The sequence below is a fragment of the Eschrichtius robustus genome, chromosome 9 (assembly GCF_028021215.1).
Source record: "Eschrichtius robustus isolate mEscRob2 chromosome 9, mEscRob2.pri, whole genome shotgun sequence".
NCBI classification, from domain to species: Eukaryota; Metazoa; Chordata; class Mammalia; order Artiodactyla; family Eschrichtiidae; genus Eschrichtius; species Eschrichtius robustus.
In genome coordinates, this window is record NC_090832.1 from 70967678 (window position 1) to 71256035 (window position 288358).

General features: G+C 40.0%; 1 long non-coding RNA gene and 1 pseudogene across 1 annotated transcript; one reads left to right on the forward strand and one right to left on the reverse strand.

Moving 5' to 3' along the window:
• Positions 1-20752: 20752 nt before the first annotated feature.
• On the reverse strand, positions 20753-219204 carry LOC137769560 (uncharacterized). Its single transcript, XR_011075002.1, has 3 exons — positions 219101-219204; positions 52133-52262; positions 20753-20864 (listed from the first exon to the last, which is right to left on the reverse strand). It is a non-coding gene; the product is annotated as an uncharacterized lncRNA (long non-coding RNA).
• LOC137769436 (large ribosomal subunit protein bL12m pseudogene) lies at positions 142813-143263 on the forward strand (annotated as a pseudogene).
• Positions 219205-288358: the final 69154 nt, after the last annotated feature.

Below are 288358 nucleotides of genomic sequence, written 5' to 3' on the forward strand. Positions count from 1 at the left end.
AGACTGCCAGTTATTTCCCCAGAAAAAAAAAAAGGGGGGGGTGTTTATTTGGGACCAGCTGAGAATTGCAACCTGGGGTCTGCAACCATGGCAAGCCATGTGCAAGTTCCTGCATGGCAAGGGAAGGAGACCCCTTTTACAGAGGGGAAAAGGAAGTCAGGAGACCTGTATTAAACAGGGAGTCCATGGCTTTTCATTGGCCAAGTCCTTGCCAGGAAAGAAGAGGAGTCTTTCTTCTTGTTGGGCTCTGCAATCATTGCAGGATGTGAGTGCTCCCCCTTTTGGTCTCCTGACTCTATGTAATTGAGGTTTCTGTTTATTCATTTTTTACACTTGTTATACTCTTCCTTTGAGCTCACAGTTCACCTACCCCAGCACACTTTGCGTAACAACTTTTTAAATAGAAGTAAACCATTTGCAAGAGGGATAATATTTTGCAAATATTAAACTAACTTTAACTTTCTTCTTAAATCTTATTGCCTTGTAGCCTTCTACCCTCCGAGGCCAAATCTTGAGGTTTATGTCCCAGGACAAAACTGTAAGCTTAAATAGCAGACTAGAGAGAAGATTTTCCAAATTCCTTTAGCTTATTGAGTACTAAGCCTTGATAATTGAGTTGTCTCTTCTAAGAACTTTGAGCCTTCCTCCCATGCAAGCTGGACCCTAAGGCTTCCTGTCCTATGGAAAGATGAGGACATCAATTAAGGGAAGAAAAAGAGAACCCTGGTCCAGCCAGCCTGTAGGAAGAAGAGAGACAGAGAAAGGGAAATAGAAGTGGTAGAGGTAGTCAGTCATGTATGTTCCCATTCACCCTTTTCAGATTTCAACCAAGAAAAAATGGAGAGGGCTTCCCTGGTGGCACAGTGGTTAAGAGTCCACCTGCCAATGCAGGGGACACAGGTTCAAGCCATGGTCCGGGAAGATATGCCATGGAGCAACTAAGCCCGTGTGCCACAGCTGCTGAGCCTGCACTCTGGAACCCGTGAGCCACAACTACTGAGCCCACATACCACAACTACGGAAGCCCGAGTGCCTAGAGCCCATGCTCCACAACAAGAGAAGCCACTGCAATGAGAAGCCCACGCACCGCAATGAAGAGTAGCCCCCGCTCGCCGCAACCAGAGAAAAGCCCGCATGCAGCAACGGAGACCCAGTGCAGCCAGAAACAATAAATAAAAATAAAATAAAATAATAAAATAAATTTTTTTTAAAAAAGGAGAATGTTAGATACATTGAAAAAGATCTTGAGAGCAAAGGATTTTGTCCCATTTCATGTTTGGACTCATGGAAGACTTTATCTCACACACTATCCATGCCTACTCATCTCCATTCTCCCTACCGGCAAGTGAGGGATCAGCCATGATTGAGAGTCACTGCTTCAGACTCTTATCAAGCCAAGAGAGACTGGGCAATATCACACATGTTGCACACTCAGCCATGAGGGCTACCAGGATGAGCAGCAGCCAGGCAGACAAGGAACATCACCATGGAAAGAGAGAAACCACAATATTTGAGGACCACATCTTCCCAGTCACCAGGAGATCATGCAAGCCACACCACTGCTCACACCCCCAGATGCCATTTTGGAGAGGAGAAGGTGGCGACCAAGATGGCCCTCAGCCTGACTAAACTTTAGACCAGCTTCTCCCCAGCTCTAGACTCTGACCCCCTTTTTCTTATAGCATTTACTCCAGTAAATATATCATTGTAAATTCTTTCTCTGCCTCTTTGAGATATATATACATATTTTTCTAATTTTTTTACTTATTTATTTATTTTTGGCTGTGTCGGGTCTTCATTGCTGCGCACAGGCTTTCTCTAGTTGCGGCTAGCAGGGCCTACTCTTCCTTATGGTGTGCAGGCTTCTCATTGCGGTGACTTCTCTTGTTGTGGAGCATGGGCTCTAGGCATGTGGACTTCGGTAGTTGTGGCGCACGGACTTAGTTGCTCCGCGGCATGTGGGATCTTCCCGGACCAGGGATTGAACCCGTGTCCCCTGCACTGGCAGATGGATTATTAATCACTGTGCCACCAGGGAAGTCCCGATATACATTTTTTTTTAAGCCTCTTGCCAGTATTACAACCTAGAAATGTCTTTCTCAAGGATTTGGAGCCATCTCTTTGAAATGTAAGCCTCAAGGGAAATAGCACCCTTATCTCCCAGTTTCTGTGAGCCTAACTTCAGCAGGCACTTTGCTCCAATTTGTAAAACTACCTCCTGTCATAAAGACACACAAAAAAGTTTGCTTTTCCTTTGGGTAAAACCAAATGCGCATACACTGATGTCTGGTGCTCTCTCTCCCCCAGGTGCTTAAAAATCCTCCTACTCTTTGTTTCAGCAGAATTGCGTTCAGACTGAGTTCTAACCTCTTTCCTCTACTGCAATAGCCTTAAGTCTGGCTTGCCTGTTTACCTTTGTCCAGTGCAATTTTTGCTTTGACAGTGGAGAGAGCAAAAGGAAAAAAAAAATCTCCAAAACACTAGTGTTTTTTTTTTCCTTAACGATATTGAGAGTTGCCCAAAGGAAATATTAAAAGTTTTTCACATCAAATTAAGGTTACTGTATTGGAATAAAAGTTTTTATGTTTGCGTTTGTTTCATTTTGCTTTCACTTGGTATCCAGCAAGTAAAGCCTGGGAGTATAAACAGAGCAGCTTTATGTGAAATAATCAATATTTTCTCTGCTTATCTGACCATTAGAGTCCACTTTTACCATTTATCTCATTCTCTGTAACAAACTCTCAACATTCTGCCCTGTAACATCGGTGTCTACCAGAATACTGGAAGGTCCTAGAGAACAAGAACCATATCTTAGCATCCCTTCTCCCACCCTTATCTATCACACATCTAGGCATAAACTAGACACTCACATATTTGTTTAATCCACCCATCAGTTAATACTAATGAGTAAATTCTGTGTCCCTAGCAATGTGCTAACTGCTAAGACTGAAAAGAAATGTGAATCATGGTCCTGATTTTCAGGTACTTACACATTAATTGAGAAGAAAAGACACACAACAGGATGATGGATAAATTACAAAATCCAGGCACTTTTTTTAAAAATTATTTATTTATTTATTTATTTATGGCTGTGTTGGGTCTTCGTTTCTGTGCGAGGGCTTTCTCTAGTTGCGGCAAGTGGGGGCCACTCTTCATCGCGGTGCGCGGGCCTCTCACTATCGTGGCCTCTCTTGTTGCGGAGCACAGGCTCCAGACGCTCAGGCTCAGCAATTGTGGCTCACGGGCCTAGTCACTCCGCGGCATGTGGGATCTTCCCAGACCAGGGCTCGAACCCGTGTCTCCTGCATTGGCAGGCAGATTCTCAACCACTGCGCCACCAGGGAAGCCCCCAGGCACTTTTTGACTGAATTATTCAAAAACTAAGGTATTTTGGAAGTTCAGAAAAACAGCCAGAATAAGAAGGGGAAATACAAAACGTGAATGGAACTTTTTAAAATTTTGTTTTAAAAACTACTGAACTCTCTCACTTCGTCCCAGCTTACACTTCCCCTTTCCTGTGTCCTCAAGTCCATTCTCTACATCTGCGTCTTTATTCCAGTCCTGCCCCTAGGATCTTCAGAACCATATTCTTTTCCTTTTAGATTCCATATATATGTGTTGGCATACGGTATTTGTTTTTCTCTTTCTCACTTACTTCACTCTGTATGACAGTCTCTTGGTCCATCCACCTCACTACAAATAACTCAATTTCGTTTCTTTTTATGGCTGAGTAATATTCCATTGTATATATGCGCCACATCTTCTTTATCCATTCATCTGTTGATGGACACTTAGGTTGCTTCCATGTCCTGGCGATTGTAAATAGTGCTGCAATGAACACTGTGGTACATGACTCTTTTTGAATTATGGTTTTCTCAGGGTATATGAGTAGTGGGATTGCTGGGTCGTATGGTAGTTCTATTTTTAGTTTTTAAGGAACCTTCATACTGTTCTCCATAGTGGTTGTATGGACATATGTAAATTACCAAATGTAAAATAGATAGCTAGCTGGAAGCAGCCGCATAGCACAGGGAGATCAGCTCGGTGATTTGTGTCCACAAGAGGGGTGGGATAGGGAGGGTGGGAGGGACAGGCAAGAGGGAGGGGATATGGGGATATATGTATACATACAGCTGATGCACTTTGTTATACAGCAGATACTAACACACCATTGTAAAGCAACTATACTCCAATAAAGATGTTTAAAAAAAATAAAATAAAAACCACTTAACTTACACAAAAGTAGAAGATACAACAAACCCCCTGGGAACCCATCCACCCATCACTTAGCTCCAACGACTATCAATATTTTTCCCTATTGTTTCCCTATTGTTTATCCCCCTTTGGAAGGATGGGCAGCATTTAACAGCAGCCCCACCTGGCCCCATGTGATACGAAGTCTTGCTACTTCTGAGACTCTGACTCGCCTGTTGAAACTTCCCTTTTGCTCATTTTGCTTCTGCCATCCTGGCCTCTTTCCTCCAGATGCAACACAGCAAAGTACCCTCGTGCCTCAGGGCCTCTGCACTCAGCCTGGGGCTTCCCCTCTCCCCTACCCCACCCCTCCCACTACACAGTGTGCCCCCTACTCTGTGTGGCTCTCTGTTCCAACAGAGTCTACTCAGAGAGACCTTCGCCAGTGACATTTAAAACAGCGCCCTCTACCTTCCTCTGTGCCCTTTAACTGAACTTCTATCTTCCACAACATTTATCACTACCTGAATGGTATGTCACACAGTCTCTTTTCCTATTTTGTCACCTGCCTCCCCAACTAGAGTATAAGTTTCATGAAGGCTGGTACCACGTCACAGGACCGAGCAGAGTGCAGGCACTTGACAGACAGATGTTAAATGGATGAAAAAAGAATGAATGCCATTCCCTTTGCTCAAAAACTCTTCCTTGGCTTCTCATCAGAGAGCAGAAGTGTGCCTGGGTGGCCCATGGGCTAAATTCAAGCGATAGAAACGTGTTGCCTAAACTGCACAAAGTTTTAAAAATTTAAATTAGTTGATGGCATTTAGAAATGGAGCGATTTCATACAAAATCTTCTTTAAACAACTTTTTCAAGGGAGAATAAAATAATTCTTTGAATAATTTCTTTAAAATCTTGCCAGATCTTGCACTGCTGGGCTCATAACCTCACATGGCAAAAATGGAGAGTAAGAAGCAACTGTCTCTTCACACGAGGCCCGAGCTTTCTGATGGTCTCCACTTTTCCCATTGTCTTTTTTTTTTTTTTTTTTTTTTTTGAGCCCCACGGGGTGGTTTGTGGGATCTTAGTTCCCTGACCAGGGATCGAACCCGGGCAGAGAAAGCGTGGAGTCCTAATTACTGGATCACCAGGGAATTCCCTTCCAATTGTCTTTTTCTTTTTAATTTTTATTTATTTAATTAATTAATTTATTTAATTTTTTGGCTGCATTGGGTCTTCGTTGCGGTGTGCAGGCTTCTCATTGTGATGGCTTCTCTTGTTGTGGAACACAGGCTCTAGGTGTGTTGGCTTCGGTAGTTATGGCACACGGGCTTCAGTAGTTGTGGCTCACGGGCTCTAGAGCGCAGGCCCAGTAGTTGTGGCTCACGGGCCGAGTTGCTCCACGGCATGTGGGATCTTCCCGGACCAGGGCTCGAACCCATGTCCCCTGCATTGGCAGGCGGATTCTTAACCACTGCGCCACCAGGGAAGCCCCCCATTGTCTTTTGATGTCTGCAGCTGCGCTTGCCTTTCTCATTCATTTCTCATTCATTTCCAAACCCTGCCTGGATCCTGAGGGCATTCGAGTTCACACATCTAACATCTAGGGTCTTCTTACATTAATCATTTCTGAGAATGGTCTGTACTTTTCAGCTCTGTGACTTTTACCTTACTCCATTTGCCCAGGTGAACAAAGAATCATCTTCTATTTCTGACGCCACAATCACCCATGACTTTGTATCAACCACATGGAGTGGGAGCAGGTGCTTCTACTGATCCTCAATTCAGTCTTTCCTCCCCAATTTATCTATTTCTAATTCCAAAAGGCCAGGTCCTAGGTTATTTCATACTTACTGATTTTCTTTGGATAACTGAAGAGTAGAACTAAAAATGTAACCACTAGGTAAGGAGATAGCATACTGTTTATATGCTAATCAGAAGTCCTGCCTTCAAACATAGCACAGAACAATTTCTATGAATCTTTCCAACCTTCTGTAACCTCCCTCCCCCTCCCCTCCCAAATTTTGCATTAAACAATCAGATCAGTGATGTGAGATCAGCCGGGTAGGAATTAACTACCTACCCAGCCGCTCAGGAATGGTGCCTCCCCGTTCACCCATAATTTTGACATTGACACTTTAGATGAAATCTTTTCTATCCCGCTTATTCCCCAGGCAGGGAAAGAAAGCTCATCCTTCAGATTTACAACAGAGTATAATAAATTGTCAGGGGAAGGGTTTGTTCTAAAAAAGGGTAATTCATTCCAGATGAGGAAATATTTCTAATAATTTAAATAGAAGTCATCATCCTTTCAGGAAATTAAAGACAAAAGCAATCAGAATGACAAACGAAATCATTTCACTGGTAAAAATAAATGAATAAATAAATCTAGCACATGAAACGACAAGGTCCTGTGCTCTTATAACAATGTCATCAACAGCACCTGTAATTGAAATAGGATGATTCTGTCACCAAGTCAAGGCAAGGCGCTGCAGAGACCAGAGAGAGACAGCCCCGGTGCTAGGTGGGGGCGGGGAATCCGGTGGTCTCGTGGCAAATGGAAGAGGTCACTGGCTGCAATGGGCAGTGAAGCTCACAATTAATATAAACGGACATAGGTAGAGGGTGACCAAGGAGACACAGACATACAGACAGAGAGATAAAGAAGAACACACCTCTAAAAATATGAGGTCTGTTTGAACCTCTTCTGAAGGTGTACTAATTGTCTCCCTGATGCCTAAAGACCTCTTGGGATCTTCTGAGTGAGATTTAGGGTCATGTGTCTATTAACAGACCAAAAAACAAACAACAAAAATTATCACAATGAAAATAGGTAAGTATAAGGGTAATCGTCTTCCCTTCCCCGAGATCCTGCCTGGATCCTAAAAATAAGAGCTTCCAGCACTTAAACTCTCTTGAGGAAGTACTGGGAACATACCTGGTGAGCCATTTCCTGTCCATATTGAAGGGGTGACAGATTCACCTAGGGAAACCACTGAGAGGTTGACACCGATGGGTTGGCATTTTTCCTGTGGGCAGGCATGCATCAGCAATCACTGCTCACATGTAACTCCATCTCTTATGATCTATCTTGTGTTTCTTGTCTTATGGATCAACAAAGCCAGAGCTCTTCAATGCCTCCCATTGCCCATATAATAACCAGAGCCCCCTCCCCAGTTAGAGTCCAATTTCAGCTTCTTGTCTATTACATCCACAACATTAATAGAACTGATAAGTCGGTCCTATTCAGCCCCTTGTGTCTGCTATCAATTGATTCAGAATCCGAAAGAGAGATCTTATTAATTAGACTCTCAAATCCCCAAAGTGTAGAGCTAAATCTCTACTTTCTTCTTCTGGCAAACAACTGAAACACTTCTCGCTTCTTAAGGCCTACTTCCAGTGCTCTGATTTCCTCTGACTGTTCCGCAGATGTGAAATCAGATAGGTTAAGCCTCTCATTCATTCATTCATTCATTCAGCCTATGTCAAACCCTGTACTAGATGTTCTTACTCTGGGAGGTCCACAGATGAGCTGCAAGGACCCATGAATCTCTTAAATGCAGGAGCATATGCAATTTTTTTCCTAGAAAATGGGACAAAAAGTTTCCACTGATTCCAAAAAAGTTTCATAACATAAAAGATGTTCTATTGAGACACCCAGACAAGTAAAGAGGAAATTGCAATAGGGCAGAGGTTTCCAAACTTTGTCTTTTATGTATCATTAATGTTTTCATGTGCCCCAGGTTAAAAGAAATACCTAACAGTTCAATTTATTAAGTAGCTAGGTCCAAGTAACTTAATACAGTGGTCCAAGTGATGTCCAACAGCTCTCTGGGTCTAAATTTCAAAATTTTAAAATATCCTGTGAATTTGCTGAAGCAACACCTCAATGAACACATTGTGAAGCTCAGATACAGTGCAACAAACATGATGATAGAAGGAACACCAGGATACTAAAGGCCCTAGGAGAGCCTGCCCTAATCTTGGGTGCCAGGGAAGGCGGCCTGGAGGATGTGTTGTCTAAGGTAAGTGTATGATGCTCAGTATTTAAGGTGCAGATGGGCTTGTGAAGGGGGCAGGTATTTCATGAGCAGGAATGTATGTGGTCCTGGGGTGGGAAGGGTTTGGTTTGACAGGAGTGACAAGCACAAAGGTGGGAGGTGAGCGAGTGGTGAGACAGGAGGCTGCAGGGTAGGCACAACCCAGTGTACCCCAGACCTTTTAACTGTGCTGAACTATACAAACCTCATCTCTTACTCAAGGTAGGCTTTGCCGTGGTCTATAAAGTGAAGTGACAGTGACATGATCAGATGTGAGCATTAGCAAGCTTTCCCTGGTTGCAAACAGAAAACAGGTTCAGGGCAGCAAAACTGAAGGCAGCTTAATTTTGTGGACTCTTTATCTCAATGGATAGAAGAATTGATCATGTGAAATCTTTGTATATGCACTTGAGGTAGCAGCTGGCTCTCTGGAAAGTTCCTAATGATTCGCAGAGAAGGGCTTATCTAAAACAGGAGTTTTAAACTGCGCTGGTGGACCCTGGTGCTCTACGAAGGCACCCAAAATGTTGCACAGGTTTAAACTGATGGGTGAGCCTGCTTTACTTGGTGGGGTTTCTAGTTTGCAGAGAGTGTGCCCTTAAAAGTGTCCGTAACACACGGCTTTCAATCAAGGTGACACTGTCCTTGCGGTGCTCCGTCAGGTGGGGAGGTGGTGGAGACTGTGCGCCCCTGTTCTTCGTGACTTATTTTGAAAGTGGGATGGTGAGGTGTGAAGCTTTGGGAATGAATGAACTAAATAAAGCATTTATTCATCTCTCAAAAAAAAACAAAACAAAACTGATGGTAGCAAGCCTAGTTCATTTCCAAGTACTCCAAGCAAAAAGTAGGAAAAAACAGGGCAATGCAGAGAGGAGTTGGGGAAAGGTTGAGTACTAACTCTTCTTCCTCTCTGTCTTTAAACAATCCTATCTGCCAAGAATAACATTAAAATACCCCAGGTGGAGACTCACCTCTGCAACAGACCAAGGCCCAAAACTTCCTATATTATTGTGAATTCTTACAACCACGCAAAACAGTATTATTATCCCCATTTTACTGTTTAGGAAATGACTAGCTCTTTTTCCTATTCCTTTCCGGGCCATATTATCATGTTGTGCTTCTTACAAAGCAACCTACTATCATGTTAGCTAATTCTGTTAAGGGATAGGAGCACCCAGTTCACCTGCATGTACCCTTATCCTACATGGGTACAGAGAATCACGATGCTGGCTTTGTATCGAAATCACCTACTCTTTCTTTTTTTTAAGCATCTTTATTGGAGTATAATTGCTTTACAATGGTGTGTTAGTTTCTGCTGTATGACAAAGTGAATCAGCTACACGTATACATATATCCCCATATCCCCTCCCTCTTGCTTCTCCCTCCCACCCTCCTTATCCCACCCCTCTACGTGGTCACAAAGCACCAAGCTGATCTTCCTGTGCTATGCGGCTGCTTCCCACTAGCTATCTATTTTATATTTGATAATGTATATATGTCCATGCCACTCTCTCACTTCATCCCAGCTTACCCTTCCCCCGCCCGTGTCCTCAAGTCCATTCTCTACGTCTGCGTCTTTATTCCTGTCCTGCCCCTAGGTTCTTCAGAACCTTTTTTTTCCTGAGATTCCATATATATGTGTTAGCATACGGTATTTGTTTTACTCTTTCTGACTTATTTCACTCTGTATGACAGACTCTAGGTCCATCCACCTCACTACAAATAACTCAATTTCATTTCTTTTTATGGCTGAGTAATATTCCATTGTATATATGTGCCACATCTTCTTTATCCATTCATCTGTCGATGGACACTTAGGTTGCTTCCATGTCCTGGCGATTGTAAATAGAGCTGAAATGAACATTGTGGTACATGACTCTTTCTGAATTATGGTTTTCTCCAGGTATATGCCCAGTAGTGGGATTGCTAGGTCAACTATTAGTTCTATTTTTAGTTTTTTAAGGAACCTCCATGCTGTTCTCCATAGTGACTGTATCAATTTACATTCCCACCAACAGTGCAAGAGGGTTCCCTTTTCTCCACACCCTCTCCAGCATTTACTGTTTGTAGATTTTTTGTGATACCTCATTGTAGTTTTGGTTTGTCTTTCTCTAATGATTAGTGATGTTGAGCATCCTTTCATGTGTTTGTTGGCAATCTGTATATCTTCTTCGGAGAAATGTCTATTTAGATCTTTAGCCCATTTTTGGATTGGGTTGTTTGTTTTTTTGTTATCGAGCTGCATGAGTTGCTTGTATATTTTGGAAATTAATCCTTTGTCAGTTGCTTCATTTGCAAATATTTTCTCCCATTCTGAGGGCTGTCTTTTCGCCTTGCTTATGGTTTCCTTTGCTGTGCAAAAGCTCATTAGGTCTCATTTGTTTATTTTTGTTTTTATTTCCCTTTCTCTAGGAGGTGGGTCAAAAAGGATCTTGCTGTGATTTATGTCCTAGAGTGTTCTGCCTATGTTTTCCTCTAAGAGTTTGATAGTGTCTGGCCTTACATTTAGGTCTTTAATCCATTTTGAGTTTATTTTTGTGTATGGTGTTAGGAAGTGTTCTAATTTCATTCTTTTACATGTAGCTGTCCAGTTTTCCCAGCACCACTTATTGAAGAGACTGTCTTTTCTCCATTGTATATTCTTGCCTCCTTTATCAAAGATAAGGTGACCATATGCGCGTGGGTTTATCTCTGGGCTTTCTATCCTGTTCCATTGATCTCTATTTCTGTTTTTGTGCCAGTACCATACTGTCTTGATTACTGTAGCTTTGTGGTATAGTCTGAAGTCAGGGAGCCTGATTCCTCCAGCTCCATTTTTCTTTCTCAAGATTGCTTTGGCTATTCGGGGTCTTTTGTGTTTCCATACAAATTGTAAAATTTCTTGTTCTAGTTCTCTGAAAAATGCCATTGGTAATTTGATAGGAATTGCATTGAACCTGTAGACTGCTTTGGGTAGTAATAGTCATTTTCACAGTACTGATTCTTCCAATCCAGGAGCATGGTATATCTCTCCATCTGTTTATGTTATCTTTGATTTCTTTCATCAGTGTTTTATAGTTTTCTGAGTACAGGTCTTTTGCCTCCTTAGGTAGGTTTATTCCTAGGTATTTTATTCTTTTTGTTGCAATGGTACATGGGAGTATTTCCTTAATTTCTGTTTCAGATTTTTCATCATTAGTGTATAGGAATGCAAGAGATTTCTGTGCATTAATTTTGTATCCTGCTACTTTACCAAATTCATTGATTAGCTCTAGTAGTTTTCTGGTAGCATCTTTAGGATTCTCTATGTATAGTATCATGTCATCTGCAAACAGTGACAGCTTTACTTCTTCTTTTCCCATTTGGATTCCTTTTATTTCTTTTTCTTCTCTGATTGCTGTGGCTAAAACTTCCAAAACTATGTTGAATAATAGTGGTGAGACTGGGCAACCTTGTCTTGTTCCTGATCTTAGTGGAAATGGTTTCAGTTTTTCACTATTGAGAACGATGTTGGCTCTGGGTTTGTCATATATGATAGCCTTTATTATGTTGAGGTAGATTCCCTCTATGCTTACTTTCTGAAGAGTTTTTATCATAAATGGGTGTTGAATTTTGTCAGTAGCTTTTTGTGCATCTATTGAGATGATCATATGGTTTTTATCCTTTAATTTGTTAATATGGTGTATCACACTGATTGATTTGTGTATATTGAGGAATCCTTCCATTGCTGGGATAAACCCCACTTGATCATGGTGTATGATCCTTTTAATGTGCTGTTGGATTCTGTTTGCTAGTATTTTCTTGAGGATTTTTGCATCTATGTTCATCAGTGATATTGGCCTGTAGTTTTCTTTTTTGTGACATCTTTGTCTGGTTTTGGTATCAGGGTGATGGTGGCCTCATAGAATGAGTTTGGGAATGTTCCTCCCTCTGCTGTATTTTGGAAGAGTTTGAGAAGGATAGGTGTTAGCTCTTCTCTAAATGTTTGATAGAATTAGCCTGTGAAGCCATCTGGTCCTGGGCTTTTGTTTGTTGGAAGATTTTTAATCACAGTTTCAATTTCACTGCTTGTGAATGGTCTGTTTATATATTCTATTTCTTCCTGGTTCAGTCTCAGGAAGTTGTGCATTTCTAAGAATTTGTCCATTTCTTCCAGGTTGTCCATTTTATTGGCATAGAGTTGCTTGTAGTAATGCCTCATGATCCTTTGTATTTCTGCAGTGTCAGTTGTTACTTCTCCTTTTTCATTTCTAATTCTACTGATTTGAGTCTTCTTCCTTTTTTTCTTTATGACTCTGGCTAGTGGTTTATTAATTATGTTTATCTTCTCAAAGAACCAGCTTTTAGTTTTATTGATCTTTGTTAGCATTTCCTTCATTTCTTTTTCATTTATTTCTAACCTGATCTTTATGATTTCTTTCCTTCTGCTAACTTTGGGTTTTTTTGTTCTTCTTTCTCTAATTGCTTTAGGTGTAAGTTTAGTTTGTTTATTTGAGATTTTTCTTGTTTCTTGAGGTAGGCTTGTATTGCTATAAACTTCCCTCTTAGAACTGCTTTTGCTGCATCCCATAGTTTTCAGGTAGTTGTGTTTTCATTGTCATTTGTTTCTAGGTATTTTTTGATTCCTTATTTGATTTCTTCGATGATCTCTTGGTTATTTAGTAGTGCATTGTTTAGCCTCCATGTGTTTGTATTTTTTACAGATTTTTTTCCTGTAATCGATATCTAGTCTTATAGCGCTGTGGTCGGAAAAGATACTTGATACGATTTCAATTTTCTTAAATTTACCAAGGCTTGATTTGTGACCCAAGATATGGTCTATCCTGGAGAATGTCCCATGAGCACTTGAGAAGAAAGTGTATTCTGTTCTTTTTGGATGGAATGTCCTATAAATATCAATTAAGTCCATCTTGTTTAATGTGTCATTTAAAGCTTGTGTTTTCATTTTTTTTCATTTTGGTTGATCTTTCCATTGGTGAAAGTGGGGTGTTAAAGTTCACTACTATTATTGTGTTACTGTCAATTTCCCCTTTTATGGCTGTTAGCATTTGCCTTATGCATTGATGTGCTCCCATGTTGGGTTCATAAATATTTACAATTGTTATATCTTCTTCTTGGATTGATCCCTTGATCATTATGTAGTGTCCTTCTTTGTCTCTTGTAATAGTCTTTGTTTTAAAGTCTATTTTCTCTGATATGAGCATTGCTACTCCAGCTTTCTTTTGATTTCCATTTGCATGGAATATCTTTTTCCATCCCCTCACTTTCAGTCTGTATGTATCCCTAGGTCTGAAGTGGGTCTCTTGTAGACAGCATATATTATGGGTCTTGTTTTTGTATCCATTCAGCCAGTCTATGTCTCGGTTGGAGCATTTAATCCATTTACATTTAAGGTAGTTATCAATATGTATGTTCCTATTACCATTTTCTTAATTGTTTTGGGTTTGTTTTTGTAGGTCTTTTCCTTCTCTTGTGTTTCCTGCCTAGAGAAGTTCCTTTAGCATTTGTCGTAAAGCTGGTTTAGTGGTGCTGAATTCTCTTAGCTTTTGCTTATCTGTAAAGGTTTTAATTCTCTGTCGGATCTGAATGAGATCCTTGCTGGGTAATCTTGGTTGTAGGTTTTCCCTTTCAGCACTTTAAATATGTCCTGCCACTCCCTTCGGGCTTGCAGAGTTTCTGCTGAAAAATCAGTTGTTAACCTTATGGGAATTCCCTTGTATATTATTTGTTGCTTTTCCCTTGCTGCTTTTAATATTTTTTCTTTGTATTTAATTTTTGATAGTTTGATTAATATTTGTCTTGGTGTGTTTTTCCTTGGATTTATCCTGTATGGGACTCTATGTGCTTCCTGGACTTGATTAACCATTTCCTTTCCCATATTAGGGAAGTTTTCAACTATAATCTCTTCAAATATTTTCTCAGTCCCTCTCTTTTTCTCTTCTTCTTCTGGGACCCCTATAATTCAAATGTTGGTGTGTTTAATGTTGTCCCAGTGGTCTCTGAGACTATCCTCAATTCTTTTCATTCTTTTTTCTTTATTCTGCTCTGCAGTAGTTATTTCCACTATTTTATCTTCCAGGTCACTTATCCATGCTTCTGCCTCAGTTATTCTGCTATTGATTCCTTCTAGAGAATTTTTAATTTCATTTATTGTGTTGTTCATCACTGTTTGCTCTTTAGTTCTTCTAGATCCTTGTTAAATGTTTCTTGTATTTTCTCCATTCTGTTTCCGAGATTTTGGATCATCTTTACTATCATTACTCTGAATTCTTTTTCAGGTAGGTTGCCTATTTCTTCCTTATTTGTGGTCTTGTAGGTTTTTACCTTGCTCCTTCTTCTGTAACATATTTTTTTGTCGTTTTTTTTGTTTGTTTGTTTGGTTTTTTTGATAGGTTGTGCTGTATTTCTGTCTTACTGGTTGTTTGGCTTGAGCGGTCCAGTACTGGAGTTTGAAGGCAGTTGGATAGAGCTGGGTCTTGGTGCTGAGATGAGGATCTCCGGGAGGTGTCACTCCAATTGATATTCCTTGGGGTCTGAGGTTCTCTGTTAGTCCAGCGGTTGGGACTCAGAGCTCCCAGCACAGGAGTTCGTGCCTGACCTCTGGCCTGGGAACCAAGATCCCACAAGCTTCATGGCTCGGTTAAAAAAAAGAGAGAAAAAAAAAGAAAGAAAGAAAAAAAGGAGCAGTACTATATCAAAGAATAAAAAATAAAATAGAATTAGAAAGATAAAAATTATATTAGGAAAAATAAAACTATAATTGAAACAACCACTCGCTGGGGGTTCCTCCCATCCCCTTAGGTGTCTGTGGTCCCCCTCCTGTGCCTGGTAGGTGCCCTAGTTGTGAGGAGACGCGAATTCTGCATCCTCCTAGTATGCCGTCTTGACTCCGCCCTGGTTACACTTAAATGCAACAGAGGGTTTCATCCAGCAGCCCAAGATGTCACCAAGCTATACGTGAGCTTCTATGTCTTAGTTTCCATCAGTCGCACTTCTTCCTGCTCCCATTTCTTCCTGCTGCTCAGAGAGCACATAGCCCTCTTTGTCTTTTTGAAGAACGATTTTGAGATCCCTCCAGCTCCTTCTTGACTTTCTAAGTAAATCTGATCCTTGGAAACAGAGAATACCTAGAAAGGACCTTTTTCATTATCTGCCTAGCTTCTGGGTCCACAACAAACTTATTAATTTATTTATATCCATTGAAAAATATGGCATATTTTTTATTGTAATAAGAGCTTCCAAACTCTCTTTATTATTTTATTAATAAAGTCTACCACACTTCTATGGTTAGACTTAGAGCTTGGCTGTCTGAAAACCAAAGCTAAGGATAGAGATACTGTCAGTAAGAAATCCAGAGTCAGTTTTAAATAACACAACAGGGAATAACCCAAGTTTATGAATAAGCCACATTCACCCAAACTTAGCCTAGAGCCTCCTTTGTGTTCCTTGGTCTAGAGTGCAAAATGGAATTTAGACTGCCTCCTTCGACCTGGCAGGAAAAACTGAAATCTTGAGCCTCATGAGTGCTCTGTAAGGTGTGCAGAACTTAGATCCCATGAAAGTTAAAGCTCCTGCCTATCAACCCGGATGAAAAATACTGTTGATGCAGTACATGCTGATTGTTTAACCAACACATGAAGGATCTAATCCCATCCCAGCCTTCTTTATTAGCAAGCCAAACTGAAGCAGGCCAAACTTTAAAACCTAAACTCACTTGCCCTGGCCACACAAGTTAAAAGCCCATCTCACCAACATCCAACTCCATCCACAATTGTAGTAACTAGCAGCATCGCACAATACAGACACCTGCAGATGCCAAACTGGACACAATAAAAACATGGCCTGACCCATTCCAAAGTCTCAATCTCTGTGAGTGTTACTTTTCTCCCCAAGTTCAACTCCTTGTTTATTTCTCAAGATCCTCAGCCCATGTACCAGATGTTGGGATCTGGGGAGGCTCACTTAAGGACACCTCTGTTCACCATCTCCCTACAAAGGTTGACCCTGCCCCCTGAAATTTAGACAACTTAGAGGAGCAGAGCAGAATGTGTGCTTTCTGCAGCTGGACACATCACAACAAGAAAGGGCAGAGGAAAGGACCGAGCCAGGGGTCACAGTCAGATTCTACCCTCAAACTCTAGAATTGGAAAACTCAAATCTCTTGCCCTGGGTAGGGCAGAGTAAGGGATGTTAAGGAAAATATCTCTCTTTGTGGAAAATAAAAGTGGGTAATAAGTACTCTTCCAACTTTGATCATGAATATAGGACCCAACCTGAACTATTCAGTGTTTTTTTCCTAGGAACAGAGAAAGCAGAGAGTTGGTTTCATACAAGATTTTGACTTTCTTAGGAACCATGAATCCAGGGAGAGGTTGGTTTTAGCTGCCATATTTTAGTTATGAGAGCTATGTGATAGAAAAATAAATACAGGTTGATGGTCATATTACCAAAACAATATAAAAGTGATGCTCAAGGGTGACTTAACAACAGCAAAACCATGTGAAATTTGGGATGCTGTGAAATGAATAGCAGTTAATGATTATTTCCACTGTTATGAATTATTTATGACATTTGAAATAATAAAAATTTAATGATTGTAATAATGTAATAAACATAAGAATTTAAAGATAATTCTTATAATATTAAAGATAATTCAATAATATTGAACTTGGAATTTATTTTATATTAATAAATAAATGAGTAAACAGATTAGAGTAGATGGGAGTCTGCATTTATGAGTGTACTGATGGAAATTTTCTGCCAAAGAATTTAAACAGGATTGTTTTTCTAAGGACATTTCCTCATAGAAAGGTTTTTGTAGGTTACCAAATATCCTGAGAACTACAAAACGTTGCTTGACACAGATCCCTGGCCAAAAGAACATCAACTGATAACCTCAAGAGATTCTAGCAAAACTAAGATAGATGTAAAACATCAACAGAGAAAGCAGACCTTCAAGTCACTCTAGTCCTGCATAAACAGAACCCACATGGGCATTCCACCAAAACCACAAGTGTGTCTCATTCTCTTCTTACTAAGTCTGGTCCCTCAGGTAAGGTCTCTAGCCAGTGCTAACTCTGGTGACTCACAACTAAACCATGTACCTGTCTGTAGTTGGTGATGAGATTTTGTGACAATTCTATTAAAAGTAGGAATTTCCCGTCACAACGCAAAACACTATATTGTTTAATTTGACAGAATGTCTTCTTGACAGGCAGCTGTCACTGATTTTTGAGCTATCCTTCTGGAATACTTACCAGAACAATAAAAGGAAAGAAGAAATGCTTCTTATCTGGGCATCACATTTTCTCTAGTGGAGACTTTCTTACTAGATAGCATAGAAACATCCTTGTAATTAAAAAGCTTTGAGAAGCTAAAATATGTGTTGGCCATGAGAAAGGGCTGTTATGGACATCAGAAGCATCAGGACACAGTTTACGATGTTAAATTGTGTAGCTGTGTGCTGCCCTGGTTTAAGTGCAGGTTAGGATTAAGCCAATGTAGTTTTTCCAACAAAAAGTAATTTTCCAAGCCCTATGTTTACCTTGCCCATTCCCTTGTTATTTAATCTTACAGAAAACCTAATAAGAATGTACTTTGAAGGGTAAAGGAAGAAAACCAAACATTCCTTTTGGTACTTACCTAAAAACATATATATATATATATATATATATATATTTCTATAAATTTATATTTATATATTTACATATATATGTATTTCCTCAGCAAACATTCTATGAAGTTATCAATATTCTTCCTTCCAAATTCTCAATGTCCTCCACTGTGTCTTCTTCTACAGGTAATAAGTCCATCTGGGAAAAGAGTCACCTCTTTTCAAATAAGAACAAAAATAAGAACTTAAAAATTTGAGGAGCTTGGGGGATGGATGAAAATGGCCTTCCTTTCTATTCATTTAATGGCCCAAATCTGCACATCAGAACACTCTCCTTTCCCAGCACAGAAGCAGTCTCTTTAAAAATAATGTCAATTGAGACAAGTATATTATAAAACAAAGAAAAAAAGAGAAGGAAAACAAAACAAAACACCACTTCACTGCTTTCCTTACCCTAGAATATCTCCCTCCCGTTCACCTTTCTATTTTTGGGCAAATCAAGCATCTGCTTTACTGGGTCTTCACTAGCAGTAAGCTGACAACTGAAGATTTTCTGCTGCCCGGCAAGCCTTCACATGGAGTGACGGGCGCTCCTCATCTGCCCACCCCTCCCCACGCCCTCTCTTACTACCAGGCTGAGTGTCCTTTCCATCTTCCCCATTCCCAGCACTCCCAGCTTTGGCTGCCAGGCCCAGAGGATAACATACAGCCCAGGGGCTCTAGGGGCTCCCTGGGGAGTTCAGGCTTAGCACCTAGCTAATCTCCAGTCCTGCCAGATCTCTCAGAGTAGCTACAAAATGGATTAAATACTTTCGAGGTCTGGTCTGGAAGTCTATCCACCAGTTATAGCCTTCCTTTCCTAAAAGAAACAGGAGGTATGCCCTTGAATTCTCACAAAGATTTTCCACCCTCACTCTGGATGCACATATCTACAAGTCATAGGACATTCTTCTTGAGGTCTGCTATTGATCTGCCTGGATCCCTCCTGTCAAATATTCCCCATTGGTCAAAGTTTTCACCATGAGAAATTAACTTTCCCCTACTTAGAGTTTGCAACATCCAGCCCTTTCTCTTTGTTCTTCTCTCACAAAGTTAGATCCCACTCCCTGAAGTAGGGTTAAATATGAGTTTGGAGGTGGCCAGGTCTGTAGCTACCAAACAGGTGTCAGAGAATTTGTGTATTTATGCTGGTGAAAATATTATATCTAGGGAAGAAAATATAATTCAAGCCACCAGTTAATTAAACTTGGAATAATTCATTGCTAATCCCACATCTTCTGCACAGGTCAAACAAGTGGATAAAATGAAAATGTGATGGTATTCACCACCCTTCCGCCTTCCTCCCATGTCTTTGCAATTTTGGTACGGGAGGGTGGAGAGAGGAGACTTTCTTTCCACTCTTGCTACCACAGTATCCTAAACTCCACCCTTTAAGGAGCTAAAATAGGAGCATAATTATTTACTGTACACCCAGGAACTGGAGAAATAACCACAGGATGGTTTGATGGATCCATTCAGTCTACTCTAGGATGCATCTCACCTTACAGATGAGAAAACTGAGTGAAGTAACTAAGTGCAAAGTGCCCCCCAGGACAGTGCTATTAAAAACCACCCCAAAGTGATTTCTGTAATGGAAACTAGCCATTCTGTCAAAGTAGTTATGGACTCTGCTGTTTCTGACTGTTTCAAGGTCTTTGTCCTGTCCCTAATAAATACATTCTCTTCACAACTGGGGCTCGTAGAAACAAGAATAGTTCAGAACAGAATATCCCTATCGTTTATGATGTACTGGAAAAACAATTTCACATTGTCACTAAAGTCACCTGTGATTTGTTTAGACTGCATCACTTCAGCGCTTCTGAAGTTCATGCATTCTTCTTTGTCACTTCTCCACTCCAACACATAATCATTCCAGTCATCATGGGGGCAATTGAATGTGATCTACCTTCTCCCATGATCTTGGTACAACTAACACATCATCAGACTTTGGAAGTCTTGAGTTTGATGGCGCATGTCAAAGCTTAGATTAAGCCTGTTCCTAGAGCTGAATGCCATTTTAAGCTTATGAGAAGGCAACATATTCTGTTCTTTATCTTGGTGTGCTTTAGGCATTTTGCAGAGCCCTTTTCTTTTACGGGCCCTAGTCATCTTTACAACTTCCATCAAATGTTATTACTATTTGTCCGTAGATTTCTGGATCCATATCAAATTTTCACCCCAGTAAATCCGTCCTAACAAAATGGATGAGAGGCTGAAAAGGCAAGAGCCACAGCCAACCCCCAAAATTCATGCCTTGAGCAAAACACAGTTCCTGAGGCTTAATAGAGATGTTACAATGATTCCGTCTCTTGCTCCTTGCCTGGAGCTGCGCGGCTCCCAACCAAGCCCTGGTACCATGTGACCCTGACTTTGTGAATCTCTTCTCTGACCTAGAAGTTGGAGAGTTTAGCTCAGTCTTTATTAAAGCCATACTCACCAGCTCCTTATATCCCAGGAATAACAAGTTTCTGAAGATGCCAGAGATCAAGTTTGTTATTTTTTGTTTATTTTGTTATCTTAGTTGTTCTCAAAATAGCTTAACTCACTTTACAACCTTTTAAGTACCTTTAAGTGTCCCATGTACATAAAGGATAGCAGTAGAAATATGAAGTGAAGTGGAAAAACATCAGAGAGTCATGATTAGTAATTAGGCATAGTTCCCAGCAGGTATAAACTTCAGGACAAAGAGAAACATCAACATATGGCTCCACAATCTTGTGATGAACCATTGGAATTTTTGGCACTTTTGTTTTATGCCTTATGCTATTTCTTTGCTGTTACTCCCTCTACAATCCTCCTGCCAATGGAAAAAGTTCTAAGAGTTAGCCTTGGCCAAACTTTGACGTGTGTGTAACTGACCTGGGGATCTTGTTAGAAAGTAGCGTCTCACTCGGTAATGCCGGTGGGGCCCGAGATGCTGCACAAGGTGCCAGGCGATGCTGACGTTGCCGGCCCACAGACCTCAGGTCACCCCTTGAACAGTGAGGCAGATGACAAGCTCCTGGAGAGAGGGAAGAAGGCTTACCACCGCTGCACCCACTTCCCCGATCACCCCTGACCCCAGGCCCCCATACCAACAAATCACTCACTTAGGATTTGTTAACCCAACAATCAAGGACAGGCAAGGCTCATCACCCTCTCCGGTCATGATCACGTCCCATTCCCAAGCCCCATGACCGTGTGACTTATTGGGTCTGTGCAGCAGGACATCAAGCCCTCCCAATTTGGCCCCTGTATCTCTCTCATATGTGCCCCCTCCTTCGCCTCTATATGACCGATCTAAGTTTCTCTAGCCTGTCTTCCCTCTAATCCATCCTTTCTATTTTCCGTCACATCTTACTGAAAAACCCGAATGAACTTTTTGGCCAATTCAGTGTTTCTGCCAGAATGATCATCCAAAAGCAGGGTTCTCATTGCCTTGAGAAAAAAATCCAACCCCCCAGCCTGGTAGAATACAAGCCCCCCTTCACCTTCTGGCTGCTGTTCAAACTGTCAGGCTAATATCACAACTCTTCCACACGTAAACCCTGGGCGCCTGCCATGCAAAGGAGGGAGGGCCAGGCTCCCAGAAGAGACCATGTTCTTTCACCTCCCTGCCTTGAACATGCCTTAATCTCTCTCTAGAAGATTCTTCTCCTCGCCTATCCCTTCTCTTTAGGTGAAACTCTTCCCTCAAAACCCAGTTCAAATGTCATCTGCTCTCTGAGGCTTTTTGGAATTCCCTTCTCTCAGGCAGCCTTCTGTCCTCTGCTGTATGCCTGACCCCTTTATGTTCTCCAAGCACACATTTTGCAATGTTTCCTTAGATGCCTTTACCTAGCTGTCTCTCTCACTAAAACTGAGGGTTCCTTGAGACAAAACTGTGTCCTTTTTTTATTGAAGTATAGTTGATTTACAATGTTGCATTAGTTTCAGGGGTACAACACAGTGATTTGATATTTTTATAGATTATACTCCATTTAAAGTTATTATAAAATATTGGCTATATTTCTTGTGCTGTATGTTACATCCTTGTATCTTATCTATTTTAAACCTAGTAGTTTTTGTCTCTTAATCCCCTTTCCCTATCTTGTCCATCCCCCTGCCCCTCTCCCCACTGGTAACCACTAGTTAAACGGTATCTTATTCGTCTTCCCACTCCTGCCTCCACTAATGTGTAGAACAGTGCCTGATACCTAAGGGCTGCTCAGTAAAGTTTTGCCGCATAAATAAATGGGGAGTAACACAGCTGTAGAAATACATCCCAACGACTTGCATGCCTGGGTGCTCACGGCCCTAGGGAAACCTGCTTCCCCACCACAGATTTCTCTCACAGCACTTTGCCTGACCTCCAGTATGAGAAGACCTCCAGTACCTGGAAGGGGAAGAAATATAAAGAGTAGACGGAGCCCCAGAAGCCCCAGTCTTGGCCTGACTATTTGGGCCTTGCCTATAAACGTCAGAGAGGAGCAATTTTAAAGATGTCATGCCAAAATTTCTTTCAGGAGATTAAATCTGGTAATAAACAAGCAAACAAATTTAAAGCTTAAAAGGTAAAGATCTCTTTTGTTTTTGTTCTTCTTCTTTCTTTTGTCTTGGCTAAGCACGATGTTTGAAATAGTCACATGGAACGTGGGAGGCATTTCACAGGACTTATTTACGACTAACGAGTATGCACGCCTCTGGGAAAGGCACGATGCATGTGGAGCGGGTTCAGTGCCTCTGAAACCTTCATTTATTAGCTGGGGATCAACTCCCACCCTCCTGATGGAGCCTCCTCCTATCTTCAGGCTCAGAGACTGGAGTGTGTGCAGGGTACACAACGACAGCTGCTTCCTCTTCAGGTCCGCCATGAATTCCAAATGCCCGGTGGGATTTCTTCCCCTGCAGGACTTATGCTGGGTGAGAAAATTTGCCTGGACTAGTCCTGGCACTTGCTTGGCTGTTCCTATTTGCCCTCCTCCTCCCATAAGCCAAACAAAAAACACATTTTCTGAAACAGACAGCATCGCAGTCATTTCTTTTCAATGCTGTTCAATTGCATTTTTTTTTTCTTCACACCGATCAAGTGATGAAGGAACGGGAGACAACTCCGGGGTGCTCCACTGAGCCTCTTCATTTTGCCGGTGAAGAAACTGAGACCTAGTGAAAGGGAGACACTGAGGCAACTCTACGTCGTGACAAGAGGTGGAACCAGCATCCCTGAGTGCTGGGCTAGTTCCGTCTCTAGTCACAGTATCTGACTATTAACTGTACTTTTTATTAAACTCCATGGATGTTGGAGTGAAAAGACCTGGGTTCAAGTTGCGGTCCTGCCAATTTTTAGTTCTTCTTGATAAGATACTGAGCCCAGTATTGTCACCGATAAAACAGGTAAACAATAATTACTACTCCCACAAGGTTACTGTGAGAAACAAATGCATTATGATTAAGTAAGTGCTTTGTAAAGACTAAGGCATGTTACAAACATTAATTACTGTTACCTCTTTCTAACAATCAGTTTGTCAAATTTTTTGCTATGGAATTTAATAGAATTTTGTGCCACCTACAGAATGAAGACAGACTGATTTTAAAAGTATTTACAATTCTAAAAGAACACATGTGAACTGCATAAGGTGAAGGGATTTCTTTGAGCTGTAAATTTGTCTTTAGTATTTCTTTTTTGCTACTGGCCATGTCCCAACACACCTCTTTTTTTTTTTTTTTTTTTTTGTGGGTTTGTCATATATGGCCTTTATTATGTTGAGGTAGGTTCCCTCTATGCCCACTTTCTGGAGAGTTTTTATCATAAATGGGTGTTGAATTTTGTCAAAAGCTTTTTCTGCATCTATTGAGATGATCATATGGTTTTTATTCTTCAATTTGTTAATATGGTGTACCACATTGATTGATTTGCGTATATTGAAGAATCCTTGCATCGCTGGGATAAATCCCACTTGATCGTGGTGTATGATCCTTTTAATGTGTTGTTGGATTCTGTTTGCTACCAACACACCTCTTAATCAGTTTCAAGTATGTCAGTCTTGAGTATGTCAAATTTGTTTTGAGAATTAGCCAGGATGTTCCAGCCGCTGGCCCTCATCCTTTCTCCTCGGTCATTTTTTGCCTTTGGGACATCTAATGCCAAGCAGAGGTTAGGACAATCAGAGTAATGACTCAGGGGGCTTCTTCACCAGGTTTCCTTGAAGATTCAACAATTCAACAGAAATTTAAGTACCAACTGTAATAACGATAACTAACACTTGCATAGACCCCACCACTAACAAAGCCATACCCACACAATCTACAGAGGAAGGGAACTTCTTTCCCCATTTGATAGAGGAGGCTCACTGATGTAAAATAACTTTTTCAGGTGCCCTAGTGGCAAGTTCTGATACTAAATGCAGTGTATTTCCTACTCAGCACACTATTGCCTTGGTTACTCCCAAGGTTTAAAAAGAGTGTATCTTCCCAAAGGAGTATCCAACGTGTGGGTACAAATAAGGGTGGGGAGAAGAAGTTCTGAGACTTCTTGAGTCGTTATTTAAATTTGGCGAAAATCCTTATATGGTGTGTATTTATTATTGTAGGCTGTTAGCATTGTTAGTGAAGCTCAACAAGAGGCAAATGAAAGATGTTAAGGACAGTTTGCCATAACGGTTGGTTTTGCATGGATATACATCCCTCTCCCTGTCGGTTATGTGACAGCACGAAGGAAGGAGGGAAAGTGTCCATGGGGACAGGCTCCAAGTCAGAAGCTGAGGGTGGGAAGCAAGGAGCATTCTGTCTGGGAAAGCCTATGAATTTCGCCCTACTTGCCAGATGCAAACAGAGAGAACTGTGAGGTTTAGATGCATTTAGCGTTCATGCTTGCCAGCTGCTGCCCACATGGGGTTCAGATCCAATCTCCAGCAACAGCTTTGCTTTCCTGTCTCACTGCACCCATGTACCCTGGGGTTGGCGGTTCAGATCCAATCTCCAGCAACAGCTTTGCTTTCCTGTCTAACTGCACCCATGTACCCTGGGGTTGGCGGTTCAGATCCAATCTCCAGCAACAGCTTTGCTTTCCTGTCTAACTGCACCCATGTACCCTGGGGTTGGCGGTTCAGATCCAATCTCCAGCAACAGCTTTGCTTTCCTGTCTCACTGCACTCATGTACCCTGGGGTTGGCAGAGCCAAGGTTTCATGATGTTTTATTGCTTAGACATCTGGTACAAGGAGAACTGTTTCCTTGGGCTACTTGAAAACTCACAAAACATGATTTGGCTGACCTCAAGTGTTCGGCGCTCAAGTGTAGCAATCAATAATGTTTAGTACAAGAAGTTGACAGGTTGTCAGAAACACCTCGACTCAGACACTGAACCTCACAGCCACCTGGTTCTTGGAGCTGCTAGCAGCCGCCGTTTCCTCTTCCTGGGCCCGTTCCCTCCAGGGTGCTCACAGAAGCCACCCAAAGGCCAGAAAATGACTAGGAAGCCTCATTGGGTACTACACGCCTCTGCAGCCAGTTAGGGTCTGTATCAAGGTGACTTGACTGTCCCCCAGGCTCCAGATGCACTTGCCTGGGCCTCCTTTAATGAATATCCTCTAGTTTGACCCAAACACAAAATCACTGACTCTTGAGCTCTCCCTGATCTTTTCAGGTCTTCCAGGGTGCTGAAGATTTCTCTACCCTGTGTGGGAGGACCAGGCCTGGCTACATCATTTGTGGAACCCAGTGCAAAGTGAAAATGCAGGAACCTTATTCCAAAAGCAGGAGAAAACGTGCTCTAAAAGTGCTTGTATGTGGGCTTCCCTGGTGGCGCAGTGGTTGAGAGTCTGCCTGCCAGTGCAGGGGACACGGGTTCGAGCCCTGGTCTGGGAAGATCCCACATGCCGCAGAGCAACTGGGCCTGTGAGCCACAACTACTGAGCCTGCGCGTCTGGAGCCTGTGCTCCGTAATGAGAGGCCACGACAGTGAGAGGCCCGCGCTCCGCGATGAGGAGTGGCCCCTGCTCGCCACAACTGGAGAAAGCCCTCACACAGAAACGAAGACCCAACACAGCCAAAAAAAATAATAAATAAATAAATAAAAATGTAAATGCTATGTTACCTAATTTTTTTTAAAAAAGTGCTTGTATACAAACTTTGCCTTTCTTCCATGGCTTCTCTCTTCACTCGTCATGGAAATTTTTTTTTGTTTGTTTATAAATTTATTTATTTATTTTTGGCTGTGTTGGGTCTTCGTTTCTGTGCGAGGGCTTTCTCTAGTTGCGGCAAGCGGGGGCCACTCTGCATCGCGGTGCGCGGGCCTCTCACTACCGCGGCCCCTCCCGTTGCGGGGCACAGGCTCCAGACGCGCAGGCTCAGTAGTTGTGGCTCACGGGCCTAGTTGCTCCGCGGCATGTGGGATCTTCCCAGACCAGGGCTCGAACCCGTGTCCCCTGCACCGGCAGGCAGACTCTCAACTACTGCGCCACCAGGGAAGCCCATCATGGAGTTTTTTTAAATTTAGTATTTAATGTTATTATAAATAAAGAAATATTTTTAGTTTTAATTTATAGCCTGAATTTGACCATTCATCTTGATATTGTGCAACGCCAGTTTTAAATGAAAATACAAGAGCACTTACTTCATATGCAGCATCACCAAAATTACACGATTTGTATATCAGAACTGGTACAAGCATATGTATGTTTTTCTAACCAGAAGAGTGGGAAAACTGCACAAAACAAAATCACCTGTTTTTCTTTCACTTGTTTATATATGCATATATGCATATATGTGACTGTCTTTTTGGCTTGCTGATGAGAAAGGAAGGAGCGAAATGATAAGAAACTCTGGGTTACCCCATCTTTCCCTTTCCTTCTATGCCATCATTTCGGCATAAGTGGTTGGCTAATGCAGGGAGGTACAGGAGTGGGAAAGAAGGTGATAGAGATCCTTGGTCTTTGTGTTTCTTAGGACGCTATTGCCTTCTTTCTGTGCTTGAAGCAAGTTCTGGTTAGAATGGAAAGCATGGATTATCAGGATTGTCACCATCTCCTCCCACTCAATCCTAGATGTAACAGGCTTACCTTGTCCCCGCCTTGAGTCTCACTGATCTCCCATGCACCCTCTAATCATGGGTACCCTGTGCTGATAGCACGCTGTACTCATGGGCACCCTGGGCTCGTAGAATCCTGTGTTCGTGGGCACCCTCTGGTCATTGTATCCTGTGCTCACAGGGCCCCCTGTGCTCAAGGGCATCCAGTGTTTTGGCATCCTGTGCTAATGGACACCTTGTGCTCATGGACACCCTGTTTTCAGAGACACCCTGTGCCCACAGGCATCTTGTGCTCATGGGCCATGGTGAGTGCTATAAGCAAGTGAGGAGGGAAATGATTGACCACAAGCATATTTCACATATCTCCTTCCTCTGCATCTTTCATCGCCCCATTGTACTAAATGTATAAAGATGTAATTATCAAGAATTTCAAGATAGCAACAGCAGAAGGTTAAACCCAGTTTGGGGCTCTTTTGATCACAGGTCCCTTTTAAGCGCTATTCCTCAAGGGACTGCACAGGTCACAGGCCCACGAAGCCAGCCTGAGGCCCAGTCTTGTTGGTTTTTATCCTCCTGCTGGTTAACTCTCACTGTAACGAGCCCTGGGATTCTTGACACCTTTTCTTACCATCTCCCAGATTTAACCCACTTGATGTCATGGAACTCTGAGTGCTGCAGGTATGTTAGGGCCCTCGCTCCTGCAGTCTCCTAATAGTCTCCTGTCCTGCCCCCTCTTGCTGACCTCCAGCCACTACTAGTGTTGCAAGGGGAATCAAAAACAGGCAGCTTCTAGGAAACCACTTGGCAAACGCATTCCTGTGTTTGAATATTTCAGTGTGCCACCTGCAGTGTAATTCCTGAAAACAGCCAAGATAAAATATAATCACTGTCTCTGTAATGATTTACTAAAGTAACACAAGCTATGATTGTTAACATTTTCCTAGAGCAATAGATGGTCTATGAAGCATCATTGAGGCAAAGTCAGGTTTAAATCTAGAATATGCCCGTAACCATTATAAATCAGACAGAAGAGTTCAAGTTTCAGCTCTACCACTAATGATACAAGTAGCTTAGCTTCCAGGAGCCTTGGTTTTCTCCTCCATAAAATGGATCATTCATCTCACAGTATTGTTTTAAGTCTAAGGTGGTAATGACTGTAAAAGGACTTTGCAAACTCTAAAATGCTAAACAATTTGTAAGATGACACTATGATGTGAATTGTAACTTAAGTTTGGAAATAAAAAAAAATCTTTAACATTAAATTGAAAAGTGAGTACTCTACCCCCAAAAGTACAAGGTTCGGAGAACATAGGAAAAGTGTCACCTCCTCTGTTCCTCGTCTACTCCCTCACCCCTAGTTTCCATATGCCCGGGGGGGGGGAAAAGATGTAGACTTTGGAGGTGAATGACAGTGAGATGGGGTAGACACAGTTAGACACTTTATTGTAATTTGGTTAGTTAACAGCGTGTCTTCTCTGCTTACTACTAAGCTCCACAAAGGTAGACCTTTTGTCTTGCTCTCTGCTGTATCCTTAGAAGCTAGCACATTGCTGGGCATGCAGTAAGTGTTCAGTGGTTATTTTTGGAATGAATGCATGAATAAGGAGTAAGGGGAAGAACAACAGACTGAGCGCATGGCTGAGGATGCAATGAGGAGAGGAGAGGGCGGGCGGAGGCATCGAGATGCTGTTGTGCTAAGCCCATCCTCTGACTCCTAGTTCTCATCTCAACTACTGATTTATCCAGATGCCAAGGTGAGAATGCTAATGTACAATGTGTACAATATATCCTTGCAGCTTACTTATTTTATACATAGTAGTTTGTACCTCTTAACCCCCTACCTGTACCTTGCCCCTCTGCCCTTCATCTCCCCACTGGTAACCAGTAGTTTGTTCCCTTTATCTGTGAGCATGTTTCTTTTTTGTTATATTCACTAGTTTGTTTCATTTTATAGGTTCCACATATAAGTGATAACATACAGTATTTATCTTTCTCTGTCTGACTTATTTCACTAAGCATAATGTCCTCCAAGTCCATCCATGTTGTTGCAAGTGGCAAATTTTTATCATTTTTTATGGCTGAGTAGTATTCCATTGTGTATATATGTGTGTGTGGTGTGTGTGTGTGTGTGTTGTGTATATATAATGCCGCACCTTCTTCATCCCACTTAGGTTGCTTCCATATCTTGGCTATTGTAAATAATGCTACTGTGACGTTGGGATGCATGTATCTTTTTGAATTACATTTTCTTTTTTTTTTTTTTCAGATGTATACCCAGGATTGGAGTTGTGGGATCAAAAGGGGATCATATGTAGTTCTATTTTTAGTTTTTTGAAGAACCTCCATACTGTTTTCCACAGTGGCTGTACCCTGCTTAAAATTTATATATGATTGCTGGAACTACAGCAGCCACACTGTCACCATGAGGCACTTGAGGCTGGAAGCCAGCACTAAAGTTTTCACAGCAGAATGATGGAGAGAATTTGGTATATTTATGATATTGTACCACCACTGCTACAGTGCTGACTGCTTCCTCCAACGTTCATGTTACGTGAGAGAGAAATAAAATCCTGTCTTGTTTAAACAACTATTATTTGGGTTTTCTTTTACAGGCAGCCAGATTAAAGCCCAACTGAATCTCAGCTTAGTAGAGCAGACTGAAAAATCTAAAAGAAAGATGAAAATATTACAATATTTAGTTAAGAAGATATGTGATAAAAATGATAATAGTGATGTTTTCATATCAGGAAATAAAAGATAGACAACTCAATCAATGTTATTGGGAAATGGGATGGGATAACCATCTGAAAAAAATGAGATCCCTACTTCACATGTTCACGCTAAATTTCATATGTATCAAAGACTTAACTGTAAAAAATAACAGCATAAAAGTGCAAGAAGAAATCATAGAATTTAAAAAATTTTTTCAGAGGGAAGAAGATCTTTCTTAACACAAAAGGTAAAAGCCATGAAACAGATGATTGAATTTTATGTAAACTCAGTTACAGAAAAATAAAGAAAATGTATACAACATTGCAAAAATTCATTGGCAGAATCAAAAGAAGACTAACAGACTGAGAAAAATATTTGCAACTCATATCACAGCAAAGGAATTTTTTTTTGATATATAATGAGCTCTACAACCAATAAGTAGAAGACCATCGATGCAGTAGAAGAGTAGAGGGTGTGAATAGATGGGTCACAGAAAAAAAGCAAATGACCTCTCAGCATAAGAAAAGATGCTTAGTTTCATTCTGGGCAATACAAATTAAAATTAAACGGCATAGCATTTTAACTCATCAGATTGACATATGGTGGTAAGGAGAAACAGGACTTTACTCGAATATATTGTTGGTGAGAGTACAAATTGTTTCAAACATAAATTGAGAAAATTTAGCAATATCTTTTGAAATTTAAAATGCACGTACCCTTTGACTTATGGATTCAACCTCTAGTCATTTATCCCCAAATATACCAGTACATGTGTGAAAGGATTTATCCATTCATTCAACAAATGAGTTCCTACTCTATTGAAAGCTCTCTTCCAGGCACTCTATATACAAGGATAGCCACTAGATAGGAGATTAGAAACAAACTAAGTATCCACAAATAAAGGTCTGGTAAAATAAATTATGGCACATCCATGCAAAAACAGATTATGAAACTATTAAAAAGAAGCAGGAACAAATGTAGTGATATGGAAAGATATTTTGAAATATGAGCTTCCTGAGGGCATGGATTTTTCTTTTGCTTACTGTTATATTCCTAACACATAAAACAATGTATAGCACACATTAGACTTGCAACAAATATTTGATGAGGTAATAAAGTGAGAAAAAGCAAGGCACAGAATGGTGTGCTACAATTATTATATGTGGGGAAATATGAATATATATGAATATAAGATATATGAATACAAATATGAATATATATATACATACACTCATACACACTTCTAAATGCATAGACCATCTTGGGTGCATAAGAAACTGGTAACATGGACTGCCTCCAAAGAGAGTACTAGGGAATGGGGGGCCAGGGAAGGAATTAGACTCCCTTCATACCATACCACCTTTTTTTTGAATGTTGTGCCACATGCATTAATTACGTCTTTAGAAAAGAAGTACACAAGTTCACCACATCTGCATCTCTTCAGATCCTATTTTGCTTCCCCAGAGGTGCTGGCTCAGGTAGGAATCAGCAAAGTTTGGTGGTTTCTGAGACAATTCCAGCAAAATGCTAGGCATTTTTCATAAATGTATTCCTCTTGCTAACATTTAATAGAGGCATGGCTATTAACCCTGCACCTACTCACAAGCAATTCAACTGAGATGACAAGGGACTGAAATGACTCATTCGCAAATACAAAAATGTGTATGGATCTTCCAGCCCCTTGTAAGAAGACAGTAATCTTCATGGCTGCTCAAAAATTTCAGCAGGTATTATTTGTTAGTTCAGCTCTGCTCAGAAATCTTTCCTGAGACCTCGTCCTACTGTCACTCCCCCAACACACATGCTTCAGTATGGATCAACATTCCACAGCTGTATTTGCAAAGTGCCCTGCGATTATATCTCTCAAAACTTTAACTCAGGACATTGAACTTTCTTATATTCTTATCTGTCTCCCACACTAGACCGAGAACTGACTCCTTGCGGAAGGGACCATGTTTCAATGTTTCTGTAACTCTGACAACTAGCACAGTGCCCAGTTTAGTAATTTCTCAGCAAATGATTGAAAAGTTAAAAAAGGAAGGATTGAATGAATAGTTCAGATGCCTTTTGCAAGGAAATCCCAGCCCCACAGGTAAGCATTTTTGTGACAGGCTAGAGGCTTGACTGAGTTAGATGTTACCCTCAGTGGAGAGATAACCTAATACAATGGGTGGATATAAAATATATCCACTAAAATGGCCACCATTAGTACCAGAGGAATAGTACTGAGACTCCAGCAGAAGGGCAAGTCAGAGGTCCAGTCGGGAGAAGAGGTGAAAGGCCAGGGCTCTGCAGAAACAAGCAAGATGCAGAGTTCGAGACAGAACATGTTCAAACTCTTTAAAAGGTTGACCCTGAATGTGGCAAAAGAGCTCAGGCCTTGGTTATCAGGGTGGGCCAGAAGTTCAAGGGAACACAGAATGGCTAAAACATATAAGGCTGGGCTGGGCAAAGAGTTAGTTCTGAGTTTACATCAGGGATCTTATCCCACTGTGCCAAGAATTGTTCCCATACAACACCATCCTACCTGTGCAAGAGCTGCTGACATTTCCCCATTTTGCTTATTGATCACATCCAGCTGAAGTTGCGATTGTACTGATGGTGGGGGAAGGCGGTGGCAGAGGAGGTCTCAACATCCAGATTTCATCTGTTGAACTCTGGGTCGATAATTTTCAGTGTTGTATTTAATTGTTCCTAATTATTCTGTGGGTGTTAATTGGGCCTCCCAACTCCATTAGAAGCTCCCCATAGGCAGGAAACCTTCTTGGCATCCTGCATGAGGCCTTGCAGAGTGCTGGGCACATACAGTGATCACTTGCTGATTGACTAATTGAAATATGCATCCTGCCCACAGGCAAGACTCAAAATAGTGCACTGTGTTCTTGTTCAGACAATGAACCTGTTTGAACTCTGTCATTTGCAAATCCTTTTCACCTTGCTGAGGAATGTACCTTTTTAGGATAATGTACACATGTATCAGTAGTAATGTTAGGATAGCTCTTCTTGGCAGGCACTGGTTTTTATTAGCATCCTTATTATTCTGAAATTCTATTTGTACAAGCACCTCACAGGGTAGAAAATTTGTTCTGGATTTAGGTACAAATGTGTCAATTGAGAGTCTTCTGATGAAACATAAGAAGGGAGACCCAGGCCCTAGCCTCAACTCTCCTGCCAGCTAATCACAGGATCTGGGCAGGCTCTCCATCCCACCCCCATGCCCCACCTCCAGCCTCATCTTCCTTGGCCCTAGGTGAGGCTCTGGGCTGGATGGTTGTTAAGGTCTCTCCTAGCACTGGCCTTCTGTGACTTTACCTGTGACCTCTGTCTGCAGTTAATAGTGCACCCTGACACCACAGGTGTTGAGGAAGGTGGACAGACCACATTTAGCCTTTTATTTACAATCTCAGCAATAACTCAATTTTAAATGCTGGGGCTAAGGAGACTTCTTCCACTCAGTTATAACTGGAAATGACATTACTATGCAAGTGGTCTAGAAATCTTATTGCTAGTCATTTCTTTTACGTAAAGATATCAATATTCCTGCAAAATATGCAAATTTGGGGCATGAGGGATAACACATTATCTGATGAGCTGGATGTTTCAGATTGACCACAGCATGGAAAAGATTCTGAAGGACCAAGCAAAGGATTTAGCATGAAAAAATGGAAGGAGCAATGGATTTAAAATTTACTCATCTGTGTAACATGTGGGGCTTAGTTTCTTCATCTACAAGATGTAATAATAAAATCTCTTCTATTAGCTTTTGGGGAAAGAATTAATAATACGTTTGTAAATCATTTACATGTAAAATACAATAAAGAATTTTTAACATTTGTATTGAGCATTCCTATTGTTATTTTTGGACAAAGACCGTTCAGCAGAAGTGAAGGATCATGAAAGGAGAGAAGCATCAGGATGGAGAAAAATAATGTTGGTGGCTGCACCAGCACCTCAAAGCCTCAAAAACAACAAGCATTACAAATAGGTGTATTGTTTTCCAAAAGCAATGTTTTGATATTTTTCAAATTATTACAACATCAGCTATATAATAGTAATTTTTCTATAGAAAAATCACTATTATCAACAGGATACCAACCAGTGAAGATCTCACCAAGGAGACACACCTACATGTAATCTGTAGATGACTGTGATCTAGGCACAATCATCAGACCACACAGTTGGACAAGCAAGGAGGAATGAGGGGGACAAGCCTTTCCAGTAAGAGCACGGCCATGTGTCATAGTTGCCCCGCAGAAGTAGGATGGATCCCTATCCAAACTTGGCTCCACTGTCAAGACTGATGAGCCCACATGCACTCCAAGAAGGTAACAAGAGATTCATTTCTCATACACTTTCTGGGGAGAGCAGGACAAGCACTCGAGCTGGTCTGAAAATGGCTTGAGCAGCTTGAGAGAGAATGGGAGCTGGTAGTCTTGGTTTTTGTAATGGGCAGAGGTGCAGGCTGGGGCTTGCATGATTTGAACTTTCATCCATGCTATGAAAGGGAGCACACTGGCTCTCGTGTTGGCTTACCCAGATGTGGGGCAGAAGGGGAAGGTGGAGATGGGGCTTGAACATTATCGGCCATCAAGCATCAAAAATGGAGTCAGACTCTTTATTATACTATCTGTTGTTATGTCTTTATTATACAGCCTACTTAGATTTTTTATATTTATTATATACTCACTGACTAAGTAAAGAAAATGCTGAAAGCCTTCACGACAGGCTCAATCTCCTTAATTTTCACTGCATAATACCAACCCTGCCCCTAACTCCCTCCAGGATCTAAAACATTTGAGTCTCTTTTCTCAGGCAATATCCCAGAACATCTGCATACCTCAGATAGTCCAAAGAGAGCTAAGTCATCCTATAAATACAGTTTTGCAATTTGCTGTCTCCTCCAATCAGTAAATAATAGACAACCTTTTTTATTGGTAGTACAGATCTACCTCATTCTTTAATTGGCTGTGTCATATTATTTAACTATTCACCTATGTGTGTCCACTTAATATACACACATTAGTTGTTTGTTATTGTGAATAATGCTCCAATAAACATCCTTGAACATAAATCCATTCCAACTGTGCCAGTATTACTGTAGGCTCAATTTCCAGAAGTAGAATTTCTGGGTCAAAAAAATGCACATTTAAAATTTTGATCAAGATTTGATCAAATTGCCTTTAATCACTGTACCGATTTGTACTGTTTGCCTTTTTTACTAAAACTATTCTGCACAAAGTCAACTGTACTTCGAGCGTTTTACATTATAAATAGTCTTTAATACTTTTAAAAATATAGGTTATGAAGTTTTAAATAAGTAGCTGGCTAAAGATGGTAGCACCATAAACAATCAGGTAGCAGATAAAACCTGCCTTTTTCACACTGGTGGTAGAAGTCATAGCAATACTTTTCTCTTCCAACTGGATTGCCAAGGTCAGTCCTCTTCCTTATCTCAAGATCAGAGAGGAATATCCAGGCAGACTAATTTCAAAAATGGGGTTTTCAGTTCTGCACTGTTCAAAGATACATAATTCAGGACCACAGGGAGACTAATTTTGCTTTACATCCTTCTGTACTGCCTAGCATATAGGGAAAAAATAGCAGCAACTTTGGGCTGTCCAACTGAATGCTGTTTATATTGTAGTACATTTTCTGTAGAGCATAGGAAGATATGGAAGCTAAATAGAGATATCAGAGTGGAGAAAAATGACACTTCACACTCTTCAGCATCTTTCTAGGTCAAGGCTCAGATTTTATATCTTGGGAGCAGTGATATGTGGTCATTTCGATGTAAAATTGTCAGGTAGAGTGAGAAAAGGACGCCTTCAAAACCCAGATATCTGAATTTTCACCACAGTTTCCATATACAGCTCAATTCACCAGGGATATTTTATTTTACTTGCAAGCTCCCTGTCAAATGGGGCTCCTGTAAGTAGTAAGATAACATAACAAAAAGTGATTCAATGTAAGGTTTTTATTTTTTAATAATTACTGGAAAGCAGGAATTGTAACAGGTTAAATGGGGTAAGCAGACACAAGATGGGAATGTAAGTTTTTAAAAAGTTGGTTCTGGAGAAAGGGTAAAAGAAGGGCTGCTGAAAGACACCAGTCTTTACAAGAAAGGATTAGTACATGCCTTGACCATATTTTGAACTATGAAGTTGTGGACCTGGGAATGAGGAACAGTCAACAAGGTAGTGAGGGTAATGGTCTTGTAGACTAGAATATTTTTTTAAATCAATTGAGCATTATAATAAAAGATTCCTTTTAGGAAGCTGTGAGCAGGCAGAAGAATCAGTGAACTTGAAGATAGGACAGTTGAAATTATCAAGGCTGAGAAACAAATATGATTACAGAAAAGTGAACAGAGATTAAGGGGCCTGTGGGACACCATCAAGCAGACCAACATATACATTATAAGACTCCCAGAAGGATAAGGGAGAAAGAAGCAGAGAGATTATCGGAAGAAATAATGGCCTAAAACTTCCAAAGTTTCATGAAAAACATGAATATAAATATTGAAGAAGCTCAATGAACCTCAAGTAGGATGAACTCAAAAGATCCAACTGAGACACACTGTAATCAAACCATTGAAAGACAAAGACAAAGGGAGAATTTGAAAGTGGCAAGAGAAAAGCATCTCATCACATACAAAGGATCCTCGATAAAATTATCTGCATATTTCTCATTAGAAAATTTGGAGAGCAGAAGGTAGTGAGATGATATACTCAAAATGGCAAACAAAAATCCTATGTCCAGCAAAACTGTCCTTCAAGAGTGAGGAGGAAATTAAGACATTCCTAGAGAAACAAAAGTTGAGAGAACTAATTACCGCTAGACCTGCCCTGCAAGAAATGCTAAAGGGAGCCCTGCAGATTGAAATGAAAGGACACTAGACAGTAACTCAAAGCCATATGAATAAATAAAGAAAAATAACCAGTGAAATGGGAGAAAATATTTACAAGTCTTACATCTGATAAGGGGTTAGCATTCTAAAATACGTATGAAATTCATACAACTAAATAGCAAAAAGATTTTTTTTAACCTGATTTAAAAATAAAGAAAATAATGCTGTATAGCATATTTGGAAGTTACTAAGAGAATAAATCTTAAAAGTTGTCACAAGAAAAAATTTTGCAAGTTTGTATGGTGACACGTTAAAGACATTTTAGTGATTATTTTGCAATACATACAAATATAGAGTTAAAAAATTGAACTTATTTACAAAACAGAAGTAGAGTCACAGATGTAGAAAACAAACGTATGGTTACTAGGGGATGGGGGGGACGAATAAACTGGGAGATTGGGATTGACATATATACACTACTATGTATAAAATAGATAACTAATAAGAACTTACTGTATAGCACAGGGAACTCTACTCAATACTCTGTAATGGCCTATATGGGAAAAGAATCTAAAAAAAGAGTCAACATATGTATATGTATAACTGATTCACTTTGCTGTACACCTGAAACTAACACAACATTGTAAATCAACTATACTCCAATAAAAATTAAAAAAAAACAAATCCCCATTTAAATTACATGTTAGTCAATTTCTCCTTGCAATTCATTCAGTTTTTACTCTCTATATTTTTGAGGATTATTTTCTTAAAAGAATACATGTTTCTGATTATATCTTCCTAGCAAATTATTTTCTATGTAATGATATTTTTTCTTTTTGCTAATAATGCATCTTGTCTTAAGGGTTATTTAATTTAAATTAATATCATTATATCAGCTATATTTTGATTTATAACTGCATGGTATATCTTTTTCTATCCCTTTATGTTAAAAGAAATCCTTATAAATATGTCTTAGGGAAAAAAAAATATGTCCTAGGTATACCTTTTATTAAAAAAAAAAATTACTGAAAAAAAAATAGGCAAAAGACCTGAATAGACATTTCTCCAAAGGAACCATAAAAATGGCCAACAGATATATAAAAAGGTGGTCAACATCATTAATCATTAGAGAAATACAAATCAAAACCACAGTGAGATATCACCCCACACATGTCAGAATGACTATCATCAAAAAAGACAAGAAATAACAAGTGTTGGTGAGGATGTGGAGAAAAGGGAACCCTATTCCACAATAATAGTTGGAGACTTCAATGCCCCATTCCCAATAATGGATAGAACAACCAGACATATGATATGTTTTAAAAAAAAGGACTTGAACAACACCATAAAACAACTACACCTAACAGACATACAGAGGACAATTTTACTCAACAAAAACAGAATACATGTTCTTCTCAAGTGCACATGGGATATTCTCCAGGATAGATCACAGACGTGTTGGCAAGTATGTGAAGAAATTGGAACATTTTTGCACTGTTGGTGGGAATGTAAAATAGCACAGCCACTGTGGAAAACAGTATGGTGGTACTTCAAAAAATTAAAAATAGATTTACCACGTGATCTAGCAATTCCACTTCTGGGATATACCCAAAAGTATTGCAAGCAGGGTCTCGAAGAAATATTTGTACACCCATGTCGATAGCAGACTTATTCTCAATAACTATAATAACGAGGCAACCCATATGTCCATTGATAGATGAATAGACAAGCAAAATGTTTTACATCACACAATGGAATATTATTCAGCCTTATTTTTAAGAAAATTCTTACATATACTACAACATGGATGGACCTTAAGGACATTAAGCTAAGTGAAATAACCCATTCACAAAAAGGAACCACTTACATGAGGTACCTAGAGTAGTCTAATTCATAGAGACAGAAAGCAGAATGGTGGTTGCCAGGGGATGGGGGGAGTGGTAAATAGGGAGTTATTGTTTAACAGGTACAGAGTTTCAGATTTGCAAGATGAAGAGAGTTCTAGAGATGGATTGTGGTGAGGTCTGCACAACAATATGAAGGTACTTAATACTATTAAACTATACACTTAAAAATGGTGAAGATCAGGCGAATTCTATCAAACATTTAGAGAAGAGCTAACACCTATCTTCTCAAACTCTTCCAAATTATAGCAGAGGAAGGAACACTCACAAACTCATTCTACGAGGCCACCATCACCCTGATACCAAAACCAGACACAGATGTCACAAAGAAAGAAAACTACAGGCCAATATCACTGATGAACATAGATGCAAAAATCCTCAATAATATACTAGCAAACAGAATCCAACAGCACATTAAAAGGATCATACACCATGATCAAGTGGGGTTTATCCCAGGAATGCAAGGATTCTTCAATATATGCAAATCAAACAATGTGATAAACCATATTAACAAACTGTAGGAGAAAAATCATATGATCATCTCAATAGATGCAGAAAAAGCTTTTGACAAAATTCAACACCCATTTATGATAAAAGCCCTGCAGAAAGTAGGCATAGAGGGAAGTTACCTCAACATAATAAAGGCCATATATGACAAACCCACAGCTAACATCGTTCTCAATGGTGAAAAACTGAAACCATTTCCACTAAGATCAAGAACAAGACAAGGTTGCCCAGTCTCACCACTATTATTCAACACAGTTTTGGAAGTTTTAGCCACAGCAATCAGAGAAGATAAAGAAATAAAAGGAATCCAAATCGGAAAAGAAGAAGTAAAGCTGTCACTGTTTGCAGATGACATGATACTATATGTAGAGAATCCTAAAGATGCTACCAGAAAACTACTAGAGCTAATCAATGAACTTGGTAAAGTAGCAGGATACAAAATTAATGCACAGAGATCTCTTACATTCCTATACACTAATGATGAAAAATCTGAAAGAGAAATTAAGAAAACACTCCCATTTACCATTGCAACAAAAAGAGTAAAATACCTAGGAATAAACCTACCTAGGGAGACAAAAGACCTGTATGCAGAAAACTATAAGACACTGATGAAAGAAATTAAAGATGATACAAACAGATGGAGAGATATACCATGTTCTTGGATTGGAAGAATCAACATTGTGAAAATGACGATACTACCCAAAGCAATCTACAGATTCAATGCAATCCGTATCAAACTACCACTGGCATTTTTCACAGAAGTAGAACAAAAAATTTCACAATTTGTATGGAAACACAAAAGACCCTGAATAGCCAAAGCAATCTTGAGAAAGAAAAATGGAGCTGGAGGAATCAGGCTCCCTGACTTCAGACTATACTACAAAGCTATAGTAATCAAGACAGTATGGTACTGGCACAAAAACAGAAATATAGATCAATGGAACAGGATAGAAAGCCCAGAAATAAACCCATGCACATATGGTCATCTTATTTTTGATAAAGGAGGCAAAAATATACAATGGAGGAAAGACAGCCTCTTCAATAAGTGGTGCTGGGAAAACTGGACAGCTACATGTAAAAGAATGAAATTAGAACACTCCCTAACACCATACACAAAAATAAACTCAAAATGGACTAAAGACCTAAATGTAAGGTCAGACACTATAAAACTCTTAGAGAAGAACATAGGCAGAACACTCTATGACATAAATCACAGCAAGATCCTTTTTGACCCAACTCCTAGAGAAATGGAAATAAAAACAAAAATAAACAAATGGGACCTAAAGAGCTTTTGCACAGCAAAGCAAACCATAAGCAAGACGAAAGACAACCCTCAGAATGGGAGAAAATATTTGCAAATGAAGCAACTGACAAAGGATTAATCTCCAAAATTTACAAGCAGCTCACGCAGCTCAATATCACAAAAACAAAAAACCCAATCCAAAAATGGGCAGAAGACCTAAATAGACATTTCTCCAAAGAAGACATACAGATTGCCAACAAACACATGAAAGGATTCTCAACATCACTAATCATTAGAGAAATGAAAATCAAAACTACAATGAGATCACCTCACACCAGTCAGAATGGCCATCATCAAAAAATCCACAAACGATAAATGCTGGAGAGGGTGTGGAGAAAAGGGAACCCTCTTGCACTGTTGGTGGGAATGTAAATTGATGCAGCCACTATGGAGAACAGTATGGAGGTTCCTTAAAAAACTAAAAATAGAACTACCATACGACCCAGCAATCCCACTACTGGGCATATACCCTGAGAAAACCATAATTCAGAAAGAGTCATGTACCACAATGTTCATTGCAGCCCTATTTACAATAGCCAGGACATGAAAGCAACCTAAGTGTCCATTGACAGATGAATGGATAAAGAAGATGTGGCACATATATACAATGGAATATTACTCAGCCATAAAAGGAAACGAAATTGAGTTATTTGTAGTGAGGTGGATGGACCTCGAGTCTGTCATACAGAGTGAAGTCAAAAAGAGAAAAACAAATACCGTATGCTAACACATATATATGGAATCTAAAAAAAAAAATGGTCATGAAGAACCTAGGGGCAAGACGGGAATAAAGACACAGACCTACTAGAGAATGGACTTGAGGACACGGGGTGGGGGAAGGGTAAGCTGGACAAAGTGAGAGAGTGGTAGTGTATATATGGACATATATACACTACCAAATGTAAAATAGATAGCTAGTGGGAAGCAGTCACATAGCACAGGGAGATCAGCTCGGTGCTTTGTGACCAACTAGAAGGGTGGGATAGGGAGGGTGGGAGGGAGCGAGGTGCAAGAGGGAAGAGATATGGGGATATATATATATGTATAACTGATTCACTTTGTTATAAAGCAGAAACTAACACACCATTGTAAAGCAATTATACTCCAATAAAGATGTTAAAAAAAAAAAAAATAAGACTCTGCACTTCCACTGCAGGGGGCAGGGGTTTGATCCCTGGTCCTGGAAGATCCACATGCCGTGCAGTGCAGCCAAAAGAAAAAAAATAAACAAACAAACAAAAACACTAACTTGATCCTGGGTAAGAGCAGACAAGATGAGAAATCTGGAGACTCCAGTGTGTGCAAGGAACCCGACCAAAATCTCCAGGGCTGGTTGAGCACCTGCTCAGAGTATGAACCTAATGAATAGGGAGAATGGAAAATCTGACCTCAGGATCCTACAGGGAGATTGCTTGTGCTGCAGAAGAGGGTTCCTGCTGGATGCTGGAGATGAGAGCAGACAAGCAAGGCAAGCCTGGTGTGCAGTTTTGAAGGCCAGGGTTAGAAGTTTTCATTGGATATCTAGAGTAAAACTCAGAAGCTACTCAAGGATTCTGAGCAACACAGTGACAAGAATAGATAATTACATCTACTTTCTCTTCTCAATTTTCCTAATATGACAATGAGAGCTATTGCCCACATATATATAGAAGATTTGGATGAAACCAGTCACTTGAATTTTCCCTGGGGCTGTCAGCTCCCCTTACCTAATATTTAGCCAAATTAGTGGTATCTTGTCTAAGAAGTGTGCATAATGCCATCTGTTGTTATTCCTCTTTTTAAATTATTTAAAAGAATTCACCTCTTACAATCAAATGATTTAAAGGCTGCTGTAGAGACTATACTTCTGTTAATTCATCCCTATTTTGTTTCTCCACTCACATATCATTATTGATCACACCCAAGTCCAAGGCTACTATCAAAAAATAAATAAATAAATAAAATAAAGGTCTCTGTAGGGCTAAAGTCAGGCCATCCCCATCACTTCCTGTTTCCTCCCTCAGTGGGGGGAGGAAAGGAGCCTTTATCTTGCTGCCTGAGTCCCCAGGGCCATGGCCTTGCTCTTCCCCTTCTCCCTCTCGCTATGCTTCTGATACACAGATAAGTCACCTAAGACTCAGAAAGGAAAACCACAAAAGAAATGCTCTAGAAAAAAGACAAGTGATTATGATTCAAGTACATTTCCCCTATTTTCTTATTTTTAAAAAAAAAATATATATATATATATTATATATATACATATCTATGTATGGCAATGATAAGGTGTTCCATTTCTCCAGTTAGTATATAACTTTACAAAAGAAAGAATTCAAAGTCAGGAAATGGAATAACAAGAGGGTTGTAATTTGATAAGGGAAAAGAGACAATTGTACCTGCCACTTTACTAAACACCAGTAATCTTGCTTTTGCCCTCTGCCCATTACAGGCATGGAAAATCTTCCCAGACCATACAGCCTACTCTCATTACTGCACATCCTATTTCTGTCTGCCTATCTAATTACCTTCTTAGAAACAATTCTCTAAAGGGAGACATTTCACAGAATAGAAACAATATACCTAAAGTAGTAGACCTGAAAGGGAAGGGCTGCAAATCAACACTAACAGAGGAAAAATGCTGGTTCATAATGGTACCCCCCATTTTCAGGCCTCTGTTCAGGCTTGGGGCAAGGCAGGGGTAAGGCTGAGGTGCTTCACTTGCACCCCAAAGGTTGGTGGATGGCTGTTTGAATACATACAGATTGGCAAAGAAAGGTCTTTATGGGGATGAAAAGAAATAAAGATGTAGGGCTTCCCTGGTGGCGCAGTGGTTGAGAGTCTGCCTGCCGATGCAGGGGACACGGGTTCGAGCCCTGGTCTGGGAAGATCCCACATGCCGCGGAGCAACTGGGCCTGTGAGCCACAACTACTGAGCCTGTGCGTCTGGAGCCTGTGCTCCGCAACAAGAGAGGCCGCGATAGTGAGAGGCCCGCGCACCGCGATGAAGAGTGGCCCCCGCTTGCCGCAACTAGAGAAAGCCCTCGCACAGAAACGAAGACCCAACACAGCCATAAATAAATAAAAATTTAAATAAATAAATAAATAAATAAAGATGTAGAAGTGGCAGCCCTCTGCCCAGGAGGCCACAGTAGAATTAAGTTCTGCTCTCTGTATGCCCCTGTGTGTAACTTGTCTAAAATCAGGGTCTATTTCCCTTTCCTTTTCTGGACAGAGGTACCTCTTCTCCAGAGGTTCCTTCACACCAGGCTTTTAGGCAGCGCTACTGCTAAACAATAGGGAGAAACTGTTACCAGTAATGTGCTTCTAGAAGGAGGCCATCTGCTCTCTCTGAGAAGGGGAACCACCAGGTATGATGATGGTAAACTTTAGGCAGGCAAAGAGGCAGCTGGCTACCTCTTGTTAATTTCAGAGTTCTAAAAGCAGCAGCCCACACCAAACACACAAACACATACTCGTGCTTGTCATAAACCGAAAATGTCCCCACCACAATACCACCTTACTGTCACTATCTCGCTTTAAGACAGTGAATTTTGGGGGGCCTGAAGGTGGAGTAGAGAGGTTCATGAAGCAGAGAGCATGAGAAGGGGAGTGAGAAAACTTGGGGACAGCATCCCTGCTACGTACCTTCCGAGCTTTAAGAACCTAGGCAAACCCTCCCAGGCCTCAGATGCCTCAAGTGTGTGATAAGAGAGGAGTACAGGTTATCCCTAAGGCTCTTTCCAATCGAGTGTTTCACTATTCCATTCGATCTCATCAGATACTCCTCGGGCCGACTGAGAAGCAGAAGGGGTGCGTTGGAGAACGCAGGTGCACAGGAGTTGAGAGCTACCCAGCTCCTGTTCCTGGCTCTGCCACTTACAAGTTAAGCATCTTAGCCCTGTTCTCACTGTAGGGCAATCATGGGGATCAAATGAGATAATATGTATCCATCCGTCAGCTTTGGTGCATAACAAACCACGCCAAAATGGCAAGAAATAACAAGCATTGGTGAGGATGTGGAGAAAAGGGAATCATCATGCACTGTTGGTGGGGATGTAAATTGGTGCAGCCGCTATGGAAAACAGTATGCAGGTTCCTCAAAAAATTGAAAATAGAACAACCATATGTTCCTGCAATTCCACTTCTGGGTATTTATCCAAAGAAAATCCAAAAGAATATTTATCGAAAAGATATATACACCCCTATGTTCATTGCAGCATTATTCACAATAGCCAAGATATGGAAACAACCCAAGTGTCCATCGATAAATGAATGGATAAAGATGTGAGATGTATATTTATATATTATATATATAAAATGGACTACTACTCAGCCAAAAAAAGAATGAAGTCTTGCCATTTGCAACAACATGGATGGACTTAGTGGGTATTATGCTGAGTGAAATAAGTCAGAGAGAGAAATACCACATGATTTCACTGGAATGTGGAATCTAATAAACAAAACAAATGAACAAACATAACAAAACAGAAACAGAGTCGTAGATACAGAAAGCAAAGAGGTAGTTGCCAGAGGAGAGGGGGTGAGGGGATGAGGTTAACAGGTGAGGGAGACTGAGGCACAAACTTCCAGGTGCAAAATAAGTAAGTCATGGATATGAAATGTACAGTGTGGGGAATATAGTCAATAATATCTTTGTATGGTGATGAAAGTGGTCAAAACATACAAACGAACAAAAAAGATATATTATAAATTTAAAGGAATACTGCTAATGTTCGTTTCCTTGCAAACATTTGGTTTGATTTTTTTTTCTAACTTTAAAAATGCTTTTGCTGCTGCATTATCCACGGAGTCCTTCATAACCCTCTGCATTGTCTCTGAGCGGTTTACCTGAATAATTCATTGTCACTAATGTTACCAGCTGGGCCCTAACATGTGAGAAAGAGGTTGGTGGAAAGGGTGAGAGAGTGAGGGTATCTGGGTAATGTGAGGGCACCAGGTGGCATCCAAGACCTCTGGTTTCACAGTCTTCCAGGCTGGTCTTGGTTGTGGAACTTGAGTAGCTGCACAGAACTGACAGTACCTCTGCCCGGGGGTTCTGTATAAAGGGAATTATCCTCATTCAAGCAGGTCAGAGCATGAGGCAAGCTGTGACAAAAGCTGATAGGAAAGAGGGGGCACAGGCAGTTGGAAGTGGACTGGAAAATCTAACCTCAGCTACAGGAGGGCCTCCTATACTAGCATTCGTCTGTAAGACATTGTCAGAGCAAGTTAACTGATCCATCAATAGGGCCAAATGGCTATGGTAGGTTGTGAGCAGCCAGGATAATTAAAGGCTAACATTGGTTCCAAGCTATTCATAGCAGAATCCCAGCCAGTGGCTGAGGACACTGAGAGAAAGATCTGATTTTTCTCACCTTCCATCCTGAGAAGACTTGCAAAAGCTAGGCCAAACCCAGAGCTGCAGAGAAGCTGGTTGGAATTCAGAGCGGTCCCAGTCTCAGGGATATAAAATTTGGGTTGGAGAATTGAGCTGAAGCCTCATCCAGCTGCCAAGGCCAATAGAGCAAAGATTAGGGAAAGCTCAAATCGAGACTGATGGCAGGGGACAGTCAGGATTCACTCCAGGGACACTGGGTCTGTGCCAGCACAAATAATTCTGTATTCACCTACTGCAGCTGAGTTGCTAGCTTCTAGCTTTGCCAGTTACTGTCTATGTGACGTGGGCATGCTTCTTCACTTCTCCATTAATCAGCTTTCATAAAATACAGATCATAATTGTCCCTACCTTGAAGGATGTTGAGAGAATTACTGAATTGAGTTCATGGATACAGGGGGTGTAGAAGTACTAGCACCTTGCAAATGGTAAGTGCTAGTTTTACCATTTTGAGTCTTTCTTCCCCCTGCTAAAATTGTCCATCTACCATGGTGCTTAAGAAAAGAGTAAGATCAGATGTCTTATGCTCAGAGCTCTTAAAGACTTCATCTTTTAAAATTGTGTGACCATCCACTTTTAATTAATATTAAGCAGGTTTGGTCAGAGACTCAGATTACTTCATTCTTGCTGAAGTTTTTTCTCTGTATTTGGCAGGTCTAGCTGAGTCTATCTATCACAGCAAAAGGAAAAGAAGACGCTTATAAGTATGAAGTTATAAACACATTTAGAGGTACCCTCTGGTGCCTCCTTCTGGAAGATGGTTAGCCAAGGACAAAGCACCTTTGAACCAGGGGAATATAATAGCCATTAAAATACAGTATATAGGTGACCCTTGAGCAACACAGGTTTGAACTGTGCAGGTACACTAATACATAGATTTTTTTTTTCAATAAATATGTACTACAGTACTACATGATCTGAGGTTGGTTGAATCCACATGCAAAACCACAGATAGGAAGGCCAATTGTAAAGTTACAGGTGGATTTTTAACAGCGTGGGAAATGGGGTTAGCACTCCCAACCCCTATGTTGTTCAAGGGTCAACAATACAACTGCTGGTGAGCATGCAAAATGGTGTAGCTGTATGAAAAAGAGTATGGAAGTTCTTCAAGGCATTAAAAATAGAACTACCATATGACAGAGCAATTCTACTTCTGCATATTTATCAAAAAAATTGAAATCAGGATCTTGAAGAGATATTAGCATTTCTATGTTCATTGCAGCTCTATTCACAATAACCAAGATATGGTAACAACCTAAATATCCATCAATGGATAAATGCATAAAGAAAATGTGGTGTACACATACAATGGACTATTACCCTGCCTTTCAAAAGAAGGAAATTCTGCAATATGTGACAATGTGGATGAAGCTGGAGGACGTTTTGCCAAGTGAAATAAACCAGTCATGAAAGGACGAATACTGCATGATTACACTTATATGAGGTTTCAAGAATAGTTAAATGTCTGGAATCAAAGAGTAGAATGGTGGTTGCCAGGGCTGAAGGAAAGGGGAAATGAGAAGTTACTAATCAATGGGTATTGATTAATTAATTGCTTAAGTTTCAGTTAAGCAAGAAAAATAAGCTCTTGAGATCAGCTACACAACATTGTACCTACAGTCAACAATAATGTACACTTAAAAACCTGTTACATGGGTTAAAAAATAGATCGTGTACAAACATGTCAAATTATATACAGCTAGCCCTCCTTATCTGCAGGTTCTGCATCTATGTTTGGTTGAATCCGTGAATGTGGAGGGATGACTGTACCATTCCACTTTACATGAGGGACTTGAGCATCAGTGGATTTGGTGTTCATGGAGGTCTTGGAACAAATGCCCCTTGTATAAAAAGGGATGACCGTAATGTTGCTCAATTATTAAGAGGCAAATGGTGACATAATCACATAAGGTTTTGTCTCCCAGCTGTCTTCTGAAGATTGTACATCCTTCAGCTGTGTTTGCCCCTAAAGAGAACTGTGTCCTGAGCAGCTGTATACAAGTGACCAAATAAAGCAAAATATCTAAGGCTCCCAACGAAAGAGAGTATATGCTGTGTGTCTGGCTCTAAATCCCACATCAGAAAGTCTCTGTCTTTTCTAAGTTTCCCTACAGCCTAATGGTCCTACTTTCAAAGCATTTCCATTTAGCCATGTATTCTTAAAATAAGATTTTTCAGTGGTCAGCTGTGGCAAATGGCTGCAGCAAGCCCTGTGAGGAGTTAAGAGGGGACACCAAATTTAGGTTTTAGCACCTATCTGGATGCGCATGACAGTTTAGTTGTATAATTTCTGCTCTCTGTCCCACAGTATCTCTAGAACAAAAGATGTGTCAGGGAAGACAAAATGAGAAGCTACGGCCTCTTCCTTGGAGAAATACATGAAATCAGAGAACAGTACAAGATGGGATAACAGCTCAGAGCCATGTCCCACTTTAAAATGTGTAAAGAACTTGCCTGTACATTATATCATGTAACCCTCAAGATCTGGGGCTTTCTGAACTAATGTCCACATTTGACAAGTGAGGGCCTTGAGACTTATGAGGGATAACTGACTTGTGCAAGATGACAATGCTAGTTTAGAGCTGATGTTTGGCCTCTTAGCAGGTCTGTGAGGTTTCTTTCTGATTCCCCAACCCATGGTTCTATCACTGAATCACCTTGATGTTCAGTCTGCCATCTAGGTTTAGGGAAACAGAGGGTCCAGTTAGAAGTCCACTTGGTCTGGGATAGACACTTCATTTGGACAATTCCAGGGAAAAAATTTCATGGAAATATGGTGCTGCTGGGTAGAGGCCAGACATGTTTGGTCCCTGAACCCCAGTTCCCCAGATGGAATTAGCTCTAGGAGCCTAAAGATGAACCAAACAAAAATGAGGACCACTATAATGTAGAAACTTAAAGAGTGGCCACTCATATTTCCCATCTTTAGTGGGTAATGTTTCAGGATGAACCACAAAATGTCCTTTTAATTCTAAATTCCTCTGTGCTCTCTTTCCTTCACTGGAAACTATGTGGCACGGCATTAGGAAAGCTCTATCAGATTTACTTCAAATATAAATCACAGAAAACTTACATAAGATAAATAACCTACAAGGACCCACTATATAGCACAGAGAACTATACTCAATAGTCTGTGATAACCTATATGGGAAAAGAATCTAAAAAAGAATGAATACATGTATATGTTTAACTGAATCACTTCGCTGTACACCTAAAACTAACACAACATTGTAAATTAACTATACTCCAATAAAATAAAAAATAAATAAACAAATAAAATAAATATCACAGAAACCTTTACCTATTTCGTATTCTTGTGTATACTTTTCTCTAACTTAAAAATTATTAGCCAATACCATAGGGATGAGTGAAGACTACTTACTCCCTACTTATAAAATGCAAACTACAACTATTTGAAATTACAATGCAACACTCAAATTGTGTGCCTTGTTAATTAAATAGTGGCTAGCTGCATCCTTGTTAGCTTTCTCAGCCATAGGCTAAAGCAGGCTGGTTTTCCTCAGATGCTTGTTGACACCCACGCCTATTAGTGCCATCTGCCGCCTCCGCAGGGCCACCACCTGCCCTGGGGAGCTTCCTATGGTCTTCTAGTGGGCCACTGGGTCAAAACCACAGATGCTTCTGTATCTGTTCTCCTATTCCCCAATGACCCATGCCTTTTCAAAGAGAAGTGCATCAGACCATATGCCCTAATTCTCTCACTCAAGATGATCACCCAGACACTTTCAAGGGTCCCAAACCTCTTCCTTCTGAAAAAAATCATAAAGAGAAGTAGAACTATGTGGGTGTTAATGCAAGATTGGAGTTTTGTAGATGATCTCATTTAATTCCCCCATTAAATGAGGGAAGTAAGCCCAACTAAGAGAGCCCAATTAGATCAGTTTAGATGATAAGAGGTAAGTGAAGAGGAGTCATTCTGTGTGCAGGAAAGTATTATGATTTAAATAGTGCTTAGGGGGCTTCCCTGGTGGCACAGTGGTTAAGAATCCACCTGCCAATGCAGGGGACATGGGTTCAAGCCCTGGCCCGGGAAGATCACACATGCAGCAGAGCAACTAAGCCCGTGCGCCACAACTACTGAGCCTGTGCTCTGGAGCCCGCATGCCGCAACTACTGAGCCCGAGTACCACATCTACTGAAGCCCGGGTGCCTAGAGCCTGTGCTCCACAACGAGAGAAGCCACCGCAATAAGGAGCCTGCACACCGCAACGAAGAGTAGCCCCTGCTCGTCACAACTAGAGAAAGCCCGCGTGCAGCAATGAAGACACAACGCAGCCAAAAATAAATAAATAAAATAAGTTAAAAAAAAATAGTGCTTAGGAAAAATTATTAAGGCAATAAAACGTCAGTTTGCTAGAAAAGACCAGAAGGGGGAGGAATAGCTAAAAAGCAATGGCAATAATCCAAGGTTGAGGTAATGAAGGTATTGGAAACCAGGGTAGGGGAGTGGGAAGGAAGCAGGAAAATACAGCAAGGTGTGAATCAATGACATACATCAGAGACCACCCCCTAGCTTTGTGCGGGTAACTGGAAGGGAGGTTTGTGATACCATGAAGTTATTCAGCGGATATTAGTAAAGTGTCTCATATGTGTCACTCTGCCAGATGCCAGCAATGTTACTGAGAACAAGAGAGACAAAGCCCTGGCCTCATGGTGTTTATGAAAAACATTAGGGAGAACTTGTTAAGTGATAGAAAAAGGAAACAACGTTGTTATGAATGTTGGAGTGGGACACAGGGTTCAGCTGGAAAACAAGAGTCAATGTGGAGAAACAAAGGGACCTGGAGAGAGAAGGAACTAAAAGGTCCACACTCACCAACACTAGTCAGTTTTCTCTGCTCACCACCTCTTCCAACCTTTTTTATCCAGTATGAGGCAAAACTAGGAAGCTGTTTTTTTCTCTCTCTGAAATCCCTGCTCTCCCCTCTACAGGTGTCCTTTCCTTGTAATTGTCCCTCAGGTGCATCTCTGAAAGGTCACGTTACCTCTTCCAGTGCAAATAGAGTGATACCTGGAAGACAAACCTTTCTCTGCCTGGCCACATCCCCCTTGGTTTCACTGCACCCATGACCCATCTGGTTGGCTTCTTCAGGTTTTCTTTAGTTCTGCCATTTCTACCAAAGGTAGAAAAGGTTTTTTTATAAAAAACCTGGATGATAGAATTGTTTGATCACCAGGACAGAGAGTCCCATGACTTAAGAATTAACCTGTTTGTCTTTCCCTCAACCTTGACCCGGATTTTCTATTTATTTTAATGGTGCAAGCCCCCAACACACCCAGACTGTGATGCCCTAGCTTTCTTTCTTCCTTTCCTTAAGAAGAATATGTTTTTGTCCAGATCAGAAGCAAAAGTGGAAAAGTTAGGTTGCTTCTCCAGACAGTGAAATGGCTCCTTAGGTAGTAGCTAGTGAAGTGTCTGGCTTGACATCCACATACTGAGAAGGAGTGTGCAAACATATTTTAGTACCTTTAATGAGACCTTTGTACCCTTGACACTTGGGGCCAGATGTATCTACCAAACTAGGGGAACAACAAAGATGGATACTCTGTCCCTGAAAAGTTGGATCCAGAACAAAATCCCCAATCAAGTTTTCAGTAGCATTAGAATAAGAGAACCCGACTCTGAAAATATAGCCCCAAAGGGTGCAGCATAAATAGAGTATTTCTCTTTCTTGATTTCTCTTGCTCAACACTAAATGTATCAGTTCCCCAAATCCGTCCCCAAAATAAAAATAAAAATAAAATAAATAAATGTCAATAACTCTTTAATTATGAAATAAGGACAAAGCTTAGTTTTGACAATACAATGCTTCCAACCCAAAAAGAAACTCTATGATTTTACCAGGTATAAAATGAAGATTCTACTGAAAAGCACAGATATATTTTTCAGACTGATGAAAAGAAAAGAAAACTAATATTTATAAAATACTCTGTTTTAGGCACTGTGCTAGAAATTTTCCACAAAGCAGAGTTCTAGTAGGACGAATTAGACATATGACAAGCCAAAATGCTAATTCTTAAAAACTTGAAAAAGAGTATCATTTAATGGGCTGCTTTTTTCATGAGTTATTGACTACAAAGCTAAAAAGAAATAAAACGTGATTTGAACTGGTTGCAGTAAGTGAGATTACTGGAGATGAGATTGCAGTTGATTTTCAGCACTTGGAGGACTTATCGTCATCAGAATCAGAAATCTTGATTGGAAGCCAAGATTAAATATAAGATTGCACTTACAAAGCTGAAGCTTGTCATTTCATCCAAACTGTTATATTACTAGCTATTAATTTTCAGTTTATGTCTTTGTAGGGCATATGGGGGGAAAATTACTCCCATTTTATATCAAAGGAAGCGGAGCTAAAGAGAAGTTAAATGATTTTTTTATTTAACCTTCAACGGAACATCAGTAACTGATACCAAATTAAACCTAACTTGCAGCTATAAGAATTTATGCCCTGGATGTTACCATTTTTCAACAATGAAAATGAATTCTTATTAGACCATCTGTACAGCTTTAGCTCTCAATTACTGAGGATTAATTTGTTAAATACACCCATTACTCTCAACCCCTCCTTTCTTGCTTCTACCCACAATGTAATCTTTAGAGAAGTTGGAGACTGACCTTTGGAAGTAATAGCACATTGTTAGCCAGCTGCAATGAAATGAGTCAGCCCTGGGGAGACCGAGTCCCAGCATTCCATCCAGAAAGCAGTCCACTCAGGTATTACAAATCACTCCTGAAATAGGTCTCCCTGCAATTATCAGAGAAGAAAATCTGAGAGAGGAGAAAAAGAGAATTGAGGAAAGCAAAATCAATTGTTTTAAAATTTAAATCAGTTCTTTCAAAGTTTTGTTAGTGTTCCTCTCATAAAGGACAATTCATTATCTAGTCCTCCTGGATTTACTGGAGCAAAAGGTGATGATTTCAATATGAATTTCATCTGTGGGAGATCAGAAAAAAATCAGACATCAAATCTACATACATACGACTGGGGAGCAATATACACTTGGCATGGAGGCAGTCTAAAGACAGCGGGAGCGCTGGAAGAGCACAGGGTCGGGAATCAGGAGATGTGTGCTCTGACCTCGCCTCGGCTCCACCCTTCTCTCATTACGTAGGCCTTGGCAGTGCATGACTTCTCAGAGTCTCGATGCCCTTCCTCATCAGTAAAATGGGTATATTTTTCTTCACTTCTTCCCAGGGTCGCTGTCAGTGTCTCATTACTAAGGAATGGACACGCACATGTAGCTGCACTGCATCAACTTAGCTAGAATGCAACTACATTTCCCAGAATTCCCTTCCCTGCATAGTTCTGGGTTAGTCTGGGCTGCAGGAGGCATTAGGAAGGATGTGGAAGGTGGAAGTGAAGCAGCAGCCATCTTTTCGGAGGCTCGGTGCAGAACATGATGCCGTGCTGCATCTCACACTCCGTGTTGCTTTTCTGCAGAGCCCCCTGGAGGGGTTGGGGCAGCAGCCGGGCCTCAGCGCCCGCAGCGCTCACGGTCGTGCTGGCTGCTTCTTCAGCTTCTCTGAGTCCTAGGCCAGGAGCTTGTTAAACTTCATGATATAGAGCCCCAGCTTCACCAAAAGACACTCCACCATCAAGGCTTAAAGGCAGGGAGACACTGACAAGAAGTCCAGTCCATCCTTGTGGGTTACAGGTCATCCATTCCTTGCTGCCCCACTTCACATCCATCTGCCCCTCTCAAATGCCTGCACTGCCGCCTCCAGAATGAAGCTTCGCATACAGAAGAAATAATCTCCCACAGACTATTTAGCTTCCACGATTGCATAAGGTCAAATCTCTAGAATATATCCACTACCATATAGAGAGAAATATGGATATAGATATAGAAGTAGATAGATATAGATACTGATAGATAAAAATGTGTCCTATTGATTCCGCTTCTCTAATGGAACCCTGACTGATACAGCATCCTCTTCTTAAAAACATGAACTGTTTATCTCAACTTTCTCAGCATCAAGCACATCACTCAACGTAGCAAGTTCTCAACAAGTTATTAAATTCAAAATATTTCTTTGGCAAATTTTCAAGCATTCAACAAAAGTAAGGTATTATTTTAAATGCAATGATCACCAAAACAAAATGGCAATTAGCTAATGCACAGAGTTTCTTGATAACATATTAGTAAGATGAATTGTTGTCTAGAAATATTTTCTGCCATAATCAGATAAACTTATATATAAGAATTTGCTATGTCTGATCCCTTTGCATAAAATTAAAATTAAACCTTGCAAAATTTAAATTTGAAAACATTTTCATTCACTGTATTTTTAATGACACAAAGAGGAAGCTGTTTGCACCCGACTAGTGGTGATTATTCCAGATTGTAAATAGAGAATATTTATGATGAAAAATATACTAGTGAACACATTTGAAATGGGTCATATTATTATGTGTAAGTGGGATGTTTTTATCCTTTCATTCTCTAAGATAGTAAAAAACACATATTTACTGGTTTTAAGGATGATCACAAGGTTAAAATTATCTAAACAAGGTTTTTAAAAAAATTTTTATTGGCGTATAGTTGCTTTACAATGTTGTGTTAGTTTCTGCTATACAGCAAAGTGAATCAGCTGTACACATACATATATCCCCTCTTTTTTGGATTTCCTTCCCCTTTAGGTCACCACAGAGCACTGAGTAGAGTTCCCTGTGCTCTACAGCAGGTTCTCATTAGTTATCTATTTTATACATAGTCACAATAGTGTATATATGTCAATCTCAATAAGGTTTTTATTTACCAAATGTTTACCAAAAAGAAGATATATGCATATTTTGGGGACTTCCTTGGTGGTTCAGTGGTTAAGACTTAGCTTTCCAATGCAGGGGGTGGTTAGATCCCTGGTCAGGAAGCTAAGATCCCACAAGGCTTGCGGCCAAAAAACCAAAACATAAAACAGAAGCAATATTATAACAAATTCAATAAAGACTTTCAAAATGGTCCACATCAAAAAAAAAATCTTTAAAAAAAGAAGATATATGCATATTTTTTAAAAATTGTAGAGAACTCTATAGGCATCAAAAATCTCTCAGCTGTAGTAATCATGTTCCAAAATATGACTCAGCAAAGGAAGTAATGGCAGCAAAATACCAAAGACTTAGAAAGCCGGGGAATTGAAACTAGATGCAATCGCGGCCAGTGGGGCACCCACTGGGACTTTGAGGTGCAGAAAGTCAAAACACCGACAGCCAGGCAGGAAAGACATTGTACCAAGAATGTCTGTTCATAGGAAGTGGGGTCCCAGTCCTCGGAGGGATGGTAGAAGAGGAAGAAGTATAAACAATGCAATTCCTGCACCAAGGTTATGGGCCATGAATTCAAGGACTGGATTATTCATTCATCTATTCCCCTAGATTTCTCTTCTTCTTGTTTCTCAGTCTACACAGCCCTCCTGAGCCATGTTTATATCTACACCTTTGGCTTAAACCACCAGTCATATTGTCATGTTTCCTAAGTTTACATTCCAGCCCCAAGTTCTCTCTGTAGTTAGAGCCATAGAGCCCTATGAATCCATTACACAGCATCTCATGGGTGTATCACAGCATCTCAAATTCAACAGAACCTGGTCCTCTTTCCTATATTCCTTAATTTATCTATGAACTCTGTTAAACATACACTGAATGCCAAACATTTGCCAGGTTCTCAGGATTCAATGACAAATTAGATGTTACCACAAGAAATTTAAAGTCTAGTGCAACAGTTCTCAGCCCTAGCCACAAATGAAATCACCTGGTTTCTTGAAAATGTACCAAAGCATGGTCCCTCCCCTTAGATATTCCAATTTAACTGATCTTTATTGAAGGGGAAAGCACACTGTTATTTTTTTTAAAAGTCCTCTAAGTGATTCTAATGTGTAGCCAGGGTTGGAAAAGCCTGGTATATTGGAATACCAGCCTATGGTCCATGTAAAAAGAAACTTGGAAGTTACATTAGACCTCGTACTTTCTGCTACTTCCAATATCCAATTAGTCACCAGATCTTATGGGAATGCCACAAGATCAGTTCTTAAATTTCAGGCCCTATTGTCACGGTTATTTCCACTGCCTTTGATCTGGCCACCCTAATTTCTCCAAAATTTTGGCAATCATCTCCTGACTTGTCTCCCTGCCACTGGTTTTTCCTCCTCAAATCCATTCTCTACACAACAGCAAGAATGATTTTTCTAAAACACAGTTATGGTCGTACTAAACTCTAGTTGCATGTATCAACATATGAAATAAATATATAAACATATAAATGCAAAATAAGAATGTTAAATGAAAAAGCAAATCATGTAAGAATATGTTCAGTCTGATTCCATTTTAAGATCAAAAAAAGGCAAAACCAAATATGTATATATATTTTTTAAATAAATTTCTTATTAAAGAAAGACTTACATGGAGAAAAGTGCTCAAATCAAAGTCATACAAGCTGAAGCATTTTCACAAAGTGAAGGCAGCCCCTACTCAGGTTAAGAAATGAAATATTACCAGCATCTCAGAAGTCTCTGCTTGTGTCCCATGCCCCATCTCTTCTCTCAGATCAGATAGTTGTATCTGATTTCAAATACAGATTTTCCTGTTTTGAACTTTATGTAAATAGAGTCATATGGTATATATTCTTTTATATCTGGCTTCTTTCAACATTACTTTTGTGAAATTCATCCATCCCATAGTATATAGCAGTGGCTTGTTCTTTTCATTGCTATGCAGGATTCCATGTATGAATATTCTAATTTATTCATCCATTCTATTAACGGCCATTTGGGGCTTTTTCCACTATGGGAAATAATAGTGCTATGAACATTCCTGAACATGTATTTTAGGGCACTGAGGCATGCATTTCCCTTGGGATATTTCTAGAAGTGGAATGGCTGTGTCATGGGGTATGCAAATGTTCAGCTTTAGTAGAAACAGTCAAATAGTTCTTCAAAATGATTGTACCAGTTTATTCTCCCAGCAGGGGTATCTAAGAGCTCCAGTTACTCCATCACTGACAATTGTAATTTTCAGTCTTTAATTCTAACCCTTTGGAAGGTTGAGTAGTGCTATCCTATTTTGTTTTTGGTTTTTTGCTTTTTGTGTTTTTTTTAATGTAATTTTTATTTTATATTAGAGTATAGTTGATTTATAATGTGGTGTTAGTTTCAGGTGTACAACAAAGTAATTCAGTTATACACATACATATTTTTCATAATTTTCACTTCCCTGATGACTAATAAGAACGAGCATCTTCCATGTGTTTGTTAACTGTTTGGATATACAGTTGAGTCTTGAACAATTCGGGGGTAGGGATGCCCTACCCTACAGTCGAAAATCCACATGTAACTTTACAGTTGGCCCTCCGTGTCCTTGATTCCACATCCACAGATACAAGCAGCTATGCATCCTGTAGTACCATAGTATTTACTCTTTTTTTTTATTGGAGTATAATTGCTTTACAATGTGGTGTTAGTTTCTGCCGTACAATGAAGTGAATCAGCTGTATGTATACATATATCCCCTCCCTCTTGGACCTCCCTCCCATCCCCCCACCCATCCCGCCCATCTAGGTCATCACAGAGCACCAAGCTGAGCTCGCTGTGCTATACGGCAGATCCCCGCTACCTATCTGTTTTACGCATTGTAGTGTATTTATGTCAAACCTAATCTCCCAAGTCATCCCACCCTCCTCTTCCTCCCCGTGACTGTAGTATTTACTCTTGAAAAAAATTCATGTATAAGTGAACCTGCACAGTTCAAAACCATGTTGCTCAAGGGTCAACTGTACTCTTTTGTGGAGCGTCAGCCAACTATCACCTTCAAATTGCCTTTGTTTAAAATCTATTGACCATATATAGGTCATTTTTTGGTCTCTATTTTGTTGATTTGTATGTATATCCTTTAGTCAACCCCACAATACTTTGATTACTGTAGCTTTTTAGTAAGTCTCAAAATAGAGTAGTGAGAGTCTTTTGACTCTGTTGTTCTTTTTCCAAATTATTTTGGGTATTCTACTTCTTTGCCTTTCTGTATAGATTTTAGAATCAGTTTGTTGATTTTTACACACACACACTCAAACACAAATTCTGCTGGATTGCAGCATTATTCACAATAGCCAAGATATAGAAACAACCTAAGTGTCTGTCAGTGGATGAATGGATAAAGATGTGAGATTATGTATATGTGTGTGTGTATACATATACACATATATGTATATAAACACACACACACAAAACAATATTATTCAGCCATTCAAAAGAAAGAAATCTTGCCATTTGCTACAACATGGCTGGACCTTGAGGGCATTGTGCTAGGTAAGGTAAGTCAGACAGAGAAGACAAATGCTGTATGATATCACTTATATGTGAAATCTAAAAAAGCCTAACTTGTAAAGCAGAGAGTAGAATGGTAGTTATCAGGGACTATGGGGTGGGGGAACTGGAGAGATGTTGTTTAAAGGTACAGACTTACAACTAGTAGACAAATAAGTTCTGGAGAGCTAATGCACAGCATAGTGATTATAAGCAACCATACTGTATGATAGGGGAGTTTGGGGGAGAATGGATACATGTATATGTACGGCTGAGTCGCTTTGCTGTGCACCTGAAGCTATCACAATATTGTTAATCCATTATACTCCAAAATAAACAGTTAAAAAAAAATGCTGTATGATAAACTTAATAGTTGCTAAGAGACTACATCTTAATTGTTCTCACCACAAAAAAGAAATGATAATTATGTAACACGATAGAGGTGTTAGCTAATGCTAGGGTGGTAATCATATTGCAATATATAAATGTATCAAACCTTAAATTGTACACCTTAAACAAACACAATGTTATATGTCAATTATATCTCAATAAATACATACACGCATATATACATACATACATATAAAAACAAACAAACAAAAATATATGAACTGGAAAAAAGGGGGAAAAAAATTCCTCTCATAGCCTCCAGAAGGAAGCAACAGTGAATTAGGAAGGAACAACAGCAGTCTGTGAAAATTGATAGTTTGAGCAGTACCATTTCATCTTATTCAAGAAGGTATCCTGTTTTCTTCAGACAAGGAGACAAGGCCTGTCTCCACAGAAAAGGGGAAGGAAGGTAGTTTTGCGTGAAGGGATCTTATCCAGCCTTCGCAGGACCTGGGACAGGAGATATTATCAAGTCTTCAGCTAGATTTTTTTTTTTTTTTTTTTTTTTTTTTTTGCCGCACCCCATGGCATGCATGATCTTAGTTCCTTGACCAGGAATCGAAACTGTGCCCCCTGCAGTGGAAGCACGGAGTCCCAACCACTGGACCGCTAGGGAATTCTCTAGACTTTTCAAATTGTTATAATTTAGGCTTACATGAAGAGCTCTGCCCCTGGGCATAAGAGTGGTGTGTGAGTATATTTTTCTGTGTCTGTGCGCGTCTGTGTTTGCATGTGTGTTTCTGTGTATGTCTGTGTGTGTCTGCTGGGAGCTAAAACAGTGTGTATCCCACCTTAATGATGCCTGTGGATTCTGTTCAAAGTCTGGACACCCAGGACAGCCTGCTGACACAGCTCTTCCTAGGGTGTGGCCGGGGGGTGTCCTAGGATGTCCACTGTACCCACCACCCCACAGTTCCTGCATATTCGCCACAGTTCCTGCATATTCTCAAGTCTGATTGTCCAGATCCCTGTGAATTCTGTGAGCGACAGGATTACCTCATTGAATTAATTCTGCTTGGTTAGAGTTTGCTTCTGGTATTTATAGTCAATAACCCTGATTGGTCCAGATGCTTATAAGGAAAAATTACCGCCACAGTACCTGCACCCAGAACTCTGAAAAATTTTCACACAGTGAATGCAGCCCCCGCTCAGGTTAAGAAATGTATGAATCAGGGACTTCCATGGCAGTCCACCAGTTAAGACTTCACCTTCCAATGCAGGGGGTGCGGGTTCGATGCCTGGTCGGGGAGCTAGGATCCCACATGCCTTGCGGCCAAAAAGCTAACACATAAAACAGAAGCAATACTGTAACAAATTCAATAAAGACTTTAAAAATGGTCCACATCAAAAAAATCTTCAAAAAAAAAAAAAAAGAAAGAAAAAGAAATGTATGAATCAGCTTCTCAGTGCCTTGGGGCTAGATCTGTTAAACAGAAGGACAAAGAGAAGTAAAGTGTGACGTGAGATAGAAAACCCAGGGAAGGTGTGTTGAGAGACTACAAAACTCATCTGACCCCAAACAATTGAAAACAGGGATTCAAACAAGCCCACAGACATGCATGTTCATTGCAGCACTGTTCACAATAGCCAAGAGGTGGGAACAGTCCAAATGCCCATCAACTGACAAACTGATAAACAAATTGTGGTTCATCTATACGATGGAATATTATTCAGCCATAAAAGGAATGAAGCTCTTTTACTTGCTATAGTGTGGATGAACCTCAAAAACTTGCTAAGTGAAAGAAATCAGACACAAAGGGCCATATATTGTATGATCCCACCTATATGAATGTTCAGAATAGGCAAACCCACAGAGACAGAGCAGGCTGGTGGTTGTCAGGGGCTGAGGAGAAGGTAGGGAAGGGGAGTGACTGTTTAGCAGGTACAGGGTCTCCTTTAGGGATGATGAAAACCAGACAGAGGTGATTGCAAAGCACTGTGAATGTACTAAATGCCACCGAATTGTTCACTTTAAAATGGTTAATTTTGTTTTGTGAATTTCACCCACAATAAAAGATTAAGATAAAAAATCCTGGTGGAATTTTGGTTGGACTTGCAATTAAATCTATAGATCAATTTGGAGAGAATTAATATCTTAACGATATTGAGTCTTCCAATCCATGAACATGATATATCTCTTATTCAAGTCTTTGATTTCTTTCATCAGTGTCTTTTAGTTTCCACATACAGATCTTGCATATATTTTGTTAGATTTATACCTAAGTATTTCATGGTTTTGGTGCTACTAAAACTGATACTTTTTATTTCAATTTCTAATTATTTATTCATAGTGTATGAAAATATGATTGATTTTTGCATAGTGACCTTGAATCCTGCAACGTTGTTAGATTCACTTATTCTACTGGTGGGAGTTTTTTATATACAGGAAGTCACATTGTCTGTAAGTGCCGACAGTTTTAGTTATTCCTTTCTCATTCCTTTTTTTATATACAGGAAGTCACATTGTCTGTAAATGGGGACAGTTTTAGTTATTCCTTTAGTGTGACTCATTTATTTTTCTTGCCCACTGCAAAGGCCTATAATACAATATTGCATAAGAGTGAGGAGAGGGGACATCCTTACCTTGTTACACATCCAACATTCATAAAGGTTTTCAGGAAGACATCCTGTAGATGATTTTGAACAACCAATTGAATGTTTGTGGATGGTACTCCACATGATAGAGTGAAAAGAGACTGGGCACTGGAGTCAGCTACATTGGGTTTAAAAGCTGTCTCTCGCATTAACCAGATTCCAAGTCTTAGTTTACTCACCTATAAAATAGAGGAACTAATATTTACGTCATGAGTCAGGTTGTACGAGAATTAAGAGATGATATGTGGAAAGGACCTGAGACAGTACCTAGCACCTAAGAGGTGTTCATGTAGTCCCACCTCTACCACTTACTTTGTGACTTTGGACTTTGTAAACTTTCTGGGTCTCAAGTTTCTCATCTCTTAAAATGAACATAAGTTATCATACCTACCTCATAGGGCCATTTAAATTAAATTAGTAATTTAAGCAGAGTATTTAGAAGAGTGCTGGCAAATATGAGGTATCATATAAATGTTAACTGCTGTCATCACCATCATTGATATTTATTACTATTACACTGCTAGTTTACTTAGGTATTGGTTATTTATTGCTACAAATTGCTCCCAAAAAATGTGGCTGAAAATAATAAAAAGCATTTATTTGCTGATGATTCTGCAGTGGGAGCAAGGCTGCACCTCACAAGATGTCAGCTGGAGGAGCTTAGATGGGCTGGAGAACCCACGATGGATTCACATCCACTTCTCCCAGTGGGATTGCCACCGGGGTGGCTGGAATGGCCAGGGAAAGGCTGAGTTTCTCTTTCTTTGTAATCCCGCATCATTCAAGGTCTTTTTCGACATGGCCACCCACTTCAGGAAGGTAGTCAGACTTGTTTAAATTGTTGCTCTGGGCTCTGAGAGGGCAAAAGCAAAAGCTGCAAGGTCTCTTAAGGCTTAGGCCTGGAAATTCTAGAATGTCATTTCTACCACATTCTGTTATTCAAAAGGAGCCTTTGAAGCCAGGCAGATTTAAGGGAAAGGAAATAAACTCCATCTCTTGATGGGAAAGGACAAAGTCACTTATAAAATTGCATGCTGGATGGGAGGAATTGTGAGGCCGCCTTTGGAAACAATCTACCACAGTTTCTGTACACTTTCTCAGAAATAGCCTCAGGTAACTACACCCAGACCCATCTTCACATTGTACAAGAAAATCTAGAAAATACCTTCTAAATCAGCTATTGACTCATCTAGTTATGTATTCAGCAGCAGTGTCTGGGCAGGAGCCTCTACTTTGTGCTATAGCAGGGTCCTGCCGGGTGGTCTGGCTGCATCTTGTCAGGAGTAGCTCTGGATGTGGATTTGAGAATCTTTTCATAATGAGCACAATTTCAGCCTCATTTAGTTAATGGAGATCAAAGCTAACGTACAGCATCTGCTTATTGGCTAGCTTTGCTGGCCAGGTGTAAAGGACTCACACCTAGAAAGAAGCAGACCTAGTGTGTGCAGGCAGGTACTTGTGAAAGGAGAATGCCCATTAAAGGAAGATGTGTGGAAAAGGAGGCACACAGGCTTGTTAAAATATATCTAGTTGCCGCTGTGGTCTCTCAGTACCATTATAAGTTTGTTGTTTATATTTAAAGTACATTGTATTTAGAGATTATCTGTATTTGCATAGGCCTCTTTGACTACTAAGGTAATCATTTAAGGTCTGCCCATAGTTTCCATTTTGATAAGCAAAATTTAGCATGCGTATCTACTCCCAGGCTCAAAACATAATTCCCACTGGGAAGCAAAAATAAAGTTTCCACCTGCCCACTTTAAAAATTAAATGATTTTTTGAAGTGTTGTTTTTCTGCAGTGTCCCGGCGGATCTTGACAAAACTCAGAATTGCAGCTGTTCTTTTCACCATGGCAATGTTACTTAATTAATCCATGAAGGGTAGACTTCCTGTGGTTGCCACTGACCCTACCCAGCACACTCTGTGAGGCCAGAGTCAGCATTTGCAGTATTACCCTCTTCCCTCCCCTCCTAATAAATCCATCTTCTGAAGTGTTGGCAATGTCAGGGGATACAGAGTTACTTAACACACCTCAGCAAAACTTCCAAATTCTCCTCCTTAGATCTCTACTATCTTCTCTGCAAAAGTTCTTCTCCCACTACAGAAGCCTCATGTCTCCCCTGCAGCCCCCCTTTAATCCCTGTCTATTCTCACAAGCATCTTCAATTTCAGTACTCCACTCAACAAAACAAAGCCTTCTGTGGCCGACATTCCTTATCCCCTTGCTCCAAAGAAAGCAGTTCTCAAATTATCGATGTTGATGAGGGTGGGTCCAGTGAGAAGGTTCCTGCTCTTCCGTCTCCAAACAATGTATCCAAGATTTCACCAGACAAAGCATATCTTTTGGGGGTAGAGGGAGAGAAGTGAGGTAGGGAGTGCTTACAGCAGGGAGAGACTCTGCTTATAAGAAAATAAAGAGCAACATTGGCATAGAAAAAGTAACTGCCTTATCTGTCCCCTCTTTTTCTATTTTGCTTATCAGATAGACTCCTTGCCCCTATTACATGAGAAAAATCAATTATAATACATGAGAAAAATATGCCATCTTCTAGTCAAAAGCAACCAATGAAGAAGCTTGATTTAAATGTGTCACCTTCCTACCATGAGCCCAGCACTGAGCTAGGGATAGGAAAGTGCAGCAGAATTTTCTCTCCTTCTGAAAACTATCAACTTTCTGGAGACTTCCAGACATGTAATTCCTAAAGAACAGACACTATAGGAAAGAATCAAACACCTAACAGATTCGAAGATCAGAGCTATAGAAATTCAGAGAAGGGTGTGGTCAGAATTGACTGGAGCAGTCAGGAAAGATTTCAAAATCTGTCTATGCAGGCATGGTGACATCATGACTAACGCTGAAGACAATCTTGCTGGGTATAGATTTTGGGTTGACAGGTTTTTGGTGGTTGTTGTTGGGTTTTTTCCCCCCAGTATTTTAAAGATGTTGATTCATTGTCTTCTGGCTTGCAGAGTTTCTGAAGGAAGTCTGCTGTAATTATAATGTTTCCTTTGTTCCTCTGAATATAAGGTGTCTCTCTGTGTTTTTAAATTTTCTGGATGTTTTCAAGATTGTCTCTTTATATTTGGTTACTAGATGTTTGAATATGATGTGTCTGAGTGATTTTTTCAATATTCATCCTCAGTGTGGTTCTCTAATATTCTTAGATCTGTGGTTTGATATCTTTCATAATTCTTAGAAAATTATCAACATTATATCTTCATATATTATCACACCACATTCTCTCAATTTTCCCCTTTGGAGAGTCCAGTTATACCTGTGTTAGACTGTTTGATATTATGCCAAGCTCTTGGGTGCTCTGTTTTTACAGGCATACCTTGTTTTATCGCAGTTTGTGGCAATCCTGCATTGTCAGATGATGGTTAGCAATTTTAGCAATAAAGTATTTTTAATTAAGGTATGTATGTTGTTTTTTAGACATAATGCTATTGCACACATAACAGACTACTGCATAGCATAAACATAACTTTTATATGCACTGAGAAATCAAAAAATTTGTGTGGCACACTTATTGCAATATTTGCTGTATTGCAGTGGTCTGGAACCAAACTGCAATATCTCTGAGGTATGCTTATATTCATTTCACTTTTTTTCTTTGAATTTCAGTTTGAGCAATTTCTTCAAGTTTACTAATTCTTGTCTCAGCTGTATGGAAACTACTCATAAGCCTACTGAAGGCATTATTCATCTTTGTATTTTTTATTTCTAGCATTTTCATTTGACTCTTTCTTATACCTTCCATCTCTTTGTTAAAATTCTCAACCTGCTATTGCGTATTTTTACTTTTTCCATATTGGAGCATCTAACATATTAATCAGACTTATTTTAAAATCCCTGTCTGATTTCAATACCTGGATTATCTCTGAGTCTAGACTTGTTCACTGTTTTGTCTCTTCACAGTGGGCTTTTTCCTCTATTTTTATGTGTTTCATAATTTCATGATTTTCAGACATAGAGTATCTAAAATATATACTGAGGTAAATAATATTTATGCCTGGAAATTTAAGTCAATTTAGCCAGGGGCTAGATTTGTTTTTTGTTGTTGCTATGGTTACTGCCAGTGTACCATCAGCTTCAAATCCCTCTGGCATTAGCTTTCCATTTTTTTAAATAGAATTGGGTCACTTGCCATTTCTAAACGACTTATTGGCAAGCGGGATGGAATTGCCATAACTGATTTAGACTAGCAAGCAGGAGTCACTCCTTGAGTCTGGATGTGATCAGTTTCCCAGAATAATCTATCTATCCAATTTATGAAGAAAATCAGAGTCTGTTAGTAGGGGAAAAGTAGGAAATAACTGTTAGATATACATCAACTTTTAGATTAATGCACCAAGACTAAATTTTGGTGAGTTTTGTAACCTACCTTAACCCTATTTCTACAGTTCCACCCCGGGCTTTGAGAACTTGCTACTCTGATGATAAAATGTACAGAGAGCTAAACTTAAGCTAACAAGAATTTCTCTGGAATCTAGGCCCATTTATATTTCTTGCTTTTTCACTGTATGCCACCCTCTAATACTGTGGTCCAGCGGTGTCCCTGAGTCTGTGTGGATGTCGGAGGTTCTCCTACTCTGTATTGGACTGGGTGATATTGTTTGTCCTTTCACTGGAATAGTAGCTCTCAAATTCTAGTGAACCATCTGTGCAATCATTTTCTTCCTAGCATCTTCTCAAAAATAAAAATACCTAACATTTACATTAATCCTTTACTAATTATGAAACTCTCTTGCATGTAACATTCCCCAAAACCTTACAACAGTAATTGAGATAGCTCTGACTCAACCACCCACATTATTCATACTACAACTTCTTGCCTCTAATTTGCTGCACCTTTACCATCTAGGTGATGCCAACCTCTTGTCTTTTGGTCTTGCTCTCCAAGATCTCCCTAGGATGTACCCAGTACCTACTTGATGTCCGTGGTTATCCACTCAGAAAGTCTTCCTTAAAGTCACCCAAATTATTGCTTCCCTAATTCTAATTAAAGTTCCTATCCTCTAAGTGCCCTGACTTCAAGCTAATTGTAGTGGGGGAAATTCTTCTTACCAGCTCACCCTAGGCTGTAAAGTATTGACAGAAACTTACTGAGAGGATCAAATATGAATTAGGCATCAAAAAGTGTCTTCATAAAAATTATGTAAGTCTGAATTAGGTATTATTTCACTACAAAAGTTTGTGAGATGACATCAAATCCTACTGTACACAAGTAAAATGAAGTTACTATCTTCTTCAGGTTTTAAAGTCAAACATTATTGTTAACTGATGGTGATTAAGGAAAATGTATGTTGTTATTATAAGAGCTGTCTTGATTTATATCAAGCTTACATTAGCTTAAAATAAAAGATTTCAAAGAAAAGAAAATACAACGAGGTTTAGATTTCCATTGATTTACTTCCTTGCTGAATGTGTCTTGCAATTATCCAAATGCTCTGTGGCTTTGGGAGAGCAGCAGAGGAAAACTGAAGCCATGCCTTTGTCAAGTGACATTATGCAGTCCATAAATACTCATAGTTGCTTACATTTCTTCTAATATTTTGTGGCACATCACGGAGAAACGGCTGTTACACAATGTCCCTTCAGCATGGATCTAGATGAAACTCTGCTCTATCTATGAAGGCAGTGCCTGGTTTTCAATCATTATTTGCACATTGATAACATCAAAGAAAATTTTCAATTTTATGAGCCTTTTTCAGAAACTTCAAAGGCTATCAGTGTCTTTTAAAAGTTGGGGAGTAAAAAGAAGCACTTTGCATCCGGAAGCATTGCTGCACAAATGCTTGTGTTCCAAGTGATCGGCAGCTCGTCACTCTTTATACCATCATATCTCATAGATTTTTGCATAAGTCTTCATTGGCATGAATAATTCAGTTCTGAGTCCATCCTCTTCTCATAACCTCTTAGGCAACCCTATACGTCCAAGACAATACTATCTCTCATATGATGCAGCGATCTCCAGCTGGTCTTGATTTCATTCTTGAGCCTCTAGGTTCACTCTCTACACAGCAGTCAGTGAGGTTTTAAAAATCTTTTAAAATGTTATATGAGATAATTTCTAATTTAAATCTCTTCAATGGTTTCCCATTACCCATAAAATAAAATACAAACTTCTCACAATGCCATAAATGATCTGACCCCTGCCTACTCACCTGGCCTCAGTTCATATCATTCTCCCTTTTTCCACTATGCTCCAACTACCCTAGCTTCTCTAAGTTCCTTGAGCTTATAGTAGGATTCTAAGTTCAGGAACATTGCACTCAGAATTCTATTTTTCCTGACTTTCATATAGCTAGATGTTTGTTGTTGTTTGTTTGTGTGTTTTTGGTTGGTATTTCGTTTTGATTTTGCCATTCAAACTTCAGCCTATGTACATTATCTTCCTTGATCATCCAACCATCCAATCCAATCTAAAGTAGCCATCTAGCTATACTGGTTAGTTTTTTATATTTCTCTGTACAGCACTTTTCATCACTATCTAATATTTTCTTTTCTTATTCATTGGCTTTTTATTTGTGTGCAACTACCCACAAGAATGTAAACTGTATGAGAAGAAGAATCTGGTCTATCTGGTTACTGTTGTAACCTGAGTCCACAGGGCAGTGTGTCTTACACATTGCGAGAGCTCAATAAATATTTGTGCAATGAATGAATTGATAAATGGATGAATAAGTGTCAATTGCACATTGATACGGCCTTAGCTATCTGACCTCATCATGCCTCTCCAATCCCTTTGTCTCTTCCAACTGGCTTCCTTGGCCCAAGCATTCCTTCCCTGTCTCTTTGCCTAGGGGAAGCCACTTTACCCTTTAATTCTCAACTCAAATGAACAAATGAAGTTTATTTATCCTTACTTGGTGGATTTTTTGTGGGGAACAGCATAAACATAAAGTTAATCTTTTGAAACACAGCCCTGATGCCTATAAAACCAATCATTATGAGCGTTAAATAGAAGTATGTCAGTAGGTATCTAGATCTGATGGAAAGATGTTCCATAAGTATTACTTCACTTCTCTCTTTCCTTTACCACTGGACCAGGGTTGGTCCTAGAGAGCATTGCATATGGCTTAATACCTCCTCCAAATTTTTGCTGGGACAGCTCACACATTATTTCCTTAGAAATTTGATGGGAAGGTAGTATATGAATTGGAAGAACTGATTTCCACTTCCATTTCCTTAGCTTCCTCACGTGTGTTTTATGAGGATATTTAATCTCTGTGTTGCAGTCTGTAATGAGGCAGTTATGTCAACATCATGAGAATAAACAAAATGCAATCTCTAGAACCATACTTCCTCCATTCCTGGCTTTAGCTCCCTGTTCTCTCCATTGAAAAGCCTTTTTCCTCCAACTTCATCTGGTGAAACATCATCCATCCTTCAGAAGAACCGAAGTCCTTCCCTTGCATATCATCTTCAACAGCCCTACCCCCAGGACAAGAGTACATATATGTGTATACGTGTGCATGTGCACACACACACACACACAAACACGGACACACACAATCCATGGAGTTTTTTCCCCAGCAATTTGTTTATCTTCTTTGACACTTCTAATGTCATCTACATAACTATTTCCCAACAGATTATGAGTTTTTAAGGACGGCATATGCTTATTCTTTCACAACCCCATGGCATGTGTGCATTGAACACAGTAACAACAGAAAATGAATTGACTTTGGTGTCCATCTCTGTGGAGAACTGGGAATTTACAAATAGTTTATCTTTCATGTCCTCAAAATAGTACAGAGAATTTTATACCAAAGTGATGTAAAGTAAATAACCTGAAGAAAAATGAGAAAATTGGAAATAATCAAGAATTTGCTCACCACTTCACTGAAGCAACTTTAACATATGTATATGAGAGAGGAAGCAGCACTCTGGGAACCACTCAAGGACTAGCATCAGAAGAAAATATTCCCTGCCTTTTCTGCGGGGATCCTCCAAACTCGCCAAAAGTGCCAACACTTCAAAAGTCCACCTAAATATCCCTTCTGATGAAATAATATTCTAAGATACAGTGGAAGTACAGTCTTTGGGCTCCACATTTTAGGCACTGTCAAAAAAAAAAATGTATTTTGATCAATACTATCTTCTCAGCAAAAGCCTGACTCCGGTCTTGTGGAATCTGTTAATTGAGAACAGTTCCAAATGGCAGCAATATGTGTTTCTGCAAAAAGGCTGGATACCTTAACATATTGAAGAGCAAGTGGCAAGTAAGAGCTGGGTACTGCATTGTACCAGAGGATTGGATGAGCCCCAGAGATCTGGACAAGTCATGATGCGAAAAGGGAAACAACCACCAAAGAGCATGTATATAAAGAATGAAGCCACATGCTGGATGAGCAGAAATTAATGAAATAGAAAATAAAGATCAACAAAGTAAAAAGTTTATTCTAGTAAAATTGCTAAACGAGGTTAAAGACACATAGAGTACACAGAACTGATTAATATTTTCTAATTTAATTTTATCTCCAATATCTCAAAGAAAATACTGGCTCAGTGATTAGAAGAAGAATCTATAGCTCGACATGAACATGTATAGGGGTTTCAGGATGATGCAAAATATTCTAATGCCATTTCCATCAGGATGAATTCAATTCACAGAGTCAGCCTCTGATGGGCACCTGGAATTCTCTCCCCATTGACCTTGCGGCCCCTCTGCTATTTCACAACTCAAACTTCCTTTCAGGGTTTCTACTCCATATTTCCCTTAATTTTTATAACCCAGGGGACCTATTTCCTGGTATGACCCTGGCTGGGGAGATATATTCCTGGCTTTATCCTAGAAGAGAATGTGGATCCCCACGTTCTTCAAAGCAGAGTACCAACAAGACAAGCCAACGTCTCTCTTGCTAATGTTTATTACCTTTTGTAGAGAAACTCAGATGTGTGGGTAATCAGCATATTGACCACCATCAGGAGTAGGATTGCACTGATGACAGACACACAACCTTGGCTAAATCATATAAGGTTTACTTATTGAAAATACAAAGAAGGAAGACAGTACGCAGTTCTGGAAGCTAACACCTAAAGAACTGAGCACCAAATCAGACTTGTGGAAGCTCAGCTGGCCCCCTTCAAGGCCAAAGTTATATACAACAGAACTTAGGTACACATAAGACTGGAACAGTTCTGTATGGAGTCTAGCTTGGAAATGTGCAGAAGACCACCCCAGCTGAGCCAGCTACACACCATCAGTCTCAGGGTTGTACAATGGGCCACATGACCACAGAGCTTCAGGCGTGCATGATATGCTTTCCTCATCGATACCTCACAGCCTCTCCACACCTACATAGCCTGGTCCACCTATATGCCTGAAGTGAGAACCTCAGACTTAGAACAAGGGTTTCTTGCCCAACTGTGGATGTCAAGGTCACAATCATTTAAGGTATTACCAGGCAAGTCCTGCAGTGTACTGTTATGCTAAAAAATCCTTCCCCCAGTAAGGATGGGAAGAATGAAGCAGAGGAAGAAAAAGAGCCCCTCTCCCCCACTGGTTGGAGAGTATTTCATGGTATTTTCCTATCGGTTTCTGTAATTTTCAACCCATGTATAAAAGCCTAAATTTTAAAACTAGTTTTAAAAAATGAAATAAAGTGTAGTGCCATAGGAGTCCTTTAAGGACAAACACCATGGTCCTACCCATCTTTTTTTCTCTCTTTAGGCATGTTGTAATAGAACTAAATTAGGAGAATTAGCCCCGCCTAACTGGTTACTTGCTCTTCTAAAAAAAACAAAAAAGGAATTTTTAATCTCTGAATGCTAACAATTTTTATCAGCAGCCTTGGTGAGAGGCATGTTTGCAATACTGAGGCCATGGCTTCCCATTTGGTTGGGACTGCTGTCTCAGTCTAGAACGATGGCTAATTATCATGGAGTATATGACAGAAGCAGGACCTCTTTCTATCTTTTCTTCATCTCCTATCTTCCACCTACTTAATATACTTAAATATTCCAGTCGTCACTAATTTAATCTCTCCTTTTTTTTTCTTTTTAAAATTTATTTAAAAAATAAGGGGCTTCCCTGGTAGTGCAGTGGTTGAGAATCTGCCTGCCAATGCAGGGGACACGGGTTCGAGCCCTGGTCTGGGAAGATCCCACATGCTGCGGAGCAACTGGGCCCGTGAGCCACAACTACTGAGCCTGCGCGTCTGGAGCCTGTGCTCCGCAACAAGAGAGGCCGCGATAGTGAGAGGCCCGCGCACCGCGATGAAGAGTGGCCCCCGCTCGCCGCAACTAGAGAAAGCCCTCGCACAGAAACGAAGACCCAACACAGCCAAAAATAAATAAATAAATAAATAAAAATAAAATTAAAAAATAAGGTTAATACAACCATAGAACCTTGGGTCATCACTCTTATTTCTCAGTGTTCTCATATTTCTCCACCCTGTTCTCAGCATACTTCTTAAAAAACAAAAATATTTCCCTTAAAAACAACATTTCATTCTGATAAAGAACCTGGATATGTGTGAAAGGAGTTCTTATTCACTTGGATCTCAGGAGTATAGGACTTATTTTGTGATTTGGTTTTATACAATACCTTACGTCACCCACTAATTTAATTTTTACATGATCCACTGAAGGCTTAGAAGAAATTGTTGTATTTTAATAATCTTCCTCTCTGAAGCCTTGTCTACATGTCCTAGATGTACCCACATGTAAATATATGTTCCCATTTCTGGAGATCCGTACCCTCTGATCTACACAGAGCAATGTCACGAATTCTATTTTAGAAATTCTTGCTCCTTCAAGTCTTGGTTTAACTGAACAACAAAGTTTGGAGCTCTGACCTTTCAAGGGGCTTAAGAATAGAATTTTGGAACCCTTTCTGGCATAGTCTACAGCTATTTTTCCCATTTTTGGAATCTGTCTGCTGTTTTCGTCATAAAGAAGAAGGCTGCACATGTCTCTGCCGTCAGTCAACCTGAGAAATTCCCCCTATTATTTATAATCTAGAAACTAGAATTTCTCATAATATAAGAATTTTGCTCTGTTTAAAAAAGAAAAAGACCAGCAATTTTGCAAAAGTTTCCCACCTTTGGAACATTTTCATAGGGGGAAAAAAAGACCACCTTCTTCACTTTGTCCCCCTTTACTACACCTGAAAGCCCAACCTTGCTGGACTGAACAGGAAGACAGACTGCTATCAGTGAGGATAGGATGGAAGACAGAAATTATTCATTCATGCCAGAAGCAAAAGCAAGGCCCAGCAGAATTCTGAGATCTCAGTCTTGGATTACCTGTAAGGTTGATAGAAAGCTGAAATGGCACTTGGAGAGAGACAAAGTTCTCCGATTGCAGTCCTTGTAGGCTAACATTCTTCAGAAACTCTCATCCTTTAATTAAAGCAGGAAATTGCAGACAATGCTCGGAGAAGAGCTACACATCCATGATTATAGGGACATCTTCTGGCCTAGGGCTTATTACAATGAACTGTATTCTTCACTCTGCTGAGAATCATGCAGAGGTTTGTGGGCAGTTGTCGAAATACTTAGGATAGGCCCAAGGATTGTACGGCAGCCCACCCACTCACGGTCACAGGCAATTTCTCCTCCTGAGGAAGGGGCTTGTTGTTCCTGGGATTCTATCAGGAGTATGGACCTCTTTTTCCACAGGCATTAATTGAACAGCAGTGAGTTTGCAGACCGACACGCAGTTCGGGTACCATTGATCTTAGGTATAGTGTTAGAAAAATCCAATGCACCGCTTTAAAGTGCCACAAAAGCATCGTGCTTAGGATACTATAGTTAGAAACAAGGAGAAAATCCATTGAACCCAAAGTGATGGGAATGGAATTATTTACTGAATCAACTGAGATTCTTATGAGAAAAATTAATGGTTCAGATCAGCCCTGCAAAAACTTTTTTAAATGCTTCTCTGAAAAAATATTATTTTACCTTAATTTATTCTTTGAGATCCAAACACCTTCACAAAATAGCTGTCTTCTTCCACTGTTTCTGATACCATGTCATAAAAAGGACTATTACTGCATTATGAAGGAAAAAACTCTGATTTTACTGCAGTTCTGGCATTTACCATATATTGCTTCTTTTTAAATTTTTATTTATTTATTTATTTTTGTTTCTTTTTTTAAAAAGTCTCTTAAATCTCTGTAACTTGATTTCCTCATTTCTAAACTGAACAATATATTCATGAAATAATATGTTCATGACCTCATGTGAAGATTTAAAAGTTCATAAAATATTTTAAAAGTTAAAATCACTATATATGTATAAAATATTAATATTATATACATGGTACATACATCAGAAAAACATGAGATCAGACTATAAGTGATATAAGATGAAGATAAAGTAACTCATCTGCTTTTTTGAATACATATGCCAGAATTTATACATCCAAATATGTGCTACCTTTTTCAAAGAGGATTCCCTGAGAGGCACACTAATTTAATAGGAAGCTACTACTCAAAATATGTTTGATTTTTTTTTCCTGGAACTGCTATCAGAAGCCAGTTATAAGCAATAAGAAAATCAATCCTAATTAGTTTGCCATTAAATCTTTTTTAGCATCAAAACCAGCAGTCCTAGTTTGACCCCCATGCCACATTCATCAGACTTAGGTCTGTTCAGCTCATAGCACTTAAAAAATTAGTCACACTAAAAAAAAAAAGATAACTGGCCAGGATTTTCAAAGTGAGTGTTACAGACTCGGAAAGCAATTCCAAAGTAATAGTTCCATAAATTCTTTTTTAATAAGGCAGTATTATTGGAATAATTGCGAAGCTTCCAAGATAATGTTTTAGATATGAACAGCACTATTTGCATGACTAAGTTCTATGTTTTTCAAAAATCAGTTCCAATACATACTGGCCCTGCTTCAAACATTACAAGGTCCCTCAAGGACTCTAGTACCCCTAAAGGGAGTAGAGGATTGACTGATGAGAAGTCCATACCTGATACCACCTAAGCTGATAATTGTGAAGTTGTGATTTTTCCAAAATTCACCTTAGACAATAATACGTTTTGAAATATTAATCTATTCATGAAATTCTATTGATCAATTAAATCTGTATGTTTAAATATCAGACTTTGTCGGCTAAGACAAAATGAAGTGATACCAAATATCAGGTCAGAGGCAAGGACCGAAAACAGACCTCAGTTATTAAAGCAACAGTTGCCCTACATCATTTTTCTTGTTTGAATTAGTCAATACTTACGGTAGATTAAAGGCAACCACAAATTCTTTGCCCCTCCTGTCAATATCCCCTTCCTTTGAATCTTGGCTGGCCCTGAGACAGCTATCACCAATGGAATGCAGTGGAAGTAATGCTGTCTAATTTCAAAGGCTGAACCTTAAGTAATCTGCAGCTTCTGCATTCATGCTTGAAACATTTCCTTTGACCATCGTACTGTTAGGATCTCAAGTCCCATGAAGCAGCCATATGGAGGAAAATCGAGACACTGTGGTTGACAGTCCCAGCTGAGCTCCTAGCAAAGCCAGCACAGACTGGGAGACCTGTAAGTGAGCCCTTTTGGTAGTTTCAGCCTCATACAGTCTCCAGATAATCACAGCCCCAGCTGACACCACTTATAGTATAATCTAACACTACCACTTACTATTTATATTTCTGGGGTAAATTATTTAATCCTCTGTGCCTCAATTTCCTCATTTTAAAACTGCAACAATAATAACACCTTCCTTATTGGTTATTGATAAAAGGGAAATAAAATATCGAAAGCATCTTCGTAACAGAGTAGGTTTCATCAAACCAATATATAAATTTGCCATTGCCACATTGTTCTTACTTAATAAACCTTGCCAGCAATCTAATGTAAGCTAAGGAGCACCCTCATACCTGATATCTCATTGAGAATCTCTTTCCACTTCTTATTCTTTAGCTTTATTTCTAGGAATGTCAAGAACATTGATTAAGGGTTTCCCTGGTGGCTCAGTGGTTAAGAATCCACCTGCCAATGCAGGAGACACGGGTTCGAGCCCTGGTCCAGGAAGATCCCACATGCCGCGGAACAACTAAGCCCGTGCACCACAACTACTGAGCCTGCACTCTAAAGCCCGCAAGTCACAACTACTGAGCCCAGGCGCCTAGAGCCCATGCTCTGCAACAAGAGAAGCCACCGCAATGAGAAGCCCGCGCACCGCAACGAAGAGAGTAGCCCCCACTCGCCACAACTAGAGAAAGCCCGCGTGCAGCAATGAAGACCCAATGCAGCCAAAAATAAATAAATGGAAAAAATAAAATTTTTTAAAAATCTAAAAAAAGAAAAAAGAACGTTGATTAAAGGGACTCACATGGCAACTGGACGCCTACTCGTTTCTTGATAAGGACATTGGCAACAACTCAGCAGGAGTTTGTAACAGATTTTTCTTCAATTGAACATATTCTGATTGTCATTGTCATCATCATCATCATCATCTTTTGCTTATTTGTCATGACTTCTATGAGTTTTTGATGAAAATTATCCAGTCAGATTACATTTATCATGTGCAACTACAGCTTCTCTCCTCCATTGGACAAATACCCTAGAACAGCGGTCCCCAACCTTTTTGGCACCAGGGACTGGTTTCGTGGAAAACACTCTTTCCACGAATTGGGGCGGGGGGGGATGGTTTAGGCGGTAATGTGAGTGATGGAGAAATGGGGAGTGGCAGATGAAGCTTCACTCGCTCGCCGGTACCAGTCCGCAGCCCGGGACTGGGGACCCCTGCCCGAGAACCAGAGGTCATGTCATGTCATGGAACACTACTGCACAATAAAAAGTAACCATCATTGATACATTCAATAAATTGGATGGATCCTGAGGACATTATCCTGAGTGAAAAAAGGCAGTCTCAAAAGGTCACTACTGTATAATTCCATTCATCTTATATTCTTGAAATGACAAAATTTTAGAGATGGATGACAGGCTAGTGGGTGTCAAGAATTAGGGATGGTGGAGGAAAAAGGGTTGGCCGTGGCTGTAAAGGGATAGCAGGAGGGCGATCTCTGTGGCGATGGAATAGTTCTGAATCTTAACTGCGGTGCTGGCTACACAAATATACATAGGTAATAAGATGATATAGAACTATACACACACATCGTATCAACGTCAGTCTCCTGGTTGTGATATTGTACTATGGTTATGTAACATGTAAATACTAAGGGAAACTGGTTAAAGGGTAGGCAGGACCCCTCTGTACAATTTTTGTAACTTCCTGTAAGTCTATAATAATTTTTAAATTAAAAATCAAAAAAGGAAAATGCTAAACGTTAGTGAGAACTAGGATCAGTTAAAAGTTTCAAACACTTTGGAAACAGTAACTAGTCAACTAAACATATACCTACCTATACCCTAGCAATGCTAGTCTTGGCCATATACCCAAGAGAAGTGAATGCTTATGTCCATCCACCAAAAGATATATACATGAGCGTTCAGAGTAGGTTTACTCATAAAAGTCATAAACTGGAAACAATCCATCAGCTGGAGAATAAATAAATAAAATGTGGTGGATTCATCCAGGGGAATATGGCATGGCAATTAAAAAAAAATCAAACTGCTCATGGATGAAACACTTGGATAAATCTCACAGACCTGGTGTTGAGCAAAAAAAAAGCCAGATGCAAAGGAAAGCGTTCTGTATGTAGAGAAGTCAGAAAAATGGTTACTTCTAGGATGGTGGCATTAACCAGCAAGGGGCATCAGGAAACCTCCTGGAAATATTCTATATCTTAATCTGTGTAGTGGTTACACAAGTGTATACATATGTAAAAACTCCTTAAAATATATGTTTCAATTAATATACCTCATTTTATGCATTTTATGCCTCAGTTAAAAAAAGAGGGGGAAAATGCAGAATGCGGAACTTATTGGCGTATCATAATACATCAAACAAGACAAGCCTCCTGAACCAGGTAAGCATCAGGATCGCCTCTCTTGCCCTGTTAGTTATGTGTGTGGCACTGATGATAGGAAGTAGGTGAAACAGAGAAGCGAAAAAGAAGATATTCTATTATTGAAACTAATAAAATCCTGTGAAATTTGTCAGTCGGGCTTGAACCAGGGTCCTGACCAGAGTCCACAGAATGGTAGACACTCTACAGGACACTCTGTAGGTAATGTGATACACACGGGGGTCTCTGTGTCCCTTTCAACTGCCCCAAGCCCCTGGCACTGGATGAATGACCTGGTGCCTGTAACGTAATGTAGTTATGTCAGATTTTTTTATTTTTTTAATCTTCAGGGAAAAAGCAAATCAAAGTAGCATAATTCTCATTACTTCAAAGTTGTGCTAGTTCCACAAAAATGGTCTGCCTTTAATTTAAAATATTAAAATGAGATTTCTTCAAAAAGCAAAATTTTTGACACGCTTCTGTCAAGAGGTCTCGGGATGAACGATAGAACAAGCTGAGGTTTGAACTTCTTAACTTTTACGTTATATTTTAATTATGCTGCTATTTTTATTTGGGGTTCTTAATATGTTTCTGTCACCATCACAGAACACTGGGGAATCCCCTTTGCATCTAACATAATATGAAATAATTCCCTTACTCAGTAACCCAGAACTGCAGAGCCTTGGGTCACAAGCTGAGGATTACCACATGTCTGCAGGGGGAATCATTTCTATTGGTTTCATTAAAACTATTTTATTACTTTGCTGAAAAAAGCAACAGGATTCTGGCATCAAGGAGGAAACAATTCATAAACTTGCATAAAGTTTATCTGCTCTTTGCTTATGTAAACACAGCAGTTTAGGGTAAAAATCTGGTTGTGTTTAATGTAACCCAAAAAGCATTTCTATGACTCCAGCCCTTTCAGATTCCTCTAGGAATCCTTAGAGGGTGTCTTTCCTGGAATTATGAAGCAGTTCTTTAGGCCTCCATGCGACGGATACCACTTTCCTCCTTTCCGGTCTGGATTCCCAAAGGCCTCTTGCTGAAGCCAGTGAGACTGACCCATGAAGCCCATACAGTGGAACCAATTGTACATCCTCCCCTACATCTTTGTTATTCCACTTGCATATCAGTCTAGTTAATACAGTTCAATTGCACTCTTTTTATCTTTACGCCACTTTACACAGGATCTGAAGCAATTAGACCTGCCACCTTAAAAACATCTGACCTTTAGGACAGTGAATACACTCTGATACCATAAAGATGGATACATGTCATTAAACTTTGCCCAAACTCATAGAATATACAACACCAAGAGTGAAACATAAATAAATTACGGACTTTGGGTGATTATGATGTGTCAGTGTAGAATCATCAATTGTAACAAATGTACCACTGTAGACTATGGGAGAGTCAAGATGGTGGACGAGGAAGACATGGAATTCGCATCTCCTCACAACTAGGGCACCTACCAGGCACTGGTGGGGGACCACGGACAGCTAAGGGGACGGGAGGAACCCCCAACGACTGAGTAGGATGTGGGGCATGAGGGGGAGTGAAGGGGGAGGAGAAGTGGAGGCAGGACAGGACTGGTGCCCCTGAGGGGCAGCTGGGGGAGGGAAGGGATCCCACGCCTGAAGGGGGAAATTGGGGAACCACTGGGAGGGCAGAGGATGAAAAGGGAGTGTGGCCAGGTTTCCCCTGCTCACTTGGGCCCCCAGGAACCTGCTGAGCTCGCGGGCCTGAACCTCTGCCCACCGAGGCCCCCTCCAGCCACGCAGGTCCTGGGGGAGTGGGAGGGATGGAAGGGGGAGCAAAAGTAAAAACCGGACCTCTGGGACCGGCAACCCTGAGGGGCAGCTGGGGGAGGGGAGGAGCTCCTACACTCAGCAGGATCCACCCACGGTTAGGGGTCCAGCAGCGACTGGGGAGACCCTGGGGGAGATGGTGGGGGAGGGGTGCAAAGGAAGGGAAGGGAACGCCGCCAGCGCTTTCCCTGTACACTTAGGTGCCCGGGAGCCTGTTGGGCTCCCAGGCCTAATCCTCTGCCCTCGGAGCCTCCCTCCTGCTATGCAGATCCCAAGCCCCGCCCCTGCACTCCCACCCAGGGCCCTACCTCCAAACTCTGGAACTCCACACTGTGGAGACCCCCCCACTTTGGACGTGCTGCCTCTCCCCTTCCACGCAGGTCCTAAGCAGAGGCCCCACCCCACGCATGAACATCGCTGGCCTAGGCCCCACCCCATGCTGAAACGTCACCCCCTAGGCCCTGCCCCACCCTAAACCCTGCCCTTGCCTAAGTTCCACACACCTAAACTCCGCCTCCCATACCAAGGTCTTTTTTTTTTTTTCTTCTTTTAGGTTGGGGTTCTGTCTTACCTTGTTGTTATTGATCCATTTATATTTTTATTTTTTCTAATAAATCATTTATTTTTCTAATTTTATTTTATTCTGCATACTTTGTTATTGTTCTGCTCCTTTTGGCTTGTTCCCTCCCCCTCCTTTTTTTTTTTCTCTTGTGGTTTTGCTTTACCTTGTTGCAGTTCCTTCAATTATATTTTTATTTTTCCTAATATATTTTTTAATCTTTCTAATTTAATTTTATGTTTTATTCTTTGTTATTGTATGGCTCCTTTTTTTCTATTTTTTTTTTTTTTTTGCCCCACCACACAGCTTGCGGGGTCTTGGTTCCCAGGCTGGAGGTCGGCCTGAGCTCCTGTGGTGGGAGCGCTGTGTCCAAACTGCTGGACTAACAGAGAACCTCAGACCCCAGGGAACATTAATTGGAGTGAGGCCTCCCAGAGGTCCTCATCTTGGCACCAGGACCCAGCTCTACCCAACTGCCTGCAAACTCCAGTGTGGGACACCTCAGGCCAAGTAACCAGTAAGACAGGAATACAGCTCCACCCATCAAAAAAAAAAAAAAAAAAAATGAAACGACCAAAAAAATGTGTTACAGATAAAGAAGCAAGGTAAAAACCTACAAGACCAAATAAATGAAGACAAAATAGGCAACGTACCTGAAAAAGAATTCAGAGTAATGATAGTAAAGATGATCCAAAACCTCGGGAACAGAATGGAGAAAGTACAAGAAACGTTTAACAAGTATCTAGAAGCACTAAAGAGCAAACAAACAGTGATGAACAACACAGTAACTGAAATTAAAAATACTCTAGAAGGAATCAATAGCAGAATAACTGAGGCAGAAGAACGGATAAGTGACCTGGAAGATAAAATGGTGGAAATAACTTTCAGGGAGCAGAATAAAGAAAAAAGAATGAAAAGAATTGAGGACAGTCTCAGAGACCTCTGGGACAACATTAAATGCACCAACATGTGAATCATAGGGGTCCCAGAAGAAAAACAGAAAAAGAAAGAGTCTGAGAAAATATTTGAAAAGATTATAGACGAAAACATCCCTAACGTGGGAAAGGAAATAGTCAATCAAGTCTGGGAAGCACAGAGAGTACCATACAGGATAAACCCAAAGAGAAACATGCCAATACACATATTAATCAAACTATCAAAAATTAAATACAAAGAAAAAATATTAAAAGCAGCAAGGGAAAAGCAACAAATAACATACAAGGGAATCCCCATAAGGTTAACAGCTGATCTTTCAGCAGAAACTCTGCAAGCCAGAAGGGTGTGGCAGGACATATTGAAAGTGATGAAAGGGAAAAATCTAAAACCAAGATTACTCTACCCAGCAAGGATCTCATTCAGATTTGACGGAGAAATTAAAACGTTTACAGACAAGCAAAAGCTAAGACAATTCAGCACCACCAAACCAGCTTTACAACAAATGCTAAAGAAACTTCTCTAAGCAGAAAACACACAAAAAAGAAAAAGACCCACAAAAGCAAACCCAAAACAATTAAGAAAATGGTAATAGGAACATACATATCAATAATAACCTTGAATGTAAATGGATTAAATGCCTCAGCCCAAAGACACAGACTGGCTGAATGGATACAAAAACAAGACCCATATATATGCTGTCTACAAGAGACCCACTTCAGACCTAGGGACACATACAGACTGAAAGTGAGGGGATGGAAAAAGATATTCCATGTAAATGGATATCAAAAGAAAGCTGGAGTAGCAATATTCATATCAGATAAAATAGACTTTAAAATGAAGACTGTTACAAGAGATAAGGAAGGACACTACGTAATGACCAAGGGATCAATCCAGGAAGAAAACATAACAATGATAAATATTTATGCACCCAACATAGGAGCATCTCAATACAGAAGGCAAATGCTAACAGCCATAAAAGGAGAAATCAACCATAACACAATAATAGTGGGGAACTTTAACACCCCACTTGCACCAATAGACAGATCATCCAGACAGAAAATAAATAAGGAAACACAAGCTTTAAATGACACAATAGACCAGATAGACTTAATTGATATTTTTAGGACATTCCACCCAAAAGCAAAAGAATACAGTCTCTTCTCCAGTACACACAGAACGTTCTCCAGAATAGATCACAACTTGGGTCACTAATCAAGCCTTAGAAAATTTAAGAAAATTGAAGTCATATCAAGCCATCTTTTCCAACCACAACGCTATGAAATTAGAAATCAATTACAGGAAAAAACAGTAAAAAACACAAATACATGGAGGCTAAACAGTGCGCTGCTAAATAACCAAGAGATCACTGAAGAAATCAAAGAAGAAGTAAAAAAAGTACCTAGAAACAAATGACAATGAAAACATGACAAGCCAAAACCTATAGGATGCAGCAAAAGTAATTCTAAGAGGGAAGTTCATAGCAATTCAAGCTCACCTCAAGAAACAAGAAAAATCTCAAATAAACAATCTAACCTTACACCTAAAGCAACTAGAAAAAAAAGAACAAAGAAAACCCAAAGTTAGTAGAAGGAAAGAAATCATAAAGATCAGAGCAGAGGTAAATGCAATAGAAATGAAGAAAACAATAGCAAAGATCAATAAAAATAAAAGTTGGTTCTTTGAGAAGATAAACAAAATTGATAAACCACTAGCCAGACTCATCAAGCAAAAAAGGGAGAGGACTCAAATCAATAAAATTAGAAATGAAAAAGGAAACATTACAACTGACACCACAGAAATAAAAAGTTCATAAGAGACTACTACAAGCAACTATATGCCAATAAAGTGGACAACCTGGAATAAATGGACAAATTCTTAGAAAAGAACAACCTTCCACGATTGAACCAGAAGAATTAGAAAATATAAACAGACCAATCACAGGTAATGAAATTGAAACTGTAATTAAAAATCTCCCAACAAACAAAAGTCCAGGACCAGATGGCTTCACAGGCAAATTCTATCAAACGTTCAGAGAAGAGTTAACACCTGCCCTTCTCAAACTCTTCCAAAAAATTGCAGAGGAAGGAATACTCCCAAACTCATTCTACAAGGTCACCATCACCCTGATACCAAAACCAGACAAAGATACTACAGAAAAAGAAAATTATAGACCAATATCACTGATGAACATAGATGCAAAAATCCTCAACAAAATACTAGCAAATGGAATGCAACAACGCATTAAAAGGATCATACAACATGATCAAGTGGGATTTATCTCAGGGATGCAAGGATCCTTCAATATATGCAAAACAATCAATGTGATACACCATATTAACAAATTAAAGAATAAAAACCACATGATCATCTCAATAGATGCAGAAAAGGCTTTTGACAAAATTCAACACCCATTTATGATAAAAACTCTCCAGAAAGTGGGCACAGAGGGAACCTACCTCCACATAATAAAAGCCATATACGACAAACCCACAGCAAACATCATTCTCAATGGTGAAAAACTGAAAGCATTTCCTCTAAGATAAGGAACAAGACAAGGATGTCCACGCCCGCCACGATTATTCAACGTAGTATTGGAAGCCACAGCCACAGGAATCAGAGAAGAAAAAGAAATAAAAGGAATACAAATTGGAAAAGAAGAAGTAAAACTATCACTGTTTGCCAATGACCTGATACTGTACATAGGTAATCCTAAAGATGCCACCAGAAAACTACTAGAACTAATCAATGAATTTGGTAGGGTTGCAGGATACAAAATTAATGCACAGAAATCTCCTGCATTCCTATACACTAACAACGAAAGATCAGAAAGAGAAATTAAGGAAACAATCCCATTCACCATTGCAACAAAAAGAATAAAATACCTAGGAATAAACCTACCTAAGGAGGCAAAAGACCTGGACTCAGAAAACTATAAAACACTGATGAAAGAAATCAAAGATAACATAAACAGATGGAGAGATATACCATGCTCCTGGATTGGAAGAATCAATACTGTGAAAATGACTATACTACCCAAAGCAATCTACAGGTTCAATGCAATTCCTATCAAATTACCAACGGCATTTTTCACAGAACTAGAACAAGAAATTTTACAATTTGTATGGAAACACAAAAGACCCTGAATAGCCAAAGCAATCTTCAGAAAGAAAAACGGAGCTGGAGGAATCAGGCTCCCTGACTTCTGACTATATATACTACAAAGCTACAGTAATGAAGACATTATGGTACTGGCACAAAAACAGAAATATAGATCAATGCAACAGGATAGAAAGCCGAGAGATAAACCCACGTACATATGGTCACCTTTGATAAAGGAGGCAAGAATATACAATGGAGAAAAGATAGCCACTTCAATAAATGGTGCTGGGAAAAATGGATAGATACATGTAAAAGAATGAAATTAGAACACACCCTAACACCATACATAAAAATGGTGTAAAGACCTAAATGTAAGGCCAGACACTATAAAACTCTTAGAGGAAAACATAAGCAGAACACTCTTGACATAAAACAAAGCAAGATCCTTTTTGACCTACCTCCTAGAGTAAGGGAAATAAAAACAAAAATAAACAAATGGGAGGACCCAATGGAACTTAAAATCTTTTGCACAGCTAAGGAAACCATAAACAAGATGAAAAGACAACCCTCAGAATGGGAGAAAATATTTGCAAACAAAGCAACTGACAAAGGATTAATCTCCAAAATATACAAGCAGCTCATGCAGCTCAATATCAGAAAAACAAACAACCCAATGCGAAAATGGGCAGAAGACCTAAGTAGACATTTCTCCAAAGACATACAGATGGCCAAAACATACAAAAGATGCTCAACAGCACTAATCATTAGAGAAATGCAAACCAAAACTACAATGAGGTATCGCCTCACACCGGTCAGAATGGCCATCATCAAAAAATCTACAAACCATACATGCTGGAGAAGGTGTGGAGAAAAGGGAACCCTCTTGCACTGTTGGTAGGAATGTAAATTGATAACAGCCACTGTGGGGAACAGTATGGAGGTTCCTTACAAAACTAAAAATAGAACTACCATACGACCCAGCAATCCCACTACTGGGCATATACCCTGAGAAAACCATAATTCAAAAAGAGTCATGTACCACAATGTTCATTGCAGCACTATTTACAATAGCCAGGACATGGAAGTAACCTAAATGTCCATCGACAGATGAATGGATAAAGAAGAGGTGGCACATATATACACTGGAATATTACCCAGCCATAAAAAAGGAACAAAACTGAGTTATTTGCAGTAAGGTGGATGGACCTAGAATCTGTCATAGAGAGGGAAGTAAGTCAGAACGAGAAAAACAAATACCGTATGCCAATGCATACACATGGAATTTTAAAAAGTGGTACTGATGAACCTAGTGGCAGGGCAAGAATAAAGATGCAGACGTAGAGAATGGACTTGAGGGCAAAGTGTGGGAAAGGGAAGCTGGGACGAAATGAGAGAGTAGCACTGACATATATACACTACCAAACGTAAAAGAGATAGCTAGTGGGAAGCAGCCGCATAGCACAAGGAGGTCAACTCGATGCTTTGTGACGACCTAGAGGGATGGGATCGGGAGGGTGGGAGGGAGGCTCAAGAGGGAGGGGATAAGGGGATATATGTATACATATAGCTGATTCACTTTGTTGTATAGCAGAAACTGACACAACATTTTAAAGCATATATACGCCAATAAAGATGTGGAAAAACAAATGTACCACTGTAGTGGAGGATGTTGACGATGGTGTAGGCTGTGTATGTGCAGGGACAGTGGGTATATGGGAAAATCTTTGTACCTTCCTCTCAGTTTTGCTGTGACCCTCAACTGCTCTAAAAAATATATTCTTAATAAAATGTATATCGGAGAATTTAATTAATAAAATAGGTGGGCTTTTTTGTTATTACTTAGTTTTTACTATCACTTTTATAAAAGCTCCTCTTCCAAGGGCTCAGATTAGACTAGCTGACAGTACGGTCTCCACACAGTCCGTAAAATCACCTTCCCCCTCTCCTGGTCCACTGGCCTTGAACCAAATTTGTGTGTATCAACTTTTCTTTCCTTAGTTTGAATTCTTCATAGGAGACTCTTGGGTGCCATGGGCAAAAAAAGACCCAAGTAAACCAATCCTGTGCAGACGGGTCACAATGACACACCCCAACATGGCTCTACACTCATCTGGTTCATAGACACTGGCCCAATCTCACCAAAGCAAAGGGAAGCTGCCAATGTCTCATCTACCAGCCTGGGACACGAGTCATGTGGCGACCATGAAGGAAATCTGCTTTGGACTATGTGCCTCATTATTTCAACATTTTTATCCCAGAGTACCACATTTGAAAAGACGACAAAATTGGTCCCAATTTCATAAAACGTATTTTCTCAGTACATCCACCTTGTGGCTTTTGAGTATTATGTCTTGTATAAATGGTCATCTTCTTTTCATTTTAATTGTTTAGTACTTACTCCTTACATTTCCTCCAACCTCCACCCAAAGGGACCAGGTAAATGTCTTCCTGATTGAGCCCTGATGTCTGAGAACTCACTCAATAGTGGGGAGAAGTCTAAGGTTAGGATAATGCACCCTGAGACTCAGGAAGGGAGTATGGTCAGTAACTTAGAAACCACATTTCATTTATAGACTTATGAGGCATTTCTCTATCCCACTGTGTGTACCTAAACTTGAAAAACAAAAGTTACTAATTTGTTCTTCCCTGCAGCGTTCCATAGCCAAGCAGAGCCTTAAAACTTACCTTCTACATGCCTAATGATTTTGTTCTCATTCAACTGTGTATATGGGACCAGAAATTAATAAATACCATTTTCATTTTGTAATTAATTCCAGAGGCTAATTTGTTTTCAATAAGGGTTCATTTAATTCTGTCTCTTGGAAAGAAACATTGGCATGGAGCATACTTTCATGATTATACTGGTCCTTTCTCTCGAGTGCACAGAAAAGTCCCTTTAGGCTGCCATCCCAGCAGCAAGAAGAATGGTACAGATGTTAGTGGGTTTGTGATCATGTATCTGCTGACATTTCAGTTGTGTGCTGTCTCCTCCGGGGTTTTCTGTGCTCTCAGAAAGTAAAATCCATCAATTCTTCTTCTCTGAGATAAACGTTTATGATTTGTCCACACTTTCCAGAATACTAATGTTGTTTAGGATGCAGACAAGCTCTCTGAAACCTCTTCAGAGGCTTCAGGGTCCTTAGAACTGGGAAAAACTTTTAAGGTCACCCAAATCGTGTTATAGCCTCAGGGAGTTTGAGTGACCAGCTCAAGACCACCCAGGCTACTAGCAGCAAAGCCAGGACACGGCCAGTATACCTGATACCCAGTCCTATATTTTTTAAGTAAATTTGGTTTTTGTGATATCCTACAAGAAGCATTCCTTACAGGGTTGAACCTCCCATCTCTCAGCTCCCACTTTAATGCACAGAAAGCAGTAGCAAATATTGTGAGAACAGCCCATAGAAAGAGACTGGAGTACAATGTGAGGAGCCCCGGGTATCAACTTGTCTGGGTTGATTGTGATTTTTTTCACATAATTTCAGCTGGTTTTGCCCTTCATGAGACCAAGGATAAAGTGGGCACAGCTCCTTATCTACAGGGTTATGGTGAGGTCACCACTGTGAAAACAGGTTGCAAAGACAGAGAGGTACACTTAGCATTCTGTTATTATGATGCACTCTTATTTCCATACTTCCAAAAGAATAAAAGGATTCCATGTTTAAGGTATGCAACATTGATTGATTAGAACATGGAATCAGGACTGCTTTTAGATCACTTACCCACACAAGCATTGGGTTCTAGGAAATCTCTAAGCTTATAAAGGCAAGAGAGGAAGGCTGGGTCTTGATTTCATTATAGCATCTGCATTTCTTTCAAGAGTTGGACCTTGCCCTGTGATTGGTGAGATACCTTTTCTCTTTACCTGTACTATTCTCCACACACTTCTTATTCTGGTTTTCATTCCAAAGTTTGGTCCTCATTGCCAAAGATTGGAAAAAATTCATGATTAGAAGTACATATCAGTGTTAAGTGTGGCCCACATTTGTTAGGCTCCGACCATGGTTTCTTCTAATCAAGCAAAAACCAGAGAAAAGGAATGTGGTCTTTCAGTAGGATGTGAGAATTATGACACAAATCAAGGCTTACAAGAACTTTTCTAGGCAAGTCCAAATTGAACAGTAAATTTCATGCATGTTTAACAAATAAGTAATAAAGAGACACTGAGGCCCTATATGTGACCCATTATCACAAGTTCAGAAGACGGTCTCTGAGAGCCTGATACACTTGTCCTATAAAAAACTGATTTTCAGTTTTTATCAACAACTGGATCGCTTTATAGTTTCTAGTTTGTAGACCTAAATGACCCTAAGTATACCTCTATTGCCTTTTTCTTCACACCTAAGAGAATGTTAATACCATTTAAGCATTTTTAGACCCGTGGACTAAAGCATAATAATGATTATGTGTTTAAATGCTACTCCGTCAACTTCTTAAATTGTCCTAGAATACCAAATTTGGAAGTGACTTCTACTCCTATTTAATATTTACTTGAATAAGATTTCCTTGGGACAGAGCCAGCTGTCAAATAAATCCTGAATGGATTCGACTATGATATGAAAAGACTTCCGTTGACTAATATTGTTCAGAAGTCTTGGCTATATAAGCAGTAGTTTGCATTTAATAGAAATTTCAAGGAAATTTGGTCTCAGCTATACTGAAGAGGCATTATAATGTTCCAAAAGCAATAGTTTATTTAGCGAAAATATAACCCCAGGTGGGGAGGCAATACTCAATGGCTCACATATCAGTTTAAAATATCAGCCTGCTAGGAATATGTCTTATGAAAAATATCGTTCGTCTCTGCCTTCTTTAAGCACCCTCACCCTTCTCACGTCATTGGCCTATTTGTGCATAACACATATCCATTCAGAAACACCAATGACCCATCCTCTTTTTTCTTTTCTGTATCTTTGGCTTTACAGAGACCAGAAAGCAGAATTTTTCTAGACATTTAGTCTATATATGTTTGTTTTACTTTTTAACCAATCGTGTTTAGCATGATAGCTTTCTCAAATGTATTTTATTATTATTAAGGGGTTCCTAGGTTAAAATGTGACTATTAATGAAAAAAGCATAGTGAAAATTATGTTGATAAAGAGATCTATTATAAATGCATGAAGAATGAGACCCACTGTATTAGCTAATTCTTGTTGCATGACAAATCACCTCTAAACTTAGTGGCTTAAAACAACAAACATTTACTATCTCACGGTTTCTGAGGACGCTGAGTCCTTTGGCTCAAGGTGTCTGACAAGACTCTAGTCAAGGTGACAAACAGGGCTTCTCTCATCTCATAACTTGACTGGGTAGAGACTCACTTCCCAACTCACTCGTATGGTTGTTGTCATGATTCAGTGCCTCACGGGTTGTTGGACTGAATGATTCAGTTCTTCACTGGCTTTCGGTAAGAGAACACCCTCAGTTCCTTGCAATGAGCCCTCTCCAACACAGCAATTTATTCACTGAAGTGTGCCAGTAAGAAAAGTCAAAGAAAGAGAGAGAATGCCAAGTAAGATGGAAGTCACTGTGCTTTTTAATGTACTCAGAAATGACATCCCATCACTTTTGTCATATGCTATTCATTAGAAGCAAGTTAGTAGGTCCAGCCATACTCAGGGGGAGTGGACCATACAAGGACATGAATAACGAGGAGGTGGGGATCACGGAGAGCCATTGTAGAGGCTGCCTACCACACCCAAAGATCTAGCTGGCGGCGTTCCAATAGATTCAGCCATTTGTGATATAGTCATAAAAGCCAAAGCCTGCAAAAGGAGCAGCAAAGGAGAGAGATCTTCCAAAGCATTTGCCCTTCTTAACAAACAGATGAAGTTACCCTCAAACCTATAGGGAAAAAAAAGCCAAGCTCACTTGAAAAAAATGGTTAAAATTAAGCTTACTGATTTTACAAGCTTAGGTGGTTTTCCCAAGAAAAGTTCAGTTCTAGTTATATAAAAGAGGTAACAGATTAAAGATGATAGGGAGGAAAAAAAGAGATGCTAAAAGTTGATATACTAGACAGTGTTTGGTGGTGACAATTGAAGAAATAGCAGAGATTGCTTCAATTACCAGTGATATTGCTACCTGGGGCATTTAATGTAGAGACAAATGGAAATATTATCAGAGGGCATCAGACCAGCACATGACATCCTTCAGGGAATCAAACCATAGTACTGTAAAACAAAGGAACCCCTTCATACGTCCTCTTGAAGGACAGAGCAATAAATCAGATGGTGAATAAGAGTGCCTACCCAGCAAGGCATAGGATCTCTGCACTGTTAGAGAGTTCTCTGCAATCAAGGGTAATGGGAAATAAATTCTGAGATAAGCCATAATCTAGATTTAAATTTGGAGTTTTGTTTCGATTGGTTCATTGGCTGAATCTTTCACCAAAATTGCCAACAAGGCACCAGACTAGGAAGTGTGTAAGATACAGGTATAACCTAGAACCTGCTCTGAAAGAGCGCAGCCTTTATGAGAAGGAAGCTGTGTTTCCAGCCGACTCCAATACAAGGCAGAGTGGTGACAAGGCTGCACTGTGATAAACACAGGAACCCTGCTTCTCAAAGTAGGTCCAAAGTCCAGCCGCACAGGCATCCACTGGGAGATCATCAGAAATGCAGAATCTCAGCTCCACTCCAGAGCTACTGACTCAGAATCTGCATTTTAACAAGACCCCCAGGAGACTTGAGGTACAGTAAAGTCTGAGAAGCACTGCTAATAAAACGTGAAAGCGCTTTGAGAGAACCATGGAGAAGAAGACTAAGTTCAACTAGAGGAATTAAAGAATGATTCGTAGAGAAGGTATCATCTGAGCTGAAACATGAGATGCGTATGATTTCAACAGAAATAGAAGGCTTTCTTTGGGGAGGGGGGAAGTTAAAGCACTGAAGAATGTCTAGTGCAAGGAAGTAGACTGTTCCTGGTATTAAAAAGAAACACACTTAAATTGAAGCCAGATAACAAAGGGCTTTGACTACTTGCTAAGGAGTTTTTACTTTATTCTGTTGGCAATAGAGAGACATTGGAAGTTTTTGAGCAGAGCACAGTAGCAATAAGAAATACTGTATGGTGGCAGTGTGGAAGATATATCGGCATGAAGAGAGGCCAAAGACACACCAGTTGGGAGTGATTGATATAGATAGACTTAGAAGCTATAGTTCAGGGTTGAGTTTATTCGACCTTGAAAAGCTAGAGCAGTAGTAATGGAATTAAAGGGGAAGTGATAGAAGTCAGAGGCATTTCAGAGGTGGAAACTATGGCTCTTGGCAAACATTAGAGGCTTTGTGCCTGAGTGATGGGGAGGAAAATGATGTCATTCAAAAAGATGGGGGCTTCCCTGGTGGCGCAGTGGTTGAGAATCTGCCTGCCGATGCAGGGGACACGGGTTCGAGCCCTGGTCTGGGAAGATCCCACATGCCACGGAGCAACTAGGCCCGTGAGCCACAACTACTAAGCCTGCGCGTCTGGAGCCTGTGCTCCGCAACAAGAGAGGCCGCGATAATGAGAGGTCCGCGCACCGCGATGAAGAGTGGCCCCCACTTGCTGCAACTAGAGAAAGCCCTCGCACAGAAACGAAGACCCAACACAGCCAAAAATAAATAAATAATTAAATAATTTTTTTAAAAAAAGATGGGGTCATGGAAACATGAGCAGCTTTTGAGAGGAAGAAGATTGTTTGTCCTTGGTTATGAGATAGTTGCTGAAAATTTTGAAAATGTCAGTGATATTATAGCCTTTCCTGCTTCCTTCATGCATCACTATAACCTTTCTGGTTTTACAACTCTCGGGCTTTTCAGTGTCTTCCTGAGAATTCCAGCCAAACACCTGAAGAATTCGGTGCACCTCAATCCAATTGACAAAGTATTATTCTTTTTTTTTTTTTTCGGTTTAAGGTGTCCACATGGAAAAAAAAAACTTTGAAACGCAAATCACATCTTTTTTTGCGAATCACATCTTTGTAATTTCTTAGAAAGCTCTTGACTCAAATTTCACATTGGACAAATTGAATACAAGGAATCCCTTTCAGTAGAGTCCAGAGAAATTGATTGTGTCAGATTTCAAAAAAGAACAGAAAGAGAGTGTGAAAGAATGGTCGCTATTACCCTGATTGGAAAGAGAGAGAGAATCTTCACAGTCATTCCACAAGGAAAGAAATCAGTGATTTTTTTTTTTGAGGTAGCCCAAAACTTCTTTACTGATTAAAAATGATAGGGTTTTTGGTATGCAAGGCAGAAACAGAGACACAGATGTAGAGAACAAACATATGGACACCAAGGTGGGAAAGTGGAGGGGTGGGATGAACTGGGAGATTGGGATTGACAGATATACACTAATATGTATAAAATAGATAACTAATAAGAACCTGCTGTATAAAAAATAAATAAATAAAATAAAATTTTAAAAAATGTTAGGGCTTTTACGAGACTTGTTATAAATGTGTTTCTAAAAAGCTACTTGCAAGCTGTGTTCAGCACAGGGTGCTTTCAGTGGGTGGAAGTGATACTCATTTTATAATGCACTTAGTGAAGTGTTTCACAAGACTTGGAATACATTAGTTTCTAACAAGCTACTTGCAAGCTGTGTTTTGCACAGATTTCTTTAAGTGAATGAAAGTGATACCCATTTTGTAATGCATGCAGTAAAGTGTTTAAGAAGGTTGTAATAGTTTCTGTCAAGCTACTTACAAGCTGTATTCAGCATACTGTTCTTTCAGTGAATGGAGGTGATATCCATTCTGTAATGCAAATAGTGAAGTGTTTAAGACTTGTAATAAAGATGTTTCTAACATGTTTTAAAAAAATGATTTTTTTAATTGAAAAGTGTATTTTTCTCCCTTGTTTCATAACTTTATTGCCTTCCTGATTAATTATTATGTTTCATTTCATAATCATACCATTTGTCACTGAACATTCATGTGAAGTGCTTTGTTTTATGGTGTATTCTCCATAAAAGCCCTGAAAGACAGATCCTTTTATATTAGCGGGTTTAGATGTCTTCAAATATGGCCGGGGTTGCTGCTCAATTAATCACACAGTAAGTCTATGTTGAAAGTATGGCAACAGTCACAATATACCCCAAAGGGCCTTCCATAGGTCATCTGGATGAAATATGATATGAAAAAAGGGGGAGTTTAACTAAAATTAATAAGGCCAAATTCCATTCTATGTTGGATAGCAGTTAAAATGGCGGGTGCAGTCACAGTTCCACCTTAATGAAGCTATCTCAAACAAGAGCATCAAAAATGGCAAATGAAGATTTCCTCTGGTCTTAGAGAAAGACATGCACCTTCCTTTTCAAGATTAACCTTTATACCTGTATTCTTGTTACTACTCTTTTTTAACCTTCTTCTTCCGGAATTTTATCTTCGCCAATTTATTAAGTGGGCAGTATTGATCAAAGGACGTTTGTATTGCATTGTATGGCATTATAGTCATATATAATATGACTATATTATATTGTAGTCATTGTATGAAAAAAGATATCAAGTTTAGTTAATAAAAATACAACGAGTTTATGATAATTTTAGGGAAAAGCATACACTTCATCAAATACATATGAGGTATATCCTTATCGGTGACTCTAAGAATGGTACGAGATAAAAATAAAACACATTTGGGGCTTCCCTGGTGGCGCAGAATCCGCCTGCCAATGCAGGGGACACGGGTTCGAGCCCTGGTCCGGGAAGATCCCACATGCCGCGGAGCAACTAAGCCCGTGCGCCACAACTACTGAGCCTATGCTCTAGAGCCCACGAGCCACAACTACTGAAGCCCGTGTGCCACAACTACTGAAGCCCGCGCGCCTAGAGCCTGTGCTCTGCAACAAGAGAAGCCACCACAATGAGAAGCCTGCGCCCCGCAACAAAGAGTAGGCCCCGTTCACTGCAACTAGAGAAAGCCCGCGTGCAGCAGCAAAGACCCAATGCAGCCAAAAATTAAATAAATGAATAAATAAATTTTTTAAAAAAATAAAACACATTTAAAATTTGACCAAATGATGCAGAAGATACAACTGAGACTAAACTGAGCATTTACACTCCAGGTTACCTCAGAAATGGGCAAAGTAGTACATGGAATAGGAGGAAGGCTTTGTTAGGAGGAAGTCTTTGGAGCATATGGAGGAGAGTTTGAACAGTCAATAAATGATGAAGTAATAAGCTAAAGAATTTGGATTATGTTTTTTAAAGTGTTAAGCTGGGGGGCTTCCCTGCTGGTGCAGTGGTTGAGAATCTAAATGATAATAGAAAAAAATCACATGTCAAAATTTGCGCAATTCAGTGCAATCTATGATTAGAGGGAAATGGACAGCCTTAACTGCATAAATTCATAAAAGACAAAAGGCTGAAATCAAGGATGTAAGCATCTGTCTCAAGACATTTATGAAGAGAATATTAAATTAAACCCCAATAAGACAGAATTAAAAGAGAAGAGCAGAAATTAATGAAAGAGAAAATAAAGATCACCAAAGTGAAAAATTTATTCTAGTAAAATCATGAAACAAGATAAAAGAAAGAAGGCACAAATAAACAATGTTAAAAATGAAAAAAGAGACATTCTTACAAATCCTGTGTATAATAAAATGATAAGAGAGTATTATGAACACGTTATACCGATAAATTTCAAAACTTAGAAGAAATTGAAAAATTCCTATAACAAAAACAACTGATCAAAATTCACACAAAAAGAAATAGAAAATCTGAATCATCCTATATTTTTTAAATTGTATCTGAAATATGAGGTTTTTCCTACAAAAAAACTATAAGCTTAGATATCTTTACCAGTAAATTCTACAAACATATAAGGAAAAAATAAAACCAATCTGAATGTATTGTTTCAGAGAATTATAAAAAACCAAACACTTCCCAATTTTTTTCTGAGTATACTACTGATAGAAAAACTTGACAAGAGCATTATGAAAAACTAAGATTTCTAAAAGGCTAGCCGTGGACTAGAAGAAAATTTGGAATATATATAAACACCCTCTATATCTATATCTATATCTATATCCACAATACATTAAAAATTCCTAAAAAGCAATAAGAAGAAAATCCAATAGAAAAATAAACAGGCATTTCACAAGAGCATATCCAAATAACTTATAAACATGGAAAGGTGCTCAATCTCATAAATTATCAGAAAAATGAAAATTAAAACCAAAATGAGATATCACTATCCACCCACCAGAATGGCTAAAATTAAACTGATTGACAATACCAAACGTTGATGAGGATATGAAGCAATTGGCATCCGCATACACTGTTGATAGGAGGGTGAATTTGGCAATTCCACTCTGTCTTAGTTATCTGTTGCCATCAAAAAGCTTGATAACAACCAGAAAACCTCAGTGATATACACTAAACATTTACTTAGCTTATAAGTCTACTAGCCAGTGATGGTGATGTAGCTGGGCTCAGTTGGGCTCATCTTTGGGTCTCAGCAGGGTTCACTCATGTGTTTCTCTCTGTTAGAGCAATGAAATGATGAGCCACATGTTTGTCATCTTATTTTAAGTTAAACTTGCGTTATTCTCATGGTGATGGCACAGAAGCAAGAGCAAGAGAGCTCAACAGCACAAGTGCCTTTTAGGCCCCTACTTATACTACTAATGCTAAAATCCCTTTAGTGAAAGCAAGTCATATGGCTGAGTCCAGAGTCAGAGGACAATTGTATAACAAAGTTATATGTGGATGAGTGTAGATACAGGGAGGAATGACGAACCTGGTATGCTAAAGCAATAAATGTGTTACATACGGAAATATATGCACATGTGCACTAAGAAACATGAAAAATGTACATAACATTACTATTGGTGCAACTGTAAACCACCCAAATGTCCTTCAACAGAATGGATAAAGAAATTGTGGTATAGTCATGAAAATGAACACAGCTATACAAAAATAACATGCATGACTCTTAAAAGCATAATAGTGAATAAAAGAATTCAGCCACAGGAAAGGACATTCTGTATAATTCATTTATATGAATTCAAAACCATGCAAAATTAATCAGTGGTGTTTGGGAATGCTTGATCAAAGAGTAAAACTATTTCTTTAATCAAGCAAATTTTTAACAAAAAGCATTACTTCTTAACTAATATTAATAAAAATTAACATTATGGCTGCACTTCCAAATGCAGATGGTGGTAATAACTGAGAGGACCACTGAGGGAGTTTCTGAGGTGCAACTTTCTATTTCTGACGCTGCTTACGTGGTCACTTTGTGTACTGACCTGCATATTTTTGTCTTAGCACTTTTTCAGGTGTTAGTAAAAATGATCATGAACTTCCATTATGGGTTTCTCATCTCCTGAATAGTGTACAAAAGCAATAAAGCCAAACAGATGGAAAAAAGTCTACGAAGACCATTTTCAGCAACATCAGAAAATGAACATAATCTTCAGTCTCTGAAAATGTGGAAGAGCTTTTAAAAGAAGCTAAGAATGGTTAAAAGAGTTGAATTGGGAATGAGAAAAGGTGGGGAAGAAAATGCTGATTTTCATTATAAACCTCATAGAACTAATCAGCTTTTTAAACTATGTATATGTGTAACTTTGATTTTTAAAATGTTTAAAGGACTGTAAAATGAATAAAAAGTGTCTTTATGGTTGTAATAGTTTCAGAAGAGCCTAAAACGTAATGGCTCAAACCCTTCAGTCACTGGTTGTACTCTCTGCCTGTGGAAGTCTTTTGTGAAGATTGAAAGTACACCCCTCCCACGTCACTTTCTGTTCTCTCTTCCTAGAATCTTCTGAGGTTTCATGAATGACTGCATTTCATTCATGAGTAATTCTTAGTTTGGTGACTGTCGAAACCAAGACGGAAGAAAAGTATTTTATTGCAGTGGGAATCTAGCTATTCTGAGAAAAGTAGCTCTCAATTTTAAGAAATTAAGATGCCCTTTCAACCATGCAAGCCCAGTTGTTACAGTGCCTTTGAAAAGCCAAAGGCACAAGGCAGCTGCATTCACTGTTGATACGGAGATCTCTAGCCCTCGCCTCTCCCCAGCTGTGCAGAGGACAGCGGGTTCTTCCATGAGGACTTGGGTAGAAGAGAACATACAGCCTAGAAATTGACTGTACACTGGAGAGTTTATTTGTGCTGGCCAACTCCTTTCCAGAGGAGTGGGGAGGGGTAGCCACATGGGGCGGGAGAAGAGGGGGAAACAGGCCTATTTAATGCACCTTTGGTCAAAGACCAGAATACTTTGCAGACAAGCAGAAGCCAAAAGAATCTTCTGGCTTTGTTTCCTGAGGGAGGGTAGTGGGAGAGGGAGGTTTGTGGTCTTATACTCTTGAAGCCTGCTCCCAAATGCAAAGGCTTTTGTTCACGGTGAGAATATTGACAAGTTATATTATTCAACATATAGTTTCACATGGGAAAAAAAGTTTTCTTCAAACTCGCTTTTAGCCTTTTAAGCTCATGGTTTCTTTGAATTCCCAGATACGTTTTGGCTGATGACGAATATGTAGGCACTTATTATCGAAATAGCAACCAGTGTGCAGTGTTTTGATTATTTTGCCCGAAATCTAAAATTTGGACAATGTTTTACACACAATTAAGCTATTCAAGCAAAACAGACCTTGCAAGGAAAAAAGGTTCTGCCGGAAAAAGTTGAACGTTGTTCATGAAGGATTCTGTTGCTACATGAACCATCTTTTCCTGTAATTGCTATTAGCAGAAGACATTAGTCATTTTCTTTCTGAACCAGAACAGTAAAGAAAACAATGGCAAAATGCTTTTCACAGTCATTGAACCCATTCCAAAATAGATATAAATTCGTTTAAATGACAGTATAATTAAGTCCGTGTGGATTATCGCCTTTAAGTATAAAAGGAGAAAATACAAGATACTTGCCAAAAAATTATATAATCATATTAGTTGTGCCATATTGTATGTCTGCTTGAATTAAAACAATGAACTTTTTTTTCCAGACGATGAAAGCTATTTCAAATGGGGTGAGCTTCAGATTACATTGTTATGAGGACATAAAACTTCTGCCTAGAAAAAATACCTACTTGTATCAAATGATATAAATGACTCATATCAAGCTACCTTGCTCGTTAAAAATCACATCCACCAGCATTTTCCCTTCAGTTCTTAATTTTCAGAGTATCTGGAAACACGGAAACGTACTGTCTTACTTTTGAAACTGGTGTTCTGGGACAGAATATTGATTTATCTATTGTACAGCTGACCATTTGGTTTTTGGGTCCATGTCAGTCCCACAGTGAAGATGGGAACAGCGGCTTGGCTGTCACTTCTTAGCTCTTGCTGTCTTTACTGTCATGTTATTATCTGACTAATGGCATTATTCACAAAACGAGCCACCACTTTCAGAATTTATGGCCTACTGCCATTCTTAGAAACAACAAACTGTTTCTATGAATGTAAGTACTGCTTTAAAGTCATTTTAAGTGTATCTTTTCATGATTTCTTGACTTACTTTGATCTCTGTCCTACTTAACAACCTTCTTTTTTCTTTCTTGAATTGAGTTTAACTTTGTAAAGTTTCCGTAAAGCAATAGTTCTCAATCAGGTACAATTTTGCTCCCAGGGGGCATGTGACAATGTCTGCAGATATGGGGGGTCAGGGATTGGGGCCAGGACATGCTACTGACATCTGGTGGGTGGGACTCCAGGGTGCTCTAAATATCCTACAAGGCACAGGACAGCTCCTGCCACAAAGAATTACCCTGCCCAAATTTCTAGAGTGCCATGCTTGAGAAAATCTGCTTTAGAACAGGGAGTGAAGAGGATAATAGTCCTGTTCGAAGTGATCAAAATACGATACAAGCCATTGGTGATGAAACATGCAACCAAGACTCACCTGCAGAAGCTCCTGCTGGCCCACCAGAAAAAATGTGTTCCTGCAAATTACACTGGCACAGAGCTCCCTCTGTATTCACCAGAAGTCAGAAACCATGAACAAGCAGACATGCTTCCATGGAAAAAAAAAATTGAAATAATGAGATTTTAAAATGTCATGGGATGAAAATTGGTTGTGAGAGAGAAGGGTTGCGAGGAAGCAGAAAAGCAGTTGCAGAATTAGAATTCGCATTGAAAGTAAAAAGAGAGGTTTAGCACTGTGGATGAAAACACAATCTTTGCTTATGAAGGACAAACCTGAAGTGCTTTCCAAGAATGTGAAGGAAAAAGACAAAGGTATTCAAATTATGATAGAGAATAAAGAAAGAGAAGACAGAGAAGATAAATTGCACATGAGAATTATAGGTATACCTACATAATAAATCACTACAATTGGAACCAAAACAAAGACTTGTATTTAAAGTACCAAGCAAGATATTAAAAGAGACCCTCACCAAGATACCTTCTATAATACTATTGAATTATAAGTATATAGAAAAAAATTCTACAAATTTTATACGAAAAACATTAGTGTTCTCTCTATTGCTAAGTGTCAGGAAACCATGAAGCAATATCAACAGAGGTTTTAGGTTAAAAGGCTTTGACTAAAGAATCTGAATCCCAAATAATTTGTTATTCATATGCATAAAGAAAACAAAGTCATTCTCATATGTGCACAGTCACAAAATATAAACCACTGAGAGGTCTTTATTTTTTTTTAATTACTTGAAGTCATTTTCCAGCTAACTAAGACATGAATTAAAAATTAAGAACCCAATACAGGGCTTCCCTGGTGGCGCAGTGGTTGAGAATCTGCCTGCCAATGCAGGGGACACGGGTTCGAACCCTGGTCTGGGAAGATCCCACATGCCGCTGAGCAACTAAGCCCGTGAGCCACAGCTACTGAGCCTGCACGTCTGGAGCCTGTGCTCCCCAGTGGGAGAGGCCGCGACAGTGAGAGGCCCGCGCACAGTGATGAAGAGTGGTCCCCGCTCGCCGCAACTGGAGAAAGCCCTCGCACAGAAACGGAGACCCAACACAGCCAAAAATAAATAAATAAATAAATTTATAAAAAAGAACCCAATACAGAAATTATACTTTTAATAAGCTTTCCACATGCTATGATCCAGCAATTCCACTCCTGGTATCTATCCAAGGAAAACAAAAAAACTAATTCAAAAAGACACATGTACCCCAATGTTCATAGCAGCTTTATTTACAATAGCCAAGACAGCCTAAGTGTCCATCAACAGATGAATGCGTAAAGAAGATATAGTATATAGAGACAATGGAATATTACTCAGCTATAAAAAAGAATGAAATTTTGTCATTTGCATAGCATGGTTGGACCTGGAGAGTATTAAACATAGTGAAATAAGTCAGAGAAAGACAAATACTGCATGTTTTCACTTATATGTAGAACCTAAAAAATAAAACAAACAAATGAATATAACAAAACAGAAAGACTCAGATACAGAAAACAAACTAGTGGTAACCAGAGGGTGGTAGGCTGGGGGGGAGGGGCAAAATAGGTGAAGGGGATTAAGAAGTACAACCTACTAGGTATAAAATAAATAAGTTACAAGAAGGTAATGTACAGCACAGGAAATATAGTCAATGTTTAATAATAACTATGTACAGAGTGTAATCTATAAAAATATCAAATTACTATGTTGTACACCTGCAACTAATATAATATTGTAAGTAAACTATACTTCAATAAAAAGTATAAATAAATAATAAGCCTTTCAAGGACCACTGAAACCATAAAGTTAAATCTAAGTGGCTACTGTAACAATGGTAATAAAAACTAAATTCATATGTTAAAGTGATTTTTGAAAGAGAAGATAGTATAAAAACAGTAATTTTAAATGAAAAAATTCCAGGATATTAACAAAAACTGATGAGGATAAAGAGAAGTTGGGATAAGGAAAAAACACTAAATTCCTCATCCTACAAGGGCAAGAAAGAGGAGTTCAAATATTTATCCTTCATTTTTACAGTACTAAAGATGAAGACAAATACATTTTAAAACATTTTCAGGGTAATCAGTGGTAGAATTAAAAGTAAATAAAAACTGTTCAAATCTCCAAGAAAGAAGACAAAAGTTAGAAGTAAAAAAGTTTTCTTCTTTGTGTTTTTTAAAAAAAACATACAAAAATGTAAAATAGATAGCTAGTGGGAAGCAGCCGCATAGCACAGGGAGATCAGCTCGGTGCTTTGTGACCACCTAGAGGGGTGGGATAGGGAGGGTGGGAGGGAGGTAGACACAAGAGGGAAGAGATATGGAAACATATGTATATGTATAACTGATTCACTTTGTTATAAAGCAGAAACTAACACAACATTGTAAAGCAATTATACTCCAATAAAGATGTTTAAAAAAAAAAACATACAAAGAAGAAAACAATGAGGAAATACTAAATGTATTACAATTTTTAAAAAGAGATTTAGCTCCTTCAATAAAAGAATAAAAATGTAATACCCAACTATAAATTGCTTATGAGACACTATAATATTAAAGATATTTATAAGTGGAATACTACTTTGCACCTATAAAACTGATTAATGTTTTAAAAATTAATACTAGAGTTGGGAAAGGTATGATGAGTCAGTAATTTTCTCATAATTTTGTGAAATGCTTCTGGAAAATCTAGTCCACACACATTAGGGGTCTGATATAGGTTTATAGCTTGAGACCAACTAAATTAAATTCTTGAAAATCATCCTAACAAGTTTAATCCAGATGTAGACAAACAGCAATATATAATTAGTTTTGTTGCAACACTATTTTGAGACTAAAGACCTAGATATTTCCTTATGTCCAATAACAGAGGACAAGTCAAACAACTTATCATATATCCATATTGTGGACTATTATGCAGCTATTAAAAATTATGATTTGTAAAATTATTTAATAATGTAGAAATGGTAAATATACAGTTCTAGTTAAAAATAGAAGGTAAAGTTGTGACACAATCCTAATTTAAATAAAAATACATATAGATGTACTTAAATTTAAGAAAATTTGCCAAAATGGTCACTCGGATTATATCTGCTTAATTTCTATGTTTTCTTGGTATTATTATTCACTTTCCAAATATTCTACAAAGACCATACACTGTTTGATTCAATGGGTTTTGTTTTTGTTTCACATGTTGGATAAGCAGCTGAGTGACCTGATGTACAACTTTGAGAAAATGAACAGAAAAAAAAATGTGAAGTTATCCATTAGCACAAAAATTATTACCAGTAATTTAATATACTTTTTTCTTCGAATTCCTGTTTTTTGCTCTCTTTTTGACTTGGCCTACTGGGGGAAAAAAACCCCTGGAATTTCTTTCAATTAATGTTTCTTCATTTCCACTAACTCCTAGTGATTTTTCCTTCCAGGCAGCAACTGACTCTTCTTAGGTGCTCATAGGGATGGGAGACAGTTTAGTCAGAGACCCATACCAACTTTGCAGGACTCTTCTCAACATGCCTCAAAGAGCCTTTGACCAGGTATTAAACATCCAGTGCCACAATCACAGCCCTGCACAGTCACGTGGAACAGTTGGCTTGATTGCCTGACATCCTCTGACGAAAGGCCAGTCTTTGCTTCAACTGTATTTTTTAATGTATATACCGACCGCTTATTTGAACTGTCACTAGTTAAGTCTAAAGGAAATTTCTGACGTAAGGCTAAGGATGCCTAAAAAAGGAAGATTGCAGGTAGTGGCAAACAAGTGTTATTAGGTTTCTAATCATTAGAGATGTCACCCTATCTTCAAGAATAGGAATCATTACTGCTAAATTACTCATGAAATTCATGCCTTTGATTTATGACAACCATTCCTACTCAGACTTAGCTGAGGCATACAAGTCATATAGGTCAGGAATGTGTTTTGGAAAAATATCTATTCAGCTCCTCTGCCCATTTTAAAATCAGGTTGTTTTTTTTGTTGTTGTTGAGTTGTATGAGTTCATTATATATTTTGGATATTAACCCCTCATCGGATATGTGATTTGCAAATATCTTCTCCCATTCAGTAGGTTGTCTTTTTGTTTTGTTGATGTTTCCTTTGTTGTGCAGTTTTTAGTTTGATGTGGTCCCATTTGTTTATTTTGCTTTGTTTTCCTTGCCTGAAGAGACATTTCCAGGAAGATATATATTGCTAAGACCAATGTCAAAGAGCATACTGCCTATGTTCTTTTTAGGAGTTTTGTGGTTTCAGGTCTTACATTGAAGTCTTTAATCCATTTCTGAGTTGATTTTTGTGTATGGTGTGAGATAGTTCCAAAGAAGACATACAGATGGCCAATAGGCACATGGAAAGATGATCAGCATCACTAATTCTTGGGGAAATGCAAATCAAAACCACAATGAGATACCACCTCACACCGTTAGACTGGCTATTATCAAAAAGGCAAGAAATGACAAATGCTGGAGAGGATGTGGAGAAAAGGGAACCCTCATACACTACTGGTGGGGATGTAAACTGGTGCAGCCACTATGGAAAGCAGTATGGAGGGTCCTCAAAAAAATAATAGAACTACTGTATGATCCAGCTATTCCACTTCTGGGTATTTATCCAAAGAATATGAAAACATTATTTACAATAGCCAAGATATGGAAACAACCTAAGTGCCTATCAACAAATGAATGGATAAAAATACATAGATAGATAGATAGATAGATAGATAGATAGATAGATAGATAGATAGATACAGATATATATACACAATGGAATACTGCTCAGCCATAAATAAAAAAATGAAATGTTGCCATTTGCAATAACATGGATGGACCTTGAGGGTATTATGCTAAGTGAAATAAGTCGGATGGAAAAAGATAAATACCATATGATTTTACTCATATGTGGAATATAAAAAAGCAAACAAACAAAAATAAGTGAACAAGCCAAACCAACAAAAACAAACACATAGATATAGAGAACAGAGTAGTGATTCCAAGAGGGGAAGGGGTGGGGGAGAGGGTGACATGGATAAAGGGAATCAACTGTATGGTGATGGATGGAAACTATTTGGTGGTGAGCACACTGCAGTGTGTACAGTAGTGCATAGAAATATAATGCTGTACACACGAAACTAATATAATGTTATAAACCAATGTTACCTCAATACAAAAATTTTTAGTTAAAAAAGAGAAATCTGTTTTGAGTGCTGCTAAGTCTATTCTTTATTCATTTGACTTTTATTTCATACCCTAGGCCCTAGGACAAGGTGGGCTCTTCCACTGTAGTAGAGATCACAGAAACCTGAAGACATTTAAGCTCCAGGCTGCAAATGGGATTGATTGACTTTCTTGACTGACTAGGAAAGATTCAGGGTGTGTGGTGACAGCTTTGGACAATGGTCAAAAGAGCAAGTTGGTTTCTTCTTATAGAGCACTACCTGGCACATAGTACATGCTTAATAAATATTTGTCAGATGAATGAACAGTATACCAACCCTAATCAATTGGTAGTGCTGATGCCTGGAGAGAGCTGAGGTGAGGAGGAAGGAATTACATAAGCATGTATTTATGTCTGAGATGGGCTCTGGAGTAATGAGTGGCCCCGCTTGCACCATGAATCTGCCATTCCTGTTCCAGAAACAAGTGAATTTTCACCCATGCATTCCTGAAAGTCCTAACAGAGTGGTGGTAAATCTAATTAAATTAGATTTAATTCCTGGTGACTAAAGATTGTGTTAGTTAAGTGAGAATGATTATTATTTATGCCAGGGGACTCTGTGTTTCTGGACTAGTATTTGTGCCTTTGAGTTTTTGACAGCCATAAACTACCAGAAAGTAGAGCATGAGTTCAGTTATTTCCAGCAATTAATGAACTTTTCTGGCTGAAGTATGCTCATCTTCTGGCCACCAATGCTCCACAAACACTGAAGACTGTATGGTGAAGCCTAAAATGATCAAATGGTGCCCTTTTTGACTCATCAGGCCACCAAACAAAGCCTACTGAAATTCTACCTAAGAGCTTATGAATCTAAAATTATTTTTTCTTAAAAATTATATTTTAGAGAGATCTTTCACAATGAATTTTGCAACAAAAATTGAAGCAGAACATGGTAGCAAGTTATATAGACATATATTGCCTAAGCTATTCTCAATTTTGAAAATTATTAGCATAAACATATAGCCTATTTTTTCCGCTTTATACAATTGCTCTTTAATAGCTTTAGAGATTTATTGCTACCAAACATTTTTTTATACTTCTATTCTTTTCCTAGTGGTTGTTAGAGACTACACAAATAAAAAGACTCCAGTGCCTGCAGAAGTGAGTGGTAAAATGAACAATACAGTGTTGATAATGGAGTAAAAGACCTGGATCCATCCAGGGTATACCTTGGGTTTTATTGCTTGCAGGCTGTGTGACTTCAGGCAAGTTACTTAACCTCTCTGTAAAATGAGGATAAATATATTGACATTGCAGGATTGTTGGGAGAACTAACTGAGATAATGAAGATCAGGAATAGTACTTGTCACATGGAAGTTACTTAAGGAGCTGAAGGTACCATTATGATCTTAAGGAGGACGAAGTATAGGTTGGTTAAGGGCTGACAGTGAAGACTCGGGAAAAAGCTAGAGTTTCTCTAAGTATAGACGAAAGAATAAGAACCAATGCCTGCCTCTCCATTTAGAAGTCACGGCATTAATGGTTCTTCTGTTATCCCAGCAGTTCGACTCTGTGAAGGATGAGTCCAGGGAGATGGAGAGCTGGGGAGGCAGGAATAGGAGGGCGAGCCTGCAGTGATAACGGAGAAAACCTGGGAAGTGAGTCAAGTTGGCACGTGCTCGTCTCCCTGCGACAAATGGACCACCACCCCTGCTCCAGAAGGAGCTGAGAGCTAGAGGGTTCACTCAGAGCAGAAGCAGGAATTTATTAGAGACTCGCCAATGGGCACTTACTGTGAAGCAGGGGGAGAGGTTGGCTGGAGTTCCTGGAGGCTGTGTTAGTCAGACAGTCTAACTGCTAAAACAACAAAACAATAACAAAACTCAGTAGTTTACAAAATAAAGGTTTATTCCTTCATTACAGTCCACTGTGGGTGATCAGTGGGGTGAAGGTGGGGAAATCTCTGCTCTTTGCAGTCATTTAGAGACATAGAGACACAGGTATCCCTCCATCCTGAGACTCCTGGGTCCTCTGCGCCGGGCTGGCAGGTGAGAGGAAGAGGGAATGTGGGGGCTCTCGTAGGAGAGAAAGAAAGAAGAAATAGAAAAGGGGTTAGATGCACACATGGCAGAGTCACTTCCACAAAGGCAGACACCAAAATGACGTTAAACGGACATCAGAGGAAGCAAAAAAAAAATCACTAGAATAACATGTGGAGAAACCAAAGTCAGATAAGAAAAAAATTAGCTTTGAAACTGGCTCCTGGCTGTTGGCAAAAAAAAAAAAAAGAAAAAAAAAAAAAAATCAATTTCAACCAGGGAGAAGGGCCAGGGGACTTCACATGCTGGAAACCATCAGGAATGAGAAAGAAAGCAATGGCAGGTCATTGCAGATCAGCTTGAACTCAAAGGGGGAATTGTTCTTTTCATGAGGGGAACAGAGGAGAGGAACAAAGGGACAGAGATACCCAGGACGTGTAACACAGAGGACTGTGATGGGGACACCAGGACCTGATGCCCCGGAAAGGACTCTAGGATGTCAGGGGAGGACAAGCCTTTCATAGCCAAGTCTTCACAGGCTATCAGAAGTAGATTCTGGAAGGGAAACACAGTACACACACACACACACACACACACACACACACACACACACACACACACACAGAAAGTGGTCACAGCTGTCAAAGCTACCTTAGTCTAAGGACTGTGTCACTTAGACCAAGATAAAACTAGATGGGATCAAGTGGGCTGATTTTCAAGGCAAAGACTCTGAAAGGTGTTATTGGTAATATTTTTATACTCTTTTTTATATCTTCGAAATTCACTACAATGAGCATATCCATGAATAATATTAAATGCCTTTATTTTTTGTGTGTTGTTCACATATTCCATAGGGTTAAATATTTATTAAGTGTTAATAATATGCTGGTTGAGGATGGAGAGTACAGATATATAAAAGTCTTGTTTCCTGCTTTCTGGGAGTTTATCGCCTAGTGTAGGAAACTTTTTTTAAACAATTTTAATAGAATGCAAAAAATCAATAATTATGAAAAATAGTGAGACTTTGAAGAGATTTCTGGATTATTGGGCAGGACCGCTGAACTATTTCATGAAATAGAATTAAAAACATAGAAGAAGTTAGGTGATATAAGAAAGGGAATCAGATGATTCCCTAGGGAAGAAGACAAAACTATTTTTTGAGGGTCTTTAACATTTCAGAGGAAGGCTGAAACAATTTCAGAATTTGTAAACTATTCCAAACCCTCACCATTGTTTGTCATTTTGGCCAACTCTGTTGGCTTCTCTGATGTGACCAGCTGTTAAGAACGCTTATCATCAAAATGGGGTTTCTTTGCTTATTTCAGAAACAGCAGGGAGGAGTGAAAATAGTTCATTTTTGTAGCAAGGCTGGATAGAGAAGGAAGTTCAGAAAATAAAATAAGGTAACAGTGGCAGAGAAGAAGAGGTAAAAGTTGGGTGGCAGCCTGGGGGGCATAGAGGAAGAAGCCACAGCACTTGGGTAATTTCCCAACAGCTACACATGAACCCTGTTTTGGCTAAAAGACCAGACAGAGCCACTCTGACCTTAATTGCTCTTCCTAAAATCAAGGACACTGGCTGCACCCACGTGCTCTGTCAGCAGGAAGGACAAGGAGAAGTGGTGTCGAAAGTAAAGAACACTTTGGATTGATTAATTCAAGGGAGTCTGGGGAAAGTAAATTGGTAAGTCAACTCAAGAATCATTAGACGGGCCATGCTCTTTTAAAAGGAAAACTTTCCACTTAGAACAGAACTTGCCCAGGCAATAACAAAATGGAATGCTTTGTTTCACCACAGCTGAAGTTGTTGAACAACCACAAACTTTGAGTCACCCACTGGCCTAAGCTGATAAATGATTAGGAACTTGGAATGCTCAATATGCCAGAATCTTCCTAGATCCAAGTGAAGAGTCTTACCAGTGCGCAATAGACTTTGTTGAATCAGACATGCACAGACTCTAGGACTCATCCTGCCCTGTCCAAAGAGTAAACTTTTGATCATTTTCTAACATGTAAATCGTCTTGTTTGTTCCCTCTCAGTGAACAACTCAGAGAATTTCTTTAATAGACTCCGTTTCCTCACCTGGCAAGTAAATAAACTCAGCAACAGCACAAGCTTTGTTATCCGGGAAGTGGTCATTGCTTTCCTGTGTCAGTTTCCTCCTAACTCTGGAGTGCTGGGACACACTTGGACACACTGTGGAAGCAACCACTGGGTCCAGTGCTGGTCTCTCCTAAGCCATGTGTGCAGGAGGGGGCCACCTCAACTGGCAGGCTCTCCCTGCGCAAGGAACACTCACATACATAGCAATGTCACACATGATAAGACATAAATGGCAAGTATTACTATCACAGACTACCCCTGTAATTTATCGGCAGGATTATGTTACAGTGAGAATTTTTCACTTCTTTTTTTTTTTGAAATTTCATATAAACCTTTAATAATAGCAATGATAGCCTGTATTTCCAAAGATAACCTTCTTTTTTTTTTTTAACTTTTTACTTTATATTGGAGTATAGTTAATTAACAATGTTGTGTTAGCTTCAGGTGTACAGCAAAGCAATTCAGTTATACATATACATGTATCTATTATCTTTCAAATTCTTTTCCCATTTAGGTTGTTACATAATATCGAGCAGAGTTCCCTGTGCTGTACAGAAGGTCCTTGTTGGTTATCCATTTTTAAATGAGAATTCTTCACTTCTGAATTGACTTACTAATACCAAAACCCACTAAGGAATGGCAGTAGTCCTTTATTTAAGATATCCGGCTAGCTTGAATCCTATTTTTCATCCAATTTTTAAATGTTTTTCTCTGAAAATAAGTTTTTATTAAGTTTAACTTGAGAAGATAAATGGGTTTAATAGAAAAAGCAAAACACGTTTTGAAGCTCAGAAAAACCTTGCTGCTTCACATGTCATCTTTTCCCCCCTGTTGAGAGTAGACAGGTCTCCTGCCCTCATAAAAATCAGGCTGGTTCCTTTCTGGGCATTCAGATAGCTCTATACATTCTTTTTAAGCTTGGACTCTATTAGCGAGACTCGGTGAGCTATCCTCCCTCCCACTCTGGCTGTATTCAGAGTCCCTGCATGTAATATACACCCTCAGGCCCCTGGTGAGAAGAGAAACCTCTGCCGAAAAAAAAAAGAGAACTAGTTGGCTGGCTAGTAGGTTCCAGGTTCCGACAGCCAGGAGTACCTCTCTTCTAAGTTAGTGAGTTAATGTGTTAATAGTGAAATCCAGGAGATGGGTATAGTGATATTCACTGCAAAATTTTTTCAACTTTGCTATACATTTAAAAGTTTGTATAACAATATTTTAGAAAAGGAATAAATGCTTGATCTATTGCTTAACTGGTGGAAACTCTAAGCTCTAAATCCACCTCAGAAATAAGAATTAGTGAAGAAAACACCTACAAAACTGGACCTTCAGGGTTCTTACTTAGGTCCAGCTGTAGTCAGGCCCATTCTTAGGTGTACTGAATCATGAGACCAATGCATCCTATCTTCCGGCCACACAGCCCATTTGGCACAAAAGAGAATAAACAGGCAGCTGCAGGCAGAACTGTGAGGTCCATGCTTTCCTCGTTTCTTTTCCTGGGGTGTCCCTTTGCTCTTCTTACTTCATCAGAGACTAAGTGGCCTTCAGTTTCTAAACTTTCCCCACCAGCAAAAAGAAAACGCTTCATAGCCCATGTTCTGAGTCTCAGGTCTTTGCATCTTATGTCCTTCATTTTTTACTTACTTAACCGAAAGTGTTTTAGCAATCAAACAAGCTGGAGTTCAAGCTTTGTGCATGAGTGTACCTGAGCATGGGAAGATTTCTCCTCCACTTGACACTGGAAAAAGCTTAAGCTGTCATAGAGCAGAGAAGGTTCAAGGTCAGAGCTGGAAGGCTCTTAGAGACTATAGAGTCTATAACTGCCTATCGTCTGGTCTGTGCCATATGCCATATGTTTACCATATGCTAGATGGATGGAGTGGCAGATATAATGACTATTTTTGCACCATGAAATATTGGAAACAACAGACAACCCACAATTAAATCAAAGAATTTTACAGATTAGAAAAATTGAGGAAGAGTTTAGTTCACACACTAGTTAATAAGAGTCATAACTAGCACTCAGATTTCCTTCTTTTCTCTGGTAGAAAGACATCTGGATATAAATTAGAAAACTGACCCAAACCCCAGCTCAGTCATTTACTAACAGTTTGATCTGGAGGAAGTTACTCACTTGTAAAATGGGAATATTATCTTTTTTCCTAGGATTACTATAAGAATGAAAGAAGATAAAATACATAAAATATCCCAACACAGTGTGTGGCCCATGCAACATTATTTAGTAATGTATTCCCTGCGTGGTTCAGCATACTCTTCGTGACCGTCAATATGTTTCCCAAAAGGTTCACATTTATCCTGCCACTGATTTATTAAGGAACTATCGCTATGTTCTCTGTCTTCCTGTAATTTCACCTCCAGAATGGCCAAGCTTCCAGCCTATGGCTGAATGATTCTTTCACCCTTCTCCTGGTATCAGGGCTGCTGCTGGCCTATACCGTGTCTTTATGAGCATACGCCCTTCTCCCTACCCATGCCTATGCAATCCCACATCAAGCCACCAGGCTCTCAGCCAGGAGTTCTCATGCAGTGCTCAACCACCTAACGTGGCCCTTCCTAGTATGGTCTGAAGCTCCTTGAAAATATTCCTGTTTATTTATTCACTCTGTCAACATTTAGGAACTAGCATCATCAACTAGCCTGGCCTGGTTGTTGGGACATAGAGATGGATGGTATAGTGTCCCTGCTTGCAAGGAGTTCACATTCTAATAGTATGTGTTATGTGATAATGTGGTTACTTATCCAACACTCATGTGAAGTCATTACATAGGTTATATCAGAGCACAGAGGAGGGAGGGCCTAATTAGCTGAGGGAGAGGAAGGTTATCTAGAAAGGCTTCTTACGGACTCACAGATACAGAGAACAAACTAGTGGTTACCAGTGGGGAGAAGGAAGTGGGGAGGGGCAATATAGGGGTAGGGAATTAGAGGGTACAAACTATTAGGTATAAACTGAACTACAAGGATATATTGTACAACATGAGGAATATAGCAAATATTTTATAATAACTATAAATGGAGTATAACCTTTAAAAATTGCGAATCACTATATTGTCCTATGATTTATGTAATATTATACATCAACTGTACTCAATAAAAAATAAAAGTAAGGTTTCTCAAGGGCAGTCATATTTACACTGGGACACAAGGAAAGAGTTGGAGCTCTTCAAGTAGGAAAGAGGGAAAAAGCTTGGAGATTTTCAATCAGGCAATGGCCCAACTGGTTGAGTGTGGCCAGAGCCTAGGCTCCTGAAAAAGAGCAAAGGAAGACGGTGCTACAGAAAGCAGGCAGGGACCAGGTAGGGAACACTGATGTTCCTATCATGTTAGTGATGCGGAGGCTGTGATTCTTGGCAAGAGGTGTAGCATAATCATATTTGGGTCTGATAAAGATTACTCCACAGACAGGAAATCGAAGGGAAGTGGGGTATGACTTGAGGCAGAGAGAGTGGTGAAAGCAGTGATGAGACTATTACAATGGTCTTGGTGATGAATGATGAGAGTCTGAATCAAGGCAGTGACAGTGGGGATGAAGAGGAAGGAACAGATGTGTGATGAGCTATTTACGAGGTAGAATGCATCTTGGCCACTCACCGGATATGGGAGTAGAGGTTTCAGAAATCATCTGGTCAGGATGATTGAATGGATGATGGGAAGCTTGGAGGATCTCTTAAAAATTGTTTCTATTTTAGCACAGAGGGAAAGAAACATGAATTCATTTCTGAATGCCTTGGTTTTGAGGGTCTGTGTAGAGCATCCAGGGAGAGGCCTGTGCAAGATGCTACAGTCATGAAGTCATCAGGAGCACAAAGCCTCTGCTTGGGTGGTTAGGGTGTAGATGAGTAGAAAAAGGTCTGAAAACAGAACCCCATGAAAGGCCAACCATTACGGTGGGCTCTAGAAAGAAGATGCTAAAGGCAGATTGCAAATGAGTGATCTGAGAGGTAAGGAAAGATTACTAGCCACAAAAATGTCTTGGTGAAGTTACTTTAAAGGTTTTGGTAATATACAGCATCATATGAATATTCAATGACAATAAGAAAACTGAGCCATTGACCCCACATTTAAATTAACAATCCTGGGCTTCCCTGGTGGCACAGTGGTTAAGAATCCGCCTGCCAATGCAGGGGACACGGGTTCGAGCCCTGGTCCGGGAAGATCCCACATGCCGCGGAGTGCCTAAGCCTGGGCGCCACAACTACTGAGCCTGCGCTCTAGAGCCTGCAAGCCACAACTACTGAGCCCATGTGCCACAACTACTAAAGTCCATGCATCTAGAGCCCGTGCTCTGCAACAAAGAGAAGCCGCTGCAATGAGAAGCTCGCGCACAGCAACGAACAGTAGCCCCCACTCGCCGCAGCTAGAGAAAGCCCGTGTGCAGCAATGAAGACCCAACGCAGCCAAAAATAAAATAAATACAATAAAATAAATTAATTAAAATAAATAAAATAAATAAATAAATTAATTAATTAATAATCCTTGTCACTTCCTTCCTACAGAACACATGACCTGTCAAAGATGTTCATAATTAGCTTGCATGTGGAGAAAAGTTTTGCATTCATTTGCGCTCATCATTGTTGATTACCTCTGATGAGGGGTGCTAGCACACAACATGTCATTTTACTATCTAGAGTGGGCTACAATAATTCTTCTGCCCATAGATGCTGCTCTTAATACAAATGACAAGAAAACTAATCATAGAGCCAGAGGGCTGGAAGGGACCATTAAGATCATTCCAGGTCAATGTCCTCAATTTATGGATGAGGCCCAGAGATAATATGAACTGCCAAAGCTGGCCCAGCAAGCCATGGTACCAAGACCAGAGGTCAGCCTTTCTGAGGCTGAGCCCAGTGTTCATTCCAGCACACTACCCTGCAAGCTAAAGAATAGACTGCATCCACCAAATTCACATATATATCATGTCTAGAACTTCTCTTTTCTAAGTACAAACTATAGCCTAGCAGCATGAGAGGTTGTCAATACTGCAGAACCTCAGCCTCTTCTCCAGAACTACTGAATCAAGATCTGTATTTAGCAAAATCCCCTAATCAATATGTATATGTTAAATTTTGAGAAGCATTGCTCTAGAACTCAGATTGTATTTCCCACAGAAATAATGACTTGTATTCAGTGGCCAGTCTAAACTATATATAGATGCTCTGCAAGTATTAAAAGTTGTTTTTCTAGAACCACATGTTCCAAATGTGAACTGCGGGTGCAAAGAGGCATTTTCCCCAGCCGAGCTCTAAAACCAAAATCATTTCCACCAACCCACCTTCCTGATCCTGCAATGACTTTATTCCCAAGTTACCTCTAGTAAGAGACAGAGATGAAAGATAGCAGAATCGTCTCTAAAAAAGGAAGAGTCTCAATAAAAAGAAGAAGCTAGAACCTCTAGCAATTTCTAAGGGACAGTGCTTTATGATAAGGGGTTAAGGCTCTACCATAGTGACTGTTCCTACAATTTACAAAGGACAGAAGCAGTATCAGATGAGAAGGGCTCTGCAAGGGTCTGCAGAATCTGTGCAGGAGCCGGGACAAGGAATCTTACAGAGGCAGAAGGTGGCAGAGCTGTCAGCCAGCAATAGTTCTGACTTCTGAGCATCAGTAGCTAAAGAGGGTCTCTTCAAAGGCTGATAAAGACATGGCTTGTGATGTGTAAAAGCGAGTCACTTATATAAAGGAGCATGTCTAGCTCACATGGTGATAAGGAGCTGCCTGTGATATGAAGCTAACATTATGAATTAACAGGTTCCGAAATTGGTCAATGGAAGTACCCTGAGACCATTGGAAACGGCGGGCTTTTTATTTGTTGACCTGCCTTCTCTTATTTTTTTTGCTCCTTTTTAACTTCTCTCCCAGCTACCTCCACTTTAATATTTCACCAAGTGCTAATTATTTTGTTTCCATTCTGAATCTATATAATGATGTGGGTGATCAAAACTCCTCTATAAATGTTTGCGGATTTTCTTAAAATGACAATACACTTATCACAGACCTTGCTTACAGTCATATGTAGAAGTTCAACCAGCCAGGTAAGAAACAGGCTTACAGTGGTCCCATTCCCAAAGTAAGACACCTTTAGAGCAAGGGTTTTCTAATCTTGGTGGGCATAAAAATCACTAGGGCTATTCTGAAAAAAAAAATAAGACAACATTCCCCAGATGCTACCATCAAAGATTTTTATCTCATAGTCATGGTAGTAGAGGCTTGGAATCTGAATATTTAGTGAGTACTCCTCCAAATAAAGTGATTCTGATGTAGGTGGTCCACACGCTACATGTTAAGAAACCCCTATGTAAGCAATGTTGGAAGAAGGATGTCCAAAGAGTGGTATAAAAGGGCATGTGTGCCCAAGGCAGAGCCTACTCATGCCCTAGGGCTGCCCCTGGCCAGGTCTTTGAGGCAGGATTGCTCTTTCTTGGGGATATGATTCCAGCTGGCAGCTGAGGGTGGTGGTGGCTGTGAGTGGGGGAGAAGGGTTTGTCTGTACCAGACGTTCTGTATTTTAATTCCTGCAATTAAACTCAGAAGAAGCAAATTAGCCTTTACCTTTCCCTGAGCTAATCATGTCTGTCACACATTTGATACAGCACCTGGAATCTGTGGCATATTTAATAATGTTTTGACTCCCGCTTAGTGCTTTACAATAATACCCATTGTGTGAGTGTCTGTCATCTAAATGAGACAAGTCAGACAATCCCATTTATATCTGGGCAAAACATATTTCATGTGTATGTATTTAAAATTTATTGATAAGTTGAATCTATCTTGAAAATATACCCTCTGGCAATAAAGTTTATGTATATATTATATTCAAGAAATATTTTCCATGTGCAAAGCACCGTGTGCTAGTTCCTCTCTTCCTCTGGGGTCTTATAACACAGCAAGGGAATGACAACAATACATGGCAAAACTGGGCAAGAGCCATGGAGGAAAGTCAGAATACAAGGGGCAAAGAAGGGAGAACTCAGGGGAGTTTCATGGAGGAGTTGCCCTTTGAAGTAAACTGTGAAAACAGTTACAGTTTCAACAAACAAATGGTGGGAGGTGGGATATGGGGCAGGTATTTCAAAAACAGGGGACAAAGTCACACAGACAGGGAAATACAGGGCAAGTTCAGGCAACAGGTAGTGGTAGGGAATGCACATAACTTTCAAGAAAACAGTAGGAAAACAAAGCTGTAAATATAGATATGGCCCATATTTTAAAGAATCTGAAATGCTAGGCTGAGCAGTAATTTCATACTTCCAGAAGATTTTTTTTTTTTTGAAGGAGAGCAGGGGGAATACAAGTGTGAGCTCTGCATTCAGAGCATTACTCTGGCGACAGTATGTAAGATGAGGCGGAGCACGGAGAGACCAGGAACAGGGAGACTAATTAGGAGGCTAGCGCTGTCGTCCAGGAAGAGGTGATAAGGTTGAACTGAGAAGGGAAGGGGCAAGGGAAGTGGTGCATGAGACATTGCAAAGGTGACATATGGGTATTAAGCCTTCAGTTCCCAGTTGCACGGACATTTGTGCTTAAATGGATTGGTGGTTGCAACAAAAGTACGTTAAGTGTAAGGGAGGGAGGTGATTAGAGGCAAGAAGAAAGGCCAGATGACCAAAGCTTAGTGCAGCAGGTGCTGCCGGTGTCCTTAGGACTCACCTCTCCGTGCACTGCGCATGGATAGCTTCTTTGTGCTGGCAGCTGCCCCTTGCTGCCTGAGGGCTCCTTTGGTGGCCACAGGTCCCGGGGAAGTTAAGACTGTGTGGGTGGCCCCAAGCAATGACAGGCTGGAGTTGGTACAGGAAGACCCCCGTTTCCTCACTCCTCAGGAGACACTCTGAGACCTGTTCTACCCTGTCTCCAGAGGTCCCAGCGGGGTCAAGCCCTAGTTACCCACAGTGACAACTGCTCCATTCTGCTTCCTTTACTGGCTTCCTTTCCTTCCCTGTATCACTTGCTCACTCCACTCAGGGCTTCCAGGATCACGTCCCAAACAAACTTTTTAGATTATTGGATTCTTCTCAGAATCAAACTTGGGGACAGAAAGATTTCAAGTGACAACTTAAAGGAAATACTAACAAATGGCTTAAAAGCGAGATTAAAGTCATTGGAGATGAGCTGATATTAATGCTGAAGGGCTTGGGATTGGACCAGAGGAAAGAATGGGGGTGAGATGGGAGAGACTAAACCAGAAGCAGGGATGCAGCCAAGGGGACAGAACATCCAGGGGATGGACAGAGGATTGGGGAAGAAAGAGGAGAGGATGCTACAAAAATCATGTCAACTTCCAAAGAGGGGAGGGTGCTGAATGAAGACAGTTGAACCAGACCCTGGTCTGGTGGGATGAGGTCTTTTCTCATGAAAGTTATTCTCTCCACCCCCCTCACTCTCAGGACACAGCAGAGCTGGATGGCTGCTTGATTGATTTTGGTTAAATTAATGTTTTCAAAGTAGAAGAGGCACACTTAGGGTGAGTTATATTTCCTGTAAAAATGATGTGAGCCACCTAATGTTTCCTCTGCCCCAAATGTCCCTCTCTATCTCCTTCACCTAAAAAACTCTGCTCATCCTTCAGGAGGAAGCTGAGGCTTCATGGAACCCAAGGAGCCTCCCACCTTGAGTATCATGGGTCTCCCATTATCATTGCCTCTCCCTGCACCTTCTACTCATTTGTCCACATTTTCCTCTAGATAGTGATTTTCATTCATTTGTCTGTGGACCCAGTGCTTAGAACACAGTTGGTGCCTAATAAATGCTTGCTGAGCTCTTAAAATCCATCGAGTACCGAGCTCTGCTCTTCCATGGATGATCTGCTCAGCCCTCACTGCAGCACTGTCAGATGGATGCTGTTATTATCCCTAGTTTACTGATGAGGACACTGAGTTTAGAGAAGTTGACAACTTGGCCAGAGTCATTCAGCCAATAATTGGCAGAGCACAAATTTAAACCCAGACAAAGGTCTCTGACTTCAAAATCTAGTTTCTTAGCCATTAAGCTTTCTCCCATCTCTTTTACTTTCTCTAGACTGAGTGATGTATTTAAACATAATGCAATTTTTATGTGGTTTTCCCTTTTAAAAAAAGGACCAATGCACAGGCGTAGAGAACAAATCTATAGATACCAAGGAGGGAGGTAGGGTGGGATGAATTGGGAGATGGGGATTGAAATATATACACTATTGATTCTATGTATAAAATAGATAACCAATGAGAACCTTTTTAGAGCACAGGGAACTCTACTCAGTGCCCTGTGGTGACCTAAATGGGAAGGAAATGCAAAAAAGAGGGAATATATGTATACATATAGCTGATTCACTTTGCTATACAGTAGAAACTAACACAACATTGTAAAGCAACTATACGCCAATAAAAATTAATTTTAAAATAAATAAATAAAAAATAGAAAAAAATTTAAAAATTAAAAAAGGACCAATGACCTTAAAGCAAACCCTTTCCTGACCCGAGCACAAACATTCAAGCTATGTAATCGATTGATGTAGGGCCCCTGCAAGTGGCTATGACTGAATGGGAGAATTATCTCATAAGTGACAATGACTTCCCCAGGGACAAGGTCAAACTTGTCCCCAAAATGCACAGTGGGTTTCACAAGGCACTGTCCAGGACTGAAATCTCTACCACTGCCTCAGGAAAGAAGCCTCACAATAAAGACCACCTTTAGAATAGAGCACTTTAAAGCAGCATTTTTCAATCCAGAGGTTGTAACTGCCTGATTTGCAATCTAATTCATCTTCATCTCATTGACCAGCCATGCTATTTACAAATGAAAGCTCTTGGAGGTAGAGGTGAAACTGAGTAAAGAAATATAAGGCTGGGCTTCCCTGGTGGCGCAGTGGTTGGGAGTCTGCCTGCCAATGCAGGGGACACGGGTTCAAGCCCTGGTCTGGGAAGATCCCACATGCCGCGGAGCAACTGGGCCCGTGAGCCACAATTACTGAGCCTGCGCGTCTGGAGCCTGTGCTCCGCAAGAAGAGAGGCCGCGATAGAGAGAGGCCCGTGCACCGCGATGAAGAAGTGGCCCCCGCTTGCTGCAGCTAGAGAAAGCCCTCGCACCGAAACGAAGACCCAACACAGCCATAAATAAATAAAATAAAAATTAAAAAAAAAAATGGAGCTGTCACAATCATTGAAAAGTTGAGGGCAGAAAAGAAAATTAATTATATAAAAAAAAAAAAAGAAATATAAGGCTGTCATACCTGCCACACAAACCATATTGGTTAACAGGCATCTAAATATCAACAGTCTAGGTACCTATACTCAAAGAGATAAAATTTATGTTTTGCCTATGACTGGATTAGGACCAAGATTGTATTATTTTGTTTTTCTGTTTAATATTTGTTAAGAGCATTAAATAAGGACCCTATTTCTGATCTGGATTATGTCACTGACTTACTGACTGAGCCAGCTAAGCTTATCACAGCCTGTTTCATCTTCTGTAAAGTGGGAGAAATACCTGCCTGTTCTTTCTCTCGTCTGTACCAAAACTATAACAAGAGTCTATATAGTTTTAGCTGAGAATTTATATGGTTCTCACCTGATAAACATATATGTGTCAACCATCCCTTTTTCCTCCCTTAACATGAAAATACATTTATTTCAAAACTGTTTATCTTTGGGAATAAATATCTTTAAAATATTTAAGTATTTATGTAAAATATTTATCCTTGGAAAATGTTTCATGGCTCAGTTCATATGTATGTTTCATGGACTATTCTATTTATAAAAAATAAAAATTCATCAATAAATTTACACGTTTTATATAGCTGACTTTATCGGAAAGCAAGACATTCCACATAGTGTGTGAATTTCCCACAAAACTGCGCAGGCTTGAACCGCAGCCCCGCGGCGTGGAGGCCGATGAGGTCCGCGCCGACGGCCGGCCGGTGTTGCGGGCTGGAGGCGGCGCGGGAGCGCAGCATTGAGGGGCCGGCCTAGCTGGGGCCTGTGGCCCTGCGTCTTCTGGCTGCGACACGGGTCCTGCGCAAGCTGCGGGGCCGCAGCCGCCGGGCGGTGGGCGCCCTAGGGGCCAGGAGGCGAGCCGGGGCCCCCAGGCGGGTGTGGGCATCATGTCCACAGCCAGCGTCCCCGAGGCCATGCTCCGGCCATGATCACTGGGTGAAGCTGCGCTGCGACAGCGCAGCCGACTTCTTCTGGCGCTGTGAGGACCTGTGCGCGCTGCAGGACTTGCTGCCTCTGCCCGCCGCGCGTGTTTCCCTGCGGGAGGGCCTGCTGGACTTAACGCCGATCGCCTCCGCGGGGTGGAATGGGCACCGCTCCTGAGCACCCTCTGCCCCTGATCTGTATCCAGAGCTTCTTCCAGCCACGGCTTGGCGAGACAGGATCTGGGGTTCACACCATCTGTTATCTCTTCTGCAAGGACAATTCAACTCATCCCCTAGAAGTCAGGTTATCCTTTGCATCCCATTCAAGTGTTCTGACAGAAATAAAGTTTACAGAAGTTGTGTTCCTGCGATAAGAAATAAAGATGTGACCTTCCACTTGTGTAAAGCTTTTAAATGCTGTGTAAGTGCGTCGGGTGCGCTAAGGAACCTGGAGCTAAATGGGCTAGTTCTGAGAGAGAGAGACTTTAACTATGCTAACAAAGGCACCACAGAGAGAAGGTGTGGAACTATTAGAAGCAAACTGGGTATCAACCCTGCTTCTGGGAGGCAATTCTGACTACAAGGGCAGGAGATTCTCTGAAGCCAGGTGCCTGGGTTTTTGGGAGCAGCTAAGCACGGAAGCTTAGGAGGAGGGGGCCCCTCACCTCAATCCCTTGACAGTGGCAGGGGCGACCTCAGTCCCAGCAGCAGCAGAAAAAGCGGCAGGGGAGTCTTCCGCTTGCAGGGCCTACTGCTGGTAGATACCAGGGAAGAGGAGCTTCTTGATGGGATGTCTGAAGATTTTTCACGCTGCATCTCCTTCCCAGGCATCAGTGAGCCTGGTGATTTGGGCCGGTGGTCTTCACCCAGCACTTCTTTAGCTGGCCTCTCCAGCAGCAGGGAGCAGCATGCGGTTGGGGCAGAGAACACCATGGCATGGGACTCAGGCTTTCAAGGAGGCAGGACATCTCCAGGATCTCCATCTGAGCGGATGACATGGCTTTCTGAGGAGGAGCTCACTGGAGACATCTGGGCGTTCTCACTCCAGTTGTCTTCTGGGTGCTGGGGAAGGAGGTCCAGAGGCTCAGGATCGCACTTGAGGGAAGTGAGGACTCCACTGGCCTCCTGGGGCCTAGACGTCAATGGTATATCCCCATTGCTACGGTGGCCCCTCTTCCGATTGTCCTCGCCTTTGGTCTCTGTGTGATCCTCCATCTTTGCCATGCCTCTTCGGGGCTCTTCTTGGACCTTCACCTCCCTCTCCTTTGGGGAAGGAAGTGGGAGGTGACTGGATGGTACCGGCTTCCTAACCGTGACTACCTGCTTAGGTGGTGAACGCAGGAGGGTAAATTTGCGCCCCAGTGGAGGAATCTTGATGGCTCTCGAGTGGCCGAACATGATGGACTTATGAGCAGACAGCACGGGCTTCTTTGGCGAGTCCCTCCAGTTCACCAAGGGAAGCATCCCCAGTACCCAGTACCTGGCCTGCTGGATGGGATACTGCGTTTTTGGTGAGATGTAAAAGCCAGGCGATAAAGGCACTCGATCCCGGTGGGACAGCCCGTGACCAGGGCAGAAGGCAGGCGCTGGAGCAGCGGGGTGGTCCCGGTCAGATGTGGCACCCTCCCGGGAGGGCAAAACCAGCGGGTGACAGCCCACTAGGGCCCCACGGCAGGGCGGCAGCAGCGGAGCCAGGTACGAAATTTGCATAGTATATTTCCCATGTGGGACCAGTTGTGCGCCAAGCGATCCGAGAACAGAGTGTGAAACTGGGAGAGCTTCTCCTTAGCTTCACCTCCTCTCAAGATCTAGCACGCACTGGACACTGGATGGCTCAGCCTGGTGCTTGTGACATGTCCATTTTACCTGTCACAGAGAAAGGGCGGGCGGGGCAGGGGGTGGCGCGGGTCGGGGGGGCGCATGCAAGCCCAGCCTGTGGAGAAACCCCGGCTCAAGGGCAAAGGGCGGGGCCCCAGAGCCCGACCCCTTCTGGACTTTCTAGTGGCTGGGACTTCTCGCTGTGGGTGGCAGGTGTTTGGCACCGGATGGGCCACCATGCGGAGACTGTTGGGGACTGTGGAAGCCTTCTCCTCCAGAGCTCACCCTGCCTGGGCACCGGCTCTGCAGGCCCCTCAGCCCTGCGTATGTATCGGCCAGCCCTTCCCCCCCAAGGGGCCCAGGGGCCAGAGCCTGTTCAGAGCTGAGTGCAGGAGGCACCCAGAGCTTGCCAGGCTGTGGCCAGCCTCCTCCAGGGACCTCCCCAGCTTCTCTGCGAGGCCTGATGACGGGAGCACCTTCTCCAGGGCTGCTCAGCTGCCAGCATCACCATGAGCCAGGCGGCGAAGCTTTCTGAGCAGGGGATGCAGAGCCCTGACCCGACTGGGTGCTGCACCCCACGATGTCCCTTCCTGGCAGATAGGTTCTTTCTTCACTTCTTTTTCGAAATTTGGTAAAACCACATTTAAACCTTCCACTGTTCTTCAGGGTATACAGATGGTACTGGCTTAGCTAGGATTCAAACCAAGCCTGTGTGATTCCAGAGCTCGTGCTCTGGACTGTGGTGCCTCCTTATCATATATGCTTCATGTGTTACTTTTTTTTTTTTTTCTTGTGGCCCTTATGGTACTTGGCCCTAAGTGCCATACGTGTAATGAACACATACACTGCCCTGTAGGAGGTCTTCTTTTGTTCAACTCATGAATTGGTCATCCACCACACTGGGTTCTAGTCTCAGAAGGTACAGGTCATGGAGCACCAGTTGTCAGCATAGCAGCACCCCACATTTCTAATTGAGGCTTGCAGCCCAGATTTTCCCTTTGGTCTAGTTTGAAGGATCCAGATATGTAAAGATTATATTCTAGATAAATCATGGGCTATCCGGAAAGAAATTCACCAGTAAATTATTCCAGTTTCTCTGGCCTTCCTGGAGTATATCCAGTAAGGCATCTCATTCATGTCTGGAAAGCAAATATATCATTTATTGCAACTTCATCGTGGAGCGATGTATTGGTTTAAAGTACGATCAACACAATTTGGTCATTGTGAGTATGCCAGCTGGGTCCACTCTTTACTACACATATGTAACTCTAGAGATTCTTATGCCCAAGAGAGGAGACATACTCTTGGGTGTCTAGGGCAAGGGAAACATGTGTTGTTATTCAGGAGCTGGAAGCTTCAGCATGACAGTAAAGAATTGAAAAATCCTGGTCTACACATCACTTTACCTTGTTTGAAACTTGTTTCTTTGGCTTGCTTCATTGGAGTGTTTTCTCTCTCCTGGGGCTGACATTGTGTGTTATGTATCACGCACGTGACATGTAGAAGTTTCAGAACCCAGAGTCGTATAGATCAGTAAAAATTTATTTATATATTTTAGTTTAAAATCTATTTAAAATAACACTGGGCATAATTCATTTATTCCAAAATTAGTTTGACCCTCTGCTCATGAGATTCTTTTTATGGTATGTGACAGCAAATTTGGACTTCCATCCCCAATAAACTTTGAGGTTGAAGGACACAAAAGGTTTTGCTCAGACCTAAATTCTGTCTGAAAAAAAAAGGGTAAATATTATAAGCCCTTTCTAACCTCTCCAGGAGCAGAAATGATTTACAGCTGTGGCATTTAACCATAATTCCTTTATCTCATTTGAGAAGAGTTCAGTAAGAAACAGTGTCTTGATTTTTGTTTGTTTTGTTTGTGCCCTGTTTTCTTGTCTTGCTTACTAACAGTTCATTGTAATTCATGAGTTAGTATAGCAACAGGCCGAGTGTTCCCTGGAGCTCATTAAATGCACATTTTTCCTAAAAAAAAAAAAAAAAAAAAAATTTCCCACAAAACTGAAGTTAATTATTAATCATTAAAATGTTGGCCATGTTGATGACAATGTTTCTAGAACATATTATACCACTCTGTCGATTGAAATCAGGAGTTTGAACACATTCCCTGTCTTACCACAGGCTGTATTGACCTCTCCTGCTCTCTGCTTGTAATACAATCTGCAGATCCTTAGGTCAGATAGGCATGCCGCAGGAAGTCCCACTGACCCACACATGGAAGACATTGTGCCAGTCGGACCTGGGCAGCAGCAGGGAGTGGCAAGTGCCCTGGATCCCCTAGCAAAACACATACATTCCAGAGTATAGGAGATAAACTCCCCAACTGTCCAACATGTGCCACAGTGGTGACCTCTGGAGAGGTTCAGTGGTCTGCAACATGCCAGGACACCGCCTCAAAGGCAAAAGAGCAAGCTGTTGCACCTTACATCTTGTCCTACTAATTTTGAGGCTTATAACTTGGTGTGCTTCTTTGGGTTTTGGAAGCAATATGTATTTCACTTGGGATTACGCTCCAATTCACGAACAGGTGATTTGAAAGGCTGTCAGTTTCAAACAGTGCCCAGAGCAGAGGAGAGATCTACAACAGGCCCAAGCTTCTCTCTCACTCAGACAGTATGATCCAGTAGATCCCATCTTCCTAAAGGTGTCCACAGCCAATAAGGAGCTGCTATGTGGAATCTCTGGCAAACTGTAATAGGACAGGTGCAGAGTAGACTACGGTTCTGGAACAATGTCATGCCCTTGGGAGGCAGAGAACTATGCATGTGAAACAGTTTCACAGTAGAGTCTGAACACCTGAATCACCCATGTGAGTAGGTATAATTATGAGCTAGGTGTTATTCACTGAAATGATATATTTGAGACCAGGCCCAAGTGGGCCCAGAAAGCACAGGTGACTAGCATTAGCAGTTGGCCCAGACTCACATGTGACCCACCTCTGTTTCAATAATGTTTTTCTCTCATATGACACCTAGGGCCTCTTATTCCCTCTGACAGCTGACAGAGGAGCAACGATGACTATGGTTTACTGGTAGGCTGATATGATATCTTGATACTGGCCAGAAACAGACTGTTGGTCTAGTACAGCTTGTTCCACTGTCTACTGTAGCAGCATAACAAATAATTCCATAACACTAATTTGAAAAGATACACACACCCCAGTGTCCATAGCAACACTATTTTCAATAGCCAAGACATGGAAGCAACCTAAATGTCCATTGATCGATGAATGCATAAAGATGTGGTATCTATATACAATGGAATATTACTCAGTCATAAAAAAAAATGAAATAATGCCATTTGCAGCAACATGGATGGACCTAGAGATTATCATACTAAGTGAAGTAAGTCAGAAAGAGAAAGACAAATATCATATGATATCACTTATATGTGGAATCTAAAGTATGACACAAATGAACTTATTTACAAAACAGAAACAGACTCATAGACATAGAGAACGGACTTGTGGTTGCCAAGAGAGGTGTGGGGGGAGAGATGGATTGGGAGTTTGGGATTAGCAGATGCAAACTATTATATATATATATATATATAGAAGGGATAAAAAACAAGGTCCTACTGTACACCACAGGGTATATTCAATATCCTATAATAAACCATGGGACTTCCCTGGTGGCACAGTGGTTAAGAATCCGCCTGCCAATGCAGGGGACATGGGTTCGAGCCCAGGTCCAGGAAGATCCCACATGCCATGGAGCAACAAAGCCCGTGCACCACAACTACTGAGCCTGCACTCTAGAGCCCAAGAGTCACAACTACTGAAGCCCGCGTGCCACAACTACTGAAGCTCACGCACCTAGAGCCTGTGCTCCGCAACAAGAGAAGCCACCGTGATGAGACACCCGCGCGCCGCAACTAGAGAAAGCCCACACTCAGCAACGAAGACCCAACACAGCCAAAAATAAATAAATAAATAAATTTTAAATAAAATAAAATAAACCATAAAGGAAAAGAACATGAAAAAGAATATATATATATAACTGAATCACTTTGCTGTACACCAGAAACTAACACAACATTGTAAATCAACTATACTTCAATTAAAAAACATTTTTTTAAATCATTCCAAAACTCAGTGTCTCTAAACAACAAAAACCATTTTATTATCTCTCATAGTTTCTCTGGGCCATGAACTCAAAAGGGCCCAGCTGAGCAGTTCTGGATTGGGATCTCTCACAAGATTGTTGCCAAACCTCACGGGAGCTGGAAGGCGAACGCAGTGGGGGTGGCTGGGCACCTCCTCTCCAGGTGCCCATGGTCTCTCTCCATGTCATCCCTCCACACAGGTGGATTTGGGCTTCCTCACAGCATGGAAACCAAGAGCGGAGGCTGTGCTCAGGCCCAGCAGCAAGGTTTCTTCTCACCAAAGGTAATCTAGCTACCGGCACTGCTGAGTGCCCAAATTGCCAACAGGAAAGAGTAAAAATAAGCCTTTAATATGGAAATTTTCCTCAGACAGATAAGCCAGCCACTTGGTAGCCAATTGATTATGCCCTGGAGAGGATGCTTAAATTTGTCTTCATGATATCAAATACCTTCTCCACATATGAGTTTCCTGCCCTTGTCAATAGTGCCTCCACCTATACCACCATTTGAAGGCTTTCAGAATGCCTGATCTATTGGTATGGTGTCCCACAACATACTGCTTCAGACCAAGGGACCCATTTTACAGCAGATGAAATACGGTACTGGGCACATGAGCCACTGAATTTGCCATGTGCCTGTCACCCAGAAGAAGCTGGCATTGGGAATATTGGGACAGTCTCTAAAAGACTCAGCTAAGGTTTTGTTCTATAATAAAGAGTTTGAAGGCCTTTGTTTCTGGTTCCCAAAACAAGGCTCTAAATCCTTGGGATTTTCCAAGTGATAGGAGTGGCCTTGTTATGTTAATGAGGTGACTCAAAGTAGGCCCCTAGATAGCTTCAGGATGGGAGCTGATCACACCAGAAAGATAAACCATGTGATTAGAGGAGCCAGGGTTTGAGCCACATGATATCAGGCCCTCAACTTCTGGAGAGGGAGTGGGGGAGACTAGAAATTGAGTTCAGTCATGTGGCTAATAATTCAATCATTGTACCTACATAATGAAGCTCCAGTAAAAACTCTGGACACTGAAGGTCAGTGGAGCTTCACAGTTGGTGAACATGTAGATGTGCTGTGGCGTGACATGCCCTGGGTCCATGGACAGAGGGCATGAAGTGCTGACTTTGGAATACCCTAAGATTTCACTCTATGTGCCTCTTCATTTGGATATTCTTTCCTGAGTTCTGTGAGTTTGTCTCGTGAATTATTGAAACTGAGGAGGCTGTGGGAACCTCCAAATTTGTAGCCACTTGTTCAGTAGTGTGGGTAGTCTAAGGACCCCACTTACAGCTAGCATCTGAAATTAGGGCACTCTTGTGGAGGACTGAGTCCTTAACTTATGGGATCTGTCCTGACTCTGGGTGGTTAGTGCCAGAATTGATTGCAGTACATCCAGTTGACATTAGACTAGTTGGGGTTGGAACAGAATAGGTATCAGCTCAGGAATAACACCTTATAGGATTGAAGTGTTGTTCTCCAGAATGGGGTTTATAATTTGAACTAGTGGTCAATATGCATTGCTATGTCTCCAGTAGCTAGACTACACGAACTTAAAAATCAAGGGGCAAAAACAGATTGGTCCCTTTCACTGTTACTCTCAGTGATCCACTTGCTAGACATGTACTTTCCTATCCCCAAGTCCTTAGGCTCTACTGGTTATAGGTCTGGTTCCCAGAAAGGATACTTCCAGCACAGGACCCAGTAAAAAGTTCCACTAAACTTGAAGCTATAACTACCAACCTGGTGACCTTGGGATCCTCATGCCATGGACCAACAGGCAGAGAAATGAGTTATTATACTGACAGGGATAATCAGCCCTTATTAACACGAGAAGCAAGGGTTGCTGCTAAACGATGGAAGAATATTTCTGGAAGCCGTGGGATTCATTGGGGCATCTCTTGGTGCTTCTATGCTCAGTGATAACAATGAATGGACAAGTACAGCAACCAGAGCTCAACAAGGGCGAGACAGCTCAGGGTTCAGGGCCCTGAGGATGAAGTGCTGAGAATGTGAGAACAATGATGAAGGCAACCTTGACCAGCCAAAGTGCTGCCAGATGTTGACGGAAATCTAGAATGATTGGTGGGGAAGACAGTAACTATCCACCATAACCTTGCAGCCAGCTGCAGCAGTGGAGACCAGAGCTTGGTTTGTTAACTTGTATTAAGTCTGTATTAACGGAGCAGATCTGAAGAGTGATGCAAGGAGTGCACAGTGCGTATAATTCACATACACCACATCACATCCCCTCAGCCTCACCCGCCTCTTGCTCTCGTCACCTCTACAGAGCCAACTTCATGCAAGGACAACCTGACAGTGCTTTACTTCAGGCTCATGGCTCCAACATTTTGTCCTCTCTGGGACTTCCCTGTTGAAATCAAGGCATGAGTATGCTGCAGGAGCCCATTTGGTGGAGTGGGTACAATCCGGGGTGGGGGGCAGGAGGATTAGTTAGCACCCCCTGGAGTGAGCCTTTAACTAAATAAATTCTTCCCTCTTTCTCATTCTGGATGAGCTATCTTCAGATGTGTTTTGTGGCTTCTTGGATGACAGATCCGTGCACTCAAACAATCAGGTACACTTAACAGTGGCCAACTAGATGATAATGCCTGCTTGTACTGGCTCTCCTGCCTCACTCCCCCTTGTCCCAAGCCACTCTTGCTCCCTGGAACTGCACTCCCTAAGAAAATATTAGCACCTAAGTCCTTTGCCTCAGGCCAGACGTTCTAAGGAACTAAGGCTAAAATATCTGCTTACCCTTCTCTAGTTTCTCACCACAGGAATAAAGAAATAATCTGCAAATAGGATCCCAGCCCCTGCCCATTGAGAGCTATAGAGAATATATCCATGGGTCCACATAAGAAGAGCTGGCCTCCCCGTGAGTTTTATGTCAGCTCCTTTTATCTGCACAGATGCCTTTACTGTTCTCCTTCCTTCGTCCTATCTCCCCAGGAAGGTAGGCCCAGTGTGCACCAAGGACACGATGGAATTCTTAGTGGCACATGATGAGGCCACCTGACAGACAGGATGGAGCCTTTGTTAGAAAGGGCAAAGACACAAAAAATCTTTCCCGGCTCCTGTATCTAGCCTATCCATTTTCTTTCACCAGTGCAGTACAAAAAAGCTGGGCCATGCCTTTCATTTGGAAGACCCTCTCATCTCTAATGATTGAGTTGGGTTGGACTGGAGTCATGTAAAAGGATGCATAATGGACTACTTAAGCCAGCTCTTTCCTAGATTTTGAAGAGAGGAGGCAAGAAGATTTTTGAAGGGCATTCATTCTTTGCTTACCTCATTACAGCAGGTGAGCAGACGGAAATTACACGCAGCAAGCCTTAGCAAAGGATAAAGACTGCACATTTTGCCAAAACCTCCCAGCTGCTATTTCAGAAATCTAAGCACTGAAGAGAAACCAGCGTTTGAGAAATGACAATCACAGCAGCTCATCAATCCCTTCAGTGGCTGCCTGCCTGGTCCCTCTCCACGGCTAGCATTTATTTCTTGAGTCATGGCAAGCAAGTTCCCACAAAGCACTTCAGACACATCATTAGAGAAGCAGCAGGGCATCGGGGAGCAAATATGGGTCTTGGAGTCAAACACTCCTGAGTTCCAGTTTCATCTCTGGCTCTCAGTACTTATATAGCCGTAAGTTTTTGCATTTTGCATTAACAATTCCTTTGCACTGATAAATATTTCATTTCAAAGTCAGGAACCAAGCACCCTCTCTACAGAGATATTTAGTGCTACCAAGTCTAGAGAAGTCATTAAAAATGGGGCTCAGGGGAGGAATGCTATCCACATCCAAGGAGACCCAATTTTATCAGGCATCCTGGAGCTAGCTGACCACACTCTGTCATCGTGTTTCTCCCAGGAGATCACAGAAAGCCTCAACTCCAATGCCTTCTAAGGGCTAAACAACACTCTTGTTTTTTGCCTTTACTGTCAACTTTTGAGCTGGTCCTGACGCTTGACTAGCTTTTATCATCTGGGGAGATCTAAACATTAATGATCAGAAGTTAAGTCTTTGGGTGGTAAAAAATTGCCATGGTCGTTAGCTTTGGAAAAATTAATTTTACCATCAACTTGGTAAATTTTAATTATTTTAAACTTTATAGCAGCCTAAATGTGATGCTCAATGAGAATAACATTAATACAACACTAAAGATGTCTTTGCACACACATGCTCTCTCATTACACAAAATGCCATAGTAAAAACATAATCAAGCGAGGTAAAGGGTAGCTTTCCATGGGGAAGCCTGTCACAAACAGTTACTATATTAAAAACAACAAAGAGAAACACTTTAGTACTGCTGTAAAAAGCAGCAGGTAAATAGACATTAAGAAATATAAAAGTTGCAATTTTACAGCATTCACATTCACACAAATAATTTTCCAAATTTTGCCACAAAGGAAAAGTTATATTGGAAAATTAAACCTCATCTGGACCTCCAAAAATAATCCAGGAATATTTATAGTGATTATTTCTCTGCCACCGTCATTATAGGTTATGGAAAAGAAGGAAAAAGATTGGCATGGTCTCACAACTGCAGAGAGACACTGAGCTTCTGACATTCCATATGTGCGTGCTCTAATTGGTTGTTTTTATAGTGGGTTGTATTTTCTCCCACAGAGTTTAGCATTTGGTTTCCTAGGGTAGTGAGCAGTAGACATCCTCTCGGAGCTGTTGGATAGATCTTAGTACCAAATGACACTGACTCTTTCTCTGAATGCATCATCAGTCACTCAGCAAGAAATGCTTCTGACCCTATTGCTGAAGCCTCTACTTCAGCCTGGGCCACCAGGTGTCTCCCTGAGATCCCACCCTTGGGAAGCGTTGATAGGAAGGGTCTGAGAAATACAGCCGAAACACTCAAGATCAACCTTTTGCTCAATGTTATAGTCAGGTTAAAGCTCACTCTCTAGTTATGAAATTGAACAAAAAAACACCAGGTTATTTTATCTAACCAAATGATCCCCACACAGAGAACACAGACTCACCTGCTTGCCCCTCTAGAGCCAGCAGGAAGCAAAGGGGTCAGTCTAGCCCAGGGGACAAAAAGGGCAAAGACTCTCCCACTCCAGATGAATACTGCTCTCACCCTGACCATGAAGGGGGATGAGCAGGTGGACTTGGTCTAGCAGCTTGTGAGTTATCAAGAGCATTGGGTCAGCCTGATCTGATCAGGGAAAGGGCAACATTTCCACCCACAGAGTGTGGGTCGTGTGATAACTACAGTCTAAACGAGACAGCTAGGGATCTAGAGCTAGAGACAGAGACAGAGACAGAGGCAGAGATATTGCTAAGTCAGACTGACCTGAGGAGGGGGTCCAGGGGCTGCTCCTTTTGTGAAATTACTGAGTATGATTGGGACTCTTCGGGAGTAGTCAGACATCCACAGAAGACATGTATTATCCTGTGAAATATCCCATACAGTCAACTTAATGATTATTACTGAGTGTCCACCATGAGGTTGGCAGTGTTTGGAACCTAAGGATAGTTTCACAGATAATTCTACAACCTTAGTAAAATTTACACTTTAATGGGTGGCATAGGGAGACAGACACTAAATGGCAACTCAGATAGATAGATAGATAGATCGATAGATAGATAATATAATAGCAAATGTGTATGCTATGAAAAAAATTAGAAAGGTGATGTGATGGAGAGAGATGGGGTGTGTAATTTAGATAAGATAAAGATATTTGAGCTAAGCCCTAAAGGACAAGAAGGAGGAAGGATTCAAATATAGGAAAGCTTGCAGGAAGCATATTCCAGGCAGAGGGAACAACACATTCCAAAGCTCTAGGAAGGAACCACAAGAAAATCATTGTGTCCAGAGAAGAGAGTGGCGGATGATGTTGGAGAGGTATCCGCGGCCAGGCCACTTGGGGTCTCGAAGGCCATCACAAGGAATTTGGATTTTATTCTTCATGAAGTGGGAAGGCACTGGAAGATTTTAAGCAGGGAAGTGACATAATTTTATTTGTTTTTAAGAATATCCCTCTGATTACTATGAGAATAGATTGTAAGGAAGAAAGAGGCTATTTTTGGTTATTTGGGTGTGCAATGCCAGTTTTTGGCTAGGACAGTAGCACTAAAGATTGACAGACTGGGACAACGATTCGGATCTATTTCGGAGGACCTGATGTTGCTTTTGGTACTCCCACCAGCTTTGGGAATCCCTCACATAGCCACCTTTCTTCTCCAGAGGCAATCCAACTTTCTTCCCAAATCCCATGTCACACTGTAAGGGAATACAACCACCTCCTGGAAGCCACCTGTTACCTCCTGCAGGAAGGGTCCTGTAAAGACTATATGGATGAATTCACCCAGTAAAACTTAGTCCTAGAGCTCACACATCACAACCCCTGGGCACCTGAGGCTGAAATTCTCACTGCCCCCAGCATGTTTTGCTCCAGCTGATAAGGCGTCCCTGCCACCGTCACTCCTTGCCTGGGTCTACTCCAGCCACAGGGCACTATTCTTCCTTCATTTGGGGTGACATGGTACTTGTATAAAACAGGATATGTTTTTGCCGCGGAGCTACTGGGCCCGTGAGCCACAACTGCTGAGCCTGCGCGTCTGGAGCCTGTGCTCCGCAACGAGAGGCCGCGACAGTGAGAGGCCTGCGTACCGCGATGAAGAGTGGCCTCCGCTCGCCGCAACTAGAGAAAGCCCTCGCACAGAAACGAAGACCCAACACAGACATAAATTAATTAATTAATTAATTTTTTAAAAAAGGATATGTTTTATAAAATATGGGGCACTTATTCCCTGCTTTAAATAAGTGTGCTTTACACACACACACACACACACACACACAAATGCTTGGCCATTTGAAAACCTCATCCCTGGTGTTCTAGCTACTTGATCAGAGTTTCATCCTCTGAAAGGTAGCTTAGATTAATAAATGTGATAGACATCATCATATGGATGCTACTGAGAGCTGTTTTTCATGTGCATTAGAAAAGATACATCTCACTAATCACAATAAAACTACATTGCTTCAAAAAGATGAACAACTAATCAAAAGCAGCTGGAATGAATTAAAGACAACTGACAACTCAGCAATGAGACATAAGCGATCCTGTGGGGAGAAAGTACTTTTAAATTGTTTAAATGTGCTTGTCTAACATGTCACTAAAAGCTGTAATCTTCCATTTTCTATTAACAACTCCATCAATTTTCCCTTAATGTTTTAAATTAACTGTCTTCTTTCAAGCATGGTGCTGTTCAACACTTGAAGAAAAGAGCCCCTGGGTTTTATTTTAAATTCTGGATTTAGAAAACTGAAACTGCATTTTTATCATTTTAGAAGTTGGCATGTTTCCTATCATTTGAAATTTCAGAGCACTGCCCCAAAATTCTTTTATAAATTCTTTGATACCTGTGATGCTTGAATTATAACTATGCCAAGCAGGAGGAAATTACACTGTTTTTTATCAAGATACATAATTTTTATAAAATTCCACAAGTTGACCTTATTTTCATTTAACTGATCTCATGCTTACATCCTTGTTCTCTTACTGAACATTTTCCTTCTGACAGCAACATTCCTCGTAGAATAAGAAGCACAAGGGGAGAATGTAATCACATCTCCAGCACCCTGTACATCTATCTGTTGGAAAAGATGTACATCCCTTCACCCCAGTTAGCTGATGTAGCACATTTGGCTACTGAATAAAGGATATGTAGTGCTCACAGATCAGAATATTTCCATATCAATCTACCAAGCAACTACATACTAGTAGTCATATTGGGAAAGATTTCAGAGATGCCCTATAAGCCCTACTGTGGCTATTTTTTTTTGTTTTTCACTTTAGAATGTTTACTAGTTCATTACAATTTAAGGGATATTTACTGAGTATCAATTACTGCAAGCACGAAGCTAGGTACTGTGATGCAAAGACTAACTGAACATGGACCATGCTTTCAAGAACTTCAAAATTGTGTGAGGAAGATAAAAATCATGTTCAATCACTATATTGTGATGATATTAGGTATTAGGTTGTCTTAATTTTTTTTACACTATGGAAGCATGGCATAGTGATTAATTCTGCCTGATTTGGATAGGGAGAGGGGCACAAATTCTATAAGCTGACTCTATTTTCATTTAATTGATCTCTTCCTTATATCCTTTTTCTGTTACTGAATTTGAAGGGAAGACTTCAAGGAGGAGGTGGTGACATTTGAACTGGGCCTTGAATAATGAGAAAAGGTCTATAACACTGTGTCTTTCCTCAGGTTTAAATTAAGGCTAAAGATATGGACCTGATGAACAAGATATTCAGGGAAATATTGGACAAATAACTTGCCTTCTATAATAACCTCAGTTTTCTATGTGTTTAACAAGTAATGAGAAACATGGGGAACACACCTGGATTCAGATTGTAGATGATCTGATACACCATTCTGAGGATCATAGACCTTAACACCTTGTAATGGGAAATGATTGAAAAATTTTAGCAAGGGTGTCATGATCAATTTTAAGTGTTAGGAGGATTATTCCAGCATGATGACTTCGTGGAACATTGCTCCACTCTCTTCTAGCAACCACAGTTGCTGTTGTAAAAGCCATGTCATACTGACTCCCAACCCTTTGATGGTGACCTAGTTTCTCTTTTTTGGGTACCTAACGGACCTTTTCTTTATCCTTGGTGTTCTGAAATTTCATGATATATGTTTCAGTGTCTTTTTATTCTTTATGTTAGACTTAGGCTTTCTATTATTGGAAATGTCTTATGTCACTTCATAGATAATTCCCTACCCATAATTTTACCTGCTCTTTCTTTCCAAAATTCCAATTAGTCTGATACTCAAACACCTGATCATCTTTCTTTTCATTTTATTTTCTGAGTTATTTCCTTAACATTATCTGCCACTCCTTCTTTTGAATTATTTATTTATTTGCTTGTTTTTGGTGGGGGAGAAGATCATATTATTAAATCTCAAGGGCTTTCTCTTATATTCTGACTATTCCTTTTCCGTATCATCTTGTTCTTGTTTCACGCAATATCTTCTCTTTTATCTTCTCTTTCTTCTGCTCTCTAATTTCTCTGTTTCCTATGATTTCCTGTTTAGTTATATAATTAGTTGCTTTTGTCTTTGCCTTTCATGTGGAAAGCTTTCCTAAAACATTGAATGATTCTTGCCTGTCAAGTCTTAGGTCCAATTAAGGCATGGAAAAGTGGATTGGAAACTTTAGGTACATGGACAGAGCTTTTGAATGTCTTTGGAGTGAAGGGCACCAAACCAGACTTCAACTGAATAATCTTCAAATATTAGTATCCTTCTAGGACTAAGAAAGTTCTCTTGCTTTACCTAGTCTTCAGGTTAATGCTTGGCAGCCAGTGATCTGGAAATAAAGCAAAGAACGGGAGACTGGAAGTCTAACCACTCAGTGTACAGACCCTCCCTCTACCCCCCTGAGTTCATCACCTCACCCCCAGCCTCTACTGTGCCTGGTGTTTCCTGTGGCCAGAGACTTTGGGGTATTATTTCCTCGGATTTGAACTTCAATCTTGCCTTCCACTCACACCCAAGTCTCAGTCTTTCTTGGAGTCTGTGTCAAGTGGCAACTTGCTTGTCTTCATAAACCCTATTGGCAGACACTTAGGTGGAAATGCCCTCTGCTCTACCCAATCCACTTTTCATCTTTAAAAACTGTATTGTTTTTTACATTCCTTCTCCACCCTTGCTTTCTTTTATATTCTCTTTATGAAGTTATAACAGATATCAAACCATTTCTTGATAATTGAGTCTGCAAAGTACAAAATAAACAGTTTATGTTGGTCCAGGTGCTCCAAAAGGCCGATGCCAAGTTCAGGAACATACTGGTGAGATAAAATGGAGATGCAGCTGGAAAGGGAGCCAGAGTCATCAAACTGCAATGTAGGTGAAATGGAGATGATTGGAAATAAGGTTAATTGGAAGCATCTTACAGTGCAGTGCAATTTAAGGAAGTTCAGCAAGGCTGTCCGAGAGGTTCTTAAGGCAAGTTCACCAGTCAGTAGAGTCCCACATCTCCAGGGTACAATCTTGCTCTGCTACCTCTGCTGTGCTCAGTCCCTGTCTGGGATCAGCCCACTGGAGGCAACGTGGGGGTGGATTTCAGAGGGCAGCATCCAGGGCCATTGGTTGATAACGCTGTCTACAGTTGGAGATCTAAGAGGCACATTCTCGTGACCAGACGAAACATCACAAAACATACAGGGAAAATATATTCCTACCACTGCACATAGGATTGGAAAAGTAGTTAAACCAAGTACCCGCTGGAGGTAAAAACACCTAAAGTAGCATTCATGCCTAAATACACCCAAGGTTCCTCTGGTTTGGGGGTCAGTAAACTGCAGTCTGTGGGCCAAATTCAGCATGCTGCCTGTTTTGTAAATAAGGTTTTATTCGAACACAGCCACCCCTATTCCTTCATTTCTGTATCGTCTCTGGCTGCTCTACAACAGCAGAGTTGCAGAGTTGTGACAGAGACTGTATGGCCCAAAAAGCAGAAAATATTTATTCTCCATCCCTTTACAGACAGTTTGCAGACTGCTGCTCTAATTTAAAGCCCATTGTCATTTAATTAGAGAAATTTGTAAAATACAAAGACTTTCCACACTTTATATTTCCAATGAAAGTTTCCAAAAAATATACACTAGTTCAATGACAAAGGGAGAGAAAAGAGTCCTAGAGGGAACCATCACAACCCCAGCTTCTCCCAAGATAAGGAGTGTCCATGTTTCAATTTACTGAATTGCATAATAACTGCCAGGGTCTATGCTAGTCACTAGGAATACAAAGATGAAGACACAATCTTACCCTTAAGGAGCCCAGAGCCCAGCAAACATGTAAATCACTGTAATGTAATGTGACATATGCTCTAAACCAGCGGTTCCCAACCTTTTTGGCACCAGGGACCAGTTTCACGGAAGACAATTTTTCCACTGACAGGGGGCAGGGGGTATGGTTCAGGAGGTAATGTGAGCAATGGGGAGCGGCTGTAAATACAGATGAAGCTTCGCTCGCTTGCCCCGCTGCTCACCTCCTGCTGTGCGGCCCGGTTCCTAACAGACCGCGGACCATAGAGGTCTTCCACCTGGGGGTTGGGGACCCCTGTTCTAAACAGAGTGTAAAGAGCACTTAAAGAGCACAGATGAAGAATCAATTATAGACTGGAACAAAATATGTCAGATAAACATATGCATTTATTCACTGCCATCTCCCAAAATGCCGCTAAAGTGATAGTATAAGAACTATATGGTGGGCGGCTTCCCTGGTGGCGCAGTGGTTGAGAATCTGCCTGCCAATGCAGGGGACAGGGGTTCGAGCCCTGGTCTGGGGAGATCCCACATGCCACGGAGCAACTAAGCCCGTGAGCCACAACTACTGAGCCTGCGCGTCTGCAGCCTGTGCTCCGCAACGGGAGAGGCCGCGACAGTGAGAGGCCCGCGCACCGCGATGAAGGGTGGCCCCCGCTCGCCGCAACTGGAGAAAGCCCTCGCACAGAAACGAAGACCCAACACAGCCAAAAATAAATAAATAAATTAACTAATTAATTAATTTAAAAAAAAAAAGAACTGTATGGTGGTGTGCTGAATTGGGCGATTGGGATTGACATGTATACACTGATGTGTATAAAATTGATGACTAATAAGAACCTGCTGTATAAAAAAAAATAAAATTAAATTCAAAAAAAAAAGAACTATAGAAACACATACACACATACACGCATACATTTATAGATACACATATATGCTAATATTTAGAAACATACACACACACAGACACGTATACAGGCACAGCAAACCACAGACTGTGAGAATGTATTCACAATGTGCATGTCTGACAAAGGTCTTGCATTCAGAAAATATAAAGAACTCTTACAACTCATTAAAAAGAAGACTACAACCTAATAAAAATGAACAAAAGGTTTGAACAGATACTTCACAAATGAAAGTATATGAATGGCCAATAAGTACATGAAAACATGCTCAACATCAGTGGTCCCCAGAAAAATGCTAATGAAAACCTCAATGAGATACCACTACATACCCACCAGAATGGTTAAAAGTAAAAACAGTGACATTACCAAGTCTTAGAGTAAAGCAACTGGAATTCTCGTATTATCGTTGATACTATATGTGGTGATTGATTTTATGTGTCAACTTGACAGGGCCACGGAATGCCCAGGTATTTGGTCCAAACATTATTCTGGGTGTGTCTGTGATGAGGGGGGTTTGGATGAGATTAACACTTCAGTTGGCAGACTGCATAAGACTGCCCTCCCTAATGTGAGGGCCCTCATTCAATCAGTTGAAGGCATGAATAGAACAAAAGAAGCTGATCCTCCCTCGGATAAGAGCTGCCTGACTGAGCTGAGACATTGGTCTTCTCCTGCCTTTGGACTCAAATGAAAACGTCAGCTCTTCTTGGGTTTCAAGCCTGTTGGCATTTGAACTGGAACTGACACCTTTGGCTCTCCTGGTTCCCAAGCCTTTGGGGTTTGACTGGAACCATATATCACTTCTCCTGGGTTTCCAACTTGCCTACTGCAGATCTTGGGATTTCTCAGACTCCGTAATCACCAATATCTTCTAACAAATCTCTCCGTGTGTGTGTGTGTAAGACCACAAATGGATCAATCCTCACACACACACACACACACACACATACATCCTATCTGTTCTGTTTCTGTGGAGAACCCAGACTAATACACTAAGTAAAATGGAAAATGGAAAATATTTTGGAAAACAGTTTAGCGGTCTCTTGAGAGAAGTTTACATTTGGGGACTGTTTTTTTAATTAGTTAGAAGAAAACAACTATAGTCTCTCACAACCAGGAAGAAGAGATTAGGGAAATTGTGTTAAAGCTTATAAAATGCCCAAACAGCCAAAAAAAGCAGTTGTTAATATATTTTCAACATTCACTTTAAAAAGTAACATTGTTCTGTCTGTTCCAATAATCTGGGATTTGCTTAAATGATTTGATGACCTATTTCCTAAACTACGAAAAATTGTGTGAAATGTACATACCAGAATTTAGCTCTTATTAAGCACAGCTGCACATTTCTTTTAATAGAAAGATCACTAAAACCTAAAACAAATTAACTAATAATATTTGCACATATAATTGAGTGTAAGGGTGTGATGTTACTTAGTTACACATGCCTTGTGGTACTTAAAGCAACATTATGGACCAGTCTAGTCATGAGATTAAGGATGTAGGAGTACACTGTAAACTCTGAAAGGCTGTGTAAGTGGTGGACACTATTCCAAGCCCAATAACGCATAAAATTGCCCTCCAATAGCAATTGGCCTGATATTCCTGAGACCATTCCCGGCAGCTGCAGCATGGGGTCCCCAGCCTCACACTGCTTGGAGCGTGTTCTCTTTATCTCTACCAGTCACTGCCTTATTCCTGTCTCCCTGAGGTCGGTCATAGTCTTATTTTTTCCTTAATAGCTACTCTCCTCTTTCTACCTGGAAATATTTAGAATTCTCCTATAATCTGTGGTTTATCAAATTTCACTTTAACTTACCAAGGTGTAGATTTTCTCTTCCCTACTCTCTTACCCATTCATTGGGCACATTCAATCTGAAATGTATTTCTTTAATTTGGGGGTGTTTATTGTCATTATTTCCTCAAATATTTCCCCTCCTCCATATTTTTTTCTTCTGGGACTCCTATTTTCCAGATGTTGGCATTTCTGCTTCTTTCCTCCATGTCTGTTGTCTTTATTACTTACGATTTTTATCTCTTTATCCTTTCTAGTTCTCTTCAAAATGAATTCCTCAATCACACCTTCCAGGTTACTAATTTCTTCCTTAGTCATATCTAACCTGCTACTTATTTCTTCCATGTGTTCTTTATTTCAGCTCTTCCATTTTCATCCCTAGTGGGACCTTTTTATGACTTCTTGTTACTGGTCTTGTTTCTGATTATTAGTGTATCCCCGTATCTCTCTGAGGATATTTGTTAGATTTATTTTAATCGTTTGGACCGCTGTGTCCGTGTAGCGTATATTGATCCATTTGTGGTCTTACTTTTACATGATCCTACCTCACGGGTGTCCAGTTATTTGGGCTGGTGAGCTTGTGGTTCCTGAAAGGTATCAACTCCTCTATCAGATAATATGATATAGGGAAGGCAAAGATCAGGTGTTCGTTTGGGTCCCTTCCTATAAGTTTAAAGACAGAGGAAGAATGAGCCCTCTTATTTGCATCACTCCCCATCAGACTACTCTGTCCAGGAATTCACTTTAATTCTTTGAAAGAAGTCCCACTTGGAGGAAACTGGCTCCCTGCAGATTTGGAGGGGGAGTGCACTGCTGCCTAAGAATAGCCAGGCACCCACACCATTTCCATTGGCTTCTTACACCTAGCAGGGCTTTCTTGTGCCTTGGATTATCCATCAGTAGCCCCTGGGTGGCCTGTGTTGTTGCTGTCCGTTCTGGTTGCAGTGGCCCTGGGGAGATGAGGACCCTCCGGGGCAGAAGCATGAAGCTATCTATCTCCTACCCAGCTCCCTCTGCTGCTGCAGCTGCCCTCAACCCCAGACTGGCCCCACTCTTACTCCGCCACAAGGTTTCTCTGCCTTTCTGCTTCATTCCCCAGATCTCTGCTTCCTTATCAATTCTATAGTTTCTCTGATGCACACTTTGGGGAAAGAAAGCCAGAAACTCACCTTATCACAACCTGAAAGCCCTCTTTTTCTAATTTTTCTACAATAAATATATATTATTTGCTAACAATTTTTCAAGGTTATGCAAAAAGGCAGTCAGTGCCCTTTTAGTCTTCATTAAGAGGGAGGGAGAAAGGAGAAGGGGAAGCAGTTATTGAACACATATCATGTGTCAGGCATGTAGTTTAGTCGATAATGTCTGGTACCATGAAGCATAATCACAGGTAAAATATTGTTTCCAGTTGTATCTGTGACATTTGTATCTGAGGCAGACATCAGTATTACTTAGTGTCACCATTTCTAAGAGAAGCCATCCATATGGATATTGGTGATCAAAGCGTATGCATTAGCAAAGCAGTGAATAAATTCGTTTACATTGATCTCCTACTATCTGTAAACCCCAATGATAAAATCTGAGTGGAATAAATCAAAATTTCTAGCATTTGGCTCTTTCTTATAATTATTTCTCTTTATTGACATTCTCTATTTGATGTGACATTACCTTCATACCTTCCTTTACTTTTTAAATCATGGTTTCCTTTCATTCTTTGAATATATTTATAGTGGTTACTTTGAAGTCTTCGTTAAATCCAACATCTGGTCACTCTCACAGGCCGTTTCGGTTACCTGCTTTTTTCCAGTATATGGATCAAACTTTCTGTTTCCTTGCATGTCTCATAATTTTTTATTAGAAACTGGTCATTTTAGATAATATATTATACCAACTCTGGGTACCTCCCCTACCTTCCAGGGCTTGTTGTTGTTATTTTCTAATTTACTTATATAGTGACTGGCTGGATTATTTTAGTGAAGTCAATTTCCTTCCACAGTGTGAAGACTCTGATGTTGATTCTCACAGGGCACAGCCTTGGTTACACTCACAGTCACCCTAGGACAGCAGTGGTTTTAGTGGGGTTCCCTCTGACTGCCTCTTTCTAGTAATTGTTGGTCGATTGCTCTATTGTTTTCAACAAAGCCCCGGGGCATAAATTGCTCCATAGACTCTGCGATCAAATTTGGGGAATGGCAATCAAAACCCCACCATCTTCAACAGTGTCTTGCTCAGGGTATGTCCTCCATCTCACAAGTGGGATGGGAAGAAGGGAGTCTGCAATTCTTGGCAAAATTCACCCAGAACTTATCAGCAACAGGTAGAGAGGGGCAGGGTGGCAAATGCTGAAGTCCTGCCCCTACAAGAGGATAGCTCTCTGACCAGGAGCTGCGGGGAGGGACCTCTGTGTTCTCGGCTGCACCAGTCTGGCGTGGAGTTTCTGTCTCACTGAGCAAGAGAGGGGAGATGGGTGTGAGTCTTGATTTAAATACTACAGACTTTCACTATTCTTACCAAGTTTTAGTAGATTTTCTTGAATAAATATTTTTTTCATTTGCTGCATGCCATTAAGAATATTTGCAAGGACTTTAAATGGGTAGCTTTTTTAAAATTATTTTCACCAGTTTCACACTGGAGAGCAGGTCAGTGGAACTCCTCACACTGTCATGCCAAACCATTCAGACTTCTTAATTCTTTATTACACTGAATTATTTGGTGAGTTTTCAACAGTCTTCATTTATTCTACTCACATAGATTATATTCATGGAATATGCAGTCAGAAAATTAGAAACTGGATCAAGAGGCAAAGATAAAAGAAACAGGAATAAATTCCTAGGTACTATCTTCCTGCTACCGTTTTCAACTTCAAGATCAAGAATGAGTGATGGGTAACTTAGTTAACTTGAGCTGCCTGTAGGTTTTCCTAGCCTGTATGATGGTTTCTTCTGTAAGAGATAAATTTCAAACAGTTAAACAAGGTCAAGTGTAAGGCATAAAAACTGGTTTCACTGTTTAGATCATTAAAATGTTTGTCCATCCCTCAACTGGTTTTCGTGAGCCAGGAAAAGTTGAAGCGTTCAGGGTTCCCATAGAGACTTTCTAGTTTCTGTCTCAGCTGTATCATTAACCACTCTGGAGAATGACCTGAGGCCTGACTTCTTAAAGAACACAACTTCTTTTCTCTGGAGTCAGAGTGCTTGGTGTAGTCTCCCACCAAAATTTGTCATCTCACAGTCCACCAATGAGGTCCTGTCTGCCCTTAACAAGCATATTTAACTGCTTTGTTTCTCTCATTTTAGATAATTTCAAACATCAGACAGAAAGGATTTGTGTCTTCGCTGTCAGCTGTCATATGTTTTATAAAGGAAAAAAATGTCCTCCTGAATTCTGTTAAATTATGCAGGTTTTCATTTCATTATTCTTTTGGAACTGAATAACCATCATGAACATTCTTTTTTCTCAAAATCTTGAATTTCTGTCAATGAAGATTCCTCAATCCCTTTGAACAGCATATGAACAGCTCCTTAATTTGTCCTATTACCCTTGCAATTCCACAAAAAGCTTTACCCAAAGACTTCCCTTCAAGTACATATAAAGTGGGTGGTTAGAAGTGATTGAGAAATAAGCCATAACCATTTGAGCAGGTATAAAGTTAGTATTTGAAAATAAGAAACACTTGGTTTAGAAGCAAAAAAAAAAAAAAATGGAAGAAAAGAACATGAAACATGAATAACAAAGATTGACTTGAAACACAATTGACTTTAATGACAGCATTAAATAATAAGCAGCCAATTATATCCAAAGCTATTGATATTGTTGTACCTTTTGGGGTGTTTCCTCAAGAAAGAAAAAGCCCACTACAAGCCCATTACTTCCACCCAGTCCATCTCCTGGCACTGACAAGGATTTATCAAATGACTCTTAACATTTGTTGGGTGCTTACTATGTTCTGGTGTTGGTCTAAGTGCTTTACATGCATTAAGTTACACATTCCAACTCTATGAGACAGGCACTATTATTATTCCCATTTTACAGATAATTGGAAATACGTACTGGTTCCAGAGTCCATGCTCTTAAACACTAAAGTACAGCACTTCTTAAAGTAATTTCTGACTATGGTTGAGAATACCTATAATCACAGAAGAGAGCAAAGCTCAGGGAAATTCCCCCCCTAATATTTAACCTAAGTGTGGGAATTAAAGGGCCCCAATCGACATCAACTCCATTCCCTAAGCTTTTCACCAATTGAGATATAAAATGAAAGTATAAGGCAGATGGGAAGAAGGGTAAGATATTACCTTTATTACTGGTACAGGCGATATTGAAGAATGTGGTTTCCACCTGTAGGGCAAGCCTCAGAATTAGGCAGAACTGCATACCTGTTGCCAGGGGTCTCCAAGTACGGCGCTTGCATTCATAAAACTCCATGCATGATACCTGCATCTGTAAAACCCATGTATGATGTAGGCATCTGTAAATCTCCACGACTGGTGCCCGTATCTGTAAAACTTGCAGTCTGGAGGAGCAGATCAGGACATAGCTTTGTGAGGAGGCCAACTCCCAAGAAGAAGAAAAGAGAGGAAGGGTCTGGATTCATTCATCTAGTTTTTCCTTCCAAACTCAGCAATCAAATGACACTCCCCCTCCTATATTGTTTGGGCCAGTCATTCAGAGTCTTACAATATCCCAATGTTTTTCAGAGTTTCAAGATCTGTAATCTCAGCCTCTCCCTAAAAGTGCAGTTTATGAGATTCTTAACAACAGAATGTAGCCTTCCTTTTCGTAGTTAGTGATGAAAACAGATTCTTCCAATTCTTCCAAGCATCACCATTGTTAGTGTCTTCTATGCTCTACGGTTCCTTGATCTCTTTTTATGGAATTTTTCCCTGTGAGAGTTAATACTGGTAATGTTCCTCTCAGGGGCCTCAGCAATCTGAACTCTTCCTTCAAGATATGTTTTGTTGCTTCCCCAGCGCGTATGCTCGGCGGTCCGGGCAGCTAGAGCGTCCCTCCTACTGGGAGCCACGTGTGACCTTCTCGCTTGCGGAGCGATGCTGCCGGCGGCCGCAAGCCTCCTATGGGCGCCATGTCTTAGGCTTCGAGCCGCCGCCCTCCGCCTCGCCAGAAAACGTTGAAGATCCAGGATGTGGGGTTCATGCCGATGGGTGGCATGGTGCCTGGTGCTGTCCCTGCCGCAACAGCCCCCGAGGCAGCAGAAGAAGACATCCCCAAACAAAAAGAACGGACGCATTTCACCGTCTGCCTGACAGAGGCAAAACCCGTGGACAAGGTGAAGCTGATCAAGGAAATCAAGAACTTCGTCCAGGGCATCAACCTCGTCCAGGCGAAGAAGCTGGTGGAATCCCTGCCTCAGGAAATCAAAGCCAACGTGGCCAAGGCCGAGGCCGAGAAGATCAAGCAAGCCCTAGAGGCAGTGGGCGGCACCGCGGTTCTGGAGTAGCCGCCCAGAGGACTGTGGACAGGGGTCCCGGGCCCCGAGTGGGGCTCTACCTGCTCCTCGCGAAGCACCCAGGCTCAGCGGACAGAGTGGCCTCGGAGCAGAACTGGGCACCCGCACCACATGGCCAACTCCGTTCTGGGACAGGTGTGGATGGACCTGCTGAGATGGGGAGGGAGGGGCAGCCACTGCCCGTGCAGCCCCAGGGAGGACTCTAGAAACTACCAAAAGTGTACATGCCCCGCTGTGGCTGCTGGGAAAAATGCATTGTCCACGCAAAAAATATATATATATATATGTTTTGTTGCAGCCTGGCAAAATAGAATAAACACAGAATCTGGAATTTGGAATTTGGAGCTCTGAGTTAAATTCCACCTGTGCAAGTTTCTAGGCCTACCTTGAACATGTTGTATAACCTTTCCGAATCTTAGCTGCCTCATAAGTAAAGTGTAATAATGATAATAAAAAACAAATCTCAAGGGGTAATCTTTATAGGATCAGATGAGATAATAAATTTTGGAAAGTAAGAAACCCCATATAAATATGTCATCATTACCTAGCCCTGAATAGCATTAATAATTGTTATTGCTATTATTGCAACTGACTCTATAATTATTTGATTCAGTATTGCCAGATTTAGGAATACTCCTGTCCAGATCTCATTTCTGAAATATAACACTGCATCTAGAAATATTATGTATTATTATTAGAAATGAAAATAATTGTTAGGAACTGTAACTTGTTCGTGTTGACAAACACACCCTAAATAATTAACTTGAAGTTCTTAGTTCTTAAACCTTACCCACATGAAGAACTGTGTGACATTTAAAGAAATTGTTTCGCAAAGTCCAATATGTGGAAGGCTCTTTACAACTGGCTTTCTGTAGAAGATGGGCACGGCATAATTTGTCTTTTCATATATTCAAGTTTATTTTGTGTAAGAAGTAGTCTCGTCTTATATTTTACAGGAAAGAGAAAAATGGGGATAAAGTTTTTGTCTGTCACTCATAATATTTATTTTTACCAGATTAGAGTCTGATTGGGTAGAGAATGCCGGGCATGGAGAGCAAATGTTGAACGATTAATTGCTCCATTCCTGTAGGATCATTTTACTTCCACAGTTAGCACAGCAGTTCTTCTGAGATCACCCTAATTGGCATTTAATTCTAGGTTGAAAGCACAAAATGTCCTCTCAAGCCATCCCTCCTCATTTATGAAAGCCGAAATTAAAGATCCTAATGCCCAATTTTCATGGCATACTGAGTGAAAGGAATTGTCAAGATGCCTGACTTGTCATTACACCAGAGGGAAATATAAATTGTTCAAGTGAGCCAACCAAAATGATAATCTGTGGATTATATAGCGGTTTATCACATAGGAACCCAGCTGCTCCACAGTAAACCCAAACTGTACAGTCTGCGATTTGCTAGTCTGGAAATGAGATGGAACACTAATGTCAAGCTATTCTCTTGGATATACTCTCCAAAAATGCCAGTAAAACATGGTTTCCTGAGGCTTTTATTTCTTTTCCCCATACAAGTCTGAAAAGAAAAGAGATTTAGCCTCCGCAGGTCCTTACCCTGTTCAATGGCTCAGGCATAGATGCTGACCCTGGCTGCCCAATAACCTACTCCTTCTCCACAGAGGACCAGACAGTCATGGAGAGCAAATCTACTTTCTCTTCCAGCCTTTCCCATTTTTGAAAATCACCATCGTGTCACCTGCAAATGTCTCTTCTCCTGGATGAACATGCCAGTTTCTTTTTGTAGTGTGCTCTAGAGCTTCCATCACCATTTTTTTAAATTGGAGTATAATTGCTTTACAATTTTGTGTTAGTTTCTGCTGTATACCAAAGTGAATCAGCTCTAGGTATATATATATCCCCTCCCTCTTGGACCTCCCTCCCACCCACCCCCATCCCACCCATCTAGGTTGTCACAGAGCACCAAGCTGAGCTCCCTGTGCTGTACAGCAGGTTCCCACTAGCTTTCTGTTTTACACATAGTAGTGTATATACGTCAATCCTAATATCCCAGTTCATCCCACCCTCCCCCTCCCCCTCTGTGTCCGCATGTCCGTTCTCTACGTCTGCGTCTCTACTCCTGCCCTACAAATAGGTTCATCACATTCCTTCACCATGTTTTTTTGCTGTCTTCAGGACCTCATTAAATGTGTCAATGTTAAAGTGTGCTACAAAGGAAGTTAAGACAATGCTTCAGGCATGATCTGATCATCATGTGCTGTAATGACAATAAAACCTCCTTGACACATCATATTTCTATTATTCTAACTAGAGTATATTAGCTTTTTTATACCATCTCCCACTATTGACTTGTATACAGCTTAATGTCAACTAAAAATCTTATTCCAGGCACAGCTTTTAAGTCACAGCTCTACCATTAGGCTTTTGTTCTACTGGAGACAGGTAAGTCATCGGTTTGTTCTGCTTTGTTCTTTCTTAGACCTAAGTAAAAGCTTTTATGTTTATTCTTATTAAATTTCATCTTTCCTGAAATACCCATAAATCTATAAAGTTAGAGTCCCTGTCTGTCTATTTACTACTGAATTCCCCTTTAATTCCTGGCATATAATAAACACCCAATACATTTTTTTTAAAACAAATGCTTGAATAAATAAATCTGTTCCATTGTCCCAGGCTACTAAGATCTTTGGGGGTTCTGGTTTTAGTAGCCAATGTATTATCTTTTGTTCCAAATTATGTCATCCACAAATCTGATCAATAGTCTCTCTACGTTCTTGCTGAAGTCATTCATTAAAATACTCCACCATTATTTGGTCAAGGACAGAGCCCTCTGGTGCATTTTTAGAGACCTCTCTCCAGCTCAGTGTAGGCCCATTATTAAGAGACTGAAAGGAGAGAAATGAGATTGCCTTTTGAGAGTTAAACCATAAATCAATACCTACATGCAGAGCAGGGATAGCAAAGTCGCCTTAAAAAGAAGGCATGCATCCAGGCCTGTATGATGTTCCCAAAACCTGATCGAAGGTACTAACTTGTCTTAAAAACATGTCAGTCACAAGTGATTGGGGAAGAGGGAGACAGTATTGAAGATCGCATCCAGTCTTTGTCTAGAGAGCAAGCCCCAGTCAGGCCAACTACAGGATGTCTGCTTTGGAGATGGACAACACAAGGCTTTGAGACCTTGATGCCATTAAACATTGGAACGGTTTAACTATCTCCACCTGCTCTGATTTCATTATCACCCAGCTGCCTGCCACCTACCTTGTCATTTTGTGACTTTGGGTAACTCACATAAATGTTGTGTTCCTTTGCTTCTCATCTGTAAAATAGAGATACTCACCATACCTATTTTGTGGAGTTTTTTTTGAGGATCAAATGGAGTCTGGCTATAGGTACCCCTCAGTACATGTTAGCTAAGGAAGGGAGAGTGAGTGTGGGTTAGACCTGTATGAGAGTCCTGACAGACTACTTGGTTGATATTCACGTTGTAAATTAATAAATTGGTATGAAGAGCTTTGTTCACATGAGGCAGATTCCTTTAGTTAGAACTGGGATGCAATAAATAGCATATTCAGGAGTTTCTTAGCCTGCACGTTTGAGGTCTTCTGATAACCCAGAGAATGGAGTCTCCTTGGCAGCCCCTGCCCTTACTGGGCACCTTTCTTTTCAAATTTCTACAGAGTATAGTTTGATTTTGTGCTTTGACCCAATCTGAGAGTCTTTGTATTTTCGATGGGGGTTTTAACTCATTCATATCAATTATCAAAATTAATAATCTGATATCAATTATATGAGCTTATTTTATTTTTCTTACTATATTTTATTTTGTCTTTTGCCACATGAACCACAATTTCCTTATTTATGTTCATCTTCAAGTGACTTAAAATATAAATGATATTTTTAACTCCTATTTGGGTTTCTTTGGGGGTGATTGGAGGACAAAAGGGAGAGATCTAGTTTTTTCAGCCTTAAACAAGGAGAAATCTCCCAGAGCCAGTTGTTTGCTAGCAAACAGGTGGGGAGCTTCTCCTTGGTGCCCACTGTTGTCTGCTTGTTGGTAGAATCCCAGAATAAGCTTTCATTTTCTTCTTATACAAACAGTGCAGGACAAAGAACCCCCAGAGTGCTTTCAACTCTCATCTCTGCCTAGTGCTGGCCTTCATCCCAACTGCAATGTCTTCTGCTTCCCCATTGACCAAACTGCATTATTAGGCTGAGGGTTCCAAAGAAATGTAGGACGAGCAGAGGAAAGCAGGGAGGGAAAAGTGTGGAACGGCCCTGGGACTTAAAAAGCAACTCATTTGTAGGAAGGGGTAACTTCTTTCCATTAGCCTTTGGAGACACTGTATCTTTGAGGCAGCAATACCAAAAACACCCTACCATCTGACTTCTACCACTGCACCCCTGATCTGCTTCTGGTGGTGGAAGTACTGCTCGCAGCCCAACAGATTATCAATCACATATTCAGTCTCCATCACAGCTAGATTTTCTCACCTTTCCGCATTTCATGAGTATTGCAACAGGAAGACAAGGAAGGAAGAAAATTAGGCACATCTCGTCAGTGATCAAATTCCTTTCTGATTTCTGCTATTTCCCAGGATAATGTATTGTGAACATAGAGTAGTTTCTGTGTTGTTCTATAAGCCCATGAAAGGCAGCATGACATAGTGGTAAAAAGCATAGATTTTGGAATCAGACTGCCACTGGCTCAAATTCCAGGTATTGAGATGTGTGACCTCCAGCAACTCATGTCACTCCTATAAGGCTCAGTTCTCCCATCTGTAAATTGGACCTAATAATGCCTAACTCAGCATTTCTGTAAGTAATAGAGGGAACATGTAGAAGGGGTTTACACTTTAAAGTCACTCAAAAATTATATTTATTAAGGTGTCTTCAAAATACTGTGAGTAGTTTAGGGATTCCCCAGCTTCCTCTCTCTTGTCAGCAAGAGATCTAGGAAGGATGTGGGGTAAACAGAGCCCAGCCCTCCTGCTCTCTCTCGCTTCAATCAAAGCAGCTCTGCTTCCATCTGTTGTGCTTCTATATGACATTTCTTCTAAACAAAAAGTCTCTGGTTAAAACAAATTTTAAAATCACAGTTGAACAATTCAATGGCTCACAAAGACTGGGAAACCGAGAAATATATGGGGGCTTTATTATTTGCAAAGGAGCCTGTGCATTCACCCTGGTGCATTCACCCACCAAGGAAAGGATGCCTCCCTTCTTCCTCAATTTCTCTGCAGCTCTTTAGCCCATAAACCAGTTACCCCATCATTTTACTTATTTATATTTAATGTTTTAAATTTATCTTTTTCCTAGAAAATGTGGAAATATACATAAAATAGGAAAAACATTTAAAGATTATTCCTGATCCAGGAATTCCCTGGCAGTCCAGTGCTTAAGACTCCATGCTTCCACTGTGGGGGGGATGGGTTCGATTCCAGGTCAAGGAACGAATATCCCGCATGCCACACAGTGCAGCCAAAAAAAAAAAAAAAGATTATTCCTGATCTTACCATTCAGAAATAAACAATATAATGTATTTTTACAGGGACTTATGCATAGATTTGGGTTTTGTTTTTTAACCGAGTTGTGCTTGCACATCTTATACAATTTTTTTTACTCTGCTGTTTTCATATAATATCATAAATATTTTTCTATATATCTATATTCCTTCTTTTAAATGGCACTGTAATATTTCATCCAGTGGGTGTCCTATAGTTTACTTAGCCTTTCCCCTATAGTTTATTTAGCCTTTCCCCTATAGTTTACTTAGCTTTTCCCCTATAGTTGGGCATTAAGATTGCTTCTAACTTTCTTACATTTAAATAACATTATGATGAATAGGCACATGAAACATTTTCTAAATTATTACTTAGGGCGGTTTCTTTTATATAAACTCATAAAAGTAAAATCACTGCATCAAATAGCATAAATAATTTAAAGATATCAATAACCTTTGCTTTCTAAAAGCCATATAAATTTGCACTATCTCACTCATAGTGTTCCTCTGTCTGCTTCTTGCCCTCACCAGCTTTGGTAGCCCATAATATTATATTTTCCTATGACTAGAAAGTAAAACCCAAAGAATAGAAAAAAGCACAAACTACCTTCAGATTTTGTTTTCATTTGTAGTAATACCAACCTTTGTAAGATAAAACAAATGAGAGTAAGTCTGATTGTGATTACATTGTTGGGAATTTAATTCTAGCTTCCCCAGGTGGAAAGCTAATAAAGATATATCTACAGCTTAAAGTAATATACGTGATTCAAGAAAAATGACATTACTCTCCTTGCAAACTAGTTCTTTATATACTCTCTTACCATTCTCTTGCATTGGAACCTGGTGAAAAATTATACAATTGGATACTCATAAGGTTATGTGCAAACATTTACTTTTATCCCAAGGTTGTTTTAAAGATTACATCTGTAAAGTCATGAAGTTCTGCTAGTTTACAGAGTAACATATAAGCTACCTGAAATAACAACTGAAAATAAGTGGTAAGGAGCATTGCTACATAAGCCTTTATTTTTAATGGAATGTAGATAATCTCTAATTTTTCTCCAGAACAAAGACTTGAGCCTAGTTGGCAGTTAATTGCCATAAAAAAGTACTAGAGTGCCTTTCACTCTAGAATGCACCTTCCCACAACGAGAATACTCAAACAGTATCAGAACCTTTTCTAGGTAGTCAGGTAGAAAAAAGCTGCACATTAAGGAAAAATGTACAAGAGCTGAAGCCAAGCTTTCCGCCCAAATAGTGAGGAAGATGGTACCAGACATGAACAACAACCAAAAAATCTCAGCCACTGGTGCCAACAATTTTCAGTGACCTCTCAAGGAGGGTTCCTCTTATATCCTTTGACTTCAACCATACCTGTGCCATGCCGCATCCTTGAGGCCAGAGCTGGTGAGACAGGTAATGATATTACACAAATACCTGTTGGGTACTTTTTAACTCTAAAAAGGTTAAGATTTGCCACTTTATGTCTCCAATTCTAAATTAAATGGAAAAGTGGAAATTAAGAAAGCATAGCAAAGCTTTCATACCCCCCATGTTTGTTCATAGTATAGATTAATACAATGTATTCCCTGTCCCCCAATCATATGTGAATAGTTTTCAATTTTGTCCAGCCAAACTTTTTAATCAAACAAGCAACAAAATAGACTTTTCATCCATCTTCTTTTAAAGCAGCTAAAGAAAATGAAATGTCCTGAAGGCAGACCACCAAAGGGAAAAAGACAATACAGAAAGAGCTTGGGTCATTCACAAGCTAAAAGATCAGACACAGAGAGACTGACAGATAAGACCAAACTTAGCTTTCTATGACATCCCCCTTTCTCTTCCTTTGATTACTGATGATTTTGGAATCTTTTTCAATAGATTTCTGTCCCATTTAAAGGGACATAGATGCTATTATAGATAGTTTCCTGAAAACTACATGTTAAATGATCTAAAGTCATCACTGCAGTAGTTCATAGCCTTGGTCACGCATTAGAACCACTGGGGAGCTTTTAAAAACAATGTCCCAAGCCAACTAAACCAGAATTCTGCTTGGGCAGCATGCTATGCCCAGGCCTCAGTATTTTTTAGCTCCCTCAGCATTGAGCTGTGTAGCTAGAATTGGAGCCCGTGTTTCTGTGGCATAAAAAGTAATAATCTCATAAGACCCTGATTGGTCACAGTTGTTTCTTGTTCAGATTGAAAAAAAAGTGATAGGGAGGGACTAAAAGGTATATTTTAGGAAAGGGGACTTAGAGATAACCTAATTTTATTCCCTCATTTTAAGTGTTAGCAGGGAGTCTCCTTTCCTTTAATATGCAAATTCTAATGACTTTTGAATCACCCATGCTTGAAGTTTATTTACCAAACCTCGTTTGTAAAGAATTCTCTTTCTCCAGATACTTCTCGGAATCCTCAGATAATGTGCACACCTTCCCTGGGTCCGCCGTTCACACTTTCCCCAAGTCCCTTTCCACCTCAGCCAGGCATTTGACTCCAGGCTGCTTGCCCTCCTCCTCTGAAGACCACTGGCTGCTCAGCCCTCTCCAAATAGCCCCCTCCCAAACACAACTCAGTCTGTATTTTCTCCACCTGCAACTCTCAACACAATTTCAGTGCTGATTTGGGCTTGAAGAACAACAACAACAAAAAAGCATCCCATAACTGCCACTAGTGAGGCCACCCTCAAGGGTACAGCCTCTCCCTATTCAATCCTTTCCTTCCCTCCCTTCCTTCTCTGGGGTCCCTTGTGTCATCTCATGGCATCGGAAGAAGCACCTGGTTCTTAGCCATCATCCCAAATTACCCTAAAGGAAAGCAATCTGCAGCCATGCCATTATGCAGAGACCATTGGTTCCATTCATTAAGGGAGCAGATTAGCTCATCGGAACCACAACACCACCAAAGCTCCCTCCATGAAAAGGCCATTTACTTCAAATCTCCTTGATCTTTAAGAATAAATCCATTCAAACTAGCCCAACCTTAAAGGAAATTTTATTGGAGAAATAACAGGGGTATTTATTTCACAGAAGTCAAGAATCAGCAGAACAAAGCTGGGTCTCATGAGCACTGGAATCAGGAATCTGGAAAATCAGGACCTCAAGTAGTTTTCTCTATTGGTCCAAGATCAGGTGGCCTCTTTCTTCCTTCTTTCTACACACAGAGACATAAGGGAGCATGATGGATTTGGGAGACTCTATAGCGCCATTTGACGGTAAGGCAGGGCACCAGCTGAGGAACAGACTGAACATGGGGTTGGAGAAACAGTCAAGGCTTGGCACATCTCAGGCACCCAATCAATATATATGGAACAAAAACAAACAAGCAAACGAAACAAACAAACACACACACACACACATACAAATATATATATATATATATATGGAATAGATGCCTGACAATGACTTTTGTTTGGGAGATGTTGTCAATTATTTAAGGGCAAAGGACCAATAGGAAATTGATTGGTGATCAGAAGAAATATCTGGCTGGCAATAGATATTTGTATTACCAGCCTGAAGTAGTAGTTTGAACACCGAGTCAATAAATCACACAGGGAGACTACATAGAGAAAAGAAAAAAGAGGCTAAGGACAGATGCCTGGGGATACACTGGCATTTAAGGGATAAGTAAAGAAAGAAGAAGCTGAGAAGGAGAATAAGCATGACTAGTGAGAACAGTAGGAGGAAGGAGAATAAGCATGACTACTGAGAACAGTAGGAGGAAAACAGAGAGCAAGCAGCGCTGCACAAACAACAGCAGATGCGTCTTCAAGAAGAGAAAGTGGAGAAAAGAGACAAAGGCTGCCCTGAAATCAGTGCTGGGAACCAAGAGGCCCTTTTGCTGCTCTTGATGAGCTTTGGTTCAGAGGTGGGCTGGGCAGAGGCCAGGGTGTGTGTGCTGGCTTGAATGGGCCGTGGGAATGTGGGCAGTGGGTGGGACCACTCCTAAGAGGGTACTCTCCTTGCTGTTTTCACACAATCTATCTCATCTAATCGTCACAGAAATCCTGTGAATCAGGGATCCTTATCCCTATTAATAGATAAGAAAACAAACTCGGAGAAACTTTTTTAATAATCCAACCTCCATTTCTGATAGTATAGCGGACAGATATTTTGTCTGCACACAACCCTCCTAGAGCAGAACTAAAAATGTTCATTTTATTGCTATATTTCATGCCATCCTGTATGATAACTATAAATATTTTAATATATTTAATATTAGCATTTTTTTAATTTCCAAGGTTACATAGCTAAAGGAGACATTGCCTATATTCAAACTGCAATCTGTCAGACCAAAAATTCACATTCTTTGTTGGTTAGTTGCTTTGGGGGGATTTTTTTTTAACTTAAATAGTACAAGTTACAATTTAAAATGCCAGAAAATATCAGGTTTTTCTTCTCTGATCTTATTTCACATCATTTTTCAAGTGTTGAAATCAAAACTGAGCACTGTTTTCTAAGCATAATCTGAGCAACACCAATCTGCTCCAGATGATTGCAGATCTACTGAGTGTTTTTTCCTAGCATCTTCTCTGGAACTGAAGTTAGCCAATTCCTTACTGTTCGAGGCCTCTGTAACTATCAGATTGTGCCTTCAGTTGCATTGAAAGTTGATCCAAAGTTCAACTAACTTCACTTCCTGCTAATCCATACTCCCAAATCTTCTTTTTATCTTTCCAATGGCTATACACAATTAGGACAGGCCTAAAGCTTGCATAGGAATCCCGGAAAAATTCATTTTGGGTCAAGCTCAAGGTTTGAGGGGTCTTATGTTGATCAAAACCTTTGTAAATGAGTATGAAGAGAAGAGAATGATCCCTGACTTCACCCACGCTGCTAAGGAAGATGCTGGTCAAGGCACAAGAGTTACCCAAAGCCTTGGCCATGGCTACCTGCAAACTACCCCAACTGTAATTAATCCAGAACCTGCCTGGTCACGCACTGGCCAGGGAAAGTCCTGGAATTTGTCAGAGATAGGTTATTGTGAGAGAGAAAAATAAACAAATGGGAATTTTCTTTGCTATCTTTAGGAATAATCACTTCTTACTGTTTGCCTCTCCATTCAAGCATGAAGAATGAATGTCAAGAATCCCATGCCAGCCTCAGGAGGAACAAAGCACAGGGTTTTACTCTGAAACAGACTAACATTCAGCAGAGCTCTATAGCAAAATTATTCTTCACATTCCCCACTATGTATTTTACAGGAAGAATATGATATTGGGCATGACCATGAAATCCTAACATCCCAATGTATGTAGTAATCACTAACATAAGTAATGCGTGGAATAGGTGTGTCTTCTGATCTTTTTCAATGAAGAGACTGAATTTACAAATTCATTTCATATTTAGAAAACAAAACTGGGTATACAATAGGATCAAACTGTTGGAAAATACACATAGATGTGAAATTCTATCAAATGAAAGTGAATATTATAATTATTATAATAATAGATTATTTAATTTATTTTTTATTTTTGTAGACTACATTCCATTATAGGTGATTACAAGATAATGGGTATAATTCCTTGTGCTATACAGTAAATCCTTATTGCTTATCTATTTTATATATAGTAGTTTGTATCTGTTAATCCCATACTCCTAATTTATCCCCCTCCCAGTCCCTCTCCCCTTTGGTAAACACAAGTTTGTTTTCTATGTCTGTGAGTCTGTTTCTGTTTTGTATATACATTCATTTGTGGGTTCTTTTAGATTCCACATATAAGTCATATCACATGGTATTTGTCTTTCTCTGTCAGACTTATTTCACTAAGCATAATATTCTCTAGGTCCATCCACATTGCTGCAAATGGCAGTATTTCATTCTTTTTATGGCTGAGTAATATTACATTACATATATATGTATATATATACACATATTATATATCATATTATATACACACATATATATATTATCTTCTTAATCCAATCATCTGTTGATGGACACTTGGGTTGCTTCATGTCTTGGCTATTGTAAATAATGCTGCTGTGAACACTGAGATGCATGTATCTTTTCGAATTAGTGTCTTCATTTTTTCCAGATATTCACTCAGGAGCTGAAATGCTGGATCATAGGGTAGTTCTATTTTTAGTTTTTAAAGGAAACTTCACACTATTTTTCATAGTGGCTGCACCAATTTGCATTCCCACAAATGTAAGTGTAAGAGGGTTCCTTTTTTTCCTCACCTTCTTCAACATTTGTTACTTGTAGACTTTTTGAGATAGCCATTCTGACAGCTGTGAGATGATACCTCATTGTGGTTTTGATTTACATTTCTCTAATAATTAGCAGTGTCGAGCATTTTTACATGTGCCTGCTAACCGTCTGTATGTCTTCTTTGAAAAAATGTCTATTCAGGTCTTCTGCCCATTCTTTGATTGGATTGTTTGTATTTTGATATTGAGTTGTATGAGCTGTTTATATATTTTGGACATTAACTCCTTGTCGGTGGCATTGTCAACAAATATTTTCTCCCATTCCGTAGGTTGTCTTTTCATTTTGTTGACGCTTTCCTTTGTCGTGCAAAAGTTTTTAAGTTTAACTAGGTCTCATTTGCTTATTTTTGCTTTTATTTCTTTTGCCTTGGGAGAATGAGTTAAGAAAATACTGCTATGATTTATGTCAGTGTCCTGCCTATGTTCTCTTCTAGGAGTTTTATGGTTTCAAGTCTTACATTTAGGTCTTTAAACCATTTTGAGTTTAGTTTCGTATATGGTGTGAGGGAATGTTCTAATCGCATTGCTTTACATATGGCTGTCCAGTTTTCCCAGTACCACTGTCTTTTGAAGAGACTGTCTTTTCTCCATTGTATATTCTTGACTCATTTGTCATAGATTAATTGACCATAGGTGTGTGGGTTTATTTCTGGGCTCTCTATTCTGTTCCATTGATCTATGTGTCTGTTTCTGTGCCAATACCATGCTGTTTTGATTACTTTAACTTTGTAGTCTGAAGTCTGGGAGGGTTGTACCTCCAGCTTTGTTCTTTTTTCTCAGGATTGCTTTGGCAATTCTGGATCTTTTGTGGTTCCATATATATTTTAGGATTATTTGTTCTAGTTCTGGGAAAAATGGCAGGAGTATTTTGAAAGGGATTGCATTAAATGTGTCGATTGCTTTGGGGAGTATGGCCATTTTAATAATATGATTCTTCTAATCCAAGAGCATAGGATCTTTCTATTTCTTTGAATCATCTTCAATTTACTTCATCAATGTTTTATAGGTATAGGTCTTTCATCTTCTTGGTTAAGTTTTAAGACTATAGGTCTTTCATCTTCTTGGTTAAGTTTTATTCCTAGGTATTTTATTCTTTTTGATGCAATTTTAAATGGGATTTTTTTTCTTTCTGATATTTCATTATTAGTGTATAGAAATGCAACAGATTTCTATATATTGATCTTGTATCCAGAAACCTTGCTGAATTCATTTATTAGTTCTAACAGTTTTTGAGTGGAGACTTTAGGGTTCTCTATATAGAATACCATGTTATCTACAAATACCTCTTCCCCTTCCAACTTCAATACCTTTTATTTCTTTTTCTTGTCTGACTGCTGTGACTAGGACTTCCAATACTATGTTAAATAGAAGCAATGAGAGTGGGCATCCTTTTCTTGTTCTTAAATTTAATGGGAAGGCTTTCAGCTTTTCGTCAGTGCATCTTTCATTGACTGTGGTTTTGTCGTAAATGGCCTTTATTGTGTTGAGATATGTTCCCTCTATACCCACTCTGATGAGAGTTTTTATCATGAATGGATGTTGAATTTTATCAAATGGCTTTTTCAGCGTCTACTGAGGTGAATAATAGATTATTCTTAATTTCCTATTTATATGTCTATATTTTCTAAATGTTAAACAATGAGCATGTTATTTTTACAGTAATCGCAAAGTAAATGCTTTTCCACAGTCATTTTTTCATGGTTCACAGTTATTGTTTGCATCAATAGGTTATAGGGCTACAAGGAGGTCAGACAATGTGTGATTCAAAGATCAGAACAGGGACTAGTGAAAGTTCCAGAAGACAGATCTGGATCAGCATAAGGCTAAAGTTCCTAATAAGTCAAGTTCTTCACCAACAGCAAGATCTACCTTGGGAAGTAATAAAATTCAGTTTTTTTTCTCACTGTTCCCTCTCTATGCCCACAGACAGACAGAGGATGGAGAGGCTGCACCCAAGAGTCAGTATGACACAGACAGCCCCACTGGAGAGACTTGGAGCCAGACAGAGATGCTATTTCCACGTTAATAAAGAATTAGCAGTGGACATTTTGCACAGAATATGAAAGAAAATAATCCTTGGTAGTAATACAGTACATTAAAATTTTCTGTTACATGAACTTTGAACTTTTGCAGATTAGAGACAGAATTTTTGGTCAGTAGTAAAAAGAACGTGAAACACAAATAACAATCTTCCTACCCAAACACCTGTGACAAGAATGATATGGAGTAAAAGAAGGTCAGCAAAGTCTAAACTATAAAACAGGAGAACTCCTCCTGCGTTACGGCAGAGGTAACCTGGCTGAGTGTTTCCACTAATATTTTTAACGAAGATAAACTGGAAATTAATAACAGAACCCTAATGTGTGATTGATGAATTTAAAGTCTACTGAATTAAATCCTTTGGTAAGACATAAAACTTTTGTTGCTTGTTGAGGATGTAGTCATTCTTCACAAATCTTTTCTATTGTTTTCAAACTGCTAAGGAATAATTTCAGAAAGATTTGATACGCAGCTATCAGGACTGGGTAGATCAAGTTTCTCATGAACACACTGAGGAAAAATAGGAAACAAAACACTTGAAGAAGTAAGGTTTGCCAAATTTTCTGACTTAATGCACAAGTTAGAGTGAATTTAGCAGAGTGTCAATCACACTTTCCAAAACTCCAGGAAGAACATTTCAGACCATGACTAAAGAAAGTTACTCTTTAAAAAAAAAAAAATCACAGTTCTAGGTCAATTAGCATGTGACCTTGACACTCCTTTGCAAAAGACAAATCAACAATCTATTCAATGACAGTGTTAAACAGTGATATCTAATGGCTCCTGTGCACCAAAACCTCTGTTTACAAACTTAATACAAATATCTAATTCTTTGAAACATTCCCCTGATGGAATAGATACAGTAACTAACTGGTGTTCTGCATAGCAGTGCCTCAGTATTTTCCCACATATAACAGAGCTCTTACTAGTCCTAAAAGCCAGAAACATGTTTTATGAGATCTCAGTTTTCTCTAATTACCTAAATGTATGACTGTAAAATCTAACAAATTTTTAAAATAAAATTTATTTTAAACCAGTTTATTTTGTAAATAGAAAAACATACCCTTTAGGGCAGTAAGGAAACTCTGGCAATCCCACTAAAGTTCCATAATTCCAGGAAGAATTGTGAGACTCGCCTTTTAAAAGTTTGGCACCATGGCAGTTTCATTCTCCTTGCACCACACGTATGATATAATTTTCAACAGGTAAGCACGCACTGCCTGGAGGAATGAAGCCAACCTCTCTGGATCAACTGAACACAGCGTTACTGGGAGCTTCTGGACCGCAGTGATAGACTACTCGGTGTCAGCTGTAGGTGGTAGATAACTATTGGATTGATTCAGCCTGGGCCCCAGGTGGCTAATAGTATTTGAGAATACTAATAGTTTTTTAATTCGACTGACTTCTCTGGGAAATACTCAGAATCATTAACTTTAAATTAAAGAATAAAGACTGTGAGCAAGAGTCTACAAAGGGGACTCCTGCCACCGTACTGTTTCATAAAACACCTTTATTTTAAGACATTTGGGAGTGGAAGTGGGATAGTAAAAGAAGAGAAGATGAAACACTTCTTTCAAGTTCAAGTGCCGTACCCTGGCTCCTCTTAGAGAAAGGCTCTAAACTGAAATCAAAGAGCACTTTCTAAATGTGAGCAGATTTGGTATAGTTATATGTACCTATTCCCTAGTGAGAAAGTATAAGTTTAATTAGACTCTCAAAAAGGTTAATTACCCAAAAATGTTAATAGTCACTGCAATGTGTGACCTAATTTGTGAATTCATGGTTTGCAAGATTTAATTCTGTTTAGTGAAGAAGTCTAATTAAAAACAAACACAAGGGCTTCCCTGGTGGCACAGTGGTTAAGAATCTGCCTGCCAATGCAAGGGACATGGGTTCGAGCCCTGGTCCGGGAAGATCCCACATGCCTGGGAGCAACTAAGCCCGTGCGCCACAACTACTAAGCCTGAGCTCTAGAGCCTGGGAGCCACAACTACTGAGCCCACGTGCCACAACTACTGAAGCCTGCGCGCCTGGAGCCCGTGCTCCACAAGAGAAGCCACGAGAATGAGAAGCCCGTGCACCGCAAGGAAGAGTAGCCCCCGCTCACTGCAACTAGAGAAAGCCCGCACACAGCAACGAAGACCCAACACAGCCAAAAATAAATAAATAAATAAATAAATTTTTTTAAAAAAACAAAACAAAAAAAAACACAAGCTTGTGTCCAGTGTGCCACAGATGCCTGGTCTCAGAAGGATATGCTCACTTGTATGTCACATATTTCAGGTTTCTGCAGCTGTGAGTGATAAAGGTTTTGTGGTTACATCAGAGGCAAACCTATGACTAGGTACTCCTTTACATAAATTAGGAAGTTGGGATTAACATATATGCACTAGTATATATAAAATAGATAATCAACAAGGACCTACTGTATAGCACCAGGAACTCTACTCAGTACTCTGTAATAACCTCTATGGGAAAAGAATTTTAAAAAGAATAGATATATGTATATGCATAACTAAATCACTTTGCTGTACACCTGAAACTAACACAATATTGTAAATCAACTATATTCCAATATAAATTATTTTTTTAAAAAAGCAGTTGTCTCTTACCATATTCATTCATTCCAAAAATATATATTGAGCATTTAATGTATGTGAGACACTGTTCTAGATGTCTGGGATACATCTGTGGAAAAAACAGAGATTTCTGCCCATGTGGAACTTGTATTCTAGCAGAGCGAGATAGACAGTAAACAAAAGACTTAATACATGAGTAAAGCATATAGTATGTTAGAATGTGGCAAGTACTATGGAAAAAAGAAAAAGTAGATCAGGATCTGGAGTGCCAGGGGTGGGCTTGGGTTGGGTTGCAATTATAAACAGAATGGTCAGTGAAGATCTCTTTGAGGAGGTCACATTTGAGCCACGACAGGTGAATTTCTAGATAAGAGCCCTTCTAGGCAGGAGGAACAGCCAGCGCAAAAGCCTTAAGTTGACAGTATTCCCGGGGTGCTCCAGGAAAAGCAAGGAGGCCAGCATGGCTACAGTGCAGGGAGCAAGGGGGGAAGCTATAGGAGACGGCATCAGAGAAGTAATACAGGTGCAGCATTCAAGACCTTGGGGGCCACTGGAAGGGATTTGGCTTCCATGATTTCACTCTGAGCTTGGGATTCACATGGCATCCTCACAGGTCTCTGTGGCACTGATGGGTGCAGTTTCCTCTGGACAATCAGTGGTGACCTACAGGCTGCTTTTGAAGGATGGTCTCACCCAGCATGGACAGAAGTACAGAAAAGAGGCTCCTGTGTAGACCGTGGCTGGAGGTTACTCAAGGCCAGCTAGGTGTGTCTGGATCCTAGCACTGCTCCTACCCACAGTATCCCTCCAGGTCCAGACCCTGGTCCCTGTTCTCACAAACTTTACACCTGCCCGTGCTCTCATCTCTTTCCTTCTCCCCAGCCCAGAGAATCCTTCCTAACCTCGGGAGTGGGGGGAAACCTGACTCTTCCTCATGAGAATTTTCTTCTCCATCAATTTCTATGCATTGAGGTCTCTCCCCTTCCTCCTTCTCCAGATGTAAGCAAAATATTGACTCAGATTTTTTTTTCCTATTTCTGTGTGTCACTTCATGCCCAAATAAGTGGAGGCAACAAATGCAGCACACTTGTCTAGATAAGGAAAAGGACGAGCCACAGGGTAAAAAGATATATCAATACCAAAGCACACCAACGAATATTTTTAAAATACTCTCAAAACATTTATTTCAGACAAATCATTTGTTCAACAAACTTTTACTGTACACTTTCCACGAGCCAAAATATATGCTAAATGTGAAGAGCCAGCTATGAATGGAGACTAGTCCCTGCATCCAGGACCACACAGGCTAGTGGGAAAGGAAGATGGGTGACAATAAATTACAGCATGTGAAAGGTGACAGTATAGCACAAAGCATGCACAGACAGAAGTTAGTCTCATGAAGACAGCATGCAGTAATTTGCACTGTAAGCGTGATTTTTCTAACCACAGGCAACTGCTAGCTAGTGCTGGTCATTCAAGTGAGGAGATTTAAGAAAGAGGCACTTTTAACCAAAATAAAGAAGTGCTAGATTTCCAGCACTGAAGTACAGAATATCACATTTCGCAGGGTCTCAGGTCTGTGACATGAGCAAGTCCTCCTCATGCTTTAAATGGAGACTAGAAAAAAAAGTTGTTCATGGAACTCTTTCGACACATCTTTATCCAGTGCAAAATGTGCTCCTAAAGTGAGGAAGCAATCTAGTAGGAGTTGAAAAGTCAGTTAAGATTTTGATGGGAGGATAGACACCGGAAACATAAAACTTGATGGACATGTCAGGAGAACGTCAGCACCCTGGTCAGCTCTTCTCAATCTGAGTCTTTATCCTCTCACAGGTCATGTTTCTGTGTATATGGTTCACAACACACACTTGCAAATGATGACTTCCCCACAAAGTACGGGGGGATTTAGGAACATTTTTCCAGTCCCAGTTCTCTGGGGAACCAGTGTGGCTACGGCAATTTTTCTGCTCCTCGTCTGTATGTCCCATGCCTCTCTTTTCCCATCTCTATATAGGGATGCCTGGTTCCTGCCTCAGTTTCCTTCTTACTCATCCGAAAAAGCTCTACCTTTGCTAATGGATGATGCCAAAGTATAACGTTTAAATACTAAATTATTATCAAATGACACTTTTGGAAAGTTTTAGTTCTCTCCCCCTACAGTTGCCTTTGCTCTTTGGCAACCTGGGAGAGCCTGGACGAAGCTGCAGCTTTGTCTTTTTGACATGACTCTCCATTTGGAGGCTCATGAGTCTCTGCCAAAATGAGCTTTATTCTTCTGTTGAGATGAAATGAAATGTGTAAACCCCTTTTTGGTTCGGAAAAGGCACTTTCTGCCTGGAATGTGATCTGAAAACAAACTCTCATTGCATAGCATTAACTGTCTCGCTAGAAACAGGAACTTGGGACTGGAATGGCTAATCATGAGATTCCCTCTATCAAGGTGGCTACATGGGGATACAGACAGGCTCCTAGAAAGCACTGTTGGAGGACAGAGGAGGAAGCATTTAAATCAGCCTTGAAGGGCCAGCAAAGTTTGCCCCCAAGAAAAGAATTATGAGCTGACTTTTGAAAAATGGGAATATGTTTTTCACTAGGATGACATGAGACCCAGAAAATGATAATTAAAAATTTCTAAGACTGCTGAAGGATATGGGTGAGGGTTCAGACTTCAAAAGCAAATTTTCCAAAGATGATATCATAAAGCAGGGGTTAATAAACTGTACTTGTGTCACTGGACTACATGGACTGATAAGGATTTGAAGAGGAAATGAAGGGATGACCAAAAAGGCAGAGTCCCTTCCCTAGTTCACCCAGAGCAGCTTCGTTGTACATATTGTGGTTTCATCAATTAAAAAATTCTATTAGAAAAACATAGTAAACATATTAATGATTTTTTTAAAGATTTGAAAAACATAGTATTGGAAAATTCTTTAAACACAGCACCATGGTAAGCCATAGACATTCCTCTGAGAATATTCTACTGTGAGAGTTAGACAAACGTGTGTCTGCATGTCCTGACCTCACCGTGGGGCACCAGCACTTTCTGGCTCCTCAGACCTTAACTGTGAAATGATAGAACTCCTGGGCCCAAACAGAAAGCTGTGTGAGGTTCAAAGAATAGGAAAGAGAACACTGTGAGCGGTAAGACTGAGATCTGTGGGAAGGGGCAGTGCCAGGTCGTCCTCCCAGCCCAGTCTCCTTTAGCTGGGGCTCATGAGCAACAAATTGCCCCTCCCTGGCCTTCTTTCACCCTGCTGTGGCTTCCTGTTCAGTGTACATTTCAGACCTGATATTAGCCAAAGACTCTTCTAAGTTGCACTTGGCATTTCTACAACCAAGCTGTGGAGTCCCTATGACTCTAACTTTGAACTTTCCGGATGATTTAAGTTCCTCCTTAAAAACACGTGGTCTCACCTCACAGGGGTCCTCATAGTTTAAAAAATATGCACAACTGAAGTAATACCATTTCGACTCCTAAAATATGCCCCATATGATGATCAATGATATTTCCTAAATTCTAAAGGAATTACTTGGAATTTTTAAATAAACTGAAAATCCCTGAAAGAAAACTACTGCCCAGCGACAAGACTGAAAAATTATATGTCTTGGTTTTCTGCATCCCCAAACAAATGCAGGCTCCTAGAATCTGGCTGGTATACGGAATTTGTTTATTTCCAGGGCCATTAATCAAAATACATTCTAAATGTCATTCTTACCAAGTAAATATTAATGTACATGAGTCTTTTCAGAGTCACTAAAGGTCTGTTTCAGCTTGCTATGTGGTAATTCATACTGCAGTAACATCAGTGCTAGACTTAGAAGCCAATTAAATTGTTGAAAGATGAGAAAATGGACCTGGATCTTCCTAGAATCCCACAGTGGATTTTAGGAAAAGGAACTTCAGTTCAACACTGTTACTCTACAGATGAAGAAACCAGAAAGGTTTAGCAGCTTGCCCACAATTACCTGAAACTTTTTGTCCTCAGACCTTATCTGCAAAAATGATACTTCTGGCCCAAAATGAATTCAAACCATGGTACAGCTGGAACCAGGGCCTGAGCTGGGGTTCTTCCCACCATTCCACACAGAATACAAAAGGGAAAAAGAAGAATTAAACCTGGCCAGGGCAGTAGAAGTTCAGGAGGCCACAAGAGCATCCAAGTTATATTTATATTTCTAGTAATTCCTCCAATAGTAGACATGTTTAATCTGAGGTCTATGACAACGAGTCACAGTGTGGGAGTGAAAATGTCAGCACCAAATGGAACAAGTGGGGCTCAAACTGCTGTTCCCAATGCTATTATGTGAACTGGTGCCAGGAGGGCTGCACAGGAATTCCTGGAATTACTGAAAAGTCCAGATTCCAAGGCCCTCAGAGGAGATTCTGATACAAGAGATCTAGGGTGGGATTGAGAAATCTGTGTGTTGTATAACGAATCTATCTGATGCAGAGTCATGTTCAGAACCTTTGAGACCCCTTTTCACACTGCCCTCCTGTTAAAGGACCCTTCCTTCAAGTTCTCAGTAGGATTTTCTCACATAGGGCCAGCTGGGAAAGGTGTGAGATAACCAGAAGGAGTCTCCATGTTTGAGTTGTGGCCTGCTTGTCTGTTTTTCGTTAACAGTGCTCCCTGTGACTCTCACTTTGCACATGTAATGATGATGATGATGATTATGACAACGATGACTGCAACCACAGCAATAACCGTGGATAAAGTCTACTAGACCGGCGCCTCTTAAACTTGAATGTGCCTAAGAATCCCCTGGGGGGCTTCCCTGGTGGCGCAGTGGTTGAGAGTCTGCCTGCCAATGCAGGGGACATGGGTTCAAGCCCTGGTCTGGGAGGATCCCACATGCCGCGGAGCAACTAGGCCCGTGAGCCACAATTGCTGAGCCTGCGCGTCTGGAGCCTGTGCTCCGCAACAAGAGAGGCCGCGACAGTGAGAGGCCCGCGCACCGCGATGAAGAGTGGCCCCCGCTTGCCGCAACTAGAGAAAGCCCTCGCGCAGAAACGAAGACCCAAAACAGCCATAAATAAATAAATTAATTAATTTTTTAAAAAAAAATCCCTGGGGATCCTATTAAAATGCAGATTCTGATTCAGTAGGTCTGAGATGGGTCCTGAGGCTTTGCATTTCTAGCACGTTCCATTAATGCCAGTGTTGCTGGTCAATGGATGACACTTTGAGTGGCAAGGCACTAGACTCTCTAAAGTGGCTAACTAAGGAAAGCAGAGTCGATTCAAACTCATTGAAGATTCAGCATCTCAAAAGGCAAAAAAGCAGAGTACTGGCTCCTAGAAACAGCACTATAACCTATCGAGGCAGTCAGGTATCACTGGGCAGTGATTCATAAAAGCCATGAGGGGCAAAATGGCGTCATGGATGGTCTATATGCCAAAGAAACTAAAACTAAAACAGGCCATTGTGTAAATCTGTCCCAAAGACCCCAGGTCACAGGGTTTTATGCTTGTTCGTAAGTTAAGAAAGACCTGCCATCCTTTTGAGTCACAACCTTGTGATTTGTCCTAGCTCCACTAACCCCACAGTTGTTTGTTGCTACTCGAAATGAACATGAAACTATTCTGGAGAAGCCACAGAAGCAAGACAAGCTTTATGTCACATCTGGATCATCCCCTTCCTTTTACAAATCCCAAAACAGTGAAAACAATCCCCTGCCAGGTAAGGTTCTGTGGAAGAAACACCTTGCACACAAAGTTAATCGTTATTTGAACAGTTAAGTGAGCACTAATGACGGTCTCCAGAAAATCAGAAAGCAGTTCTCAACTGAGAGTTAGGTATAGAATCTTTCTAACTACATTCTCTATTCCTTTTTGTGTTTTTATACCTTTTGCCTTCATCAGACCAGAAAACAGAATTTAGCAAAATGCAGAGCCCATCGTAAGTGATCAGTAAATACTTAAAAATTGATTGATTGGGACTTCCCTGGTGGTCCAGTGGCTAAGACTCTGTGCTCACAATGCAGGTGGCCCGGGTTTGATCCCTGGTCAAGGAACTAGATCCCACATGCCACAACTAAGAGTTTGCATGCTGCAATTAAATGAATAAATAAATAAATATTACAAAAAAAAAAGAAAACTGGCATGACTTTAAAAAAAAATTGATTGATTGAATGATACACACAAATCCAGATACTTTTAAAATTTAAGATTTTTTATTACTGGATGCCCCCAAACTTTCAACTAATAAAAAGGATAAGCAAAACTGGGGAGAAATAAAAATTTGGGGGCTAGAGACTCAGTTATATGCAGCAGATTTTATCAATTGACCAACCAAAGGGATCTTAGTTCCTCGCAGGGATCGAACCTGGGCCCCTGGCAGTGGAAGCGTGCAGTCCTAACCATTGGACCACCAGGGAATTCCCTCCTCCCTTCTTCTTGACTGGCAAATCCCAATTTAATTCAGGATTTGTTAGAGATTTTTTTCTCTTCATGAAGGCTGTCCCACAGCAGAGGATAAATCAGCTTAAGCCAGACACAAATCTTATCCCCTCCTGTCAGTGAGTGTTCTAAGCATGGGCACATGACCCTAGGCTGGCCGATGGAATCTGAGGTAAAGTTTTCTAAGACTGCTGGAAAGGATTCTCCCCTGTTGACTAAGACTAGAAAGTTCTGTGCTCTCCTCCTTCCTTCCTGCTTAGGACACCATTTTAGGACATGAGGTTTGGAGTTGCTGCCACAACTTTGTGACCATAAGGCAAAAGTTTATCCAAATGTTCTGACATTATTGAGCATGGATCCAGACCTGGAATGGGCTACCTCTTAGCTCCTTGTTATGGAAGAAAAACAAACTTCAATGGTCTAAGGCACTTTTAGTGAGGTATTCCACTAGTTGTAGCTGAGAGCATATTACTAATACAATATGCTTCTCCTTATTTGTATGTATATAGTTTAAAATCTAATACAGACTTACCCAAAAGAACAATTAAGAAATCCATGCTTAACGAGTTTTTGAGACAATCATTTATTGGTTTGGGTTATAAACTCTGGATTATAAACTGACACTTATAAAAGGGCTAGCTGAACCTAGGCGCGTACCATGAAAGGTGGAAAAAACCTCACGAGTTTTAATAGAGGTAATCATTTATATAGTCATTCATTCATTCAATTGTAAAGAAAAAACTGTTGCCTGCCATTCTAATTCTACAAGGATCAAGCCATTAGCCACTGTAGTCACCCACCGACGGTGCACCCTGAGGGGAATTCAGGAAGCAGAAAAACAGGAAGCATTCCGTGCTTTGGATATACTGGCTTCTAGATTAGATACATATCTCAGGAAAAGTTCAATGACCCCAGATTCCTGCATCTTCCCATAGAAAAGCACTAAAATCATCTGTTCTTTGCGACTATCAGTAATCTTTTTATACTTGACTACAAGTTTTTCCCAGCAAGAAAGTTCATACATATGCTGGCTCCTTCCTTACCTCTTCAGAGGAGCTCCTCAGTGCTGAGAGGCTGTCTCTGGAGCTATAGTCCTCTGAATAAAACTTAACTCACCAAAAGAAAAAAAAGAATGTATATATGTCCCTTTGTTGTACAGCAGAGATTGACGCAACATTGTAAATCAACTATACTTCAATAAAAAAAAAAAAACTTAACTCACAACTTCTATGTTGTGCGTTTTTATTTCAGTAGACACAACAAATACCAACATTTATCTGATACGTTCTAGGTGGAGCAGCCGTGCTAGGCACTGAAGAGGCAAGACAGCTAAATTTCCTTCTGCATGGAACTTACATTCTAGTGGGGCAGAGAGGAAGTTAACAAATTTATAAATATGATTATTAATACCAAGGGGAAAAAACAGAATAATTATGTAAAGAGCAACTGCAGTATTATATTTAAATAAGGTTGTCAGAGGAGGCTGGGACATAAGGCAGAAGCATAAAAATCCAGTGGGGTGTCACTCAATCCAAAGAGCTGCCATTTCCCAGCAGAGCAATGATCAATAAACCCAACTGTCATGTTTTGAGGTATTTGGGGCTGATCAAAGAAAAGAATATGACCACAAGAAGCAGGAACCACAACATATTTACTGGCTGGTACTTGGACAGGTTTGCACAACAGGGGACATTCCTCACAGCAAGAGTCTGTAGAAAGGCTATAGTTGGTGGGGAGGGGTTACTAGTCAGAAGAGGAGGAGGGCTGGGGAACTTATGGGAGAAGTTCCATACAGGTTGGAGAAGGGGCTTATGTGTCTGAGTGACTTTTCACTGTTGCGTATGATGTTAGCTGTGGTTTTGTCATATACAGCCTTTATTATGTTGAGGCACGTTCCCTCAATAGCAACTTTGTTGAGAGTTTTTCTCATAAATGGATGTTGAATTTTTTCAAACAATTTTTCTGTATCTATTGAGATGACTGTATGATTTTTATCTTTCATTCTATTAATGTGGTGTATCACATTTATTCATTTGCATATGTTGAAACATCCTTGCATCCCAAGGAAGAAACCCACTTGATCATGGTTTATGATCATTTTAATGTGCTATTGAATTTGGTTTGTTGAGAATTTTTGTATCTTGGAAACTGAGTTCACAGGTACCTGCCTGGAGCTAGGGTTTGGGGGGCGAAATCACAGAAATGCATCTCGGGGGGCTCCAAGGAGCTCTGGTTCTTTATGTCTCAGCACAGAAAGAATTCAGCAACAGGCAAAGTGATAGATAAGGAGTGATTTATTAGAATAGGATGCTTGTAAGGCTTCCAAGTGGGCAGGTGAGAGGGTGCTGCACCCCTAGAACTTAGTGGGCTACAGTTTTATAATCAAAGGAAAAGTAGGGAGGGGGAGAAGACCACCTTCTTCTTCATTCTTGAGTAGACATCATTTCCTCCTCCATGTCGGGTGGGGGAGTTTTCTTGTCCCTATATGGTCAAGCCGGGACTGTCATGGTGCAATGGAAATGAGCAAAAAGGTGGTAACACGTACTAAGAATGGCAAGTCATCTCAGGTTTCAGTATAATGTCACCCTTCCCTTATACTTTTGTTTTTAGTGTGCTCAGAGGAGCATGTCCTAAGAACTGTTAAATTACTGAGCTCACTGGGCAGGATATGGGTCTCATTCCACCACTGTTTTATTATTTGGGGGCATGTTTCATGTTTCTGTTGCATGGTTTTGCTGCTAAGCAAACTTGCTTTCTTGAGTGATCATTAACTTACAGGGGTCTCTCACACTTTTTTCTTTACTTACAATCTCCTAGTGGAATTAACTATTTAATCACCTACTTTGTCCCTTTACTTGGTCCCTGTCAGGGACTGAGTGGGAACCTGGGGCCATAAGAGCTGCCTGGAGCCGTGGGAGCCAGCCAGCACTGTGGTGATCTGGGAGCCCGGGTTTGTACGACATGCAGGTAGCCTGGTGCCAGAGGACCACCTGGTGCCACTGGAGCTGGCACATGCCAGGATGAGCCAGGGATCTGGTGTAAACCTTTCTGAAGATATGCTTTACATATTTAACTTCTATGGGATATTTTCCAAAGTTAACAATTAATGTAGAGTTGATCTGTCAAGCAACATGGTTATATCTTTTAACATATTCAGTAAAGGTCCACTTTAAGAAGAAAGCAAAGGCAGCTCAGTTAAAAGCTATCAGACACACAGATGCTCTGCTAGGGCCATATAATGGCAAAACAGAGCTTGCACTCAGCCTGAGAGTCTGCAACTAAGCACTCCATAAGAACAAACATTTAAAAGACAACTGGAGTATGCATTTTATGCATTAATTTCTTGTGATGACAAATGAAATTAATGCAAACCACAAGACAATTCTTCACCCTAAAAAAATTAATCCTTAAAAATACAGGTGTAAGCAGAATTTTATTGGAAGAATGCATTAATCTCTCTTCCTTATTGGAGCCAAAATTCCTTTCAAAGCTTCCTTTTGAAAAGTTAGGTCTATTTTTACTGTTTATAGACATGAATCTCACACTGAGACCTTGGTCATAGGCAAAACAGGTCCTTCCACATTTAAGTCTCAGTCACAGCAGGTCAGTCAAGTTAATTCTAGTTGTTGCACAGGTAAATCCAAAAGATCTCAATTCCTAACACAACAGAATTAATTCTAGTAAAATCTAAATTAGAGACAAGTGAGTGGTCTTCCATGAAGTGATAGAGAAATCCAGAATCCTCCCATCTGCCATGCCCTAAAACAGGACTCAGAAAACTCTTTCTGTAAAGGAGAGCTAGTAAATATCTTAACCTTTGCAGGCCTGAACAGTCAGTCCCTGTTGCAACTACTCAAGTTTGCTGTTGTAGTAGGAAAACAGTCACAGACAATACCTAAACAATGAGCTTGCCTGTGCCCAGTAAAACCTGATTTACGAAAATAGGTGATGGACAGGATTTGACCCACAGGCTGTAGTTTGCCCAACCCCTGCCTTAGAACTTCAGAGTGTTTTGCTTCTAGCCAAGTGACAAGAGAGAGCACAGGAGATTGTGCTAGAGGTTTTTATGGACCAGGCCTAGAAGAGGCAGACATTCGTCGGTCTGCATTGCATTGGCCAAACCTCAATCAAATGACCACATAAAGCAAGAGTGGGAAAAGCAGCCTCACTGTTTGCCAAGAGGTAGAAGAAATGACATCGTTAACACACAGCAATTCTGCCATGGTCCATCCTGCTTGTCACTAAATTTCAATTTTACACTTCCTCGTATCTAGAGAACACATTTAGCAGACGCCCCCAAACCTCCACACAAGGTGCTTCCAAAGCCCATGCAGTCACTGCAGCCAGTTCAAAAGGCAGGCTCTCCCCTTAAGCCATCAGTTCTATCAGGTGACTTCTTATAGCCCAGCAGCTAGGACATTAATAAAAACATCATGGTTTATGATCATTTTAATGACTTAAGAGCTAAATATCATTTTAGTGACTTAAGAACTAAATATCAAATTATCTGTCCACTCCTGCACAAACAGCCTACATACAATAGTGAGGTGGGGACAGGATAATTGTAATAAAATGTCCCATTCAAAATAGGAAAGAATGTAAGGTACATAGCAGTTCCGGGTCAACAACAACAAAAAAAAGAAATCCTGCTGGGCAGCCATAGTGAAGGCCCTCAACTCTGGGAGTTGGGGAAGTTCCTTATTTACACACTGATTCTGCTCTTGGAAGGTACTCTTTTGTCCATCAGTTTCCATGGCCATAGACACTACCTTCTGAGATTTTTCTCTGTCCATTTCTCTGTCCTTCTCCAAGGCCATATCTGAAATAGACATTTGTAGGCTGTGCATCCTTTGCAGCCCGCTTCCTGCCCAAGGTTGTTTTAAGGTCTCTAATCAGTCCCAAACTTAGAACAGGTTCATGCTTTTTTTGGCAGTAGAATCCCTCAAAAATTCTGTAGGCCAGAAGCCGTTTCCAGTCAGTTTTAAGTGCCAATCATCACACCCAAAATCCTTTCTCAGACATAGTTCTCAAACCTGCCTTATTTCTTAGCTTCACCCCACGTCTGTCTGTCTGTCTCTCTCTCAATTTAATGATGATTACATTGAGGCTATCTGAAATAATACAATTTAGTGGGAAGGTAACACTGTTAATCTGAGTTATTGTGTTTAACTGAAAACTCTTACTGGTCTTTTTCAATAAATCCCTTTTAATCTTAAAGCCTACTATTCAGAGTCCAGAAGTAGTTGCCTTTTGCAACCTGTAAGGACCTTAATATGTAGAATTTCTCTATTCCCTTAATTCTCTGCTTAAGAACTAGCCAAATCTTGCATTATCTCTTTATTATACTATTTTTCTCAAAACAGTCAATGACAGCCAATATAATCACAGTGACTCTCATTGATGCCAGAGCTACAGAGTCCTAGGCAAATATATGCCTTCCAAGTTGTCACAGGTGACTTTTTTTGGGTTTTTTTGGCCGCCCCGTGCAGCTTGTGAGATCTTAGTTCCCCAACCAGGGATGGAACCCAGGTCCCCAACAGTGGAAGTGCCGAGTCCTAACTACTGGACCGCCAGGGAAGTCCCCACAGGTGATAGTTTTACCAAACATTTTGCCACAGCACAATAGAGCCCTTCAGCCTTCCAGGTGACTCTATCTCTTCTTTATTTGCCACCACCTGACCATCAAACCAATGATGCATATTTTAATTTTTTGTATTATGTCAGCATCCAACTCTGGTACCTTGCAGTAAAAGATAATCTCAGTGGACTCACAGAAGTTTATTTCTCACTCACATGTATTCTAGTCACGTGTTGAACCATCCACCTTCCCCACAGAGCTTCAAGGACTCAGATTCCTTCTATCTTGTGTCTCCACTCTCACCTGAAACCAGCAAGTCCTGAGCTTCTGGCCAGAGGTGAGGGACAGAGAAAGATGGCTGGGCTGGAGTGCTTGGCGATCAGACTTGAAAGAGCCCACATTCTACCCACATTCCAGAGGCCAGAACTTAGTCACCTACTGTGTACCAGGAGCTACAGGAAATGAGCTTTGGCGGACACATAGCAGTCTCTGCTGTAAACAACTCTAATACTGCTCCCATCATATAATTAGAAGAATATAGATCTCGCTATTCTAGAAGATAGGCTGGAAGATCTGGCATAATCAGAAATCAACAATTTTAAGCTCAGGATCTTGGAATCTTAGAGTTAGCAGGGGGAACTGCAGAGATCAACTAGTCTAACTGTTTCACATTATAGATTGATTAAATGATGCTCAGATGGGCATAAGGAATCAGTGGTAGATATAGGACTAGGGCACTGGCCTCCCACTCAGGTCAGGGCTATTGTAGAATATGCCTCCCTGCCTTAATTCTTCCTAAATTCATAAACTCACTATAGGCTAATGGACAAAAGCAGGATTTTTAAAACTTTTTTTTCATGTAACTCTTAGTAGATATAGGAAATAAAATAACATCTAATTAGAAGACAAATAAAATCCTTTGGTCAGAATTTCAGTGGGAATTAGGTTTGTTTATGTGGTCCTAAAGGACACTGTTTTTTACTCCAACGATGAGATAAATTTGGTCTGAATGTTGTTTCTCAGACTTTCTCAAACTGTTTGGACCTAGGGGATCATTCACATCAAAGCCAAAAAAAAACTACTGTTTTTGTAAAACTAAACAAAAATGAAATAGAGAAGTGTTTGCAAAAACTTCAGGAAGCAGCAGGGGGTGATAGGTAGGACATAAGCCTATTGTTGAGAGAAACAAGAACCAGCTGTACTCTTCCACTCCCAGCTCTTAACCTTGGAATAGGTAATTATCCTTTCCAAGTCTACAAATAACTGTTCCTTCTCTGCCTTGTTTCTGGGGTTGTGATCAGGTCAAAATGAGATTATGTACACAAAAGTGATTTGCAAGTTGAAAATCAATATCAGAGAGTACGTTATCAGCTTCAAATGATCAGTAATAAACCTTCTACTTTAGTCTTTAAATCTCCATTAAAATCTATTACAGTCTGTGTGCTCCTCAGAGCGCACACATGAACCTAGGTAATTTGCTATATTAATTTTTACTCTATCTGTTTCCATAATTACTGTTTGCTATAAAAATGTACTTAGATTAAATTCTCAATGCTTTCTCTACTTATGCAATTACAAGGGCAACATGATCGTCAGGGATTAGAAATGCAAAACATACTTTTAGAAAGGCATTTACAAAATGCAAAATGTAGTCAGCTATCATAGCTTCATTTTTTAAAATATATAAAGGCTAATTAAAGAGTAATGAACTGATATTGAGAAATATTTAAGAATAAGGTCTTAGTGAAGCAAATAACAGAACTAAGGAAAGATATATTTGATTACAAATGTCTAAAAGTAAAAAAAGGAGGTAATAACCTGGCAAAAAAGTTCAAACACAATAATGGGTAGAATCAAGAAACTTAAACTTAAGAAACTTGTTTGATTGGGAAGTCTATGAGGAAAATAATCCCTTTAGAGAATTATTCTACATGCCAGTGTGGACTGGGTTTCTTACCATCAAAGGTTGGTACAAAATCCCAAAGAAAGTATTATAGAGAACTGGCCTTCTCTATCAAAGGGATAAGATACATGATTTTAAAGGTCTTCACCCTGTATTGTAGATTTTACAGCAAAGCATAATTTATTATATTGAAAGATGGGTTCCATCTAGAGCCTGACTCAGAAGAGTTGATTCAGAAGAAACCTAATATTGACAAGTTTCCTAATCATTACACAGTAAGGCAACCCCCATATGCACCCCCATTCCTACCTCTAATCCAAAAACCCATCCAACCTGGAAGAAGGCAGGGCCCTGATATCTGTCTGGATAAGACCTAAGCCTCCGCAGAAACGCTGGCTCTGGCCATGCTGGTGCCCTGTGGAAACTCCTCCTCCAAACCGTGCCTCCAAGTCAGGCTGCCTATTTAATTTCAGAGAAATAGTAGATAGCACCAACTCAAAATGATCTTCAAGGCCTATGAAAAAAGGTCTCAAAACAATGGGAACACCAGCAGGAAGTCAAGGTGAATGGATTGCTCTTTTAAAAAAAGTGGTAAAGGACCAATTAGTATTATGAGTACTTCTTCCTAGTTCCCTGGTCACGGGTAGGCCTCCACTTGTCCCCTTGTCAGTCCCTATGTGTACCCATATAAGAGTGAGTCTTTTTGATAATATTACTTGGAACTCTGTACAACATTTTTAGTATGACTAATTATGGTTGTGAATGCTAGAAAATAACAAGAGATCCTCATGCTTTTTGCACCTAAAAGATAAAGGAAAGCCAGAGATGAAAATAAACATATGGAGATACAATTCCCTTTTCATCAGAGATTCAAACCAAATGAAATAGATCAGCTCAAATTTTGTTCAGGGGACATTCTGACAGTTCTGCTTTCTCCCAATTCAATGATTTTGGGGGAAAAGTATATACAGGCTCAGTTCTGGTTCAAACCAGTTCACTTCTTTCTTAGGAAGAAAACTGAAGCATTTATGATTGAATACAAATGTAATATTTGGATTCAGCTCAAGATTCAGCAAATTAGTATAGTTCATTCCAGGTTAATATTTGATACAAGTCTCTGCTTTTCAACTGTTCATTTTATCAGTTACAGCCCAAAGGATAAGAAAATATATATTAACAATTGCCAGAAGAAAAATAGGGACATACCATTAATGGCTTTGAAAGGAGCCAAGAATCTCATCCAATGTTCTGTTGTCACATCATTTAGAGCACGTAAACCCATGTTTTCCAAGAAAACTCTTAGAATAATCCTCAAACAAACATTTGCTCCATCCTTCTTCTCACAAAGCAACCAAAATATTTTCTAACTAGTCTTTTCTAGAAAAATGATAAATTAGAAAAATTTAACTCTTCATTCCTTTTATGAAGTGAGATTATGCATAGTAATTTTATATACAGTGATACATATATAATAATTTGACATATAGATATGCCCACATAGATACATACACATATGAATACATATATAAAGGGTAGCAGAGAAGGAGTTTTAGGTTCACTGAGAGCAAGAAAAAAGCAAATGAGCCAACAAAAACAGATTTATCCGACAGGCGGGGGTATCTGAGATTCTTTCCTGGATCAAAACCCACTGCTTAGGGTCTTCCCTGGTGATCCAGTGGTTAAGACTTCATGCTTCCAATGCAGGGGGTACGGGTTCAATCCCTGGTAGGGGAACTAAGATCCCACATGCCGTGCAGCGTGGTCAGAAAATGAAAAAATTAAAAAAAAAACAAAACACTGCTTATAATGTATTTATTCTGTAAGTACATTTGGTAAGATGATTTACTGAGCTATACATGTGTGATTTGTTTGCACAGAATTTTCCCTCTTCTATTCAAGACGGTCTATCTCTTCATAACTTGGAGCTCAATGTAGAGATTTACTGAAGAGATAGAGGGGGAGATAGAAATGGTGAGGGGAAAAAACGGAAAAGCATCATTGTCAATCCATAGAATAGCCCCTGCTCCAAGCAATATCCCAGCAATGCAGCACAGGAGAATAGCACCATGGTACAAACCCAACCCACCACCACAGTCCTGCTCCAGGCCCCCATTTAGAAAGAAAGTAGCAGGACACAAAGCTTCAAAATACTGCAAATCTGTATCCTTTTTCTATGGCTGCTATAACAAATTACCACGAACTTGGTGACTTAAAACACAAATTTATTATCTTATGGTTCTGGAGGTCAGAAGTTCAAAATGGGTCTCACTTGGGGGAAAAAAATCAAGGTGTCATCAGGGAAGGGCTGAATTCCTTTGGAGGCTCTAGAAGAGAACCCATTTCCTTCCCCTTTCCAGCTTCTAAAGGCCACCTTCATTCGCTGGCTTACGGCCCCTTCCTCCGTCTTCAAAGCCAGCAGTATAGAATCTCTGATTCTCTCTCTCTCTGACTTTTGCTTCCTTTGTCACATCTCCTCCAACCCTGACCCTCCTGCCTCCCTCTTATAAGGACCTTTGTGATTACGTTGGGCCCATCTGGATAATCCAGGCTTGCAAATGAAGGCATTAGGGGTTGTCTTGATGAAATGGAGACTCAAGGCCCTCCTCTAATCTCCACACCCTTGTTAGTCTTGGAATTCTTGTGCAACACGCAAAATGGAAGAAAGCCACAATAACAACTAAGATGTAGGCTGAGTCAAAATGATGCTGAGATTAAGAAAGAGCAGAAATGTGACATTTCTTGTTTGTACAGTAATCTTTGTGCCTCCAACAGAAAGTTGTGTTTTTCTTCCCTAACTGCGTTACCTCTGAGTCCTCACTACTGAAACTCATCTGCTACAATCACATTGGCAATTAACAAGTATCGATATCTACTAAGCACTTCTTATCTGCAGAGCACTATACCAGGAACGACAAATAATACAAAAGAATGAGAAAGTAGACATCTCTCCTCAGGAAGTAATATGTATGAAAAGCATAGGTGAGATCACTTACAGGAAGAAGAAGCTAGCAAGACTATGTAGCATGCTAAAGTATATTTTGCAAGTAGTAATTGTTCCTGGACACTCAGATCCTTCCTACATTTTATCCTTACTGAACTGATAAAAATCTGTTTGGGTTTGAGAGGGAGTCTATTGAAAAACCATAACTAGGAAACAGATAAACTAAGAGTAAGACCAGAAGCAAATAAACATCACAAACTTCTGCCAGGAAATGAACTAACCAGCAAGACCACGGGTTAAGCTGGGCAAAGGAATCTGGAAGAAGGGATTGTTTAGAAACCACTGTCTCTCCAGATTTTGTGCCTATCACTGAGGCCAGCAAAGTGTAACCCAGAACTACTCCTTATCCCCATTTTAAGACAGGCTGACTTGAGACACTTTACCCAAGAGAGCGGTAAGGGTGAGAATGAGGGGTGAGGATGGGAATGGTGGAGGAAGTGTGAATAACATAGTGAAAAGAGTGGCTTAATCTGATTTGATTCAACACCATGTGTGAATTTAAGCTAGTTACTCAACTTCTCTATGCCTCTGTTCACTCTATAAACACAAGAATAATAACACTGCAAAGAACTTCTTTGAGAATTAAATACAATAATATGCCTCCCAACATGCAAGCAAGAGAAGACACATACCTTAATGAGAGTGTCCTGTCTCTACCACCCCACACGCACAAAAGCTCCTAGCTCCAAGCAGAGTGTCTCTAAAATAGTAGCTACTTAATACATGTTGGTTTCCTTTTCCCTTTTTTGCAACCATTATTTTTTTTTTTTGCAACCATTATTGATAAGGAAGATTAGAACTATGAACCGCTCTCATTTCTGTCACCCTGAGCAAACGTCACAGGATTCGTTTCACAGGTTGTTGACTCTCATAAGTACCCACGCCCTTGAACCCTGTTCCTCATTCTCACTCTCACCCTCTCCCTCCTAACACACCTCTAGCTCAGGGCTTGTGATCTGACAGGCAGAGTTAGCATTCACAGTAAGATCAACAAAGGGGAATGAGGATCTAATTCTGGAACCTGAGCCTCTCAGCCATCAAAGAGGTCTGCCAGTGACAGCTAAATATGAAAGCAAGAACTTTTAATATGACCCTTGAAAAGACAGTTTCTTTTCACTTCTGCCGCAGCTTCAACCTTTATTTTAAAAACACAAATGAAATGTTTGGAGATAAGACATATTGAGCCAAACATTTTGTACTTTGCAAGTTTCTACCTATAAATGAACTATTTAATTTAGCAAGACTGTATATCATAGAGGCTACTTTTAGCCACAAGTACCAAAAATCCAATTCAAAGTTGCTTAAAGTGAAATGTACTGGCTACCAGTTCTGAAAGTCTAGACACAAGGTGAGCTTCAGGGCTTGCTTTATCCAGGGTCTGCTCCTCTTTTTCGCTGCTGTTCTCTGAGATTTGCCCTCCCCTAATCATCCTTGGTCCTTACACTTCTAGTCTTCACATCCACGCACAACAACTTTGGAGAAAAAGGAGCCACTTCCCGAAACTTTCCCAGGAGTATCAGAAACCCCAGAAAATCCATAGATTTCCCAGGGCTCCACAGAAACCCCAGAAAATCTCTCCTCTCATTCCACTGCCCTGAACTGGGTCACATGACAATCCCTGAACCAATCACAGGCAAAGGACATGAGACTACTCTTAGACCAATCAGGCCAATGGCTAGAGCTAGAGGTTGCCTCACTTTCCCTGAGACACAGGGACAAAAAATGGTGTTCTGTAATGATGGAGGGGGGAGTGGATCCTTGTAAGCATCCAGTAGTGAACACTTCAGCTTTTATTTTACACAAACACATCTGATTCCACTTGAATGAGAGTATATAAACCGGACTTACATTAACAGAGTTTAACAACAGAGAAAAGAAGTTGATGAGTTCTTTTAGCAGAAATAACAAATACCCAAATGGCTGATATCCTCCAATAATGTCCAACGTAGAATATCATACACTTCTTCAACTGTTCCATTGTTTAAAACATGCCTGGAACTCCTCTTTTGGAAATTTCACCTTTTGTTCTCTAAACTTTATTCCTAGGTGAGCCCATCAATTCCCATGGGGTTAAATATCATCTGTATACTGCTGACTTGCAAACTTCTATCTCAAATTCACTTCTGCTGAATTCAGCTCTAGATTTGTATTTAATTTGCCTATGTGGCAGGCACCTGCTTTCAGGCATCTCAAACCTAACACATTCCAATAAAAGCACAGTATTCCCCATGGCAGACTTCCCCATCTCAGGAAATAGCCTTGGCATCTAGCCCATTATTTAAGATAGAAACCTAGGGCCAATCTTCCTTATGGGGGTGTGTGTGTGTGTATTCATATGTGTGTGTGTGCACTCACATACACACACATACATGCACATGTGCTAGAAGAGGTCATTTTCCAGAATGTTGGCATTGAAGGGGATCTTGACAATCATCTGTTCTAGTACTAGCCCTTCCCAATTTTCCAGAAGAATAAGCCTCTAGAGGGAGGAATGATTTGTCCACAGTCAGATGGCCAGTTTTTAGTTGAATTGTGACTAGAACCCAAGTTTTAGAACCTGGCCCCAAATCTAAAAACCTCTTTCCTAATCATCAGTTGGACTCTCAAGGTGATTTCAAACTTCATATCGTTACCAACCTTTTATTCTATGGGTTTTTCTAGCTCTTTCAAGGCAACTTTTGCTATCCTTATAATTATGTAACCTACAGAAACAATTCCAAAAGTTTAGACAAGCTTGCAAGTCTACCTGAAGGAAAGGAACACCAGTAAAGGTGTTGTGTTCCCTCTAAATCTCAAGCAGGCTTCGGATACTGCTTAATCCGTTCTACTGCTTTCATTCACAGGCGCAGAACCTGTAGATATTTTAGCCATGAGACATCAGCTCTGCAATTCTGAGTGCAGGCTGCTAGAAAGGTCTCGTGGCACATTACAGGGAGTTCACATTGGAGGAATGATGACTCACTAATTTAAAGCATTGCCATTAAATTTAACAGGATCAGTTTTTTCTGGCTATAGAGAAAAGAAAGGCTGATATTTACTTAAATGGACTCCTAGATAAAATTGCCAGAGAGCGGACTTAACAGCCTGTGCTTGTTGCAGGCTCACAAATCACAAACCTAGAACTGATCAGGCTAGAGTCAACCTCATCTGTTAAGTCAAGAGGAGCTCGTAGCTTGAAAGTCAGCACAGAAGACTGTGGTGGAGAGGAGAACCTTCTGATCTCTCGGATATGCTGACTGCTGGGCTGACTCCCTGAAGCAGAAATGTAAGGCTTCCTGTTCCCTCCCTCTAATTACAGGGGTCTCAGAGCAGGGCTGTCTCTAGGTTCTGCTTTTGCGCTCCTCAACTTCTCAATTATTCTGCATGGTGAGCCTGTCCCGCTTGTGTGGGACTCCCTGGCTTTCCCTGAGCTCGCAGAGAAAGCTCACAGGATCCTGCCTCAGCTGCAAAGTCCTGTGGCTCCTGCTACCTCTGGTTTAGGCCCTAGATCAAGGGTAAAATGGCAAGTCCAGCCACTATGAGCAGGCAGACATCTAACTCTCAGTTATTCATTCTGTGAGTGCACAAATCACAAGATTTGCTTCTCCAACTAGCTTCTGCCCTGTCCTTCTGACCCACTGGCTGGCTTATTTAAGAAGAACTAACATTTGTTTATATTTGCTTTTATTACCTTTACTTTAGGAGACCAATCCAAGAAAAATATTGCTGCGATTTACATCAAAGAGTGTTCTGCCTATGTTTTCCTCTAGGAGTTGATAGTGTCCTGTTTTACATTTAGGTCTTTAATCCATTTTGAGTTTATTTTTGTGTATGGTGTTAGAGAGTGTTCTAATTTTTGCCATTTGCAGCAACACGGGTAGACTTGGAGGGCATTATGCTAAGTGAAATAAGTCAGACAGAGAAAGACAAATACTGTATGCTATCACCTATATATGGAATCTAAAAAATATAACACACTAGTGAATAATACAAAAAAGAAACAGACTCACAGATATAGAGAACAAATTAGTGGTTACCAGTGGGGAGGGGAGGAGGGGTGATACAGGGGTGGGGGAATAGGAGGTATAAACTATTGGGTATAAGATAGGTTCAAGGAAGTATTGTACAACACGGGGACCATAACAATATTTTTTAATAAATGTAACTGGAAAGTAATCTTTAAAAATTGTATATTAAAAAAGGAACTAACATTTATTGTATGTTCCATGTGCAAGATTTAATTTGCTAAGTCTTCACAATAAGACTTCGTGGGTGTTGTTATTAACCTTATTAGATAGATAAGGAAACCCAGGACTCAGGCACATTGAGTGACTTGGCCAACACTGGATTCAGTCCCAGCTCAGAAACCTACATTCACAGCATTGTAATCTACACAGACCTGCTCTCTGGTGTCTGGATTCTCCTCTTGGCTTCATGATCTACTTCTTGTCCTGACTTCCTGGCCTGGCAGCCTCCCATCCAGATGAGCTTCAAATCTTGCCTGTCCTAGCTCCCCTCTTGGCAGTTTATAAGAACCTTCTAGGAGGACCAGACCCTCCTCGTCTCCACCTTAATCAGCATCTGCAGGACTCAGGGTTCTCACTGGCTCCACACACCAGACTAAAGACCCTTGACCATTTACCTACACATCAGAAAAGAGGAAAGACGAGCACAGAGAAGCGTTCATTTAACAGTCATTTATCAAGACTTTTTGCATGCTGGGCAAGATGCTGGAAGCTGGGGCTATAGCAGGAAACAAGAATGACATGCTCCCTGCTTTCAGGGAGCTCCTATTTTAGTGAAAGCAGAAAGACAGTGAGTAAATAAACCCCAAAACTAAAGATGCTTTTACATAATGACAAGTACTATGAAAAAATAAAACAGCATGATATGACAGATTTTCAAGAAAATCATCCACATGTGCCTAAAACACCTAACACCAAAATGCATGTATTAATCTGCTCATAAATCACAGGAAATTGATGGGATTTGCAGACTACAACTATTTTCTATTGTTCTTAAGCAAAGAAGGCTAAATTGGTTCACATATCTGCCCCCAGTGAAGCCCCAGCTTACAGCTTCTTTGTTTAGAAATCTTGGTGTAGTGTTCTTTTAATACATATCTAATTACAAAGAAAGTTTTATCTTTGTAACCCCAATAAAGCAAAGGAAAGTGGAAATTGGATATCCCCACAGGCCCATAACTTCTGTCTTGGGATAACAAACAAAAGGGCTTGTCACAGGCAGCATGCCTCTGGAACAAGGTCTGAGACACAGATTTGCATTAGGTGAATCATTGGGTGTGCCCTTGGGAATAACAAATCAGTGAAGTTATTGGGAGTGGAGGAGGCGGGAGTGGGCAGAGGAGAAACTGACATGTGATGTAGGTGCCTATCCATAAGAAGCAGTGGAGTTGATAGCCTTTCAGAGATGTCCCAACTCAAGACAACAGGACAAGATCTTTGTAACTCCTAACCTCCAACAACTAGTCTTTGAAAGGGGTCTCCCCTGGGGAGGGTGAGTATACTTGGGCAAGTGCATCTCCCTTTGCTGGAGGGCAGGTCCTGAGGAAGGACTCAGCTATGACTGTCAGCAGCAAGTCTTCCAGCAGCTGGAGCAATGAAGCCTCGGTACTGAAGGGCAGATCTGTGTAGCACACCCCAGCATCCACTCTAGGCTCAGAATATCCACATTCTTTCCTTGAATAGTTGCTGAGTTTCCCCACAGAGGCTTGAATATGAGTTGTGTCCTGGTGTCCACAATGTCTCTATGGAAACCTCCCTAAGAATAATCCTTGTCCAGGACTGTTTATCTAGAATATCCAAGAGTCCAACCCTGTTAGCAAATGGTGATTGAAACCCTTTAATGGTTTTCTGTCTTTGAAGACCATGCAATTTCTATCTCAGTTATGGTCCACTCCAGCAGACAGAGAGGCACCCCTAATTTTGGCATACCTAAATATAGAAGCAATGTAATAGAGAAAGGAATAGAGGGTAGTCAGGGTGGGTCCCTCTGAGAAGGCAGCACTTGAGATGAAAACTGAATGATAAGCAAGAGGGCAGTCATGCAAATATTGTGGGAAGAAGATTCTTCTTAGAAATAAATGCAAATGCCCTGAGGAAGAAATATGTCATATTCTCTAATAGTTCATATTCTCCAAATATTTCAATATTTCTGCAAGAGAATAAAAAAAGCAAGTGTGGTTGAAGGTTCATGAGTTGGGGGAGAATAGTATGAAATAAGGTGAGAGATATAAAGAACAGATCTTTTATCTATTCAACATTGCCTTATTGAGTTCCTACTGCATGCCAGGCACTATTCTAAACTCTGGGAGATATAGCAGCAAACAAGTAGAGCCTTGTAGATCATGGTAGAGAATTTAGATTTTATTCTAAGGGCAAGTGGAGGTCACGGAAAGATTTTAAGCAGGTAAGTGACATAGTCCAAGTTATTTTCTAAGATGGTGATTTTCCCTGCTTTCAGGAGAATAGAATTGAAGGATGTCTAGCTAGGAAGAAATATGGTAATCCAGCAAACAACTGTAGCAATTTGGGTTAAGGTTATGAAGTGAAGATGGAGACAAATAGATGGACTTGAAATATGTTCTGGAAGCAAAGCTGACAGGGATTGCTGATGAAAGAGACATAGAGAATAAGGGAAAGAAAAGACTCAAGAACAACTCAAATTTTTGGCTTGAGTTCCTGGAGGGATAGACAATGGTATTACTTACTGAGAAGGGGAAGATAGAGAGAAACCAATTTGCAGATAAACATCAAGACTTCTTGACATTAACTTTGACATATTTATTGCACATCAAATGTAAATGTCAGATAGGCAGCTTCATATATGAATTTAAAGCTTAGTGGAGAATGTTAAAGATATAAATCTTTATGTCATCAGCATGTAGTATATGGCATTTAAAACCAAAGTGTTGATGGGATCACTGTATCAGTCAGCTCAGACTGCCATAACAAAATACCATAGACTGAGGGACTTAAAACAATAGAAATTTATTTTCTAATAATTCTGGAGGCTAGGAGTCTGAGATCAGGGTGCCAGCCTGGTCAGATTCTGGTGAGGCCTCTCTTCCTGGCTTGCAGACAGTTTCCTACTCACTGTGTTCTCATATGGCAGAGAGAGAGAGAGAGAGAGAGAGAGAAATCTTCCTCTTCTTATAATGCCACAGTCCTATCAGGTTAAGGCCCCACCCTTATGACCTCATTTAATCTTAACCTCCTAAAGATCCTATTTCCAGATGTAGCCACATTGGCAACCGTTTCAACATATGAATTTAAGGAGGAGCACAATTCAGTCCACAGCAATTACCTAAGAAAATAATACGAGTAGAAAGGAGATGAAGGCCCAGAAGGAGCCCCTGAAAGGTATTCCAACATCATAAAAGGAAGACAGAAACAGATTGAGAAGCAGTAGCTGATGAGATAGGGGGAAAGAAGGAGAATGCCATGAGATACTAAGAGTACAAAATGTTTCAGGAAAAGAAAGAAGCACACACTGTGTGGCATGCTTCTGAAAGTTTGTCTAAGATAAGAACAAACAAATGGACACTGTGTGTGGCAAGAAAGGGGTGACGTTGGCAAGATCCTCTTCAGCAGGCAGAAAGGATGGAAATCAGATTCAAGTGGGAAGAAGAGAGAACAGGAGATGAGGACATAGAAACTGAATACAGACAAGTCTTCCCAGTGGGTTAGCTGTGAAGGGGAACAGAGAGATGGGCCAGAAGATGGAGGAGGTCATGGGGTGGGAGGTGAGAGAACAAACAGCTTCTGACCCAGTACCAAAGGGCACAGTCCTATCGTTTGGTCTGTCCTCAGAGACCCTTTTGCTCTGCCTGTTTTGTGGACCTTCCTCAGCATCACCCTCTTCTTGTCCATGTGGGGTCACAATCTCTCTTCATTTCCCTTAGTTTCCTGTGACATGGCACAGTCAGCAAAAGCCCAGACCTTAGAGCCAGAATCTCAGCATTATCACTAGCCAGCTGTGTGACTATGGACAAGTAACTTATCCTATCTGTGCCTCTGATTCCCTGTTTGAAAAATGGAATTGGTAATTATAGTAGTGCCTTCCACATAGTTATTATAGAGATTCAATTAGCCAGGAGATTCAAGTCATTTGAATAGTACATGGCAAGTGCTAAGAAACTATTTGTAAAATAAATAAATGTACACTTTGCAAGAAGATGCTTTGCATTTCTGGAATTTCAGGCAACAATTGAACTAGCCTAGAGAACAGGCTGGCATTACAGTGAGTGGCTCAGTAACACTACCCAGGAGGCTGGCATCATAGTGATATATGTGCTTATCTTGTTCAGAATTTGATGCCACTTAATCTAAAGCAGCTCTTGGGATTCAACAAATCCTATAATTCTTGTAACTGATTTCGCCAGAATAATATTTAATTCCTCAAAATCAGTCAGCATGAGGCAATTTTAAATAAGGTCTCATAACAATAATAATCTTATTGTAACCCCATCGCTAAGGCTTAAAACGGACAGTGTCCATTTCCTCTTTATTCTTACCACATAAGGACTTAGTCTTAAGTATCTAGTTATCTATTTGTGTAATGTCCATCACCACGGTTCTATAACAAAGAGTTTATCTTCCTTTTTCCATTTATAGTATCTTACAGCTCTCCTGAGAGACTTACATGTGCATAAATCTGTTACCTGTGTTTAGAGCCTTAAAACAATAAACCAAAATAAGATCTCAGTTCATGTTTTTCCCATGCTATTAATGAAGCCAAAGTTTATTTTGAAAAAAGTGCACCAATTCATATCTACATGAAATGTTCTAACTAAGATGCCTTATCCCAAATATACGCTACTATGGGCTGAATTGTATCCCTTCAAAATTCATATGTTGAATTCCTAAGCCCCAGAGTCTCACAATGTGACTGTATGTGGAGACAGATCTTTAAAGAGGTAATTAAGGTAACATGAGGTCACAGGGATGGGCATAATCCAGTGTGACTGGTCTCCTTAGACAAAGAGATTGGGACACAGACACACATGGAAGGAAGGCCATGTGAAGACATAGGAAGAAGACGGCCATCTATAGACTGTCAACCTTTAAAATAAAAATGTAAGCGGTTTAGCCAGCAAAATGGAGTTTATTCAGGAATAGCAAAGGAATTGTGATTCCGGGTGTGCAAACCATGGGGAACCATAGGCAAGTCCAGAGAACAAAGGAGAGGAGAGTTCTTTTATAGAGGAAAGGAAGTTGGGAGGGTCTGTTTTGAATGAAAGTTCATTGGAAAGAGTGAGGGTTCAGGGTTGTGGCAGTTTCTCATTGGCTGAGTTACAGCAGTTTCTCATTGGCTAGGTTGTCGTTGAACAAGGAGAAAATCTTCCCTTCTTCCTGCTGAGGTATGTAACGTGAGCTTCTTCCTGCTGGGATTGTAAAGTCAGCTGTGTTGAGTGGTTCATGTGTGAGAGCTCCTCCTTCCAGGCTTCTTGACTCCATTTTGAATGAGGTTTTCCTTTATTCATTTTCACAAAGCCAAGAAGAGAAGTCTGGAATAGACCTTTTCCTCAGAGCTCTCAAAGGAAACCAACCCTGCCAGCATCTTAATCCTGGACTTCCAGACTCCAGAATTGTGAGAAAATTAATTTCTGTTGCTTAAACCACCCAGTCCATTGTACATTGTTATGGTAACCGTAGCAAACTAACATACACACTATAGGATAGACCTGCAAGTAGTTGGAAGTTTATGGCTTAGCCATTAGCAAGTCTAAATCCTATAGCCAGGCCAAACCCTGAGTCAAAGACTTGATTTTTAAGTAGGGCCCATTATGCTAATGAAAAGTTCCCTGCTCGCATTGCTAACAGGATTGCCACCAATAATTGGAAAACTCTCAAAATAAGTAATTTCAAGGAAGGTCTCTACTATGTCACTAGAAGCCCAGCTAAAACTGCCCTTATATCCTGAGCAATGAGCATTAATATCTGTAAGAGTGACATTGCAGCATAAATTTAATTAACCTTAGAACATAAAATGGGCCTTTGTTAAGGGTTATCACGTTTGTCTCTAAAATTCAGGTAACTGTCTATTAATGCTGAGACAATAGCATCTTGAGGAAAATACATGCATTGATTGTATTGATGTTTCATGAATTCTGTGTGTTTTTTCCAGTGGTTATGTGGCATCTCCTGAGACTATCAGAATATGATGGACCATTTATCATTCTAATTGAATCCAGATTGGCTGTTGATAGCTTCTAAGGGCTCACATACAGACTTTCCTGCCTGAAAAAAAAATGTGTGAATACAATCCAGCTAGCGAAAGAGGTGTAGTCTAACTAAAAACACTTAAGATTGGAATCTTGCATCCAACTTGTAGCTTCAACTCTGTTCTCTTGGCAACACTCCAGTGAGAACAAGAAGGCACTACAGTCCTCTTGGCTCTTCTGGTTTTCTCTTCAGAGCTGTTCTAAGAGGATGTCCTTCAACCTCACCTGTGTGAGAAATGAGGATGCTGACACAGGACTGGAGAGTCAGCAAAAGCCAAACTTTACCTAGCCCATGTCACCGTGGGGTTAGCAAAAGTTCTCATCTCTAAATATCTGTGGTCCCTCAGTCTCGAAATTCGCTTCCTCACTCCCACCCCAAAGTCACACATTCAATGGTGAGGACAGACACCACATGTTATTTGTGTTTGTGTCCCCAGATCAAAGGACAGACTCCACCAATATCTACTGAATAGAATATTGAAGGAATAGGTAATCAAAGGATGTTTATTGAACTGAACTGAACTGAACTCACAAGCACATGCCTGGGGCCATTCACATATCACCATGCATCCTTTGCCTTTTTTTTTTTGGAGAAAAAGAGAGAAGTAATTAGAAAAGTTTAAGGCAAGAGGAAAGAAAAAGTGAGAAAGGGTAGACCAGAAATATCAATAAAGCATTTATAGCCCAAGCATTTTTAGACCTGAAATCTCTTTTTAAATGAAATCCTTGTGGAATCCTAGTACCTAAAATGAATCAAGGCAATATTGCTTTGATCTGAAGGTGGAGGGGAGCTCATCAGCTCAACCTTCCCTTCAAACACTCCTTTTCCCTTTCCCCATCGCCACACAACACACATGACCACCCGAGGCATCTCTGTGGAATATGGTGTGAAAATCACAGGCAGTAGCAGAAAGAGCCCTAGGTTAAAGTCAGAAGATCTGCTCTTCAGTTATGTGACATTAGCCACTTCTGTTAACACTTCTTTACTTCATCTCTCTCATCAGTAAAGTAGGAAAAATCATACTATCCATGCCACTGGCCAAAATGCACTATCAAAGTACATAGTACAGTAGCTAGAGCTTAGATAATCCAGTCTTTTCTCAAGTGGCACAAAACAAAGAAAGACATTATAGTTTCTCTCTTCATCTAGGCACCATTCGAAAAGTCCTCTTTTCTTTCCAACTTATTTGAACTTAAAAACAATTTCACCCATTTCTCCCACTCACACCCTCACCACCACATCTAGCAACCACCAATCTGTACTCTGCATCTATGAGCTTAGTTTAAATTCCACATATAAGAAGCTTCATATAGTATTTGTCTTTCTCTGTCTGACTTCACTTAACGTAATACCCTTGAGTCCACTCATGCTGTGGCAAACGGCAAGATTTCCTTCTTCTTTATGGTTGAATAGTATTCCATTGTATATATGACACAATTTCTTTATCTATTAGTCCATCAGTGGACACTTAGGACACTTAGCCATGTCTTGGCTATTGTAAATAATGCGGCAATGAACATGAGGGTGCATACATCTTTTTGAATTAATGTTTTCCTTTTCTTCTGATAAATATCCAGAAGTGGAATTGCTGGATCATCTGATAGTTCTATTTTTAATTTTTTGAGGAGCCTTCTATAGTGGCTGCACCAATTTACATTCCCACCAACAGTGCATAAATGTTCCCTTTTCTCCACTTCCTTGCTAACACTTGCTATTTCTTGTCTTTTTGATAATAACCATTCTAACAGGTGTGAGGTGATATCTCATCGTGGTTTGATTTGCATTTCCCTGATGATTAATAATGTAGAGCATCTTTTCATGTACCTGTTGGCCATCTGTATGTCTTCTTTGAGACATATATCTACTCAGATCTTTTGCCTATTTTTTAATCAGATTGTTTGGGTTTTTTTGTTTGTTTTTGTTTTTAGTTGTATAAGTTCTTTATTAATTTTGGATATTAGTCCCTTATGAGATGTATGATTTGCAAATATTTCCTCTCATTAAGTAGGTTGCCTTTTCGTTTTATTGAAATGTTCATTTTTTTTTTTTTTTTTTTTTTTTTGTCCAGAGGAGAAATACCATTATGAATGAATCACTACATGACAGTAGCCAAATACTTTAAACAAAGTGGCTCCGCAGCCCCAGCCCCTGTCTTTATTAGGAAATACCCAGGGCTAGTAAACACAGTATTTTCAAAATCCAGTGATTTGATCTCATACTCATAAAGGATAAAGACTCAATTGTTAGTTTACGGGGATTTTTTCCTCTAGAGCCAGACACTTAGGCCAAATAATATGGTCATGTTAAATCTGAATCAAAAATTGCATAATAGCACATTTCCTTGGCTTTCATTACCAAGCTAAATCAAAGTATGATTAAGAACAACAACAAAATACAGTAGAGCACAACAATTTCCAGCAATGTCAACCATTAAAAGGGATAATAAATAAAGCTAATTCATTGCGCATACAGCAGAGCGTTAACTGATGACTCAAGTGTCTGTCAAAACTGTTCAGGCACAGCTGGGTGCTGCAGGCCATTTGCACTGAATCAGCCTCCCAACTAAAATATTTCCAGCCACTGGGAAATCACAGATCTTTCTAAATATTGGGACCTGTTTCCAGTGGGCTACTGTCTGAGTACCCTACATTTTTCTCCAGGACTCTTCCTGGGGTTAAAAAAAGCAGGGCAAGGGAGAAGCAATTTTTTTTGCACTAAAACCTCCTTCTACTGTCTAATTCATTCTTCCTTTCCCTCCTAATATCTCAAATGCTTCATACAGAGGGAAGAAGTATGCATGACAATTGATAAAAGAGCCCTTAATATGGGATATTCACTCCAAAAAGCATAGAAGTGGAGACTCAAGTCTGGATAAACTTTGTGAGCAATCTGAGACAGTGAAGATTTCGGCACTTGGAAAAACCAGTTCTTGGAAACAGGCCCATGGAGTCCTCGACGTTATTACCTTTGGGTAGAAGAGGGCCCCTAGAAATCAGCTGACCATACCCATTTACTAAATCTGTGACTAACTAAACTGATGTGTCAATTCTAGTCCACTGTGTAGGTCCTGGAGCAGGGCCACCTGGACTTGAATGCCAGTGCCACCACTTATGAAACCTGTCACTTTGAACACTTTATGTAATCCTCAGCCTATTTCTCATTTGTGAATGAAGGATAATAAAGCTACCTATCTCATTGGTTATTGCGAGGATGAGTTGTGATCAAAAACACATGTTATGCACTGGTACATGGTAAGTACACAATGATTGTTAGCTTAGCTCTTGGACGACCAACAAATGAAATAGCTTGTCTCTTATAAGATCAATGTGTAAATGCCCTTAATCTTCATTATTCACTATCACTTAAAGAAATTCTTTCATACTATTCCTGACGCCCAACCAGATCTAGAAATAACAAAATGGGTTCTGCATCCTTGCCTTGTTCTTTATTGCATCTAGTTGCTCTATGGAAGTTAGGGAGATTCCAGTTCCCTGAATGAGCTGATTCTTCCCAAGTCCAAAGGAGAGGAAAACGAAGCAACAATGTAGAGGCCACATTGTGTGTGTGTTTTCTATCGAGTAGACAAGACACTCTAAGGTTATGGTGATTGAGAAATGTCAGAACCAACTCTGAGAAAACCATAGTGACAGTTAACCTAAATCCAGAGGATCGTAACACTCAGTCTCATGGCAACCTGAACACCACTATTGTTTGCTCCTTGATTACTAGTCACTGGGAGCCAAGACAAAGATTTCCCACCAGTGCATGGGCTCGGTGCTCTCATTTTACATGCAGTCTGCTGTATTCTTATACATAAAGATGGAATAATCACCATCCACTGATGTGACCACGGACAAACTAAAAAAAAAAAAAAAAGAACAACAACAACAAAAAAAAACAGTACAGTTACTCTCTGGTATGAACAATAAGTCATTGGAGAGCATATGATTTTGTGTGGCCTAGTATTTAACAGCTACATAGCTGAGAATAGAATAAGGCCTACTTACTTCTATTTCACATTAGTGAGTCATAGAATAATACGATCCAGGGTTAATAGGGACCTCAAAGTTATCAATGGCTCTGTGATAATTCACCAAAAGCAACTGATTTACAAAGACCAAAGCACCAAAAATATATTTGTAAATCTCTTATAAAGTGTAGAAATGGCCTTTTTGTTTAGAAAAAGTTATGGGCCACTTTTACATATAAAAATAATGAAAAATAAAATAAAATAAAATAAAAACAAGGCCCAAGATAATCGGGGAAAGCAAAGATTGAAAGAATGAGAACAAGACACCATCATGGAATAAGACAGAGAAATAAGAGCTTGCCGTATCTCCTCTGAGGATAAGCACCTATGTGTTCAGATGAGCCACTGGCTACTGAGGATAAGAACCCAGGGGGATCCTCAACCAACCAAAGGCAATTTATTCAACTGTTCTGAAAAATAAATGTAGAAGAGAAAAGAGAAAATCATCTGAGAGGGAGGGCAGGTGCCCTGAAGACAGGGAGTGTTCAGGGGAAGTGAGAATGCCTGCTGACAACAGGGAGGAGACACTTTGGAAGGTAGAAACCTTGCATGGGGGTGTTTTAAAGGAAATGCTGGGCTTCCCTGGTGGCGCAGTGGTTGAGAATCCGCCTGCCAATGCAGGGCACACGGGTTCGAGCCCTGGTCTGGGAAGATCCCACATGCCGCGGAGCAACTAAGCCCGTGAGCCACAACTACTGAGCCTGCGCGTCTGGAGCCTGTGCTCCGCAACGAGAGAGGCCGCGATAGTGAGAGGCCTGCACACCGCGATGAAGAGTGGGCCCCGCTTGCCGCAACTAGAGAAAGCCCTCGCACAGAACCGAAGACCCAACACAGCCAAAAATAAATAAATAAATAATAAATAAATAAATGTGAAATTCTTAAAAAAAAAAAAAATTTTAAAAAAAAAAAAGGAAATGCTGTGCATGGTGGACATGACAACTCTCTATAATCCCAAAAAGATTCAATAAAGAGTATTCACAGATGAAAAACTTTTTATAGTTGGAGTTCATCTGGAAAAAAGTAAAGGGGATCAGTTCTGTGTCCTGGCTTACGGAGTCAACAGCTAAGTGATAAAGTAATGGGAATTTTAAAATTTACACACGGAAGACTGGGAGGCAGAGGTTAGGGTGCCTGGAACTGGCAGAAGAATAGATCTGGAGAGAGAAAGTGGGAAAGTCCCAAGAAAAGTGAGAGGTATCCATCATGGATGGCCAAAGACCTTTTAACAACAGTCATATTTTTTAACATTCAATGTTAGATTAGTTCCTGTTCTGTGAATTTATCCCATTCGATTATTCCAAAACCTTCATTAATTTTAGGTTATAGCAATGTAGTTTATGTCTGATGTATCTTCCCTTTAATAACTATTATAAAAATATCAACATTTTGGACAAAATATAAAACAACTTTCTAAAACCACTAGAGAGCAATGAAAAGCAGGCAGAAATAAGGAGATAGGAGCCTTGAAAGAAGGGAAGTACACTAATGATATCCAAATTTAACAGGCTTTTTCATTTATAGTGCTTTCTGGTTGCCACTAATAGTACTTCCCAGATGCACAGGAGGGGAGCCCATACAGAAAGGAGAGGTGCCTAGGGAGTCGGAGATCAAAGTTTAAGGTTACCAGACTGGTGGGAAATTGGGTGAAGGGAATCCAGAAAGGAGAGAGCTACAGAGAGGAAAATCACAAAACCTAACTAGATCCTGCATGCCGCAGCTAAGAGCCCGCATGCCACAACTAACAGAGCCCACATGTCACAACTAAAGATCCCACATGCCTCAACAAAGATCTCGCACACAGCAACAAAGATTCTGCATGCCGCAACTAAGACCTGGCACAGCCAAATAAATAAATACATACATACATACATACATACATACATAAATAGTTTTTTAAATGCCCTCAAATGGTTACTGACTCCTAAAACGAAATGCAAAGAGCAAGACTGTAAGGAATCTAGTGGGAAGCAGCAGCTGGAAGGATAAGAAGTGAGATGTTAGCAGCTGCCTAATAGCATGAATATAGCAATTAAGATGAAGTCCTGAGCTTGTTACTAAGATATCAGAGGAGCCATACCTTAGGATTAAAGGCCATATCTCAGAACTAAGGGCTGAAGTTTTAGACTAAGGGAAAAAAAAACAAATAAACCTATCACAACAAAGTTTAGAACCAGGCCACTGTAGGATCAGAATAATCAGACAATCCTCTTTAGAAGAAGGTAATCAAGTTCTTATTCCCCCACCCCTGCAAAAAAAAGGGTAACTATTCGAGGTGATAGATGTCTTAATTAACTCGAATATGGGAATCATTTCACTATATATATATCAAAGCATCACATTGTGCACTTTAAATATGTTGCAATGTATTTGTCAATAATACCTCAATAAAGCTGGGGTGGGGGAGAAAAAAAAGAAGGTAATCAAGTGTCTACATCGTATCATCCACAATATTCAATATACAAAATAAGTCAATAGACATGCCAAGAAGGACAATGTAACATAGTCAATAAACGGAGAGGAATAGATGACCCAGATGATGGAATTAACAGCCAAAGATTTTTAAATAACTTTATAAATATTTTAAATTGACAGAAAAGGATGCATATAAAGAGGGAATAATTTCAAGAGAGATGTGGAAATTCTAAAAAGAAAAAAAATCAAATTGAATTTCTAGAATTAAAAAATACAATATCTAAATTTTTTTAAATATTTGGGATAACATCAAATTGAACACTGCAAAATAAAAAGGATCAATGAGCTTGAAGACAAGTAAACAGAAATTACTGAAACTAAGACCAAGGAGAAGAAAAGACTGAAGAAAATTTTGAGAAACGATTTTCAGTGTGAAGTTATGCACCCACAGAAATTGTAAAATTAGTGTGAGAGTCGAATAGAACATTTTTAGACTTGCAAGATCTCAAAAGACTAACCATCCATACACTTCAAAGCTACTGAAGAATGTAGCCGATCAAAACGAAGGTGTAAGTCATAACAGAGGAAGAGACAAAACTCTGTTGAGTGTTTGAGGGAATAGGACAGGGAAAAGAACTAAATCCTCATCTTCCACAGTAGGAAGTCAATGAATAATGCTTGAAATGGAAAACTCAAGATATAACAGTAAAAGTATGTGTTTTGGAGCTGTGGGTACTACCAAAATAACCAGCCAAAAGAGTTCAAAGTAGTTGCCTTTGGTAGAAGAATTTTGGCTCCGGAAGGCAGAGCAATCAGAGTTCTGCTGCTTGCCATAGTGCTGTGGAATACTTTATTCCTTAAATAATAAGATTATTTAACCTTGATTAAAACAAAGCCGTAATTTTTTTAAAAAAGAGAAAAATATATAAGATATATACAGTATCTGAATAACCAAAGAAGAGTAAAACTAGAACTTAACCATAAAATAAAAAACGATTCTTCAGAGAAGAAAAATTGAGGGGGGGTGGGGGGATTTTTTAAATCTAGGGATTAGGTTAACTAGTAAGACTACGGTTTCTAATTTTAATTTGAAAACTTTCATAATGAGATTAACTTATTCTAGGGAGGCTGTAAGAACTATTTTTAAAAGGTAACTTATTAATTCATAGGAATTTGGGGAAAGAAGACAAGTGACTGTGAAATCAAATGAGCAAGCAGATGTAATAATCCCAAATGGCTAGAAATCTTGTATTTCAGGAGAGGGGGAAAGTAAAAGAATTTTCCTTTAGACTGTAATTATACAATTGTAAAAAGACAACAACAACAACAAAAAAGGACAAATAAATCTCCTGAAAAAGACATAAAATGATTACTCTTGGTAGAGTGCTATAGTCTATTGCGAAGGAAACTGTTTTCAGGTAACCTTGGGTTGACAGATGTGTTACCAAACCCAGCGCTTTCACACAGAGTGGCTGGAGGTAATGCAGTGTATTACCTTCTCCACAAGCATTTCACCAACCCAGATAGAGTCCCTGATGTATCAACACTTCAGAGATTTAACTGTGCTCATATAATTATGCCAAGAAAACATAGAACTCTCTGCACATTATCTAGTTGTAAAGATGCTTACTCTTATTCTCTTATTCTCATTAAGAATTTTTTAGTTAAGAGTTTATAACCACTGTATAAATCATGCTTAGTTTATTAATAGGAGGATAATGCAGAACACAGAAAAATATAATTATTTTTTGTTAGAGAGGTAAAAGAAGAAGGTAAAAGGAGCAAAGAGAACTAGCATTTACTGAGTACAGACCGCCGTTTAGAGACATTATCTCTGTGATCTGTAAAGTAAGTAGCTATTTGTTTTATTTCAGGTTCCCTAGAAAACAGAGCCACAGGCAAATATTGACAGTTAACGCTTTTTGGAAAAAAGCAATTTCAGGGCAGCAAGAAAGAGCAAAAGAGAAATGATACAAGATGTTAGGAAGCAATGCGAGGCATTGCTGACACGTAACTTTTGCCTTGCATATTGATTTTGGAACCTAGCCTCATGAAAGTGACTACTGCTGGGTGTGCGGCCTTCCATGCCATCCCTTAGAGGGATAAAAAGTCGACTTTTTTAGATTCCATATATATGTGTTAGCATACGGTATTTGTTTTTCTCTTTCTGACTTACTTCACTCTGTATGACAGTCTCTAGGTCCATCCACATGATTACAAATAACTCAATTTCGTTTCTTTTTATGGCTGAGTAATATTCCATTGTATATATGTGCCACATCTTCTTTACTAATTCATCTGTCGATGGACGCTTAGGTTGACACCATGTCCTGGCTATTGTAAATAGAGCTGCAACGAACATTGTGGTACATGACTCTTTTTGAATTATGGTTTTCTCAGGGTATATGCCCAGTAGTGGGATTGCTGGGTCCTATGGTAGTTCTAGGGTGGTTACCAGGGACTGTTGGGTGGGGAGATAGGAAAGATGTTGTTTAAGGATACAAACTTGCAACTAGTAAATAAATAAGTTCTGGACACCTAACGCACAGCACAGTGATTATAGTCAATACTGTATCGCAAACTTCAAAGTTGCTAAGACACTAGGTCTCAATTGTTCTCACCACAAAAAAAAAATGATAATTATGTGACATGATAAAGGTGATAGCTAACGCTACAGTGGTAATCATATTGCAATACGTAAATGTATCCAACCAAGAAGTTTGTACACGTTAAACTTCACAAATGTTATATGTCAATCATATCTCAATATAAAGTAAATTTTAAAATTTTAGGTTCCACCTCTCGATGGGAGGAGCTGCAAATAATGTGTGACCATGTTTAATATCTCACACAATCTCTAGAATGTAAACTCCACAAGGGCAGGAAATGTGTCTCTCTTGTTCATTGCTTATCCTCATTCATTTATTCAACATATATTTGTGGAATGCTTGCTATATGCCAGGCACTCTGTGCATAGTATGCACTTAAAAATATATTCTGGTAGAGAGGAAAGAGAGGGAGGAAGGAATCTTCACTTACACATACAGTCAGAGCTCTGTTATTTCAATGAACAACAAAAAAATCTGCTATAAAATATAAACACAACACTTTATTCAATGCAGACACTGACTTCATCTGTATATTATTAGAACTAAGGTGACGGGATATCATGGAAATAGCTCAAAGCTTGAAGTGGGAGAACTAGGGTCCAAGTATAATTTTCCTCCTAATTAGCTGTGTGATTTTAAGGTTGTGACTTTTCTGGAACTCAGTGGAAACAGGGTTGAAAGAGATTTCTGTCCACTTTATTCACTGATTCCAATGAATACCAGAACAATGCCTGGGATATAGTAGGCGATCAATAAATACTTGTTAAATTAACGAATGAATAAATTTTTTAAAAAATCATTACTCTCCAATCCTCTTTCCAATTCTAATATTTTATAATTCTGGTCCCTGGAATTCCAATAATTGTTTCATGGCATTTTACTGCCAAATATTTTCTACCTCTGGCAATAGAAATAGCTAAAGCTATTTGTTCCTATAATCTCAAAATTCAATGCTGTAAGTCCCTAAGCCTCTCCAGGTGAGAGAGAAAAGATTCTCACCATAGCCAGATCAACTGACCACAGCCTTTAGTGGGTTTTGCTTATTTATTAAACATTAACAAAAGGGATCTTTGAGTAAAGGGATCAATTATCCGCATCACATCTCACAATACATACAACCTCAGCAGGGCTCTGCTAAGTATAACCTTTTGGTGGAAGCAGAGAGAAAGTTCCATGAATATCATTTTCCCTATCTAGGTCAGACAGACTAACAGGCCACAACATCATTTCATAGCTTGCTGTTACTATGGCTTTTCTTCTAAGACAATGGTTATAATGGCCCATTTTCGCCACAGCATTACAAAACTACAAACAGCTCTGACAAGTGTGGCTGCTTTCCGTCCATCCTTACTCATAGATGACACTGTGATATGACACCAGCTGACACTTCCATGAGGTGACAAAGCTATTACATCTCAGCCAAGGCAACAAGTGCCCCCCAAACACCAGGATCAGCCACCCAGAGCCCTTCGAAGGGCAGAGGACATCTTCAGGTTGCAGGATCTGAATGTTGTCCCAACCTACCTCATGCCCCAGCCAGGGCTATCAGCCAAGGTTGTTCAACACCCAGCATCTTGCACCAAAGGCTGCCTGCAGTCAGTTGCAATTGCTTGGTCACTGTTTTTCAGATCTTCTGCTTGGCACAGAAAGTATAGTTGAAAAGGGCAAGCCCTGTGAATCAGACAGACATGACTCTGATGGTTACAAAGTCATGTGAACTTGGACAAGGTCTACCAGATAGGTGTGTGAGATTCAGCTTGTAGAGACTGAAGCAAGAATTTCTGCTCTGCTTGTTTTGATGTAGGAAAATCATTGTTTTGTTTTTGTTGTTGTTTTTCATCATTGAATAATAAATACAGCTATCACTGCCTCCTGCTCCATCCTAAATGCCCACCCTAACTGTGGGGGACTTTTACTTTCTATTTTACTTATTTTTGTGTAGTTGATACTTTTAATGATTACCCTTATCCTTTTCCAGCGATAAAAGTATATTACATACTGAATATCCTTTTTAAAACTTGTATTCTCACATGTGCCTCTAGGAACACTGAGATCCACTGCTCTAGTTTTCCAACTGGAAATCAAAAAGTTTTATTTTTAAGTAAATACATGTGCTTGTTAATTAAAAATCACTGAGTATGACCATTACACGTTCAAAAAGAAATCTGAGACAGCGAGATACACAGGAGCGAATTCTCAGAGAATGAATAGTTGCCTTTTAGGATGCTTGATGGCATGAGAAGGCTTTTTGTACTTAGCAAGTGTGGTAATCATATGAACCCTGCTTCGTGTGCTTTCAAGTGAGAGGCTTCCTATCCCTCACGCCTGCCTGAGCCCTGCCTCGGGCCTGGGAGTTGGTAACGGGCTATGGCTCAGAGAGAGTCAGAGTGCCAGTGACTTGGTAATATAGAAAGCTGAAAACATTATGGTTTGTTTGCTAAAGTGTCCAAATAGCTATGTCAAAACAGCTACATCAGAATAGCTCAAGCAAAATGTCCAGTGCCCTTTGAGACTGTGCATATAGAGCGCTGTGCATATGCTCTAGCACATAGTAAGTGCTCAATAAATGGTGGCCATCAATATCGCTTTCCTTTGCTGCTGCCATTCTAGATTCCTGGTACTGGCGACCAATTCAGCAGACAATTGCTAAGCACCTACTATGCCCCGGGGCTGGCCCAACACCTGCAGGAGCAGAGAGGAGCAGAGCTATCATCTGCAGCAGGCAGCTCTCCTGATTTCCCTGGAGCCTTCCCACCAGCTGACCCAGCAACATAAAGCCTCTGCCAAGGTTGGCATAGGGGATGCAAGAACTGGCCTAGAATGTTTTCTTTGAGGTCCAACTCATTTATTATTGTGTTTTTATTCATGCTTACAGCTGCTGCTATAGTGTGCCTTATTTTTGGAAGCTGAAAAATACAAGTAAGGGGAAAGAAAAGGTGTTTTCCCTACTGAATTTTTCAACATTTAAAGAACAACCAAATTTTAAAATTCAGGGAGATGTTTAGAGAAAACAGTAAAGACTGGAAAGATAGCTTTGTGCTTCTGATGCATTTTGGAAATAATTCTGGAAAAAAAATTGAAAATGCAATGTATAGACCTGGAGGGGAATTAAAAACTAAAACATCATGGGTATCTGGTGCCCCCAAAATTCTTGCACAGCCAGGGTATTTGGTTCTTAGAGTTGATGGAATTTTATTCGTGACAATGACCCAGGTCTGTTCAGGTATTTATTAAAGATGAGACATGCTTCTCATTACACGTGGGGGCCTAATCGGTTATAGAGAAAAACAAAACTGCTTTCAGACTAAATAAAATCTCTAAATCCAGACTTTGAATATTCCTTAAAACATGGGAAATTTAGACTATCCCAATAACTAAAGGCCAGGGAAAATTATGAAATCACAATCTGTATTTAAACTTGGTAGTCTGATTACAAATCCACAGTATTTTTTAGAATTTTTGAGACTGTGGGAAAGCTTTGGTAGAATATCAATACACAGAGAGCAATCGGAGAACTCAAGAAAAGCAGAAACTGAAAGAGTCCAGATTTCAAAGAATGCAAGCGTGGTGAGTGACTGTGCAGAACTGAGGCAAAGTTAGAGTTTGGAGGAGGAGGAGAGATGCATCTAGGTTTTGTGGGGCAGGAGGTTCATATCACTGAGGATGGGGAGATCCTCTTTAAAAGAAAAATAAAATAAAAATTAAAAATACAAAATTAGGTCCAGGGCTTTGGAAGGGGCCCATGCAAGGGACGGGTATGAAGCTTATGCTTCCTTAGTTTCTTCACAGTAAATCTACCACAAATTAAGACAGAGAGAAAAAAGATTCATGGACCAAAATTCTAGAGCTGTGAATTCTCATCTCGCCTCTCTCATCGATACTTTGTAACTATGAGTGAGTTCTTGATTCTCATTGCTCTTCCATTTCTTACCTGGCCAGTGGTGCTTGGGATCCATGAAACAATGAAAAAGAGAAAGGCCTTAGAATGTTCATGGAAACGACTTGAAGGGGCTTGTAGTTTGAGATATACCTATGAATCAATGAAGATAATTGGGCCTCCAACATACACTTTACTGTATAATTTTTATTTGCATCATTGAATAATTTATACACCTCTACATTCAATTATTTACTTCATCAGCTGACAACATTTATTGAGCTCTTACTATGTGTCAGCTATCATGCTAAGTGCTGGGAATACTGAAGTAAACAAGACAGGTAAGGTCCCTGCTCCTTGTGGGGCTTCATTTAAGTTGAGAGTAAGAGAATGATAAGTGAGTAAGAAAAAAACCACAGCAAAATGCTAATGATAATATCCATGAAGAAAACAAAGCAGGATAATGGAATAAGGAGACATTTGTTTATTAAATTAACTTCTATAATATCCTCATTGTAAGAGATGCAAAGGTGAAGGAAATGAATCGTGACCCTCAGGGTGCTTATCTCGTAGAACAAATAAGACAAACTACAACATGAGGAGGGCAGGAAGGGTCAAATATTTTAAGAGAGATAGAAGAAAGGAGGGGGTGGATATTCAAAGGAAGGGGTAAGAATAAGAAAGTTTACCTGAAGGAGCTGACATCTGAGCTGGGATTCAAAGGATGGACAAGTTTTACCCAGACAATTACAGGATTTGGAGGAGTAGAACACCCCATGTGAATATCTAAGATGCTGAAGCTTAAATATTCCAAATTCAGTGAGATCGCATCACTGCTCAGAACTAACATCTTTAAATGCCCGGTCAGAATATTTTAGTATTTTTGGTTTCTTAGAATGTCATCTATATATTTCACATAGCTATAGAACCTTCACGAGAAAACTTATTACCGTGCATTTTTACCTGATGTACATGTAAGAGTCACTCAGGAATACATCAGCATTATTTTTCATTAAATGTGACTTAGTTACAGCAGATTGCTAATTAAGTTGCAGTTTATCAACACGCTGAAACTGTTTCCACTAATGTCAAAAGCTCATTTGCATTGCTGTATAACTTTAATGTTATTTAGTTTTGAGAGCATCTTAAAGGTTGGAGTTGCAAGGATATTTGCCTGCAAGCCAAAATAATTTGAAGATAAGGTTGACATGATATTTTAAATTGTATTGAAACATATTGGGGGGAAATGAAATTATCTTCCTCCTCAAGATAGAAGGTCCTTTTCATGACCCACCATCCACAACTTTAATAAATCCTTTTTTTTCTATTGACTATTCTTTGAAATTAACTATGTAAATCTAATAAGCACTCCATCATTCAAACGTGGGGGAGGAGTTTCTAATACTGGAACATCTCCCCTTCTCCACATAGAGTATGAAAACAGAATCCATGAATCAAGTGTTTTGGGGTATTGGTTGCTTCTTTTATTGTGATGTTGGCCTTTATTGCTGTTGCTATTGTTGTTTGCTTTATTTGTTTTTATGACAACACAAAAACATTATCATACATTCCTCTCCAAAATATGACTGATACTCTAATCTATATTTCAATTCCAGGAGGAGATGAAGGAAAGAAGGAAGGAAGGGAGGGAGGGAGGAAGGAAGAAAGACTAGGCAGCTGATAAACCTGCTCTAGAAACAGGTAGCAAATTTCAAGTTCCCATTCAAAGAAAACAAGCTTCCTCCTTTTATTTTCTTCCCAAATCTCTTCCTTCCCAGTTATTTCCTTATGTTGCTATGATGGCGATGGTGGTGCTGGTCAAGGTGGCCATGGTTCCAGCCACATTCAGCTCCTGTCATAATGGGTACTATCTTAGAAATGAGGCTTGCCTGACCTTGGCAATACCAACCAGGGGAAAGACTATTTGACCAAGACCGGGTAACACAGCATTAGGAAACAAGCAGAGTTGACCCCAGCAGCAAAGCCATAATACCCAGCGACCCAATGGTGCATGGAGCTCATAGGAGAGTAGGACTTCAGGGTCTCTCAACTGTTGTTGAGAGACAACCTTGCAATCTATCACTGTCCCAGGAAATCCTGCTATCATGGGCACCCAGTGCCTGCTCTTTAAGGAGCAACAATTATGTCAAAAATTCAACTTTTTATTTATGATTAGCAATCCAACTGCTAATATACATCCTGCTCAGAAACTGGAGTGTCCTTCTCCTACAGTGGGGACAGGGAACTATCACTACCTAAATATGGGGAGAAAGCCTGGAGCTGATGGCCAGAAATTTAGAAACTGCCTTAGTGACATTTCATTTGTTTTCCAACTGAGAGGCAGAAGTTACTTTAAATCAGTTCTCTTCATCATAATACAGTTCGCAAGTTTGCCAATGAAATACTTGCTTCTCCTGAAATACTTTCTAACCAACATAATTTTTTCCCTAGGTTAATCAACAAAGACAAAATGCTGTCCCAAGAAAGAAAATGGCAAAAATGGCCTTAGTTCTCAAGACAGAAGAAAGGGGATGAGGTAAGAGTTCCATTTAATCATCTTTTCTTGCATTCACAGAGAATCGTTTGCAAGGAAATTCCTAGGAGAATGGAACACAAGATTCCATGTAGTGTGGTCAAGAAAAGTCCAATATTGAGTTTTCCTTTCACTGGTCCATACGTCCCAGGAGTGATAATGGCCTCACTCCCAAGCCTCCACCCCAGTGCTCACAGCCTGCCCTGCTCTCCTCTCCTCTCTGAGCGCCAGTTCTGACTCTGGTGCTCCAGGGTCCTCTTCAGCCTGCACCTGCTCTAGTCATCTTCTTCCCCAAACTTCATCCCTAACATACTGCCTGGATCTCCAGAGTTACTGGCCCCAGAATCCCTACTAATACTCTCTGTCCATATCTGGAGACATCGAGGTACTTCGTCTTGCACTCTTTGTTCACAACTCTTTCCCAGGACTCTGACCTCTGTTACAGTCTCCAATGGGTACAATTTCAAGTCCTAGTCCAGCCAACTTCTGTTGTATCCCATAATCCCGTAAGGCTTCTGTCCATAAGCCCTACTCTTTCCCTCATCTCTTCCATGAAAAGAGATTATCATGAGCTTCCTGGGAAACGTATGGCCCTTGGGCATAAACAATCCAAATTAGCAATAAAAGCAGCATTAAATTAAGAGTAAAGAAAGGGATGTCTCTGCCTCTAGCCTGCATCTGACTGATGAGATCATACCCATGATATGTTTTAAGTATTTTTAAAGAGAATCTGAAGCAAGTTAATAAAAACAAAAATGTGCACAAACATGAAGAGACTGGTTGATGAGGGAAAAACCTAGAGATGTTCAATGTCTCAGAAAAGACTTAATGAAAAAGGAGTCCACAAGCATTTAAAAATATAAACTAGGCAAAGAAATGAAGAAGTGTTTGAAGAAATAAACCCAGAGAAATAAAATTAAGAAAAACATATAAAATATAACATGAAGAAATAAAAACAGTGAGTTGAATACCAAGAATTAAACTTCCAAGGAAAGTGAGTTGCTGTCATGTTCACTGCCCACATATGTTAAATTGACTATGATCCCGTAAAGCTTTGTCCAATAGCAATGAAGTAATCGTCACTCCATAAGCAGAGCCCTCGAGTAGGACTGAGGTGAAAGGGCAACGGTATATCCTGTGCCTCTAGGAATCAAGTTCTGCTGACTTCTGATCTAGGTAGGTGTGATTAGATTTTAATATAGGCAACTCCCTAAGCCAAGAAACTAATAAACGAGACTGTTAATAGATACTAATACTAAAACCCCAGTTATACCAGGAGACGACTATTGAACTCCAAATAAATATTTATTCATAAAGTAAAACACAATTTTCCTCTAGGAATTGTCCCTCATTCTCATCCAAAACTTGTTTCGTCTTATTAGCCTTGCCAACTGCAGCAGCCAAAACTAGAAGTAAAATTCCATCCTGGCCTCTCTCTTCCAAAATCAGTGTGGGATAGGGGGATAAAACACTAGACTTACTTAGTGCAGGAACATCTAGGTACCAGTCATGATCCCATTGTTTATAACATTTTTGGCCTTGGGTAACTCACTTATCTTGAGCTCCTTTGCCTCGTTCATCAAATGGGGACGCTATTGACTAATATCTGCCCTCCCTAAATCATGTATTGCCGTGATGATCAAATGAAATGATGGCTGTAAAAGGAACTGCAACTGGAAGAGTCAAGAAGGGCTGCCCGGAGACATGTGAGGTGACTCTGAAAGAACAGACAGGAGGGACTTCCCTGGTGGTGCAGTGGTTAAGAATCCACCTGCCAATGCCGGGGACACGGGTTCGAGCCCTGGTCGGGGAAGATCCCACATGCCGCAGAGCAACTAAGCCCGTGCGCCACAACTACTGAGCCTGAGCTCTAGAGCCTGTGAGCCATAGCTACTGAGCCCGCATGCCACAACTACTGAACCCACGCACCTAGAGCCCGTGCTCTGCAACAAGAGAAGCCACCGCAGTGAGAAGCCCGCGCACCGCAACGAAGAGTAGCCCCCGCTCGCCGCAACTAGAGAAAGCCCGCGCGCAGCAAGGAAGACCCAAAGCAGCCAATAAATAAATAAACAAATAAATAAATTTATTTTAAAAAAAAGAACAGACAGGAGAGATGTGGTACGAGGTCATTTCAGGGAGAGGAAACATGGATGCAAGAGAGACACTCTGGTTTCCAGAGAACAATGGGTGGTAACTAGAATGTCTACAAGGCCCACGGTGTTAGGGAAGATGGGCCTGAAGAAGGGCTGGATCAAGAAGGACTCTGTGTCCAGGTTAAAGAACTCACATTGTAACCCGGGATAAGCTGTCCTACAGTTTGACCTCTAATCGTTTCCCTCTCTCAAAGAACCAGCAAGGACAGGAGCCCCCTCAGCACACACGGTCGCGTGTTTTTTCACCACAGAGTAAGTTTAACATGGACACAGACTGGAGAAAGGATCAGCCGGGCGCTGCTTATTTCAGAGAACTTTCGCTACCGAATCAAAAATGTTCTGTTGCTCACAGACTTCACACCCCTGAAGCCATAGAAACAGCTTTATCATATGAAAACTTCAGTCACTTAGACAATCAGATAATCCTAAATCCTGCAATGATCAACGGTCCAAAACCACAGAAAAGGCTTCAGTTCTCTTTCCCAAGACCCTATTAATTCAATCTTCAGGTTTAAAGATCTTCTTCGAAAATCATAGAACAATGATGGCTTTTGAATTAGTGACACCTCCTCCCAAATTAAAAGTGCTTCTGCGAAACAACTTCCACATAGCAGACACTGAGGTGGAGATTTTCACTTATAATGTCCCTTTTAATCCTCCTGAAGACACGGTTTCTTCTTTAAATTTAATATCCTAAAAATCAATGATATTCCAAGAATCTCACAATATCTTTTGAGATAATTAGCATAGCCCAGAGGGTTTTCCCCCCCTAAATGGGAGTCATTAGTTTAGAGGGAGAGAGGCCTCTCAGTGGCTCTAGCATTATCTACCTTGCTACCCCTAATCTTTGAACTGTTTTGAAATGTTCTCAAATCTACATTCACGGTGATATTACTGTTTTCTTTCCTTCTTTTCACTAAACTCCAGAAGAAATGGCTAGTCAGCCCAATCAATATATAAATGCATCTCTCTTTTTAATTGTGTAAGTAGCCAAAAGCAAAACACATCCTCCCACAGAGTTCTGAGCTGCACTTCTTTTCACAAAACTCTGGCACCCAATAATGCCAGAGGCAAATAAATAATCCACAAATATCACTGAAATAGATCAGGGCGGACAGATGACTCAACCATAACCATAACTCTTAGGTGCAAGCTGAGAGTAATAAATGACTTTTCTTTCACCTTCTCTTGTCACCAACTTGGTAATGTGACAAAATTCTAAGAATGTATAGACTTAAGCTTTTGTCTCTTCCACAATATTATAAGTACATTTTCCCTCCCTCAGACATCTCCAGGTAAGGAGGTATAAAATACCAAATAAAAGGTGACATTAAAATTATTAGCCAAGTTTTCAGAAGTCAGATAAACTAAACAAGAAGTTTCCAAAATTGCTGACTGCTGACCCTGAAAATATTTCAGTCAAAGTAGCTTCTGGGAACAGTATGGTTTATAGTTTCACACGTATTGACTCTTCATAGCTTGAAATATGTCTAGAGGTTTTTATTCGTGTCAAATTCTCTCCATGAAGCTTTGATTACTTTCAGAACTACCTTCTCTTGAACATAACCTCACTTCTACAGGCAGGTCTTTGGCCTAACTTTTTGTGTTTGTTGTAGTCAAAGTTAGTTTAGGAACAAGGAATAAACATAGTTCAAGCTAGTTCAAATAAAGAGGGCCTCGCAGGACATGGAGCCATCAAAAGTCAAAGCAAATACTGTCTCAGCCTCTTGGTGTATTTCTTCATCTAAATCTCTCTCCCCACCGATCTCCACACTCCCCCACCCCACTCTGGCTTCCATCTGTTTCTCTGTAACTGCCGTAGTACCTGGGCTGCAGACAGAATATCTTATTCATAGTTCCTCTAACTGCCCCCAACTTTAGCTTGTAGGTGGTTTTGCCTTTAAAGGCACAGACCTCGACCGCAACATTACACGACCTCAAGATTCAGCACCTACCACAAACTGAGTCTTTTGATTCAAGTTGTTTTTTTTTTTATAGCTCTGCTCCCCACAGAATTTTCCTCTGGTATAATCACTTTATGTTTTTTTTTAATTTTACTTACTTATTTATTTTTTTTGGCTGTGTTGGGTCTTCGTTGCTGCACGCAGGCTTTCTCTAGTTGCGGTGAGCAGGGGCTATACTCTTCTTTGCGGTGCAAGGACTTCTCAACGCGGTTGCTTCTCTTGTTGCGGAGCATGGGCTCTAGGCACGTGGGCTTCAGTAATTGCAGCAAGCAGGCTCAGTAGTTGCAACACGCAGGTCCTAGAGCGCAGGTTCAGTAGTTGTGGCGCACGGGCTTAGTTGCTCCGTGGCTCATGGGATCTTCCCGGACCCCAGGGATCGAACCCGTGTCCCCTGCATTGGCAGGTGGATTCTTAACCACTGCACCATGAGGGAAGTCCTGATTCAAGTTTTTGAGAGGAAGAATCTTTGGCGAACTTGCCAGACAATGGATTAAGTCCACTGGGACAGGTGGCCACCACAATCCAAACAGCTTAGCCAGGGGACAAGGTCACATGGGCACTTAGGCACATCCTTGCAGCAGGGCTATGTGTCAATAGGATGTAGTTGCAGAGACAATAATATGGCAGGGCAGCCCCCCAGTGTTGTTTCAGAAGTATAATTAGATTCACTCGGAAAGCTGATGATTCATGTAATTCCTCCATTATAGCCCCAAAATGGCAGGAGCTGGATGAAAACAAGTGTCTTGGTAGCACTGGGCACATTGAGCCCAGCATTTCCACCTCTGACATGCTCTTGGTCCCAACAGAGAAATAAAAACCCCCAAGTTAGTAAATATTTTCAGACACAAAGTACCTCTCTGCTTACTCTAATTATGACATTGGATTTAGATGAAGTTTCTCCTGAAAAGCAAAGCAGTTTTGAGAAATACTGCTGAAGTATTTCAGACCATTATCTTGTCACTGGACTTCTTTCTTTTTCTTTAAAAAAAAAAAAAAAAAAAAAAGTACTCACCTAGTGCTTACCTGAACTACTTAAATTACCTGAGCTTCTTAAACATTTAACTTTAACATTAAATAAAATTAATCAAATCCAGTAATATGTTAGGTGTAGGCTTTTGCTTTTGCTGCAAGCATGGCTGACCCCTCCCAGGCTCTTGACATACACCTGCCAGACTAGTGGGCCCAAAGTGAGCAAAAAGCCTGGAACAAAGGTGGCAAGCAGCCTCTGCCTGTCCTGGGACCCTCGCATCCTCCACTAGTCTCCCTGCTCCTCCCCTGTCTGGGGAGCTCCCCCGGCTTTCTGAAGCCCAGCCTGAACTACAGGCTGCAGACCCTGCAGCCCAGCTGGAGTCCATTCCCTTTTGTTCAGGCCGCCTCACCTGCATCCCCAGTGCCTGGGTCTCCCGGCCCACCTTCCTGAGCAACGCTGCCCGAGGCTCCCGGTTTCCGGACACAGAGTACCTTCCATGAATTCCAAGGCCTGTCCACCGCACACACCTCCTCACTCAGTTCTCACACCCACTTTCTGTGTCGCGTCTCACACCCACCACCGGGTGATTCTGGTGACTCCAGATTCCCTTTCCCACCCAGGTTTGTGATGCTCTTACCCCCATCCCTGTCCAAATGCCCTGTGCCTCCACATTCATGGCAACTTCTCCTCACACTAGATTCCCAGTTCTGGCCCCTCCTGCCTTTTCAGTTATGGGACTAAGTGATGTTATCGAGTTAATATATCAGAGAGGGGCTTCCCTGGTGGCGCAGTGGTTGAGAGTCTGCCTGCTAATGCAGGGCACACGGGTTCGAGCCCTGGTCTGGGAAGATCCCACATGCCGCGGAGCGACTAGGCCCGTGAGCCACAACTACTGAGCCTGCGCGTCTGGAGCCTGTGCTCCGCAACAAGAGAGGCCATGATAGTGAGAGGCCCGCGCACAGCAATGAAGAGTGGCGCCCACTTGCCGCAACTAGAGAGAGCCCTCGCACAGAAACGAAGACCCACACAGACAAAAATAAATTTGAATAAAAATAAATTAAAAAAAAAAAATATATCAGAGAAATTAGTTCCTTTGCCTAAAATGCGAAGTCAAAGGGCTCACTGAACGTACTACATGTGACTCAGCACATTTAGCAGACTGGCCAAAGCATGCACACCTGGACAAGGAAAACTGAACTCATGAAGAGACAGCTGTGGAACATTTCTGTCTGCTTCTAAGAAGATGCCAACGTGACCCGTGCTTCCTCTACAAATTCCACAGGCTGCTGATAGAAATGATAACACAGTTCACCGAATAAAAAGACCAAAAGACTGAAAAGCAGAGATAAAGAATGATTTGCTTTTTCAGATTCAGATTTTAAACTGTATAAGCAATTACATTTAAAAATTGAATGTCTGAAAAAATATTAAAGTATGTATTTAAAACTTAGATCCCTGTGATTTATTTTATAACTGGTAATTTGTGCCTCTTAATCTGCTTCACCTACTTCACCCTTCCCCCACCATTTTTCCCTTCGGCAACTACTAGTTTGGGAATACAGTCAACATTTTGTGATAACTTCATATGGTGTGTAATCTATAAAAATATCAAATCACTATGTTGTACACCTGAAACTAATATAATACTGTAAGTCAACTATACTTCAATAAAAATAAATTATAAAATTAGAGTTAAAATAATTACCTATACCTAGAGTAGAATGCACTCTAATGTTTAATTAAACATTAATTTAAGTATTTGAACACTTTATTTAAAAAAATAAAATAAAACTTAGTCCATCAAGTAAACTCACTTGGTAAAACTGAGAGTATGTTCTTTGATGATAATAATGCTCACATCATAGAGAAGAAAAAAAATTGTTATGAATTGTAACTTGAATCTTGGACTTGGCAAAGGAGAACTTCTGTTAATTGCCTGAGAGAGAAAAAACTTTGGAATATTAAGTCTTACTGGGATCCCTCCCATTTCCTGTATTCCATTTTTAAAGCCCTCCATGGGATAATCCAGAAAAGATTTCACATCTTTTGGAAAGTACTATTCTCACTTCATTATATAGTGAAATTTTTAATATCCTTTCTAGCCTTAAGTCTTATTTAAATGAGAATAAAGGAATAACATTGGATAAGGGAACGACAGAATGTAGGTTAAGATAAAGAATATTAATAGCCCACACATTTTATATACCTCTGCTTCAGGTATATAAACAAATTTGAGGAATGAGAACATTTTTCAACAACCATTAAAACTGAAAAAATCTCTTTGTCAAACAAAGAGAATTCTTGAGAGACTAACTGTATTAGTCTACTAGGACTGCCATAACGAAGTACCACATACTGGGTGGCTTAAACAACAGAAATTTATTTCCTTACAGTCCAGAGGCTAGAAGTCCAAGTTCAAGGTCTGGTTTCTTCTAAGGCCTCTCTCCTTGGCTTACAGATGGCCACCTTCTTGCTATGTCTTCACATGGCCTTTCCTCTGTGTGCACACATCCCCCGTGTCTATGTGTCCAAATTTCCTCTTCTTATAAAGACATCAGACATGCTGGATTAGGGCCCACCCCAATGGCCTCCTTTTAACTTAATCACGTCTTTGAAAGTCTTACCTCCAAATAGTCACATTCAGACTTCAACACATGAATTTTGGAGGGACACATTGCAGCCCATAATCCTTGACAAAATATGTTTTTTAAAGTAAGAATTAATAACTATTAACCAAGCTGAGTTTTTTAAATACAAGGGAAACGGTACTCCAGTAGCTTCAACAGTACTACCCAGCTGGATCCTCAAAACAAACATGAGCGATCCACATCGAGCCCCCTGAGGTCACAGAGTAAATTGGAAGTGTTGACTTTACTGGTGTGGCTATCAGAAAATACCCTAATTCACAATGCCTTATTGAGCTCTCTACATTTCCAAAATGGATGCTGGGGGTGAAATCTTTTGTCATACATGCATTCTGATTTTTAATTTAGAATAAAGATTAGAGTAACGGGTACAGATTCTGATCATAAATTCTTTTTAAACAACTTTACACCAGGTCCTTACAGATTTTAAAGCTAATGTAACATAATCTAAAAGAAATGAAACAGGGTATTAAAACTTCTTGCATTATTCAACAGCAAAAATGTACCATCAAAAAAAGAAAAAGTCTTAATTAAAAAAACAAATGGGATAAAATACTATCCCATACTAGTAATGCAGACAAAAAGTAACAAAAGTATACAAATAATTTATTATAAGTCAGAATTAGTAATGATCACATATAGAAGAGGGTAAGAAATGTTACGTTTATGAGCAAGAATTAAAATAATATATAAATTATAGATAGCAAAATAAAGTCCTAAACATATGGAGAGAGACATAGATTCACAAATAAATTTAAAATGTTTTGCACTCTGGAACAAAAAATTAAAATTACTCTAAAATATTGAAAGGACATGCCAACAGGGATTTTAAATCACAATTAATGAATATGTGAAACAGAGCAAATAAACTGAAAAATAATGTGAATATGACTAATAGAAGTAAATAAAAGAGATTTTCTTTTCTCTCTAAAATGAGTTCTTATAGATATTTTGTGGAAAAAAATAAACAAAGCAAGTAAAGGAAAAAATAGCATTAAAGATAGTGTCAACTGAGCTATGTATTTTTTGCGATTCACTGGAAAACAAAGGATAATGCCATCCTTAAATGCATAGTTAAACTATGCTTTTAAATCACTGTGGAAAAAAATCTATTATAATCAAAACAACACATGCACAAAAATCTAACATTTAGATTCTTTCAAAGAATATCATAAAATAAATTCTTTTAAAAAGTTTAAAAAATTTAACTCATAAGTACATAGATTGTTTCAATGTTTGACTTTTTTGTTTCTCTGCTAACAAAATACAGCAACCAAAATTAGGAAGTATTTTCCAAAATAAAGAACAAAAAGAAATGAGAATGGCATTCGTATATTTGGCAATTCAATATTCATTCAATACTTATGATCTGGCAGGCTTTGTGCTAGGCAGATACAATAATAATTGAAGTAGCAAGTTTTTACTGACTCTTTACTATGTGTTAGGCACCTGTGCTAAACACTTTTTATTTATTACCCATTAAATCTTCACCCAAAAAGCCTATGAGATCAGTACCATACCTAAAGGCAACAACAGATGAATGTCAGAGCTACACTAGGACCTGAGACATCTGACTCCAGGCATGAACTCTTCAGTGTCACTGCCAAGGTGCAGAAGACCCAGGACCAGCTCCTAGAGGGGTCATAAACGAGTGCTTAACTTGCTAGAAATGTTAATGATAAAGTCAAGGCCATAGTGACCATGAAGAAAACTCCTTGTTCTTAATTTATTCATTCAACAAATACTTATTGAATGGCTGTTCTGGACATCAAGGGCCCAGCAGTTAACAAAACAAAGTCCCTTTCCTCATGTAATGTGCATTCACCTGAAGAAACACGCAATAAAAAAGTGCACAATTTCAGTTAGTGATAAGTATAAAGAAGAAATGCACAGCATTTCAGGGAAGGCCTCTTTGAGGAGATGGCATTTGGACAGAGACCTGAATCTCAGTGATGTGAGGACACCAGCCTTGCAAAGATCCAGGGAGAGCATTCCAGGCAGAGCGAAAAGCAGATGTAAAATCCCTAAGTCTAGAACAAGCTTGGCGTATTCCAGGTCCCAGGAAGAGGGAGAGAGTGGATATCAGATACAAGGGCAGAGAACTAGTAGGGACCAGATGACAAAAGACCTTCAAGGACAAGGTTAAGAAGAATTTAAAAAATCTTTTTATTTGGAAATAATTTCAACCTTACAAAAAGTTTAAAGAATAATAGTACAAAGAAGATTCAAATGTCTTTTATCCAGATTTGTATATTGTTAATGTTTTACCCCATTTGCTTTAACTCTTGTGGTGTGTGTGCCTGCGTATGTGTGTGTGTACAATTTTTTAGAACCCTTTGAGAGTAAGTTGCATGCATCTTGGTCCTTTGCCCCTAAACACTTCAATGTGTATTTCCTAAGAATGAGAATATTCTCTTAAATAATCACTGTATAGTAATCAACCTCAGTAAATTTAACATTAATACAACACTTCTGTCTAAGCACCATGATCCAATTTTATCAGTTGATCTAATAACAATGTCCTTTACAGCCTTTTTCCCCTCCAGTATAGAATCTTGTCTAGAATCAGGTATTTCATTAGTTTTCACATCCCAAGTAAAACATTACTTATTATGGGTTGGTCTAATGGTTCCTTGGCGAGTAGGTTCAGGTAATGGATCGAAGCCAGAACACTACCTGAGTGATGTGTTCTTCCCAGGTTAGCACGTCTGGAGGCACTCAATGTCTATCTGCCCCTCACTGCTAATGTTCATTTTGATCACCCAGTCAAGGTGTATCTATTTCTCCACCGTAGTTAGAATTTTTTCCTTACAATCAATAAATCACAGAGACCATGTAACTATCCTGCCCTTCATCAAAATTTCCCTCTAAATTTAGCAACCATTAATGAGTCTTAACTGAACCAGTCTGTACTATGATGGTTGCAAAATGGTGATTTTGTTGTTTCTTGGGGTTTTTTTAAATTTATTTATTTTTGGCTGCATTGGGTCTTCGTTGCTGTGCGCGGGCTTTCTCTAGTTGCGGCGAGCGGGGGCTACTCTTCGTTGCAGTGTGCGGGCTTCTCACTGCAATGGCTTCTCTTGTGGCAGAGCACGGGCTCTAGGCGCACGGGCTTCAGTAGTTGTGGCTCGTGGGCTCGAGAGGACAGGCTCAGTAGTTGTGGTGCATGAGTTTAGTTGCTCTGCGGCATGGGGGATCTTCCTGGACCAGGTCTCGAACCCACGTCCCCTGCATTGGCAGGAGGATTCTTAATGACTGTGCCACCAGGGAAGACCCAAAATGGTGATTTTCAACTGCAGGATTCCTTGCACATTTACCGGTTAGTCCTTAGCATTCTACTGTAAGTAAGAGCCCTCCCCTCTCCCCATTTATACATGTATTTATTTACTTATCATCAGTATGGATTCATGGATTTCTATTTTTCCAATCGTATATAAGTCATTAATGTTTTTAACAATTTCAGTGCTCAAATTTTCCCCTTCTTCCCTTCAAACTGGTTCATATGTTCTCGTGATATGATCTCATTATTTCTTGGAGCACTCCTTTATACTTTCTAGCATAATGCCATTCAATAGGATTTTCTGCAATGATGGGGATTTTCCATATCTATGCTATCCAATGCTGTAGCCACTGGCCCCATGTGGCTACTGAGCTTGTGAAATGTGGCTAGTGCAAATGAGGAACGCACTTGTTAATTTTATTTAATTTTAATTAATGTAATTTTAAATAGCCACCAAAACTAGTGGCTAACATAATAATCTAGCAAGATGAGATATTCTAGGATCATCTTTTACCTACACTGCCTCAGCCCTGGAATTAGAAACTTCTCCAAGGACCCCTGGTTCCTTTCAAAAGGGAACGATATTAGAGACCAAGATCTGATATACATACATAGATATTATACACACACACGTACATACATAAACTTGTGCACCTATACATGGTATACACCAATAAATAAATATTTTAGAATCATGGATTCACATCAATACCTACAATTCTAATCCATCTGCACGAACATCTTCCTTGCCTTCCCCCATTTTCTTTTTCTATGTCTCTTCTTCTATTGGGAACCCTGCCTCCCCAAAATATCAACTTATTTCTTCATTGCCCAAACCTATACACTTCAAAAGCACTTTCAGAATTGCTTCACCCATAACAACATAAAAATCAAACCTACTGGGGGACTTTCAAGATGGCGGAGGAGTAAGACGTGGAGATCACCTTCCTCCCCACAAATACATCAAAAATACATCTACATGTGGAACAACTCCTACAGAACACCTACTGAACACTGGCAGAAGACCTCAGACTTCCCAAAAGGCAAGAAACTCCACATATACCTGGATAGAGCAAAAGAAAAAAGAAAAAACAGAGACAAAAGAATAGGGATGAGACCTGCACCTCAGGGAGAGAGGTGTGAAGGAGGAAAAGTTTCCACACACTAGGAAGCCCCTTCACTGGTGGAGATGGGGAGTGGGTGGGGAGGAAGCTTCGGAGCCAGGAGGAGAGCGCAGCAACAGGGGTGCAGAGGGCAAAGCGGAGAGATTCCGCACAGAGGATAGGGACCGACCAGCACTCACCAGCCTGAGAGGCTTGTCTGCTCACCTGCTGGGGCAGACGGGGGCTGAGAGCTGAGGCTCGGGCTTCAGAGGTCAGATCCCAGGGAGAGGACTGGGGTTGGCTGTGTGAACACAGTCTGAAAGGGGCTAGTGTGCCACAGCTAGCCAGGAGGGAGTCCGGGAAAAAGTCTGGACCTGCCTAAGAGGCAAGAGACCACTGTTTCGGGGTATGCGAAGAGAGGGGATTCAGAGCACTGCCTAAATGAGCTCCAGAGACGGGCGGGAGCCGCGGCTATCAGCGCGGACCCCAGAGACGGGCTGCTTGCTGCAGCCACCAAGAAGCCTGTGTGCAAGCACAGGTCACTATCCACACCTCCCCTCCCAGGAGACTGTGCAGCCCGCCACTGCCAGGGTCCCGTGATCCAGGGACAACTTCCCAGGGAGAACACACGGCACGTCTCAGGCTAGTGCAATGTCACACTGGCCTCTGCCACCGAAGGCGCACCCCGCATTCCGTACCCCTCCCTCCCCCCGGCCTGAGTGAGCCAGAGCCCCCTAATCAGCTGCTACTTTAACCCCGTCCTGTCTGGGTGGGAACAGACGCCCTCAGGCGACCTACACACGGAGGCAGAGCCAGATCCAAAGTTGAACCCCAGGAGCTGTGTGAACAAAGAAAAGAAAGGGAAATTTCTCCCAGCAGCCTCAGGAGCAGAGGATTAAATCTCCACAATCAACTTGATGTACCCTGCATCTGTGGAATACCTGAATATACAATGAATCATCCCAAAATTGAGGCGGTGGACTTTGCAAGCAACTGTAGACTTCGGGTTTCCTTTCTGCATCTAATTCATTTCTGCTTTTATATTTATCTTAGTTTAGTATTTAGAGCTTATTATCACTGGTAGATTTGTTTATTGATTGGGTTGCTCTCTTCATTTATATATATATATATATTTTTTTCCTTTTTCTCTTTTGTGAGTGTGTATGTGGGTGCTTCCTTCTGTGATTTTTGTCTGTATAGATTTGCATTTACCATTTCTCCTACGGTTCTGTCTGTCTGCTTTTGGGGTTTTTTTTTTAGTATAGTTTTTAGCGCTTGTTATCATTGGTGGATTGGTTTATTGGTTTGGTTGCATGACCTTTATTTCTTTTTTTTTTTTACTTTTTTATTTTTTTAATTATTTCCTCTAAGATCAGGAACAAGACAAGATTTTCCACTCCCACCACTATTATTCAACATAGTTTTTGGAAGTTTTAGCCACAGCAATTAGAGAAGAAAAAGGAATAAAATGAATCCAAACCGGAAAAGAAGAAGTAAAGCTGTCACTGTTTGCAGATGACATGATACTATACATAGAGAATCCTAAAGATGCTACCAGAAAACTACTAGAGCTAATCAATGAATTTGGTAAAGTAGCAGGATACAAAATTAATGCACAGAAATCTCTTGCATTCCTATACACTAATGATGAAAAATCTGAAAGAGAAATTAAGGAAACACTCCCATTTACCATTGCAACAAAAAGAATAAAATATCTAGGAATAAACCTACCTAAGGAGACAAAAGACCTGTATGCAGAAAACTATAAGACACTGATGAAAGAAATTAAAGATGATACAAACAGATGGAGAGATATACCATGTTCTATGGATTGGAAGAATCAACATTGTGAAAATGACTATACTACCCAAAGTAATCTACAGATTTAGTGCAATCACTATCAAACTACCAATGGCATTTTTCACAGAATTAGAACAAAAAATTTCACAATTTGTATGGAAACACAAAAGACCCCAAATAGCCAAAGCAATCTTGAGAAAGAAAAACGGAGCTGGAGGAATCAGGCTCCCTGACTTCAGACTATACTACAAAGCTACAGTAATCAAGACAGTATGGTACTGCCAAAAAACAGAAATATAGATCAATGGAACAGGATAGAAAGCCCAGAGATAAATGCATGCACATATGGTCACCTTATTTTTGGTAAAGAAGGGAAGAATATACAATGGAGAAAAGACAGCCTCTTCAATAAATGGTGCTGGGAAAACTGGACAGCTACATGTAAAAGAATGAAATTAGAACACTCCCTAACACCATACACAAAAATAAACTCAAAATGGATTAAAGACCTAAGAGTAAGGCCAGACACTATAAAACTCTTAGAGGAAAACATTGGCAGAACACTCCATGACATAAATCACAGCTAGATCCTTTTTGACCCACCTCCTAGAGAAATGGAAATAAAAACAAAAATAAACCAATGGGACCTAATGAAACTTAAAAGCTTTTGCACAGCAAAGGAAACCATAAACAAGACGAGAAGACAACCGTCAGAATGGGAGAAAATATTGGCAAATGAAGGAACTGACAATGGATTAATGTCCAAAATATACAAGCAGCTCATGCAGCTCAATACCAAAGAAACAAACAACCCAATCCAAAAATGGGCAGACAACCTAAATAGATATTTCTCCAAAGAAGATATACAGATTGCCAACAAACACATGAAAGGATGCTCAACATCACTAATCATTAGAGAAATGCAAATCAAAACTACAATGAGGTATCACCTCACACTGGTCAGAATGGCCATCATCAAAAAATCTAGAAACAATAAATGCTAGAGAGGGTGTGGAGAAAAGGGAACACTCTTGCACTGTTGGTGGGAATGTAAATTGATACAGCCACTGTGGAGAACAGTATGGAGGTTCCTTAAAAAACTAAAAACAGAACTACTATATGACCCAGCAATCCCACTACTGGGCATATACCCTGAGAAAACCATAATTCAAAAAGAGTCATGTACCACAATGTTCATTGCAGCTCTATTTACAATAGCCAGGACATGGAAGCAACCTAAGTGTCCATTGACAGATGAATGGATAGAGAAGATGTGGCACATATATACAATGGAATATTACTCAGCCATAAAAAGAAATGAAATTGAGTTATTTGTAGTGAGGTGGATGGACCTAGAGTCTGTCATACAGAGTGAAGTAAGTCAGAAAGAGAAAAACGAATACCATATGCTAACACATATATATGGAATCTAAAAAAAAAAAAAAGTTTCTGAAAAACCTAGGGGCAGGACAGGAATAAAGATGCAGACGTAGAGAATGGGCTTGAGGACACAGGAAGGGGGAAGGGTAAGCTGGGACGAAGTGAGAGAGTGGCATGGACATATATACACTACCAAATGTAAAACAGATAGGTAGTGGGAAGCAACCACATAGCACAGGGAGATCAGCTCAGTGCTTTGTGACCACCTAGAGCGGTGGGATAGGGAAGATAGGAGGGAGACGCAAGAGGGAGGAGATATGGGGATATATGTGTACGTATAGCTGATTCACTTTGTTATAAAGCAGAAACTAACACACCATTGTGAAGCAATTATACTGCAATAAAGATGTTTAAAAAAAAATGAACATATAGGAAAAAAGTTTTTTAAGAAAGAAAAAAACTCCAGGGAACAGAGCAAGTAGCCAAGAAATCTTCAAAATATAATAATTAATTCTTCTCAGTAGACAAGAGAAGATATTGTATATTAAATATAACTAGGAGGCTGACAAAACAAAGCACCATCAGAGAACAAAAAAGAAATCTTGGAAATTAAAAATACAATAGCAGAAATGAAGAATTCAAGAGAAGCGATGGAAAAATAAAGTTGAGAAAGTCTCCTAGAGAATAATACAAGAAAATAAGAAATAAAAAAATAAGAAAACCAGCAGATCATTAAGGCGGGGGGGGTGGGGGGGGGAGCGGCTAGCATCTAAATAAAAGTCATTCCAGAGAGAACAGAATAAATATTCTGTGTTCTATAGCTTTCGTGTATTTTTATAAAATGTCTCATTTTTTTAGAGCAAAGAGAGAAGACATTTAAAATTCATAACCCTTTAGATTTGTCTGTTGAGAAGACACTTCCAGACAAACCAGAAAGGATCATTCATATTCTACCTGCAGTTCCTTCCAACACACATTTAGGCTCATTATTCAAACCAGGAAAGGATTACCAAGTTAGTTTTCTCTTTTCCAAGCTATGCAAAACAGTTTCAATAATCTAACACAATTCATATATATATTCCCTACTGTTTTTATCAAAGGATTTCATCCAGGTTTGTCACCCTACCTCCATGTGTGCCTGAGCATCACTAGAATTCAGTCTCTCCAAAAAATTTTCCAGTCCTCTGGCAGGTGTGGGAAGGGCTTCATCTGACTTCAGGGAGTGGGACAGGAGTCCAGGGTCCTAGCTGTCTCTTTTAGACACTTCCAACCAATCAAGATCCTCTCCTCACCACAGAGGAAGTATCTGGTGCCTGCCTTCCACCCCTGCTCCTATCCCATGTGCCTCTTATTGGAAGTAGACATTAGACACATCACACATTTGTGTACAAACCACAAATTCCTATGACCAATTAATTTCCAAAAGGGTTTCCCCCCATGTTTCTAGGCACAGATGCAAAAGGGCTATATTTACCGACAGACACTTTTAAAGACTAACTTTTTGTACAAAGGGGAAAGGCGCTTGTTTTGTCTCTTACAGACACACAGAGATGTAACAGCCTCGGTTTTACAGCTTTAGCCAACATCAAGAGAAAATATAGATCCATGAAACTCCATTATTCTATTGATATTTTACCTTTGAAATTGTCACAGACCTTTAGATACTTCCACACACTTTTCAAAGACTCTCCCAAACTAACCTTAGCTTTCGGTCTCTCAACTGGAAGACAGCAGGCCACCCAGGTCCTCCAGGCTCTCACCCTACACACAGCTTCTGGCAGCCAGACGAGATCGTTTGGAATGCAGAGCTCTGTTTAAAGACAAAAAAAAAACAAAAAAAAAACAGCCTTTTAATCATTTAGTCAATTTTCACCCAGCATTCATGATTTATAGGAACAGATTCTTTTAGTTTCTAATTTTAAAATGAGAAAGACGTTTTAACCAGAGCAGGTCAGTGGCCATCAGACTTTGGCACATGAGCTCCGAAATGGAGCACACTTGCCGCTCTCTCATTAAACTTGAGGGTCAGTAATAACAGCATCAGAACATGAAAGTCACAGAGACACAAAAGATATTAAAGTTACACTGATTGTATCATTCCTTGATCCAGGGGCTATTTCTTCATTATCTTGCATGCTTTCAAGGTGAATACACATTTTTTTTCTCTTGAGACCAAGACAAATAGCAAAGATGATTTTATCAGTAGTCAGAAAGGCAAATATTCAACAGCACAGGAAATACCTTGTTAACCCCACAGTTGAGACAGACTATTGGTCAGACTAAATCAAGTCTAGTGACCCTGTGAGAAAGAGGTGGGTGCCCCAAATGCCAGGAAATAAGAGAATACTCAATAAAAACAAACAGACAAGACGGTCATATGTAAGGAGTCATCTAGATTGCTGTTATCTCCTACCCGATGAGAAGAGATGCGCTGTCTTTGATAGTAAACTTAAAAAACAAAGATTAAAAATATATTCCAGTGTTTCCTCCAAGAATGAAGGCAATAGAAGAGTTGCCTTAAAAACAAAACTAGATTATATCTATAATCAGAGGAAGTGAAGGTAAAATATTTATTGCCAGATAGTAAGATTCACCTAGAGAGCTGAAAAGTGCAAATCTGTGTTCTTGGGGCCCAAGAGATGCACATCTCAGACAACACAGTGTCATTGACTCCCATAGTTGAATAGAGTTGGGTGATATTATTGGGACCTGTAACTCTCCCACAGATCCATGGAAGATCTATGGTAACTGTGCAAGAAAGACTCAGAAACAAAAGGTCAGCATTAAAAAAGTAATTTTATTTGAAATTTTACATGTTATATTTCAGAAGAACTGGGCTCTCAATAATGGATATAGGGCTTCCCTGGTGGTGCAGTGGTTGAGAGTCCGCCTGCCGGTGCAGGGGACACGGGTTCGAGCCCTGGTCTGGGAGGATCCCACATGCCGCGGAGCAACTGGGCCCGTGAGCCACAACTGCTGAGCCTGCGCGTCTGGAGCCTGTGCTCCGCAACGAGAGAGGCCGCGATGGTGAGAGGCCCGCGCATCGCGATGAAGAGTGGCCCCCGCTTGCCGCAGCTGGAGAGGGCCCTCGCACAGAGGCGGAGACCCAACACAGCCAAAAATAAATTAATTAATTAATTTAAAAAAAAATAATAATAATGGATATAGCAAATATTTAAGGAAAAATCCTCAAGGTTTCATTTGTCTGTTTAAAATTCTCAATGGTGGAAAATAACGGTTACGCCACACAATTGTTGTATCTGCCAGGATCTTACTTCCCTGTCAATACAGCATTTAGTTAGGGAGGGATCAACTTACAGGAAAGGAGCTCAAGGCTTATATCTTGCAGACTACAGGAAACATGGTGTTTGTGGTCGTGTGTGTGTGTGTGGTACGCGCACACATGCACTTTATGTTTGAGTGGGTTTCCATGTGCTTAGATAAAATGGCAACAGGGTAAGGTATCTGTTTTGCTGCCTCACACTTCTATGACCTAGTTGTACTTCCTGTTTAAAGTACATCACATGTAAAGCCTCACATCATAGCTAATACTTTACAGAGGTTTATTTGAAAGCCAATTATGTATTAAGAACTATCCTAAGTATTGGAAATATAGTCGTTAAGATGACTTAAAAAGCCCCCCCCCCCTTATCTTTGAAAATTGAGACTATGCTTTACTCATTCTAACATCCCTCAGAGCACCTCACTCAGTACTTCAGGTATACATAATATATGCCAAAGAAATTATTGTTAAATTGAATTGAGTTTTTATTAGAAGTTGACTTCTAAATGAAGTTGTATTGCAGCAATGCTATTGTAAATGGGTATCTGGGTCCAATTATTGTTTCAATCAAATGTGAATTGATTAAAACATTATTTTTCACAAACACACAATACACCAGCACTGAGACTAATGTTGGTTAGAAGGAATCAGCCAAATTGTTGGTTAGATACTAAAACATTAATACCTAGTGATAGCTGTTTTAATCTTAAGCTCAACTATTTCCATTTCTGAGTCATTACAATTAAAAATCCTCTTTTATTTATACATAGATACTTGAATTCTTCCTTTTAAATTAAAGATAAATTGTTGAAGGCCTCCCATACCGTGTGAGTCAGTAAGACTTTTTTTTTCATCCAAAGCCAGTTCACAAGAGTACATAGGTTTTTTTTCCTCAGTCATTAATATTGACAGATCCCTTCCCAAGTCAGTAAAAATTTGCCAAGCTGTGGGCAATTCCAAGGCAGAGCCTCTCTCTTCAAAATGTTCAGTACAACACCTGACATAGGGTAAAATCTCACCCAGTGACTGTTAGACTGGACCACATTTATTGCTTTTGACTACGAACCCTGTCATCACACAACACTGCAACTGATTTCCTTTGAGATTTTTTTTCTCTAGAATCTAACTTCATTCTGTCTAACTTTTAAGATGATTTGGGAACTCAAAAATATAGCATATTTTACGTTACCCACATAGACTAAAAATTAAACATTTTCTTCAGCATAGGAAAAATTCTTGAACACTTATGACTTTTAAAAGTAAGTCAAGGGGCTTCCCTGGTGGCGCAGTGGTTGAGAATCTGCCTGCTAATGCAGGGGACACGGGTTCGAGCCCTGGTCTGGGAAGATCCCACATGCCGCGGAGCAACTAGGCCCGGGAGCCACAACTACTGAGCCTGCGTGTCTGGAGCCTGTGCTCCGCAACAAGAGAGGCCGCGATAGTGAGAGGCCTGCGCACCGCGATGAAGAGTGGCCCCCACTCGCCGCAACTAGAGAAAGCCCTCGCACAGAAACGAAGACCCAACATAGCCAAAAATAAATAAATTAATTAATTTAAAAAAAAAAAAAAGTAAGTCAAGGATTTCTCTGGTGGCACAATGGTTAAGAATCTGCCTGCCAGTGCAGATGACATGGGTTCGAGCCCTGGTCCGGGAAGATCCCACATGCCGCGGAGCAGCTGAGCCCATGAGCCACAACTACTGAGCCTGCGCTCTAGACCATGTGAGCCACAACTACTGAGCCTACACACCCAGAGGCCGTGCTCCGCAACAAAAGAAGCCACCGCAATGAGAAGCTCGCGCACCACAACGAAGAGTAGCCCCCACTCGCCGCAATTAGAGAAAGCCCACGCGCAGCAACGAAGACCCAACACAGCGAAAAATAAATATTTAAAAAATAACTATAAAAGTAAGTCAAAAATAGTTTTAGTTTTGTGATTTTGGTCTCCTAGATTATATTAGGTGCCTCAGGTTTTTTCTTTTTCTTTTTAATTGAGGGACAAACTCAGAATCTTTATAATGATTCCTTTGTTCTGTTTTATATTGCAAGCAACAAAACATCATTTTTGTTCCTCCTAGACACAAAACCATGCTTTAGGCAGGAAAAAGCACCTCCTGCTTAAAAATGTCTTGTACCAGCACTTCCTTGTAAAGGAGGGTCACACTAAACATATATAGTGGGATAAATGTCCATGAGTTCGGATGTGCAAAAAGCAGTATTTCTATATACTTCTGTAGTAACATAATTTCCTTCAAGCCCCCCCCCAATTCCATCTGATGAGAGAGAATACAATCTTAGTCAACTCTGCTGAAGTTAGACGTTTCCGTTAAAATTCAATAAAATTTAGTTAGAAAGTCAATATAGGACTTTTGTATCACCATTTTTCTCCCTCATTTAGTATCTTCTAAGTTCCTGGGGCAGCGATGACCTAGTGTCATGGCATGAGGATGAGGCATTTGTCCATCCTGGACTCTGTGTCCAGGCTCGATCCTCTGTACATGCTGAATTCACTGTCCTGGGAACAGGAACCACAGTTCAGGCAGGATTTTCAGTGTCTGCTGGATTCACGTTCCATACCAGTTCCCTGTGGCCCTTAGGTATGGTCATTCCTTCTCTACACTGGCATCTACAAAAGCATCCATACTCTCAGGAAGACTCCAGTTACATCTTCCACTTAATTTCCATCAAAAGCATCATTCGTCACAACTCTAGACCACTCTGGGTAGGCCAGCTCTCTTTCTCAGCCTGGAGTGGCAGGAACCCTGATGGAGTGGTCTTGGGCGCCCTCCATTCCTCATACTGACACTCTGTATCTGCTATTCACATTGATTGTCTCTACTCACTGCCCCTACAACAGAGTAGGGATGGGAGTTCCAGTGCAGTGCTTTCCAGATAAGAAGACAAACCTCTCTTCTGCTCTCAGATTCCCACACCTATGGATGGCTGTATTGCTAATCTGAGAGGGGAGGGGCAAGAAACAAGGCCCCTTTTCAGAAACCTTCAATAGCCTCTATTATTTTTCTTACATTTCCAACAATTTTTGCCTTCTCCCTACCTTTCAGAGTATTTATATAGTCTGAGAGAGAGAGAGAATACTTATTGTTTATGACAAATAAATTGATGATCTGAGAGCTCTGCCTTTGAAATCAAAATTCAAACTCTTAAACCTCAAAATTATTCTGTCTTGGCCTTCAAAAGAACTTTTAAAAAACCCACTAATCTAATTGTTTTCTCCTTCTGCTCCTCCATAGTATCACCCTACCCTGAGGACAGCAATCCTAGAATGTTCCAGCTACCTAGGCTGTGGGGAAGTTGAGATGTGTGCATATTTCAGGGTCTGGGCTATAAAAAGAAGCAAAATTAGTTTTTTCAAATACAGGATGTTTAATACTGGCAATTAATTTGAAAGGTGTTGGAAAGCTAGTAGAATAAAAATTGGACTTTGAGATAACCTTAGGAGACAGCCACCACCCCTAGGGCTTGGAGAACACAAAGGAAAAGATGGATGTTACCAGATCCTAGGACCTCAAATGAAGTGCTACCATGGGGTTGGAGTTATGACAGTGAAGGGGTGATCTCAGCTGGTGCACAGACCTCTGGGCAGCGGTGGGCCCACATGGTTGGTACTCGGACCCCTGAGGGGACACTGCAGTCTGATGTTTGGACTCCTGAGAAGGTACCGCAATGGCTGGCCCTTAAACCTCTGAGAGAGGCACTGCTCATCTGATCTTGGATTCCTGAGTGGGTTCCTTGAACGACTGGTGCTCAGACCTCTGAGAGGGCAGTGCCCATCTAATCCTTTTCGGACTTTTCAGGGGCTATGCGTGCTTCCCAGTGGCACTCAAAGCTCTGAACTGAGGCCTCTTGAGGGCCATTTTCCCAGTACTCAGAAGAGGTACTGCACAGCTGGTGCTTAGACTTCTGAGGAGGAGGCCTTGCAGCTGCTGTTTGGCAAACCAAAAAATGCAGGAGCTGCAAGTGTCTGCTGCTCCTGTATCTCCTTCTGCTGAAAGGATGCTTACAGGACCTGGGAACAGGATGAGTGGCCCTTCTCTCTTTCTCCTGCTTTCCAGTCTCCTGCTAGTTCCTCCCTTTGGATTGCAAAGGTATCTTGAAAATGTAGTTTGCAGACTCTTAGCCTGACACCATAGAGCCAAGTATAGAAGGGTGGGCATGAGTTAAGAAACAATAGGTTGGTAGCTAGTACAATACAAAAAAAAAAATGTGTCCATGGAGGGAAGGATAATGAGGGTACTTCAAAGTGTTGTGAAGGAGATACTTTTCAAGCAAACAGTGGTACTGCAAAAGTACCTGGACCAGGCATGAGTTTCCCCATCTGCTTTCTATCAAACAAGTTTATAATTCATTTTTTTAACATCTTTATTGGAGTATAATTGCTTTACAATGGTGTGTTAGTTTCTGCTTTACAACAAAGTGAATCAGCCATACATATACATATATCCCCATATCTCCTCCCTCTTGCATCTCCCTCCCACCCTCCCTATCCCACCCCTCTAGGTGGTCACAAAGCACCGAGTTGATCTCCCTGTGCTATGCAGCTTCTTCCCACTAGCTATCTGTTTTACATTTGGTAGTGTATATATGTCCATGCCACTCTCTCACTTGGTCCCAGCTTACCCTTCCCCCTCCCCGTGTCCTCAAGTCCATTCTCATTTTTATTTTTTATTAACAAAAGGTTAGAATTTACTGTCTCATGAGATCAGAGAACTAAAACTTGGCTATGCAACACTAAGAAGGCACCCTAATGAAATGAGACTTTTAGGACAGGTATTGATACATTTTGCTAGAGAAACAAGGGAAGAAAAATCTTAGCCTCTGCCCATTTGAGCAAAGCCTGCAGTGGAAAACCTCAGGAGTTTGGATCTGTATCATCTGCACCAGCACTCAGCACAATCAGAAGAGATAGGGTGGGGTCAAGTTCACCATCAGTTCAACTTGTATCTTATGGTTCCCTGGCCCTGACCAATCCAATACAGACTCTTCACTTCTGATCACAGACTTTGAGTTTGTCTATGGCTCTTCTCAAGTCCCTGCCCTAGCTCCATCTCCCAATTTGGGCTTTCACTGTCCCTCTTTTGGTCTTTGTGATAATTAATTTTATGTGTCAACTCTGCTAGGCTATGGTGCCCAGTTGTTTGGTCAAATACTAATCTAGATATTGCTGTGAAAATGTTTTATCTATTTTTTATTGAAGTATGATTAACAATAATTAATATATTATATTAGGTTCAAGTATACGACATAGTAATTCACTATTTATACACATTTATAAGATGATCACCAAAGTAAGTCTAGTTACCATCTGTCACCATTTAAAGTTATTACAATACCATTGACTCTATTCCCTATTCTGTATATCACATCCCCATGACATTTATAACTAGAAGTTTGTACCTCTTAATTCCCTTCACCTATTTCACTCATCCCCCCAGCCTCATCTTCTCTGGCAACCACTAGTTTCTTCTCTGGATCTATGAATCTGTTTCTGTTTTTATTTTGGAAGGTTGTGTTTTCATTTTCATTTGTCTCTGGGTATTTTTTTTTATTTCTTCTTTCATTTCTTCATTGACCCATTGTTGTTTAGTAGCATGTTGTTTATTCACCATGTGTTTGTGTTATTTCCAGTTTTCTTCTTGTAGTTGATTTCTAGTCTCACAGCATTGTAGTCTGAAAATATGCTTGATATGATTTTAATCTTAAATTTACTGAAACTTGTTCTGTGTCCTAACATGTGATATATTCTGGAGGATGTTCCATGTGCACTTAAAAAAATGTGTCTTCTGCTGTCTTGGGATGAAATGTTCTGTAGATATCTATTAAGTTCATCTGATCTAATATGTTGTTTAAGGCTAGTGTTCCCTTATTGATTTTCTGTCTGAATGATCTATCCATTGACGTAAGTGGGGTATTAAAGTTCCTTACTATTACTGTATTACTGTCAATTTCTCCCTTTTGTCCTGTTAAATATAAATATGCTTTATCTATATTTAGTTGTACTATGTTGGGTGCATAAATATTTACAAGTGTTATTTTGTTTGATTGACTCTTTTATCATTATGTAATAACTTTCTTTGTCTCTTGTTATAGCCTTTGCTTTTAAGTCTATTTTGTCTGATATAAATATTGCCACTCTAGCTTTTTTGTTTCCATTTGCATGAAATATCCTTTTTCATCCTTCACTTTTAGTCTCTGTGTATCTTTAGATCTGAAATGAGTCTCTTGTAGGCAGTACGTAGATGGGTCTTGTATTTTTATCCATTCAGCCACCTTATGTCTTTTGATTAGAGCATTTAAACTACTTACACTTAAATGGTACTTATTGCCATTTTGTTCATTGTTTTCTTGGTTTTTTGTAGTTCTTCACTGTTCTTTCTTTTTCTCTTGCTCTCTTTCTTTGTGACTTGATTACTTTCTTTAGTATTATGTTTGGATTCCTTTCTCCTTATATTTTGTGTATCTATTATAGGTTTTTAGTTTGCAGTTACCATGAGATTCATGTCTAACAACCTACATATATAGCAGTCTATTTTAAGTTGATGGTCACTTGATTTCTAACACTTTCTAAAAACAGTACATTTTTATTCCCCTTCCACGTTTCACATTTTTGACATATTCTACTTCTTTCTATTTTGCGTAGCCTTTAACTAATTACTGTAGTTATAGTTGATTTTACTACTTTTGTCTTTTAACCTTCACACTAGTTTTGTAAGTGGTTGATTACTACCTTTACTATATGTTTGCTTTACCAGTGATATTTTTTTATTTTCATATTTTTCTTTTTATTTCTAGTTAGGCTTTTTCTTTTCCAATTAAAGAAGTCCCGTTAACATCTCTTGTGTAGCTGGTTTAGGTGTGATGAACTCCTTCAGCTTTTGTTTGTCTGGGAAATTCTTTATCTCTCCTTCAATTCTGTATGCTAACCTTGCCAGGTATTCTTGCTTGTAAGTTTTTTCCTTTCAGCACTTTGACTATATAGTGCCACTCCCTTCTGGCCTCTAAAGTTTCTCCTGAAAAATAAGCTGACAGTCTTATGGTGGCTCCCTTGTACATAACTAGTTGTTTCTCTCTTGCTGCGTTTAAGGTTGTTTCTTTAACTTTTGACATTTTAATTATAATATATCTTGGTGTGGATCTTTTTGGGTTCTTTGGTGGGGGGGCACTCTCTATGCTTCCTGGACTTGAATACCTGTTTCCTTCACCAGGTTAGGGAAGTTTTCAGTCATTATTTCTTCAAATAAGCTTTCTACCCCTTTCGCTCTCTCTTTTCCTTTTGGGATGCCTATAGTGCAGATGTTAGCATGCTTGATGTTGTCCCAGAGATCCCTTAAACTACTCTCTCTCTCTTTTTTTTTGCTTTTTGCTGTTCTGATTGGGTGATTCTTCACTACCTTGTCTTACAGATCACTGATACATTCTTCTGCATCACCTAATCTGCTGTAATTCCATCTAGTGTATTTTTCATTTCAGTTATTGTAGTCTTCAGCTCTGGTTCTTTTTTATATTTTCTCTTTGTTGAAGTTCTCTCTGTGTTCATCTGTTCATCTCCAAGTTCAGTGAGCATCATTATGGTCATTACTTTGAACTCTTTATCAGGTAGATTACTTATCTCTGTATCACTGAGATCTTTTTCTGAGGTTTTGTCTTGTTCTTTCATTTGGAATATATTTCTCTGTCTCTTCATTTTGCCTAACTCTCTGTGTTTGTATCTATGTATTAGGTAGATAAGCTATGTCTCCTGGTCTTGAAGGAGTGACCTTACGTAGAAGGTTTCCTGTGGGACCTAGAAGAGCAACCCCCCCTGGTCACCAGAGCCAGATGCTTCAAGGGTGTCCCCTGTGTGGGCTGCATGTGCCCTCCTTTTGTGGTGGTGCCATCATTGCTGTGAGCACATGGGTGGGAAGGGCTGGCTCCTAGCCTGACTGTCTCCAAGGCCCTGCAGGAATGGCTGTGGGCATGCTGGTGGGCAGGGCTGGTCCTCCCGGGTCAGATCCACTATGGGGGGAAGGGGTACTTGTCAGTGCCAAGGCCGCCTACCAGGTGTGGTAGGGTGGGAGCTGCTTTGGCGGGCACTGATCTCAGCTAAGGCCACCTGCTGGGTATGGCAAGGGGGAGTCACTTTGGGGGGATTTTCAAAGCCAGACATTATGGGGGCTCATCCTCCCACTGCAGTTCTCCAGAGCTGAGAAGCGCAACATGGGACTCAAACCCCTCACCCCTTAGGGAGGACCTCTGTGTTTGTGATATTCCCTCCCCATGATGGGTCACCACGCTGGGGGTGAGGGTCCTGACTAGACCGTATTTCTGCCCCTTCTACCCACCTCGATAGTGGTTTTTTTCTTTACATCTTTTGTTGTAGAAGAGCAGTTCTGCTAGTCTTCAGGTTGTTCTCAGAGACAACTGTTCTACATGTATTTGTACTTTTGGTGTGTTCATGGGAGGAGGTGAGCTCAGGGTCTTCCTACTCTGCTGTCTTGATCCTGCCTCCTGAAAGTATGTTTTAGATGCAGTTAACATTTAAAATCAGTAGACTCTGAGTAAAGCAGATTATCCTTCCATAATGTGGGTGGGCTTCATCCAATCAGTTGAACACCTTTCGAGCAAAAACTGAGGTTTCTTGAAGAAGAAGGTATTCTGCCTCAAGACTGCAACATAAAAATCCTGCTTGAGGGACTTTCCTGGTGGCGCAGTGGTTAAGAATCCACCTGCCAATGCAGGGGACACGGGTTTGAGGCCTGGTCCGGGAAGATCCCACATGCCACGGAGCAACTAAGCCCGTGTGCCACAACTACTGAGCCTGCGCTCTAGAGCCCGCAAGCCACAACTACTGAGCCCACAAGCCACAACTACTGAAGCCCACGTGCCACAACTACTGAAGCCCGTGTGCCTAGAGCCCGTGCTCCACAACAGAAGCCACTGCAATGAGAAGCCCACGCACTGCAACGAAGAGTAGCCCCTGCCCACCACACCTAGAGAAAGTCCATGTGCAGTAACGAAGACCCAACTCAGCCAAAAAACTACAAAAAATGCACACGTGCACATACACACACACACAAAGTCCTGCTTGAGTTTCCAGCCTGCTGCCTTGTGGAATTTAAACTCAAGACTGAAGCATCAACTTTTCCCTAAGTCTCCAACCTGCCAGCCTCCCTTACAAATTTCAGGCTTGCCAGCCCCACAATTGTGTGAGCCAATCCCTTAAAATAAATCTCTCTCTGCATATATATATGTATATGTGTGTGTATTCTATTGGTTCTATTTCTCTAGAGAACCCCAACCCATAGACCCCTCACACACCCCCTACCCTCCCCCAATATTAATTTAAGCCATCACTGGTTACTGATGTTTTGGGCTTCCAAGTCTAGTTGTGAGCACAACTTTTGAAATACCCATTGTTGGGTTCTAAGTACATTCCTGACCTGCTCTATATACTCCCCAAACACTTTCAAGGTCTCCAGCAGCCCCAACAAGCCTCCTGTCCTCCTGAGTGACTGAGAATGGAAAATCATTTATTATTATCTCCTGCCTCCTGATCACCATGGTATGGCATGCCTAGGGCCCTCACATTCTGGCTGGAATTATTTATTTGGTTCTGACAGCCTCTCACGTGGTACACACTGAGCAACTGAAGCCCCAGAGGTCTGTTGGAAAAGTAAGTGGAGATGTTGAAAGGAGGGGGCTGAGGACTTACACAGAAACCAGGCAGAGTGAGGGGCATCACCATGAGCTTCACCTACTACCCCACCATGTCTAGGGATAAATCTAGGGATATCTGTCATGAAGGAAAGAACTGTGGCTTTGTACATATATTTTAACATGACTTAAAAAATGAAAGATTAAGTACTGTTCACATGATGAAGTATCCAACCGCTAAATTGTTTTTTAATTTTCCCTAGAAAGGAAAACAAGACTTGGGTATTTTCAGACTGATTATAAAGGTTTTGCTATGGATTTTATTGAAGCATATGCATCTGGCTGCTTTTTTGTGGCTAAACGCCATGCTCATCCAAACTACTGATATCTTTCTGTCACTCTAATTGCTCCACAATCCACTTTGAGAAGCTCTTAACAGCTTTCCCTTCTATTTTGAAGTATTGCCGAGAGTTGAGACTAATGTTCAAGCAGGTAGCCTTCTCTACAAGCATCTCAGTGCACAAACTGTGAAAGCAAAATATTTACTGAACATCCTCTGTCCGAGAGCAGTGGAGACCTTTGATGAAACAGATCCATTGATCTTTTATCTGTCCTTATTCTATTTGACCTCCACCATTCATTTTAAAAAACATTTACTATGCCTTACTGGGTATCCAGCTCTATCTAGGCCCTAGGGACAAAGAAATCAACAAGACATGGTTTCTGCTCCCCAGTGAAGTGAAAGAAAGAGTGAGGGATAATACTAAAATATGTGTGATGGTTCCACAAGCGCATGTGAATTAAATGGAAAAGTAAGTGGGGATGTTGAAGTATGTGTGAAGGAGCATAGAAAAAGGCCACAGTATCTGGGCTGGGATTTCAATGGATGGCTTCCTGGAGGGGGCAGCAGGAAGTAACTCATAAAGCATCAGTAGGAGTTAGCTCATTGAATGGGGGAGAGAAGGTGGCCCAGAAGAAGAAATCGCTGGTGTAAAAGTAGCAAAGCATGAGAGAGCAGGAGCATTCTAAGAACTGCTGGAAGATTGACTAGAGGAAAACAAGTGTGTGGGAAGTGGCCAGATGTGAGGCAGGACAAAAGGGGTGTGGGGGGGCCCCAAAGGAGTTTAAAGGTGCATTCTAAGAGCAATATGGAGATAGACTGCTGTGAAATGAGGGGGGAAAGCAGAAAGATTCTTTAGAAATTTATTGGAACAGCCCACGTGAGGAATGATGAGAACCTGAACTAAGGAACTGGCTGAATCCTCCTGCCGTTAAATGACATGGCACATGCAAGAGAATAAAACGGCAGCTGGTAGGTGGACTCAGTGTGTTGACTTTGAGGAGCTTACAGATCAACAAGACACAAGGTTCTGGCTAGAATATACATGTGGGAAATGAGTGTGCGATTAGCATTTAAAAGAATGAGCATGGTTAAAATCACCCAGTGTGCAGAAAGAGAGGAACAGTAACCTCAGGATAGAACTTTTAGGAGTGACATTTCATAGAAGACAAATGGTAATAAGCCTGAAAAATAGTGGAGCAGCCAAGAGGAAGAAATCCAAGAGACAGCAGCATCAAAGAAGCTTTAAAACTGTGGACTACCTAGTGCAGGATCAGTGTAAAAGCTGATAGAACATGGGAAATAGAGGCAATGTTACAACTAGGCTTTGTTCTTTGCCTTCCTGAGTAAACCATATTTCACATTGGGCATCCATCTGCCTATGGGAGGATTAAATTTGTTACATAAGAAATGTAGAGAAAGAACAAAGATACAGCAGAAACTAACACAACATTGTAAATCAACTATATGCCAATAAAAATTTTAAAATAAAAAAAAAGAAAGGACACAAAATAGGTCAGTTTTTTATACCCTATGTACAAATTGGATATGCAGCAAGACAATAAAACTTGCTCACCAGGATGTTATCTCAGGAAAAAATAGGCTGAAGGACTTAGAATATGGGGTTTACTAATGTGGAGGGCTGTTCCCTAGCCCTACCAACAGCCAGGACAGAGAAGGAAAGATATAATAAAGAAGAAATAGAAGAGACATCTGGCTGTTTCTGGCCTGAGGGGAGAAAAGAGAGACAGAGATTGGAAGCTGTCAAACTTGTGTGTCCTCATTTCCCCTCCCTAGACTTTGGGGGAATGTGTGTCATACAAGTGAAGATAAAAATCAATGATAACGGGGACGTCCCTGGTGGCACAGTGGTCAAGACTCTGCACTCCCAATGCAGGGGGCCCGGGTTCGATCCCTGGTCAGGGAACTAGATCCCACATGCATGCCACAACTAGGAGTTCACATGCCACAACTAAGGAGCCTGCGAGCCGCAACTAAGGAGCCAGTGAGCCGTGACTAAGGAGCCCACCTGCCACAACTAAGACCGAGTGCAACCAAATAAATAAATAAATATTTTTTTAAAAAAATCAATGATAACAACATAGACTATAGCCACCCACTCATTTCCTCATGGAAGACTCCAGGAAAAGAGCACCTTTCAACTTGTCCCCTCCCTCCCACAAAGACAACAACCTGGGATGCAGCCACATCTATGGGGTTGTGCAGTGTGTGCAAAAAGAGAGAGGTTCCAGGTCAAGCTTCTCAAACCTCCCCAGTTCCTGCGTTTGTGTAGCTGAGGGACAGTGGGCCCACCAAGGGGCCTGTTGGGCAGAGCAAGGTGACCTCGTGGAGGAAGCTTTGTAGGCAGTGGGGAAGCAGGGTGGACAAAGGCCACAGCAGTCACTTGGGAGCAGACTGAGGGCTAAGTCAGCCCGGACACTGATAGATGCTTGCAAAGAGAACAAATAAAGTGACATGAGTTGTAGACTGTCTATAAAAGAACCAGCAGCGCCCATTCAGCCAAGAGACATTGTCCTGAGACCAGCAGATAACTGTGAGCACACCTCCTAGGACTAGCATGAGCCAGGGAACCCCTTCCCGACACACCTAGATGCCTCCTTAGGGAAAGAAACAGGAACTGGAGAAAGGCATCTGAGAGACTGAGTAAATATTTGTCCCAGAGAAAAAACCAAATTGATGATATCCTGGTCTTGTTTCTCCAGAGGATACATTCAGTCAATCTGTTTTCCCGCTACTCCATAGCGAATAGCTCAGCAAAAAGATGAGATTCATTGTAGATAACATAAAGAATTTTTTTCTTCACTTTACAGTGTAAGGACAATTTGCAACCTTGCAATATAGGAAAAACATGGGGAATAACATTTTCCAAAGTAGTTTCCACAGAACACTAATTCTTCAGTGTTGACAGATATTACACAGGCACAAAAATAAATAAAAAATTAAAACCTGGGGTCATTTAAATTGGGCTGAAAAATAATCAAAAAGTATTTAATGCAAAGTCTTCTGAGAGCATTTACTTTGCTTACAAAAATTCTGAATCTCCAGGAGAACAATATGGAATGCCCCATTTCCCATATATATGTCTGAGAACTTAATTTTCACAGACCATCTCTCTGAAGCACTTCTAGCTTTTAAAAATAGAGCTATCTCCATATATTTAGGACAGTGGGATCATGAGCCCTGTAGTCCACTGTCTTCCCCTCTGCTATGGTTCATCAGATGGCAACTTGAAATACTGCTAAACAGGAAAGAAAGTACAGGGCTAGCCATTAGCAACATTTTTGAAGCAGAAGAAACTAACATTTGTTGAGCACAGAATTCCACCTTCCTCCACCCTGGACACGTTTCTTCTCCCTCTTTTCCTCCTAATAAAAATTTCAGACTTTTTTTGTTTATTTAAACTACATTGATCATTTATGGACCATGATAGCAGACCAACCACACAAGTTCCTTTCTCTTTCTCACAAGAATCAGTGGCAGAATGGGTAAGAGTCTGGAGCCAGACTGCCCGGGTTTGTTTGAATTCTGCCTCAATACTTTCTAACTGCATGATGATCTAAGGAAAGTTACTTAACCTCCCTGACCCCAGTGTCATTATCTGCAAAGCAGATTGAATAACAGTACCTGCCTATTGTACCGAAAGCAGTTATTTTCTATGTATATGTATATCTATTAAATGTCTTAACAGTTTAGGACATTGTACACACTACATGTATTTTAGCTGTTTTTCAGCTTGCCAAAGTATTAGCAAAGGAATAAAAATGGGGTGAACTCACAATGACAAAGAGAATAAGAAGAGCCATGAATAAGGTGATTTCAGTAAGTATACAGAAGACAAAAACCAGATAAAGGAACACTACAGATAGAGCAGAGCAGAGGAACCCACAACCTAGCATCATGATTGGCAAAATTTTTCTGTAAAAGCCAGATAGTAAATATTTTAGATTTTGTGAGCCAAGAAGCAAAACTGAGGATGCTATGTAATTTCTGTTGCAAATACTCAATTCTGTCCCTGCAGCATGGAAGCAGCCATAGACAACACACACACGACCGAGCAAGGCTAGGTGACACCTGAACTTTACTTACGGACACTGAAACTTTAATTTGATATAATTTTCACATTTCATAAAATATTATTATATTTTAATCTAATTTTGTTGTGGTAAGAATACTTAACATGTGATCAACCCTCAACAAATTTTTAAATGTACATTATTGTTTATGGGTACAAAATTGTACTACAGGTCTCTAGAGCTTATTCATCCTGCTTAACTGAAACTTTATGACCATTGATAACTCACTCCCAATTTCCCCTCCCTCTCAGCCCCTGGCAACCATCATTCCACTCTTTAATTCTATGAATTTAACTATTTTAGATTCCGATTATAAGTGGAATCATGCAGTATTTGTCTTTCCATGACTGGCTTATATTACTTAGCAAAATGTACTCAAGGTTCATCCATATTGTCACATATTGTAGAATTTTCTTTTTTTTTTTTTTTAAGGCTACAGAGTATTCCATTCTATGTATATACCACTTTTCTTTATCCATTAATCTGTCAATAGATATTTAGGTTGTTTCTGTATCTTGGCTATTGTGACTCATGCTGCACACATGGAAGTGCTAAGTATTATTCATCTGATATTTAGCAAAATTCCATTTAAAGTACAGACACTAAAATGTAACTTAAAATGTACACACATTTACGTTAGATAGCCTAATCCACCAGATGGCAGACAGCAGAAACAAGAAGAACTACAATTCTGCAGCCTGTGGAACAAAAACCACATTCACACAAACATAGACAAGATGATAAGAGGGCTATGTACCAGATGAAGGAACAAGATAAAACCCAAGAAAAACAACTAAATGAAGTGGAAATAGGCAACCTTCCAGTAAAAGAATTCAGAATAATGATAGTGAAGATGATCCAGGACCTCGGAAAAAGAATGGAGGCAAATATCGAGAAGATGCAAGATATGTTTAACAAAGACCTAGAAGAATTAAAGAACAAACAGAGATGAACAATACAATAACTGAAATGAAAAATACACTAGAAGGAATCAATAGCAGAATAACTGAGGCAGAAGAACGGATAAGTGACCTGGAAGACAGAATGGTGGAATACACTGCTGCGGAACAGAATAAAGAAAAAAGAATGAAAAGAAATGAAGACAGCCTAAGAGACCTCTGGGACAACACTAGACGCAACAACATTCACATTATAGGGGTCCCAGAAGGAGAAGAGAGAGAGAACGGCCTGAGAAAATATTTGAAGAGATTATAGTCGAGAATTTCCCTAACATGGGAAAGGAAATAGCCACCCAAGTCCAGGAAGCGCAGAGAGTCCCATACAGGATAAACCCAAGGAGAAACACGGTGAGACACATAGTAATCAAATTGGCAAAAATTAAAGACAAAGAAAAATTATTGAAAGCAGCAAGGGAAAAACGAAAAATAACATACAAAGGAACTCCCATAAGGTTAACAGCTGATTTCTCAGCAGAAACTCTACAAGCCAGAAGGGAGTGGCATGACATATTTAAAGTGATGAAAGGGAAGAACCAACAACCAAGATTACTCTTCCCAGCAAGGATCTCATTCAGATTCGATGGAGAAATCAAAGCTTTACAGACAAGCAAAAGCTAAGAAAATTCAGCACCACCATACCAGCTCTACAACAAATGCTAAAGGAACTTCTCTAAGTGGGAAACACAAGAGAAGAAAAGGACCTATAAATACAAACCCAAAACAATTGAGAAAATGGTAATAGGAACACACATATCAATAATTACTTTAAACGTGATGGATTAAATGCTCCAACCAAAAGACACAGGCTCGCTGAACGGATACAAAAACAAGACCCATATATATGCTGTCTACAAGAGACCCACTTCAGACCTAGGGACACATACAGACTGAAAGTGAGGGGATGGAAAAAGATATTCCATGCAAATGGAAATCAAAAGAAAGCTGGAGTAGCAGTACTCATATCAGATAAAATAGACTTTAAAATAAAGAATGTTACAAGAGATAAAGAAGGACACTACATAATGATCAAGGGATCAATCAAGAAGAAGACAAAAGAATTATAAATATAAATGCAGCCAACATAGGAGCATCTCAATACCTAAGGCAACTGCTAACAACTATAAAAGAGGAAATCGACAGTAACACAATAATAGTGTGGGACTTTAACACCTCACTTACACCAATGGACAGATCATCCAGACAGAAAATTAATAAGGAAACAGAAGCTTTAAATGACACAATAGACCAGATTGATTTAATTGATATTTATAGGACATTCCATCCAAAAACAGCAGATTACACTTTCTGCTCAAGTGCGCATGGAACATTCCCCAGGATTGATCACATCTTGGGTCACATATCAAGCCTCAATAAATTTAAGAAAACTGAAATCATATCAAGCATCTCTTCTGACTACAACACAATGAGATTAGAAATCAATCACAGGGAAAAAAACATAAAAAACACAAACACATGGAGGCTAAATCATACGCTACTAAATAACCAAGAGATCACTGAAGAAATCAAAGAGGAAATCAAAAAATACCTAGAAAAAATTACAATGAAAACACGACAATCCAAAGCCTATAGGATGCAGCAAAAGCAGTTCTAAGAGGGAAGTTTATAGCAATACAATCCTACCTCAAGAAACAACAAACATCTCAAATAAACAATCTAACCTTATACCTAAAAGAACTAGAGAAAGAAGAACAAACAAAACCCAAAGTTAGTAGAAGGAAAGAAATCATAAAGATCAGAGCAGAAATAAATGAAATAGAAACAAAGAAAACAATAGCAAAGATCAATAAAACTAAAAGCTGGTTCTTTGAGAAGAGAAACAAAATTGATAAACCACTAGCCAGACTCATCAAGAAAAAGAGGGAGAAGACTCAAATCAACAGAATTAGACATGAAAAAGGAGAAGTAACAACTGACACTGCAGAAATACAAAGCATCCTAAGAGACTACTACAAACAACTCTATGCCAATAAAGTGGACAACCTGGAAGAAATGGACAAATTCTTAGAAAGGTATAACCTTCCATGACTGAACCAGGAAGAAATAGAAAATATGAACAGACCAATCACAAGTAATGAAATGCAAACTGTGATTAAAAATCTTCCAACAAACAAAAGTCCAGGACCACATGGCTTCACAGGTGAATTCTATCAAACATTTAGAGAAGAGCTAACACCCATCCTTCTCAAACTCTTCCAAAAAATTGCAGAGGAAGGAACACTCCCAAACTCATTCTATGAGGCCACCATCACCCTGATACCAAAACCAGACAAAGATAATACAAAAAAAGAAAATTACAGACCAATATCACTGATGAAAATAGATACAAAAATCCTCAATAAAATACTAGCAAACAGAATCCAACAGCACATTAAAAGGATCATACACCATGATCAAATGGGATTTATCTCAGGGATGCAAGGATTCTTCAATATAAGCAAATCAATCAATGTGATACACCATATTAACAAGTTGAAGAAGAAAAACCATGTGATCATGTCAATAGATGTAGAAAAAGCTTTTGACAAAATTCAACACCCATTTATGATAAAAACTCTCCAGAAAGTGGGCATAGAGGGAACCTACCTCAACATAAAAAGGCCATATATGACAAACCCACAGCAAACATCATTCTCAATGGTGAAACACTGAAAGCAGTTCCTCTAAGATCAGGAACAAGACAAGGATGTCCACTTTCACCACTATTATTCAACATAGTTTTGGAAGTCCTAGCCACGGCAATCAGAGAAGAAAAAGAAATAAAAGGACTACAAATTGGAAAAGAAGAAGTAAAAGTGTCACTGTTTGCAGATGACATGATACTATACTTAGAGAATCCTAAAGATGCCACCAGAAAACTGCTAGAGCTAATCAATGAATTTGGTAAAGTTGCAGGATACAAAATGAATGCACAGAAATCTCTTGCATTCCTATCCACTAACGATGAAGAATCTGAAAGAAAAATTAAGGAAACACTCCCATTTACCACTGCAACATAAAGAATAAAATACCTAGGAATAAACCTACCTAGGGAGACAAAAGACCGGTATGCAGAAAACTATAAGACACTGACACCAACAGATGGAGAGATATACCATGTTCTTGGATTGGAAGAATCAATATTGTGAAAATTACTATACTACCCAAAGTAATCTACAGAGTCAATGCAATCCCTATCAAATTACCAATGGCACTTTTTACAGAACTGGAACAAAAAATCTTAAAATTTGTATGGAGACACAAAAGACCCCGAATAGCCAAAGCAGTCTTGAGTGAAAAAAACGGAGCTGGAGGAATCAGGCTCCTGGACTTCAGACTATACTACAAAGCTTCAGTAATCAAGACAATATGGTACTGGCACAAAGACAGAAATATAGATCAATGGAACAGGATAGAAAGTCCAGAGGTAAACCTACGCACCTATGGTCAACTAATCTATGGCAAAGGAGGCAAGGAAATACAATGGAGAAAAGACAGTCTCTTCAATAAGTGGTGCTGGGAGAACTGGACAGCTACATGTAAAAGAATGAAATTAGAACACTCCCTAACACCATACACAAAAATAAACTCAAAATGGATTAGACACCTAAATGTAAGACCGGACACTATAAAACTCTTAGAGGAAAACATAGGAAGAACACTCTATGACATAAATCACAGGAAGATCTTTTTTGATCCACCTCCTAGAGTAATGGAAATAAAATCAAAAATAAACAAATGGGATCTAATGAAACTTCAAAGCTTTTGCACAGCAAGGGAAACCATAAACAAGACGAAAAGACAACCCTCAGAATGGGAGAAAATATTTGCAAACAAATCAACGGACAAAGGATTAATCTCCAAAATATATAAACAGTTCATGCAGCTCAATATTAAAAAAACAAACAACCCAATCCAAAAATAGGCAGAAGACCTAAATAGACATTTCTCCAAAGAAGACATACAGATGGCCAAGAAGCACATGAAAAGCTGCTCAACATCACTAATTATTAGAGAAATGCAAATCAAAACTACAATGAAGTATCGCCTCACACCAGTTAGAATGGGCATCATCAGAAAATCTACAAACAACAGATGCTGGAGAGGGTGTGGAGAAAAGGGGACTCGGTTGCACTGTTGGTGGGAATGTAAATTGATACAGCCACTATGGAGAACAGTATAGAGGTTCCTTAAAAAACTAAAAATAGAATTACCGTATGACCCAGCAATCCCACTACTGGGCACATACCCAGAGGAAACCATAATTCACAAAGACACATGCACCCCAATGTTCAGTGCAGCACTATTTACAATAGCCAGGAACTGGAAGCAACCTAAATTCCCATCGACAGATAAATGGATAAAGAAGATGTGGTACATATACACAATGGAATATTAGTCATAAAAAGAAACGAAATTGGGTCATTTGTAGAGATGTGGATGAACCTAGAGACTGTCATACAGAGTGAAGTAAGTCAGAAAAAGAAAAACAAATATCGTATATTAATGCATATATGTGGAACTTAGAAAAATGGTACAGATGAACCGGTTTGCACGGCAGAAATTGAGACACAGATGCAGAGGAAAAAACGTATGGACACCAAGGGGGGAAAGTGGTGAGGTCGGGGGGTTGGTGGTATGATGAATTGTGAGATTGGGATTGACATGTATACACTAATGTGTATAAAATGGATAACTAATAAGAACCTGCTGTATAAAAAAATAAATAAAATAAAATTCAAGAATAAAAGAGAAAAAAAAAGAAAGCTAAATCTACCTTTAGGTTTGTGAAAATTAAACCAAATTAAAAAAAAATTACATTTGTGGGAACTGGATGATGGTGGTCAAAAGGTACAAACTTCCTGTTATAAGATAAATAAGTACTAGGGATATAATATACAACATAATGATTGTAGTTAACACTGCTGTATGGTATATTTTAAAATTGCTAAAAGAATAGATCCTTAAAGTTCTCATCACAAGGAAAAAAACATTTTTTGTAAGTACATGAGGGGATGGATATTAACTAAACTTACTGTGGTAATCATTTCACAATATATGTAGGTCAAGTCACCAGCTTTTTCTACTGTAGAGATGTTTGTTTATTAAGTACATGAGCCAAACATTCATATAAGAATTGCCATCTGTATCAGAACCCTGTTTAATTCGGCCTGTTACTCTCTCTCACTGAGAGGCTGAGTGTAGTTCAGGAGGAGAAAAGACAGCTGTCATGGATTTTTTTCCCCAAATCCTCATCTCCAGCGCTTACTTCTCTCCCAGATCCAGTTCTGCATTTCTTATGACTGCTGAATACTTCTACTCAGAAGTCCCACTACCAACTTGACTCAATATGACTAAAACAATAACTTCTTTCCCAACCACTCATTCTACTTACCTCAGACATCCACTCAAAATTCCATCAAACACTTCTTTCAATTTGCTACCCATATTTGTTAAGTTGGTAACCAACTTATGGAAAAAGCTAGACTCTTCCAAGCAAATAGAAACTCCTTTGTGTTAAGCCTGCTCTGTTAAAAATTATTTTCCATCTCCAGGTGAGATCACGGGCAGGTTTCTTCATTTTACAATCTCTTGGTATCAAAAAGTCATCTGAGGACTCTGGGAAGATGGCAGAGTATGAAGCACCAGGAACCTGTCTCCCTACCTAGAAAATAACTGCACTAGAAGAATCTGATATAACTATTTTGGAACTTTGGAGTCTACTGAAGACTTGAAACTTCCAGGGGAAGGCTTGTACAGTAAACTGAGGTCAATTCCAGCTCTTAGCACAAAAACAGCTACCCATCCCAAACCCCAGCCTCATGGCAGGCAGCTGTGTTCCTGGAGCAGCTTGCAGACAGCTTGTGGGAGTCAGAGTAGGCAAAAAGGACCCTGTCCTCCAAATATTAAGGGTCTGTCCTCTGATCACTAATTGCTACCTCAGATCATAAAGATGTAGATGATGAAGTGGGCAGTCATTGTTGTTGAAACTTCCTCCATTGTTTCAAGCCCCTCCAGCTGAAGTGACTTCCAGGGGATTTAAAGGGTCAGCACAATTTTGTCCTTTCATTTTTCTTTTTTCCCCTTTTTGGAACCAGATATTAAAGACTAGGACATTCAAAAACAACTGCATATATGGGGAAAGTTAGAAAGTAATCATGCATGTCCAGGGTGAGGCTCAGAAAAGATGTGAGAAGACCTTAAGTTTATACCTCAGACTGATCCTCAGCATATAGACTGCCTACAAGAATTAAAAAAACAAAAACAACTAAAAAAAAAAAAACAGCAAACCCTTGGGCATGGGGAAAATCTGCTTTCTGGAGTTACTACATTTTTAGGCTAAAATGTCCAGTTTTCAATAACAACAAAAAAATCATAAGCCAAACAAACAAACAGGAAAGTATGGCCAATTCAAATAAATCAACAGAAACTGTCTCTGAAAAAGACCTGATGACAGATCTATTACATAAAGATAATAAAACACTGTCTTAGAGATGCTCAAAGAACTAAAGAAAAGATGGGAAGAAAGTCAATAAAACAATGTATGAACAAAATGTAAATATCAATAAAGAGATAGAAAAGCTAAAGATAACCTGGAAGAAATTCTGGAGCCAAAAATTACAACTGAAATGAAAAATCATTAGAGGGATTCAAAGGCAGATTTGAGTAGGCAGAAGAGAGAATCAGCAAACTTGAAGATAAGACAATGAAAATTATCAAGTCTAAGGAACAGAAAGAAAAAAGATTGAAAAGTGAAGAACCAAAGGAACCTATGGCACACAAACAGACCAAGCATACACATTGTGGGAGTCCCAGTAGAAGAGAGAGAGAAGGAAAAGGGAAGAGAGAATATTTGTAGAAATCCTGGCTGAAAACTTCCAAAATCTGATGAAAGGTATGAATATAAACATCCAAGAAATTCCACCAACTCCAAGTAAGATGAATTCAAAGAGACCTACACTGTGACACACTACAATCAAACTTTCAAAAAACAAAAACAAATGAAATATGGGTAGAAGTGATGTTTGTCCCTTCCAGGTCTGGACCATAAAAGTCTCACATACAGTCCTCCATGATCTGTATTTTTCCCCATACACGTGCTCAAAGAAAACATCCTGAGTCCCTAAGAGAGGGTGAAACCAGGGTGAAACTCAGGAAAAATTCTGAGTCCCAAAGAGAGGGTCCCTGAGTCACTGCAAAGAAGGCTGCTCATTGAAAACCCTCTCTAAAAAAAATGATTGAGAAATAAACCTCTATTTTGTTATACTACTGAGAGTTCAGAGCCTATCTAATTTAAAACTAGTATTACACCAAATAATATAATTTGCCAGTGTTATTTTGTTGCCAGGAATAACTACCCTATAATATCTGGCTGTCAAAATGCTTAAAAGCCCAGCTCAAATGCCACTTCCTTCTCTAGTCACCCAGCCAAAATTACCTATTCCTCTTCTAACATTATATGTATAGATATATAGAGATATATATTTTATCTTTTTATATTGCCAATCACATTTAATAATATTTGTGTCCATGTTTTGTCTCTACAGTACACTGTATTCTTTCAGAAGGCAAGGATCATATTTCTTTTACCTTTGTATGTCCCACAGTATCTAGTAGAGTTTCCTGTCCAACACTATCTACATATTGAATTATACAGACAGTTTGTGTTACACATCATTCATCTCCCTAAATCACCCCTGCAATAGAAGGCCATCAGGTTGGTCCTCCTGGTGGATAGTTTGTACATTGAAAACCTGATTTTCCATTTCTTGAATGCTGTCTTTGCTCTGACTCCCATCACCTCTTTTCTGTCCCTTTTTTGGACATGCATATAGGCAGCTTTCTTTCCTAAAGCCCCTCCCTAAAGCTAAGTTATGTCCATATAGAAGCTCCCACTTGTTACTGACCTTCGGTTCATAAAAAATAATTTTTTAAAAGATTCATTACAGAATCTCAATAGTTTATCCATACCTCTCACCCAGTCTGATAGGCATGAATTGCCATATACATCCCTAGCCATACTCTCTTCCAGCACGTGCCTTTTCACCCAGAGCACCACTTCCTCATACATGTTGGAAGTCAAGTTTTCTTCCCTAGTACTTCCACAGTTGGCTGTTTTAACTATGTTTCACTGCGTTACCCTAAAGATCAAGCTTATTGACTTCTCTTACTCTTCTCTTACCTTTTCTAAAGTTTAACCTTTACTTAAAATGTTTAAGTAGTATTATCTATCTTATTATACCACTGTAAGTATACAAATTATTTTCTGCATATTATCTCACTTAATCCTAATCACAATCATATGACTAAATTATTATTATCCCCAATCTATAAACGTAAAAAACTGAGGCTCAGAGAGGTTAAGTAACATACTGTAGGTCACACAGCTACTAAGTAGCAGAATGGATCCAAATAATTAAATAAATAACTTCTCTGTTCACCTATTTTTCAACTATTCATCTTCACGCTCTGCTCTTCCAGGGAAAATTTCTGTGTCCCACTGGTTAAGTCCACTGGAAGTGCTGTCACCCACTGTCAGAGCCAGGGTCCTAGGACAAGCTGACCTGGGGAAACTGTTTCATTCCTGCAATCTTAGGCAAAATAGCCAAAAACAGTGTCCTCGAGGGCCAGAAACATGATCAAGGAAATGCTGTCGAACATAAAATTTCAAGGGTCAGGAGAGAACAAAAATGAGAGGATGGGCCTCTAAGTTGACAGGTCAGAAGCAGGTGCAAGAGAGAGCTCAAGAGGGTGGTGAGTAGTGATGCCTACAGCTCACTGTGTGTGGCACTGGAGGAGGTAGACTTGAGAGGGTGAATTTTTGGTTTGGAAAAGTAGAGCTTTAAAGTCTTATACAGGCTTGGACACTAATTTCCAAATTTTCCCTAGAATCCTAAACTCCTTTGGGCTTTGAAGAAAAAAAATATAGATTCGTAGAGAAGAGGAGGCTAAGCATTAACGTAGAATTGTATCATCTCATATGCCTACTTTTGAGATTGAATACGAAAAAACACCAAATAAAGATATAAAGTCTAGAGATCCCCAGTCATTTAATGGAATGAGATTTGGAGCAGAATTTCATAATTAGGATATCCAAAATATTACTCTTACTTGCCTTTGAAGATTTGGGTGGAACAATATAGATCTGAATCCTTTTCAGCCTCTACTTTTATCAAGAGCATTTTAACCTTCACTGTGTTTCACATTCGAACTCCTCAGAGAGAGCAGTTCCTAGTCTCAGTTGATGACTGTCATCTTTGTTGGGCAGAACTTTGAGCTTTACCACTTCCAAGACCACTGCTTATGCCATACATGGACTCACCTTGAATCAGCTGCTCGTTCTTCCTGCAACCTGCACTGACAGGGTATTTGGGTTATGCCATGTAGATCATGGCCACCGTTCACTTTCAAAGGTGATTTACAGGTGAAGAGTTGTTCTACTAAGCAAAAATTATTCTAACAGACTGTGCCCCTAAAAGTCTTTACTCCCCAAAACTTTGTAAGTGTAGTTGAAGAAGGGGAGAATTGCTTTACCTAAACTTGAAAATAATTAAAGTTCATTATTTGGAAATTCATTCATACTAACACACTAAAAGTAAGACCAACATAAATTCATAAACTGCTATTAGACTTCTCTAAAACTGTTTAAATATTATTTTAAGAGCCTCATTGTTTTTCATATGTGTGTGCTCTTCTTAGCCCCCCAGCTGAAAAATCCTTGAAGGAAGAACCACGTCTATTAGTTTTTTTACCCCTGACAACATCTAAGACTGTGCTCACCAAGGCTGTTAAATAAATGTTGCTGAGTGACTGAACCCAAGGATCTAGGGAGTTATTGAATAGTTGGCTTTAACTGCTTCATTAACTGTCTGTATCCACAGAGAGTAGAGATCAGCTGTTTAAAGTCATACACAAGAAAGCCTCTGTTCTATAATGTCAATAAAAGATATTGAAATTAGAGTGATGGGGTCCTAAAGGTGAGCCATAAAGGAAATTATTTCTACTCTATGCGAGAAGATCTGAATATTCCTTCTTTCTTTGCAATCTAATAAAATATTTGTTAATAGGCCAATAGCATGAATTGAAATTTTCTGGGCCCTAAATAAATTTTGCTTAAATTAAAGTGACCCAATCCTGTTTACTGAGATTCTAGAGAAAAGTCAAGCAGGCAAGAGTTTTTCTTTTCATGCCAGAGTCTTCCTCAATTACAATGAATCAGGCTTGTGTTTGGGATTTTGTTTTTTAGAAACTTGCCAGTAGAAAACCATTTTAGGCTTGCCGCAAACTCACCAAAATAGGTGACTTTGAATCAAGGAATAAACTTGGTTAATGGCAGCAGCTCTCTTGGGCTGGAGCAAGTATATATGCCCTGTTCTGAAGCTTTTCAAGAATCAGCTTGGGCTTCCCTCGTGGCGCAGTGGTTGAGAATCTGCCTGCCAGTGCAGGGGACACGGGTTCGAGCCCTGGTCTGGGAAGATCCCACACGCCACGGAGCATCTAGGCCCGTGAGCCACAATTACTGAGCCTGCGCGTCTGGAGCCCGTGCTCCACAACAAGAGAGGCCGCGATAGTGAGAGACCCGCGCACCGCGATGAAGAGTGGCCCCCACTTGCTGCAACTAGAGAAAGCCCTCGCATGGAAACGAAGACCCAACACAGCCATAAATAAATAAATAAAAATTTTAAAAAAATACCATTCATGACCTTTAAAAAAAAAAGAATCAGATTTCTGAGTAATCAGAAAATCTTTATATATAACACTTTAATTGCAAGGGCACATACATTAGAAAATATTTTATTTGTTTTAGGTAAAATTTTTTAAATTGGATAGGCCCTGGCTACTTCCCTCTTAAAGAGCTGTGCAGATTTTTCAGCCTGATTGAAATAGTGACTTTCCCTATCATTGCAGAAGATGACAGTAGGCTTCTTTATCTGTCAACTGAAAAATATGTGTGTCTGTATGTGTGTATCTTATTGATCCTATTTCTCTGGTGAACCCTAATATACTAGACATATTTGACCCTAGACCCCTTTGTGGAGAACATCTACTAACATTTAGAAGGACATCAGTGTTCTGTGGAGCAAAGTCTGAGAAATCTGTTGTCTGGTTCAAGCCAATAAGCAGACTTGAGAAGAAAAGGCACAGGATTCTGGAGCCAAAGAGACCACAATTCTGCCATTACTGGATTCACATGAACTCGTGAAAGTTACTTACCCTCTCTGAGCCTCAGTTTCCCAAATGCAAATTAGGCAGTAAGGCAGAATTCATAGATTGTTGCTATTCTTAAATAAGACAATACTTTATACTATATTGCCTGTCATTGAAAAAAAGGTTTTCTGTTCTTCCCCAAAGGAAGGATTATCCATCCCCCTTAGGAGGACAGAAGAAAAAGAAAAGTAGCATTCCCATTAGGATAGTAGTTACTTATAGGTGAAGGAAAATTAGGATCAGTTAAGGGCCAGTTCTCTTCTTCTAAAGTTAACCACCAAATATAAAATGCATCAAAAAATAAAATGTCAGCCATGCTAAAAGAAGTACAATAGTAAAGGCAAAAGAAATGGGGCATGGGAAAAACCCTTTCCTGCCATGAACAGTGAAAATCAGAAGACTATGTATGGGGCTTGCAAATGGACAGAACATCACTGATCCCTGACCTAAATTCTCTGAACATCTTGCACACCTCAGAGCAGGACAAACTGAACATCACGTTTTTGTGATCTAACATTAGGGATTTAGACCTAACTCCAATTTATCAACTGCTGAAATCCAGCCTAACCCAGATATTCAGTTTCTTTTTCGATGGTATTGATGTGTGATAACAACCTCTCAGGCCTTGACAAAGAACAGCCGGCCTGCACCAGAGAGAGAGAAAACTCAAAAATACTAACAATGGAATGCTAGGTTAGAGAAATTTAGGTACCCAAACTTCAACTCCTGCAGTAGACTTGTCAGCATGTTACACAGGGATTTAATTTAGTAGCTTTCCAACATATGGGCAACATATGGTCTCAGTAGTGCCCTGCTACTGGCGTGGCTGACGAGGAGGGAAATATAATTAGACACCTGACAGGCAAGTGGCTGCTCTCACAGTTCAGCCAAGGCTTTTGCAGAGGACACTAGATATTTTTAAAACACAGTTCCATTGCAGCTAAAGAAATTGTATGTTTTGCTTTTGCTGACAAATAAGCATTCGTTTGTTTCAGAGTCTGATGGTAAAGAAGTGATGGAAATCATAAATCCTCTGCTCCTAATTCTTTCCTCCAGTTTCCTATGGAAAAGTGTACGTGCCACCTATGATATATGCAGTGGAATATTAGGAGGCCAAAACATTAATACTATTCTTACTTTCCTCTCCTTGAGAATGCACACATCCAAACAATTTGGTTTTGGTTGTCAGAAACTCCATTCTGCACATTAAACGAAGAGGGACCTAAGGATTCTGTATAAAGCCAGCAAAATACGCCATAAACACCTACATGGGAAAGGGCTAGGAGAACAAATGCTTTCCCCAACCAGATTGTAAGCTGCTCAAAGTCAATGAACTATCTTGACTATTACCCTCCAACATTATCATCACCTCAACCAACCAGCAGAGTTCTTACTATCCAGCAGCAATTCATAAATATTGGCCAATGTATCAATATTTTTCGAGTATGTAGACTCCATGTGCATGGCCTCTTGAAAAAAGTGCAATAAAATCAAGCAGGAGAAAAGTGAGATGCTTCCTTTGGCTCACTGTCTTTGTCACACACAATAGTGCCTGGCAGGAATTCAGCCCACAAGAAGGTTTGATTTTTCTGAGATCACTTTTTTGGAAGCAAACAGCATTTTCTCCAGAGAAACCACATATAAATTTCAAACAAGTTTTACTTCTTTTGCTTTTTTTTTTTTTTTTTGAAAAACCAAGCATGTGTATACTTATTTTCAACGAAGAAAATTTCTTGTTTAAAGCTGATCTCTTGTTCATATCCAGTGTTATAGACAGTGCTTCTGTCTCCCCAAAGTTCATATGTTGAAGCCCTAACGCCCAATATGATGTTATTTGGAGGTAGGGTCTTTGTAGGTAATTAGGTTTAGATGAGGCCATGAAGGTGGAGCCCCATGATGGGACAAGTGCCGTTATAAGAAGAGGAAGACACACCAGAGCTCATCTCTCCTCACATGCACACACTGAGGAAAGGCCATATGATGACAGAGGGAGAGGGTAGCCATCTACAAGCCCAGAAGAGTCTTCAGCAGAACCCAAACATGCTGGTACCTTGATGTCTGACTTCCAGCCTCCAGAACTGAGAAAATAAACCTCAGAAAACTGTTTAAACCACCCAGTCTATGGTATTTCATTATAGCAGCCTGAGAAGCCAAAGACATCCAGTAAAACAATGCAGATAAACACAATTGAGAATAGAGCTAGTGGTTACATGGGCAAGGACAGCAGTGATACAAGGAGGACACACACTCATGAAACCAGGATATAAGGTTGTTACATTTCCCCTCCTCCTGCCAGATGCATTAGAGAATTTTTCTCTGATTTTCACTAAGAGGACCTGGTTGAGGACCTGGAGGCAACCCTCAGAAAATAGTGGGAGCCATCAATGACTGGGTTCCCCTGGACTATTTAATTCTCAGAGTTGTCTACACTTACCCTCCAGCAACTCATCAACTAGGGTTCAGTTTTCCTACCTGGCACTGGCTCCTGTGGCATTTTCCACTTATGACTCATGGCTCCAAACTGTAACAATTAGAGATAGCCTCATCCACTGGAGGGCAGACAACAGAAGCAATAAAAACGACAATCCTGCAGCCTGTGAAACGAAAACCACATTCACAGAAACATAGACAAAAGGAAAAGGCAGAGGACTATGTACCAGATGAAGGAACAAGATAAAACCCCAGAAAAACAACTAAATAAAGTGGAGATAGGCAACCTTCCAGGAAAAAAATTCAGAATAATGATAGTGAAGATAATCCAGGACCTCAGAAAAGGAATGGAGGCAAAGATCGAGAAGGTGCAAGAAATATTTAACAAAGACCTAGAAGAATTAAACAACAAACACCTAGAAGAATTAAAGAACAAAACAAACAGAGAGGAATAATACAATAACTGAAATGAAAAATACACTAGAAGGAATCAATAGCAGACTAACTGAGGCAGAAGAACAGATAAGTGACCTAGAAGACAAAAAGGTGGAATTCACTGCCCCAGAACATAATAAAGAAAAAAGAATGAAAAGAAATGAAGACAGTCTAAGAGACCTCTCGGACAACATTAAACACAACATCCGCATTATAGGGGTCCCAGAAGGAGAAGAGAGAGAGAAAGGACCTGAGAAAATATTTGAAGAGATTATAGTTGAAAACTTCCTTAACATGGGAAAGGAAATAGCCACCCAAGTCCAGGAAGCACACAGAGCCCCAGGCAGGATAAACCCAAGGAGAAACACGCCAAGACACATAGTAATCAAACTGACAAAAATTAAAGACAGAAAAATTATTAAAAGCAACAAGGGAAAAATGAAAAATAACATACAAGGGAACTCCCATAAGGTTAACAGCTGATTTCTCAGCAGAAACTCTACAAGCCAGAAGGGAGTGGCATGACATATTTAAAGTGATGAAAGGGAAGAACCTACAACCAAGATTACTCTACCTGGCAAGGATCTCATTCAGATTCGATGGAGAAATCAAAAGCTTTACAGACAAGCAAAAGCTAAGAGAATACAGCACCACCATACAGCTCTCCAACAAATGCTAAAGGAACTTCTCTAAGTGGGAAACACAAGAGAAGAAAAGGACCTACAAAAACAAACCCAAAACAACTGAGAAAATGGTAACAGGAACATACATATTGATAATTACCTTAAATGTGAATGGATTAAATGCTCCAACCAAAAGACACAGACTGGCTGAATGGATACAAAAACAAGACCCATATATATGCTGTCTACAAGAGACACACTTCAGACCTAGGGACACATACAGACTGAAAGTATGAGGGGATGGAAAAAGATATTCCATTCAAATGGAAATCAAAAGAAAGCTGGAGTAGCAATACTCATATCAGATAAAATAGACTTTAAAATAAACAATGTTACAAGACACAAGAAAGGACACTACATAATGATCAAGGGATCAATCCAAGAGGGAGATGTAACAATTATAAATATATATGCACCCAACATAGGAGCACCCCAACACATAAGGCAAATACTAATGGCCATAAAAAGGGAAATCGACAGTAACACAATAATACTGGGGGATTTTAACACCTCACTTACACCAATAGACAGATCATCAGGACAGAAAATTAATAAGGAAACACAAGCTTTAAATGACACAATACACCAGGTAGATTTAATTGATATTTATAGGATATTCCATCTGAAAACAGCAGATTGCACTTTCTTCTCAAGTGCACATGGAACATTCTCCAGGATAGATCACATCGTGGGTCACAAATCAAGTCTCGGTAAATTTAAGAAAACTGAAATCATATCAAGCATCTTTTCCAACCACAACGCTATGAGATTAGAAATAAATTACAGGGGAAAAAACGTAAAAAACACAAACACATGGAGGCTAAACAAAACGCTACTAAATAACCAAGAGATCACTGAAGAAATCAAAGAGGAAATCAAAAAATACCTAGAGACAAAGGACAACGAAAACAAGATGATCCAAAACCTGTGGGATGCAATAAAAGCAGCTCTAAGAGGGGAGTTTATAGCAATACAATCCTACTTCCAGAAACAAGAAAAATCTCAAATAAACCATCTAACCTTACACCTAAAGGAGCTAAAGAAAGAAGAACAAACAAAACCCAAAGTTAGTAGAAGGAAAGAAATCATAAAGATCAGAGCAGAAATAAATGAAATAGAAACAAAGAAAACAATAGCAAAGATCAATAAAACTAAAAGCTGGTTCTTGGAGAAGATAAACAAAATTCATAAACCTTTAGCCAGACTCATCAAGAAAAAGAAGAAGAGGACTCAAAACAATAAAGTTAGAAATGAAAAAGACGAAGTTACAACAGACACTGCAGAAATACAAAGCATCATAAGAGACCACTACAAGCAACCCTATGCCAATAAAATGGACAATCTGGAAGAAATGGACAAATTCTTAGAAAGGTATAACCTTCCATGACTGAACCAGGAAGAAATAGAAAATGTGAACAGACCAATCACAAGTAATGAAACTGAAACTGTGATTTAAAATCTTCCAGAAAACAAAAGACCAGGACCAGATGGCCTCACAGGTGAATTCTATCAAACATTTAGACAAGAGCTAACACCCATCCTTCTTAAACTCTTCCCAAAAATTGCAGAGGAAGGAACACTCCCAAACTCATTCTACGAGACCACCATCACCCTGATACCAAAACCAGACAAAGATACTAAAAAAAAAGAAAATTATAGACCAATATCACTTATGAATATGGATGCAGAAATCCTCAACAAAATACTAACAAACAGAATCCAACAGCATATTAAAAGGATCATATACCATGATCAAGTGGGATTTATCCCAGGGATGCAAGGATTCTTCAATATACGCAAATCAATCAATGTGATACACCACATTAACAAATTGAAGAATAAGAACCATATGATCATCTCAGTAGATACAGAAAAAGCTTTTGACAAAATTCAATACCCATTTATGATAAAAACTCTCCAGAAAGTGGGCATAGAGGGAACCTACCTCAACATAATAAAGGCCATATACGTCAAACCCACAGCAAACATCATTCTCAATGGTGAAAAACTGAAAACATTTCCTCTAAGATCAGGAACAAGAGAAGGATGTCCACGCTCACCACCATTATTCAACATAGCTTTGGAAGTCTTAGCCATGGCAATCAGAGAAGAAAAAGAAATAAAAGGAATACAAATTGGAAAAGAAGAATTAAAACTGTCACTGTTTGCAGAAGACAGGATACTATACATAGAGAATCCTAAAGATGCCACCAGAAAACTACTAGAGCTAATCAATGAATTTGGTAAAGTTGCAGGATACAAAATTAATGCACAGAAATCTCTTGCATTCCTTTACACTAACAAGTAAAGATCAGAAAGAGAAATTAACAAACAATCCCATTCACCAATGCAACAAAAAGAATAAAATACCTAGGAATAAACTTACATAAGGAGGTAAAAGACCTGTATGCAGAAAATTATAAGACACTGATGAAAGAAATTAAAGATGATACAAATAGATGGAGAGATATACCATGTTCTTGGATTGGAAGAATCAACATTGTGAAAATGACTCTACTACCCAAAGCAATCTACAGATTCAATGCAATCCCTATCAAACTACCACTGGCATTTTCCACAGAACTAGAACAAAAAATTTCACAATTTGTATGGAAACACAAAAGACCCCGAATAGCCAAAGCAATCTTAAGAACGAAAAATGGAGCTGGAGGAATCAGGCTCCCTGACTTCAGACTATATTACAAAGCTACAGTAATCAAGACAGTTTGGTACTGGCACAAAAACAGAAATATAGATCAATGGAACTGGATAGAAAGCCCAGAGATAACCCCATGCACATATGGTCACCTTATCTTTGATAAAGGAGGCAAGCATATACAGTGGAGAAAAGACAGCCTCTTCAATAAGTGGTGCTGGGAAAATTGGACAGGTACATGTAAAAGTATGAAATTAGAACACTCCCTGACACCATACACAAAAATAAACTCAAAATGGATTAAAGACCTAAGTGTAAGGGCAGACACTATCAAACTCTTAGAGGAAAACATAGGCAGAACACTATGACATAAATCACAGCAAGATCCTTTTTGACCCAGCCCCTAGAGAAATGGAAATAAAAACGAAAATAAACCAATGGGACCTAATGAAACTTAAAAGCTTTTGCACAGCAAAGGAAACCATAAACAAGACCAAAAGACAACCCTCAGAATGGGAGAAAATATTTGCAAGTGAAGCAACTGACAAAGGATTAATCTCCAAGATTTACAAGCAGCTCATGCAGCTCAATAACAAAAAAACAAACAACCCAATCCAAAAATGGGCAGAAGACCTAAATAGACATTTCTCCAAAGAAGATATACAGATTGCCAACAGACACATGAAAGAATGCTCAACATCATTAATCACTAGAGAAATGCAAATCAAAACTACAATGAGATATCATCTCACACCGGTCAGAATGGCCATCATCAAAAAATCTAGAAACAATAAATGCTGGCGAGGGTGTAGAGAAAAGGGAACACTCTTGCACTGTTGGTGGGAATGTAAATTGATACAGCCACTATGGAGAACTGTATGGAGGTTCCTTATAAAACTAAAAACAGAACTACCATACGACCCAGCAACCCCACTACTGGGCATATACCCTGAGAAAACCATAATTCAAAAAGAGTCATGTACCAAAATGTTCATTGCAGCTCTATTTACAATAGCCAGGACATGGAAGCAACCTAAGTGTCCATCATCGGATGAATGGATAGAGAAGATGTGGCACATATATACAATGGAATATTACTCAGCCATAAAAAGAAATGAAATGGAGGTATTTGTAGTGAGGTGGATGGAGTTAGAGTCTGTCATACAGAGTGAAGGAAGTCAGAAAGAGAAAAACAAATACAGTATGCTAACACATATATATGGAATCTAAGGGAAAATAAAGGTCATGAAGAACCTAGTGGCAAGACGGGAATAAAGACACAGACCTACTAGAGAATGGACTTGAGGATATGGGGAGGGGGAGGGGTAAGATGTGACAGGGTGAGAGAGTGGCATAGACATATATACACTACCAAATGTAAAATAGATAGCTAGTGGGAAGCAGCCGCATAGCACAGGGAGATCAGCTCGGTGCTTTGTGACCACCTAGAGGGGTGGGATAGGGAGGGTGGGAGGGAAGGAGATGCAAGAGGGAAGAGATATGGGAACATATGTATAACTGATTCACTTTGTTATAAAGCAGAAACTAACACACCATTGTAAAGCAATTATACTCCAATAAAGATGTTTTAAAAAAAAAATTACTGAAGATTCTATATGATGACAAACGTCTGACAAACTTTTTCTTAATTTACTAACAAAATATCCTTGAAGACACACAAAAATGCAAAAGCTGACTTTGAGACAAAATGATAAGAAAAGATCTTGGAAAATCCTGGTGGAATTCTCACTAAATGCATCATCAGTCAAGATGGATTGAGATGTACATTACTGAACCATGTATCGCCTACTCTACCCTCTGAAACAGAAGAAAAGGTCACCCCACCCCCAGAAAAATCAGTACTGAAGACAAAAATGAGAAGCTCAGAAGAAAATAATGAGAAAGATAATACATGTTGAGGGTAGAGGACAAAGAGTTAAGAATATACATTTTCCAATGAAAGGAAAAATAATGGAACACAAATGATAATCAAATAGAAGAAAACATCTCAGTTGAAAAAATACATGAGCCAAGTATTCATGGGGATCCTAGAAAAAAATAAGACAAAATGCAGACACACACACACACACACACACACACACACACACACACACACACACACCATTCCATAATTTCAAAGAAAAAGAGAGTCTACAAGTATCTGGGGAAAATATCTGCCTCTCATTTCTCTCCAACCCTAAACATACCAGAAGACAGTAGAACAATCAGATTCTGCTGAATGATGAGTAGCAGGTCACAGCTGTGTCCTAGGAATTTTATAGCTATTCAAGTAATTATTCATCTGTGACAGCAACAGAAAAACTTTCTCAAATAAGACTAAAAAACATACTACTGAAGTACGTCCTTGTTAAATTTAAATAAGACAAGATTCCCAAGATCTTTGTTTAAATAAGAAATTTGCAGAGTAATTTTATTTTACCTCAAGCATGTGAAATAAGAGGGAAATAACAATGATCTCCTTCAGATTCCACAGAGAGTCCACAAGTTTTATACCTTTTAGAAAAAAATGATGGCTACATTAAAATTATCACCAAGGCAACACATTATTAAGTAAAACAACCAATCAAAATTACTGACCTTTCAGAGATTAAAGGTTATTATCAACAGTAGTTAGCAACAATCTCTGGAATCCAGGTACTTTATAAAAATCCTTATCTAGAATTAATATAAGCAAGAATAGTTTCTGTTTTTCTCTGCAAGTGCAAAGAAAGAGGAAACAAACATTTCCTTCTTATACCTTATTTCTTTTCTTCATGATTAGGAGGGTCTGTGTTTCAAGCCTAAGTACTGCGATTCCTTTGGTTACCACTGACAGAAAAAGAAGCAGGTTTAGGAAGCTCAAAGCATATAATATGGAAAAGAAAGGACAAAATAGCGTTCTGAGCATTGGAATGTGGAACGCATAATGCTTGGCATCTCACTTTCCCAAGGACATTAATAAGAGATTTACTCCAGCTGTCAGAAGGATGAGTCAATCTAATGTGGACTTCTGCATTACAGTCCCAAAGTAAGTCTTCCTCACTTACATAAGCAGGTTACATAAGCTCCCTAAGGCTCAGTTTACTCCTCTGTGAAATAAGAATGTAAAATTGAGCCTATACCGTTAGATTCCAATAAGAATCAAACAAGATAGTACAGGTAAAATATTTAATACAGTGTCTGATACACAATAAGTACATAATATTTAACTTTTTAATATAATAAATTATTATCTAATAAGATTATTCCTTTAGAGGAATATATTTATGTTAGTTATCTACTGCTTCATTACAAATTACCCCCAAATTTCAGTGGCTTAAAACAGGAAGCATGTATCATCTCACAGGAGTTTCTGAAGGTCAGGAATCCAGGAGCAGCTTAGCTGGGTTTTCCTGGCTCCACATCTCTTATGAGGTTGCAGTCAAAATGTTGGTTGGAGATGCAGACATCTGAAGGTTGTCAGGCCAGGAAGATTCACTTCCAAGAAGACTCACTCACATGGCTGTTGGCTGGAGGCCTTGGTAACTCATTGGCCAATGGCAGGAGGCCTCCTTGCCCACATGAGCCTCTATTCAGGACACGTCAGTGAACCTCGCCCAGAGTGAGCAATGCAAGAGAAAGAAAGGCGTGACAGTGTCTTGCATGACCTAGTCTCTGAAGTCCCACATTGCCACTTCTGCTTTTTTCTATTCATTGCAAGCACATCACTAAGTCGGCTCACACTCAAGGAAAGGTGAACTGGACTTCTACCTCTTGAAGAGTATCACATCATTTGTGGAAATATTCAAAACCACCACAATTTTATTTGTGTATCATGTGCATATATCTCTAAGAAAGAGAGAGCTATAATTAAAAATTTTCTTTTTTACTGATATAGGTGACATATAACATCATGTAAGTTTAAAGCATACTACACATTGATTTGATACATTTATACATTGCAAATCAAAACAATGAGATATCACCTCACACCTGTCAGAATGGCTATCATCAAATAGTCTACAAATAACCAATTGCTGGTGAGGATGTAGAGGAAAGGGAACGCTTGTACACTGCTGATGGGAATGTAAATTGGTCCAGCCACTGTGGAAAACAGTATGGAAGTTCCTCAAAAAACTAAAAATAGAACTACCATATGACCCAGCAAGTCCACTCCCGGGTATATATCTGAAGAAAACGAAAACACTAATTCAAAAAGACACTTGCACACCAATGTTCACAGCAGCACTATTTACAATAGCAAAGACATGGAAGCAACCCAAGTGCCCTTCAACAGATGAATGGATAAAGAAGATGTGGTACATACATACAATGGAATATTGCTCAGCCATAAAAAAGAATGAAATTCTGCCATTTGCAACAACATAGATGGAACTAGAGAATATTATGCTTGTAAAATAAATCAGACAGAGAAACACAAATACTGTATGATATCACTTATACCTGGAATCTAAAAAATAATACAAATGAATGTATATAGAAGAACATAGACAGACTGACAGATATAGAAAACAAACTAGTGGTTACCAGAGGGGAGAAGGAAGAGCAAATTGAGGGTATGGGATGAAGAGATACAAACTACTATGTATAAAATAGATAAGCGGGCTTCCCTGGTGGTGCAGTGGTTAAGAATCCGCCTGCCAATGCAGGAGACATGGGTTCGAGCCCTGGTCTGGGAAGATCCCACATGCCATGGAGCAACTAAGCCCGTGCACCACAACTACTGAGCCTGCGCTCTAGAGCCCGCAAACCACAACTACTGAGCCTGTGTGCCACAACTACTGAAACCCGCGCGCCTAGAGCCCGTGCTCCACAACAAGAGAAGCCACTGCAATGAGAAGCCTGCACACCGCAATGAAGAGTAGCCCTCACTCGCCACAACTAGAGAAAGCCCGCACGCAGTAACGAAGACCCAATGCAGTAAAAAATAAATAAATAAAATTTTTTTTAAAAATAAAATAGATAAAAAACAAAGATATATTGTATAGTACAGGGAAATACAGCCATTATTTTATAATAACTTTTAATAGAGTATAATCTGTAAAAATACTGAATCAGTCTGTGGCATGCCTGAAACTAATATAATATTATAAATCAACTATACTTCAATTTATAAAAATAAATCAAAAATAAAATTTTTTAAAAAGAATGGGGGAGGATAAAGAGGAAAACAAGAAAGAGGAAGAAGAAGGGCTGTTGAATTTAAGGTGTTATGGGAGATCAGAGACATAAATAGAATAGATATAAATGACTAAGCCTGAGCTGCAAATGACAGCTCGTAGAAATTAAGCATTTGCTCAGGGAATACCAGGCACTGTGTTACTTCATTAAATCCTCATAATATTTCTAGAAGTTTGTTATTATTATTTTCATTTTAGTGGGAAAACTAGGACTCAAAGGGAATAAATAACTTACCTTTAAGGTCACACAGCTAGATAGTGATAGACCCAAAATTGGAACCCAGAACTCTGACTCCAAAGCCTCTGCATTGCATCTCATTGATGCCATGTGACCATGCCAATGCCAAAATGGAAAGTCCAGATTCTGGCCCCCAGTAATTGTTTTCATACTTCTCCAACCTAAGTCTCTACAACTGTATGCAAGAAGCTATGGGACCGGTTTCAGATGGTGTTACATTTTCATAATCTTAGTGCAGAACTGAAAAGAGCAATTTTCCCACTGATCCAAGAGTAACATAGACATGACTTGAATTAGTTGTGTCTCTAGACAATAAAAGAGAATAAGCTGATTTTAAAAAGGAAAAAATTTATATTTTAATGCAGCTTTTCAGACAAGCCCACATTGTCTTTATTCCAAGGACAAGAAGCAGAACCCACCTAATAGTCTCTGACTCATAATTTTGATCCCTGATATACTTCTAAACATGCAAGTCATATCCTACACTGTCCTGATACGGCAAGGAATAGTGAATAACATTAATTGTGTCACAGTATTTTTCCTTTTGTAAAGTTAATTCATATTAATAACGGTTATTCTGATTAGAGTTACCATTATTATTACCTTATATCATTTGATTCCCATTTGGGAGCCAAAGAATTATAATGTGTGGGGCATTGTGTTATATAATAACCAAGGTACCAAGGTGAGTACATGGTGGACTTCCAAAAAAACATGAGAAGATAGTATTCTCTACTCAATTATTATGCCATAAGTGAATAATGCACTTTCTCTCTGGATGATCCCATCAAACTTCTGAGTTTTATACATCACCTCTGTGCTGATAATTTCCAAGTTCATATACTCAGCACTGAACTCTCTCTTGAGATCCAGTCATTATATATTATTGACTGCTTAGATGTCCAATATGATTCTCAAATTTAATAACTGCAAAACAGAACTACTGATCTGTTTTCCTCCAGTCTTTTAGGGCTCTTCCACTTAGTTACTCAAGTCAAAAACCTAGGAGTCTTGATTCTTTTTTTCCCTCATCATCTACATCCAATTCATTAGCTAGTCATACTGGCCTCATCTCCAAAGTATATTGAATCCATTCACTTACTTCCAGCTACACTGCTAACTTTCTAGTCCAAGTTACCATCATTTCTCACTTAGACTATTACAACAGAACTGCTCAGCTGGCTTATACCCATGACTCTCCTAAATTAAGTCTCATTAGAGCAAGCTGCTTAAATCTATCCAAAAGACTCTTGATGCATTTAAAATAAAATCAACACTCCTTACCTTAGCCTATTAATTCTAATTTGAACTGTTTCTCTATATCAGTTGGAGCTCAATCAAAGAAGAGATACGGGCTTCCCTGGTGGCACAGTGGTTGAGAATCTGCCTGCCAATGCAGGGGACACGGGTTCGAGCCCTGGTCTGGGAAGATCCCACACGCCACGGAGCAACTGGGCCTGTGAGCCACAATTACTGAGCCTGCGCGTCTGGAGCCTGTGCTCCGCAACAAGAGAGGCCGCGATAGTGAGAGGCCCGCGCACCGCGATGAAGAGTGGCCCCCGCTCGCCGCAACTAGAGAAAGCCCTCGCACAGAAACGAAGACCCAACACAGCCAAAACTAAATAAATATATATATAAAAAAAGAAGGGATACATTATGAGTGATATAGAATAAGATTTATCGTAGAGGTTTGACACTGGGCAATGTGAGAGCTAGTAAAAGAGTCTATGTAAGGATGTTGTTCCTATATCTGATGCTGCAAAAGGAAGGATGAGCATGAAGTGAGGGAGGGCAAGAATGAGCTGAAACCTTCAAGGATAGGCTAGAAGCCATGAGAATGAACTAGAACTTGTGTCTGTCTCAATTTCAATGACGTGAGTGACCTGCAGAAGAAGCTGATGCTCTTCATCATGGCTTTGCACACATACCTGGCCTACATTTAGGAGGAACTGAAGGAGACCCAGCAGCAGTTGGAGTACCTGCAAGCTCAGCTGCTGTCCCATGACACCACCGTGAGCCAGCAGGTCAGAGACGATGTGTGTGAGCTGCAGGAGAACATGATCTTACACCTGGACCTTCTGAACACAGATGTGACTGCTGCTTTGCTCACGTCTTCCAAATCTCATGCAAGGGTCTCCCCTATTCAGAATTATATAAGGAAGGCAATGCTCCAAGCTCCAGCTCAGGTAGATTAACACAGTATAAGCCTACCACTAGCCACCCCTTGTGAATCTGGCCCAAACACACCTCTTTTAACCATACTTAAATTATCAATAATGACAGTAGAAAAATTATGTTTCTGCCTAATCATTCTAGCTGAGTCACCCTCTCTGTTTGATATCTTGTAATTTAAACACTGAGATATAAGAAGTGGTTTGCTGATAAATGTTTAGTAACGAGTTCTCTGAGGAATTACAAACCATGATACATACTGTTTGCCAGTTTCCATTGTATAAATACTCCCACCATGCTCAATTTCATGGCACCAAATGTGATATCACTGAAAGCAGAGTTGAAAAGAAATACACAGTAGCACATCAATATGTTGTGTTTCCATTACTCAGCCATAAAAAAAAGAATGAAATAATGCCATTTGCAGCACATGGATGGACCATGTTAGAGATTATCATACTAAATGAAGTAAGCCAGACAGAGAAAGACAAACATCATATGATATCACTTATATGTGGAATCTAAAATATGATACAAATGAACTTATTTACAAAACAGAAACAGACTCACAGGCATAGAAAACAAACCAAAGGGGAAAGGGAAGGAGGAGGGATAAACTAGGAGTTTGGGATTAACAGCTACACACTGCTGTATATAAAATAGATAAATAACAGTAACCTACTGTATAGCACAGGGAACTATATTCAATATCTTGTAATAACCTATAACAGAAAAAAAATCTGAAAAAGAATAATATATATATATATGAACTGAATCACTTTGCTGTACACGTGAAACTAACACAACATTGTAAATCAAGTACACTTCAATAAAAATATATTATATATGTATTTTATATATATTTATATATATATATTATATATATATAGTATTCCCACCTTACAGATACCATATATATAAACTACCTCCAGAGTACAAACAATAGTAAAATGTAATATACCTAATTATAAAGTGATGAGTTTGAGGTATTTGTTACCATTATTTTAATGTAATTTATTTAATTGTAAGTTTAGATAATTTAATTTCATATTGACTCTGCTAAGTAGAGAATAGCTATCACAGAGGATGGCACTGAAAGGTATTTGGGAAGTGACTGGTGAAGATAATCAGTCCCTTGCAAGGCAAATATCTTCTCAGGGAGAAGAAGGGCTGCTTCTGGTGAGGGAAACTCAGCATAATTTAGAGGTTAAAGAGCCCCAGCTTCATGAGAATTTTCCCATGTATCTTTCTCTCAATTTTCAGGGTCCCATTGCTTCCCAATCAAAGTCCTAAATTGACACAAAAGACCTTGAGAGATTGGGAATTCAATTTATCCTGCTATTTAGCCATATACAAGCTTAGACTTTGGGGGTGTTTATTTTCAGAAATCGCACTCCTACAGCTACAGGAGATAAGTGGGTTTTTTTATAACAGTAATAGACGTTATCTGGAAATCTGAAGCCCTATACTCATCATTTTCTTTCTACCTCTATTCCAGTACATATATAAGCAACCACTCAATCCCATTTCACTCCCAATTTTCATTAAAATGTTTTACGGCAGCAAATACTTGATCCCCTAAGGGCCTTTTACAGACATTTGATTACAGGTAACTACAGGTGGTAATATTATTAACTGTTTACCTCTGCACATTATGAACTACCAGTGTCTCCTTTACCACTGGAAACAAGATTATTATGTCTCTAAATTTAATCAGATCAGAGAAACAATTCCTGAGAATAAAGAACTAATTCAGAGAACCAATTCAGAAACTCTTCCTTAGGGTCCTATTTTTCTGGAACCACTTCCTGTACCAAATTCTGTGGAGTTAGGGTTTGATCAAAAGCTATTACACAAGTTTGACCTTAAGCAATTGCAGAAGGTGGTCAAACAGTCTATAAAAGGCTGCTGCTTCCATACCTGGTACCTCGCTCAATGTTAGCAAGGCCGGTAATCTGGAAGAAAAGATAGGTGGAAGAGAGCGAGGACTAATGTGAACTTGAAAGAACAAGCTGGACACCGAAAGTATGAACTTGGAGCCCCCTTATGTTTCTCACTACCTCCAGGCCTCCAACTTGGATAATATGGGTGATCTGCAGGAGAGGCTTGCACCTTCACCACACAAACACATGGTCCAGGATTCAGAGACACTTAGGGAGCAGTCTGGCAGGAGCTGGAAGAGCTGCAAGCATGCCTGCCACCACATGCTGCTAAGGTGAGTCAGCAGATCAGCAACAAGAATATGGGAAATGCAACAGTGCCTGCTGGTACACCAACCCTCTGCATATAAACGTGGATACTGCTTTTCAAATGCTGCTATGGCCAACCCTAATCTATAACTATATACAAGGAAGGGAATTCTGGAAAATGTAGTTCCAGCTTAGCTAAACAGACAAGTATAAATCACCACACTGCTCCACCTCTATGACACTGCACTCCACTACAGCTTTCTGCTCTAAGAATATATAACAATTCATTTCCACCTCAGGGCCTTTATACTTGGTGCTCCTTCTGCCTGAAGTGTTCTTTCCCCAGATACTAGCATACCTAGCTTCTTCTCATCATTCATTTCTCCACTCACCTCTTCCCTTATATAAAGTATCTCTTATTCCTGGTTGCTTTCTGTAGTGAACATTTTTAGTTACTTAGCCAGCATCAATTCCTCCCTCTTTCCTTAATAATAGCAGATAGATCTTTCCCAGGTATCTACCAACTCCCATGCAGCCCCTCTCTTCCAGCTCCAGGGATGGACAGTGATTGGTTTACAGTATCAGAAGATTTTATTCCCAGCCTCAGTAATTGACACAGTGATGGGCAAAAGCCTTAAGTTAATGAATCTCGGTACCTTTTACTAAAATGCAGAAGCCCTGCTGAATATGAACAAGGACACATGGGATCCTGACACATGATTCCTGCTAGTAGACATCCTCCTACCCAGCCCTATGATGAAGCCTCTTCTGTAGACTACAGAACAGAAGGGTGAGAAAATTGGGTCAGTGTTAACACTGCTAATCTCCTAGATCAACTAACCTCCAACCTTTATTACCTCTGTATTTTCAGCTAAGTGAACCAATAAATTCCCATGTTGTTTAAGCCACTTTGAATGGGGGTTTTTTTTGTTTGTTTTGGGGAGTTTTTTCAATTGAATTATAATTGACACATACCTTTTTTAACAAAAATCATCGTAAATGACGCAACCCTATCATACTGTACTGTTTTGTTGTCTTCAAAGCAAGTGTTGCTATCTGTAATTATCTTGTTTGTTTATTGTGCATCTTTTTAAAAAATGTCTGCCACCTCCACTAGAATATAAGCTCAATGCAAGTACAGACTTTGAGTATTTTATTCCAAACCCCTAGAGCAATGCCCAGCAAACATAAGAACTCAAAAACACCTAAGGAATTAATGAGAAAACGGATCTCGATAGTCTTCTCTTTCTATGGAATGTAAAATATAGAGCAGGTACCAATGCTGCCATCTAATAATGGTGTGTTTTAATTCTGTTGGGCCACCAATCCCAAATTTGCCTTTCTTTTGTTCCGCCTTGATCATTTTGTTTAGAGCTGAGCTCTACGTGGAATGGTTGTGAGTATAACATAATTGCTAAATGACTAGCATATCTGGCATTATAAAGCATCATGGGTGTTCAACTGAAAACTTATAGCTGATGATTGAGATTGCTATGTAATGCAACAGCTAACTTTTTAATGTTTCTCATTTCCCTAAGCAGGAGGTACTGATTTTCCACTTAAGCATACCAAAAACACAGCCGCTGTTTTTCCATTAAAGAGTCTCTAAAGACTCTCTAAGAATTCATCAGCTGGCTGTGAGGGTTACAGTTTTGAAAAGGAAAGCAACAACAGAGCTAATCCATAGGAAGATAAATAAACAAACCTGCTCATCCACCCTTAGGATTTATTTTCTAATTCTCCTACTGCTTTTCCTCACTTGGTTTTCACACAGCTTAGAAAAGTGGGTAGTACAAAGGGTCACAGTTTCCGAAACACATGCTTTCTCATGTAATCTGTCATGTGCCAGAAGACATGGCAACTAGAAGTGGAAACTCCAGAAACCTGGAAGTTATTGACATTGTGGAGGTACTAGATGCAACAATAGGCTTCACCATCAATCGCAGTGGTGGTGGTACATTACTACTCCACCACTATTAACGGTAATAATGGCTAACAATTATCTAGCACTTACTATGGACTGCACACTGTGGTAAGGGCATCACAGATTTTAATGCATTTAATCCCCACCACAACTCTTTTGCAAATAATATTATTTATCTCAATTTTAGAGACAAAGAAACTAACGCAGAGAGATTAAATAACTCACTAAGTGTCATTGTGCTAGAAGTTAAAGTAATATGCCATAAGAAAGGAGACTTGGGTGTAGGGGGAGGTCAGGGAACTATTGTCCTGGAATTAGACATAGCAGACATCACTGTTACTTGTGTCACACCACCTCTGTATGGGCTTAGACTCAACTACTGCCAGCATCCTGCTTCAAGCCTGAGCTTCTGCCCAAGGACCATCTCCCAGGTTGCCAGCAGTCACTTGGCCCTCTTTCTAGGTCAGCTGAGAAACAAACACATTCAGGAGGCAACCGTCAACCGACGGGGGACAGAACTAGTGGATAAATGCCCTAGCCTCCATCTTTCAGAGGGGCAATTCTTCCCTGCCTCACTCTGCCAACTCTCTCCCACCTGCTTTCTGAATCACCTTCCAAGTAAACTACCTCTCCCCCAGGTCCTTTTCTTAGGCTCTGCTTTGGGGGAAGCCAACCATGACACATTTGATCCTTCTAACTAAATAAATGGTGTAATAGACATAGTTTTAACCTCATCACATTTATCAAAATTTAGCAACATGCTCATTACTTTGTTCTGATTGCTTTTAATAATTTGTTTTAAAAATCTTAGGAACTGGGCTTCCCTGGTGGCGCAGTGGTTGAGAATCTGCCTGCCAGTGCAGGGGACACAGGTTCGAGCCCTGGTCTGGGAAGATCCCACATGCCGCTGAGCAACTAGGCCCGTGAGCCACAACTACTGAGCCTGCGCGTCTGGAGCCTGTGCTCCGCAACAAGAGAGGCCACGACAGTGAGAGGCCCGCGCACCGCGATGAAGACTGGCCCCCACTTGCCACAACCAAAGAAAGCCGTCGCACAGAAACGAAGACCCAACACAGCCATAAATAAAGAAAGAAAGAAAGAAAGAAAGAATACAGTAGTCCCCTCTCATCAACAGGGGATGTCTGAAACTGCAGATAGTACCAAGCCCTACATACACTCTATTTAAAAAAAAAAAAAAAAAAAAAATCTTAGGAACTAGCAGATTTGGGGACAGAGAAATTGTGGCGCTTTTTTAAAAAACTATTTTTAGCACTTGCTGAAATGTTTCATACTAAAGAGAAAATCCTTTCACTCAGCAAGACACTGATTAGATCTTTAGGTAACTGTTCCTATAGCAACCCTCTACTCTACAATATTCTATTATTTTTCAAGCCCACCTCCTCAACCAGAGACCAGAGTTCATCACATATAGCCATCCTTTCCAACTCTGTCTTTCAATGAAATGCTTCTAGAAATTTGTCAGCGTATGTCTACAATTTTCCCTTATTTCTTTTCACCTTATTTCAATAGTGAATTGAACTAGTTGAAAACATTTCACTAAAGCTATTCTGTATATTGGTATAAGATGTTTAATGATATAAGAAAAATAGGGACTTCCCTGGCAGTCCAGTGGTTAGGACTCTGCGCTTCCACTGCAGGGGGCATGGGTTCAATCCCTGGTCGGGGAAATAAGATCCCACATGCCATGCAGACAAATAATAATAATAATAATAACAGCAATGTTTTATTAACCAAATATTCAGGACCTTCTACAGATGTGTTCCAAACCTACCTATTACTAGCACTTGCTCTTCCTGGAGGCAGGAGGCTTGAGCTGTAATATATACTTGGGTGCTGTCAGCAGCCATATTTTCACTTTTCACCTGAACCAGAGAAGCAGAGGAAGTCAATCAGCCGTGAGAGAGGCAGCTGGATAGGGAGGAGCAGAGAAAGAAGGCTCTCCAGGTGTTCGATTTGAGGTTCCAGTTCTATCCTTACGGCTGAGTGCAGCCCTGATCTTGTGATCCATGAAACGCTTTGTGTCCTTTCTTACTTAAGGTAGTTGAAAGAGTTCATTACTTCAACCAAAAGAGTCTTAACACAGGAGCCTCTAGAAAATAATTAAATCTACAGTGAAGAAAAGCACTTCCTGTGGAATTTGTCTTGGTAAATTCTGTCTGATACCAGATAGTATCCTATACCACAGAAACCAAGTGCTGGAGACTATCTTTCAAGACAGGGGGCTTGCAGGCATCCAGAGCTCTTTAGCTTGTCATGAATTGTGATATCTTTAATAGTATTTTGTTTGAAGGAAGGAGAATTAGAAGTGAGGTAAAGAGTTTAGGGCTTCTCTGGTGGCCCAGTGGTTAAGAATCCACCTGCCAGTGCAGGGGACACGGGTTCAATCCCTGGTCCGGGAAGACCCCACATGCCACGGAGCAACTAAGCCCATGAGCCACAACTACTGAACCTGTGCTCTAGAGCCCACGAGCTACAACTACTGAGCCCATGTGCCACAACTACTGAGGCCCGCGCGCCTAGAGCCCACGCTCCAGAAGAGAAACCACCAAAATGAGAAGCCTGCGCACCGCAATGAAGAGGAGCGCCCGCTCGCGGCAACTAGAGAAAGCCCACGTGCAGCAACGAAAACCAAACACAGCCAAAAATATAAATAAATAAATAAATATATTTAAAAAAAAAAAAAGAAGTGAGGTAGGGAGTTTAGATGAGGGTATTACAGAAAAAGTGAGGGAATATTGTCCCAATTTCTTTCCTCCCAGCTTACTCTTCACCAAAGATTCCAAAGTATACATCTCAAACATAATTGTTCTAAGATCATTTCTTCGGACTGCCCTATACCACTTCTTGGGAAATCAGTTATTTTGTGGTTTTTCAGAGAAACATTCTTTAAACAAATGAAAATCCAAGGGTTTCTTCTCAATCTCCTCTGCTATGAATTTTCAAAACAAACATACATCATGAAAATACAGTCCTATTACCCTGTTTACAGCACAAATAGAGTTGAATGTAGGGCAATTCACAAAAAGCATTTGGAGCTCCCATTTCTGCCACTTCCTAACAATGTTTCTTTATGCAAAGAACTTAAATTCTCCAGAACAGGGTTCTTCATATTTAAAATGAAAGAGTTGTCACCATGTGATTCAGCAACTGCATTGCTAGATATTTCTCCAACTGATTTGAAAAGTAATGCACACTAGTATTTACAGAAGCTTTATTCGTAAGTGCCAGAAACCAGAAAGTCCCCACCCCCCAAACATACCCAAGATGCCCCTTGATAGATGGATAAACTATGATACATATATGCACTGGGATATTATTCCACAATAAAAAATAAAGAGCTATTAAGCCATAAAAAATAAAGTAAAATAAAATAAAATAGTTTTATTAGAAGATTTTTAAGGCGTCTCCCAACAATAAAAGTCACATTCTACCTAAATTCATTGGCCAAACACCACTCTCAGACACGATGATCCTGGAGGAGCCAATATAACAGAGAACTGACCTGTGGAGTGGGCTTCATCCTGAGAGCCACACAACCCTGGCTGCAACACCCCAAGTTACCACCCAGCCTACTTTGCAGCTATTTGCATCTACAGCTAAAACCATGCTTTAGCAACTATGCCTGCACCTGAAAATAGAGCACTGATTTGTGTGAACTACCCAGGTCTAGAATCAAGACTGAAAAATCTATTGACTTTTAACAGTGATTCCCTAACTATGTTTTCTTTTTTTTTTTCTTTTTTTAATTCATTTTTGGCTACGTCGGGTCTTCGCTGCTGTGCACGGGCTTTCTCTAGTTGCCGCGAGCAGGGCTATTCTTTGTTGCAGTGCGCGGGCTTCTCTTGTTGCAGAGCATGGGCTCTAGGTGTGTGGGTGTCAGTAGTTGCGGCACACGGGCTCAGTAGTTGTGGCTCGCGGGCTCTAGAGCACAGGCTCAGTAGTTGTGGCACACAGGCTTAGTTGCTCCGCAGCATGTGGGATCTTCCCGGACCAGGGCTCGAACCCGTGTCCCCTGCATTGGAAGGCGGATTCTTAACCACTGTGCCACCAGGGAAGTCCCCTACTATGTTTTCTTAATAGAGTGTTGGGTACCGGGAAATGAGAAGACTATGGACACAAAGTTTCATCCATTTTAAGAGCTACTTTTAAAATGTAGACTTTATAGTTCAGGATTGGTACAGATTTGCTCCTGGTCATGGAGCAAAGGGCATTTTGATCAGAGAAAATCAGAGGAAGGGATCTATCTGCCTGCAGTAACAACCACAATTACAGCATCCCTCAGGAGAAGTTTTAGTCTATAAACTGCTTTCCCAAACTCTATCTCATTTGAGCCTCACTAGACAATTATTTTGATTTTGATTTTACAATGGACATACCTGAGGATTGGAAATTAAATGTATTTCCCATGATCTCACTGTTAATTTGTGCTTCTGGCTTTAGCTAAACTATTCTTTCCTCTATCATCTTCCCTCATGCTATCAAGCTGAACCTCTAACCCGAACTCATCTGTACATCTGCTTTCCTCCCATAGGTCATAGGAAGAAGAATACTGTGTTTTGATTTCTTGAGTCAATTTCCTGGATACTTTGTTTTACACGTAGATCATATCCTTAATAAAAGATGTGACTAGTAAAATATATTTTTTTAAAGTCACTTTTTTCATACTTTAACAAATCTGAAGTGGGGATGTGTTTTGGAATTGTTATTGCCCAGCCACTACTCTTGCACAGCCATGTTTGCAGAAAGGGTATCAGTGGCTTAGGAAAGAATCCTGATGACAGAGTGAAGCATGCTTTTAAGAAATGTTGGGGCTTCCCTGGTGGTGCAGTGGTTGAGAGTCTGCCTGCCAATGCAGGGGACACGGGTTCGAGCCCTGGTCTGGGAAGATCCCACATGCCGTGGAACAACTGGGCCCGTGAGCCACAATTACTGAGCCTGCGCGTCTGGAGCCTGTGCTCCGCAATAACATTGGCCGTGATAGTGAGAGGCCCGCGCACTGCGATGAAGAGTGGCCCCCGCTTGCCACAACTAGAGAAAGCCCTCGCACAGAAACGAAGACCCAACACAGCCATAAAAAAAAAAATAAAAAAAAAAAATTCAAATTCTCCAGAGAATTCCCCTCTCAATTGCTGTATTAGTTAGGGTAACACTAGCTGCAAAAACAAACAAACCCAAAATAAAAAATAAAAAAAAAAAAGAAATGTTTGGTCACTAGTGCTGTGGCACAGAGGAAAATAATGTGTGCAAATCATAGACGCTGACAACCCAATCAAAATACAACTCAGAGTCTAAGTTTTAATGTGAAGAAATTTTAAGAATACCTTAATCAATTTGTTTTCCTTATATTTTTCTTTTTATGAATACACAGTGAGTGTGAGAAAAACCCATGCAAAATTTATCTAAAAGACCCTCACAATTCACATAAGATAAAAATTCTAAGTAATAAAACATCTTACTGTGGTTCAACTGGCAACATTTTTTTCTTAGTAGCACATAAAACAAAGGTGCAGCTTGCAATTAACATGTCTTAAATTTGATAAATAAATTAGTAATTAATCCAGCTTAGACATACACTTGAAATGTAAGGGTCTCCAATCACCTCCTCTCAAGGTTGTACTTTAGAACTTCGTGGGAACAGTTGCGAGTACAGAGCAGACCCATTCCCAGCCATCTGGAGGTTGTGGTCACTTCACACAAGAAAGAAAGAGCCACCCAAAGACCCTCCAGGCTCACTTTCTAAAGCAGTGAGTTCCAGTTATTGAAAGTTCTCCCATTTCACCAATCAAATGAATTACTATCCTTAAGAGGTGGGGCAACTCAAGGGGTAAAGAGAATGAGGATGATACTTTCCCAAAATATTCCAAAAAGATAAAAGTATAAGAAAACCCTTTCAGGAGTTCCCTGGTTGTCTAGTGGTTAGGACTTGGCACTTTCACTGCGGTGGCCAGGGTTCAATCCCTGGTCAGGAAACTGAGATCCCACGAGCCACGCTGTGTGGTGAAATTAAAAAAAAAAAAAAAAAATTCTACTTTATGAGATTTATGTGGGATGTTTGTAGAGTATGTGGCACATAATAGGCTTTAAAAAATGGTCACTACTGTTGTTAGTATTATTTACTAATTCAACAAATATGCAACTAGCACCTACTATGTGTACTTTCTAGGTACTTGGACGAGATCACTGAATGAAACACAAGACCCTTCTCCTCACCAGGTTTACATTCAGGCGAAGGAGAGAGAGACAATAAACAACAAATGAGTAAATGAAGCAGCATATTGGAAAGTGATAAAAACCACGGGGAAAAAAAGCAGGAAAAAAAAAAAAAGAAAGAAAACCTTTCATTTTATGCTATTAAGCAGAAATTTTGAGAGAGAGAGAAAAAAAAAGGCACCACTACAAAAATCACACTCAACATCAAGAAATTATTTCCTTAGAGTTCCTAAGTGAGGTGAGAGGCAGGAAATGATCCCAGTGTAAAGAAGTCACATTTAATCAGAAAAAATATTGGACAAGGATAAACAGAAACAAGAACTTGGGCAGGCAGTCATTGTCAAACTGCCCTTTATGGGACAGATTATTAATTGCCAAATATTTATTGAGCAATTTCTGAGGATTCAGATGTTCTGAAAAGCCAGAGAATATAAAATTAAAGACATGTTCACTGTGTAAAAAGCATAATGAGGTCAGGAATTAAGACAGGCATTTCACACCAAAACAAGTATAATTAAGAAAGTATAGGGCTTCCCTGGTGGCACAGTGGTTAGGGATCCGCCTGTCAATGCAGGAGACACGGGTTCGAGCCCTGGTCCGGGGGAATCCCACATGCCGCGGAGCAACGGAGCCCGTGCACCACAACTACTGAGCCTGCACGCCACAGCTACTGAGCCTGCATGCCTAGAGCCCGTGCTCCGCAACAGGAGAAGCCACCGCAATGAGAAGCCCATGCACTGAAACAAAGGGTAGCCCCCGCTCGCTGCAACTAAAGAAAGCCCAAGCGCAGCAACGGGGACCAAACACAGCCAAAAAGAGAAAAACAAATACCGTATGCAGCCAAAAATAAAATTAAAAAAATAAACAAATTTATTAAAAAAAAAAGTATAATTAAAGTGTTCAGTAGTGCAATACTGATAGTATGATACCAAACATGATAAAATTCTGCCCTTAAGAGATTAGTCATGTTATTATTTTTAATAGCTATTTTATACCCAGTTTGTATGTTAACATATACGTTTTAGGAATAATTTATGATATGACTCAATTTGTTCATTTTTTAGTCACATTAGAGTACCACTGTACTGCTCAGATCACCTTCTAAGATATAAAAGTTCATTCTTGCTTATCAAGTTAATTATGATATAAAATTTAACTTCCCATTGCTAAAATGTATGTGCTATAAGGATGTGATGTGATCTGTTAGGATGTTCAAGCTAAAAATTCACAAAGTAGTTAAATAGCAAGTGCTTAATAAGTAGTTTTTGAGTTGAATACTTCTAACATTAAAACACTGATAAAATTCATGAGTACCTAAGACAAATGAATCAAATTTGAAGCATTATATCAGAAGTTGACAGCCAAAATGTTTAGGTACCCCTTAAATGTGATTTTCAGAGCTATAATTTTACTGAAGTGACTCTTGCTGAAGACAATGGCCTCTTCAGATTTTTTTTTTTTATAAAAAAAATCCCTAGCGTTGACAACTCAAGAGTCTGAAACTCTTTCCTCCTTTGCTTTCTCCAGTTACCGTCTCCTGGTTCTTCTCCTGTTCTCAAGTACTGCTCAGTGTTATAACGGGCCAGTTTCCACTTTTACTCCACAAACTTTTCCTGAGCTACTTTATTTCATTCATGGTTTCAATTCCCTCCTATGCATCCATGATGCCTAAAGACCAACCATTTTCCAAATCTCCAACTGCCTACTGGATGTCCTACATACATGTTAACACGGCCAAATCACCACATCTTGCTGTCCACTCTTGCTCCTTACCCCACCTATGTCCCACACTGGTTCTTCTTCCTGTTCTAGTTCTTTCCATCAAGCAAAAGTTAACGGTGACTTTTTCTTCTTCCATTTTAACCCCTAAAAATAAAAGTTCTTATTCTTTCAATTAAAGAAAGGAAAAGATGGACTTCCTTCATGGCACAGTGGTTTAAGAATCCACCTGCCAATGCAGGGGACACAGGTTCGAGCCCTGGTCTGGGAAGATCTCACATGCCACGGAGCAACTAAGCCCATACACCACAACTACTGAGCCTGTGCTCTAGAGCCAGTGAGTCACAACTACTGAGCCTATGTGCCACAACTACTGAAGCCCATGTGTGTAGAGCCCCCACTTGCCGCAACTAGAGAAAGCCTGCGCACAGCAACGAAGACCCAACATAGCCAAAAATAAATAAATAAATTACAGCAAAAGAGAGAAAGAAAGAAAGAGATAGATTGCATTTTGCCCAGAGGAAGACGTAACCATCAGAATCAGTTTTAAACACATCCCACTCAATCAATGACAACTTCACTTCAGAAACCACGCTTCTAGGGACTTCCTTGGTGGTCCAGTGGTTAAGACTCCGTGCATCCAATGCAGGGGCCGCGGGTTTGATCCCTGATCTGGGAAATAAGATCCTGCATGCCGGGTGGTGCGGCCAATAAATAAATGAATAAAATTTTTAAAAAAAGAAATGAAACCATGCTTTAAATGTTGAGCATTCAATAACAGCTTTTTGTTGTTACAATCAACAACAGCCTCACTCTAGTAACCATGTTTCCATGGCTAACAGGCAACCAATCCCTAAAGTTCCTGTCGATGGATGTTCACAAATTCACAATCTCCATGCTTCCTAAAAGCAGTTTACTTCTCAGGGAGACTGTATAGTACAAGCATAGCAAACACTTCTTTAACAAGCAATAAATTCAGTTTTAGATACTAAGTGATGCATTCTTCCTGTGAACGCCAAATCAGTTTCTTAACTCTATTAATTCTACCTACAAACTACTTCTCAGTTTCTTCCCCATTCCACCCCATTGCTGCAATTCCTTGTCACCTCTCCTAACTATTGTTCACTCTACACACCATCTGATTCCCCTCCCAGTATTTATGTTCCTTCAGTGTAAGCTGTTAACGGGGTTGCCCTGTTTAAAATCATTGTCTGTTCCCTTACTGTCTATATTAAACCGTCACCTCCTTGCTAACCTCAACATTTTTTTATTTTTTAATGCCCTTCATAGTTTTAGTCTTCCCTCTCTCTCTCTCTCTGAAATGCACTTCTCCATCTAGATAAGTTATTTTCAACCTTCAAGATCCCTCTTCTATGAAGAGTATTTGTCCTTCTTCTATGAAATTTTTCCAGCTCCTTAGACATATAAGTCGCCCCCTTGTCTGTGCTCCCACTCCTCTGTATGTCTATCTCTGTTACCTATTATATTGGTTTGAAATAGTTTGCTTACAAAATTGTCTCCTCCACCTTCTCTATTTCTTCAGAGCCTGGCCTATAGTAGCGTCTCTATAAATGAATGATCAAACTTGGACTGGAAAAATGATTTGTATAAGTGTATCTTTTTGATTTCCCTCTTTCATAAGATTAAAAAAAAAACTTTTGAAACTATGGAACTATTGAAGGAAGACAATTTGAGAATATTGAAGTCTTCTCTAAATCTTACAATTTTTAACTGTAACTTTGGAGAGTGGAATGATGGAATTCTTCCATATGGGGAAAAAATGATTTTATTGAAAACATAACATGCATTTTTAATAAATGAAAATGTTTAGTTCATTCAAAGGTCTGAGTCAGCTAAAATGCAGGTCCAGAAGCTATTTGAATCAGGAGAATGCTACATTTAAAGTTATTTTGTGTTAGTCCTTAATTTGAGAATGTTTTTTAATATATTCTGAGAGTAAATTGTTAAGTATCACCTGAAATTTCCAAGTATATATGCTTCGGTTTTAGCCTTTATTTTTTAAAATAAATCAGATTCTTCAGAAAACTTTATTTTTCCAGAGTAGCCTTAAAACTTCAATGTAGCCACCTGATTGTCAATTCTGATTTTAAAGCCAACACCATCTGTTGAAGATTTGGAAAGAGTATTTTTGAAGAAATAACTTCAAGCTGTTTCTTCATAAAGATAAAGATTGACATTGTCAGCATGAACCTGCCAGCCTGGGGAAGCTCAACTCAGGTGCTGGGACAACCAGAGATCCTGTTGTGCAAGCATGCAAATGGGGTTAGACAGCTCAACAGCAAGGCTCAAAACAACTGAGGAGAAAGCAGTCAAGTTACAAGTATTGCACTTGGCTCATGGATCAGATAAAAATAACATTTACATAAAAGAAATGAGGACAATTCAGTGCTGAAGACATCATTGTAGTCAGAGACCACTGCTGGCATATCAGTCAACATGCTCAAATTAAAAACAAAAAACAAAAACCAAAAAAAAAAAAAACCCATAGAGAATAAGCCAAAGATACTACGGCTTATATTAACCAATAGGGAAAACAGAAAGGTGTGGGGTGGAGAGAGAAGTTTGCTCTTTAATCGTTGTTATGAAGGTAGTATTTAATTTAATTTTTAATGACAAAAGTTGAGATCTTCCAACATGTAAGTGTTGGCCCCAAGGGCATGAAGTTAAATTCTGAGTCCTAATCAATGTTTTAGTATAGACTCTGTGTGGCAGATTGTGTTTTCAAAAGTGGCCACAGCAGGGACTTCCCTGGTGATCCAGTAGGTAAGACTCTGCACTCCCAATGCAGGGGGCCTGGGTTCGATCCCTGGTCGGGGAACTAGATCCCGCATGCATGCCACAACTAGGAGTCCACATGCCACAACTAAAAATATCCCACATGCCACAACTAAAAATATCCCACATGCCGCAACGAAGACCCGGCGCAGCCAAAATAAAAAAATTGTTTAAAACAATGGACACAGCAATATTTCCAGTCCTACATGCTCTCCCAGAACCTTGCACTCTCTTTGGATCTGGGGAGGACTTTGTTACTGCCTCAGTGAATGGAATGCAACAAAAGCGATGCAGCATGACTTCTGGAGTCTAGCTAATATAGTGTGAGGAAGACCAAACTAGTCCACACAGACAGCCCACATGGAGAGCAGCCCAAACTAGTCCACATAGAGAGCCCACGTAGAGAGCAGCTGAAGTCCCAAGCTGTTAGCTGATAGCTTGGGACTTCAACATTAGATAAAAAATTTAAGACTCAAGCAAGGTCATAGTAGTTATCTACTGCTGCATAATAAACTATGCCAAAACAAACTATGCTGGCTTAAAACTATACATGTTTATTTGATACAGCTTCTATGGGTTAGCGATCCAGGGGTGGCTTAGCTGAGTGGCTGTAGGCCAAGGTCTCATGAAGTTGCAGTCAAGATGACAGCTGAGGTTCAATCATCTGAAGGCTTGACTGGGGCTAAAGGATCTGCTTCCAATGTGGCTCATTCACCTTCCTGGCAAGTTAATGCTGGATATTAGCAGGGGCTTCCATTCCTTACCCAAGTATCCCTCCACAGGGCTACTTGAGTATCCTCCCAACATGACAGTTGACATCCCCCACCCCCAGCAAATTATTCCAGAGGCAGCAAGCTGGAAGCTACAATGTCTTTTATGACCTAACTTCATAAGGCATACTTCACCATTTTCACAATATCCTGTTGGTTACACAGGTCAGCCTATTCAGCGTGGGAGGGGACTGCACAAAGATATGAATACCAAGACTCAAGAATCACTGAGAGCTATTTTGGAGGCTGACTATGACAGAGATTTAACATTCAAATAATAAGAATTCCTGAAAAGATGATAGAATAAATCATCAAAGAAATAGTATAAGAAAAATTGCCAAAAATGAAAACTGTGAATTTCCAGATTGAAATTATCCACCAGCCGCCCAACACAACAGATGAAAATAGAACCACATCAGTGAAAATCATCATAAAATTTCAGGATACTGGGAACAAAAACAAGCCTCCAGGTAGGGGGCTGGGGGGAGGAAGATGACCCACAAAGGAATAGGAAACAACAACTTCATATGAACAGCAGCTAGAAGCTAGAAACTGGAAGCCAGAAATCAATGCCTTCAAAATTCTCAAAGAAAATTATTTCCAACCTAAAATTCTACACCTAATCAAACTGTCACTTAAGGGTAAAGCATAAAGGAGAATAAAAAATTCAAAGCTTCAAAAATTTACTGCCCTGGTACCCTTTCTCAGGAAACTACTAGAAGAAGTTTCTCCATAAAATGAGATATTAAAATATGAAAGAGCATTCCAAAGACGCAGACATAGAGAATGGACTTGAGGACGTGGGGAGGGGGAAGGGTAACCTGGGACGAAGTGAGAGAGTGGCATTGACACATATACACTACCAAATGTAAAACAGATGGCTAGTGGGAAGCAGCTGCATCGCACAGGGAGATCAGCTCGGTGCTTTGTGACCACCTAGAGGGGTGGGAAAGGGAGGGTGGGAGGGAGACGCAAGAGGGAGGGGATATGGGGATATATGTATACATATAGCTGATTCACTTTGTTATACAGCAGAAATTAACATTGTAAAGCAATTATACTCCAATAAAGATGTTAAAAAAAAAAAAAGAAAGAAAGAAAGAGCATTCCAAGAGTTACTGTAAATAGTAAATAGCAGAAGAGGAGCAAAAGGATTCCCCAGGATAACAGCAAAAGGAAGATCAAATAAAACTTTATGCCAGACATAGAGGAGAGAAGTGAGTCTGGGGAAAAAGAGAGAAAAATCTTCCTTTTCCACAGTGAGAAATCAATATATAATGTCTAATGACTGAAAAATCAAGAAGCATGTAACACAAGCTTGTTATTTGGAGACATAGAGGTAAAAGTTAAAATAATAATCAGCTACGAGAGCTCAAAGTGTGATAGGCTTTGGGGAGAGAGGAACAGTGGAGAGGAGATGAGCTTGCTGTTATTTAAATAACAAACTTGGTCAAACTATTTGACTCTTTAAACTATGAACATATATAAGTTTGGATATATTTTAAAAGAGAGAAAGATGCTAGGAAGAGATGGTAGCTCACTTCTGCCTCTAGACATTGATGCTCTGGACATGATATCTTGAACTACTACAGTTGTTCCCTTGAAGAACGCAAGTCCACACACTGAGGGCAGCTAAGAAGAATTCTGGAAAGACCTAAGTCCTGGATGACATCAAAGAACCACTGAACTAATCAACCCTGAAAAGCACTGTGCTTGAAATTCTTTCTTTGTGAGATAACATCTTTTCTTTCTTTCTTTCTTTCTTTTTTTTTGATGGTTGAACTTTTATTTTAACTTTCAGCCAAGCATTCTTATTAATTATGTATGGTAAGATTAGCAGAACAAAAGAGTGATTAGGCAACAGTGGCTATACAACTCAAATTTCAGTTCTCCATGTAATAACTTTCTAATTATTAAAATACAGGAGAAAAACATACTTCAATACTTTGCATAAGTTCCAAACATATGTTCAAGGCCTGAGAACAGGTAGTATCAGATACATGATAAGGTAAAATGTATTTCCCTGATAGGTACCTTTTCTGTGTTCATTCATTTTTCCTGCATTTTCTCAACCAACTTAGGGGCATTGGGCTAAGTTTGGGATCTGCATAGACGAAAGATATGGGTTTTTCTCAAGTAGTTCCCAGCATGTGGGAAGACAATCAGGCAAAAAAAAAAAAAAAAATCAAAGTAATGAATGTGGCCCTAGCCTGGAGTGTCTGGAAATGGCCTCAGGTAACCTTGAGGTCACTCCTAGGGAATTAGGAAGAGTGAGTTATGCCAAGGTTACTTTTGAAGATGAGAAGTGGTGTCTAGTTGAAACAGTCCAGGAATAACTCAAATGAATTGCCCTCTTCAATGTGACCTGAGAAAAGGAATAAAGAGTTTATGGGTTTTAAAAAAAAGTTTATGGGTTGAAGTTTAAAAATAAATAGGAAGATGTTGTAGCACATAGTGTTGTAGTATTTTCTCTTCCAAAAAATGTTAATGGGATGAAGACTTGATTACTTGTAGAGAAAGAAAAGTGGAGAAAATCCTAACTCTGAAGGGTCTGTAATTCACTAGATAAATGTGTTTCAGGCTATTTAGAGGGGAAGAAAAATCAATTCACATTTGCAGTTATAGCTATAAACTCAGCTATTCTATTAGTCAAAGAAAATCAAGGGATTTGGATATTATTAATTAAAGGTTATTTTAAAATTTCCTCATGAATAATTTTGCAAATCTAGGAGTATAATTTAAATATTTTTCAATGCACAATCTTGTTTTTCTTTGTCTTGAAATTATTTAAATACAACTCATTTTTCTACTGCTACAATAGTTATAGAGAAGAACATGCAGGATAAGGCCAGACCATTTATCAAAGCTGGTAATTAATGCTTTGCTGTCTAATTTGTTTGAACTACATTAAGTGTTTCACATATTATAATATTCCATTATTACTTTCTGTACTCATTAGTTGCCTAGGTCTCTAATCAGTGGAATGTCAGCCGGGATTCCACTTAGCCATCAAAATGAGTTTGCCTGTTTAGTTCTTGATTTTGTTACCTTGAAAGCAAAGCCAACAAATTGGTATAACTCATATTTTTCTCCAAAATGTCTGCAAAAAATATGTAGTTTGATTCGAATTGCTAGCAAAGCAAATATTCTTCTAGTTGATACGATGCTTTCAACAGTCTAACAGTGAAATCAGTCTTCTCAGAATGAATGACAGGATAAACCTGAAGAAATTTAATTGAAAGAAATTTAGTCAATTTTTTGTTAATTACATCTATCGCATCACACATATGAAATGTATCTAACTTGAATTCCACATGTAATAGTGGCATAAGCAATAATAACCGTTAATTATCTCATACATAATCTCACACAGATGGTTCCAGATTTGGTGCAATGTTTCAGCAATGTCATCAAGGACCTTTAACTCTGGCATCTTCAATGTGTTGATTTTTAGGTCTTTATATTTTTAAGATATTGTCAACTCACAGTCACAAGATGGCTGCTGCAGGTCCAGGCATCACATTCTTATACCAACATCCCAAGCAGGAGGGAAAGGATGAATGGATAAGAAAGGAAGAAATTTCCCAGCAATTGAAAGCTGACTTTTCTTTATGGCAAATCACAAGGGATACTTGGCAAAGGTCAGTCGAATTTCCACAGTTGATTTAGACAAATTGTGATTCATCTTCTAGGGCTGTGTATTAGTTTCCTACTGCTGAAGTAACAAATTACCACAAACTTATAGCTTAAAACAGCACAAATTTATTTTCTTACAGTTTTGCAAGTCAGAAGTCCAAAAGGGGTCTCATGGGGCTACAATCAAGGTGTTGGAAGGGCTGAGCTCCTTCTGGACACTCAAGAGGAGAATTTCCTTGTATTTTCCAGGTTCTAGAGGCCTCCTGCATTTCTTGGTTTATGGCCCCTTCTTCACAACACTCCAACCTCTGCTTCCATCATCATATCTCCTCTGACTCTCCTGCCTCCCTCTTTCCCTGATAAAAACCTTCGTGACTACGTTGGACCCACCCAGATACTCCACAATATTCTCCCCATCTCAAGATCCTTAAATTAACCCCAACTACAAAGTCCCTTTTGTCATAAAGGGTAACATTTTCACAGGTCCTAAGGATTAGGAAGTGGACGCCTTGGGGCTGGAGGACCTCATTCTGCCTACCACTGCAGAGGGAGAGAAGTGGCTTTGGGGTCAGGAACCATCAGTGCTGGCCACCCTCTATCTACATTCTCCCACGGCTCATCAGGTTCATCCCCTCCCCCCTACAAGTGTCAGAAAGGAAAGGAAAATAAGTGCTTTGTTTGTATTTAATTATGAAAGAATATTGTCTTCTAAAAGTTATTGGTGACTATAATTTTATTGCAGCAGTCAAAAGCCACACTTTCAAATGTGCATGTTATTTTCTACATGCTAGCATAAGAGTATTAAAATGTACAGAAGCAAAATTAGAACAGAAGGAAGAGGTAAGAGTTCTTTAGATAGCTCTAATTGCATTGTTTTGCATATGGATTGGTACAATCCATTCCAAATGACTATATATTTTTCCAGACTCCTTTTTTATGCTTCCTTTGAAAAGAGGAAAACAGTAGACTGGGAAGGGTACTAGTGACTTGACAGTTCAAACCAGTAGCTTAAAGGTCAAACTACTGACTTTGTAGCAAGTCTTCTATTTTAAGAAATAAAATAATAAAATCTCTTTTATAGACAAAATAATTAGCACAGGCCAAACTTATTCTCCCTGATATCTAATGCAGCCTTGAAAAAGAGACTCTGAATGTTGTTGCTAGCATGAAATCACTGTAGCAGACAAGAAATAACATCCTACAGGGTTTGTTTATAATCATCATGAGCTATTACCTAACAAAGATGTTCTTAGATAGATTATGCTTTAGAATTGGGTACACAAAAAAGGTAGTAGTTTATCACCAACTCTTAATGTAGCTGTGACCATAGAGATGCAGAATGCGAGGTGTTTGAGGAAATAAATAAGGAAAACTTATTGACACAGAACAATTTTTTAAAAGCAGGTGGAAAAGCTTTATTCATGGCAGGAGGCTTTTCCAACACCCTCCTTGGTGTGCAGTGTTAGAGTTGTAATCCTTCTGGGAGTATTCTTAGAGCCCAGCAAAACTTAACAGGACATTCTGACCTGGGTCCCGTTTCCACACTCACTCACTCAGATGGTAATAAGGCCATCCCAAGGCCCTCGTCTCTGTCTCTCTTTCCCCCGAGGTGTACTGCAAAAACATCATTTTTGTTTTGTCTTCATTTCACTCCCTCCATTTCACCTTAACCCACAGATCTTCTTTTCTCAAAAACTAACAGCCATCAGTTCTTCCACCTTTTGCAGGCAATTTAGTTTGATCTTCATACTGCTGACTTAGAAGTCCCCTGAGTCAAGGGATCTGAAGTGTTCCTGGAAGCTTTGAAGGAAAGCTACTCTTTAAAGAGTCCCCATTTATTTTACCTGTCAGTCCTGTGTCTTCTTATATTCCTCTCTCCCACCTCCATCTCACCTTCCCCTTAGCAAACTTAGCAATATAACATTCAGATTCATTAAAATGTTGACTCATGATCATTGTCTGAAGTCACTTTCTTAAGAAGGCAAGAGGTAAGCACACATAATATGTATTTGCAGTGAAGGAAATACCTATCAACAATAAGACCATGAAAAACTCATCCCCGCACACAACATTCTCAGTTTTTACATAGGACGGGTTCAGATGGTCTTCATGCCAATGCACACATTCAAAACTAGCTTCATGCTTAACTTTGGTTTGAATGTTTAAATAAAATTGATTTTAAAGCAATTCCTACCCTTTTGAAGATAAAAATCACAACATGCTGAATGTGAGAAGTCGGTTTTGAATATTTCCTTTAAATAAGAAATGGATATATTGCCCTGAAAATATCTGGGAAGCTCAGTATTGAAGAATTGACTTCAGGTGTTGAATGAATTCAAGATAAATTTATACTTGATCATTTGAACGTCCAACAATTGATCCTGATGTTGTCCAGCTTGTCACTGGATGTATGTTTAGTTTCCTATAGATTGCCTTGTAGGAAGACATTTACTGTATTCTTCAATTTTTTCCACAGTCCTCAAAGTAGCTTATCTAACATAGGGGAAATGCCTTAACTATCCACTGGCAGTGTTGTTTCATCAAACAAGTAATGTGGAATTTGGAGTCAGAATTTAGCCAGATTTTATCTTTCCTGTTCTTATAACCAGTTAATCCTTCCGATATCCCAACACTTAAGTAACTTACCAATTTTTTCTTAGATTTTAATATTCATTTACTATTCATTAATTACATGAAATTTGTTACGAAATAAAAAATCAAAAGTGAAACATTGATTTTACAGCATTAACGTACACAGAATGTTATCAAAAAGTAGCTTAAAATGTCACTATTTGCAGATGATGATATTATACATAGAAAATCCTAAAGACTCTACCAAGAAACTGTTAGAATTAATAAAAGAATTCAGTGAAGTTGCAGGATACAAAATCAATATACAAAAGTCTGTTGCATTTCTATACACTAACAATGAACAATCAGAAATAGAAATTAAGACAACAATCCCATTTACAATCGCATCAAAAGGAATAAAAGATTTAGGAATTAATTTAACCAAGAAAGTGAAAGATTTGTACACTGAAAACTAAAATACATTCATGAAAGAAACTGAAGAAGACACAAAGAAATGGAAAGATATTCCATGCTCATGGACTGTAAGAATTAATATTGTTAAAATGGCAGTACTACCTAAAGCAATCTACAGATTCAATGCAATCCATATCAAAATTCCAAAGGCATTTTTCACAGAAATAAAAAAAAAAATCCTAAAATTTGTGTGGAACCAAAAGACCCCAAATAGCCAAAGCAATCTTGAGAAAGAAGAACAAAACTGGAAGCATCACACTCCCTGATTTCAAACTATATTACAAAGCTATAGTAATTGAAATAGCAATACTAGGGTATTAGCATTAAAACAGACAGGTCACTGGAACAGAATATAGAACCCAGAAATAAACCCACACATATATGGTCAATTAATTTTTGACGAAGGCACCAAGAATATACAATGGGGTTTCTTCAATAAATGATATAGGGAAAACTGGATAGCCAATGCAAAAGAGTGAAACTGGACCCCTATCTTAAACAATACATAAAAATCAACTCTAAATTCATTAAAGAACCAAACATAAGACCAGAAACCATAAAACTCCTAGAAGAAAACATAGGTGGTAAATTCCTTGACATTGGTATTGGTGATGTTTTCTTAGATTTGATACCAAAAGCAAAAATCAATAAATAGGACAACATCAAACTAAGAAGCATCTGCACAGCAAAGGAAAGCATCAGCAAAACGAAAAGACAACTATTATCAAAAAGACAAAAATAATAAATATTAGCGAGGATGTGAAGAAAAGGGAACCCTTGTGTACTCTTTGTAGGAATGTAAATTGGTAGAGCCACTATGGAAAACAGCATGGAGGTTTTCCAAAAAAATTAAAAATAGAACTACCATATGATCCAGCAATTCCATTTCTGGGAATATATTTGAAGGAAATGAAAACACTATGTTGATGAGATATCTGCACCCTCATGCTCATAGGAGCAAAATTTACAATAGCCAAAACATGGAAACAATCTAAGTGTCCATCAATGGATGAATGGATAAAGGAGATGTGTGTGTGTGTGTGTGTGTGTGTGTACAATGGAATATTATTAAGACATAAAAAAGAATGAAATCTTGCCATTTGTGACAACATGGATGGACACTGAGGGCATTATGCTAAGTGAAATAACTCAGACAGAGAAAGACAAATAACATATGATCTCATTTACATGTGGAATATTAAAAAAACAAACAAAAATGAGCTCAAGCTCATAGATACAGAGAACAGGTTGGTGGTTGCCAGGGGAAGGTGTCAGGAATGGGCAAAATGGGTGAAGGGGGTCAAAGGTACAAACTTCAAGTTACAAGATAAATAAGTCCTGATATAATGGTGACTATAGTTAATAATACTGTATTGTATTTTTTAATGTTGCTAAGAGGGTGGATCTTAAATTTTCTCATCAAAAGAAAAAAATTTTTGTAACTATGCACGGTAATGGATTTTTTTTTAATGAGTGCATTAGTATTCATTTTTTAATTTATTTTTGGCTGTGTTGGGTCTTCATTGCTACGTGCAGGCTTTCTCTAGCTGTGGCAAGCGGGGGCTACTCTTCGTTGCGGTGCGTGGGTTTCTCATTGTAGTGGCTTCTCTTGTTGCAGAGCACAGGCTCTAGGCGCAGGGGCTTCAGTAGTTGTGGCATGCAGGCTCAGTAGTTGTGGCTCACGGGCTTTAGAGCGCAGGCTCAGTAGTTGTGGCAAATGGGCATAGTTGCTCTGCAGCATGTGGGATCTTCCCGGACCAGGGCTCGAATCCATGTCCCCTGCATTGGCAGACGGATTCTTAGCCACTGCGCCACCACGGAAGTCCTGACGGAGGTTAACTAAACTTACTGTGATGATCATTTTGAAATATACACAAATATCAAATCATTATGTTGTACACCTGAAACTAATATAATGTATTTTTTTGTAATTTTAATTTTTTATGCATTGTTTACAAAATATATATTGCAACATGTTACAGTAATACACACATAATTTGCAAATATATACACACATATTGGAGAGTATTACTTTTTATAATGGATAGGGATGCATGATTTAAAAAAGAAGGTGTGGGGGCTTCCCTGGTGGCCCAGTGGTTGAGAATCTGCCTGCCAATGCAGGGGACACGGGTTTGAGCCCTGGTCTGGGAAGATCCCACATGCCGCGGAGAAACTAAGCCTGTGCGCCACAACTACTGAGCCTGTGCTCTAGAGCCCGCGAGCCACAACTACTGAGCCTGCGTGCCTAGAGTCCGTGCTCTGCAAAAAGAGAAGCCACCTCAATGAGAAGCCCGCGCACTGCAACGAACACCCAATGCAGCCAAAAATAAATAAATAAATAAATTTTTAAATATATTAAATAAATAAATAAATAAATAAATAATAATAAAATTAAAAAGCTGTGGAGACTACTCTACACTGGCACTTCACAAATGTTGCTGGGCGCATAAATCACCTCGGAGATATGTTAAATGCAAATTCAGGTACAGCATGTCTGATGTGGCTAAGACTGCATTTATAACAAGCCTACTGATGTCCATATTTTGGTCTGGGCCATACTTTGAATTGAAATTAATATAATGTTATATGTCAAATATACTCAGTTTTTGGGGCTTCCCTGGTGGCGCAGTGGTTGAGAGTCTGCCTGCCAATGCAGGGGACACGGGTTCGAGCCCTGGTCTGGGAGGATCCCGCATGCCACAGAGCAGCTGGGCCCGTGAGCCACAGCTACTGAGCCTGCGCGTCTGGAGCCTGTGCTCCGCCACAAGAGAGGCCACGACAGTGAGAGGCCCGCACAGCGCGATGAAGAGAGGTCCCCGCTCGCCACAACTAGAGGAAGCCCTCGCATAGAAAACGAAGACCCAACACAGCCAAAAATAAATAAATAAATTAATTAATAAATTTAAAAAACATATATATATATACTCAGTTTTTAGAAGTAGTTAAACAAGTATGTTTTCTTACTTGTTTACTGTTCATAGTTAAACAAGTAAATCAAGGAAGCCCGCTCCAGTGAGGAGAGAAGATGGCGGAAGAGTAAGACGCGGAGATCACCTTCCTTCCCACAGATACAGTAGAAATACATCTACACGTGGAACTGCTCCTACAGAACACCCACTGAACGCTGGCAGAAAACGTCCGACCTCCAAAAAGGCAAGAAACTCCCCCCGTACTTGGGTAGGGCAAAAGAAAAAAGAAATAACAGAGACAAAAGAATAGGGACGGCACCTGCACCAGTGGGAGGGAGCTGTGCAGGAGGAAAGGTTTCCACGCACTAGGAAGCCCCTTCGCGGGCAGAGACTGCAGGTGGCAGAGGGGGGAAGCCTCGGAGCCACGGAGGAGAGCGCAGCCACAGGGGTGCGGAGGGCAAAGCGGAGAGGTTCCCGCACGGAGGAGCGGTGCCGACCAGCACTCACCAGCCCGAGAGGCTTGTCTGATCCCCTGCCGGGGCGGGCGGGGCTGGGAGCTGAGGCTCGGGCTTCGGTTGGATCGCAGGGAGAGGACTGCGGTTGGCCGCGTGAACACAGCCTGAAGGGGTTAGTGCACCACAGCTAGCCGGGAGGGAGTCCGGGAAAAAGTCTGCAGCTGCCAAAGAGACAAAAGACTTTTTCTTCCCTCTTTGTTTCCTGGTGCGCGAGGAGAGGGGATTCAGAGCGCCGCCTAAACGAACTTCAGAGACGGGCGCGAGCCGCAGCTATCAGCGCGGACCCCACAGCAACAGGGGCGCAGAGGGAAAAACGGAGAGATTCCCGCACAGAGGCTCGGCGCCGAGCAGCACTCAGCAGCCCGAGAGGCTTGTCTGCTCACCCGCCGGGGCAGGCGGGGCACCACAGCTGGCTGGGAGGGAGACCGGGAAAAAGTCTGCAGCTGCCGAAGGGGCAAGAGACTTTTTCTTGCCTCTTTGTTTTGCGGCGCGCAAGGAGAGGGGATTCAGAGTGCCGCCTAAACGAACTCCAGAGAAGGGCGCGAGCCACGGCTATCAGCGCAGACCCCACAACAACAGGGGTGCAGAGGAAAAAACGGAGAGACTCCCGCACGGAGGCTCGGCGCCGAGCAGCGCTCACCAGCCCGAGAGGCTTGTCTGCTCACCCGCCGGGGCGGGCGGGGCTGGGAGCTGAGGCTCGGCTTCGGTCGGATCGCAGGGAGAGGACTGGGGCTGGCGGCGTGAACACAGCCTGAAGGGGTTAGCGCACCACAGCTGGCTGGGAGGGAGACGGGGAAAAGGTCTGCAGCTGCCGCAGAGGCAAGAGACTTTTTCTTGCCTCTTTGTTTCGCTGCGCGCAAGGAGAGGGGATTCAGAGCGCCGCCTAAACGAACTTCAGAGACGGGCGCGAGCCGCGGTGATCAGCGCGGACCCCAGAGACGGGCGTGAGTCACTGGGGCTGCTGCTGCCGCCTCCAAAAAGCCTGTGTGTGAGCACAGGTCACTCTCCACACCGCCCCTCCCGGTAGCCTGTGCAGCCCGCCACTGCCAGGGTCCCGTGATCCAGGGACAACTTCCCCGGGAGAATGCACTGCGCGCCTCAGGCTGGTGCAACGTCACGCCGGCCTCGGCCGCCGCAGGCTCGCCCCACCTCCTCTGTACCCCTCCCTCCCCGCGGCCTGGGTGAGCCAGAGCCCCCGAAGCAGCTGCTCCTTTAACCCCGTTCTGTCTGGGCGGGGAATAGACGCCCTCAGGCGACCTACACGCAGAGGCGGGTCCAAATCCAAAGCTGAACCCCAGGAGCTGTGTGAACAGGGAAGAGAAGGGGAAATCTCTCCCAGCAGCCTCAGAAGCAGCGGATTAAAACTCCACAAACAACTTGATGTGCCTGCATCTGTTGAATACCTGAATAGACAACGAATCATCCCAAATTCAGGAGGTGGAGTTTGGGAGCAGGATATATTAATTTTTCCCCTGTTCCTTTTTTTTTGTGAGTGTATATGTATATGCTTCTGGGTGAGATTTTGTCTGTATAGCTTTGCTTTACAATAGCTTTATTTTACTTCACTATATTATAGCCTCTTTCTTTCTTTCTTTCTATTTTTTCTCCCTTTTACTCTGAGCCGTGTGGACGAAAGGCTCTTGGTGCTCCAGCCAGGCATCAGGGCTGTGCCTCTGAGGTGGGAGAGCCAACTTCAGGACACTGGTCCACAAGAGACCTCCCAGCTCCACGTAATACCAAACAGCAAAAATCTCTCAGAGATCTCCATCTCAACATCAAGACCCAGCTAAACTCAACGATCAGCAAGCTACAGTGCTGGACACCCTATGCCAAACAACTATCAGGACAGGAACACAGCCCCATCCATTAGCAGAGAGGCTGTCTAAAATCATAATA